Source organism: Schistocerca americana, chromosome 1 (genome assembly GCF_021461395.2).
Source record: "Schistocerca americana isolate TAMUIC-IGC-003095 chromosome 1, iqSchAmer2.1, whole genome shotgun sequence".
Taxonomy (NCBI): domain Eukaryota; kingdom Metazoa; phylum Arthropoda; class Insecta; order Orthoptera; family Acrididae; genus Schistocerca; species Schistocerca americana.
Genome location: NC_060119.1, coordinates 1,037,506,113 through 1,037,794,470, shown reverse-complemented (window position 1 = coordinate 1,037,794,470; position 288,358 = coordinate 1,037,506,113).

The following is a 288,358-nucleotide window of genomic DNA, read 5'->3' as shown; positions in this document are numbered from 1 at the left end:
AAAAGCTTTCTCTAAGTCTACAAATGCTAGAAACACAGGTTTGCCTTTCCTTAATCTAGCTTCCAAGATAAGTCGTAGGGTCAGTATTGCCTCACGTGTTCCAATATTTCTACGGAATCCAAACTGATCTTCCCCGAGGTCCGCTTCTACTAGTTTTTCCATTCGTCTGTAAAGAATTCGCGTTAGTATCTTGCAGCCGTGACTTATTAAACTGATAGTTCGGTAATTTTCACATCTGTCAACACCTGCTTTCTTTGGGATTGGAATTATTATATTCTTCTTGATGTCTGAGGCTATTTAGCCTGTTTCATACATCTTGGTCACCAGATGGTAGAGTTTTGTCAGGACTGGCTCTCCCAAGGCCTTCAGTAGTTCTAATGGAATGTTGTCTACCCCCGGGGCCTTGTTTCGACTCAGGTCTTTCAGTGCTCTGTCAAACTCTTCACGCAGTATCATATCTCCCATTTCATCTTCGTATATATCCTCTTCCATTTCCATAATATTGCCCTCAAATACATCGCCCTTGTCTAGACCCTCTGTATACTCCTTCCATCTTTCTGCTTTCCCTTCTTTGCTTAGAATCTCACGAAATAAGCGTCAAACGAAAAAAATACATAGATCTAAACTTGTCTAGCTTGAAGGGGGAAACCAGACGGCTCTATGGTTGGCCTCCTAGATGGCGCTGCCATAGATCAAACGGATATCAACTGCGTTTTTTAACTTTTGTCGCTTTGTGATAGATGGCGCTGTAATAGTCAAAACGTCGGACACAACGATCATTCATCAAACATAGACATCAGCCTCGTTAATAATGCCGCCATCAACCACGTACGAGACTGGACCGTACATGACCAGATCACTGCTAGCGACCACAACATCATCACACTAACCTTAAGTGGCACACCAAACGTCAACACAGAAACACTACCAAAAAGACTATTATTTGACAAAACAGACTGGGACAGGGTCAGACAAAAAATACATGAGCACATACCGCAAGACATCACCGGCAGTGTTGATTACAGAGCACACATGCTGACAGATATCATCACACACACACACAGAACACCTGCATACCCACACAAAGAATGACAAAACACCAAAATATTCCCTGGACTACACAATTAACACGACTCAAACAAGACTCAAAACGTAAACGTAAACGTAAACTTCACCAACGAGCAATTTCAGATAGAGAAAGACAATTACGACTACACGACTACCGGCTTGCCAAGGATAAATATAAACTCGAGCTGAATAAGACCAGGAAAGACCATTGGAACAGCCATGTAGCAGCACAAACACAACTAAACATTTGGGGGGAACCATACAAAATCGTGACAGAGAAAATTAAGAGCCCACTGGTTCTGGGAACGCTGCGACAGGAGGATGGTGAGATGACTAAGGGCTGGAGACGCACAGCGGAGTTCCTGCTGAGCAAACTCCTGCCCGACGACATCGCAGACACAGACACACCACAACATGCAGCACTGAGACGCGAAGTAGACACAGTATACACCACACCAACCGTCACCTGTCCATTTGCGCAGGAAGAAGTGGCGACAGCGATCTCAGAACTCAAAAACAAAAAGGCGCCTGGACCGGATGGTATCCACTCTGAGGTACTGAAACAAATTGCACCGCAGATCACCCCGTTTCTCACAACGTTGTTAAACGATGCATTAAGGCTGGGCCGTGTGCCTGCAGTGTGGAAGACCTCGAAGGTGGTTATCATCAAAAAGGCTCCAGACAAAGACCCATCAGACCGCAAGTCATACAGACCAATTTGCCTTATCAATACACTCGGTAAAGTACAAGAAAAACTACTCTGCAAAAGACTACAAGCACACCGAACACTACGGGGACTGACACCACACCAATACGGCTTCAGGGAAGGGAAATCTATAGACGACGCAATTAACAGAGCACTCCAAATAGTACACGACACACCCTCCAAATACACACTTGCAATTATGATAGACATCTCAGGTGCCTTCGACAACCTCTGGTGGCCGGCCTTGTTCAAGAGGCTCAGACACCTGCAGGTACCGGAGTCTCTGTATAATAGTTTCATGGACTACTGCAGAGACAGAACGGTCGTTTGGCAAATGGACAACCAGAAAGTGATTAAACGAATTACAAAAGGCTGTCCACAAGGGTCGATCTGCGGCCCCATCTTCTGGGACATAGTTATAGAACCGCTCCTACAATTACTAGAGGAGCACATCTTGACAGATGGAGCTGTCGCTTATGCTGATGATCTACTCGTCGTAGTTTCAGCAAATAACCGTGCCCAGCTAGAAGAAAGAACCAATGGAACACTTAGGACAATAACCCAATGGTGCACAGATAATAAATTAAAGATAGCAGGAAACAAAACAACTTATACATTGCTAAAGGGTATCCTGCGCAGGAACCCAATAGCCAAAATCGGGGACACAAACATAAAAAGACTAGCAGTCACACGCTATCTAGGAGTATACATTGATGAACGATTGAACTTCCACGAACACATGCGAATATGCACAAACAAAGCAGAAAAGATACTACACAAACTGGCTAGGCTAAATTCGGAACAATTCAGACTACCCCTGTCAGTGACACGAACATACCATTGCGCTCTCTTCGAGTCAGTACTATGCTTTGCTGCCAGTACGTGGGCCCACAGGTTAAACCTCTCAACCAACAGAACCATTGTACGTCGAGGCCAAAGAAGTGTTCTACTTCGACTAACAGGGGCATTCAACACAACATCAAATGACGCACTATGTGTCGTCATGGGAATTTTCCCCACAGATATCACTATCAGGTACCGCGCAGCAATGTACTGGCTTAGGATGGGGAGAATAGACCAGGTTCGGCAGATCACTGGTGTACCGATTGAGACAACACGCCAACTCAGAGCATGGCGAGTGGATACCTGGCAGAGCGAGTGGGCCAACAGCGATAAGGGCCGCCGTGTCTACAACTTCTTCCCTGACATCCGGGAAAGACTAAAACTAAAACATATTGATCCCAGCCGCGGTATGCTACATTTCATCACGGGACATGGCCCTTATCCCACGCACCTGTACCGCGTGAGTCTGCAGCAGACTAATAGATGCACATGCGGGGAAGAAGGTTCCCCTGAACATACTGTCTTCTTCTGCGGACAACGCACGAACATAAGACACACAGTACACATAAATCGCCTGAACACACAGAACGAACTACATGCCATAATACGCGACCCGGAAAGGTGGACTGAACTCAACAAACTAACGGACGAAATCTCGAAGATCCAACAAATAGAATACTTGCGCAACAGACCCTACCGAAGGCAAGTCGGTCCAAACAGACGTCACGATGCCCAGGGGGATTCAGATATGATTAGCACCACGAGTGATGAAGAAGAAACAGATACAGACCAGGGCACCAACACAGATATTGAAGCGTCCAGCGCGGATGATCCATAGTGTCAACCAAGTCAAATTCAAAGAACAGAGTGGAACAACCGACAAGAGGTGCACAAGTCACACACAATCCTAAAAACAGATTGCACCGTATATATAAATAGTTAGCAGCATCTCCATGTCCAATAAGAGCTTAAAGCTAGGTACCTCTTCAAGGGACCTACACCTTCCGTTAAGAGGCAGCGCACAGTCTGTATGGAAGGATCTTAATTGTGGTCCCTCTCTTTTGAGCCCAACCCGACGGATACCTATGGTAGATCGGGGAAAACCACCGCTCAGGCTGTGTTGCTGGCGGGGCCGGAAGGTGCTAACTGCCACACCATGTATCATTGTAAGTCTCATTGGCTCAGTGTGAACTGTTTGTACAACCAACCTACACAGCCTATACCTCAACCTCCACTATACTAAGAGCTTCTCATCTGAAGCTTAAAGTTGGGCACCTCTTCAAGGGACCCACGCCCCCCTGGTAAGAGGCGGCGCACGTCCTGGATGGAAGGATCTTAATTGTGGTTCCTCTCTTTTGAGCCCAACCCGACGGATACCTATGTAGATCGGGGAAAACCACCGTTTAGGTCGTGTTGTCGGCGGGGCCGGGAGGTGCTTGCGCCTGATGTACTCTACTAGGAGCCTTGTAGGCTCAACACAAACCGTTAGCGTCATTACCTTATTACTTTTACCACGAGTACCCTTTCATTAGCAACTTTGAGCCAAGCACAAAATCAGTTACCTCCCTATTGTACATCGTAAATAGTTTAGCAGGCTGGACATGGAGGTCTTAGTCTTAGTTTCTAGCTTTAACGTCCTAATCTCTTCTAGTTAAGGTAGTATTTAGGATGGTAGATGTTAAAAGCATGGTGAGCAACGGCCAGCGTCTTGAGGGTCATTCCAAGACCCGGGCCGCCGCCCACAACCAGGTGACGGGCAATATATTACCTATCCTCTATTCAATTCTCTTCCTTCCTTCTTTCTAAATATTTAATTTCGTTTTGTTTATTAATATCTCACTTGATTTTGTATTAGTTATAAGTTTTTCTAATGCTGCACAAAAAAAGATATCAAATGGATGTAAACAAATAGAGCCCGCCTCCACGTGGCAACGGTGTGAGTGGGGACGGGAGCCGGGGTGGTGTTACTTTCAGTCACTCCGGACCCCGGACCCAGTCACAGCGGCTAAGTGGCAACATACGACCCACCATAAGAAATTAGACGGTGGGTCATAAAATATAAGCAACTAGTGAAAAAAAAAAAAAAAAAAAAGTCAAAACATATGGCTCACAATTTTAGGCGAACAGCTGGTAACAGGTAGGTTTCTTAAATTAAAATACAGAACGTAGGTACGTTTGAACATTTTATTTCGGTTATTCCAATGTGATACATGTACCTTTGTGAATTTATCATTTCTGAGAACGCATGCTGTTACAGCGTGATTACCTGTAAATACCACATTAATGCAATAAATGCTCAAAATGATGTCCGTCAACCTCAATGCATTTGAAATACGTGTAACGCCATTCTCTCAACAGCTAGTGGTTCGCCTTCCGTAATGTTCGCAGATGCATTGACAATGCGCTGACGCATGTTGTTAGGCGTTGTCGGTAGATCACGATAGCATATATCCTTCAACTTTCCCCACAGAAAGAAATCCGGGGACGTCAGATGCTGTGAATGTGAGGGCCGTGGAATGGTGCTTCGACGACCAATCAACCTGTCATGAAATATGCTATTCAATACCGCTTCAACCGCACGAGAGCTATATGCCAGACATCCATCATGTGGGAAGTACATCGTCATTGTGTCATGCAGTGAAACATCTTGTAGTAACATCGGTAGAACATTACGTAGGAAATCAGCATACATTGCACCATTTAGATAGCCATCGATAAAATGGGGGCCAATTACCCTTCCTCCCATAATGCCGCACCGTACGTTAACCCGCCAAGGTCGCTGATGTTCCACTTGTCGCAGCCATCGTGGATTTTCCGTTGCCCAATAGTGCATATTATACCGGTTTACGTTACCGCTGTTGGTGGATGACGCTTCGTCGCTAAATAGAACGCGTGCAAAGAATCTGTCATCGTCCCGTAATTTCTCTTGTGCCCAGTGGCAGAACTGTACACGACGTTCAAAGTCGTCGCCGTGCAATTCCCGGTGCATAGAAATATGGTACGGGTGCAATCGATGTTGATGTAGCATTATCAACACCGACTTTTTTGAGATTCCCGATTCTCGCGGAGTTTGTCTGCTAGTGATGTGAGGATTAACCTCGACAGCAGCTAAAACACCTACTTGGGCATCATCATTTGTTGCAGACCGTGGCTGACGTTTCACATGTGGCTGAACACTTCCTGTTTCCTTAAATAACGTAACTATCAGGCGAAGACTTGGATGATGTCGTCCAGGATAACGAGCAGCATACGTAGCACACGCCCATTGGGCATTCTGATCACAATAGCCATACATCAACACGGTATCGACCTTTTCCGCAATTGCTAAACGATCTATTTTAACACGGCTAATGTATCACGAAGTAAATACCGTCCGCACTGGCGGAATATTACGTGATACCACGTACTTATACGTTTGTGACAATCACAGCGCCATCTATCACAAAGTGAAAAAAGTTTTCCAACTAAAACATTCGTATGTTTTTACATACTACACGAATATGTAATAAAAATGGGGGTTCCTATTAGGAAAAAAAAACACAGTTGATATCCATTTGATTTATGGCAGCGCCATCTAGCGGGCCAACCATAGCGCCATCTGGATTCCCCCTTCAAGCTAGACGAGTTTCGTTCTTTGTAGTTTTTTTCTTTTGATGCTTATTTCGTGAGATATTTTTCCCGGTCACTATGAATGGCACCCTGTGTACTCCTTCCATCTATCTGATTGTCCTTCTTTGCTTAGGACTGGTTTGCCATCTGAGCTCTTGACATTCATACAGCTGCTTCTCTTTTCCCCAAAGGCGACTTTAATTATCCTGTAAGCAGTTTGAATCTTACCCATTGTGATATATGCTTCTTTAGAAAAACGTTGATGGCTGTTAATACACTCCTGGAAATGGAAAAAAGAACACATTGACACCGGTGTGTCAGACCCACCATACTTGCTCCGGACACTGCGAGAGGGCTGTACAAGCAATGATCACACGCACGGCACAGCGGACACACCAGGAACCGCGGTGTTGGCCGTCGAATGGCGCTAGCTACGCAGCATTTGTGCACCGCCGCCGTCAGTGTCAGCCAGTTTGCCGTGGCATACGGAGCTCCATCGCAGTCTTTAACACTGGTAGCATGCCGCGACAGCGTGGACGTGAACCGTATGTGCAGTTGACGGACTTTGAGCGAGGGCGTATAGCGGGCATGCGGGAGGCCGGGTGGACGTACCGCCGAATTGCTCAACACGTGGGGCGTGAGGTCTCCACAGTACATCGATGTTGTCGCCAGTGGTCGGCGGAAGGTGCACGTGCCCGTCGACCTGGGACCGGACCGCAGCGACGCACGGATGCACGCCAAGACCGTAGGATCCTACGCAGTGCCGTAGGGGACCGCACCGCCACTTCCCAGCAAATTAGGGACACTGTTGCTCCTGGGGTATCGGCGAGGACCATTCGCAACCGTCTCCATGAAGCTGGGCTACGGTCCCGCACACCGTTAGGCCGTCTTCCGCTCACGCCCCAACATCGTGCAGCCCGCCTCCAGTGGTGTCGCGACAGGCGTGAATGGAGGGACGAATGGAGACGTGTCGTCTTCAGCGATGAGAGTCGCTTCTGCCTTGGTGCCAATGATGGTCGTATGCGTGTTTGGCGCCGTGCAGGTGAGCGCCACAATCAGGACTGCATACGACCGAGGCACACAGGGCCAACACCCGGCATCATGGTGTGGGGAGCGATCTCCTACACTGGCCGTACACCACTGGTGATCGTCGAGGGGACACTGAATAGTGCACGGTACATCCAAACCGTCATCGAACCCATCGTTCTACCATTCCTAGACCGGCAAGGGAACTTGCTGTTCCAACAGGACAATGCACGTCCGCATGTATCCCGTGCCACCCAACGTGCTCTAGAAGGTGTAAGTCAACTACCCTGGCCAGCAAGATCTCCGGATCTGTCCCCCATTGAGCATGTTTGGAACTGGATGAAGCGTCGTCTCACGCGGTCTGTACGTCCAGCACGAACGCTGGTCCAACGGAGGCGCCAGGTGGAAATGGCATGGCAAGCTGTTCCACAGGACTACATCCAGCATCTCTACGATCGTCTCCATGGGAGAATAGCAGCCTGCATTGCTGCGAAAGGTGGATATACACTGTACTAGTGCCGAAATTGTGCATGCTCTGTTGCCTGTGTCTATGTGCCTGTGGTTCTGTCAGTGTGATCATGTGATGTATCTGACCCCAGGAATGTGTCAATAAAGTTTCCCCTTCCTGGGACAATGAATTCACGGTGTTCTTATTTCAATTTCCAGGAGTGAACATTAGAAGATCTTTAAATTTCTTTTGCGGGAACATATTAACTTCGAATACATAAATAGCATCTACTTCCAAGAGTGTAAGAACACCAGTGTATGTACACTACTGCTACTGGCCATTCCTTGTGTTTTTGGCTGTTTACATCAGGTTCATCCTCATTATCGTTGCCCTAGGAGGGAGGTGATGTCTGAGCTGGTTCCACACAGGTTCTGTTTAGGAGGATCTGCAGGTTGTGCTGGTCACAGGATAAATTCAACATCACGCAGGCAGTCTAGAGGTACATGTGCCATGGGTGGACGGTCACTGTCCATATGGGAAATGGCACCACTATATTGTCGCATAAGAGGTAACAGGTTAGGTCACAGGATGTCCGTGAACTGCCGTTGTGCCGTCATCGTTTCCTTAGGCACTACCAGCCATGATCCGAAGTCATGTCCTATGCCTCCCAGCACCGCGGCACTAGGAGGCGTAAGGCTGTGCCAGTCCAAAGCGGTGGGGAAGAATGAGACCTGCGGTTATCCATGGTAGTGTAAAAGAGCGGCTCCTTGCTGAACTAAATGCGACGCCATTCTTCAGCAATGCATGCAACCTGGTCATGGCACTACTCCAAACGCAGCCGTCTGTGTACCGATCAATGGTGCAGAATGAGGCTGAATATTACAGGGAGCCCGTTAACTGCTGAAAGGGTTTATCTTAATTTATATAAAATAACCTCAGACAGATCGCTACGTAAAGAGTGCAATCTTAATGTTGTTCTCAGCTGCCTCTGATAATAAAGTACGCCTACGGCGCAGTCGCTGCACCTTACTTGATAAATTATTTGCTGGATGCATTCCAATTTCTGCTTTCCCGATTTTACTCTCTGCAACTCCCGCTAGTACAGACGACGCTTTTCCCTGATGTCTTAACACTTTTCCTATCATATTGTCCCTTCTTCTTGTCAGTGTTTTCCATATATTCCTTTCTTCACCGATTCTACTGAAAAATTCCTTATTCCTTAGGTTATCAATCAACCTGATTTTATCCTGTGGCACCACATCTCAAACCCTTCGATTCTATTCTGTTCCTATTTTCCCACTGTCCATGAATCATAAGCATGTAATATTGTGTTCCAAACGTACATTCTCAGACATTTCTGCATCAAGGCCTATATTTGATATTGATAGATTTTTTTGGCCGAGACCGCCTCTTTGCCTGTGCTATTGTGCTTTTTATGTTCTTCTCCCTTTTTGCGCTATGGTGATTTTGCTTCCAAGGTAGCAGAATTCCTTCACTTCGTCTACATCGCGATTACTAATTTTGTATAAAGATCCTCGTTATTCTCATTTCTGCTACTTCTCACTACTTTTATCTTCCGTCCGTTTACTCTCAATCTACATTCTGTTCTCATCATACCAGGGGCGGCCAGGATTTTGGCTCGCATGTCGTGCCCAGCCAGTGTGCTAAAGCACTCAACGTGGCTGGCACGTTTTCCCCACCGTCACGCCAATCTGGCTGAGCGTGTGGAGGGGGAAGAGGGGAAAATTGCGAACTCACCGCTCGGCGGTGGAGCCGCACTGCGTATGACTTTATTCTATATTTCACATTTATCAACAACATAGGTCACAAAAACAAATTTTCAGTATTATTTTATTATTTTTGATTCACTGAAGACATAACATAATATTTATTTAGTACACACTGTCGGCATACGGACAGACGTAGAAAATTTCACGGTTTCGCACTCAAGTTGCCACGTAATCGTGACCTGATTAGTTCATAATCACAAGAACGTCTTTCACACACGTATGTCGATCGAAATATTGTAGCAGTTTTGCAACCTCATTATGGAGACTCTACCTGAGGAAAGCAATGTCGACGTCCTGGACAGTTTTAACGAAAAAGATTTGTCATTAAAACTGGAATTACTTTGCAGGTTAATCAGTGAAATTTGCACAGCACAGGGTCGTCAGCTACATTTCCACAGCACAGGGTCGCTTCCAACCGAAACGCCAAACGGTTTCGAAAACAGCTTGAAAACGGATGGATGACTGACAGTCACCTCAAAAGCTTTGTAAAAGTCTCCTTGTAATTCTTTCAAGGGCACAATGAATTCTTCGAAACTCGCGGTTTATTTAACGCCAGTGAGCTTAAGGAACTGAAATGCGTTTCTCAGAATGTGTCCCTTACACAACGTAATTTTCTTTTTTAACGCATCCCCATGAAGTCAGGGTAAAGTTACCTTGCATTGACTTACTGTGGGCAGTGAGCAGTCAAGTCGAATTAAAATGCGAAGTCTGGAATGCATTCCAGATGCTCTGTCTTACGTTCCTGTTGTCCTTTTTCCTTCATAATGAATCGAAAACTCGTATCAAGCATGTCCTTTGACTTGAAACTCTTTTTTGCAGTATTCTATGAAGTCTTCATAGTCCTCGTTCAGTTCTATTTAAAACTGTCGCAAATGACAATGGAGTAATGCGCGTGACTTCAGAAATTTTTCTATTCGTACCACCAATTTCTTCACGTGCTCCAACACTGAAAATTCAGCACAAAGTGGTTCTTGATGTGCAGAACAATGAATCCCGTCTGCCGATCGTTGTAATTTTTTGCTCTTTCATTAACTAAATCATTAAATTCTCCTTGCATGGTATTGGAATGTCGTTTCATAGCATATAAGCAGTACCCCTCCTTTGCGAACGGAGAATTCTCGTCTTTCTGTCATTCCCATTGTGACGATGGGTCACTAGACTGCCACTTTTTGTCTAAGCAGCCATTCGACCTGTTATAGTCTTTCAAACCACGAACAAATAGCAAAGAGTAAACAGAGATGACACCACGATTCTGCCAAAAGCCAACCGAAACATATCGCACCGCAAAGTTAAATGAAGTGTCACGTTGTTCCGGGTGCTTTTGAGAAGGACCGAGCAAAGCCGAGTGGCAGGTTTATTTAACACGGCTCGCAAGCGCTGCACGTATGAAGTTTGGCACTCCGTGGACGGCCCTGCATTAGGCGGTTCATTCCACTCAACAGCTCCTGTAATTCTACTTCATTCTTACTAAGAATAGTAATGTCATCACCAAATATTGTCTTTCACTTCCTTTCACCTTGAATTTTAATCCCAATCTTCAACGTTTCTTTTATTCCGTCATCCGTCTTATGTATACATTGCCCAGAAGGGGCGAAAAATTACATACCTGTCTTACAACGTTTCTAATGGAGCACTTCGTTCTCGATCTTCCAGTGTTGCTGGCCAATGTTGGTTCTTTCACATATTATCCACCACTAACTATAACTTCTCCCTAATTTTCTCAAAATTCTGGAACATCTTGCAGCATTTTACCTTGTCGAATGCTTTTTCGAGGTTGACAAATTCTATGAACGTGTCTTGATTTTTCTTCAGTCTTACTTCCATCAGCAAACGCAACTATAGCACTGCGTCTCTGGTGCCTTTAGCTTTCCTAAGACCAAACTCATCGTCACCTAACAGATCCTCACTTTCCTCTTTCATTCTTCTGCATATTATTCTTGCAGCTATTTTGATGAATGAGCTGTTAAGCTGACTGCAAAGTAGTCTTGCACTTAACTGCCTTTGCTATCTTCCGAATTGTGTGGTCATATTTTACGTAATGCTTGATGGTATATCGCCAGATTCATAAATTCTACACATCAACTTGAATACTCGTTTTGTTACCACTTCGTCCAGTGATTTGAGAAACTGCAATGGAATGTAACTAAACCTTCTGTCTTTTCAAGCCTTTTACACGTCTTTTAAATACTGATTCTAGTACTGTATTAACTATCTCTGCCATATCAACTCTTGTTTCCTCTTGTATCGCGACATCAGGCAATTCCTGCCACTCATTTAGGCCTCGAATGTACTCTTTCCATTTATCAGCTCTCTCCTCTGCGTTTAACAGCGGGATTCAAATTTCAGTCTTAATGTTGCTACCCCTGTTTTCATTTCACCGAAGGTTGATTTGACTCTTCTACGAGTATATGCTGAATCAGTCCTCCCGACAATCAGTCCTCCTCACAATCATTTCCATTTTGATTTCTTTACACTTTTCCTGCAGCCATTTCACCTTGGCTAACCTGAACTTCCTCTTTATTTCATTCCTACGTGTTTTATATTTCTGTATTACCATCTTTCCCTTAACATTTTTGTACGTCCTCCTTTCCTTTAGCAGTTGATGTATTCCTCCTATAACCTAACGTTTATTCGAAGTTATTTTCTTTGTACCTACGTTTATCTGTCAAACATCTGTCAGTGCTCTTGTATCTATATCTTTAGTGAACTTCAAAAGCGCCTCATCATTCCTCAGTACTTCGCTATTCCACTTCCTTCGACACAGGTTCTTCTGGGCTTTTGTCTTAAACTTTACATTATCGTCCGAAATGTGCCACAATCTTTCATTAACAAATCAGTCGTGAGCGTTGTTGTCACTATTTACGTGAAACAGAATTTTCAAATTATTAAAACCTATCACGCAGGGCTAGATTTCACTCGTCGCAGTTCTCCGTGCGGGAGGATAGATTGTCCATTGCACGTCAAACTGTCGAACTAGAAGCTTTCTTGTTAAAATAAAACATTTAAGCCCTTCACTTTCCGACTGATCTGACAAAGGAACTAGAATCGAACACAACAGACATGCAAAGCTAAAACAAGTAAAGTCAGTCACCTCCTATCACTGATGGTGCTGATACCTGAACTAACTTTCAAATCTAAACCAGACTTAACATCTAACTACACGTTCCGTCAGAATGTGTGTACTCACCGGCTCCTCGGGTCCCAGTGCCTCTCTAGCGAAAATTCAGAAGCCTCCGTCCGACCCTACGTCCATCACCAGCCCTTTATAAAGGGGCAGCAAGTCACCAATCATCCGAGCTTGCTAAAAGAAGCGAGCACCGCCAAGCCAAAAAGAGGGGTTGAGAAAGCGCAGACGGTCATTTCCCTCGGTTCTTTCTTAACAGAGTAAAGTTCCAGAATGTTCTAGAAAATTCTGTACAGAATTCTACAGAGCCAAGCAAAAGATTTCATTTTAAAAATGGTGCGAGGAGAAACATTTCATTTTATCAGAACTTGGGGTAACTTCCTTCTCAAAGAATAAACTCTACTTACATGTATAAACAGCAGTATGAAATTAAATGGGTGAAAAAACACTGACTCCTTCAAGAAAAATGAAGTCTGCTTATTATTATAACTACCTATACTTACTAAAACAGAATCAGATTAATGTTTTAAACCAGAAATAAATGTAGGAGATTGGTGCTAGTATGCTTGTGAACATGGGTTCATTTTTTGTTTGGTGGTTTCCAGTTGAATCATCCTCGCCTCGCTATCTCAAGTTTTGTCCTGTTTGACCATGGTAGACACTCGAATCCCGATGCTACCGGTTTCGACCATCTTCCAAGGGTACTGGCAAGATGGTATTTCACCACAACAAAGTCATCTACATATAATTCAGGGTGATCAGGAGGCCCTTGAGATTGTAGGGGATTAGTTGCCATTCTTATTCAGAAAACGATTAAAGATGGATACTTCCTCCGTGACACTTCCAAGAGGACTAAAGTTACGGTGGATGTGGACCCTTACGTAAACTCCTCACTAGCATGGTGACAGCACTCTAGTTACACGGTGACAGGGATCAGAAGCTGTCTGCCATCTAGCCTCTTCAACTAACCCCGGTCCCCCTACACCTTGCATTGCACCCTGATGGAAAGTGCTGATGTAAAGGAGTTACTATGTGCTTGATGCACCGTACGACAATCTTCCCTTGTCGTGGCCAGACATGGCGACTGTGGCGTTCGCTGGGTTATTCAGTGGTTTGTTATTTAACTAATTTGTAAATGAAAATGATAATCTTATTTTATTACATTGAGTAATTACTAAATAATTTTTCTCATGGCTAAAGATTTGATCAAGTTGCTAAAGAACTCCAAGTTAACGTCTGTTAAAGTGTTGTCTGTAAGTTGTGTAAGTGTCACTAAATCACAGTTCATACAAAAAATTCTATATAACTATGGATTATGATGGAAACAGTTATCTTCAGCAAAATGATCATTAAAACCACAGAATATCAGCCGCGCACAACACTGACGTGTGTTTCCTGAAACAATATTCTTCGCAACTCGTGCGTAATTAATTTCGGCTCCATACATCAGCTAGAAAAGTCTTTGATAACGATCGTGCTATGAGCACTGTTTTTAAAGAACCAATCTGATTCGAATTAGTTTGGGACCACCGGTGCACATTTATTTTTACACATTTGTATTACGTTCAGCATTTATGTCTGCAGAGTTGCGTAATTTGTATTTGCCTCTGTGATAATTGTTAAGATGGCGGCAGACAATTGATAGAGACTTTCTATTGTTAGAGCAAATAAGCAAATATTCAAAATGCTTATTGAACTTTACAGAAACTGTACTTTTGTATTGTGCACTATTTAGACTTCATCAAGCAAACATTTGATTTGTTTCTAAGGAAAACACAGACAAACACGCGATACAAATCGCTATCATCAATGGCTGCGCTCGTTGCAGCGGAAAGAAATAATTAACACAGATAATGCTTACTGAGAGAGGAATTAGAGTTACAAATAATTAATCACTCATATTTATAATTAACAAATAATTACAATTTCTTAACAAATAATTGCAATTTCTTAACAGACCTCAGTTTGATATGCATCCTGCGTGATGAACCTACAAAAGCCAACGAACAAAAGGTAAAAACAAAGGAAGACAAACGCAGATCATAAAAGCACTTTACAATTATCATATTCTTTGTATGATTCACATCGATATGTCCAATTATATCATAGAATATTATATAAATGATTAATTCACTATAAGTTTTCATTGTTTTTTCGTACGTCGAATACATAATGTTTATAACTGTTAGAGGCATAATTTCCTCTCGTCGCACTGTAGCCAAAAATTTATCTCGTGGATGTTACACGACTGTCCCTATCGTCATGACCGCGAGCAACCTGCCAATGGGTCACTGTTACATCTGCATGTCCCAAAAATCTGGACATGTAACGATTCGATCACACGGTGACCCACAATGATACCCCTTTCAAACTCAGTCTGATGGTAATATTGCTGTCTCGCACGAGTAGGCGGCTTCTCCGTGTCTTTCGCAGCCATCACTCAACATGTGACGCTGTTCACGCATCTTATGTACTCTGTAGTTCAAGTATGCAAGCCGACGTCGCAACAACGAGATGAAGAGATGGTGAAAGTGTATGAGGATGTGTAGAGGGAGATGAAAATCGAATAATCACGAGGGACTGTAAACCGGTTGTAGGAGAGCGAATAGAAGAAAGGGCTATCGAAGAATATTGACTTGGCAGTAGATATGAAAGAAGGGAAACACTGAGTCCTGCAATAAGTTTCAGAAAGTAATAGTGACTACTTTGTTCAAGAATCACAAGATGGGGATGTATACTTGTAAAAGAGTCAGAGAAACGGGATAATTCTTGCTGGGTTGCAGCATTATAGTCAGAAATTAGGAATTGGATTATAAAACGTACCCATGTGGAGAGTCAGACTCAGGAGCGCGGTGAAGCCAAGGCGATGTGACTGCAGAAAAAGTGTGAGAAATCGAAAAAGGAATAATCGAGTGAAGGATTCACTCAGCGTATAGAGAATTCAAAATAACATCCGGTGAAATGAAAAGCAAGGGTGGTAACATTAAGAGTGCAATGGAATTCCACTATTAAACGCAGAGGAGAAAGTGGATAGGTGGAACAAGTACACTAAAGACCTCTGTGAGGGGTAGGACTTGTCTGATAACATGACAGAAGAAGAAACAGAACTCGATGGGGAAGGGATAGGAAATCCAGTATTAGAGTCGGGATATGCCAGAAGGGTTTTGTAACATTGTTGTAACCGCGACCGGAACGGTCGCGGGGTTGCCGAGAACGAAGCGCGGCGGGACCTAACGGGAGCGGCCTGTGAAAAAACAAACGAACGGGGAAAGGATGGACACGAACAACGACGGATGACCAAGCAAGGCCTTACGAACAACAACACGCAAGAAGCAACGGGTCACAAGCAACAACCTAACGAATCCATAATGTGCACTCGTACATGGAAATAAAGTAATGTAAACATGCTCTCTGTAAGCCGGATTTCGATAGACTTACGCGAATATCAGACTGCCTGCTGAGCTTTCTTTCCTTTATTGTTATTTCAATACCTTACAAAACAGGTGGGCCGGCAGCGGCAATAGTACGCCGCTCTTCGGCCACAGATAGAACAAACAGACACAAAGAAAAACAAAACATAAAAAAATGGTTCAAATGGCTCTGAGCACTATGCGACTTAACTTCTGAGGTCATCAGTCCCCTAGAACTTAGAACTAAGTAAACCTAACTAACCTAAGGACATCACACACACCCATGGCCGAGGCAGGATTCGAACCTGCGACCGTAGCGGTCGCTCGGCTCCAGATTGTAGCGCCTAGAACCGCACGGCCACTCCGGTCGGCCAAAAACATAATGGTGGACAAAAGACAGTAGACACTTGAGTAATAAACATGGAGCCGTTCACAGGTGGAGCATAATTACAAAAAAATAACGTTCAGCACTTGTGCACGGACACTGATGACTGAAACGACACACGTGAACGATGGAGCGTGGGCAGTAAAAACACTAAAGCACTAACGCGATGGCACACACAAAGTACCGATGGTGACGATCTCCGGCTCGCGAACGTTCACTTGACGTGTGCGAGTCCAGGGACCTGCCAATGGGGGAGGTGGGAGAGGGGAAGGTGTAGATTCCAGTGGCAGAGGAGATGAGAGAGGGAGGAAAGAAGGCACAGGGGTAGGGGAAGCCCAGGGGGAGGAGGGAGGGAGGAAGGGAGGAGGGAGAGAAAGGAGAGAGGGTGCCCTAAGGAAAAAACATAGGGTGTGGAAGGGGAGGATCAAAGTTGCTAGGAGGGGTAGATGGAGGAGATGAGGGCATCATCAGGGAGGGGGAGTTGGAGGAATCCACTTTGGGCGAGGGTATGGAGAGTGGAGAGATGGAGAGCAGGTGGGATATGGGAATACAGGCGTGGCAGTGGAGGGGGGTGGGAGAGGATGGGAGAGACAAGCGGGTGAGGGGGATCAAGTGTACGGGAGGTGTAGAGGACCTGTGTCCATTTGAGGAAATGGAGGAGGTGTGGAACGGAATAAGGTCATATGGGATCCGCGTGGGGGAGGGGAGACGGATACGATAGGCGAGGCGGAGCGCATGGCGTTCTAGGATTTGGAGAGACCTAGCTGAGTGAGAAGTAGCCGCTAAAGTATAGGACAGCGTACGTCGCTATTGGTTGCTAGGACCACGTGCTCCACCATGGCGCCGTCACGTTATGAGTGGGCCAGGAACGTCACAGCCACGGCTTACCGCGATGGCTGCAGAGGCTCTTGTGGTAATCAAGGTCCATGCCGTCTGGCGCGGATTAGAAACCCACGGCACTTGATACCAGACAAATTCCATCTGAATTTGTAAAATCATTGTGGTAAATGGGACTCAAATGACTATTTCAGTAGGTGTGCTTTACACTTTTGGTAAAATATCCTCCACACAATTCTGAAGACAGCAAGGGCATATAAGTACGAAAACTAATGTACAATCAGCTTAAACTGTTTATGCATCGAAGCTAGCAACAAGAATATTATACAGAAGAATAAAAAAGAAGATTGAAGAACTGTTGGATGACAAACAGTTTCGCTTAGAAAAAGGTAAAGTCACCAGAGAGGCAGTTCTGACATTGCGCTTGATAATGGATATGGGACTGAAGGACAATCAAGGTACGTACGAAGGGTTTGTCGACCAACAAAAAGCGACTGACATGGTCAAATTGTGCAAGACTTTCGAAATTCTGAGCAAAAAAGGAGCAGGGTATGCACAGGAACCAAGGGGGATAGTAAGATTGGAAGATCAAGAACGAAGTGCTCGGATTTAAAGGATGTAAGACAGGGACGTAGTCTTTCACCCGTACTGTTCTATCTACAGGGTGTTACAAAAAAGGTACGGCCAAACTTTCAGGAAACATTCTTCACACACAAAGAAAGAAAATGTGTTATGTGGACATGTGTCCGGAAACGCTTACTTTCCATGTTAGAGCTCATTTTATTACTTCTCTTCACATTAATCATGGACTGGAAACACACAGCAACAGAACGTACCAGTATGACTTCAAACACTTTGTTACAGGAAATGTTCGAAATGTCCTCCGTTAGCGAGGAAACATGCATCCAACCTCCGTCGCATGGAATCCCTGATGCGCTGATGCAGCCCTGGAGAATGGCGTATTGTATCACAGCCGTCCACAATACGAGCACGAAGAGTCTCTACATTTGGTACCGGGGTTGCGTAGACAAGAGCTTTCAAATGCCCCCATAAATGAAAGTCAAGAGGGTTGAGGTCAGGAGAGCGTGGAGGCCATGGAATTGGTCCGCCTCTACCAATCCATCGGTCACCGAATCTGTTTTTGAGAAGCGTACGAACACTTCGACTGAAATGTGCAGGAGCTCCATCGCACATGAACCACATGTTGTGCCGTACTTGTAAAGGCACATGTTCTAGTAGCACAGGTAGAGTATCCCGTATGAAATTATGATAACGTGCTCCATTGAGCGTAGGTGGACGAAACTAAAATGAGCTCTAACATGGAAATTAAGCGTTTCCGGACACATGTCCTCATAACATTTTTTCTTTATTTGTGTGTGAGGAATGTTTCCTGAAAGTTTGGCCGTACCTTTTTGTAACACCCTGTATATATCGTAAACGTAATGACAGAAATAAAAGAAATTTGAAGAGTGGTATTAAAATGCAGGGTAAAAGGATAACAATGATAAGAGTCGCTGATAACATTGCTATCATCAGTGAAAGTCAACAATGGTTACAAGCTCTGTTGAATGGAATTAACAAATCTAATGAGAGCACAGTACGGATTGATAGTAAACCGGAAAAGGCAAATTTAATGAGAATCAGCTGAAATGAGAAGAGCGAGAATCTTAATATCCAAATTGGTGGTTAAGAACTAGACGAAGTTACCGAAGTCTCCTAAATTGGAAGCAAAATAAACCATGACGGACGAGGCGAGGAGGACCTAAAAAGCTTACCGGCGCAGGCAAACAGGGAGTTCCTCGCAAAAAGAAGTCTGTTAGTATCAAACATAGGCCTTAGTGTGATGAGGAAATCGCTGAGAATGTAAGTTTGAAATACAGCATTACGTGATGGCGATTCATGGACAGTGGAGAAAATCAGAGCGGAAGAGAGTCGAAGAGTTTGAACTGTCGCACTACAGAAGCATGGGGAACGCCGGGTAGACTGATAAGATTAGATGGTCCAAATGGTTCAAATGGCTCTGAGCACTATGGGACTTAACATCTATGGTCATCAGTCCCCTAGAACTTAGAACTACTTAAACCTAACTAACCTAAGGACAGCACACAACACCCAGCCATCACGAGGCAGAGAAAATCTCTGACCCCGCCGGGAATCGAACCCGGGAACCCGGGCGTAGGAAGCGAGAACGCTACCGCACGACCACGAGATGCGGGCGGATAAGATTCGAAATGAAGAGGTTCTCCGCAAAATCGATGGAGAAACGAGGAGTTGGAAAACGCTGTCAAGAGGAATGGACACTATACTAGGGCATTTTAGGGCGTCAGGGAATAATTTCGCCAGCGATGAAAAAGGGCCCTGTGGTGGATGAGCCCTGTGCTGGATGACGCGAGGCCGTTCGGCTCTCGGCAAGGAGGAGGAAATTGGAATTCCTGTCGTTGTCCAGGAAAGAATCAATGGGGCCTGCACACTGACATGAGGCGAACGGAGGGCGTGTGCAGAAATTGGCTGTGGGCGTCCAGGATGTGGACATGATCGGTACAGGGGATAGGACAGAATGACATTGGATTTATTGGAGTGAAAAGTATTATTTGCTGCAGACAGTGTTGTGCTCCACTGTGGTGAACTATTGTGTCACCTATAAACACTCTGCCTTGGTACTAAATTTACAAATGTGTGTGACATTTTGTCCTAGGCGCTGAGGGTTTTGTGAACTCTGTGTATACTGACGAACTTGTCTGTTGCGGTAGTGCACGTTTTCTGAACTTGTAGGCCTTTCTTTCCGCTGGTGTTGCGCGGTTTCCCGCGCCCGGGTTCCCGGGTACGATTCCCGGAGGGGTCAGGGATTTTCTCTGCCTCGTGATGACTGGGTGTTGTGTGATGTCCTTAGGTTAGTTAGGTTTAAGTCGTTCTAAGTTCTAGGGGACTGATGACCATAGATGTTAAGTCCCATAGTGCCCAGAGCCATTTCAACCATTTTTTTTTTTTTTTTTTTTGCGCGGCAACTGTTCCTATATGCATGGAAAAAGGAACCTTGCGCTACATTGAAATTAAAGGGGAAGCCTTTAAGGTATTTGTCAGTTATGCTCAAGCAGATACCCGATGAACGGAAACCGTCCTAAAATGTGTTAAATGGTTTGGTTGTTATCTAATTGAGTTTTATGATTAAGTTGTCCAGCTGTCTGGTCTTTTCATGTGTCAGTTACTGACTGATAACAGTTGTTTACCCTTTGGCGTATGGTACATAAGAAGTTACGCCTGTACTTGCCTGTGTCCTCTGTGGTTAGGTGGAGTTAAACATGTTAATCTGGGTTATTACTATTGTAGTACTCCCCTGTGGAAAGGTCTGACCAAGAAAACTTGATTTTGCGTGCTCCGAGCCCATGTCTTGCGTTGGGCGGTTAGGGCTTATTTGATTGTTTTCGGCTATCAGAGGTTAGCGTGTAATTAGAGATAATATCGCTGTGTTGGCGTTGAATGAAATTTGGACCAAATCAATAATGTCGGCTTGTCGTTTTTGACTTTTCTTTCCAGCTGGTTTTAGTTACTGCGCAAGACTCGAAAATTTGAACTGTCGAAAGGGTATTTGCAATGACCCTTTTTTGGCGTTAGTAGCTATTTGAAACAGGCCTCGGAAAAATGTGTAAAATTGTGTTGCCAAGATACGTTATAATTTTTCCAAGGACAGCTGTTGGGTACCAAATAGTATGGTATAGGCGTGAACTGTGATTGTGTAATATTTGTTGTAATATTTTTGCAACTGATGCCTAATGTTGCTAAGTTACAGTTGATTTCTAAGAAGGAAAACATGTGACTGATATTTCATTGGTATTCTGAATATTCTGTGGTATTATGTATCTTATTTCTTGGTTTTAAATTACTGCAACGCTCAAATTTGGTGTTCTAAGAAGGTAAACAAGTCACGTTACCTTCCATTAGGGAAGTTGGTGCATTCAGTAACTGTTCAAATGGTTCAAATGGCTCTGAGCACTATGGCACTTAAATTCTGAGGTCATCAGTCCCCTAGAACTTAGAACTACTTAAACTTAACTAACCTAAGGACATTACACACATCCATGCCCGAGGCCGGATTCGAACCTGCGACCGTAATGGTCGCGTGGTTCCAGACTGTAGCGTCTAGAGTCCGTAGCTCGTGGTCGTGCGGTAGCGATGTTACTTCACGCGCCCGGGTTCCCGGGTTCGATTCCCAGCGGGGCCAGGGATTTTCTCTGCCTCGTGATGACTGGGTGTTGTGTGATGTCCTTAGGTTAGTTAGGTTTAAGTAGTTCTAAGTTCTAGGGGACTGATAACCATAGATGTTAAGTCCCATAGTGCTCAGAGCCATTTGAACCATTTTTTTTTTTGTAGCGCCTAGAACTGCTCGGCCACCCCGACCAGCTCAGCAACTGTGATATTATTTATAAATTATAGAGCGCGTTTTATTTGCCAAATCCAGATTTCGACTAGTGCCTAGCCATTATTAATGGACTATTTTCTAATCTCGGTATATATCAAATCCTTGTTGTTCGGGTGCCAGTCACAGTGGTATTCAAAGAACTGTTACTGACGCCCGAACAACAGGGAACTGATATGTATCCAGACTAGAAAATTGTGTATTGATATTGTCTAGGCACTAGCCGAAATATGGATTTGCCAAATACAACCTACAAGAAAAGGGCGACTGATTGCTGCACTCTATAACTTATAAATAGGTAAACAAGTTACTGATAGTTGTTTGCTATCCTCGATGTTCATTTAGATCATGTATTTTATTTCTTATTTTTAAATTCTTGCAACTATTTCGAATTTGACGTTTGCAGTATTCTATCTGTGTGTCACGCCTTCCTCGACGGCAAAAACAAAATAAATGAAAATTGTGTTATCCGCTCAACCCAGCAACACCCGCACCACTGCTACACTTCTATTCATTTTCTTTTTCTTTCTTTTTAATGAGAACCAGTGCGCTCTATACGCGTTATTCACATACCGTCATCATGCATTAGGAAAAGTACTAAACAGTAAGGTTCCGCAATGGGCAAAGTGTGATGGCTCTGTGAAGTGTCTACTAATTTCTGCGAAAAATTACAATACACTGCGAAAAAAGAACATCTTCCTCTACACTTTTGAAAGTAACAAACAATGAGGAAAAAAACAGTTGCATGTACACTCTTTGACATAAAACTTGACCGGCGGCCGGCCGCTTCAGAGGCTAAGTCCGCGCCGATCGCGACATGGGACAAAAAAACTGGCCAACTCGCTAATTTTCTAAGTCCGGTTATCTGCACAATCTGGCAACACTGTAGACTGCGGCACTTCCTGGAGGAAAACTTGTCCCATGATAGAGAAACTCTAAGCTGGTTACGCCTGTGGTCTAGCGGTAACGTGCGTTGTTTCTGTTCATAATGTCAGTGGATCGAGAGCAGCTGGCATAAAATATTTTTATAGCCTCTTCTGTCTGAATGCTGAAGACGTGAATGTAATGGTAGCGCAGAATCAATCTATTTCGCTTTGTGACACACAGATATCAAAATTTTATCCAGTAACGATTTTGCGGCAGATTTCCTGCAGACTGTCCTCCTCTGGACGCCGTATGCGGCAAAGCTTCGGGATCCATTTGCTGGCTACTGGCAGCGGCCGTGGCGACAGCAGCGGCGCTGCACTCCCCCGTTCTTTATCGAAAGCGCCTGCTACCGCTCATTGCTTTTGATGATTTAAAACTCTTTATTATTAAATGTTGCTCCACAGAAAATTTCTACAATTTCCATTCACGCTCAAAAGCAACGGAGACAGACGCCCTGATTAGTAGGCGGGTATTATATTACATTAATCGGCAAGAGCTGAGTATGGGCCGAAATTAATTTCATAGACTGGGACGAAATTAAACCACCTCACTACATTCGATGAATTTATAAATGCTTCATACCTCGTTTCTTTTCCTTTCAAACTCAATTATTTGTGCAACTTTTGGTCAATGTTTGGATGTTTTCGTCAAGCCAGAGTGAGCGTCTGTGGTGTAAAGTGTATTACAGTTCTTGTTTCATTCCTTATGGTAAGTCTATGCGATAAACTGTGTGAATACCTTGCAATGCATGCTCTGTAGCAGTGCAGGAACACTGCACATTTGGAGTTCCATGTATGGGTTCATGAAGTATTTATTGTTGATCGGAAGTGATAGTTAAGGTCAGTCTCGCCGCGTCAGCCGTGCTGTGCGGACGTGTGCTGAGTTTCGTGCGCCGCGGTCTGCTGTGCTTCGGCGTGGTAAGTCGCAGTGCGTCTTGCATCGTTGCAGAACTTCTACGCATATTGAAATTTGAAATATGAATCCGTGATGGCCCACTTGAACAGACAAGATACTTTGAAATTCTCGTTTGATCGTAATTACGCCCGACCTAAACTACACGAAATCGAAGATTGGTTGGAATACGAAGTGAAAGTTGATTCAGAGGATGTCATTGGAATGCATCTTTCGATAGTGAGCAGCGTTGTATTTGTGAAATTGAGGAATGCTAACTTATGTGACAAAATAGTTGAGTCTTGCGGAGGAAGTATGAAATTTAAGCATTGTGATGGAAACGTAGGCGAAGTCACCGTAACACATGCAGGGTTTGGAATACGAACTATCAGGATATTCGAACTACCATTCGAAGTACCGGCGGAACAAATAAACGCAGTGATAGCGCCGTACGGTAAAGTTCTCAGCAATGTTGCCGAACGGTGGTCCAACGCGCGCAAATTCCAAGTTCTCAACGGAGTGAGGCAATTAAAGGTCGATTTGCACAAACATGTACCGTCATACATCAGCGTCTGTGGATACCGAGGTATCGTTATATACGACGGCCAGCCGAGGACGTGCGCGGCGTGCAACTCTCCCGGCCACGTCTGCGCGGAGTGTTTACAGCGGCGAGTGGCGCAGCTGCCGGCTGGCGAGGCGCCGCGGCCGCCGGCTATGGCTGCGCTGCCGGCGACTTACGCTGCGGCTGCCCGCGGCCAAGTCTTGACCCCAAGCCCTGATGTGAATTCGGAGGACCTTCCAACCCGAGAAGAAGCCCAGATTGCCACCACTGACACAACAGAAGCTAGACCACCCGAACCTAAGGAAATCGTGACAGCTGTAACGGTTTCAACACAACAGCCACCGAAAGATATTGGGAGCCACAGCAAATTATCCGATTCCTCCGCTGTTGAGAATGACATGCAAGAACCATTCCGGAATGAGCAACCTCATAGTGAACCGATTTCTCTATTGACACCATCATCCACCAAGAGCACGGTCGACAATTTAGCTCGAAACACCACCCGCTTAGAAGATTTGAAGAATGCTGAGGAAGACAACATCAGACAGCAGCCGGTGAAACCTAAACGGCAAACACGAAAACAGAGCCCTGAAGAGATTCAAGCACTGGAGAAAAAACTCTCCCGTACCAAAAAAATTCTTAAAACAGATCGAAGCGGAAAGCAAGGCGTGGTAGACATCGGAAAACCAGACATCCCCAACCCGAATGAGGACGTACAGATGCACCTCGCCCCTCCAATTGAAGAACCAATGGACACTGTTGACCGCTGCGGAACTGATACGGGGACAGCATGGTCTGACGACACTGAATGCGCTTAGTTGGACTACCGAATGACGCAGGCGTATAAAATCGCCACGCTCAATGTAAACAGAATAGTTTCGGACGTAAAGTTACAATCTGTGAAGGACTACTTATATGCCGCCGACATTGACATAGCGATGTTACAAGAGGTAGTTACAACCAAAATAGCGGATGTGTACGGATATGAGGCGATCTTAAACATAGGCAATGAATGTGGAACAGGAATACTGTTCAAACACGGCATACCATGTACAGCAAAAGCAATACTTGAATCTGGACGAGGCATAACTGCACAAATATATGATCTGCTTCTTGTTAATATATATGCTCCCTCTGGATCCAGCGGAAAACGAGCAAGGGGCAACCTGTTCCGGGACGAAATTGTCCCATTAATAACGGATCCTCGACTGCACATAACTTTGGGTGGAGATTTTAACTGCGTATTGCGTCCAGAAGATCAAATCCCGAACTTCAACTTTTGTGAGGAGCTGTTGCTGTTAATTAACGGGCTCGATATGATAGATGCTTGGTGCCACCTTCGCCCGCACACCCGAGGATACACGTACGTATCCAGTACTTCGGCAAGCAGACTAGACAGGCTGTATGTAACGAAAGGTTTTATCCATAATGTAACTGACTGTGAAATTTGGCCTCTTAACTTCTCGGATCACTGCGCATTTCATATAACCGCGAAGCATACTAAACAAAAAACATTCCTGGGAAGGGGCGTATGGCAGCTAAACGTGTCACTTTTGGAGGACGCAGTACTGAAACAGGAGGTCCATGCTACATGGCAGCGTTGTCTTCGGATGCAATCCAGATATCCTATACGCATCATGTGGTGGCTACAGTCTGCGAAACCGCAGATAAAAAAATGCATCGCACGATATGGTCGCATGAAAGCGTACTGGCGAAAACGCACCTTGGAGTATCACTTTCTTTGCCTCCGCGAACTATATGATGACCCCATGGGATTAGTAGCAAACAGCTCTAGAATAAAACGCACCAAAGCAAGAATAACGGCGTTGGTACGACAATCACTAGAGGGGAAAAAAGTTCGATCGCGTCCTCCGATTGAACTGACGCAGGAGAATACGTCCGTATATCACGTGATACGGGAAGCCAAGAGAGGTAAACAAAAGTTAATCCACACTCTCAGTGATGAACAGGGGAACGAATACGATCAACAAGTCACAGTTAAAAACTACGTGGTGCAACATTATACAGATTTTTACTCCGCATCGGCGACTGACGCGACGGCAAGTGAGCCGCTTTTATCCAACATTCAATCCACGATCCATCCGACTGACAACGCCGACCTTGTAGCCCACATAACTGAGGAAGAAGTATGTGCCATAATCAAAGACTCGCCTACAAAGAAATCTGCTGGTTTAGATGGCCTACCCATAGAATTTTATGCTTGTTTTTGGCACATCATAGGACCGGAATTCACCAAAATATGCAATGAATTATTGGGAGACGTGCAGATGCCATCTCAGTTTACCGAAGGAATGATTGTACTGATCCCCAAAAAACCACGTAGCGCTACGCTCAAGGATTTTCGACCACTAACACTCCTCATTTCCGACTATAAAATCTTCACCCGACTCATAAACTGTAGACTGAAGACGGTACTGCCGAAAGTACTTGGCCCTTATCAAATGAGTGCTGTCCCAGGGAGATCAATGTCGAATGCACTATGTGAATATAGAGACATAATACATTTGTCGTGGCTATGCAAATGCAATGTTAGTCTCCTGTTTTTAGACTTCGATAAGGCTTTTGACCGCATCAACCACCACTTTCTACTAACTGTAATGCAACGGATGGGATTCAGTGCTCATTTTATTCAGATCATACGCAAATGTATAGTCGGCACTTCCTCTCGAATCAAAATTAATGGTCAGCTAAGTTCACCAGTCCCGATCAAGCAATCAGTGAGACAAGGCTGCCCCCTTTCTATGGCACTATACGCAATCGCCGTAGAACCGTTACTGTTAAACCTGCATCACAGGTTACAAGGTCTACAGGTGTTGGGTACAAAAACCGTGTGTCACGCTTATGCTGATGACGTCAGTGTAGTAGTTAACACGCACTCAGAAATGGATGTCGTTCAACAAATAATCCACGCTTACGCCACTTCTTCCGGAGCCAAACTCAATGAACAAAAATCGAAAATTTTACCTGTCGGACCCCATATGGAGACCATTCCAAGAACATGGCTACAAAGAACAGAGAAGACGAACCACTTAGGTATGATTCTAATGGCCAACCCAAGAGAGATGACAGTAGCCAACTGGGACCATAAACTGCATATATTCAGGGCTACTCTCCGTGAACACAAAACTAGAACGCTCAATCGGATACAGAGAGCTCTATTGATTAACAGCTATGCGCTAAGCAAAATATATCACATCGCAGCAGTGTTACCAGTACCCAAGGATACAGCGCAAAAGCTTCTAGCTGCAGCGTATTGGTTCATATGGAGCGGAAACATCTTTAAAGTCGCTATGCCAACCATAGTGTTAACCCGCGCCGCTGGTGGTTTGGGCGTCAAAGACATCAAGAACCAATGCACTGCCGTATATATGGACCGAATCCGCAAAATACTGCAGTCACCCCACCCGACAATTACGAAAACGTTATTCAACAGATTAGCCCCAACGAGCAAAAAGGCCCCAGTCGATGTTGGTCGCATCAGCGCTCAACTCGATCACGTCCGGACTTATTACCTGGAAATGAGCTATATTCAAGACACTTCACAGCTGCTTAACACCAGAAGGACCTATTACCACCTCACGAGACACCATAGGCAAAACCCAATTGAAGCGAAATATCCAGCGGTCAACTGGAGTAACGTCTGGAAAAACATTAACAATCCCATCCTCCACTCCAAAGTAGTGTCCACGTGGTATGACATTGTGAACGAGAAGGTCCCCACAGGTGAAAAGTTGCACAATATCAAAATGAAGCAGAGTCCGTACTGCGATCATTGCCATACTGTAGATACCTTGGCACACATTCTCATCTGCCGCGACCAATACCACATATGGAACTGGACTAGAAAAAAACTCGCAATAATTACTAGAACCACAGACTCTGCTATAACACTTAAAGATGTACTTCAACCAGACTGGCATTTCTTTCCTGCAACAAAGCACAATAGCTATGTTTGGATTATCGGCCAGTTTGCATATTTTGCAGTTACGAATACACATGCGAGTATAGACGAGTACATACAGTATATAATGGAAGAGCACCACAACCTTAAAACGCTTAAAACGAGTCGGAAATACAAAGCTTTGTTTCAAAATTTCTTACTTCACACTTTGCCATAATGAAGCGGTAATTTTTTTTTTTTTTTTTTTGTTTGGTGGACAACACTACAGCGAGTTGATACTACTTGTACTTCATTATAATTAAGTTGGCATTTATTTATTTATTTTTATAGTACAGCAGGTGAAAGTGCCTCAGGAAAACTAATCTTGCCAGAAGCCGTAACATAAAACACATCAGAAGTGCTTGATTGATTTCGTGTTCTTCTGTTTCACGGGTATTGGACAGATTGTCACGGCAAGAAGATGTATTCAGTTCCTTTATATATTATTTTAAAAAAATAAATAAAAAAGTAGGTTAAGTTAGGGTGAAAGTGGCGGTGGCAACAGAATTTTTTTTTTTTTTTAGGTTAGATAGGAGTTTGGGGGTGATATGGATGATAGGGGCCAACGCCTGAAGTGGAAGAGGTCCAGGAACATAAAAAAAAAAAAAAAAGTGGTCAGCGTGACAGACTGTCAAAAAAAAAAAAAAAAAAAAAAAAAAAAAAAAAAAAAAAAAAAAGGTCATCAGATATCAGATTTAAACCAGAAAAATTTGTCGTTTTGAAGGTTTCACAGAACGGAAAGGAATTGCTAACGCCGGTGTTAGAAAACGTCTACAGTTAAATGCTATTGCAAAACAACCTTCTGACATGTTAGACCTATATGACGAACAAAGCTCAAATTTATATCGTTGACAGTCGGTCCTTACAGTGAAGCACCTTGGAATTTGCAAAGCAGAAATCCATGATATTAACTTAATTTACTAAGTCGAAATCGGACGAAGATTGATGTTTAAAGGCATTCTTCAGATTTCACATAAGAAATTTTTACTAACAGTTTGCAACTCCATTAATTAAAATGGAAAATAAAAGGTTGTAGTCAGCGGCTTCTACCGTGATTCGAACTGCTATGTCTTATAGTACAAGCACTGCAACGCACAAGGGAACCTCTGAGCTAACGACACACTGGCGGCCAGAGGCGGAATATAGTCACTGCGATGTTGCCCGAGCCTCAAAACGCAACCTTAAACACACGAACAGAGGAGGTGGAGATTACTGTTTTAACGTCCCGTCGACAACGATGTCATTAGAGACGGAGCACAAGCTCGGATTAGGGAAGGATGGGGAAGGAAATCGGCCGTGCCCTTCCTAAGGAACCATCCCGGCATTTGCCTGAAGCGATTTAGGGAAATCATTGAAAACCTAAATCAGGATGGCCGGGCGCGGTATTGCACCGTCGTCCTCCCGAATGCACACACAAACAGGTGTTACTTATGTGAAGAACGCCGTTCTTGGAGTCCAGAAATTAAATATACTTTCTAATTGTGTCATCTTGCAGTGGATTATATCGTACGAGTCTTCGATGTGGAAAACGAATGTCAAGTGAATTTAGCGAGGTAACGCCGACCTACACCCGGAAGTAAATGCACTATCAGAGTGTTGACAAATACTTGCTACGACGCTGCCATTTCTAGGCTCTCTGACGAGGCAGCTCTTCAGCGAAATGCTTGCCGTGATTCTCCGATACGGTTCTTCAGAGTGGAGACGCGCGCGCACGTTTGGTTTTTATGCGGCGTTCTCCCCTGATGGTTTCTGACGTCGCCTTGTGGGCTATGTATACATATGAGACATTCAATTATCATTAATCCGTAGGGAAAGCAAAACGGATCATTCAATGTTTCTCATTCAACATAAAGCATGTGAGATAATTTTCCGTAACGTTCATAATCATCTAAAAATACAAACGAAGTAAAAATACACCGGAAGCTTATTCGAATTGAATATAACGCTTTGCACCTCGATGTCGAATTTGTCCACTTGCAATCTTTTGCAGCATACACATAGAATGTCATGATTACCACGAGAATGAAGAAATATGTTGGTAAGGATGGAAGCAAGAAGAGACGCAGTCAACAAATATTCTATTCCTCATGGCATTCATTTCATTTGACACGTAAGAAGAGGTAAAGCGGGAATTTACTTTCGTTAACACGAAAGATATGCCGCACATGTTGATAACGAGGAAGTCTGCGTCTTCATACGTTTCCTCCTTGAAATCTGTATGCTCTATTATATACTAAGTAGCCCGATCATTGTTTCAGTAATGTTACCCTCTTGTTTGACCCCGTAACGATGAACAGATTCCAAATGCATGTCTCCCTTCCTGGGTTGTTTTTTGTGTTTTATTGCTTGGAATTCCTGAAGCAGACCACTGTGCCTTCCCCCCTCGTGGGTTAGGTCTCAGAACTAAACCGCTTTGTATCCAATGGCATAATTTATTCAGACAGCATCAGCATAGGACTATCAAACAAAGCCTTCCATTTACAGTTGCAGCACTCTAACCAGCACTGACCAAAGTGTAATCCACGGTCATGGTCCTAAATTACCAGCTGTCTGCTACTGTGGCAAAGTCCGTACTACACTGTCGATTCCGCAGCACCATTTTATCTGGTAACACTGTGTAGTTGCACAGTTGTGCTACCAGGTCTGTCCTCACACTGTCAACTTTATGTATCTCACTTCTGTTGTAGCGTAGATCACGAGGAGCCGAAGTAAATGAGTGTATTCTGCATGACGTAACATTCAGTATTCCCTTCTTTCATGGTCACTCTTCATGTGCATCGATACCAAATAGGAATGCGAAAACTCTTGCGAGTGAGAGAATGACAATAACAATCGTAACAAGAACAAGCAAATAATGAATGATGTTTATTCCAACGCAGAACGAGAATGGCTTTAAATATAAAAATCTGTATCTATATCTATATCCATAACTATTGATCTTTGAGTTGCCACATTGCAAATATATTCTTAGCATTTAGTTACTGAATTTAGTTCTGGATGTTTGCAGAGAAAAGGAAAAGTCGGTACTTCTCGCTAGTGTAATATAATGTGAACCAGCAACTACCCTTTCCTTAGAACACGACTCAAGCAGGTCCTCAAGTAGGTAGCAAGGCACTGCTGCATTCTGTTCCCTGACATTGCTCTGATGACGGTTAATGCAGATGGTTCCGATTATGAAATACAAAACGTATTGCAGGTTAGTTCCTAGGATAGTAACATTAAATTTGCGTTGTAGACGGCACATGAACGTGACGACTATCCATATTACTCATCAATATAAAAAGACAATATTATGGGAATTTAGCAGGATTACTCAAAATGAATTCTGAAATTGGGTGACTGACTGCACAGGTGCTAAACGTCGACAAGAGTATACGATGTACTAATCGCATTAGGAATATGAAGAACGTCTTCGACAGCTCGCAACTTTCACATTGCTATCTCCACCCTACTCCAGACAGCCCTCGGTGGAGTTGCACTACGTTACCGATGTTATGGAAGGCCTTCAAACCGACAACAGACCACATATTGAAAAATACAAGCTAATTCTCTTGCAGCGTAAGCTTATTGTAACTAATCTAAAAATTATTGGAGAGGAACATTGTCCTATTCAAAAAAAGTAAAATGTTGCACACTGTTGACGTCAAACGGACATTATCTATGTCCTGTCTTGTGTCCTACTCATCTATAATATCAAGTGTACTATGAAAATGATTATATATAATGGATGATAGGGTAATGCATTGATACCAGATGGTGGGGACCGGCCGGTGTGGCCGTGCGGTTCTAGGCGCTTCAGTCTGGAACCGCGTGACCGCTACGGTCGCAGATTCGAATCCTGCCTCGGGCATGGATGTGAGTGATGTCCTTAGGTTAGTTAGGTTTAAGTAGTTCTAAGTTCTAGGGGACTGATGACCTTAGAAGTTAAGTCCCATAGTACTCAGAGCCATTTGAACCATTTGAACTATTTAACACAAAATGACATTAAAAATTAAAGTTATTCACGAGCAGCTAGTTGAGAATATGTATGAACATTAAATGACACGACGAACTGAAATAATATGACGAAGAGTTCAGCGCTCACTGGGAATAGAGCCCCACACATATCGTTGTTGACTACACACAAAGAGACGTCAGCTACCGAATTTTTCTCTACCAGCTGCTCAGAATAGCATCTTGAACTTACAGTCATCTCGCAAATAGTTCTGTGTCTCACTGGGAGTTAAAAACGTCAGATATCGTTAGTGTTGACAACGAATGAAAATACATTAAAAATCAAAATTATTATCCACCAGCAGATAGGTGTTCTCATGATAGAGCTTGATAATACATAATTAAATCTTTAGTGCCGGGCCAGGATTCGATCCCATTCACGCGTAATATGTGAAGGTGTTGAGGAATCTGCAGTTTTGAACAAACAGCAAATTGTAGCCGAGCTGTATTGCCACGAAGGGATCAAATTCCGCGTTAAGGGCGGTCTGAGTTGCATTCCCAGTTTAGAACCAATTTTATCGACATACAGAAGCTCAAATAAAAGATGGAATAAGTGTCCTGTGACCATACATAGCGTTTGTGTCGTCACTTGAAATAAATAACTAGTATAAGAAAGGTTACTGGTGATAGAGTTTCTACATGTCGCCACTCCAGACTTTATTGTGGTTCAACCTACCGTCTACTTGGTAAAGAAGGAATATCATCTTTAATGTGAATTTTCAGAGCACGCAGCCATTATATCCCCTTCACTTGGTGTAGCCAGGAGAGAATGGAATCTGTCTCTCCCTATCTAAAATCATTGACGGAAGTGGGAATCGAACCCAGACCATAGGTATAACAACCTACCATCCGTCCAACAGACCACGAAATCCTCTTCTCTGCGACTCATTTTTCTATCGTAACGCAGTTGCGCCACACTGGATGAGAATTCTGACACACAGGCTCCCTGTAGTAATTTGCAGCATGTTCAGTAAATTCATTTACTTGGTTGACCGAATCACCATGAACTAGCTGCCTCGGCTACCCAGTGCATACATTCGACTATTTTGTAATCACAGAGATAAAATCACGTAACTGCCACCTACACACAACTGCCAACAGTGTAGGATGCAGAAGTTTAAATAGGAAGTGTTCCTTTCCACTTGAGCTATTCTATTGCGCTATCTGTTACTAGAAAACGTCGTTCAGTACAAAAGAAAAGCTGTAACTGTTTGTCTCTCAGAAGTCAAGACCTGGCCATATGCATAATCTCACAGTGCTGTGGAATCCAAAAGTTCTGGAGGAATAGTTGCCGAGCTCTGGAGCTGCTGTAGCTACGTGTCAGCTTGTAGCATAGATAAGATGTCGCGAGTTCGAATACATTCAGTGCTACATTTTTTAAAACGCAATTCTGCTCTCTGCTGAAGGTATCAATCTAATGGAATTTTGAACATAATTCCCTTCACTTCTCAACCCAAAGTAGTCGCATGTGGACAAAGGGCTAACTACTGTGACATTTTGTTCTATTCAGGTTTAATAGACAGCAGGCAGCAGATGCATCTCGAAGATGTGCAGGGAGAGCGCATCGTGCCATAATATGTCAGAAAAGTATTTTCTACATTAGCCGTCGTGTGGTAGTGATATTTTATTCTTCTTCAAACTTTGTTTGACAGCTTTAGCTCAGAACAAGTTTTCTACATGCATGTAATCAATAAACTGCATGTGCATTGTCAGACTGTCATAGGTAACATCTGAGAATTCGCATATATCGTTGATGATTAATTTCTCTCTCATGTTTACTATTGTTTTAACAACACTAAAGGAAACCTTACGAAAATTGTGCACTGTATTATAAGAAATGAAATAAAACTAACCATGATAACCTTACGACGAAAGTATCTGTACACAGGCATGCCTCTATCGACACGAATTAGTAAAATACTACTCACTTAGATTTTGATTGGGTCTGTGTTTAATTGGTATGCTGTGTCATACTCAAGAGGTATGCAAATGTGGCATTTCAGAAATATAGTTACGTATTCCTAGAAACCCAAAATTCGCTTGTCAGCAGCGGAAAGAGGCCTTACCTGTTGTGCAGCATTGTAAGTTTTTCAACATTGCACTATGAGCTGAAAGCATTTTCTTGCGATTTCCTTATTGATGTTTGATCTGACTGCTTGTAGCTCTTTCACAGAAGGGATAAAAACGTTACAGTCAGTGAGACTGGAACTGCGAACAGTAACAAACGCTTCTTCACAGGTCAGCACGTTACCACAGAGCTGGCGAGGAGGTATGGATCTTAGCTTCCTATTACGAAGGCAATAGTAACTAGAACTCGTAAACCGCTATTTGAAGGTCGAGATTAGTTGCGGTTTCCACCTGCAACGACTTTCCTGGCCTGAAAACCGTAAATTTTCAATCTTTTGTTACCCTTCAAGCGATAATAACTCAGATTATTCAATGGAAATTACAGGTAAAATCAAGTGAACTTTGAGGCTTAATTCCGTGCACACCAGGAAGTAACTCGTCGATCGCAGAGTTGCCAAACATACGTTGCCTTGTTGCCAAATCTCAGTTACAGTACCAGCAGGAAGAAGACGAACCGATGTGATCCTACAGCGGTCTGGGAAGTGACCATAGCTGGTGTCTCCAAGTCACGGCTGCTACGGCCTGGAATACGTAATGCGTCTGATTCGCTTTCTGTAACTAGGTTTAGGGACTGGAGCGTAGTTACTAATAATACTCAGAACTGACTGCAAACTGAGCATCATAAATCAGTAACTCTCATTGTTGTTTTTATATTTCTTTCGTAAGTGTACTCAAAACTAAGAAAGTCATTCACAGGCGTTTTCGTGCCTCGCCGATAGTCGAGCACAACATACAAATAAAAAAAAAAAGAATGTGTGTGTGTGTGTGTGTGTGTGTGTGTGTGTGTGTGTGTGTGTTTGTGTGTGTGAGAGAGAGAGAGAGAGATAAATAAAAAGCAGTGAGAGAGAGTGTAAAAAATTGTTGTAAAGAAATTGAATCATGGTATTTAAAGAAATCTTTCGTTAAAATGACACGTTCCACATCATTACGAAATGTCGTATTCATGATCTATGGAACAAGAGTTAATCTAATGTAATCTAATCTAATCTAATCACATCATATTGATGATTAGCCATGAAGAGTCATGACTTACCGAAATTTTGGCCAATATCAGTAACCAAATCTAAACTTGAAAATAAAAGACGACAATTTTTGTAATAAACCGTGACTCCTATCAAGACCCTTTCGTCCCTGTTATCTAACCACGAAAGATGTCTGATATACCTCCATTCTGAAGTAACAAAGTGTGCATGCATTTAAAGATGAAGTGCATGATGTGAGGTTCTGTGACGGAGATACGAACCCAACACATAATCCGATTGTTAACTAAGAAAAATCAAATGTTACGTATCGGTTTTTCTTACGAGCCGCTAGGTGTCTGAATCTAAAATAAGGATACAAACTTTTGTGCCTAAGCGACAATCGAACTGCACACCTACCGTGCATCCACGAATATAGCTTAAGTATCAGTTGCTTACTCATGAACAGTAAGATGTGTGCGTGTTTGACCAGAAATAACGACACCTGTTGCGATTGTTGGAAACACATGAACAGACATTGAAATTGCGCGTTAATTTTCACTAGCAGGTGGGTGTGCACTTGATAAAGCTAGAAATGAAATTATGAATATTTTTGTACTGGATCAGGTTTCAGACCCACATACTTACCTTTGGAGGAGACCTAGAGAAGATCGCAGTCTTGGGAAAAGGAACGAAATGACTGAACTATACTGTTCCGAGAGATTCAGATCCTCGAAAGAGGAGATACGAATTCGAATCACAGTCCAGCACCAAATTTTTAAACGTCTCTAGTTCAATCAAGTACAAGTAAAATAAGAGCCCTGTCCCTTTAAATGGCTATCGGTTCATCAAATAAAATAAAATTTTCTAATGTAAGTAAGCTTACTGGCGACTGTATTTCTGTTTACCATGACTTCCGCTGTGTCATTTCCCAACGTAAACCGGCTCTGCCCAGTTGGTAATGAAGGAACGTGATGTTTAATGCGGATTCTGGATTATAACGTCTTTCTCTTGAGGTTACCAGAGGTAAAATAAATCTGTTTGTGCCTCTTAAAAGCAAATGCCTGAACCCACGCATTGCACCTGTGATAGTTCGTTCCACCAGACCATTGTGGCCACATTTCCCAGCCCCAAGAGTGTGCTGTAACGGATGATGTGCTTAGCTTACAAAATTAGTCACGGTGGAAAAAATGCGAGTCTATTAAATGGTCAAGAAGAAGCAAGCTTCTGACGCAGAGATTATGCTATTCTCATGTCAGCAGGATGTAAAGACTCTTCTAGGCATCATAGGCTGGATGTAAAGCCATTTTGATTTTTCACAAATTCAGCAAATTTCTTAGTTCGAGAAAATCCACTGTGAAGTGTGAAGTTGCCGGATAATTCGATTATTACTGTTATTATTACTATCATTTTATTCGTACCGCTGCTGGAACACGACCGTAGTCTTCAGGTAAAACGCGAGACCAGCTAATATGACGTCTGGCGACCGAAAGCACATATCGACAAAGTATTTATCGCCCCTTTCCTCTCGGTGCTGAAGCTATGAGTGTAATTCAAGCGAATCTACAATATCATATTAGCTGGTCTCGCGTTTTACCTCAAGACTACGGTCGTAGTCAAGAGTAATGTACTAAGACTGGAGTCAAGAATTCCTCTGGGAAGTGCCGCAGTCTACATGTTGCTAGATCGAGCATATTGCCAGACATAGAATTCTGAGAGGAGCACGACTGTATTGTCCACCTTACGTGAACGACTCGGCGGTCAATTTTTTGGTCGGAGACTGTATCTACAACACATATTGCACGCTGAAGACCCAGAAGAATTTTTAAAAAAAGTAGTTTATGACAGCAACGTTAACCATAGCGTTCGAAGTATTCATAGTATTGTATACGTGTGTGTAAACGCCTTCCAATGACCACTCAAGAAAGACAAGGATACACAGTCTAGCTCCAATATTATAAATACGCCTCAGTTTGTGGATGAACTCAGACTTAGGTTGATAATAATTGTGAAAATTTAGCAGCACTGTACCCATTGGTGTTAAACTCGTTTTCAACCAATGATTCCCACAGCTACAGGGATACTACTTGTGATACCTCTTAGACAAAATACTTAAGCAGTGTTATCAGACGAAAAGATCAACCTGACACAAACTGTGGGAAGTTTGTTTTACAACCTTCGTACCTGGATATTCAGCTTTTCCTATTAGAGATATCTGTGAACGTTGCTGCTTAAGACGATTTAAGCAGAAACTAAATTCCCTCAGCTTCGACAATGTTTAAAGAAATCGTCTTATTGGCACTAAATCGTGGTTTGTGAATTGTTTACCGGCCGTACTCTGCCGTATTTTGCCGGTTGGAAGGCAAAAGCTTACTGACAAATTTCACACAGAAATTACTGTTACAGTGTACTTATGGAGCCAAATGAGTGAATTGCGTATTTTCCGGTGAGAAAGAGCACTGGCAAACAGTCTTCGCTACATTAGGTTATTTAAACTGGTGTCACTCTGAGCTAGAATTTATGGTCAGCGACTAAGTGTAAGGTCAACGTTTCGGATGCGAGTTTTGCGACTGTGAAATACTTTCCTACATTATAGAAGCGAATATTAAATTTGAACTAATATTGCGAAAATTTTGTACTTGGACAGCTTAGAATGAAAATACTTCTGTTTATTTCAAAGGGAAACAATAGATTTTCTAAAACACTGTCTGTCATACACAACTTGAAACAGGTCATGTCGACCAAATCATGTGGAAGAACTAACAGCAACGTATATCGGAAGGCAGTAAGATCTCTTGCCTTTTGGTTTGTCAGTACTCGATAGACATTTCTAGGCGAACGTAAATGAAGAAAGGCAGTGCGTTTTTGTTACCAAGTAACGTCTTCGTCAATTACTTTAGTTTTAAAGTAATCTACGAGTAATTGCTGGTGTTTGATATTAACATGAAAAGGATTCCGTAGACAGGAAAAGAACCTGTTCTTGGGAAACTACATCTATAGTGACCAAAAGGCATTAAATGATGTTCAAGCACTTGTGTTACAGCAGCGGTATGAATAGAATGATATTAATAATAACAGTAATAATCGAATTATCCGGCAACTTCACACTTCACAGTGGATTTTCTCGAACTAAGAAATTTGCTGAATTTGTGAAAAATCAAAATGGCTTTACATCCAGCCTATGATGCCTAGAAGAGTCTTTACATCCTGCTGACATGAGAATAGCATAATCTCTGCGTCAGAAGCTTGCTTCTTCTTGACCATTTAATAGACTCGCATTTTTTCCACCGTGACTAATTTTGTAAGCTAAGCACATCATCCGTTACAGCACACTCTTGGGGCTGGGAAATGTGGCCACAATGGTCTGGTGGAACGAACTATCACAGGTGCAATGCGTGGGTTCAGGCATTTACTTTTAAGAGGCAGAAACAGATTTATTTTACCTCTGGTAACCTCAAGTGAAAGACGTTATAATCCAGCATCCGCATTAAACATCACGTTCCTTCATTACCAACTGGGCAGAGCCGGTTTACGTTGGGAAATGACACAGCGGAAGTCATGGTAAACAGAAATACAGTCGCCAGTAAGCTTACTTACATTAGAAAATTTTATTTTATTTGATGAACCGATAGCCATTTAAAGGGACAGGGCTCTTATTTTACTTGTACTTGATTGAACTAGAGACGTTTAAAAATTTGGTGCTGGACTGTGATTCGAATTCGTATCTCCTCTTTCGAGGATCTGAATCTCTCGGAACAGTATAGTTCAGTCATTTCGTTCCTTTTCCCAAGACTGCGATCTTCTCTAGGTCTCCTCCAAAGGTAAGTATGTGGGTCTGAAACCTGATCCAGTACAAAAATATTCATAATTTCATTTCTAGCTTTATCAAGTGCACACCCACCTGCTAGTGAAAATTAACGCGCAATTTCAATGTCTGTTCATGTGTTTCCAACAATCGCAACAGGTGTCGTTATTTCTGGTCAAACACGCACACATCTTACTGTTCATGAGTAAGCAACTGATACTTAAGCTATATTCGTGGATGCACGGTAGGTGTGCAGTTCGATTGTCGCTTAGGCACAAAAGTTTGTATCCTTATTTTAGATTCAGACACCTAGCGGCTCGTAAGAAAAACCGATACGTAACATTTGATTTTTCTTAGTTAACAATCGGATTACGTGTTGGGTTCGTATCACCGTCACAGAACCTCACATCATGCACTTCATCTTTAAATGCATGCACACTTTGTTACTTCAGAATGGAGGTATATCAGACATCTTTCGTGGTTGGATAACAGGGACGAAAGGGTCTTGATAGGAGTCACGGTTTATTACAAAAATTGTCGTCTTTTATTTTCAAGTTTAGATTTGGTTACTGATATTGGCCAAAATTTCGGTAAGTCATGACTCTTCATGGCTAATCATCAATATGATGTGATTAGATTAGATTAGATTACATTAGATTAACTCTTGTTCCATAGATCATGAATACGACATTTCGTAATGATGTGGAACGTGTCTTTTTAATGAAAGATTTCTTTAAATACCATGATTCAATTTCTTTACAACAATTTTTTACACTCTCTCTCATTGCTTTTTATTTATCTCTCTCTCTCTCTCACACACACAAACACACACACACACACACACACACAAACACACACACACACACACACACACACACATTCTTTTTTTTTTTATTTGTATGTTGTGCTCGACTATCGGCGAGGCACGAAAACGCCTGTGAATGACTTTCTTAGTTTTGAGTACACTTACGAAAGAAATATAAAAACAACAATGAGAGTTACTGATTTATGATGCTCAGTTTGCAGTCAGTTCTGAGTATTATTAGTAACTACGCTCCAGTCCCTAAACCTAGTTACAGAAAGCGAATCAGACGCATTACGTATTCCAGGCCGTAGCAGCCGTGACTTGGAGACACCAGCTATGGTCACTTCCCAGACCGCTGTAGGATCACATCGGTTCGTCTTCTTCCTGCTGGTACTGTAACTGAGATTTGGCAACAAGGCAACGTATGTTTGGCAACTCTGTGATCGACGAGTTACTTCCTGGTGTGCACGGAATTAAGCCTCAAAGTTCACTTGATTTTACCTGTAATTTCCATTGAATAATCTGAGTTATTATCGCTTGAAGGGTAACAAAAGATTGAAAATTTACGGTTTTCAGGCCAGGAAAGTCGTTGCAGGTGGAAACCGCAACTAATCTCGACCTTCAAATAGCGGTTTACGAGTTCTAGTTACTATTGCCTTCGTAATAGGAAGCTAAGACCCATACCTCCTCGCCAGCTCTGTGGTAACGTGCTGACCTGTGAAGAAGCGTCTGTTACGGTTCGCAGTTCCAGTCTCACTGACTGTAACGTTTTTATCCCTTCTGTGAAAGAGCTACAAGCAGTCAGATCAAACATCAATAAGGAAATCGCAAGAAAATGCTTTCAGCTCATAGTGCAATGTTGAAAAACTTACAATGCTGCACAACAGGTAAGGCCTCTTTCCGCTGCTGACAAGCGAATTTTGGGTTTCTAGGAATACGTAACTATATTTCTGAAATGCCACATTTGCATACCTCTTGAGTATGACACAGCATACCAATTAAACACAGACCCAATCAAAATCTAAGTGAGTAGTATTTTACTAATTCGTGTCGATAGAGGCATGCCTGTGTACAGATACTTTCGTCGTAAGGTTATCATGGTTAGTTTTATTTCATTTCTTATAATACAGTGCACAATTTTCGTAAGGTTTCCTTTAGTGTTGTTAAAACAATAGTAAACATGAGAGAGAAATTAATCATCAACGATATATGCGAATTCTCAGATGTTACCTATGACAGTCTGACAATGCACATGCAGTTTATTGATTACATGCATGTAGAAAACTTGTTCTGAGCTAAAGCTGTCAAACAAAGTTTGAAGAAGAATAAAATATCACTACCACACGACGGCTAATGTAGAAAATACTTTTCTGACATATTATGGCACGATGCGCTCTCCCTGCACATCTTCGAGATGCATCTGCTGCCTGCTGTCTATTAAACCTGAATAGAACAAAATGTCACAGTAGTTAGCCCTTTGTCCACATGCGACTACTTTGGGTTGAGAAGTGAAGGGAATTATGTTCAAAATTCCATTAGATTGATACCTTCAGCAGAGAGCAGAATTGCGTTTTAAAAAATGTAGCACTGAATGTATTCGAACTCGCGACATCTTATCTATGCTACAAGCTGACACGTAGCTACAGCAGCTCCAGAGCTCGGCAACTATTCCTCCAGAACTTTTGGATTCCACAGCACTGTGAGATTATGCATATGGCCAGGTCTTGACTTCTGAGAGACAAACAGTTACAGCTTTTCTTTTGTACTGAACGACGTTTTCTAGTAACAGATAGCGCAATAGAATAGCTCAAGTGGAAAGGAACACTTCCTATTTAAACTTCTGCATCCTACACTGTTGGCAGTTGTGTGTAGGTGGCAGTTACGTGATTTTATCTCTGTGATTACAAAATAGTCGAATGTATGCACTGGGTAGCCGAGGCAGCTAGTTCATGGTGATTCGGTCAACCAAGTAAATGAATTTACTGAACATGCTGCAAATTACTACAGGGAGCCTGTGTGTCAGAATTCTCATCCAGTGTGGCGCAACTGCGTTACGATAGAAAAATGAGTCGCAGAAAAGAGGATTTCGTGGTCTGTTGGACGGATGGTAGGTTGTTATACCTATGCTCTGGGTTCGATTCCCACTTCCGTCAATGATTTTAGATAGGGAGAGACAGATTCCATTCTCTCCTGGCTACACCAAGTGAAGGAGATATAAAGGCTGCGTGCTCTGAAAATTCACATTAAAGATGATATTCCTTCTTTACCAAGTAGACGGTAGGTTGAACCACAATAAAGTCTGGAGTGGCGACATGTAGAAACTCTATCACCAGTAACCTTTCTTATACTAGTTATTTATTTCAAGTGACGACACAAACGCTATGTATGGTCACAGGACACTTATTCCATCTTTTATTTGAGCTTCTGTATGTCGATAAAATTGGTTCTAAACTGGGAATGCAACTCAGACCGCCCTTAACGCGGAATTTGATCCCTTCGTGGCAATACAGCTCGGCTACAATTTGCTGTTTGATCATAACTGCAGATTCCTCAACACCTTCACATATTACGCGTGAATGGGATCGTATCCTGGCCCGGCACTAAAGATTTAATTATGTATTATCAAGCTCTATCATGAGAACACCTATCTGCTGGTGGATAATAATTTTGATTTTTAATGTATTTTCATTCGTTGTCAACACTAACGATATCTGACGTTTTTAACTCCCAGTGAGACACAGAACTATTTGCGAGATGACTGTAAGTTCAAGATGCTATTCTGAGCAGCTGGTGGAGAAAAATTCGGTAGCTGACGTCTCTTTGTGTGTAGTCAACAACGATATGTGTGGGGCTCTATTCCCAGTGAGCGCTGAACTCTTCGTCATATTATTTCAGTTCGTCGTGTCATTTAATGTTCATACATATTCTCAACTAGCTGCTCGTGAATAACTTTAATTTTTAATGTCATTTTGTGTTAAATAGTTCAAATGGTTCAAATGGCTCTGAGTACTATGGGACTTAACTTCTAAGGTCATCAGTCCCCTAGAACTTAGAACTACTTAAACCTAACTAACCTAAGGACATCACTCACATCCATGCCCGAGGCAGGATTCGAATCTGCGACCGTAGCGGTCACGCGGTTCCAGACTGAAGCGCCTAGAACCGCACGGCCACACCGGCCGGTCCCCACCATCTGGTATCAATGCATTACCCTATCATCCATTATATATAATCATTTTCATAGTACACTTGATATTATAGATGAGTAGGACACAAGACAGGACATAGATAATGTCCGTTTGACGTCAACAGTGTGCAACATTTTACTTTTTTTGAATAGGACAATGTTCCTCTCCAATAATTTTTAGATTAGTTACAATAAGCTTACGCTGCAAGAGAATTAGCTTGTATTTTTCAATATGTGGTCTGTTGTCGGTTTGAAGGCCTTCCATAACATCGGTAACGTAGTGCAACTCCACCGAGGGCTGTCTGGAGTAGGGTGGAGATAGCAATGTGAAAGTTGCGAGCTGTCGAAGACGTTCTTCATATTCCTAATGCGATTAGTACATCGTATACTCTTGTCGACGTTTAGCACCTGTGCAGTCAGTCACCCAATTTCAGAATTCATTTTGAGTAATCCTGCTAAATTCCCATAATATTGTCTTTTTATATTGATGAGTAATATGGATAGTCGTCACGTTCATGTGCCGTCTACAACGCAAATTTAATGTTACTATCCTAGGAACTAACCTGCAATACGTTTTGTATTTCATAATCGGAACCATCTGCATTAACCGTCATCAGAGCAATGTCAGGGAACAGAATGCAGCAGTGCCTTGCTACCTACTTGAGGACCTGCTTGAGTCGTGTTCTAAGGAAAGGGTAGTTGCTGGTTCACATTATATTACACTAGCGAGAAGTACCGACTTTTCCTTTTCTCTGCAAACATCCAGAACTAAATTCAGTAACTAAATGCTAAGAATATATTTGCAATGTGGCAACTCAAAGATCAATAGTTATGGATATAGATATAGATACAGATTTTTATATTTAAAGCCATTCTCGTTCTGCGTTGGAATAAACATCATTCATTATTTGCTTGTTCTTGTTACGATTGTTATTGTCATTCTCTCACTCGCAAGAGTTTTCGCATTCCTATTTGGTATCGATGCACATGAAGAGTGACCATGAAAGAAGGGAATACTGAATGTTACGTCATGCAGAATACACTCATTTACTTCGGCTCCTCGTGATCTACGCTACAACAGAAGTGAGATACATAAAGTTGACAGTGTGAGGACAGACCTGGTAGCACAACTGTGCAACTACACAGTGTTACCAGATAAAATGGTGCTGCGGAATCGACAGTGTAGTACGGACTTTGCCACAGTAGCAGACAGCTGGTAATTTAGGACCATGACCGTGGATTACACTTTGGTCAGTGCTGGTTAGAGTGCTGCAACTGTAAATGGAAGGCTTTGTTTGATAGTCCTATGCTGATGCTGTCTGAATAAATTATGCCATTGGATACAAAGCGGTTTAGTTCTGAGACCTAACCCACGAGGGGGGAAGGCACAGTGGTCTGCTTCAGGAATTCCAAGCAATAAAACACAAAAAACAACCCAGGAAGGGAGACATGCATTTGGAATCTGTTCATCGTTACGGGGTCAAACAAGAGGGTAACATTACTGAAACAATGATCGGGCTACTTAGTATATAATAGAGCATACAGATTTCAAGGAGGAAACGTATGAAGACGCAGACTTCCTCGTTATCAACATGTGCGGCATATCTTTCGTGTTAACGAAAGTAAATTCCCGCTTTACCTCTTCTTACGTGTCAAATGAAATGAATGCCATGAGGAATAGAATATTTGTTGACTGCGTCTCTTCTTGCTTCCATCCTTACCAACATATTTCTTCATTCTCGTGGTAATCATGACATTCTATGTGTATGCTGCAAAAGATTGCAAGTGGACAAATTCGACATCGAGGTGCAAAGCGTTATATTCAATTCGAATAAGCTTCCGGTGTATTTTTACTTCGTTTGTATTTTTAGATGATTATGAACGTTACGGAAAATTATCTCACATGCTTTATGTTGAATGAGAAACATTGAATGATCCGTTTTGCTTTCCCTACGTTGAAATGATATAATGTCGGCGTCAACAGCCTTCTTCCACGCCGGAAGCTGAAACTTGTGTCATTCTGGATTAATGATAATTGAATGTCTCATATGTATACATAGCCCACAAGGCGACGTCAGAAACCATCAGGGGAGAACGCCGCATAAAAACCAAACGTGCGCGCGCGTCTCCACTCTGAAGAACCGTATCGGAGAATCACGGCAAGCATTTCGCTGAAGAGCTGCCTCGTCAGAGAGCCTAGAAATGGCAGCGTCGTAGCAAGTATTTGTCAACACTCTGATAGTGCATTTACTTCCGGGTGTAGGTCGGCGTTACCTCGCTAAATTCACTTGACATTCGTTTTCCACATCGAAGACTCGTACGATATAATCCACTGCAAGATGACACAATTAGAAAGTATATTTAATTTCTGGATTCCAAGAACGGCGTTCTTCACATAAGTAACACCTGTTTGTGTGTGCATTCGGGAGGACGACGATGCAATACCGCGCCCGGCCATCCTGATTTAGGTTTTCAATGATTTCCCTAAATCGCTTCAGGCAAATGCCGGGATGGTTCCTTAGGAAGGGCACGGCCGATTTCCTTCCCCATCCTTCCCTAATCCGAGCTTGTGCTTCGTCTCTAATGACATCGTTGTCGACGGGACGTTAAAACAGTAATCTCCACCTCCTCTGTTCGTGTGTTTAAGGTTGCGTTTTGAGGCTCGGGCAACATCGCAGTGACTATATTCCGCCTCTGGCCGCCAGTGTGTCGTTAGCTCAGAGGTTCCCTTGTGCGTTGCAGTGCTTGTACTATTACACATAGCAGTTCGAATCACGGTAGAAGCCGCTGACTACAACCTTTTATTTGCCATTTTAATTAATGGAGTTGCAAACTGTTAGTAAAAATTTCTTATGCGAAATCTGAAGAATGCCTTTAAACATCAATCTTCGTCCGATTTCGACTTAGTAAATTAAGTTAATATCATGGATTTCTGCTTTGCAAATTCCAAGGTGCTTCACTGTAAGGACCGACTGTCAACGATATAAATTTGAGCTTTGTTCGTCATATAGGTCTAACATGTCAGAAGGTTGTTTATGAAGTGCACATGTTCATTAATGTAGTTCCCTTCTTCTAAATTTTTGCAATAGCATTTAACTGTAGACGTTTTCTAACACCGGCGTTAGCAATTCCTTTCCGTTCTGTGAAACCTTCAAAACGACAAATTTTTCTGGTTTAAATCTGATGACCTTAACTATCACTTCCGATCAACAATAAATACTTCATGAACCCATACATGGAACTCCAAATGTGCAGTGTTCCTGCACTGCTACAGAGCATGCATTGCAAGGTATTCACACAGTTTATCGCATAGACTTACCATAAGGAATGAAACAAGAACTGTAATACACTTTACACTACAGACGCTCACTCTGGCTTGACGAAAACATCCAAACATTGACCAAAAGTTGAACAAATAATTGAGTTTGCAAGGAAAAGAAACGAGGTATGGAGCATTTATAAATTCATCGAATGTAGTGAGGTGGTTTAATTTCGTCCCAGTCTATAAAATTAATTTCGGCCCATACTCAGCTCTTGCCGATTAATGTAATATAATACCCGCCTACTAATCAGGGCGTCTGTCTCCATTGCTTTTGAGCGTGAATGGAAATTGTAGAAATTTTCTGTGGAGCAACATTTAATAATAAAGAGTTTTAAATCATCAAAAGCAATGAGCGGTAGCAGGCGCTTTCGATAAAGAACGGGGGAGTGCATGGCCGCTGCTGTCGCCACGGCCGCTGCCAGTAGCCAGCAAATGGATCCCGAAGCTTTGCCGCATACGGCGTCCAGAGGAGGACAGTCTGCAGGAAATCTGCCGCAAAATCGTTACTGGATAAAATTTTGATATCGGTGTGTCACAAAGCGAAATAGATTGATTCTGCGCTACCATTACATTCACGTCTTCAGCATTCAGACAGAAGAGGCTATAAAAATATTTTATGCCAGCTGCTCTCGATCCACTGACATTATGAACAGAAACAACGCACGCTACCGCTAGACCACAGGCGTAACCAGCCTAGAGTTTCTCTATCATGGGACAAGTTTTCCTCCAGAAAGTGCCGCAGTCTACAGTGTTGCCAGATTGTGCAGATAACCGGACTTAGAAAATTAGCGAGTTGGCCAGTTTTTTTGTCCCATGTCGCGATCGGCGCGGACTTAGCCTCTGAAGCGGCCGGCCGCCGGTCAAGTTTTATGTCAAAGAGTGTACATTCCTGTATCAGAACCGCGATAATTTACGTCTGCGTACGTATAAGATATTCTTTTTGGGAAAGGAGTCTTCCAAAATAACTAGCTTGTAAATATGTTTATAGTTTATAGAGACTGAGAAGAAGTTACGTTTTAATTCTTTTTCAACAGTCTTTCCGACGATTTTTATTTTGAGTCGTACTTACGTTGTTTTACCAGATGATCAAGTATTTCGAACATTTATTGACATTTGTGTGCTTCATGCTTAACTGGTAATTTATTGACAGTTAAAACTCATTCTAGGGAGACAGTGTTTTTATATGTTCTACCTGCATGCTCGTAGTAGTCGGACATGACCGATTCCGGAGCACCCTCTCAGTCATTGCGGCTGCCGGAAGGGTCAATGGGCGAAAATTTGAAGTATTTACGGTTGAAACGCAATCCACAAGAACTTCAACTTGCTACGGCACCGTATCTGCTAAGGCTCGTCTACCATTTTGTTATTGCTAAATCTGTGGTTTCTGGCGCAATCTGGAACGTTGCGGTGAACACACTATGCTATTCTTTAGAAGCATGCATATGTTTACCAATAATTTGTCGATAAAAAGAGTTCTTTGCTGTCGGGATAAGACTGTTTTGTTTTGTCTGTTTTGCATAAATTTACAACAGTTATGTAGTACTGAAACGTGAGATAATTTTTAGCTATTCTAAACCTGGAATGTTGGAGTAGATGAGTCAACAATGCAAACATCTCCTCCCTGATGTTATAATGAATAGAATACGTAAGTAAATGTAAAGGAACTGCTTTCTGTTCCAATAATATTTATTTATTACTACTCAATTTGCCCCTTATTACGGAATGACGAGGTCACATATTGACGGCATAAAAACCTAAAACGGCTATCAATAAAAAAAGTTGAAAGAAACGCAATTCGTTTCTGTTTCACATTTAAACATATCTGATTAACCTTTTATAACTTTTTATGAAACTAATCTAATTTCTATATTTTTCGTGGTGTACTATTTCCGAGCTCAACGTCGAAGTCCTTGAATTTCCATGGAAATTACTGTCGCATTGGTCAGAAACAATATGCATGGAAAACGTTCCGATATATATGAAAATGAAGGTTACAGAGTATCAAAATAAGTTTTATATCAGAGATTCCCTACAGAAAAAGTACGCAAACTTAGTATTACAGAACTCCCAGTGAGCTCAGACATTATCTACTGAGTACACTCCCCAAGAGGTGAATTTACTCGTAGATCTTCTAAGCATCGTGACATGGAATCTGTAGGCATCGCAAGGTGCTCCTGGAGAATCTTCCTCCGTTTCACGTATGTATCCTACTGCATAAGACACAAACAGTGGTTATTGGAGCACTATGATAAACAAGTTGCCAACCAACCATGTTTTATATCTTACTGTTGAGTAAAGTCTCACTTTAACGTGTGGTCTAGGGAAGTAGTGGCACCTGTCATTCTTCGAAGGTTCGGGTCCTTCTCTCGATTTGTGGTCGGGTATTGTTCTGCTGAAACTCGGCATGTGAAGTTACCTGAAAGACAGGCAGTGCCTCGGAGTCTAGAACCTGCTTCGTGCTGCTGTCGCCGTTCAGAATGCTCTCAGTACACATCTTACATCCTACGCCATCTCCGACGTGGCACTATGTCGCACAACAACGCTGGTTGCCAGATTTCAGCCTCACAGCAGCATTTAATAACCATGCCGCCATCACTGATGTGCAGATTACACTGAGGTGACAAGGCGTGGGATAGCGATATGCACGTATACAGATGGCAGTGGCATCGCGTACACATGATATAAAAAGACGGAGCATTGGCAGACCTTTATTTGTATTCAGGTGATTTACGTGAAAAGATTACCTACGTGATTATGGTCGCACGACTAAAATTAACAGACGTTGAACGCGGAACGGTAGTTGGAGCTAGATGCATGGGGCATTCCGTTTCGCAAATCTTTAGGGAATTCAGTATTCCGAGATTCGCAGTATTAAGAGTGTGCCGAGAATACCAGATTTCGGTCATTACCTCTCACCACGAACAAGACATTTGCCGACGGCCTTCACTGAACGACAGTGGGCAGCGCTGTTTAGCTTAGAGTGGTCAGACAAGCAGGACTCCTCGAAACAAGCGCAGGGATCCATGTGGAATGTACCACGAATCTGTTCGAACACTGCGGTCAAATTTGACGTTAATGGGCTACAGCAGTAGATGAGAGATGAGAGTGCCCTTGCTAGCATCACGACGTCGCCTGCAACGTTTCTCCTATGCTCGTCACCATAACGTCTGGAGTCTAGACGACTGGAAAGCTGTGACCTGCTCAGATGAGCCCCAATTTCAGTTGGAAAGACCTGATGGTAGGGACCAAATGTGGCACAGACCTCAAGTTGTCAACAAGGTACTGCAGAAGCTGGTGGTGGCTCCATAATGGAGTGGACTGCGTTTGCATCGGACAGACTGCGTTCCATGGTCAATCTGAACCGATAGTTGACAGGAAATTGAAATTTTCGGATACTTGGAGACTATTTGCAGCAAACAATTACGAAATCTTATGGATGACAATGCGTTATGTCACCGGGCCACAACTGTTTGCGACTCTTGTGAAAAACGTTCTGGACCATTCGAACGGATGATTTCGGCAGCCAGATCGCCGGACATGATTCCCATAGAGCATTTATGGGATATAATCGAGAGGTCGGTTCGTGCACAAAACCATGCATCTACAACAGTTTAGCAACTATGGACGGCTATAGAGGCAGCATGGCTCAATATTTCTGCACGGGATTTCCAAGAACGTGCTACATCGACTTGCTGCATTACTGCGGGTAAATGAAGGTCCAACACGATATTAGAATTTATCCCATGACGTTTGCTACCTCGCTATATAGCAGGACCCATCCTAAAACACTATACTCTGACAATCAGTAAATCAGCGGCAGCAGCACTACACCACTGGTGACACGACTTGGTCGAGTCTGGACAAACAAAGACAGCGCCGTCCAGCGTAGGGAATACACCGCGTTCTCTAAGGCAATGGAGGCAAGATGACGGTCATATGCTACACTGCTCATAGTGCGTAATTAGTACCCTCTTCTTGCAGCCATTTTCCAAGAATTATTCAGTGCGATTCCTCTTCTTCAAACCCACTCTAAAGTTCTCCGCAGGAAACTGAACCAGTTCACAATACCGGTTTTAAGTTCCTTGTAATTTTGCAACCAATCGTCCTCAACCCACTGTTTCAAGTTTCCGAGTAGGTAATAGCAACGCGTTGCGAAATCAGGAGTGTAGGGTAGCCGGCCAACGGAAACTCTGGATATTTTCATTAGTACTGCCAATCGCTTGTGGTCGGCAATCATTTTCTGTCCCCACTTCGTACCAAATTTTCGATGCCCGCGCTTTTTCGTCATTGTTCTGTAATTTTGTTTCTTATATTCCTAGCCTTAGTTATCTTTTACGGAGTTGATTAAATAAAAGGGGGATTTATTTTCTCGTTTCTGCTGCACGTTCTCACATTAAGCAAGTAAGTGCATATTCTCCTTTCTACACCTTTTTCTAGATTTTGGTCTTAGTTTTCGTTGTCTTTAACCATTCTTCTGTACTGTCTATGCTGTACATCTGTTTCAAAAACTATTCTAGCTCTTTCTCAGTATATAACAGCAGAGCTGTGTCCTCTATTCTCTATCCCTGAGCTGAATTCTAAACTGAGACTCCCTTCAGAGAAAGGTAAGGGAAAAACGTAAAATTTCCAAGTAACCTTGTAAATCTGAATTAGTCACTAAGTATCAAGAGCATTTTGCTGGTGCAGAATACTTCCGTATCTTAAAAATGCTTGATGATGAAAGGAAAAAAAACAAGAAGTAAAAGTAAAAAGGAGAAGAAGTAATCCATGCCCCGTACGCTATGTTATTCCATTGGCTGGTTATTGTAAAAATTGAATACGTCCAAAGCTCACACATTTCACAGGTTAATTACAATTCTTCCCTCGGCCTTGGTAACTAAAATTCGTAGTGTTTATAGTGTTTCATAGTGTTTAGTTAGAAATTAATCGCCTGACATGCTTATGTTTTTGGAAATATGGAAATAAAAGAGTGGCAAAGCTTTCCAAGGGAGGAGTGTAAAGATACGAACGCACCTTCTCTGGAACTAAAAGGAAAATAGGTGCTTGACAACACATGTACGACGACAAGAAGCGACAAGTGTCACCTGACATTTAAACTGCGAGGCGGCGGCTCATTCACCTCTTCACTTTGGTCGAGCTTCCGCTTATGGCACATACCAGCAACTTAGCTCCCTCTTCACTTAGTAAATCCGACGTACTGCAAATTCCCAGCGCTCGTATTTAGAGCGACTAAAACATGAATACGTGGTAATTTTAAAAGCGACTCGCAAAAAATTTTAGGAACTTGACTCGATTGCAGACGCCTTAAGTATATAGAGCTGTGAGCTTAGATAACAGTGCATACCGTCTTCAGAAAATTTCCAACCTGAATGTTTTCTTTGAAGTATCATCAACAACGATTTACCTGTTTCATCCTCATACTTAGACCAACGTACCGAGAGATCTCAGTTCGTGTGTGCACCAAATTTCTGCCCACATGATGTGCGGCTTAGACGTCCAGGTGAATCTGGCCTTTTTTCATATTAACAAGCAACTGAATAATCAAACCTACACAGTTGTATTAAGGGTTTCTTATCGTCTTCATGCAGAGTGCGACGTGTCAAATTGGGTTAAGAAAACCCTGTTATAAATCAACTATTCCGCTACTTAACAAGATGTCGTTGAATGTGATATGTTCACTGTGACTCTTGCTACTCTTGCTGATTGTCAAGTTTTTACCAAACACAGCAGCAAAACTGTCCTCTGCAACTACCTCAACTTTAATCAAAATTGTAGACGTGTACCATAGTTGCTAAACTGACTTGAGGTCGCATACAACGAATTGTTCTTCAAGACAACGGTTATTCTTTCAATAGAGATAGATGAGAGTTCTATTAAGAGAATATTCACTAATAATTACAAGTCGGTTTCTACTGGCGTTCATTCTCAAATGGTTGAAATGGCTCTAAGCACTATGGGACATAACATCTGAGGTCATCAGCCCTCTAGACTTAGAACTACTTAAACCTAACTAACCTAAGGACATCACACACATCCATACCCGAGGTAGGATTCGAACCTGCGACCGTAGCAGCCGCGTGATTCCCGACTGAAGCGCCTAGAACCGCTCGGCCACCGCGGCCGGCCGTTCATTCTCACCAAATTATCAATCACGTTCAGGCAGATGACGGTAAATTAACATCTGAATAGCTTCACGGCATCCTAATTCCAAGTACAGAAACACTTAAGTCTCAGAGTGAGCATAAAAAGATAGATGTCTGTTCAAGGTAGTCCAAAATGCTGAACTGTAGCCTGTAATTGCACTGTGACTATCATTCTGATATTTATATATAAGCTACACAAGGTACACATCGCGGAAACTATTTATGTCTTTACAGTTTACAGACAGTCAAAATTTATAGTTTGCTGTCACCACGAATCACACAACTTCTTCCTGGCAAAACTCGCGATATAGGTTTGTTCTATCAGGATAAACACATTTCACTATACAGGGTGCCCCAAAATGTTGCGGCAAACTTCGAGGAGTTGCAGATGGGGTCTTGAGGGACAAACCGAGCAAAGGCACCCGTGTCCGGAAACGTTATCCAGTGACATTACAGAGCGTTCAGGTTATAGGTGCCACTCCTGCCACTCGGGCAATCCTTCTGCAGCGAACGTGACTTTCTACGCTGACGGAACGAAGGTGGAACGTCTCGCAATGTTGTTTGTTATTTGTGACCGCGACTGGTTCCCACGATCGCCAGTAGAGAAGATGGAGCTACATGCTGCGTAGAAAGGCCTCGTCTGCTACGAATGCGATGCTCTGTTGCCCCGGTGGATGATGGTGGCAGATAAGGATTTCCGTTCGCAGTTTATTTTTATCTTAGAACCCTGTAAAATCTTTGATATTTTTCGATATACAAGAGGAAAGGAAATTGCAGATGAAAGCCTGTGTCCGAAACCGTCGTTTACCAAGGCAACAGAGAATAGTATTCAGAGGAGATAATGTTGAAGCGATGGCGCATTTTTACCAATCTCATTGAATCCAATTTATGTTGTATATTTTCATATAATTTTTATTTTCATATGTATTTTAATATTCTTGTTTATCTTTTAATGATCACGTTGATAAGATAGAATTTTACTGCACTTAGTGATCTGTACCCTTAGAAAGCTTTCAACTGTTAATATTTATCACGTTTAATTTCAAGTGTTTTATACCCTCGTTATTTTTAACCTGGTTTTTGTTTTTTTACTATCATTTTTATGATACTTGGATTTCTTCTGAGTGGATTTATTACGTTAGTAGAAGTATAATACAAAATCCAAAGAGAACGTGTATGTAACTGACCCTCATGCTTAAGATAGTCATATTCTTCAGCGCATTCATATGGACAATCATTTATTATGGTGTTACGTTCCTTGGCACTCCTTGAACTACTGTTTATATTTCGTCGTATAGTGTGATAACAACGATGATTAGCCTTCTGGCCTCTTTTACGAACATTCCACTGGCTACAACATATAAACACATTACCACCAATATAGTCTGCGATGCCTTACTGCATCATCCTTGCTGCTGCATATCGATAACATGCCATCGTCATAGCAACTTACAGCGTCCTCCTGGTGCATCTTTGATTACCACCAACCATCTTGACAACGACGTCGCTGTAAAAACAGTGTCCCTGAAAGTACCAACTAACGCCACCAGGTGGCGGTCGATTACCATATAGCCTATCACATTAACTCTTTTAATTTGAAATGTTCGTAACTTACACGATTGTTATCAACAAACTCATATAGTTCTTTGTATGCTACTTTTCGTATAATGTTACACTAATTCTTTTACATTTTCTGTCATATTTTATTCGTTCATTTGAATGCATCTTACTAAGTCATTGCCAATGGGCTGTTGCTGACGTTGAAACACGTATGTAACGTAGCAGCGATGGTGAGGCACGTTAAAATCTTTGACCAGAGAGCCTATTATCGTGGTTAGTCTGCGCTTGACCGCGCGAGAGTTGCGAGCAGCAGTCTGTCGATAACAGTAGCTCACTTCAGTTGCGTCCAGTAGTACGCTAGTAGTAGTCGTGCAGTACAGTTGCGAGCAGTCTGTCAGTGGGCAGTCTGTGAGCAGTGCAGTATGTCGGTAGTAGCAGCCGAGTGGAGTTGTGTGTGTGAGGAGTCGGCGAGCGTCGACATGGCATTCTGGTCAAGATGCTGAATGAGGTATATTGTTAATTAAGGTAATCATCAGATAATGTAAAGTTTATTTATTGTAATTAATTTCCAACAAATGCCCCAATAATAATTTTGATTTCAAAGCAATTTTTTTTACAAAAAAAAATATCATTTAATTAAACCAACGATTTCCTTCCATTTCCCTTAAAGAAAAGTTTCAGTTAAATTAAAAAAAAAAAATATTATTTGCAATGCAGTTCCCCCAAGCCGTGGCTAACAATAAGAGCAGAAATTTGACAAGCAGTTTCAATGAGGTAAGAAATTAATTCTGATTTTTGCACAAGGGCCAAAGACCGATATTTCGGTTTAATTGAATTTTCATTGTCACTGAAGTTTCATTAGCACTGAATTGTTTTTCATTATTTTTGTGGGAGCTTACACCAGAGTCAGATTGCGAATTTCACATTTTTGTTGCCTTTGTCAGTACATTTCATTGCAGGGAGGTTACGTTTGACTCCCATTTCTATTAAATATTGTCATTTAAATTACGGTGGGGAGGTTACACTTGGCTCCCATTTATTATTATATTTTTTATTTAAATATTTTTGTGGGGACAATATTGCTTCTTGGCTCCTATTCATTTTATATTTCTGTCCTTTTAAATTTTTGTAGAGAGGTTACACTTGGCGACACCCAGTCCAGGATCGTATTTCGTTGAGAATCTTTTGAAAAACAGTCAGATATCTGCTCTTATTTGCTTAGATATAATTAGGATTTGGCGCAACGCTTTTACTAATCTTGTGACTTTCTCTCTACAGGTCAACGGCAATTCGTTACTCTGTTGTATTTGTGTTTGTTGCTTTTTGCATCTGTGCTTATTTCTTTTGTGAACAATTGTGACTATTGTAAAAATGCCGCGAAAGACTGTGAATAGTGTATCGCGAGGTATTTTGAATGAAATTACCCACTTAAACAGCGTGACCGATAGTAATTGTGACCCGCAGTGTAATGATGACAATCCTGCGTTCACTGACAATCAATGCATTCAAACCACTAATGATGACTTTTATCTTAATGATGAACAAACGAACTCAATTGTCTCGTCTGTTAATTTGACGACAATTGATGACGCGGGACGCTCTATTGTAATGAGCGCTGCCGAGCTTAACACACCCGATTTGGAAAATTCAAGTAACGTACAGACAAATTTGTCTAGAGAAAATGAACAGTGTACTGAAAGTAGGACGGATTTATTTAATTCAGAAGTAATGACCGACAGTGTACATTCGACTGACAAACCGTTTTGTAAATCTCAAAATAACCAAATGGTTACAGAAAGCGAAACAATTCCAGATCCACCATTAAACAGCACAGAGAATAGAAATGCTGACTTTGAGTCGCATCCAATTATGGCATTGTTGCTACAAATGACTAAACAACTTAATGAAAATAATGAAAAACAAGACAAACTTAGTGAACATGTCAAACAAGATAACGAAAAACTCAAACAACACTTAAATGAAAAATTAGACGTCTTTCACAAACAACTTAACGAAACAATTGATAAAAGTTTCGAACTCACAAACGAAAAACAAGACGACCTTAAAGAACAGAACAAACAAGTTAGTGAGCAGATTACAGCTGTTACCGTGCAATGCCAGGACATTAAAGAACAATTACGTGTGAATACTAAGACTTGTGCTAATAACAGTAATGAAAAAGTTGGCACTGTTGCACAAGAATTAAATAGTACACGTGTAAGCACAACAGAATTACATAAAGACGAAGTTAATGCAGTCACTGAACAATGTTCAGCAAACGCAACACAGATACACGAAATTAATGCAGTCACCGAACAATGCCCTAAAAACGCAGTACAGATTCGCGACGAGGTTAATTTAGAGTCAGTGGAAGTTTCACACACTCCGAATACGGCAGTTGACGAGAAATTTGCACGACAGATCAACCAAATTGGCGAAAATATTAAAGTAACAGAATTAAAAACTATTTCAGTCACCAATACGTCACAGAATCCGCCACTTTGCGAACATTTGTCAGAGTCACGCAGCGTGTATAATGTGAACAATTTACAGAGACTTCGCGAATTAAAATCTGAAAAGCTACGCAACTTGAAATCCGAAATGACACAGACGAACAGATTCACACACAAACCCGAACGTGTTCTCAAATTCAGTGACGAGAACGTTGATAATAAGCAGTTTGCATTTGTAAGAAAATGTAAGGAATTTAATAATGACAGGGTACAGGTACACGCTTTGCACTGTATACGACAATTTATCTTTGTACATTCACCGCTATTACCTGTAATGCAGAAACTAGCTTTGAACCAGAGGCGACAATTTGCTATTGTATTTTCATCAGCATTACGTATTATGCAGAAACTGGAATTAGCAAGAATACAGCGATTTACTTTTGGAATTTTACCGCTATTGCTTGCAACGCAAAAGCTAAAATTTATTTGCAGTGCGTAAATGACCTCAGGGGATTCATTACGCTTTAATGAATATGTGCCGTAGCGAGCATAGGGCCCCGAGCTGTAGTACTGCTGTTTCATCTTTAGTTTTCTGCAGTGCTGCCTTTTCTTCTACTATCCTTTATATCTATCAAAACAGCTCTTTAACTATTGCTCTATCTAGAATTAAGAAACATTGTACTGAAAACCCGATATGACAAATCTTTTACCGAATGTGACAATTTTCAGTAGGCACTCCCGTAATGACAACTACCGCCGTAACCTTAATAACAGATAAAATCGTAATCATCAGTATGTACAAATTTTTCGGCAGTCGCAACCACATTTTTGTAACAATAGATGTTTTTCACTACAATAGCATGAAAGTCAGCCGCTTAGCATACCTAACTAACAATGCAGTCTACAAGGTCAACCAAACTTTAATGTTTCGCCGCGTGCACGTATAGTCCCAGATCCAACAAATAGTAACGCACGGCAGCAAGGAAACAACTACGTACAGAGAAGACAGTATTTCAATTCCTATCGCAATGCACCGTATAGGAATGACTTTCGCGACAGACGTAAAAACAATGAGCATAATTACCAACATACGTTTAATAACAGTCGGTCTTACCAGCAACAAAATTATCCGCAAGAACCTATTCTCATGAATGAACCCGACAGTAGATATCATCCAGAGCGTAATACGTCTGGAAGAAGTAATAGAACTGTTCAAATAGTAGAAATGCCACAGCATCCTCCTAATAATAATAACACGTCAGATAGAATCTGACTAGATACTGTACAGATCGCATCTTCCAATAATACAAGCACTACTTCAGACACGCAAAATGTTGTTCACGAAAATGTGATTACTTTTGACGACATCAGAGACACTCTTTTGCAGGAAAGACAATTTGTTCAGAAAACTATTTCACATCCTGTCATCGAAATTAAAATTGGTTCATCGAAATTCTCAGCAGTAATTGATTCCGGATCACCTATATCAGTAATAAATGAGGAGACTTTCAACGAGTGCAACAAAGAGAATACTTATCCGACATTACCTTTAGGCAAAACAAAAGTGAAGGGAGCAGTATCGAATAAAGGAGTAGACGTTAAATTACAGACGCATTTATCATTTTGTATTGGAGGTCATACTTTCCACTCAAATTTTTGGATTGTTCCTTTATTGACGACAGACGTTATTTTAGGTACGAATTTTCTGATGCAACACGACGCAGTTATTGATTTTCAGAATTCGTATTTAATGTTAAAGGATGGAAATGTACAACTTGCTTTAGAATTTCAGCACTCACTATCTGCGGAAGAACAAACAATAAACCGCACAGAGGTCATTTCCGTATCACATAACATAGACTGTAATCCCACATTGTTCACTGATACGTACGTACACAACTATAATACTCCAGACGAAACTGACTACGACGTAATGCAGATGATTTCCGATAAGGTTAAACAAAGCAGTGCAAATACAGACGACGAACGCACGCAGTTACACAAAATTCTTTTACAGCAAGCTCCAGTTTTTGACAACATTCCTGGTACTATGTCCGGATTTATGTATGAATTTCAAGTCAAACAGCACGATACATTTAAAGCTAAGCATTATCCTATTCCGTATGTTCATAGAGAACAAGTTAAAAAAGAATTGCAGGATATGCTCGACCAAGGAATTATAGAACCAGCAGTTAGTCCGTACATAAACCCGCTACATATTGTTAAGAAAAAAGATGGCTCACTTCGCCTTGTACTTGATTCACGTCACATTAATGACATTATTATTAATGAAACAGATCGACCACAGACATTAGAGGAACTTCTACAGAAATTTCATGGTACTGCTATTTATTCTACACTAGATTTGAAATCGGGATTTTGGCAAATTCAACTTCATCCGAATTGCAGAAAATATACAGCTTTTCTCTGTTTTGGCGACTGTTATCAATTTTGCAAATTACCGTTCGGCTTAACTATTTCTTCTGCAGCTTTTATTCGCGGTTTGAACACAATACTTCCGACAGAACTTAAAGACAGAATTACGACGTACGTAAACGATATTCTTATCGCAGAAGCTAGCTGGTCTGAACACAATATGATTTTAGAACAACTGTTGCAAACTTTTCATGCACAAGGACTCACAGTTAACCTCAGTAAATCGCACTTTGGCAAAACTTCTATAAAATTTCTTGGACACGTAATTTCAGCAGAAGGCATTGCGCCTGATCCGGAAAAACTTCAAGCTCTACGTGACATTACTATTCCTACAACGAAAAAGCAACTACGCAGTTTTTTAGGCTTAATTAACTTTTTTCGTAAATTTATTCATCACTCTGCTTTAGACACACCCAGATTATGCCAATTAACAGGTAAAAACACTATTTGGTCTTGGGATAAGCAAGCACACTCTGAATTCATGGACCTGAAACATGCTCTGTTGAATGCACCACTTTTATCGCACCCAGATCTTACCAGAAATTTCTCCATTGCCACCGACAGTTCTAACACGGCTTTAGGCGTACACATTTTCCAGGAAATTGAAGAAGATGGGTCAATAGCAATCAAAAACATCGCATTTGCAAGTCGCATTCTGTCACCTGCTGAACGAAATTATTCCGTTACAGAACTGGAAACATTATGTGTTGTATGGGCTTTTACGAGATTTCGGCACTTTCTTTATGGCAGACACACCACCGTTTACACAGACCACAGAGCGATACAATTTTTACTTTCGGCTAAATTCACTCACGACAGATTAAGCAGATGGAAACTTTATTTACAGGAATTTAATTTTACAATAGTTCACATTCCCGGCACACAAAATGTTATAGCAGACGCACTATCGCGTTCTCTCGGCAACAATCAGCAAGACGTAGCAACCAACTTCTGCAAAACAAATTTCAGTGTCATGCACATTCAGCAAGTTGCATTTGAAAACTTTATTTCATCGTCATTACAGGACATAGCACAAGAACAAAATAAAGACAACGTGTGGAAAGAAATTAAACACCTTTGGCAAGATAGGAATAATGTTACGATTAGAAACCATTACACTGTAGGCAATGACATTCTGTTTCGCCGCTCTCATCCTGACAGCAACAATTGGTTATTATGCATTCCTGACGAACTGGTTAACAAATTAATTTGGTACACTCATTTAAGTTACGCACATTACGGAGCACGAAAATGTTTTCTTATACTGAGACAGAACTGTTATTTTACCAACATGGAGAAACGTATACGACGAGTTTTAGCGTCTTGTAAAATTTGCCAGAAAGCTAAATCAGACACCACTTCACATATTCCTCCTTTATATCCCATTGTACCTGTTAAATTAAGACATATGGCCGCAGTAGATATTTTTGGTCCGATTCCGAGAACTAACAGAGGTTTTTGCTACATCTTTGTCGCTGTTGAGCTCACTTCAAAATTTGTTACTTTCACTCCATTACGCAAAGCTACTGCTAAAACTGTTTCGAAAGCATTTGTAAAACATTTTCTATTTCATGTAGGGCATGTGATGAGAGTAATTTCTGACAATGGATCTCAATTTCGTTCTGGCATATGGACACGTATGTTACGAGCTAGAAACATTTCTCCGATTTATATATCCAAGTACCATGCTTCTTCAAACCCTTGTGAACGGTTAATGAAAGAAATTGGTAAGCTGTGCCGAATATACTGCCACAAAAGACATATTGATTGGGATACACACATACTCTCATTCCAAGATGTAATTAATTCCATTCCAAATGAATCCACTATGCTATCTCCATCTGTTATACTGAAAAACGTTGAGCCACCAAACAAAATTAAAGAATTAGTAAACTTCCCTAAATGTCGTCGACTAAGACACCACGAAATAATTGACATTGCGCTGAACAACATCAAACGTGCCGCAGAGCGCCGGAGAAGACAGCAAAAACAGGTTTGTACACGCCGCGACTTTCACGTTGGACAGAAGATATTAGTGCGTACACACTATTTATCCAGCAAATTAAAAGGTAAGTGCAGTAAATTTGAACTTCTATACGCAGGTCCATATCGGATTCGCAGCATTCCTCATCCCAATGTTGTACACCTCGAAACTTTGAGAACCAGAAAATCGAAAGGCAATCACCATATCTCAAACATTAAACCGTTTATTGAGTGAAACCACTTTATGATGTAACATGCTATGATGCCATTTACTTATGCAATTATATTCACATGACTAATTACTGATGATTATCGTATTTTTTCTTGGCAAGTGCCCGGCAAGGTAAGGTTATCAGGTCGTTTTTCTTGTCGTTACACATCAGACCGTGCACATTTTCCATTTTTTTTGTGTATATGATTGTACTCCAGTTTTGTTTGTATGTATTGTGAAATAGTTAAGATATAACACACACCAGTTGACTTTGACATTTGTTGCCCTATGACACCTCAAGATCGTGACTGCTTTACATTTTGCTGCTGCATTGTGATATTCTCTGTACATTTTGGCTTTGAACGCTGTCAATGTCTTTGACATACTACGTTTTCTGTCATGTTATGCTGTATGGTTAATTATGTTACCATAAACCAGTCATTATCTAGTGGGTATATGATTTAAATGCAAGACATTAATCTTTGTTCATCAATTTCAGAAAGAAATGATGCGTGTAAGAAATAAATTCAACAGAAATGGGAATTTCACCTACGGAATAAACGAAAGAGGATGCAATAACTTTATGAGGAAGAGTAAATAGATCAGGATTAACAAGCATTAACAAGAATATACTATACTCATCGTAGAATAGCAGTCTTAACTAATTTTTTCTTTCAGAATACAAGGTGATTGATGCAGGCTGTCAGACAGAACTACACATCTTAGTTTTAGTGATGAAATATGCTAGAGATAAGGATTAGTTGTGTAATGAGTAATGAAGTGATTTTTTTTTGCAGATGATAATGAATGCTGATAAATAATGATGAAGAATATGCTACTATGAATAATGAAGTTTTTCTTTACAGGTGATGATAATAATGAAGTTATGATAATATGGATAATGAAGTGATGGATAATGAAGTTTTTTTTTCTCTTTACAGATGAGGATAATGTTGAAGTTGTATTTAGGCTATGTTGTTATTTAAGTATTTGTTGCAGTTTGTTTTGACAGCAGGTGTTATATTGCATAGTAGGATGACGGAAAGTTTTGGAAAGGACAGCTATGGAACACATTTTTATACACATTTCACTACCTTTTTCGAAGTTCACTACTTTTCAGCATAGTGTGCGTTTCTTCTTTCAGGTCAATAATCCATTTTGTATTTTTTCCAGGAGAAGCTTTTCATGATACTTACTAAACCTGTTACTTATTATATCTGTTCTAGTACTTGCATTTTTATTTTTTACCCATTTGTGTTTATCATTTATAAATGTGATCACATATACTGCCTTTTTACATAACCTTGCTACAGCTGACTCATGACGAATGACGTTAACTATCCTCATTTGCAGCAATAGGTCAAAAGCAAATAGCGTTATGCCTCAGCAATTAATTATCGATCCCAACGCAATGCGTTGCTAACAAAAAAATGTATTACCAGTCCCAAATAGTGATACCAGTTTGAGAAAGTTCTGAGTAATGCTGATTAGCTCTGAATAGTATGTCACTTCAGTAATGACTTCTTAATGATACAAAAAAAAAAAAAAAAATAATGCTTTGTAACTGGCCAAGGACTGCCACTGTTTATTGTAATGAGACTACTTATAATGGCCATGATTATTAATGCTATGACTGTAATTAACTGATTTTTAATATTGACTTTGTAATGATCTGAGTAATACTGAATGATGAACAATGTTTTACTCTATTCAATACTTGCTGGCCACTGAGTGCCAATAATTAATGTCACCCAATGAATTATGTTATTAATTACGCCATTAATTAGCTCTTGTTTTCAATGTTGAGTTTTCATATTTTGGTAAATGACCAATGAGTGCCAATAATTTGTATCACTCAATGTATTATGTTAATGCTAGGCCAATAATTGACTCTCCTTTTCAATTAAGACTTCTGATGAACATTATTCTGTCATACTAAATATGCTTTGTAACTGGCCAAGGACTGCCACTGTTTATTGTAATACGATTACCCATGATGCCAGCTAATGATTATTACTATTGGAATGACAAATGATTAATTAAGTATGCTATGCTTTGTAATTGGAAATGAATGCGATTGTTTAATAATGCTTTGTAATCAGAAGAAGGCTAATGATTCTTACTATATTGAAATGACGAATGATTAATTATGCTTTGTAACTGGAAAAGAATGTGATTGTTTAATAATGCTTTGTAATTAGGAGAAGGCTGATGATTAATACTATATTAGAATGACAAATGATTAATTAACAATGTTATATTTTGTAACTGGAAAAGAATGCGATTATTTAATAATGCTTTGTAACTAGGAAAAGAAGGTTACTGATTCTATGTAAAACAATTAATGAACATTTTTCTGTAATACTACATACATGGTACAGAAATGTTCAATAACTGGGCTATGAATGCCGCAAACTACTAATGAAGAATGGTATGTGACTTAATGTCCTTCACCTTATGAGCTAACTACCCTGAATTACTGCAATGTCCATTTGTCCTGTCTATCCTAGTGATCATGGAGCACTATCTTTGGTTTTGCACTAATTCTACGTTGGTGTGCCTTGTAAGAGCGTGGTGTTGACACGACATGCTGTCCACCACCGTGAGCGATGAAGACGTTATTATGGTCCCACTGTTTGGTGTACCTAGTGTACTGCCAAAATGAGAACATGGAACATTACTACGACAGTTCAGTGTCTTGGCTACACTGATAAATTCTGATGGGAAAAGAACTTCAAATTGTGTCACTTCGTGTTGTACTTCTGTGGAAAGATATGGACTTTCAGAACAGCTGTGTGCAATCTAAAGTGCTACAACCATGATGCAATCCTTCCCTTTCCTATCCTAATAATGAAAATCATTTTTTGCTAACATCATTTATGTTCATGGCTATACATTTTTTTCGATTCGCTGAACTCCAGTGCGAGTACATTTATGTCACTTGTCGATATGATTTTTTTGCCATTATGTTTATTTGTTGTGAAAATGCTAAAGACATTTTTCGATTTGTTCTGAAGTACAGTATAGGTACACTCTTTTATATTGTATATACATTTTTATTTTAATGATATGTTCTGAACTACAGTGCATGTGCACTTATGTTAGGTGTTAATATGTTTTCTATTGAACTTCAGTGCCTGTGCACTTTTCTCATTTTTCAATATGATTTGTACTCATTCTGTATGTTCAATACTTCAGTGCGTATGCACTTATGACATTTGTTACTCATTGTATATACATTTCGTCATTTGCTGATATGTTCTCAACTCCAGTGCGAGTACACTCATGTCACTTATCAACATGATTTTCTGCCATTCCGTTTATTTGTTCTGAAAATGCTAAAGAATTGTTTCAGTGCGTGTGCACTTTGTTATCTGTCAAATAATTTGTGTATACATTTTTCTGATTTGCTACTATGTTTTGTACTCACATTTTGTCTTTGTCTGATATATTTTGTACTTGGTGCATGTGCACAACCTTTAATTCATGTATTTAAATATTCTGTAAATTGTAAAAGTTCATTAATTAAAGAAAAAATTTTGCCGCGCTTGGCAAGTCCAAATGACTCACCATCGCTGCCAAATTTTTGCCCCCCCCAGTGGAGGGTTATGAAACACGTATGTAACGTAGCAGCGATGGTGAGGCACGTTAAAATCTTTGACCAGAGAGCCTATTATCGTGGTTAGTCTGCGCTTGACCGCGCGAGAGTTGCGAGCAGCAGTCTGTCGATAACAGTAGCTCACTTCAGTTGCGTCCAGTAGTACGCTAGTAGTAGTCGTGCAGTACAGTTGCGAGCAGTCTGTCAGTGGGCAGTCTGTGAGCAGTGCAGTATGTCGGTAGTAGCAGCCGAGTGGAGTTGTGTGTGTGAGGAGTCGGCGAGCGTCGACATGGCATTCTGGTCAAGATGCTGAATGAGGTATATTGTTAATTAAGGTAATCATCAGATAATGTAAAGTTTATTTATTGTAATTAATTTCCAACAAAATGCCCCAACAATAATTTTGATTTCAAAGCAATTTTTTTTACAAAAAAAAAAATCATTTAATTAAACCAACGATTTCCTTCCATTTCCCTTAAAGAAAAGTTTCAGTTAAATTAAAAAAAAAAAGAGAAATATTATTTGCAATGCAGTTCCTCCAAGCCGTGGCTAACAATAAGAGCAGAAATTTGACAAGCAGTTTCAATGAGGTAAGAAATTAATTCTGATTTTTGCGCAAGGGCCAAAGACCGATATTTCGGTTTAATTGAATTTTCATTGTCACTGAAGTTTCATTAGCACTGAATTGTTTTTCATTATTTTTGTGGGAGCTTACACCAGAGTCAGATTGCGAATTTCACATTTTTGTTGCCTTTGTCAGTACATTTCATTGCAGGGAGGTTACGTTTGGCACCCATTTCTATTAAATATTGTCATTTAAATTACGGTGGGGAGGTTACACTTGGCTCCCATTTATTATTATATTTTTTATTTAAATATTTTTGTGGGGACAATATTGCTTCTTGGCTCCTATTCATTTTATATTTCTGTCTTTTTAAATTTTTGTGGGGAGGTTACAACGTAATGCGGCTTAATCGTGGGTTTTCTACTGTGTTTAACCAGTGGCAGGTTAGATATCAGCAGCAGTAAACGGCTGTGATTTCACATCACTGTTTCGTGCACCGCTGGCTGCAGTCATATGGATAAATGCTACGTTATTTCAACTCTTATTGGTCTTCCTTTTCCTTTTTCGCACACCATGTTCTTTTCTGACTTTGGCACTCTTCATCCCTTTACAATGCGTTAGATCAGAAGGGGCCAGGATGAAGTTCGAAACCGCACGTTAATTTTAAATAAATAATAACTGACAACAGATCACTGTCAAATCTCCAAACCATGTTATCTAAAATTAAAAATGAAGTGTGTATCAGCATAAAACTCTGTCTGTCTTCATCCAAAGCGATTTTCAAGTATCCTTCTTTAAGATCCAGGTTGGCAAAGTACTCACCAACAGCCAATTGAGCCGTTGTACTCCTGTCTCGGAATGAGAATTAGGAAGTTCAAGGTTTTTCAAAAGAGCGACGATAATTTAAGAATATCCAAAATTGTTCAAATTAGTAAAATAGAACAGCTGCGACGTGGAGGCAGCCTACAATGAGAGGGAACAATTTTACTAAGATGCACACAATGTGGTGCATCACAGCAAAGATTGCTACACCACATGTAGTTTATTTGCAGATCTGCATTGTATTAGACCACTAAGTAGGATAGCAAATGTCGGTCGGAAACGAAAAAGCCATCCAAATCCGCGTAGATTTAATTGCAAAATATTGCCTGTATCAGCGAAATTATCAATATCTCATTGGAGTTGTGGCACTTAATTTAAAACTAATAAACGAAAGGACACTAATTATGTCCGATTGTTAGTGTCCGAATAATCTGCCACCATCCTTGTCTACATTTTCCTGGAACATATGCAATTCACAACATAAATGATGAAGAGACTAGGTACTGGCTTGAATCAATGACGGAATCAACACAATAGATAGAGCTGAATAACCTTTATCAGTGAGATATATTTACAGCTGTTAAACTTACTTTTGTTTAGCTTGAGCTTCTAAAGACAAAAGGCGGTATCACAGAAAGAAGATAAGAGAACAGCGCTCCTATACAGGGTGTTACAAAAAGGTACGGCCAAACTTTCAGGAAATATTCCTCACACACAAATAAAGGAAAAATGTTATGTGGACATGTGTCCGGAAACGCTTAATTTCCATGTTAGAGCTCATTTTAGTTTCGTCAGTATGTACTGTACTTCCTCGATTCACCACCAGTTGGCCCAATTGAAGGAAGGTAATGTTGACTTCGTTGCTTGTGTTGACATGCGACTCATTGCTCTACAGTACTAGCATCAAGCACATCAGTACGTAGCATCAACAGGTTAGTGTTCATCACGAACGTGGTTTTGCAGTCAGTGCAATGTTTACAAATGCGGAGTTGGCAGATGCCCATTTGATGTATGGATTAGCACCGGCCAATAGCCATGGCGCGGTACGTTTGTATCGAGACAGATTTCCAGAACGAAGGTGTCCCGACAGGAAGACGTTCGAAGCAATTGATCGGCGTCTTAGGAGGCACGGGACATTCCAGCCTATGACTCGCGACTGGGGAAGGCCTAGAACGACGAGGACACCTGTACAAGATAACGTTGACCACGTCACTGTATGGAGAGTGCTGCGGGAGAACCAGTTGTTTCCGTACTATGTACAGCGTGTGCAGACACTATCAACAGCTGATTGGCCTCCACGGGTACAATTTTTGCGAATGGTTCATCCAACAATGTGTCAATGCTCATTTCAGTGCAAATGTTCTCTTTACGGATGAGGCTTCATTCCAACGTGATCAAATAGTAAATTTTCACAATCAACTTGTGTGGGCTGACGAGAATCCGCACGCAATTGGGCAATCACGTCATCAACACAGATTTTCTCTGAACGTTTGGGCAGGCATTGATGGTGATGTCTTGATTGGGCCCCATGTTCTTCCACCTACGCTCAATGGAGCACGTTATCATCGTTTCATACGGGATACTCTACCTGTGCTGCTAGAGCATGCGCCTTTACAAGTACGACACAACATGTGGTTCATGCACGATGGAGCTCCTGCACATTTCAGTCGAAGTGTTCGTACACTTCTCAACAACAGATTCGGTGACCGATGGATTGGTAGAGACGGACCAATTCCATGGCCTCCACGCTCTCCTGACCTCAACCCTCTTGACTTTCATTTATGGGGGCATTTGAAAGCTCTTGTCAACGCAACCCCGGTACCAATTGTGGAGACTCTTTGTGCTCGTATTGTGGACAGCTGTGATACAATACGCCATTCTCCAGGGCTGCATCAGGGCATCAGGGATTCCATGCGACGGAGGGTGGATGCATGTATCCTCGCTAACGGAGGACATTTTGAACATTTCCTGTAACAAAGTGTTTGAAGTCACGTCGGTACGTTCTGTTGCTGTGTGTTTCCATTCCATGATTAACGTGATTTGAAGAGAAGTAATAAAATGAGCTCTAACATGGAAAGTAAGCGTTTCCGGACACATGTCCACATAACATATTTTCTTTCTTTGTGTGTGAAGAATGTTTCCTGAAAGTTCGGCCGTACCTTTTTGTAACACCCTGTATTTATTGTCAGTGGCTTTACATTCAACGTTACAAATTCTGAAAGTTTTGCCATGTCAAATGCTACCTCTGAATATTTAGCAAATCTGGTTATTGCGAAACGTTTTTGCAAATGTGACTTCGTTTTTCTTAGGTCACATCATTGAATTATCAGTTATGTGATTAATAATTAGAACAAGAAAAGAAATATTAATATGAAATGATTTACAGATTTTGACATCAGTTCTTCTAGCCTCGAAAAAGGATACTTATCAATAATAGATTGAGAATTAATAGTCACTTTGAAATCCCCGCAAATGCTAAGTGAGCCGATCAGTTTCTATACAACTATGATCGGATATCTCCATTAGCTACTGGTTATGTCTTCGATAAACTTATCCTGTGCAAGACACGCCAGTTTCTTTTTTACTTTATCTTTCAACGCAAATGGATTGTTGAGTGTTTTGCAAAATTTTGGAACTGCATTTGGCTTCAGTGTCATGTGAGCCATGTATCCGTTCGTACTGCTTGTTTGTTAGTAAAGAAGCAAAAGTTGTTGTAACTTTCCAATCGGAATCTCAGTTGGAATTTGATTCGTTCCCTCGTGAATTGGGGAGCCCAAAGCACTAAAGAGATGCATTCCTAGTAATTTCGTAAACTGTTAATGCATAACATTCAATGAAAACTGTCCTTTTATCTGGACTCTCCCGATGCTGTAACTGAACAGCGATCCTTGAAACTCCGTTACTTTGGCATTACTAATTTTCCAGATGAGTATAGGTTAGCGATTGATATTGACGACTCTGAAATACATCGGCAATTTGTTATCTCAAGGAGTAGGAGTTCACGGCTCATTGTTGCCACCAAAGATGCATTCAACTGAGGTCCGTGAAAGTCTTTGAATTTGTACGTGTTCACTGTAAACAGTACTTGTCTTGCTACTGGTGACAATTGCTGTATGTCTGAGGTGCTGGTTTCGTCGATTGCGCTCTGTTTCGCAAACCTCAGCCATATGTTTGGTCTTTTTACAGTAATTACAACGTGTGTTGTGGTAGAAACAGCCATCTGTGGATTACGTTGTAATGTGAACAAGATTGTGATTTAGAATTTGTAAACTTGTTTTCTGACTGTTTCAGTCGAGTGTCGTTCACGCTCAGTGGTTTCCGATCACGGCCTTGCTATTGCTTCATCTTTGTTTGTGTACCCAAATCAACTGCAGACAATCTTGTTAAGACAGGTCTGTTAGCCTAAGCTGGCCGTTACATGCATGGGTCAGGCCCTACATTTAAGTAATCCAGCCAACATAGCTTTGATTTGACTTTTTGAAACCATGTCTGGCAGCAGCAACATGAACTTGCGAGTTTAAATAGTTCCAAAACGTTTCTTGAATGTCAGAATATGAGAGAGACATTGGTTCACAAAAAGGTGACAATTTCTGAAGAAGTTGAAATACTGTGGGATCTGCAAATACTAATAAAAATGATTTTCCTTTCGCATTGGCTGATATATGATGTGTGAGTTAATGCTGCTCTTGTACCTGAATGTAGTTGTTGCAGGACACCACTTTCCAATCGAATTTCTAAAAGGGAAGCGGCGGAGTTTTTGTTGACCATCGTCCTCGTGTTCTTCAAGTTGGCCTATTCGCCCCTACGAGAGCTCCTGGGTGACTGTCAGATGTTGCAGTAAGTTTAAGACTGGTTATATGAGGAATTCCGATTGGGCCATGTCTGAATAACGTGCTCAGATTAGATTAGAAATTTCACAAAATTCTTCCTGGGAAGGAAACGAATTATTTGTCTTAGAACCAAACAAACATAGAATAAGGCCACGTATTATTGCCACAAAAATCAATGAAAATAGCTCATTCATCCTGAGGTTAAGTAAAAATTAAAATGTGTCCTGATTTGTACTGGTTCTCTTTGTCTCCAGGATGACCGTTTTTCCTCGGCACCTGATGTTAGGGAAACTTCTTTGGGTTTGCACTGATGAACAATTTCCAGCTTTTACCTCGGCAGTGAACACTGAGCATTGACGAAAAAGTGTGAATAGTCTTTAAGGTTTTTCCACATCGCCAAATTGTCTTTATCAATCCTTAAAGATTTTCTCTCATCGCCAAAATGTTGTGAATGTCTGAACACTACTGTTCATTCAGCCGAAACATTCACGGTAGCAGAAAACTGTTTCCCTGCCATGTTTTGTTAATGGTGGCTGATCTGCACACTTGCAATCAAACGCTTGTTGGGTTGGGTAGCACTGTAACAAAGATTAGGCAACACAATAAGAAATAACATATAACATTTATTAAAAGTATATTACAAAATGATACTTGGCTTCAGTACAATTTGATGCATGGCACTTGATGTCCTTCATCTAATACAAAGATATCTAAATTACTTTACTGACTCTTTGTAGTTTACGGTATTGACACTATATCTGTAAGTAATACTGCAGGCGCTCAGTTTATCTTCCAAATTCTCTGTAAATAGCATGTCTTAAGTCGGAAGGTAGGCTTTAAAATACGTACTGAACTGACTGCAGGCATTGATGTGAACTGTCTAACTTCTGGTTGATAACTGTCTGTTGTGGAACAGTCCAAGTGTCTGCGGCACGTTGTGTTTTAAGCTTGATGGGGGAACAATTGCCATGTCTGTCAGAACAACGTGGATGTGAAATAGTCTACAGTTGACAGCGTTTCTATTGGCTGTTGTCCACGCTATCAGCTGACGTACGCTGAACTGGAGGAAATGGCGCAGAAGCAGGAAGAGGCCCACATTTATGAGTGCCATCCGCAGGCTACTGACAGTGAGAGTCACCTTAGTGATTGATTATGCCTGTGTGGTGACGGCCTCTCGCGGTGTTCGTTTTTTATCTCTTCCTTGGAACACAACAGGCAGGAAGAACAGAGCCTCTGAGCAGGAAAAATATGCTAATAAGTGTATTTTGTTGGTGGTTGATGCCTTTACAAAGCTTGCTTGTGGTTAGTGCCAAGTAAAGGAGTGATGACGACTGTTACTAACCAGCAACTAAGTGTCATATTCGCTAGCTTTGGATTTCCTAAGGTCTTACTAAGTAGCAAACCTTCTGTGTTTATATAATGTAAATTAAAAATTTTGTTTAAAGAATGGCATTTCTCCTCTAGAAATTACCCTATATTACACTCAGACATCTTTTGCGGAACATATTAACAGAAATCTGGATCTGCCTTAATAATCTATCATTCTCGTCTGCGGAAACGTTGTGGTAGTTCTGTGAACTGTCTCAGTTGTACCATTAATATCATCTGCCATGAGGCACATAACACAGCACCTGCCGAATTAATGTTTACACTCTCTCTTAATTCGACAGTAATTTGTGGTCATTGAATGATACTGACACAGGTTTATCGAGGCTAAATGGGATGTGGCAATAAATAAGATTTCTCTAGCACAACTGAGAGAATCTGATAGGTGCAATCGAGGGAAAAGCGCGGCTTCAGTGACGATGGGGGATGGTGTCCACGTGAAGAATGCCTTGTAAGGTCATTAAGTATTTCTTCCCTGCCAGCTTATTTCTCCTAGACCTGAAAACTCATATGAAAATTAGGGTTCATTTGAGTCATCTTAAACTAAAGTAGTAGAGAAGCAGAAGCTGTTACATAGTTTATTAAAGATACTGGGCTGCCCACTCCACTTTCTGGCTAAAGAGGGGGAGACTGACAAGCTGGTGCCGAACTCTTGTGTAAATTAGCGATAGAGTTTCAACTTGAAGCACATCTCGAGAGGACGCCACTTCCACATCTTCTTCTTCTGCAGACGATGTGCAATCAGAGTTTAAGGTAAAGGGGTGGGGGGAGGGGGGAGTAAACTAGACTAGAAGAGTCTTCCAGCAGGAGTGAGCACGTGAAGATTACCCAGGACAGTGGCGGATGCTAACTTGAGAGGACGGTGGGTTCCTATTTGGAGGTGGTTGCGGTCATTTATATAATCGTCGTTCCGGTTTGGCGTATCCTCCGCTGGTTTGGAGAATTTTCATGCGGAATTCCGCGACAAAAGTGCTTCACTGAGGTGTGCCTTCGGCGGGATTGTTGTGGCAGTTCCCATCATGAAACAATGGGAGGTAATGGTGAGCCAGCCTGTTGTACTACTAAGTTGGCCCAAAGTGGAGAGAACACAGTCACAGTGCGCACAGTCTTGAGAGTGCTCATGGGAACTCGGCTGCCCTATCGTTTATGAGTTTTTGTATCTAAATTCCAACGGGAGTGCTAGCAGTAGCTTGTGTGTGGACTGATGATTTAAATTTTTAGCTATTGCACTGCTTGGGTTGTATTATTTTGTGTTAAGCTGCCTGAGCTGACATTCTAAATGTGTGCTTCTTGGCCGAATAGGTTGTGTAGTTAATTATGCACCGCAACACAGAGTTTGTTAAATGCATTTATGTTGTCAAAGTGTATTAGAGGTGCAAGAATGACAACTTTTCTTAAATGTTGTTTAATTGTTACGAATGTTATGGTATGGTGGTGATATGTTTGTTTCTCCTGTTGTAGAGTTCTAAAACTTAATTTTGGTATAAATTACGATTTATTTTTAGACCCGTGTCACTGCAATTCTGACTGTATTAACAGTTAATCCTTTCAAAGGCACATGTCAACTACACTAAAGCAAACAGGCAACACAAAATTAATTAATGCAGAGTAATGAAATTAAGTGAAAACATTTGTCTAGGTAACTTATTTTAGTGATTAAAATTGCAAGATCACAGGTTAATGTAAGCGCCAGATGAGCCATTGCAAATGTGAAATGTTAGTATATTAATAACCGGTGTAACAGCCAGAGTGGTGCATTCAAGCACGCAAACGTGCATGCATTGTGTTGGACAAGTACTAGATGTCAGTTTGTGGGGTGGGGTTCCATGACTGTTGCACTGGGTCGACCACTGCCACCGAGGCAGAATAAACTTTAATCAGAAAATACAACAGACTTACACCCTGCCCTTCAACGAACTCACGTTTGACACCACTGAAGTAGCAAATGGCGGTGGTTCGGGGTCAGTGAAATGCACGCTACAGGGCATCTGACGGAACTTCAACGAAGTATCCGATTTGTAACAGTTCGTTGTGTCACTGTGGTACCAAATGCTGCTCGAATTGCTGCTGAACATGCAGTTAGAATGCGCCTGAGCCATACGCCCCGCACGACGGTCTTCCCTCTCGGTAGTGCCACATGGTCATCCGGAGCCCGGTCTTCTTGCGACTGTACATTACCAACACTGCCAGCAGTCATGTGCAGTGGCTATATTCCTGCCAAGTCTTTCTGCAATACCGCGTAAAGAACATCCCACTGCTCGTAGCCCTATCATACGTCATTGTTCAAACTCAGTGAAATGTTGATAATGGCGTCTTTGTTACCTTAAAGACTTCTTGACGAACGTCAACTCACCACGTCCAGAGTCGAAAGTAACTAACGTTCACGACCGTTACAGCGTGTATTTAAAGCAAACGAGATTTGCATCTCATAGTGATACTACTAGTGGCAACCATGACATCATCTTCCTGATGTAGAAACATGCCATCAACTTTTGTTTATATCGCACAACTCCTTCTTAGTATTACGATTTTTTCTATCAGGGTATTATGCTGATAGTGACTTCAGACACAATTTTTGGCACTTTCAACACTAGAAGTACCATGTGGGTCATTTTTGACCCACGTCGGTTTTTCGAGGGCCGTAGCCCCCTCCATAAACATCGCTTAACCAGCTGCCTCTACAAACTGGAGACAGGAGCCAGTCTCCATTGCAGGCATTCAGTACCTTTGCTGAATTTGACAAAACGCGTTGTCAAATTCAGGACTTTATCCTTAGAGTCGCAGACGAGATTGCTGTCTCTTACAAACTGCAGAGAGAAGACAATCTCCCCTTTCAGGCACTCGATACCGGCACTAGCCAATATGGAAGTAGAAGGCCTTGTCATATTCAGGTTTCCTGCAGACAATAAAACAACATAGGGATACAAAACATCAGGCGTATGTGCAAAAGCTGCCGAGCAAAAACTCTTGTCGAATGTCTGTATCCCAGCTCAGGCAATTCTGTCAAGTCCTTATTCTTAAATATTTCCACATATTTCTAATTATAGGCTGAAGTTATTTGTTTTTATGTTTTAGTTCCTTGATTGCAATAAGCAAGAAAACACGCAGAGCATTTTAATCATCTGCTGCATTTTAGAATCTTTCACAAATATTTCGTACTTACCTTATTTTTCTATAAAAGTAAAAATACTATTAACACTCTCATAAACAAAATGTTTTGATTCTGTTTCGATCTTTCTATAAAGAAAAACATTATAACATTGTTTTACTTGAAACTTGCTGGCAGTCGGTAGAGCACTTGCTCGCGAAAGGCAAAGGTCCCGAGTTCGAGTCTCGGTCCGGCACACAGTTTTAATCTGCCAGGAAGTTTCGTATTGTCAACACCACCCAAATACGAATAAAGCGGTGGTTTTCTACTGTGGGTCAAAAATGATGTACATGGTACTAGTAAGGGTACGGCGAAGTCCGGTACTTCTAGTGTTAAATAGTTTTGATGTTAATTGTAAGCTTTAATCGTTGGTGTCTTTAAAGAATTTTATTGTAAAATTGATGCTTTAATTAGTGGCGCTTTTAAATATTTGTTTGGATGTTACACTCTCAGATCATTTCAATGACACCTTCAAACGTTTTCATATTTATAGTTGCTGGTGTACTGTAGAAAGTTTACTAATTATTTACAAGTGATTAACTGAATAATCAAAGGTGCCCAGGTTATCAGCATGTTCCTTATGTAGATTGTTTGTGTTGAATAAATTTGGTGAAATTTTTTTGTTGAGAGATGACACACTCGCTTACCAGCCCCGGATACCTGAAACGTTAAATCACTTCATTCAGTTTCGGACGCAAATGAGGAGCCGGTCAGCCATATTTATCCGGAGAATGTTCTGCAGTTTTAAGGCCATTCCCCAATAAGTGAGGACGTCTATGTTTGGCTGCTCGTCCCTGACGTCATCGTGTTGGAACATCAGAGCACAGGACCTGCAATAAACCTAGATTTCCATTCCGAGTTTTAATTGGATTTTACAGTCTGACAATTCAGTGATACGCCTCGGCGAAACTGTAAGTACCAGCTCAATAAAAATTAGCATTTCTCATCCTGAAGAGGAACGCTTTGTCTGTAAATTGCTCGAGACAATTTGCTTCGAGTTAGTGTCTCGTTAGCAATTACCAGGTCAGCGCCGAGAACACTCAGAAATTCTCGATACGCAATTAGAGGAGGAAGGAATAGCAGCGTATACATAAAGTTTTCAGCTGAAATTTATTCAATAGTACAGTTTTCAGATGAAGTGACCCCATTTGTTGTTCTGAACAATCAGTAGAAATTACCGGTACATAGAAATGAAGGAAGAGCGTCAAATATGGTCACTGCTGGACTCTTGTCACTAACTATATTACTTAGCGACAGTTTTACGTTAGTCGTTCATTACATGAACTTCTCTATCTCACATGGTTCGCTATGAACATGTCAGCTTATTGTTCGTTACGGTAATATTAAAAAAAGTATTTCATCCGAATATAAATGTTTATTATGCTCTGAAGAGGACCACAGGATAGCCACTGAAGGAGTGTGGGAGACTCACTACAACATATCCTATCAGTACTATCACCAGAATGAAAAACCGCTTCCTAGAGCATATAACTGAATAATTATAAGGTGTAAGTGAGCATCTCCTCTAATAATAGCGGTAGAGATAAACCCTGACTCCCATACAACGTACATTGCTTTTAATTAAAAGGTATGGCAATTTATACCAGCATGTAGAAAATAGTTGTTTGTAGTTGTGGATCCTTTCCTGTTGCATTCCCACCAATAACAAAGCAAAATACACTTTCTATAACGAATGGAAACTTTAGTATTAATTTACTTCTGGTTTCATAATATGTACTCTAGTTGTCCTAAAACCGGCTACAATAGCGTATTTAGGATGTGAGCAACAGAGAAAATTATTCAGTGTTCTACGTAGACTGTAAATTCGGATCATTGGTAACTTAGCTCGTGTAAAGCTTCCTTACATGTAATCGTTTAGTGAAGTAATGTGTTTTTCTTTATTATCATACTGATATATAAGATCGTTCATGATCTTTCTAAAACCAGAGCGGTTGGAATACAGGTGGCGAAAACACGTAATGTCAGAACACGCAGCACCTGAAGAAGACGGCTAGATAGGACATCGAAATACTGTGCGTAAAATGGAAACAACTAGACAGAACATTCAGAAGCACACTAATAACATTCGTAATTTTTGCCATTTTTTTTATTTTCTCACCGGCCGATGGCCTATGAAGCCGAAAGCTAGTTTAGGACCTGACCAGATAAGTCTGCTTTTTAATATTATTCGAGAGTTCGGTTAAGAAAATTCTGTCATAGAAGACAGGGTACACACAAACATTACGAAACGTTTACAACAACGACGACGACAACAAAAATGTCTAATAATACTTAGAAACGTAATCACTCATCTACATCTACTTCTACCTGACTACTCTGTTTTACGAAGTTCTATCTAGCAATAGTATTTACAGGAATCAAACTAATGTCTGAGAACCCTTTTTTATGAAGTTCCATCTAGTTATAGTATCTACAGGAATCAAACCAATGTCTGACAAAGAATCTGCCCGAAGCAACTAATCTAACACAACAGTAGTGCTTTTATTACTGTGTTCTGTGACACCGCTTAAAAGTCATGCACTGCCTCTTCAGTGCAAGAACTATCACAGGATGCATAAGTGAGTTTATATACTCTCGACTTCGCAAATTTATTCAATTTAATGTCTCAATTTCCTTGCGCTTCTGGAAGCTTATGTACAGCTTCCTCAGCCCGAAATTTCTACATCTAAATCTGCATGTAAGTTAGTACTCTGTAATTCACAATTAAGTGCCTGCCAGAGGATTCATCGAACCACTTTTCAGCTACTTTCTACCGTTACAGAGCGCGGGAAAAAAGAGCGCTACAGTCTTTTCGTCCGAGCTCTGATTTCTCTTATTTGATTCTGGTGATCATTCCTCCCTATTTAGGTGGACACAAAAAATATCTCACTCTGAGGAGAAATTTGAAATTTTATTACAAGGTCCTGCCGCAGCGAAAATTGCCATTGCTTAATCACTGCCACCCCCAATTCGTGGCACTCTCTCCCTTATTTCTCTGCCTGTCTTTGAACATTTTCGATGTCCTCTGCCAATCAAATCTGACGCAGATCCCACATCGTGCAGCAAGACTCCAGAAGATAGAGGACAAGTTTATAAGTGTTGTGCCAATAAATCGCAGCCGTTGGTTTGTTTTCCCCACACCATTGTCTATGAGATTGTTCCAATTTAAGTTATTCGTGATTGTAAACTCAAAGTATTTAGTTAAGCTTACAGTCTTTAGATTTGTGTGATTTGTCGTGTAACTGAAATTTAGCGGATTCTTTTTAGTGCCCATGCGAATGACTTTACACTTTTCATTACTTAGAGGCACCTGCCAGTTTTTGCACCATACAAATACCTTGTCTCAGTCCGTTTTGAGTTTTGATCATGTGATGACTTTACATATTGGTAAATGGCAGCATCATCTGCAAACAAATCTCATAGGGCTGCTCAGATTGTCTCCTAAATCGTGTATGTAGATCAGGAACAACAGAGGGCCTTAACACTTCCTTGGGGAACGCCATGTATTACTTATGCTTTACTCAATGGCTTTCCGTCAATTATTACGAACTGTGACCGTTCTTGCAGGAAATCACAAGCAGTTACACAACTATGACGATACTTCATAGGCACGGAATTTAATTAGAAAGCAATAGTGAGGAACGGTGTCAAAAGCCTTCTGAAGATCTAAAAATATGGAACCAATATGACGACCCCTGTCGATAGCACTCGTTACTTCGTGAGACTAAAGAGCTAGTTGTGTTTCAGAAGAATGATATTTTCTCAATCCGTTTGGGATATTTATCAACAAGTAGTTTTCTTCGAGGTGATTCATAATGTTGAAGCACAGTATATGTTCCAAAGTCCTATAGCAAATCTACATTAGTGATATGAGTCTGTAATTCAGCTGTTTACTCCGATTTCTTTTCTTTGGTATTGGTGGTACATAGGCAACTTTCCAGTCTTTGGGTACGGATCTACCTACGAGCGAGCAGTTGTGTGTCATTGCTAAATATGGAGCTAACGAATCAGCGTAGTCTTAAAGGAACGTGACTGGAATAGAAACTGGAGCGCTGGAGCGGAAGCCTTGCTTTTCTTTAGTGGTTTAAGCGGCTTCGGTACACCGAAGATATCTACTTCTAAGTTACTCATGTTGACAATTGTCCTTGATTCGAATTCTGGAATATTTACTTCTTCACATTTTGTGAAGGAATTTCGGAAAACTGTGTTTAGGAACTCTGCTTCAGCGACACTGTCATCGTTTCCATCACCGTTGTTTGGTGAAGGGATTGATTGTGTCTTGTCACTGCTGTACTTTACATAGTACCAGGATCTCTTTGGGTTTTCTGTCAGATTTCGAGACAGAGTGTAGTTGTTGAAACTATTAAAAGCATCTCAAATTGAAGTTCGCACTATATTTCGAAATTCGGTAAAACTTTGCCAATCTTGGGGAACTTATGTTCTTTCAAATTTAGCATTCTTTTTTCATTACTTCTGCAATAGTCTTACGGTCTATTTCTGTGCTATGGAAGACCAGTACCATCTACGGTTACAAAGTAGGACTGTAAGGAGTGGAGATCGCTTATTTGGAAGGCGTCAAGCGAATTTTTTATGTTTTTTTTTAACAAGAGTATTTTGCGTTTATTTTCGGTGGATTTGGGTGTTATGGTATTCAGTCTAACTGCACTAACGCTGTATCTGTCATGATGCTCCCAAAATGGTCAGGATTATTTGTTGCTAAGGGGTCAAGCATGTTTTCGCAACCACGAAAACTTCGATTAGACTCCTGAACTACTTGTTCAAATTAATTCTCTGAGAAGGCATTGGCCGGCCGGGGTGACCGGGCGGTTCTAGGCGCTACAGTCTGAAACCGCGCGACCGCTACGGTCGCAGGTTCGAATCCTGCCTCGGGCATGGATATGTGTGATGTATTTAGGTTAGTTAGGTTTAAGTAGTTCTAAGTTCTAGGGGACTGATGACCTCAGCAGTTAAGTCCCATAGTGCTCAGAGCTATTTGAACCATTTTTGAGAAGGCATTTAGCACGATTTCGGACGACGTTTTATGCATACGACAGAATTCAGACATCTGTTTTCCCCAACATATGGAGGGTAGATTAAAGTCAGCACAAACTAAATTTGTATCAGTCGGATACGTATTTGAGATGCTACTCAAGTTTTCTTTGCATTGTTCAGCGACTGTGTCATCTGAGTCGGGAGGCCAGTGAAGGAAACCAATTATTAACTTACCGCGCTTGTCAAATATAACCTCCGTCCATACTAACACACTCGAAGTCATTCAGGTATTTTCCTTAAATGACTTAATATGGATGCGCTGAATTGAGTTCTAAATGCCACTCTCCCGAATACTAGTCTAGGGTCTTACTAAAGTGCCACCTCGCTTGGTAATATCTAATGCTGAATTATAAGACATACACACGAGCGTAAAGGAAAGGAGAATTGAAAGAACATGGTATAGTTCCGCTAGCAACAGCGAAACTCTATAAGCTAAAAAGTAGTAGTGAAATATTTGGAAACAGGGAGGTTAAGTAGGGACCGTCTGCACAGACAGGATGACCTGTCAGATCTGAGTATAAATGTTAAGAGACACGGCAAGAATTGCCTGCCCTGTAGAGATAATGAAACTTTTGGAAAGAAACACCATTACATAACAATTATTGACAGGCAGTGAAACTTTTAGGAAGAAAATGCCAAAAATAGTATTCAAGGAGAGGAAACAGTAGAAGACTGCTGAATGTAGTTCTTTGGGATACACATGGTGCCAGACTGAAGGAATACTGTAAAAAGAGACTGAAAAGACTAGAAGATGAAACACAGCTCTCTCTGAGGCCCTTAGACGCTAAACATGAAAATGAATGACTAGTAAAAGTGATGTTTCATATTTAGTCTATCAAATGTGTTACAATTCAGCTCGATTAAAACTGCTGTCATGCCCAGCTAAGATTTTCACCAAGCAACAAGCCAGTCGCTTGAGACATTCTAACCGCCAGTCCCAACGCTCTCTGTTTCATACTGAAAGGGCACTGAATATTCCAACGCCGATCGCGGCTAGTAATATCATCATGAGCTGTAACAATTTAAATATTCTCGATCTACCCACTCTGTAGTCGAAACTACACTGGTTACAATCTGCATCAATCATGTCCTTTCCGCATACGCAGATAGGTATCAAGTGTATCTCTTATTATGAATTACAGTGGGAGGGAGGAGTACATCTACGTCTATATACTCGTACATATACCGCAAACTACCATACAGAGCATGGCGGAGGGTTTGTTGTACCACTGCTAATCATTCCCTTTCCTGTTCAAAACGGAAATGCAGCGAGGGAAGAACGACTACCTGTATGTGTCCGTACAAGAATTGATTTATCTTGTCTTTGTTGTCGTTACGCAACATACAAGTGTGTGTGAGCACAAACTTTATGCGATCGTCGTAAAGGACAGTTCTCAAAAGCTTTCCGAATAGTGCTTCACAAAAAATGTCTTCTTCCAATATAAGCTCATGGAGCATTTCCGTAATAGTCGCATTCTGATCGAACCTCCAAGTAGGAACTCCAGCAGCGCATCTCTGCATTGCTTCAATGTCCTCGTTTAATTCGATCTGGTTGCGTCTCAAACAGTCGAGCAGTACTCAAGAATTATTCACCCAAGTGTAGTGTACTCTGTCTCTTTAATAGATGACTTACACTTCAGTGGAAATCTTTCAATAAACCGAGGCCGACCCCACCTTCCTACAACCGGCCTTACTTGCTTGTTCTATTTCATGCCGCTTTTCAGCGCTACGCCTAGATATTTAATCAACGTGATTATGTCAAGCGGCACACCATTAATATTACAAATATATTAGAACATCATAGGACTTTTTGTTGCTTATCTGCATTAATTTATTTTTCACACGATTAGAACAGCCATTCATCACAGCAAATAAAAATTCTGCACAAGTTTCCCAGTACCCTCCTATAGTTACTTACCGACGGTTTTCCGCACAAACATCATCAGGAAATAGTCGTCTACATCTACATCTACATTTATACTCCGCAAACCACCTAACGGTGTGTGGCGGAGGGCACTTTACGTGCCACTGTCATTACTTCCCTTTTCTGTTCCAGTCGCGTATGGTTCGCGGGAAGAACGACTGTCGGAAAGCCTCTGTGCGCGCTTGAATCTCTCTAATATTACATTCGTGATCTCCTCGGGAGGTATAAGTAGGGGGTAGCAATATATTCGATACCTCATCCAGAAACGCACCCTCTCGAAACCTGGACAGCAAGCTACACCGCGATGCAGAGCGCCTCTCTTGCAGAGTCTGCCACTTGAGTTTGCTAAACATCTCCGTAACGCTATCACGGTTACCAAATAACCCTGTGACGAAACGCGCCGCTCTTCTTTCGATCTTCTCTATCTCCTCCGTCAACCCGATCTGGTACGGATCCCACACTGATGAGCAATACTCAAGTATAGGTCGAACGAGTGTTTTGTAAGCCCCCTCCTTTGTTGATAGACTACATTTTCTAGGGACTCTCCCAATGAATCTCAACCTGGCACCCGCCTTACCAACAATTAACTTTATATGATCATTCCACTTCAAATCGTTCCGCACGCATACTCCCAGATATTTTACAGAAGTAACTGCTACCAGTGTTTGTTCCGCTATCATATAATCATACAGTAAAGGATCCTTCTTTCTATGTATTCGCAATACATTGCATTTGTCTATGTTAAGGGCCAGTTGCCACTCCCTGCACCAAGTGCCTATCCGCTGCAGATCTTCCTGCATTTCGCTACAATTTTCTAATGCTCCAACTTCTCTGTATACTACAGCATCATCCGCGAAAAGCCGCATGGAACTTCCGACACTATGTGGTGTGATGCTAATCCTATTCTTCAAATAGTTTGTGTATACACAGATGAAAAGTGGTCCCATAGGACGCCCTGCAAATCTGACGATACCTTTATCTGTGATGAGCGCATGCTCGCTCATCAGTAGAATATACTGGGTTTTGTTACGTAATCGTCGAGCCATTCACGTATCTGAGGCCGGCCGGAGTGGCCGAGTGTCTCTAGGCGCTACAGACTGGCACTGCGTGACCGCTACGGTCGTAGATTCAAATCCTGCTTCGGGCATGGATGTGTGTGATGTCCTTAAGTTAGTTAGGTTTAAGTAGTTCTAAGTTCTAGGGGACTGATGACCCCAGAAGTTAAGTCCCATAGTGCTCAGAGCCATTTGAACCATTTGAACGTATCTGAGAACCCGCTGTCCATGCTCGGACCGTCGATAATACTTGAAATCTAGGAGTGCCGTAACTGTCTGTTACTTTCATCCATAGCTCGAAGGATGTAGTACGGAACAAGGACAAGGGAGTCACACACGAGTAATGATTTTTATAACCGCGCTGACTTTTGACCAGGAGCTTTTCTCTCTAAACGAACTTTTTGTTGCAGAATTCTTAAACACATTCTTAGTTCGGATATAATATTTGAAGATATTGACCTGTAATTTAGCTGATGCGTTCTTACATACGATTTAAGGCTTCTACTGCTTCCCTTCAGTTTTTTGAAGCACACATATTCCAAAATGTTGTGAAAAGGGTACTGTTCTTCTCAGCAATTGTGCTGGTCGTACTGATTCGTGAAGATGTTCATATAAATGAAGGTCTTTTTGTTTACAAGGGCAAATGAAGGGCGTTTACAAATTTCTTTGCGGTTTATATGGCTAAATTAATCCTGTACCCTTTCATTCTCTGTTGATTTCTTCCCTTTAAGTTACACTTCGAATCGTTTGATGTAACAAGCAGTACAAAATAGTTAATTGTGTAGATTTTCATTCTCTTTCCACGTGGACGTCTTTACATTTGTTATAGGTTGTTGGCGTTGTAGTCCCAAAAACTCTTGCCAAATAAAAAAATACAGTATTTTTGTACTTATTTCCGACGAAGACACGACGTGTTGCCTACGCAATTACGTAGATCTAATGATGATCCAGGGAGATCAAAAACAGTCATACGTAAATAAGAGGTGAAAAAGTGCAATCGAGACTGAAATACTTTTTAAAATATCAACAGAGTTACTGAATTCTCTCTCGACGAATATGGCGGCTATAGTGAAAAGAAATACGTTTTGGTATATTTACTGTAGGTGTCGAGCGACTCCACAGGCAGAGGATGCAGTCATGAACTGGAAATCTTGTGCGCTAAAACGCTTCTAGTGGACTCTTTCTCTCAGTCGCAAGAGACGCGCGGAAAAAGGTAATGAAGTTCATTGAGATTCCGGCACCACCTCTCCTCGCGCAAGTCTCTTCTTGCCTACGACGTGGCGGCTTCTCCGCAGATTTTAGTATTCACAAGAAGTCTGCAGAAACTCATTTTAGGAAGTAATGCGAATTGCAAACAATGTAAGCAGAGCTTTGCCGAGAAAGAACATTATGTAATTAGTACACCATTTTGTTGGCTATATTTGCAAACTACAGAAGATATTTAAATCTGTAGTACCTTTGACTGTCGAGGTGTGTAATGTCTGTTGCGAGTCACGTCGGAATAGTTTTCAACTCTGACATTTTCTTCTGAATAGAAGAAATTCTGAACTGTAGTGCATCGTTCTTTCTTCTTACTTTTGCCTTATTTGTTACAGTGCGAAGTCCTACGAGAAAACCTGAGTTCCATTGGCGTCATACAAGACATAAACTGGAGGTACACAGAAATCTCTATTTATATTGTGTGGGGCTACTATATGTATGATAAACGTACCTTCTGCTGGACCTCGTAATAGGGTTAGTCCCATTCTCCTCTCGCTACGAACTACTGTGAGGTACTCAGGGCTGTGATACAGCACATTACCCACATTTATGGATACTTTATATAACCTGGTAGTCGGACCCGATATGACTTCCACGCACTTCAATAATTTTCAGTAGCGGATCCTAAAGCAAAGCCTTTCAAAAACAGACTATAGTCTGTTAGTATCATGTTAAGAAACCAAACTTACCAACATCACTACCAAGAAATGAGCCCATGTCACCATTCGGATTTCTACATACGCATATTGCTGCTCCCAAGTATGTGAGTAAGTTGGCATAATCTAGTTGTGAGTGATTGATTCTGTTTCAAAATGCAACAACATTTTTATCTTTTACTTAATTTACAACATATTTCTTTACGTTAACTCAGTACATTAAAACTGACGGTGAGTTTTAAATAGAAGTAAAAGTAATACCGCGTGAATATCAAAGGCCGGCCGGAGTGGCCGAGCGGTTCTAGGTGCTACAGTCTGGAACCGCGCGACCGCTACGGTCGTAGGTTCAAATCCTGTCTGGGACATGGATGTGTTTGATGTCCTTAGTGCTCAGAGCCATTTGAACCATTTTTGACCTCAAAGATGTATAATAGTAATGTTAGTGTTCTCAGTATACAGTGTTATTATAAACGATTCATTAGTTTTTCAGAGCTATATGTTTTCTAAAGTAATACATTTACAAGCATGACTGATGAACGAATAGAACAGTAAACTGTCTAACTTGACTTTTGCACTCTACGTGTACCCCTCTGGTCTCACGACAGACGTTCGACGGGTAGTCAGGTCTGTTCTACACCATACGTAGTATCATCCTGTCTTTGGTCATCACGGTATCACACTGCCGCGTTCTCTGGGCTGTTATAGTGTAATTGGCGGCGGGCGTACTTGCTGTATCTCCAAAGGAAAAATTCACAAGGAGTTAGTACAGTTGACCTCGAGGGGGGGGGGGGGGGGGGGGGGGTGAGGGGTGTAGTGGGAACAGAGCCACATCATTTTCACCACTAACCCCAATCCAGCGATGCGGAAGTTTTTGGTAGCGACAAATACGGATACTCCAATGACAGCTGCCCTGGCCCGTTGGAGGATGAAATTCTCACAATCAACAGGTAACTGTGGAAACAACCACATCTGCAACATCTCAAGGTAAGAGGTATCCGTCACAGTCTTCCCACAGAAGAAAAATGGTCCACATGGCTTCATCTGTGGCAATACACAGAAAACATTGAGCTTCGGCGAACCTCATTCATGCGCCACACTTCCAGGAGAATTTTCAATGTTCCAATCAATCGTTCCAGACGAGTGGAAGGTTTCTTCGTCCCTGATTATCAGTTTGGAGCCGGCCGGAGTGGCCGAGCGGTTCTAGGCGCTGCAGTCTGGAACCGCGCGATCTTGGCGCAGGTTCGAATCCTGCCTCGGGCATAGATGTGTGTGTTGCCCTTAGGTTAGTTAGGTTTAAGTAGTTCTAAGTTCTAGGGGACCGATGACCTCAGAAGTTAAGTCCCATAGTGCTCAGAGCCATTTTGTCAGTCTGGAGGCGAACGGCAATCCTGAAGTGCTTCTTGCACTGTGATACAAAATTAAAGGCGCTGTACGTGATCTTGAGACAGTACTTGTTGCACGAGCGGCAGACGGTACGGTTTGAAATGTAACCATCGTCGAAAAACCTTTCACACTTATTGCTGCGGTGTTCCAAGTTCGTAGCTTGCGTGGACCGTTGATTTCTTTTAGACTGTGTAGTAAACTTTCCCGCACTCTCTCCACGATGTATCTGGCACACCTGGTCTACCGATCCTTTTCTGTTTACAAAAATTTCCGATTCAACGCACAGTGCTCTGTTTATATGGCGGTTCTTTCCACAGTTCTTTTTTAATTATTTGCTTCAATAAATTTTGTGCATCAGATTTAAGCAACAGTATATAAATAATAGTGGCTCGAAGGGTGAGTTTTCGACTAGAAATTATCAATCTTCAAAAACAAGATAGTAATGCTATTCCAAATTGTACACAAAGTCTACCATCTTGTTGACGGTACGTTCATGAATAACGAAATTAATTAACAAATTTGAGCAACAGATGAGATTTATTATGGGCTGTGAAGCAGCTACCGACTGACAAAACTTTATAGCATGCATTGACAGAAGAAAAACAATGATATCCTTACCTTATGTGCGGCGGCGTTGAGCTGGTGCGCTGCTAGCGTCAGTCTCCATCGATTGTCATCCTGATCGTTGTGAGTCGATTTTCGATGCTTGCTTGTCTTCGTCGCATCTTTGGAGGATGGCAGCTTAACTGCGGCGAGAGCGCTCTGCTGGGGCTGGAGTTCAGGAATGAACAGTTACTTGTAGCGCTGTGGGTGTATGCAGGCAGCGTGGTGAGTGGCCGAGTCGGTACAACGGAGGAGCGTGGGCAGCTGCTGCGGCGTTGGAATGCACTGCCGACGGTGATTGGGATTCCCTTGAGATTTGAAGAACAGATTTCCTTCGCGTCTGTTACATGTTACTCGAAGTGAATGAACTGGAATGGTCGAATTGTTCCTTGGTGGGTTCTGTTCTTGTTAATTGAATACCCAAGTGCCTTGAAAACTATCTTGATTGTTTCACTTACTTGTCCCTGTATTTGGTCTGTCCGCTTGATATGTTGACGGCATTTAAGGGAGTGCTAGCTACGCACAACAAATAGACATGAATCCGTGCTTAATGCGTAGCTAGAGGGCATACCAAGTAGTGCGTAAGTCTGTGCCTGGCGTTCGAGAGCGGGCCGAAATAATTTTCCCTATTCCCCTTTTCTATGTTATTATTTTATTTGTTTGTTATAGAGAATTTGCTAATCAAATTTTAAGAGCCGTTACTGGGCAAGCCATCAAGTAGGTTAATTCTGCGTGGGTTCATTAAAGGTTTATTTATAACTAGTTGATCAGATACGTTTTGTGAATCTGATGCGTCAGATGTTGTCTGCCGCTGATGTGTTTCTGTTTCAGATAATTGGCAGTGGTCGACGCGAGCAAACTCCGATCGGGGTATCACGGTGGCGGAGGAAAATTTAAGGACCTGGATCGGTGTCTATGGTTACGTTGTTAATGTCCGGCAATTCCATCTTTCCAGTGGAGCGGTGTGGTTTTCCGGAAGTTTAATTGTAGCTCAAAGTTGAGTATAGTTCTACTTCACCTTCTGGTCCGTGAGTCTCCTGTATCCTTCGATCTGCTCGCGTCTATCACTAATTTTTAACGTAAAATTCAAACGCCCCCATTTTAAGACTATTTAATTTGCTATTATTATATTCTGAGGATGAAATGTGTTTGAACCTCGTACCTGTAAGTAATACTAAAGAGAAGCGTAGCTGAGTGTATCAGTCTGATAATACTTTTAATTTGTTAGAATTGCTTAAGATCAGTCCATGGAAGATGTCTTAATTGTTGGAACCAGTTTTACAATTTGATATGAGTTATGTGAAATCCAGTTTTTATGTAAGTCATGAAACATGTTTAAAAGGTTTGCGTGATTCAATTACGTTAGTTAAATTTGATTAATGGTGGTTTTATGGACATTGTTTTAGTTAGTGAAAATTGGTTGAGTAAATTTTGAAAGATCTGTGTCTATCGGACTTATATGGATTAATGTTTTAATCTGAGTCCTGCTGGTGTTCTATAGGGTAGGTGCCATTTATCATAATCGTTGTTACTGTTAATTTCATTAAGAGCATGTGTTTGCAATAAAGAAGTGTGTGGCAACTACAAACTGGTTATGGGTTTAATTTCGATGTGTCGAAAGGGAATAATACATCAGGCGTATTCTATGCTACCGGTACAAATATCCATATTGGAAAGTTTTATTTAGGCAATATTATGAATTTTTTGTTTTGTTTTAAACATTACTTATATTTGTATCGTTTATTTACTCCTTTTTTCCACATCAGTCCTCTTCGTCCTACACGTATGTGTAGAGAAGAATACTATTTTTAGTAACGTGACGACAGAATTTGTATATGCAGGAAACTCAATTAAATTACGTTTATGGCCTGCCACGATCGACACCAGAAGCGATCCGTATTATTTGATTAAGTTTCCTGTTCATGTGTATCATAAAGTCTCAAGCAAACGGATCAATTTCAAAGGTGATAACACTGCGGAAAGTGAAATTTTTGTCATTTGAAAATTAAAATTGTTGTAATTACTCATTATTTTCTACTTTAGCTAAAACCAAGTTCTTTGGCTTTACTAGCTTCAATGAAAATTAAATTCAGGCCTAAATGCTCATTGTTGGTCACCGGCGCGCTTGGTATGGAATGACCGTGTACGCAGTTAACATTGATACTAAAGTGATTTTTTGTGAAAAGTTAGTCGAACTTGAATTAAGATGCAGACTCGACATTCTAATAATAAAATAACTAACTACAGAGCCCTTATGACATCACCTCAAATTTAAATTTAAATGAGCATAAATTACTTGCATCATATAACTAAAACAGAACTGAGAGGTTGGTCATTTTGCGAATTAAAACCATATTTGAAACATGATGTTCCAATTATTATTGGCAAAAGTGATACAAAGAAGAAACTTACATCCGTATTTTGATGCTGCCAGAAAGGGATAAAGGAAACGATCTAATGTCGCTTTTTCATAGATAAAACAATTACAATTTCGTCGTACATAGGTTAGCACCACATTAGTGGTTTACAGAGCTTATTTACCCGAAGACTTCGCTTTTTTATAAGAACAATTAAAAGATAATTTTTTTAGCATTTATCTAAAGTACCTAGCATAATTCCGCAAACATTATAACTAAAATAAAATTAGTAATATTAGATGGGAGAACATAAGAGGAATATCACTTGACATTATTATTATCATGCCCGTTAAGGATTATTCAGTCAGGGCCAAGGGTTCACTTTTAGGGTTTTGTCAAAATAAGTTATACATTCGAGTATGCTCACAAGATCAATTAATTTCTGCTCTGTTTTTACACTGAGTTTTCTCATTGCTTTATTTCCAAATTAAACTGTCACGTTATAAAATTTCACACTCGACTCTGTAATAGTTCAATTAACAATATAGCCTGCCGAAACGCTACCGGCTAAGAACTTCGATACTGAACTGCGCACTACTCTTGCCTATAATTAAGCGCAGTCTCCGAGATTACACCTATTCATCACTCACCCTGTCTCGCCAGTCAATACCAAACTTCAAAACTCATGTTTTTATCAGCATCTGGAAGCTGTCCATTATTCTGGTGTGGCTCGGCTCCAAACGTCTGTTTGATGAAAAACCTGAAAGATGACTCTATCACCTGGTAAAAAGCAGCGCGAGCTGCAGCGCTTAGGCACAGTTGAACAAAGAAACGAGACAAAGCCTCCTGCCGGTAAAGGTGAACTCAGCTTCAAGTGTTCCTGAGAACCAGTGATGCATAAGACTATTAACTAGGCCGTACAACAATCGATAGTAGCAATCTAGCATCACAACCGTGCTACACTGTAGTAACATTCATCTATGGACACAAATGCATCAATCGAAAAGACAAAATATAATTTCTACAGTAAGGTTATGAAGGTGGGGAAGATGTCTTCTCCAGGAAGTGGCATCTTTTCGATATAAGTGCAAGATGCAGCTATAGACATACGAGTTGTGCATCCCAGTTGGTATCACTGGATAATGTGTCAAGTGAAACTCGTCTTGATGCGTAGTATGTGAATCTATTCTACCAGTCAACGTATACAAAAAAATGGTTCAAATGGTTCTGAGCACTGTGGGACTTAACTGCTGTGGTCATCAGTCCCCTAGAACTTGGAACTACTTAAACCTAACTAACCTAAGGACATCACACACATCCATGCCCGAGGCAGCATTCGAACCTGCGACCGTAGCGGTCACGCGGTTCCAGACTGTAGCGCCTAGAAACGCACGGCCACTCCGGCCGGCCAACGTATACAGTTTTGAGATGTTTCCCCACAGACATCTAATCAGATTGTGGCACTGGGTTATAATTTACATAAACAACTTAAAAATATAGCTTTCAGAAATTTTGTGGGACTTTAATTATGTCGGCCAACATTAAAAAACAAGAAAATACAGTAGTGATCCCATTCACAGGACCAGATAGACAGAAATGTAAGCATTGAATAAGAATTTCTGAAATTTTTGTGTTTCTCTATATGAAAGAGAATCAATCAGTGTCGTTTTTGGCAGGTAATTTCTGTTGATATACTGTAAGATTTTCTCAAAGTATTTGATTTTCTTGAATTTCACATTTTTATTTTTCAATGTCAGCCTGAAATTGCTGGTTCACCACCAAAAATATCTTATGTGAATATTTTCTTGATTTTCTAGTAGTCTGATACGTGGATTTAATTATATGAGGACATCATTTCAGATAATTCACTCAAAACGGTAATGAGACTATTAGTAATAAATAATATACTAATACTAATTGTGACTACACTAATTATATATATAAACATACTACTAAAGAGTGCTCGTCCTTTATGAATCAAGATAATCTACCTTCAGAATTATATTTACGGCAAAACAGCAATACTGTGATACACTGATTAGCCAGGACATTACGACCATGTTTCTAAATAGCCGGTATGTCCACCTCTGACACGAATAACTGCGGCGAGGCGTCGTGGCACGAAAGCAATGAGGCCTTAGTTGGTCACTGGGGAGAACTGGCATCACATCTGCACACACAAGTCACATAATTCTCGTAAATTCTGGGAAGGGGGAGGGGATGATTTCAGACGTTATGTTCTATCACATCTCAGATATGTTAGATGGGATTCTGATCTGGCAAGTAGGGAAGCCAACGCATCAATTGGAACTCGCCACTGTGTACCTCGAACCACTCTATCAGACTCCTGGCCTCGTGACATGTCGCATTACCGTGTTGAAAAAAAACTACTATCGTCGGGAAACATGGTCGTCATGAAGGGATGTACGTGGTCTGCAACTAGTGTACAATACTCCTTAGCCACCATGGTGACCTTCAAGAGCTCCACTGGAACTGTGGATGTCCATGTTAATGTTTCCCAGAGCATAAGGGAGACGCCACCAGCTTCTCTCCGTTCCGCGTTACAGGTGTCTTCCCCTGGAAGACGGCGGGTTTGCGGCTTCCCATCGGCATGATGAAGAACGTATCGGGATTTATCAGTCCATGAAGCACTCTGCCAACGTTCGGTGCCGATGATCACGTGCTCATTTCAGTCGTAGTTGCCGGTGTAGTGGTGTTAACATTGACACACGCATGGGTCGTCGGCTGTGGAGGCCCATCGTTAAGGAGTGTTAGGTGTGCTGTGTGTTCAGATATATTTGTACCCCGCCCAGCATTAAAGTCTGATGTTAATTCCGCCACAGTTCGCCGACTGCCCTATCTTATCTGTCGGCCCAATCTACGACGTCTGGACATGGTTTCACCTTGGTTTCGCCACGCGTTGAAGCCACTCACCGCAGCACACCTCGAACACCCGACAAGTCGTGCAGTTTCCGAAATGCTAGTGCCAGACCTCCGGGCGACAGCAATCTGCCCTCGACTGAACTCAGATAGATCGCAGGCCTTCCCCATTCTACACACGGACAGCACACTCACTGATACTACACACACCATGCGTGTGCCTAAATAGCAGTCATTCCTCGCCATGTGACACTGCTATCGCCTGGATGGGTCTATATCGATAATAGGTCGGTGGTCAGAGTGTTCTGGCTGGTCAGGGTATATAGCACGTTTTGTATACTTCTTGCGGCAATAAATGTCCTCAAACTCATCGAATAATACTTCTATGAAATATTCTTACTTTAAAACAGGCCCCCGACAAATGTGTAAATTGTGATTGAAACCCTTAGATTTTTAATGAAATCTAAAGGTATTTCTTGCTATGTACTTCTTGTGGCAAGAGATATCAGGCTCATCGAATCGTTAATATAAAGTAAAATAACATTTTCAGAATCACGTCCCTACTTGGATAAACATCATCGGACGCCCATGTTCGCGTCTGAAGTTGACTGTCTCTCTGTGGCAGAACTTACATGTGCGAGTAATTCTGACACAGTATTTGCATTCCTGTTTAGCAGGAGCTCCTGCAAATTAGTTCGTTAAATTTTCTTTATGTCAACTAACGCATAATTTCCGAAGCTAATGTAATATAGCCTTAAAGCAGCATCTGCTGTTACTTGCAAAATAAATACTTCGTTATAAGGCAGTAACGACCGCTGTAGTGCTACAGACAAAATTCTGATAATTACAAACTGTAGCCAACTCACCCGTGTACCAAATAGAATAGACAGACTAAAAAGAAATTTTACGTTGTGAGGAAATTTGTTTGATGAAAGGTCTGTGTTTATTATGTGTTTATTATGCAAAATATTAAGCTCAGTGACGAGTATTTAATTAATTTCTTCTGTTTTTGAGTTCTGCGTTGAGCTTTATGTAGCACAGATTACCAAACTTATTTTATCTCAGAAGTTTATAGACGAACATACCAGTTTTTCTGTATTAGCAGCTTTACTAGTATTTTCTGTTTTATGCATCAGTACTGTTGCCAGTACGTTCGTTTCAAGTTGCCACTCTGGGTGTAAACCGCACTGGAACAAGCTGCCTAACATTTCCATTTCGGTATATGTGGACTTCTTTAAAAATCACTTCACCTTCCAGTTGATGAATAACATAAATTAAAAATTAGTAACAGTTTCTTAACTATTGTACATAAATGTAAGTACTTTTTTTCAAAGATTTTTATTAACAGGTCCCCGTCAAATGTGTAAAATGTGACCAAAACCCTTAGGTTCTTAAATGAAAGCTAAAAAAATTTCTCGTTGCACGTTTCTTTTCCTACGAATTGGTCGTGCTTTCAGTATGTTAGTCTTTTTCTGAACGTAGTATTCATACATATCAACAATCTCTTTTTGAAATCTTTTATTTTCCTATAATATCCGTCTCAGTTGCGATAATAGTCATTTCTTTGTGGTCAATAGTTCCGGACAATCATGTCCATTTCCAAACCACCGCCTTACAAGTAAGTGTAATAATACATTTTCCACCGATATGCATATGAAGAACCAAATATGCATTATCCCTCAGCATTAACCATTACACATTAACAACCTATAAACCTCGTATGAGTATAGGGTGTGAATTCTTTCCGATCGAACACAGCAAACTCACTGACATAATGCGTATTTGGTTACTCACATGTACACGGATGGGAACTGTATGACTACACTTACTTCTAAGGTCATGGTTTGAAAATGTACATGATTGTCTGAAACTAGTAACCATAAGGAAATACCTATTACTGCAACTGCAGAGGATGTTCAGGGAAAATAAAGAGTTTTATAACCCAAGTTGCTGGTCCTATCTTCCATTAGTATGCTGGAATTTTATAAATATATTTTTGTTTATTGCTATCTTTCTCTAATTAGGTATTTTGCCATAGGGATGGTGTCATGAATCCAACGTACGTAGCATTATCCAAACACACAGACCATTTACTACAAATTAGAAATAACATTCGTAATCTTATACTCAGAATATATTAAAAGGCATTTTTTTATTGCTTTGAATTTGCTTCTAGTTGTTCAACAATATACGTGCAGGAATTATTCTGGAGTGTCTAACTTCCTCTGCCCAACTTGCATTTCATATCAAAGGCACTCTCCTCTGTTTCGCTACGGTACAGAAACTTCACGCTCTTCAGCTGGCCTAATGGGTCAGCAATGAGAAGTCGACTTCTGCCAAAGCTATGATCCTCTAATTGTATTTAGTTTACTTCTTACCAGGTTCTTGACGTTACCGTTTTTCTGAGCAAGCTTTTGGGATTCCTGTGTATGGTATTCAGGTGTTACTGTTCTTGATTTGCCTCTAGGACTGCCTTTCTTGGCTGTGCTCCCGGACAAGCATTACATCTTTTGGTGATATGAAAAATATTTTTGATGAAATAATGCCACAGTTAAGGTTGAATCGTTGAAATAACATTTTTCTATAACAGAAGAGAATCTTCGACAACTTCGGATCCCTGCGATACTTGTCCGTCAGTAACAGTTGAAGAACGTAGTGTTCTATAAAGATATTCACTTAAACCCTTTAATTGCGTGTAATGGAATCAGTGTGGTGGCCTAGGGCTCACCGACAGGTTTTGTCACATTAGAGATGCTTATGAGCTTTCCATCATTACCTAGAGGTAGTATCCAATTATTTGAAATTTTGTCGTAAAATATTTTAAAAGGCCCAAACACATCTCTGTCGAGAGACTGTATTTTATGTGGCTGGAGTGCTATTATTTGTACACCATTTCATTGTGAGACATTGAGGACAGGAATCGTAAAATGCGATTTTAGTAGTAGTACTATTCATCTGTAGATCACTTTTGCAAGGATATTGAAAATGTCTTAGTACTGCAATTTAAGAACAAAAAAGTAATTCACACTCGTATATTCATTTATTTACATACTTATGGGCGTAGTATTTAGGGATGGAGCAGGTAGTCAGTTGTGGACTTATAGCAGAAACCATCTTGGAATTTTCCTGATGATATTTAGGGAAACAACGGAAAAGCTATACTTGATGGACGGATGAAGGTTGGAGGCTTCACCATCCAGGATACAAGGCCAACCTCTTTAAAACAGTGACACCTCATATTTAAGCTTATACCTAGTGTACAATACTGTTTCACTAAATTATTTAATAATGTATAAGGCTAGTGCTACACTGTTAATCCACTTTTCACTCCCAGTCACAGCACACGCTACGCACGTTATTTCATAACGTAACAATACACACATTATCAGCTGATGTCAGGAGTATAGCGACAATACCTGATTTCAATTCTGTGTGCCGCAACTTCTCATTTGCTATCCTAAAAAGCTGAGCAAGCATGCCTCTATAACGAGTGAGGTGTTGAGCCCAGAAAGTGGATAAGTTGTTAGTGTTGTACATTGCATAGCTTTGGAAGTAAGTTTTCCCTCGAAAGAAAACAAGAAGGAAAACGTGATGTGAAGCGTTGTGTGAAACAATAGGTTTTATTATTGTTGTTATTATTGTTTCTATGCCTACATTTTTACTAATTCCCTTAATTTTTCATTTTTACAATGTACTGACTTACACCTATTTTTGATTGTTGTTTTAAAGAAGTTTGTATTAGTAACCTCTTTAATCTTATTTGGTAATTATTGTACAGTTTTACTCCTTGGTAGAAAGTACTGTTTCCAGTTGTATTTTTATTCTTGTTCCATGGTCACGGACAGAGCTGTTTTTGCAGTAATTATGAATATCAAATTTGATGGGTATAATTGACTGCTGAATGTACATAAAATCCCCAGTGCCTCGAATAGATCTTTACAATGAGATCGACTGCTATTTCTGGTTATCATATCGTTTGGCTTTTTCCGTATTTTGAAAACTGTCTTCATATTTTCAGCGTCACTCTATTGCTTGTTGAGAAATTGTAAATTTCCTCGACGGTTCCATTGCTTTCTCTGCAAGGAGGTCTCTTATTTTCTCAGTGACTGTAATACTATTGCCATTAGTAAAGATAATTTTTCCCCATGACTAACACTATTGGAAAAAATCATTGCTTCCTCTTCAAGGAGTTTTCTTTTTTCACTGTGACTACATTAGTGCTGTCGTCAGTAAAGAGATCTTTTCCCCATGGCTAAGTCATTGAAGTATGTCAGGAACAGTACTGGTCGTTATTGCTACCCTGAAGAACTTCTATATTAATGTATTTTTGTTCTGATGCGTGTTTTACTGAAAACTTAGACTTATCTGCGAATCAGTAATGCGCACTGTTTGTATCCACCTTTGTCAAAAGCATCACGTAACACTTTTGTGAAATCTACTATGGGTGATCCTGCACTTCCCACACATAAGAGGCTGTCTCTGTTCAAATACTTCATCAAAATATCTTTAATAATTGAATGGGTTTTTCTAGAATGGTAACAGCAGATCAATGAGTCAATAGTTTCTTCTTCTTCAGCGTTACAGTTCTTTAGCAGATGTACAACTCTTGCCTTTTTTAAATACAGTGAAAATTTCCCTCACGTGAATTATTCTTTTAATATAGTTGTCGAAGTAGGTTTTGTTCACTGTATGCATTGTTTGATGGCTATTCATAAGGAACAATTTTGCACTTTCTACGCTCTGTCTTACATGAACAATTACTACGAAGATGGCTTCATTGGACGAGCCTGAATCACTGACAGCTCCAGTCAGTCTGGAATAGTTCGTTTGGCATAAAATGCTTCAAATTCACGACGAGACGAACAAACAGACGTGTGATTCTGTTGGCAGCGTTATTCACAGCACATATTACACTGAAGAGCCAAAGAAACTGGTACACCTGCCTAATATCTTGTAGGTGATGATGATGATGATGATGTTCGGTTTGTGGGGCGCTCAACTGCGTGGTTATCGGCACCCGTACAAATTCCCATACTTTACTCAGTCCAGTCTCACCACTTTCATGAATTATGATGAAATGATGAGGACAATACGAACACCCAGTCACGAGGCGGATAAGATTCCCAACCCTGTTGGGAACCGAATCCGGGTAACCGTCATCCAGAGGCAGCAACGATATCTACTAGACCATGAGCTAAGGACAATATCCTGCAGCGCCACCGCGAACATGACGTGGCATGGACTCGACTAATGTCTTAAGTAGTTCTAGAGGGAACGGACACTATGAATTCTATAGGGCTGTCCATAAATCCGTAAGAGTACAGTGGGGTAGAGAGCTCTTCTGAACAGCACGTTGCAAGGTATCCCAGATACGCTCAGTAATGTTCATGTCTGGTGAGTTTGGTGGCCATCGGAAGTGTTTAAACTTAGGAGAGTGTTCCTGGAGCAACTCTGTAGCATTTCTGGACATTTGGGATGTCGCATTGTCCTGCTGGAATTGCCCAAGTCCGTCGGAGTGCACAATGGACATGAATGGACGGAGGTGATCAGACAGGATGCTTACGTAGGTATCATCTGCCAGAGTCAGGAGTCCCGTATGACTCCAACTGCACACGCCCCCACTATTACAGAGCCTCTACCAGCTTGAACAGTCCCTCACCGACACGTAGGGTCCATGGATTCGTGATATAGTCTCCATACCCGCACACGTCTATCCTCTCGGTACAATCTGAAACGAGACTCGTACGACCAGGCAACATGTTTCCAGCCATCAACAGTCCAATTTCGTTGTTGACGGTCCCAGGCGAGGCGTAAAGCTTTGTGTCGTCAAAGATACACTAGTGGGCCTTCGGTGCCGAAAGCCGATATAGATGATGTTTCGTTGAACGGTTCGCACGCTGACACTTGTTGATGGCCCAGCACTGAAATCTGCAGCAATTTGCGGCAGGCTGCACGATGAAAGGTTCTCTTCAGTCATCGTTGGTTCAGTTCTTACAGGAGCTTTTTTCGGCGGCATCGATGTCGGAGATTTGATGTTTTACCGGATTCCTGATATTCACGGTACACTCGTGAAATGGTCGTACGGAAAAATCCACACTTAGTCGCTACCTCGAAGATGCTGTGCCCCATGGCTCGTGCGCCGACCACGTCAAAACTCACTTAAATCTTGATTACTTACCATTGTAGCAGCAGTAGTTGATCTAACAACAGCGCCAGACCCTTGTCTTGTATAGGCGTTGCCGGCAGCAGCGCCGTCCTCTGCCCGTTCACATACCTGTTTATTTGAATACGCATGCCTATGCCAGTTTCTTTGGAACTTCAGTGTATAATCCCAGAGTAGTGGAATGAAAAACTGGAATATGAAGTGGCTACAGCGGAAGAGGAAACGCATTGCTCCGGAATGCCTACGGAGAGGTTTCACTGTCGCCACTGTGGCCCACGGGATAGCAGTGACGTGGTGGGGGCGCTCCACTGTGCGCCGACGCAGCCCTGAGGACGGGGCGCGGCCGTAATGAAATTAGCCGCCACGTCTGGGCCGAGCCGCGCTGCTCCCATACGCGGAGCCAGAGGAACGCAGGGCGCCGGCCGCGTAATCTCATCCCGGTTTTTGTGCCTCTCTCGGGACCATCTACCCACCAGCACGGCCCGCACAGATTGCGGCAAGCTTTATGCGTTTTTCACAGCAAAATGACAACGTAATTTAAGTGGCGTACGTGACTTCAACACTGGCCCTCTTCCTCTCCGCTCATGTATTTTCATCTTAATCTGCGCCCTACGTCTCTAACAACTACGCTAGTCCAAACTAGAGATCAAAAATTTTAACGTGTAGCTTTTGGCGTCACGAGCTCTTCCGAAGGTTTTTCTCACTGTACGTATTACAGAATGAACAATTTCATTTGCTTATAACTTTAGCGACAGACAAAGGAAAGGAACGTCGTTGAAAATAGTCGTGCCTTTTCCTTAAATATACTGCATCTCAGCTAGTTCCTGTTTAATTAACCAATCTCGAGACTTACCTTACATACGTTGTACCTCACCTGTTCTGATTCAGTTAAATAATATACAGACTTTTTTTTGTTTTTACCAACATCTATTTGCAACATGCAGTTGTATGAGGATTATTCAGGAAGTAAGGTATGGCTGGTAGCGAAATGGAAATAGCAGTGAAAATCCCATGAAGTCTTGCACATATTGTTGGGTAGTGTCTGTAGTATGGTTCAAATGACTCTGAGCACTGTGGGACTTAACTTCTGAGGTCATCAGTCCCCTAGAACTTAGAACTACTTAAACCTAACTAACCTAAGGACATCACACACATCTATGCCCGAGGCAGGATTCGAACTTGCGACCATAGCGGTCGTGCGGTTCCAGACTGTAGCACCTAGAACCAGTCGGTCACTCCGGCCGGCTGCCTGTAGTATGCTTAACGATCGCGTCACGTCGCTCTTTTCAGTTCGGAGCACACAGTGAGCAAGAAAAGATGCTGAGAACAGTAGTGTCTCCCACCAAGTGTGGGTGGCCACTGAGAGGTTTCGCCTGATTTCATGCAACCCCACATAACGTAATTGTCATGCATTTCCTTCTCCAAGACAATTCCCAGCCACAAATGTTCAAATGTGTGTGAAATCTTATGGGACTTAACTGCTAAGGTCATCAGTCCATAAGCTTACACACTACTTAACCTAAATTATCCTAAGGACAAACACACACACCCATCACCGGGGGAGGACTCGAACCTCCGCCGGGACCAGCTGCACAGTCCATCATCCCAGCAACATATTGCAAGGGCAATGAGGACACTCCTGCAAGCGGTTTCGGCGGGAAGCCTGGAACTAGCTCCATCTGATGTTCATCTCTGTTCACATGAGCCGCTGGCTATGAAGACGGCGCTCTGGCACAGACAACGAACTGCAGACCAGCGTAGAAAAGTGGCAGAAACAACAGGTGGCTTCATTGTATGGCAATGGTGTTGTAAAGTTGGTTCAACGCTATGACAAATCTCTAAGCCGGAGCGGCGAGTATGTAAAGAAGTAGCTGGAAGGTGTAGTAAACCGCTGCAAATAAAATATTTTCGATTTTTTCTGTGATTTCCATTTCACGATCAATCGGGCCTTACTTTACGAATAGCCCTCGTATGTCAATCGTTAATTCCTGTTTCAGCAGCTGACTAGACTTTGCAGTGCAACTATAGGTGCCTAACGAATGATAGACGATTGAATGGCAGATGCTTCTCATAGTGAGAGCGTCGACAACAGTGCCGAGTTAGAGCCAATTCTGTAGATTTTAGTAAGCCATTCAGCATCGAACTGTTGTCCATATGTCTTAAGCCTCCAAAATTAAGTGCCAAAATCCACACATATCGAATCAAAATGTCATAAACTATGACTGTTCGTCGACAGTAATCATTTCAGGTAAGGAATGTGCACTTAACGCCACATCAACGATGAGATCATTGAAGCACAGGCACAGTTAACAACTTCCCTACAAAGACAGCTGCTGCAAATTCCACTCCTTACTGTCGTGCCCGAAGCAGCACTCAACAAATTGAAGCCAAAGAGGAAAGGAGTTGTGGCATCAGTGCTGTGTTTGCGTTGTAATACGACAGAGTGCACCTGCAATCAAAATTGCCACTTGCAGTGCCACAGCGAGACGCAGAGTGGAGTGCTGTCACAGGTAAGACGAGTTTGGTCCATGAGAGTGAATCGATCACATCAGCTAGGAGAGGAGCGGCCAAGAATTCCGCTCATGAGCTGTGCATTTGCACGTGCCATACTACTGACAAGGAGACCCTCCATACTGTAAATCACGGATTTTGATGCGCTTCAAATATGTTGTAGAGACGCTTTCCCTGAGTACCTAGCTATCCAGATTTTTACCGACGGGTCTTGGTTTTTGAGGAAATCGATTTTGAAGTTCATTGCGTGCTTTGTATATCGTTAACACTACAAATATTCCGAGCAAGTCAGGGTAGCGCAGTGGTGAAGGTTCACGGCTACCGCGCTAGAGGTACCGTGTTCGAACCCTGTTCCCGTACGATTCTTTTATGTACGTAAGAGCCGCGCGGAAAATTTGGTCCTAACGTTCAAAAACGAGTAGACGAATTAACTGGGAAATACAGAAATGTAGTCGTGTCCTGCACGAAATCCGAGAAGTTCACGAAACTGGTGTACGAAGAATTTTTGCGGTCTGTAATTCTTCTGTACGTGGGACCGAAAAAATGTTTCTACATTATCAATTCGTGGGGAGGGCAAACCGATTAAACTTTATACGATCATCTATTCACTGATGAAAGGAAAGCGAGCGCCTGCACCCTAAAAGTGGTCCCACCAAAGCGCACTCCTTATTGCCAGCCCTGCGATGTTTATTTTTACCGACAGGTGAAAATCTTCAAGAAAATAATTCAGTGTGCTCCCGGCTTGATGAAAGACAATAGAGAGATCGCTTCTAGGGAAAATTCGATAAAATTACATTCGCTAATCCTACATCAATTCAGCACACCTAACTTTGAAAGCATGATTACATACGGATGGTTCGCGTCGAAATTAGCAGATGAAAGATAAATCTTTTTGAATGTAAAAGAATTGTGTTTCTCGGTATCGCTCATGAAGAAACCGTGCGCCTGTAAGACGGCTGCTTTCATAATATGCGCGTGGTGCTGCTAAAATGTGTGCTTCGGTTGTTTCTATGATAAGTGTCACCCACAATATTGTTCTGGCACATCAAGCAATGTGGACGATGAGAAATAAGATTTTGTGATATTGTATGAGAGAAAAAATTAATAAATGAATATATATTTATAATTTCGCACAACTTACACTGTTTGTTGATATTCTTTGAAATGAAATTGAAAAATTCGGTCGTTTTTGAAAAAAAAAAGTACACTAGCAGGATTCGAACACGGTAACTCTGAACCATTACCGTTGAGCTACGCTCAGTTGCTCGGGTTATGTGTAATGTTACGGATATACAAAGCACGCAATGAAATTCAAAATCGATTTTCTCAAAAACCAAGGCCCGTCGCTAAAAAATCGGGTAGCCTGGTACTCAGGATAGGTGCCTCTACAACATATCTGAAGCACACCAGAATCCGTGATTTACAGTATGGAGGGGACCCTTGTGAGATGCACGTTTCCCCCACTAGCAAGGCACGCTATCTGAGTGGGTAGAGGGGGAAAGCGGAAACTTTGAAGGCGGCGCATTTAAATGGCAGTGCAGTCGCACTGCATGCGATTTGTTTCTATATTTCACATTTCTCAACAACACAAATCACAAATAAAACAATCTTTCAGAATTGGTTATTATTTTTGTCCCGCTGAAGCCACAATATAATCTTTATCTAGTACAAACTGTAGGCATACATACAATTTGACAGATTTTCGCATTCACGTTGGCACATAATATTGACTTGCTTATATGACTTACATGCATAATGGTAAAATGTCTTTTACACGCCTATGTTGATAGAAATATTATGGTATTTTCGTAATTTCTTTATGGAGACGGGGAAACTCTACCTGAGAAAACCAGTGTAGACACCCTTGACAGTTTTAACCTAAAGATTTGTCTTTAAAACGGATATTTCCTTGCCGATCACCTAGTTACCTCTGCTCACGATCAAGGGTACTTCGAACTAAGACACCAAACGGTCTCGAAAACAGTTCGAAAACAAATGCCAGATTGTTTTTCCTCAAAACGTTTTGTAAACTCTCCTTATAATTCTTTCAAGGCCACAATCAATTATTTAGACCTCGCGTTTATTTAATGCCAGTGACCTTAGCGAACTGGACTGTGTTGGTCAGAATGTCTCCCTTCTACAATGATATTTTCTTTTTAAATGCATGCTCATCAAATCAGAAAGAAGTTTTTTCTCACCTCGCAGGGTCTTATTGTGCGCAGTGTGCAGCCAAGTCCAGTTCTAATACAAGGTCTGCAATGGATTCAGGATGCTCTAATTTTAGTTTTTTGCGCTCCTGTTTCCTCCATAAATTCAACAATGGCGAGATTTAAATCGAGAAGTTGTTTCAGGCACGCTCCTGACTTAATCATCGTATTTTGATCTAATATATGTAAAGTCTCCATATACTTCGTTCAGTCACATCGAAACTTGTTGCAACTGCAGTGGAAAAATGTGTTCCACTTCAAAAATTACACTATTCGTACCATCAGTTTCTTCATGAGCTGCAAATTTAGCTCAATGTGCTTCTTCCTGTACAGTCCAATGAGTCCCGTCTGTCGATCGTTGAATTTTTTGTTCTTTCATTGTCGACTAAATCTTTAAATTCTTTCTGCATGGAGTTCGAATATCGTTTCGTAGCAAATTTGCAGTATCTATTACTTATGCGACTGCATGACGTAAGGTAAGAATTCTCATCCTCTCTTAAGTTATTCCCAGTCTTTATTAGAGGTCTGTGACAGCAAAAGGTAAACAGCATTGACTGAGCGATTCTGCAGAACTGAAGAGACGGCCGAAAAATGCCGTACGAGAATACGAAATGAAATGTGGCGGTGTTCTGAGTACTGTTGAGTGGGACCGAACAAAGCTGAGACATTAGGAAATACGCCGAGGTTTGGCCCGCAATCGGCCCGCACACTCGGCTCGCGTGAAGTTTGGCACGCTGTGACCGCATCAAAGCTAGGAGATAGCGTCAGGAGCGCCATGGTCGGTGGAAGACCAGACGACGTATTCGGCACCAGACTGCTCATGGCACACTTACCAAATCTGTGTAGCTCCGTGACTGTCTGTCGGTGGAGGATCGGGGATGGGGTCTTTGCTGGTGCCAGCGACCCGTGTAAATGGGGCAACTTCCGAAGAGAGCAGCTGGCTGGACGTGGCGGAACACGTAGTCATGGAGCAAAGCAGCGAGGCAGTCTGATGGAGTTGTAGACGAGGATGGCAGTGGCTTGCTGTCAACGTGTGGCATCATTACAGTGGTCAGTACTTGGCTTCGTGGAGCCAGGAAACAGTGCGACCGTGCGTCTACTGCTATTAGCTACAGTGTGTTTTCAGCTACGATGGTTGAAGGAAACTGTGCTTGTTGTGCAGAGAGTAACTTGGGCTGGTGCACTCCATCGCTGATTTTTGCCCCCTTGCTATTCGCTTCTTTACTATTAAGGCGTCAGCTTTAATAAAGTTGTGATGTCTTGACCATTGAGTAGAGACATAGTGTATGAAACTTCCCCTTAGAACAATTATACACGACTGTCCTTTAACTGACACACAATATTTTTGGCGTAACGCAATCTGACTTTCAGTAATCCCTACAAAAGAATGGCCCTGACTAACATTAACCTATACGTTTCACAAATCACTTACCTCACAAAAATCTTCGTTACTCGAACTACTGCAAAACAGCGAGCGCCACTACTGCCAGCTACATAAAAGATTCAAACCACTGAAGGCACTAACTACTGATAGGCATAGTTAGCAAATGAAAGACTTTGATAGAGAACAAACAATGTATTTACCTTAATAGTGTTCAAAAGTCAGAAAATATATAGCAGTTCATGACATCCAGTCTTACAAATTTCAAAACTCTGCCATTTCTCTCCCCACATCCACCACTGCTGGCGGCTCACCTCCAACTGCGCAACTCTACGCGCTGTTAACATCCAGCTGCCCAACACTACAATGGCAGACAACAATGCAAACTAGCCACAGACTGCACACAGCACAGCCAGTGATTTTCATACAGAGCGCTACATACAGTTGCCAATAAGAAAACATAAACTGCCTGCTTACATAGCCCCCATGCTCCCCACAAAAAATTTTACAAATTGTTTTGGGCAGTGGCCAATAATGATTTGATAAAATTTTTCATAATTACAATAACAAAGGTATCAAATGCACACACTTATTGATACAATGTTGGTCAAGAGCTAAAATTTTCTCACAGTCCATAAAGACAGTCCTGATCATTCATCACAGTAAAATTGCTGTGTTTTTCTCAAAGTCTGAGCAGTAAAAGAAAATGCACACGGAAGTAGTGGATTTACATGCAGTCTTGAAGAAGTAGTGTTGTCCTTCCAACGGAAAGGCAGTGCTGACTCTCGACATGCAGACAGGTAATGGGCCACAACAGAGCAAACCCACAGCAGAGTCAGTCGAAGTTTTGAAGAATATTGGTACGTAGGTCATCACAGACTAGACCCACTGTAGTCCTGGTAGAGATTACGGTATTGGTGGGCCACCAGAGGTGCAGACCCACTGTAGTCCTGGTAGAGATTGTGGTATTGGTGGGCCACCAGAGGTGCAGACCCACTGCAGTCCTTGTAGAAATAATGGTACTGGTGAGTCAGCAAAGGTATAGACCCACTGTAATCCTTGTAGAAATATTGGTATTGGGTCATCAAAGATGCAGACCCACTGTAGTCCTTGTAGAGATGGCCAGCAGCCATCTGTTGTGACTGTGCAGGTGCACAATCACCATTGAAGAGTCTTGTGGATAATATAGCAAGTCCATAACCACCACTTGTGCACTCACAAAGTTTTTGGAATTGTTCTTAGAACCAGCAATGCTGTTATCCAGTCTCTTGGTGAATTATTAACACACATGCAAACACTAACAGTCCCTACTTCAAACATATTGTCCATATAGTATGACCAACAGAAACGTGTGCAGTGAAATGGAACTTACAAGTTAATGATATCCCGCGAACCATACGCGACTGGAACAGGAAAGGGAGGTAATGACAGTGGCACGTAAAGTGCCCTCCGCCACACACCGTTGGGTGGCTTGCGGAGTATCAATGTAGATGTAGATGTAGATGTAGAACTGGTGTCAATTACAATTTTATAACAAGAGAATACAATTACAAAGTACAAAATACATGATTAAAGAACATAACAATACAGATAACATTTGTAGTACAGGCTTTACAAAACAATAGAAATAAACATATACATCAGTGTTACAGGAATTATGACATAAGTAAATACATAAAAGATCAGAATGACTTTTGAAACATCAACTTCACACATGAGCACTAAAACAGAACAGAATAAATAATGTCTAAACATCTTCACAAAGAAAATAACATAGTATTTGAAAAATTATACAACATAAATCTTATTAGCTAAACACGTAAAGACAGGAAAAAGACAAATACACAAGGGTACATAAACACATAGCGGCATAATACAAAAGGAAAGACAGGGTTCGTTTTCAGGGTAACATTTGGTACTGCAGTCCAACCAAAAACGTCATTCCATAGATCTTTCCTCTTACTTCAACATTTGTTTCCATCAAAAAAATCCTATCCAAGCATGCTTTCTGTATTTATATGTTCACATATTTCTTACCTCATTATTTATTTTCCATTATCTTACCTCATCATTTATTTCCAAGAAAATCCTACCTAAACCTGTTGTCCCTAAACCCTACCTTTTTTGGTCATATCCTTTTTCAAATACTGTTTTGGCCAGACTATTTTCTTATAGCTTCTCTATGCATTTTTTCCAGTTCATCACAACTCGCCCACCCCATCTTAAGCTAACTTAAATCTACTGAACTCAGGTGCTAAACTAAGGGACAAGGCAATGCAGCAGCACAAAACAATTAACACAATCAGCAATGACAAAAAAAAAATGGAAATTGGCAAAGCAAGTTGCAATATTACAACTAATATAAGGCAATGAGCAGCAAACAAGAAAAATAAATCAGTAGTATAACTTGCTTAACAGACTAATGTAAAGTGAAATTTAGTGGCACTATGCCTGTCAAACAGCAGCAGCAAATGCAATAACTTATATCTAAACATGACATAGCTCAAACAGAAAAAAACATTACACTAAAGACAACAGTGCAGACAAGAGAAATGTATATTCACATCTTAATGTCTATGTAATTAAAGTGGTGCACCACAACTTATTCTACGAGAAATATTACCAAGTAGTTGAAAAGAAAATTATGTATGCAAATCCTGTGAAGGGAAATGATTATTTGTGCTCTTTTTTCTAAGAAAGTACATCATAAACGTATTCTTTACTGGGTTTGTAGACAGAAAATAATGATATTAGTACATCTATTAAATTTTATTTTAACCAATGCTGCAGTGCAGCTAGAAACTTGATATTAAACAAAATGAGCAAAAATATATATAAAGCAACATATGAAACGTCATTCACTAGGCAAATGGCGTCTCCAAAGACAAAAAAATTCTCTCAACTAGAAAGGCAATAGATGTAAAATGTTTCTCATCATTTCATTAGGCATTTTAGTAAATATCATAAATTAAGAGCTCCACAGTGTAATCATACGTTTTCAAGTTTGAGCGTGTCGTATTTGCGATGCTTTCTACAAAGGAATGCCAATAGCGAGGATAATGGCCCCTTTTTTTTCCACCTGTGCCTCTGAAAGGCACACACTAATGGCTTTTTTCCAGGCGACTGTCGTGCAGCTGGGTGCCCACGACGCATTACGTGCAGGTGGTCACTTTACTTTCTTATAGAAATATTTACGACACCAGTTTGCACTACAGTGACAGTCTCATATAAAAAATTTCACAGGTCGAGAGTTTGCGTTGCAAATGTGTAGAAACAAAATCCTATGAATATAACAGTGATCAAAAAGTTTTCGTCGGCATTGTGACACATTCACGCATTTACACACATTTCATAACTCTTAAAGTACGATTCTTGGTTTCCAACATCCTTTTCCACAAATCAGAGTCCCTAACCACTACACATTATTCATATACGTATTCGTCGACATTTCTTCAATATTTCACCATAATAAATACGTAGCATAATCAAATTCCTCATATAACATCAGCTTATTGATCATAAACATACCTCAGCAGCATAATGCACATCATCATCGTAATAATAACATCATAACACCTCAGTCAAATCTCAACGTTGTAGCTTTCTGCAATAATTTCAAAATCTAAAAAAAAAGAAATCTCTGCTCATTTCAATAGTGTCATCTACCCCAGACATACTTCAAAAATCATGATCCCATACCACATATCATTCAAAGCTCTCCTAGTATCACAATGGTTCCGAAAAAATATGAAGAGTTCACACAGTACAGACAAAATACAATTTCGTAAGTGTGAAGTTATCCAATTGTGTATTTGTGTAAACATCTGTCACTGACGTTGTAATAAAAACATGTTTGTCTCTCTCAGTTAAACGATCAGATAGCTGTGTAATTCTGTATTACAGAAATATGGTACCGATGTGTAAAGTTGTATAAGCAAATACCATATTAGCTAGGGCTCCTTGTGCTTGCCAAACACATGGTACTTTAATGAAATTAAATTAAAAAAAAATAAATAATAAATAGTTACCTTTTTTCTTAAATTGTTTTTTGTTATTAGTTATTTCTTACTGATTGTACAAACTTTGTTGTAGAACCTCTTATTTACGTGTGGTAATAAAAATCCATTTAGACAGAATTAAGTACATTTAAAATTACGTGAACTTAGTCAACCCTCTCATGCTGATAAATTCATATTAACTGACTAAGAATATTTAGTTGAGAATTATATCTTTTACATAATTTGGCCTTGGCACACATTTTCTAAATGCAGTGATTTTTTTAAATATTTACTGAATACTTTCCTGGCGTTAGCTATGGAACACAGGACTGTCTCTATTAGCAGAAAATGGTTAAATATTGCCAAGCCGACCTGAACGTTTAATTATCATTGATAAAACACATTTCACTATACATTTAAGTTATTTGAAAGACCCAACAAATTGTTAAATTTCAACGTTAACTATCCACCTATGAATGCATAAATGTGAAACTAGTATTAAATTCTGTCAGTCTCTGGATCGCTGTAAAAGAAAAACATTTTCTTAATTCACTGCTAATTTTTATCTACTACCGATTTACGGGTTTGGTTAAATTTTTCTTAGCGGAACAATTTTTTAAATGTGCCGCCGCTGCAAATCGTTCGGTCGCGGCGCAGCCCAGCAACACCAGCGATTATTGCTAAAAATGCTGAAAATTCTTTAAAGAAATATTATAGATGACATGGGCAAGCTAATTTACATTAGTAGTACACACTTTTGATAAATTATACTGTATTTAGACCACAATTCAACTTACATTAGTTTGTAATTTCTCCTCTAGTGGCGGCTAAATCTAGATACAGACAAATGAAGTCTACCCATTCATAAAATGCTACGTCACAGGTTCCTCTCTCTCTCAGCTCTCGAGGAAGACGACAAAGAATGCACACTATGTATTCCTGTTTATATCACTATCAACCATTAATGTCTCTTTGCAATCTGCGGCTGTATTTTACATTTTTGCTATCGCAGATATTGACACATTTCGTAATTACATTATGAGTATAGAAATATTGCAATCATAAATACATCGAGAATATTACTACAGAAAATATTACAATAATAACGAATGTCCTTTACACAAAATTAATTAATATTTTTGTTAAATAATTACAGTATATACAAATTGCTTCATAGCGGCGTATATAGTACAATTAAATTTTAGTTTATTAATAGTGTGTGTGCTGCCAGGGAATGTTACAGTACACAAAGTAAGCGTGTACCCCCTGAGGATTAATGTAACCATACCCCCAGGTGTTACAGATTACAGCAATGGAATGAAATGTATCATGGAAAACTATCTTTGTAATTCAAAAATGTTGAAAAATAAATAATTAAGTACAAAAATAATCACTCAAATGCATGTCCTGTAGCGCTAAATGTGCGTCTTGCTGTAAGATAATTCTGTGGAAGTGTCGTAGTTATCGTCCTCTGTAAGCAAAGTTCTGCTGAAGTCAATGTACTTACCTCATCATAAACGAAAGTGAAATGCTTTGCTTATAGATATAGTAGTTATTACGTACCTTACCGTGATCGAGAAAGTATTACACTGTAACCTATTGTTGTGCTACAAAAAAAAAGGCTGTCTTATTGTAGCTATACCACAAAGTTACTACTAAAACATGTTTTACTTTCCAGAATAACTCAGAAAAACTGTGCAGATATAAAACAGAAACACCGCTAAAGCAACATTGTACATTGTCACTCATTAGTAGTGTTGTTATAAAATCGTGTAGCTGTCACATAAACTAACCACTGTGTCATCTGGTATCTCACAGAAAGTATTTTAAATCCAGAATGTATTTTCAAGTAAACCAAAATGTTGCATTAAAATCTCATTAGCAGTACCAGTATATGTTCTAAGTATGTAAGTCTTATAGTTGTTACGTAATTGTGCAACTAACAAGCAAAATGTACAAATAACAACACTGCATTCGTAATTTCTGTTGAAATAAGTTCTCTTGGATCTTGACTGGATACTTAACTTTGAACATTGTTGCATGTTAACAGATTCTAAGTCTGACGAAGCATATTAGTAATGTAAAGTGAAAAGTTTTATGGCAAAGACTAAGTTAAAAATCAGATTATCTCTCAATAAACGATTTTACATGTGAAATGTGGTGCAATCCTTTACTCTTCCTAGTACGCAGAGTTTCAACTTCAACGCAATTATCATGTGGTATACGTCGGATTCTGTAAACTAGAAAGAATTTGTGACTCAAGTGTTTCTTCTTATGTGACAATGAATGAGCTTTAATGAGAACTTTCTGACCAATATATAATTTCTTTGCATTTTCTTCACCGTGTAGTTTTCTCCTTTTGTCTGCTGCAGATTTTATATTTGTAATAGCCAAATCAATTATGTCTTTGTGTCGAAGTTTACGTGTATTCGGGAAAGGTACAAGCTCTCTGATTGTGTTCGGTGGTTCTTCATTCTTCAGTACAAGAGTAGGTGGTAAAGTAGTGGAGTCGTGAGGCATTTCATTCAGCACGTATTGAAATAAGTGTAAATATCTGTCCCAATGCTGATGCTTTCTGTGACAATAAAGTCTGCAAAGCTTATTGATTTCTTTCATAATCCGTTCGGAGCGGTTGCAATGTGGTGAGTACAATGAAATAAAAACAGGTTTGATTTTATGATTCCGAAGCATGCGTGACCAAACAGCAGATCTGAATTGCGGTCCGTTATCTGAAATGACTTAAGCAACGTGGCCAACTTCACGTAAGAAATTTTTAACAAAGGCGTTAGATACAGACTGTCCAGTGGCTTTATGTAACGGAGTGAAAGAAACAAATTTTGAAGTAAGTTTAACAGTGACTAGAACGTACGAAAATCCATTCGATGTTCTGACAAGGGGTCCCAAGAGATCAACAGCAGCAAATTCTTTTAATTTAGAAGGAATGATAGGAAACAACAGAGCATGATGTGAGATAGTAGATGGTTTCGTCTTTTGACAAAGTTTACAAATAGACAAGACTCTTCGAATTCTGTTTTCCATATTGTTAAAATAACAAGTCGTCCTAAGAATATAATCACATTTTCGTGGGCCAAAATGTGCATAGCTGAAATGAATGTACCAAATGAGCTTATTAACAAAATCTTCAGGAATGCAAAGTACCCATAGCTTGTCATCGACAGTGCAGCGTTTGAAGAGTATGTTGTTTCTAACCAGATAATAATGCCGAATCTGAGTGTGCGTCTTTTCATGCCATTTACTTTTGATGTCTTTCCAAATCGGATCTTTATCTTGTTCATAAGCAATGTTCTTTAAAGATGTGGTGATGAAGTTTTCAAAGGCGACTTTCTGAATGTAAAGAATACTGAAATTTTTCTCGAGGTTGCCTTCTGTGTTACTTTTCTCAAGCCCAGCTGGTGCGCGTGACAGTGCGTCTGCAACAATGTTCTCCTTGCCGGGAATGCAGACTACTGTGAAATGGAATTCTTGCAGAAACAATTCCCAACGTTTTAACCTGTCATTATTTAATTTTGAAGACATAAGAAATTTTAATGCACGATGATCACTGTATACTTTTGCATGCTTGCCAGAAAGAAAGAAACGGCATTTGTTAAATGCCCAAACGATAGCTAAAGCTTCTAATTCAGTAACGGAATAATTTTTTTCAGATTTTGTTAGCACTCGGCTAGCAAAAGCAGTGGTTTTCTGAACGGTAGTGTCATTGTCTATGGCTTCTTGAAATAAATGGGCACCAAGACCGACTTTAGAAGAATCCGTGCTAAGGCAGAATTCTTGTGACAGATCTGGATGAGCTAGTATTGGCGCGTTAAGTAGCGATTCTTTCAAAGAACTGAATTCCAACTGTGCTTGTTCGTCCCAGTTCCAAATAGTATTTTTTCCAGTGAGAGAACAAAGTGTTGGTGTAGCTAGAATTTGCATATTCAGAAAACGACGGTAAAAATTTACGAGACCTAGAAAACTGCGGACTTGTTTTTTTTGTGGATGGAACTGGAATGGCTCTGATTGCTTCTAACTTTTCAGGATCCGGCTGAATGCCTTCAGAAGAAATAATATGTCCGAAAAACCTCACCTTTGACCTACCGAATTCAGACTTTTCCAAGTTAACTGTAATTCCAGATTCTGCAAAAATACGTAACAAACTGTTGAGGATGCGATTATGTTGTTCCCATGAGGCTTCTGCTACCAGAATATCGTCCACATACAAGGTGATGTGACGTTTTAAGAACTCAGGTAATATGGAATTTAGCCCGCGAATGAATGCTGCCGAAGAAATGTTCAAACCAAAAGGAAGTTTCCGAAATTGATAACAAACGCCGAAACAAAGAAAATCTGTGTATTTTCTACATTCTGGATGAAGTTCGATCTGATAAAAGCTGGATCTGAGATCAATAGAAGACAACACTTTTACACCAATAAAATTTTGAAGAAGTTCTTCTGACGTTTGCGGCCTGTCTGTTTCAGGAATGATGATAGTATTGATTTGTCTCGAATCTAAGACAAGCCTGATCGATCCATTTTTCTTCTCAACAACATGTAATGGATTTGTTGTATGAGCTTACTGCAGGCTCAATGATGCTCTCGTCAAGCATCGATTGTATTTCTGTTCTAACACGGTCCCTATAGTGCGTCGGAATTACGTATGGTCTAACACAAAATTTAGTATGCTCACGAACACGAAATTGGTATTGAAATCCCTTGATTGTTCCTGTTTTGTGAGTAAAAAATGTGGAATGTGCTTGTAAAATCTCAAAAAGGTCTTGCCTATCAGTGTCATTACAATTCTCAATTGTTTGAATTTTATTCTGAATTAACTCATTACTATCAAATGCGCCGTCGATTTCATCCCTGTCAGTACTTGCAGAGTGATTGTTAGTGTCAAGTTCCGTCGAAAATTCCGAACTGTTGTCTAACAGGAGGCAAAGCCGATTAATTTCTTCGTCATGGTTTGAGAGCCAATCTTCAAATTTCAGAGCTATTGACTTACCTTCTTTCTCTAAACTTATTTCAGCATCGTGAAAGTTTAAGATTGCTTTGTATTCATTCAAAAAGTCTACTCCCAATATAATTTCCGTCGACAATAATGGAACAATAAGAAAGTTCATACAGAAGCTGTGGCTTTCACAAGAGAATTCTAAGTTGGTTTGTTGGCGTACATCTACACTTTTTCCAACGATTGCACCTTGTAATTTAATCTTGCGTAACGGAAGTGTGGGGCAATCGTTCGATTTGTTGCATTTGCTAAAGGCTATTTCACTAATTACTGAAATGGGACTGCCAGAGTCAAGTACTGCCGTAAATTTTAAGTCATTTACTGTAATGTGAATCACAGCATATGCTATGTTATGTTTTACGTCGTGTTCCTGGAGTAAGATGTCCCTAATGTCTTCCATTTTTACGTAATTACTAGCTACGGCAGCTGCGTCGTCAGTTTCATAAGTACGTTTTGTGGCTGCCAGCGGTGTGAGTCATTGCCTATTGTCTCTTTGTTGGCGCGCGTCGTTATTGGGATTTGGAGACCTAACTTCTACAAATTCACCTTGTCGAGAGGGGCCCGCCCTGTTTGAATCCCGCCACTTCTGATGCAATTCAGGTCTGTCGTTATGATCATATCGCCTGTTGTCATGTCGGTAGATTCCATAGTTTCTTTATTGTCGGTCACGTGGTGGAGAATTTCTCCTTGAATCGCAACTGCGCGCTGGACCATTGCGTGTAAAGTTATTCTGTCTCCCTTGATAATAATTATTTTGGTTCCCATATTGTCTGTTTCTCTGATTGTCCCTGTGATAGTCACTACTGCGGGGAGGTGATATTTCCCTGTAATTATTACTACTCTGCCAACGGTTGTCATATGGGTGATTTCCGTTTTGGTCACGATTTGTGTTGTGAGAAAAGCCTTGTCATGTCCAGTTATTATTTCTTTCATCGCGGAATTGCGACGGATGTGGCCTGTAATTGTTGTGTTCCTGTTTTTGAGTTCCGCGATTGTCAGTGTCAATTTCTAATTCTTGTAAGAGTCCCTGAAAAGCTTCACTGTCGTCTTTGCAACGTCCTGCCAAAATAATATGTCGTAAATGTTCAGGTAAATTGATTAAGCAAATGCGGATGAGTTCTGAGAGGCTGTATGGGTTTGACAGGTACTGATTCTTGTGCAACATGTCTTCAAAATATTTCACAAGACTGGAAAATTCAGATTGTTCGAAATGTTTCATCATTATGATGCTATGTTTTACTCGGTCTTGTGTAGCTTGAGACCAATATGCTGAGAGGAAGGCATGATAAAATTCTCCTTCACTGTGGCAATCGTGAAAGACCGATCGCATTCTTACAGCTGATTCAATCTCTAAGTAGCCACACATAAATTCTAATCTGTGCTGCAATGACCAGTTGGGAGGAAAACAATGAGAGAATTGATGAAGCCACGCTTGTGGATGAATGTCGTTGCCAGAATTCTTAAATGTTTTGAATTTGCGTGTAGTAATGAACAGCTTATAGTCAAAATCATCGTGTCGGCGAGTCGCATGTCGGTCATTGTTACGTCGTTTCGGCGGTTCCATTTCAAAATTCCTTGCACCTTGCCAATTTCTTTCATAATATCCAAAATGCGCTGTGTTATTATTTTGCGGCTTTTCTGTGTTTCTAAGTCCCTCTTCCCGTATTGGAGCGCGAGTGTCCTCTGACATTTATAATTTTTGTATTACTTGTGCCAACTAATCTTGTACTTCCCTGATTTCTCTTTTGTGTTGCGTATTAATGTGATTCTGATTTTGTTTGAATTTCTTAATTTGTTCATACTCTTCTGTGTCAGTGAAGGCTACAGGTCTTGTGTCATTCAGATCATCATCTACCTTTGTAGATAAGTTAGTGAACTGATCCGAAAGTTCGGCTACTTTCTCCGATAGTGTACTTATTTCCTCAGTGTGTTTTTCTGAACCAAGTTTCAGAGTGTCCATTTGTGTTGAAATCGTATCTACTGTGTCCTTTAAGTTTTCCTGAGTTTTTGCAAGTAGCGTAACCGAATCGGTAGATGCAACTGAGTCAATTTTAGCTTGCAAGGTGTCGTGATTTTCATGAACAATAGTTTGCAGTTCCTTTATGGCTGCTTCGTGATTCTGTAATGCATTTTCATGACGCGAAAAAATGGGTTGGAAATGCTCACAAATTTGTGTTTTTACGTCATTACAGACTTTTTGACATTTCGATTCAATGTTATGTAACTCAGTAGTTAAATCTTCACGTGTTTGTTCAAGTGTCGTGTCTAACTTTTGAAGCTTTTGTCGTGTTTGTCTCTGATTTTGTTCCATTGTGTCTAACTTTTGAAGATTTTGTTCCATTGTGTCTAACTGTTGCTGCGTTTGTCTCTGGTGTTGTTCCATTGTGTCTAACTTTTGAAGCTTTCGTCCCATTTGTTGCATTAATTGTAATGACAATGCACTGGTGTTTGAAACATGTTCCTCAGTGCTATTCGGCAATGCATTTGAACCGGCAATATTCGCATTTTGAAAAGCAGGAAATGTGTCTTGACTTATTTGAGAAAACGTTGAGGACGCAAAACCTGTATCTACAGTATTTGCAATATTGTGTTCTGTCATTTCGGATTCCTGAGGCGAGCTGTTGCCGATCGAACGATCGATAATGCTTCCCTGTTCACTAATTGTTTCACTGCCTGCACTATTATTTGCGGCCCGCTCCATTTCCTATGCACAATTACCAAATTACTACTTTGAATATTAGTTAATTCATTACACGGTGGCGCTATCACACTGCCTTCGTCTTCACTGTCATTTCTCAGTTTACTTTGGAGCCTAGTATTACGTTTTTCACACGCCATTATTGTCACAATATTTCACACGACAACACAGAAAAGCACAATTTGAAGAGCAAAATAAGAAAACACATTTACATAGCATTGAAAATAATATCTCGTTAATTGCAAGCGCAGCTGCGAAATACTTGGTGCAAATCTGCATGCATGCCACAACTGTTTTACTGTACAACAATGAAAAACTACAACTACAAAGGAAATTCTCTCTACAATTATGCACTAGCAATAAACAAAGGCTGCACTAATTGCACAAACTACAAGAAAAATATCAGAAGATTCCAGTGATGTATCCTCGGCTAAGGGTCGACATATGAAACGTCCCCTTAGAAAAATTAATGAATTACTGTGCTTAAACTGACACACAATATTTTTGGCGCAACGCAGTCTGACTTTCAGTAATCCCTACAAAAGAATGGCCCTCACTAACATTAACCTATACATTTCACAAATCACTTACCTCACAAAAATCTTCGTTACTCGAACTACTGCAAAACAGCGAGCGCCACTACTGCCAGCTACATAAAAGATTCAAACCACTGAAGGCACTAGCTACTGATAGGCATAGTTAGCAAATGAAAGACTTTGATAGAGAACAAACAATGTATTTACCTTAATAGTGTTCAAAAGTCAGAAAATATATAGCAGTTCATGACATCCAGTCTTACAAATTTCAAAACTCTGCCATTTCTCTCCCCACATCCACCACTGCTGGCGGCTCACCTCCAACTGCTCAACGCTACGCGCTGTTAACATCCAGCTGCCCGACACTACAATGGCAGACAACAATGCAAACTAGCCACAGACTGCACACAGCACAGCCAGTGATTTTCGTACAGAGCGCTACGTAACGTTGCCAATAAGAAAACATAAACAGCCTACTTACAAGTGTAATGTGGTGCATATGGCTTTTTAGCTTACGAATGTTATGTCAATCACATAAAATTTTTCATTAGAAACATTTTATCTCGTCATCATCCGCAATCACAAGACAAGTACAAATTGCTACAAAGGGACAAACTGGAAGTAAAGTGGACTAAACCGTGCTGGGTACGTGATGCACATTGCGTTTGTTTATATACAATTATATTTTCATCATTCCATCGTATAAACAACTTCATCAATAGTTAATTCTTGAAATTACTTTACATGCTTTACAAAAAGGTATTTCTTTACAAAACAACACGCAACAGATCTTTTAACTGGTCAAAAAGAATACATTACCAGAACCCCTGAGTGGTGCTAAGCCACAGGGCGTCAACTGATGGTTAGCATCCAACTTACAGCGTACAAACTACTAGCACCAGTAAAAGTTCATAAATACCATTTTATAAGAGTATACAAAAGTCTGAGTACTTACAACTCATTTATGAAGAACAAATGGTACCCAAGCATCGAAGTTTGGCGTCCATGGTATGCACCCCAACGTAGAATTTACAGCTGAATACGAACTTGCACAAATTATAAATTTTCTTGATTTAACTGTAAATAGTTCCACTGACAAACTGACATTTATCATTTTCAGGGAGTCACCGTTTACAGACACAATTATACAAGCTGACTCATGCCATCAAAAAGTGCACAAATGGGCCTATTTTCGGGCTACTATAAATAGGTTAATAAAGCTGGCCTTCAGTGAGAATGAAGTTGAGAAATAATTGAACATATTAGAACAGATAGCATGATCGAACTGTTGTAATGGTAAGGAATTTAGGTCTTTATAAGCTTATAAATAATAGAAGCACTCAACAGTAAAAAAATAAAAGAATAAGGATGAGTATGACACATAAACGAACATAGTCAGGAGATATAATATCAGTTTGGGGCTAAACGCTAACAGTAAATTAGGGAACCAATAACGACACTCGATTGAGGCTAGGCGTGACAAGAATGAGGGACAGGAGCGTACCTAATTTGGTGTGGTTATTGCGAAAAATTTTGTATAGGACAGACTGGTAGGTCCTTCAAACAACGTTTTGGATAGCATACGTACGACAGCATTGAAGACTATAAAAAGGCATCTTTTACGAAACAACCAAACGTTAATCGACATTCAAACTAATTTTTAAATTGTGCAGAACACCTCTAAGGGGCTGCTATTAAATACGATTGAGGAATTGAAGATTTTTTCATCAGGAATACTAAACGAACAAATAGGTTTCACCAAGAACTTTTTTGTCAGTCTACTTACGGAGCACTAATAGTTCTGCTACTACCCTAGGGTCTCGGCGACGCACAACCACTCATATTCTTTTTTTGATAAATGCTGTACCATTCTGTATTGTACCCCCAAGGCTGCACATCTTTGTGTGGCTTCCTCCTGTGTCTTCTTTTTACACTTTACTTATTTAATACACATATAGCGTCATTCGCTCCGATTAGTCATAGGCCGGTAGAATATTCATAAGTTGTTACTCAGCGTTTGATGCGACTAAAACAACTACAACCACTAACAGGCCGAACTTTGGAATCACATGGTTCCACTGTCCCTCACACCTACAAAACCCTGCTCCTGCTACACAAATATTGCAGCTCCGCCCCTCCCTCCCCTCCCCCCCTCAACTCCATAATTCTGTAAGTCCCTCCAAATCCACGAATGCCATGCACTCCGTATCGCTTTCTCCATGCGTTTACCTTCTCCCACTTGGATCCCCTACCATCTCATCAAATTCCCACACATCGTCACCCACATCGAATACCTCCACATCTCCCATCCTATCCGCAGACTGGATGCCAATAACCCTATTGTCTCCCCTCTTGATCAGAAACCCTGGAATGCTACCGCCCCTCCACAAACACATCCCTCCGTTCGTACATCTACACATCAAGTCCTATCCCAACGTAACTTCAACCAACATCCTCTGCAGGCAACGAGATCCGCTCAGATATTTATCTCTCCTACCAACTTTAACACTTCCCTCACCTATCGCTCTCCCCATAAGGGCTCCTCTCTTCTTTTCGCTCTCCTTGCATCCCCATTGTATTCCCCTTGTAACCACTACCCTATAGAAACACCACACTCTTCCTCACGCTCCGTCTTTCCCGTCGACTATACTTCTCAATATCAGGTGCTGCCTGTCATCTCCCTAATTTTCCTACTCAGTTGGTCTTTATCCTTCTACACCATCCCTCAATCCTGTGGAATATACTCTCTCATTCGACAGTGCTTCTCTCTCTATGCAGATCCTGCACATTTTAAGTGAAAGTGCAGTGCTTGAGTGTTTTTTTTATCAGAAGAATTTTACCATCCTGCGATGTGTTTTTAAAACGTGTATTTTTTTCTTTTTTAACCATCCACCTTTTATTTTTAATTTAGAGTTTAAAACAGCCCCATATTTTGTTTCTAGTTGTCGTTTTAAATTTTTTTCATTCGTTTGGCTGAAGAGTGGAATATTGTACCGCTGACAGCCCAACCCCCGCCCATATGCGGCGAGGGGCATGAAATAACAGTAAAGGGGAAAAAAAAACGCTTGACGCTGCATGGCACGAATTGAAAACTGTGTACAACACGCTAATATAGCTGTTCCACGACGCTTTCGCATTGTTTTATTTATAGCTGTCATTTTATGAAACGTTGCTAGTCACACGATTACAAATAGCTTTAAAGGATTTATCATTATGTGAAGATTAATATTCTTCACCCCTTCACCTCCCCACAATCTTAATTCCGTTATGACATTTTACAATATTTGTCATTTTCAGAAAACAATTTAATGGTCATAGGACCACAGAAGATCTTATGTACATTATTTTAAGTGTGCTAATTCTAAACTTATCCCTTCCCACCCACCACTGATTTCCATAATTTTTAATCTCTAGTACTTTTTCAATTCCCATACGTATAATTCCAGCTTATGGTTTGTTATATAGCTATACGTGTCTGTGAAAGTGTTATCTCTGATTTCTGGAAAAAAATTGTGACACGTAGCACAAGTAAATGGAAACAAGTTATGTAAGGTAACACAATACTAATGTACCATTAGCAGTAACGTTCCACTAGATTTTATAGGATTGTGTTTTGGATAGTGTTTTAGTTAAAACTAATTTTTGGGAGTTAAGGAGTTTTAATTGAATAAGGAAATCTGGGATGGTTGCCGTATAGTACTGATGGAACCGATAGATGGGGTTTCAAGACTGCGTCTTCTCAGACTGTATTTCCTGTATATATGCATTTGCTCTAATTGGTGGAAATTGCATGAACTTTTACTGATGCTAATGATTTATTCGCTATATGCTGTCGAAAACTGTTTGTTAACAGACGGCAGGCCTTTTCTACAATAGCGCCACTCAGCGGGCTTTTTCAGTGTATTATTTGCGACCAATCAAAAAACCTGATACGCACTGTTTTATAAGGAAGTACCTTTTGTAAAACATTGTAAAGTGATTTCCATGAATTTTTTATTGATGAAATTATTTTATACGGTGTAACGATGAAAATATAGTTGTATACAAACAAATGAAATGTGTACCACATATCCACTGCCGCCTAGCGGATTAGTCCACTTGATTTCCAATTTGAACCTTGGTAGCTGTTTACACTTGTCTCGTGATTGACAATGTTAACGAGATACAATGTATTTAATGAACAATTTTGCATGACTGATATAATTCTGGTAAGCTAGAAAGTCATACTCTACTCATTTTACTCTACTCATTTTCTCTAATTAGTGGTGAAATGTAACATTCTTTCATATCTTTTGATACCAATTTTGTGTTATATCTTATAGCCTCTGAAAGTGACAGTATGTTGAAATACCTAAGGCGAGTTTGGAAATAATTAAACGTGTGGTCTAAATATCAGAAAGTTATCAAAAATGGCTTCCAAATGCTCGTTTCTTCTCCTAGCATTTTCACGCAAATTGCAGTGTCAACTTTAGTTGGTTTATTTCATGGCTTGATATTGTGTGCTGATATTCGTTACTGCGTGTTTTGCTGTTCTCCTTTTACTGTTGTGTCATTATTTGTAATGTGATATTTATTTTCCCCTTCATTCTATTGATGATCAAATTCAAAGGAGCAGATTATATTATCATGTGTCCTCTCATGTTAGATATTAAGTTCTGATCTTCGGTAAATAACCCTACTCGGGTCATCGCGTGCACGAGCTCAGTGTTGTCGAAATATTGAACATACAAATGCTGTTACGGATTTACGGTCACACAAGCTCCAACTACTTTGCCTCCCATGATTTCCTGCGCCACAAAAGCCATTGAAGGGAATTCGACTCCAAGAAAGACCACAACGATGAATTGGAATCTAGAAGAACCAGTTTCTATCGAGATAGCTAGGTGAAAAATTCAGTCACCTCTAGGGTTTAAATACGACTTTCAGGCCTTTTGTCGACACATTCTTTCTTCTTAAACCCAACGAGGTAGCGATGCAGCTGACACTGGGTTCATTTCCCAAAAGAAAGCAGGACTGAATCAACGTTCAATCATCATTATTTATTCAGTTTTTAGTAATCTAATGTCGTCCCTTAATACAGGAAACACGTAAAACTCCCTGTACCTGAGAATAATGTATTTTTGTGTTTCTTCTCGGATGGACCAACTAAGGACCACGTCGCAATTTTAATTCCTTATTTCTTGCTCTGTTCCTTTCTTTCAATTTTGTCTCATGTGTTCACTGTAGCTTTGCTTTCCTCTTCTGGCATATTCAGACCAGTTTCTTTCACACTCCTATCTTGGATTCCTTCTGTTTTCGACTGGCAGAACCACACATTGGATCCATGACGTAAAAAAGTATTTAGAATCTATCCGACATGTGGTTCTGCCAGTCGTTCCTTCAGCTTTTTTTACGTCATGGGTCCAACATGTGGTTAACGTCTTATCCCACAAATATTCGAAGGTCTTTTAGTTAATCTACTTTTTTTTCATTCGATATAAAGGTTCAAAACGTGTTCTTTTCCTCATCACTTCTTACATATTTTCAATGTTCCACTAAATTTCATCATTACCATGTAATTTCCATCCTTCCATAATATTCCATGAACCTAATATTTTCCTAATGTCCGCCTTTCTAGTATTTTTAATTTATCCAAGTTATAGTTTAATGCTGGACATCCGTTTTTATATAGACGTTCTGTCTTCACGAATATATTGTAATGCCTTAGCTTTTCATTTTTGACAGGAATTTTTTATTGTAAAAGTTCTTCCCAATTCTTTTTCCTAATAGTTTTCTCTGATTATATTCTCAAAATATTTAGTTTTTTTTTTTATATTTTAAATTTGGTCAATGTCTGAGCCTCTGATTCAGACCCTCCACTCGGCCCTGTACCAGAGGTCCAAAATCGGTCATGACTATGCGGCAAAAGGTCAGCTCTGCTTTCATCTTGAAAGCAAGACCGGTAGCCTTTACCGCTTCTGTTAACCGCTCGAAAGCAGAGAGAATCTCTTCTGATCCAAAGTAACACATATCATTGGTACCACCTGCAGCTGGCTGCAACCTGTGCTCTTTCCATATCTAGAATGACTCCACCCGGTATGCACATTGGTTTTCTTTCTCTTCCTTTCAGCCAAGTCCCTTTACATTAATTTTCATTATTGGTGTGGTGCATAATTATTACTCATTGGACTCGAAAGTTAATGTCAACCTTTTATATAATAATAATACGAATGATATATATTATCTGCCGTCCGAACGGCCAGTATCGCACTCAGTATAATATTTAGCATCGAGATAAAAGCTCTCGTCCATATTAATTGTTTTAAATATTTAAGTTCGAGTTTTTCCCAATACTTTCACTGGGGACGGCACAATGACCCCCGAAATGTTCATGGCGCAAAATGTTATATATTTATAAATTTTTTGTCATTAACATTTCTATCCGTGCGTCCACAGATTTGCACACGCATTTTTTACACTTTACACGAGTCACATTCTTGGTAAAAGTTACAACACTTCGTCACGTAGACTGATCACTTGTTCTTTCCACCAATTTCATAATCGTTCTCGGAAGTTCCATTACGTGAAGTTGTTGCTCAACAAACAGTACAAATGGAGTTATTTACAAAAGGAAATAGTATACAGTTGGTCTGATATTTCTAACATGACACTTAAAACACTTTGTAGTTTGGATTATTATCCAGAGGTTATACAGTAGCTGTGGCACACTTCGTAGTTTGGATTATTATCCAGAGGTTATACTGTAGCTGTGGCACACTTTGTAGTTTGGATTATTATCCAGAGGTTATACTGTAGCTGTGGCACACTTTGTAGTTTGGATTATTAGCCATAGGTTGTACTGTAGCTGTAGCTGCTTATTTGTGACTTTTGCAGCTTGTGTGGTGCTCGGAAGGACTCCGTTATGGGTTAGTAAAAAATTTATAAAGTCCCAGGGGTATTTGCTGTTCGCTCCCCATTCGCCAAGGTCTGAGGAAAACGCTGGTGAAAACCTAAGCGGAGCGATAGACCAACCGATGTTGACTATTCTCAATCAATAACTCGTACGACTTCATTTAATTAATGGAATGTGTATGTTAATGAGTGATTATTTGTTACAACATGGAACAGAGTTGTATGTTAGTATGATAGTTGATAAATCAAAGCACTATCTTGTACATACAGCAATATAACAGTTTATGTTGCTATTGCTTGGTAGATTATCCATTCTATTGTCATTCGTTGCGTTGCAGTGTGACGTTTGTTGTTCGACGTCGCGAAGTTCAGCTCTTGACAGCATTGGTAGGAGTGGTCTGCATCGTGCGTCCGCCGTTGCGGCGGAGAGGTCAACGCCTGCTTGGTGTGGGCGTGGCACCCACCGGCGTTGATTGCCAGAATCAGCTGATCCACCGAACAGCTGACGATGCGTGTTTTTTGTCAGCGGCCGGGCGGGTCGGAGTGGCATCAGAGAGCTGGTCGGGTATAAACCGTCTAAAAAAGGACACTGGACCTAAAAATTCCTTTAATTGTTTCTTAGTTCTTGGATGGGGGAAGTTCTCAATCTCCTTCAATTTCTTTGGATCAGGTACAATACCTGTGGGTGATATTATATGACCGAGAAATTTAATTCCCTCTCTGCCAAACTTGGACTTTGACAGGTTTGCAGTTACGCCTACTTCCGAAAATCTTTTGAGTACGCGTGTCAGTGTATCAATGTGGCTTTCCCAATTTGGAGTAGGTGTTAACAGGTCGTCTGCATATAATGTCACACGGTCTAGTACTTCTGGCCCCAACACTGTGTCAAGCGCTGTAATAAAAACATCTGTGCTGACATCTAGCCCGAATTGTAAAACCTTAAACTGGTAACTTCTCCCCGAAAATACAAATCCAGTATATTTTCTTGACGACTCAGTTAGTGGGATTTGCCAATAGGACGAACGCAAATCAACAGAGGTCAAATATCTGAACCCGAAAAACTTCTGTATTTGTTCATCCAGGTCCTCTGGTCTCATTCTCACAGGTACAATTATTTTATTAATGTCTCGCGCATGAAGCACAAGACGTACACTACCATCCGCTTTCGCTACTGCAACAAGCGGGCTGCTATACGGAGATAATGGTGGTTCACTTATCCCCCAATCAAGCATCTTTCTTATCTCTTTCGGCACTGCCTCCTTTTTGGGCCGCGGGACAGTGTAGTTGGAGTGGCAAAATGTATCGCGAGGCACTACCTCAATGTTGTAAGCAGCTTTTGATAGCACCTGGTTTCTCTGAGATAACATTCTCATAACTTATGAGTAGCTGAGATAATTCATTCTGTTATGCCACTGAGAAATATTCTGATTCCATGACCTCCATGTTTATCAGAATCCTTTTCTCTTCACTGTCTTCGATCATCGATTCATTATAAGACTCATTTCTTCCACTTAAGACAGAATACAAGTTCATAACCTGTTCAAAGGTATTGCACACTTTCTGTGAGTCCCACATTCGCAACTTCAAGTCCACACACTACATTCGTAGTGCCCCTGCCCATTACACTCATTACTCGCGGCACACAATCTTATCGAGTCCCGTAAGAGCTCGGGCAAGCGTGTGTATCCGCACAGAAGAAGGTCAATGGCCGGTTAGCCTTAACTATATGAAGATAGTATCTGTTCTTTCGGACATATATCTCCAAAGAATTGGCGAGGAAAGGAGTATATGAAAAAAATGACAAGAAGACGAGGCAGGATCGCAGCACATGTGTTTAAACATCGGAGAATAACTTCCGCCGTACAAGAGGGAGGTGTAGAGGGTAAGTACTGTAGGGGGAAACCGCGATTGGAGCGCATCCAGTAAATAATTGAGGACGTAGGATGCAGATGCTACTCTGAGATGAAGAAGTCGGCACAGGAGAAGAATTCGTGACGGGTCGTATCAAACCAGTCAGAAGACTAATGACTCAAGTGAAAGGTTTCGATCAACACCGGAGTGTTCCGGTGATACTTCGTGAACTAAAATGGAAATCCCTGAAAGAAACCAATGTTCTTTCCAAGATACACAGTTGAGGAAAGTTCGAGAATAGGCAGTTTCACGCGACCGTAGAATGATTCTACTGCCGCCAAAGTATGAGGTTCACTCGAAAGAAACCTGGTCACTGCCACCGGAGGTTCGAGTCCTCCATCGGGCGTGGGTGTTTGTGTTGTTCTTAGCATACGATAGCTTAAGTTAGTTTACGTAGTGTGTAAATCTACGGACCGATGACCTAAGCAGTTTGGTCCCTTAGGAATTTACACACATTTGAACGTTTGAATCCTAGTCAGTGCGTCTACCTTCGCCTTACACGAAAGTTGGCAACACCTAACTGTGGGTATAGTGGGCCCATCTATTGGTAGAGAGACTGACGTGTGTGCACCGTTTGATGTTACATGGCACCAGTGTGGTTTCACGCGGAAGAGATGGTGTTCACACAAGTTATCGGCCACTACCGAACATGCAGGCGAGTAAGATGGAACAACGAGAAGTGAAATGAAATGAAATGTCGTGTGGCTAGCCTCCCGTCGGGTAGACCGTTCGCCTGGTGCAGGTCTTTCGAGTTGACGCCACGTAGGCGACCTGTGCGTCGATGGGGATGAAATGATGATGATTAGGACAACACAACACCCAGTCCCTGAGCGGAGAAAATCTCCGACCCAGCCGGGAATCGAACCCGGAACCTTAGGATTGACATTCCGTCACGCTGACCACTCAGCTACCGGTGCCGAACACAACGAGAAGTGATTCAATTTTTGGCGACGGATGGAGTTCGTCGCCGTGAAATGTATCGACGGATGAAGGCAGTGTACGGTGAGTAACGTTCAAGTGTTGTACAATGGAGCAAACGATTCTTTGAGGGGCGCGAGTCACTGGAAGACGATGCTCGTCCTGGACAGTCTCATCGTGTTATCACATCGAAAATGGTTGCGTAAGTGAATGCATTAGTCTTGGACAACAGCAGAAGCACCGTGGACGAGATCCGTCGGTTACTGGGTATTAGCGTGGGCACCGACCACACCATAATCCATCAACTTCTGAACTTTAGAAAAATCTGTGAGCAGTGGGTTTCCCACCAATTGACCGCCGAACAGCGCAGTACTCAAATGGCATTCTTTTGAGTCATCTGCAACGTTATCATGAGGAAGAATACGGAATACTCTTGCGTATTGTCACAGGTGGCGAAACATGGTCACCAATTTGAACCTCAAAGGAAGCGTCGAGCAACCAGTGGAAACATGCGACTTCACCACCTGCAAAGAAATCAAAGGCCGTGCACCACAGTTCAGGTAAGGTCATAATGTCCTCCTTTTTTGACGACAAGGACGCACTGCTTGTCGAGTTTCTGCAGCGGGGACCCACCATCAACGCCCAGCGTTATCAAGCCACTTTACAGAACCTTAGACGAGCCGTCAAGTCGAAACGCCAAGGTATACTCTCTAATGCCGTTATCCTCCTGCATGATAATTTCCCGCTCACAAACGGCCAATGCGATGAGGACGAGATAGCAGCTGTTTCAGCCCGCATCTCGTGGTCGTGCGGTAGCGTTCTCGCTTCCCACGCCCGGGTTCCCGGGTTCGATTCCCGGCGGGGTCAGGGATTTTCTCTGCCTCGTGATGGCTGGGTTGTGTGCTGTCCTTAGGTTAGTTAGGTTTAAGTAGTTCTAAATTCTAGGGGACTTACGACCACAGCAGTTGAGTCCCATAGTGCTCAGAGCCATTTGAACCAAGCAGCTGTTTCGATGGGAAACTCTAGAACGTCAACCCTACAGTCCCGACTTTTCACCGTGTGACTTTCATGTGTTTGGACCCCTAAAACAAGCTATTCGGGGACATCGATTGGCAACGGACGAAAAAGTGTGTGACGGGTCCACGTCTGGATCCAACGGCAGCCTCCAGCTACTTCAAGAAAGGAATCGACCGGCTAGTGTCGCAAAGGGATGAATGTGTCAACAGTTTTGGTGACCATTTTATGATATGTGTGTTGTGTATAACTACATTTTTCAGTTAATAAAATCGTTATCGATACTTTACACTAGTGACCGGGTTTCATTTGAATGGCCGTTATATATTGAGCCTAAGGACTGCGAACTGGAGACAACAGAAACTGGGGTCGTACGGACACATATACATGTAGTTGTTTCCCTCGCCTTGTTGACGAGTGGAAGAAGAGAGAAAATGACTAATAGTGGTAGAAGGTACCCTCCGCTACGCACCATACGGTGACTTGCGAAGTATGCATGTAGGTGTAGAGTAACACATCTGTGCTTCTCCAAAACGTTGGAAGAACGAGATATCTCCCATCATCGGCGCCATAGTTGACGACGATTGTCATCAGGGGCCGCGCAGAAAGTTGATTAATCGTTGAATGTAGTGCGGCGTCCTTCGTCAGCGGTTCATTCTTTCCGGTCACAGCACCACTCCGAAAGCATGCGTTTTTGTTGTGATGTTAACGGTAGGCTGCGGGTAATTCTCTAGTTTGGCTGCTGTTTAATCTCCGGCAAATGATGTGGGATAACACAGAATGTTGGTGGGAGCCCATTACTTGTACTCGGATAGCTAGCATAAATGTGAAGATGTTATGTTGTGGATGATGCAAAATTAGAAATAAGATGGTCGACCAGAACCTTGACAAAAAGTAAGCCCGCTCTCACTTTCCCATGCAGTCCTACATCTGGCCACTGTCACACATAGAATGGCCCCCATATCAAGACACGGCACAATTCGACCGGTCAGGCAAATGAGCCACAATGAGGCCACTTTCGAACTCTTGTTAATAATACTGTTTCGCACGAGACACGGCATTCCGTAGCATTCGTATTAATTACTGAGCATCTAACGATGTTCACACCACATATACAACCTACCACTTCTGGTAAAATCACTAAACACTGAGAATACCATGGCACTTTATTCCCTCTTCTATCCGCCATAGTGAATTACAAATCTAATCATTTACTTACCCGACGAAGGTGTGTACGCGTAGGAACTTTCGTTGGCGTCCAGTCGTGTCTTAAAGGTGCTTTACTTCTCTTGGCGGGCAGTGCATTTCGTACAGCTTCTTGATAAAGGTGTTAGGTAGGCCATTCACCAATTCCTTCTCCTTTACATTGACAAACCGATCATCAGCTGTCATTTTCATAAAGTGAGATCTATAGCTGTTTCGTCCGATTGGACACTAGTATAGCGATCGACCACAGTCAATCTGTGTCTAAGCAGCCTCTGGATATGAGCAAAGCAGGGACGTCACGTAGCTCCGCAGCTGTCATCCAGCCTCAATTAAAAGTCTTCCAGTAACTAGGATCGAAACACAGTTCTCCTTTTTGCAGTCTCACACTTTTGCCTACTACGTAAATTATTCAAAATACCTTATCTGTGGGAAATGGTCATCAGTTTTTAAAGTCGTTTTATAAGAACGACCACCTACGATACGGCAGTTTTCTTGCAGATACACATTATGCGTTTGTAATGCCATGGTCTCCTTTGCCTTTCGCAACGTCATATCGGTGATTTCTGCTAGTTATTCTCCCTTTTAGAAATAGTTTTCCACCCTAAAAGTTCGTTGAAACTCTTTCACTTCCTCAGCCCTCTTTGACGAGGCTTTTCGCAGAATGATGACGTCTTTTGGAACCGTGGTCGAGTTTCGTAGCCTATGGCGAAATTTAGGGGCGAAAAGCTTAGAATTTAAGGTCTCTCTGCTAAAAAAGTTACAAGAGGCAAATACTAAACCGGAAAAGTGTCTACAGTCTTTCGGCTTAATTAAGCTGAGAAAAGAAAACATGAAAAGAAAGTATACAAACAACTATCCGGAGAACTGGAACTAGTGTCAGCCGAATACCACTTTTGCGCCCCAAGAAATGTTCCACCTCTATCAGTAACATTAAAAGTGCGTAATATTGTGTATATTGCTTGTACGAATCCTTTATAAAGGTGAGAAACACGCTGGTACAGTTATGGATATCATAAGGAGATTAAAATAGGAGTGTACAGGATAGTGTCTGCAAGTCACGTAAAAATATCTGGGGCTTAAAATCAGTTTTCAGTCTAGATATTAAACCTAAAAGCAGTGGGTCAGCCAGTGTATATTTCCGCGCTTCATCTTTGACGAATGGTTCTGTAGTATCGATACAGGCGTGTGGAACTGTAATGGACAATGGTTGAAGAAATGACGTCAGAGCACATTTCCACGGAAACCACGCTTAGCATTGTCATACTTCTATATAAGAGCAGGCGCAAGGAAGTTTAGGCAGAGTTTGGGAGACGGGTCACTATGAGAACGCAGGATGAAGCAGAAGCGAACATATGTGTACGACGCCGTCGCCTTCTACAAGTCGCTGGAACCGCAAAAGCTCAGGGGGTGGCGGCGTCGATGCTGTTTGCGAAGAGTACGAAGGTATGCCGAGGTATCTGAGCACATACGAACTCCTACTATTTCTGCTAAATTTTTGCTCATGTTGCTCTTTTATTTCAGAGTTTTGGGTTTGAGTTCAACGAAATGCCGCCGTCGTGTACAAATTACTGAAGCCACAAATGTTGGCAAGGAGGCGGCGTCGAAGCTGTGAACGATACGAAGATATCCCACGGTGCTTGTCACATTACGAGCCCCAGCCACTCGCAGTAAACTCTTGCTCATGTACTCTCGTTTGTGTTTTTTCCAGATCCTTTCATTTATTTGTGTGCGACTAAGACACCGCCGCCGCGATCACCACCGACGCCGCCTCCATCACCGCTGCAGCCGTGTGCAGGTCGCTGGAAGCGCAAAGCTGAGGAGGTGGAGGCATAGGAGCTGTTTCCAAACGCCGCTAAAGTACGCAGTGGTGCCTGACAGCTTAGAGCATTACAAGACTCAAGTCACGCTGGAATGGTGGAAGACCAGCCTTAACAGAGCTGTACCTGACGAGTGCAGAAGATGGTGCGTGCGCGCTGAATTTCTGGACTCAATACTAACGCACTTGTAAATGAAGCAAAGAAAAATAAAACGAAACTGGAATCAGTAACCGATTTTGCTGTAATTGCTTTCCTGGTAGACATATAGAAACATAGACAATTTTCGCTAGACCCGCAAAAATATTTGTCAGACTTGAGCCTGTACAAAGTGTTTCAAGATGGAACACGATAATTGCATTTGATGGAAAATGCTCTAGTTTGAGACTCATAGTTTCTACTAGAGTAACAAAAGTAATCGCCGGCCCACAAACTAATACTTCCAGCCCATGTAATAAGCGCATAGTACTGGTTCAGTGGTACAGTAGCCCGTTTTCACTTTTAAGACGTAACAGTTTTTACCACACTGAATGATGACATAACCATGTCCTTAATTTGTGTCAGATGTTTATTCAGCGTCCCAGTTCTTTAATTCTGTGCCTCTATAGTCCATCCTGTAATTCTTTCTCATTTACGATCCTGAAATTTTCTTTAAATAATGTTTCTTCTTACCGAACAGTACCTGGGTGTACTAACGGTTCATAGTGTCCAGCGGACACAGTATTTCGGCGATCAAACATGTCGCCATTGTCAAACGTGTTGACAAACTGAACAGAGGGCGCGCTGCCGACTGCTACCCCTGCCCCCACGAGCCGCTCTGACCGCGTAGACGCTAGCGTCGGCGTCTGTGACAGTGTTGATGTAAGTTCTCACTCCGCCCTGTTCGCCAGATCATTTTGTTTGCTGAGAGCCTTGTTAATTAAACTCAGTGCTGGTTCCCAAGCCATGCAAGCCTCGCTCTCGGTTGATGAGATCGTCTATGGCACCAATTTCTATGGCCTCTCAACGATGCTTTCCCAGTATCTGGAAGCCTGTACGGAGAACCTGGTTCGTTCGTACTCCATCGCGTGATTCCTGGATAAACAGTGCTCTTCGACCGCTGGCTTGTTGGGATACATCAGTTGAGTGTCCTTCTGATGTTCTCAGCGGAGGATCTTCGACGGTGTGTACTGTGTGTCCAATACATATATGTGTTCCCACATTGGCATAGAACCTCGTATGCGCCGTGCTTCCGCAAACCGAGATCATGTTTGACACTTCCCGATAACGGTCGTGTTTCATTTTATGGGAAAAAGGCGGTTTTTACTTGGTGCTTCTTCGATATGCTTCCGGTTTTTTTGCGCTAGTGAGCCAGTGTACGGTACAAAGGTAGTGTCTGTCTCTTACTTCGTGACTTCTTCCGTCTTCACAGACCGTACTGCTGCGGCTGAGAGCGAGCCTCACCTGCCATTCTTGGTCCCTGTTTCTTGTTTTTTCGAAATACAGTTCTGTGGTGTCAGAGGAACTTGGGCAGGCTCTCTGCGTCTGAAATGGCGCACGCCCTGTGCACTACTGTTCTTAGTATCCTATTCCTCTGTATGCATTCATATACAGGTCAGTGTGCGTTTTCTTCCTATACACACAGCGGCCCACGGTGCCATCAGCCGTCTTTTGCCCGCCCAATAGAACGCGAACATTATTGGGAAGTGTCAAAGATTATCTCGATTTGCGGAAGGTCGGCATATACTGGATTCTTTGACAAGGTGGGGAGACAATCATTGGACATACCGTACTTATCTTCGAAGATCACTGCCGTGAACACCAGAGGCAGGCACACTCGACTGATGTACCCTAATAAGTCAGCGGGCACAGATTTTCAAATACTGGAACAGCGTCGTTGGAGAGGCCATAGAAACTCGTAGCAAGGACGATCTCATCAACGGACAGTGCTGCCTGCAAGGCTTGGGAACCATAACCGAGTTTAATTAAAAGGCTCTCAGCAAACAAAACGATCTGGCGACCAGGGTGGACAGAGAACTTACATCAACGCCACCACAGACGCCGACACTAGCGTCTCCGCGGCCTCTGAAGCACGGCCGCGAGCCAGGACCGTGATCGGAGCGGCTCGGGGGGACAGGGGATATTATTTGGCCGCTCAACGTCAGGAGTCCAGTTCGTCAGCACATCTGACGATGGAGACATGTTTTTTGGTCGAAATATTGAGTCGGTAGCACATTATCGATCGCCGAAATGTTGTGCCCGTTGGTGCTATGAACCGGCAGTATACCCGTGGACTGTTCGACCAACAAATACACCATGAGAATCAAGAATCGGACTGTTCGACCAACAAACACACCAGGAGAAACAAGAATCTCAATGAACCTTCCTGTCAGATTAAAACTGTGCGCCGGGCCGAGACTCGACCTCGGGACCTTGCCTTTCGCGGGAAGTGCTCTACCGCTGAGCTACCCAAGAACGACTCACGCCCCGTCCTCACAGTTTTAATTCCGCCAGTACCTCCCGTCCTCACAGCTTTAATTCTGCCAGTACCTCGTCTCCTACCTTCCAAACTTCACAGAAGCTCTCTTGTGAAACTTGCAGAACTTGCACTCCTGGAAGAAAGGATATTGCGGAGACATGGATTAGTCACAACCGGGGGGATGTTTCTGGAATGAAATTTTCACTCTACAGCAGAGTGTGCGCTGACATAAAACTTCGTGGCAGTATTCGGAACAGAAAGACAAGCTCTCTACCAAGGTTCGCAGGAGAGCTTCTGTGAAGTTTGGAAGGTAGGAGACGAGGTACTGGCCGAATTAAAGCTGTGAGGACGCTGCGTGAGTCGTGCTTGGGTAGCTCAGCAGTAGCCGGCACGGTAGGTCAGCGTGTTCGGTCAGAGGGCTGCGTCCTCTCTGTAATAAAAAAAAAAACTGAGTCAAGTAATCAACGATCAACTTGAACGGATGTCCCGCGAAAGGGAAGGTCCCGAGTTCGAGTCTCGGTCCGGCACACAGTTCTAATCTGACAGGACGTATCGTATCAGCGCACACTCCACTGTAGACTCGACCTCGGGACCTGGACGAGCTTGAGTCGGCGATCTCTGTGGCATGTGAATCCATTTCATTCAACAATCTCAATGTTTTGCTTCTTCCGTTGGTACAGGGACCATCTGCAGTAAGTCAGTTTCATGTGCCCTTTAATGACTGTGTTTCTATATGTAACTCTAGATCTACGTCTACTTTCTGAAGACCACTGTGAAATGTACGGCATAGGGCACCTTACTGTACCATTCATTAGGGCTTCTTTCGATTCATTCTTGTATGGAATCTGAGAAATGTTATTGGTTCAAGCGATTCTGTGCGCACTACAGTTAGTCCAACGTTCTACTTCCACGTGTAAATGGCTACTCTGCTAATCACATTTACAGGGTGTCCAGAAAAGGACTCCCTGATTTCAAAATTAAATGTGTCGAAAACAAAGATCGATAGAGGAATGCAGTAAACGGTATGTTTATTGTGAAAGCTGTAAGAAGTTTATGCAGCAGTTTGAAATAATAGTTACAAAGCTGCTAACAGATGGCGCTGTATTCGCCATACGTAATGCCTAGTATAAATAGTGATCCGAAGCCCAGAGCGATCAGTTCCACTACTGAAACGTGAAAGGAGGTTAGCGTACCGAAGGAAGAGATTAAAACCATGTACTCCATTGAACAACGCGTTTTTCTGGTGCTAGAGTACCACAGGTTAGAAGAGAGTCCTACGGCAACAAGGCGAAGGTTTCAAGCACGATTTAATGTTCCAAAAGGACCCGATGCGAAAACCATGCGTACGCTCTTCGCAAAATTTCAACGAACAGGCAGCGTAACTCATGAGCTAATGGGTCATGTTTGCCGCAAGCAAACCGCAGTTACGCCTGAAAATATCGCCACAGTTTCTGGAATTATTCAGCGAAATCCAATGTCATCTGTCCGTAGAATTGCATCTGAGACTGATTTGAAGTGTTCCAGCACGCAGAAAATACTGAGAAAGAGCCTACACATGTTTCCATTCAAAATTCAAACGCACCAGGCCATACCCGTACGAGCTGTGCAACAAAGGGTTGCCTTTGTAAATCAGATGTTCACAATGATTGATAGTGAAGGATTTGATGTTGGCTGCATCTTGTTTACAGATGAAGCACACTTCCACCTGAATGGATACGTGAATAAGCAGAACTGGCGATTTTGGGTTCCGAAAAGCCATATTGGTGTGAAGCGAAATCCCTGTATTCTCCTAAAGTTACTGTGTGGGCTGCAGTATACAGCAGAGGCATTATTGGCCCTTTTTTCATTCGAGAAACGGTCACTGGTGCACGTTACGTTGCAATTTTGGAACAATTTGTCGCCACACAGCAAGCGTTAGAGGATCGACCAGGTACTGAATGGTTTATGCAAGATGGAGCCCGACCACATCGGACCGAACAAGTGTTTCGCTTTCTTGAGGAATACTTCGGGAATCGAGTCATTGCTTTCGAATATCCCAAATTTACTGGGGCAGGCATGGATTGGCCTCCATATTCGCCGAATTTGACTCCCTGTGCCTTTTTTTTTGTGGGGCACAGTGAAAGACATGGTCTACCCGAAGCGTCCCGCCACGCTGGACGAGCTTGAATCGGCGATCTCTGTGGCATGTGAATCTATTTCGGTTGAGACACTACGAAATGTGATGGCGAATTTCCCTCTTCGTTTGCGCCACATATGTAGTGCCAATGGTGAACATTTTGAAAACTTTGTGATGTGATTGTTTGCAAAGATTGTTTTCATACGATTATTTCACTTATGCATGCTGATATGAGCTGTACAGCGTACAGCGCCATCTGTTAGCAGCTTTTGTAACTATTATTTCAAACTGCTGTATAAACTTCTTACAGCTTTCACAATAAACATACCGTTTACTGCATTCTTCTATCGATCTTTGTTTTCGAGATATTTAATTTTGAAATCAGGGAGTCCTTTTCTGGACACCCTGTAAGTGCCTAGCAAATGGTTCATCGAACCACCTTCACGTTGAATCTCTGTTCTTCCACTCACGAACAGAACACAGAAAAAACGAACACCTATATCATTCCCTGCGAGCTCTGATTTCCCTTATTCCATTATGATGACCGTTTTCCACTATGTAGGTAGGTCGGCATCAACAGAATACTTTCGCCGATGGAGGAGAAATTTTCCGATTGAAATTTCATAAGTAGATCTTGTTCTCTCGATCTCTGCGGAAGCGCGACAGCGCGGGTCTTTGTCAGGGCCGTTTTAAGGCTATACTGACACAAGCCGCCACTTGCGGAGCCAATCTGGGAGCTGTGGCAGAGGCGATACAACTGTGAAATTTCTATACAGGACGTAGCACAGTGTCAGTAGCGCGGGCGCTCGGGGTGCCGAGCTGAGGGGGGATCAGCAGTACAAGACTTACGCACAGTGCGTATCACAGTTAGTATCAAAACTGACACAGGTGAAAGGGTACAAGGAAATGGAGTGGACGCGGGAGCGCCAGATTAATGGCTTTGTGGAAAAATGATGTTGAATCTACCCTGGTTGTAGTACGCTCTTCAGTTATTTGCTTATAATTAGGCTTTCTCGGGATAGTTTACGTCTATCTTCAATCGTCTGTCAGTTCAAGTTCTTCATCGTCTCCATGTCAGACTCCTACGTGTCAGACAAACCTGTGATCTGAGACCTGAGTTTCTCCTGGCGATTACAACTTTCAAATAACTTCCGGGAATTCAGCCAGGTGACACTTTCAGCGGCCGCCGATATTTCGGCGGGAGAGCACCCCGCCATTTTCAAGGCAAACTGCAACGGACAGGCGGCGTACATGCAAATTTAAAACCTCGGTTCTCGGACTGAAGCAGGAAAGATAACACGCACACTGAACACAAGTGCCACCAAAGATGACCAAAGTCAGAGCTATCGATAGTGAGAAGATGAATTCGCAGTTGAGGTAGCATTGACTCTGTCCCTCTGTTTTTTGACAAGGGAGAGAACCGGATTCCAAACAGAGTTTAAACAGAAACCTCCATCCCTGTTAAAATGGTTGCTCGCTGATTTAATCTCAGCTGCCTCCCTAATAACACTGTCCCAATAGCTGGACGTGCATGCCAATATCTCGGTGTTATTATATAACATGGGGTGACCAGTATCCAAGCAATGTTCGGCAATAGCAGATCTACTTGGCTGCTGTAATCGTGTGTGCCGTTTATGCTCAGTGCATCGGTCCTCCACGGCCCTGTTAGTTTTGACCAATATATGCCAGGCCGCAGCTACAAGGAATACGATATACACCCGCCTTACGCAGTCCAAGATCATGCTTAACGGAACTCAAAAGTGCTCTAATTTTAGATGGAGGTCATAAAACACGTTTCACATCGTATTTCCGTAAAATACGACCGATCTTGTTGGACGTGTTTCCTACGTAAGGCCAAAAGGCAGTAGACGTAGGTGTTGACTCAGAATTATGAGGCCAAACATGGTAGAGAGAATTTGAATGCCTTTCTAGAACATCTGAACTCGATCCACCCGAACATTCGTTTTACGATGGAGGTGGAAGAGGATGGTTGCCTTCCATTTCTTGACTTGTTGGTTAGGAGGAAAGATGATGGATCATTGGGACATGCAGTCTACAGGAAACGTACTCACACCGACTTGTACTTACAGGCTAGTAGTTGTCACCATCCGGCTCAGCGTGAAGGGGTACTTCGTACCTTGGTACACAGGACACTGTCGCTTCTGGCGCTCAGACTTTGCCAGCTGAGCTGTCCCATCTTGAAGTTACATTTCGTCAAAATGGTTGTAGTGATAGACAGATTGAAATTGCGTTGCGCTATCGACCAACTGTACATCGGGTCATTGATGATAATTCTAAATCAACACCTAAGTCTACTGCCTTTTTGCCTTACGTAGGAAACACGTCCAACAAGATCGGTCGCATTTTACGGAAATACGATGTGAAATGTGTTTTATGACCTCCATCTAAAATTAGAGCACTTTTGAGTTCCGTTAAGCATGATCTTGGACTGCGTAAGGCGGGTGTATATCGTATTCCTTGTAGCTGCGGCCTGGCATATATTGGTCAAAACTATCAGGACCGTGGAGGACCGATGTACTGAGCATAAACGGCACACACGATTACAGCAGCCAAGTAGATCTGCTATTGCCGAACATTGCTTGGATACTGGTCACCCCATGTTATATAATAACACCGAGATATTGGCATGCACGTCCAGCTATTGGGACAGTGTTATTAGAGAGGCAGCTGAGATTAAATCAGCGAGCAACCATGTTAACAGGGATGGAGGTTTCTGTTTAAACTCTGTTTGGAATCCGGTTCTCTCCCTTGTCAAAAAACAGAGGGACAGAGTCAATGCTACCTCAACTGCGAATTCATCGTCTCACTATCGATAGCTCCGACTTTGGTCATCTTTGGTAGCACTAGTGTTCATTGTGTGTGTTATCTTTCCTGCTTCAGTCCGAGAACCGAGGTTTTAAATTTGCATGTATGCCGCCTGTCCGTTGCAGTTTGCCTTGAAAATGGTGGGGTGTTCTCCCGCCGAAATATCGGCGGTCGCTGAAAGTGTTACCTGGGTGAATTCCCGGAACTTATTTGAAACCTGTGATCATTCATGCTCACATTCTTTGTGTGCGTTGAGTATCCCATGTTTGGTCTATTTCGTACAGATACCAAAGACTAAAGCAGTGTTCTAGTTTGGGTTCCAGGAATGTTTTAAAAACAATCTCTTCTGTTGACAGGTCCCTCTACGACTGAACCGAAGTCGGCACCCGTTTTAACTACAAATGAGCCTATATGATATTTCCATTTCATATCCCTAACAATTATTACCACCACGGTATTTGAATGAGTTGAGTGACCTTAGTTGTGAATCTTTGATGTTGGCATTAAAGGATAGTACATTTTTTCGATATATGAAATTTTATATTTCTGAACATTTAGAGAAAGTTGTCAATCTTCTACATCTATATCTACATCCATACTCCGCAAGCCACCTGACCTTGTGTGGCGGAGGATACTTTGAGTACCCCTATTGGTTCTCCCTACTATTCCAGTCTCGTATTGTTCGTGGAAAGAAAGATTGTTGGTATGCCTCTGTGGGGGCTCTAACCTCTCTGATTTTATCGTCATGATCTCTTCGCGAGGTATACGTAGGGGTGAGCAAAATACTGTTTGACTCCTCGGTAAAAGTATATTCTCGAGACTTCAACAAAAGCCCGGACAGAGCTACTGAGCGCCTCTCTTGCAGAGTCTTCCACTGGAGTTTATCCATCATCTCCGTAACGCTTTCGCTATTACTAAATGATCCTGTAACGAAGCGCGCTGTCCTCCGTTTGATCTTCTCTATCTCTTCTATCAACCTTATCTGGTACGGATCCCACACTGGTGAGAAGTATTCAAGCAGTGGGCAAACACGTGCACTGTAACCTACTTCCTTTGTTTTCGGTTTGAATTTCCTTAGGATTTTTCCGATGAATCTCAGTCAGGTATCCGCTTTACCGACGATCAACTTTATATGATCATTCCGTATTAAATCACTCCTAATACCTACTCCAAGATAATTCGCGGAATTAACTGCTTCGAGTTGCTGACCTACTATATTGTAGCTAAATGTTAAAGGATTTTTCTTTCTATGTATTCGCAGCACATTACACTTGTCTACATTGAGATTCAATTGCCATTCCCTGCACCAGGCGTCAATTCGTTGCAGATCCTCCTGCATTTCCGTACAATTTTCCATTGTTACAACCTCTCGATATACCACAGCGTCATCCGCAAAAAGCCTCAGCGAACTTCCGATGTTATCAACAAGGTCATTTATGTATATTGTGAATAGCAACGGTCCTACGACACTCCCCTGCGGCACACCTGAAACCGCTCTTGCTTCGGAAGACTTCTCTCCATTGAGAATGACATGCTGCGTTCTAGGAACTCTTCAATCCAATCACACAACTGGTCTGACAGGGCAATGCTCTTACTTTGTTCATTAAACGACTGTGGGGAACCGTATCAAACGCCTTGCGGAAGTCAAGACACACGGCATCTACCTGGGAACCCGTGTCTATGGCCCTCTTGAGTCTCGTGGACGAATAGCGCGAGCTGGGTTTCACACGATCGTCTTTTTCGAAATCCATGCTGATTCCTACAGAGTAGATTTCTAGTCTCCAGAAATGTCATTATACTCGAACATAATACGTGTTCCAAAATTCTACAACTGATCGACGTTAGAGATATAGCTCTATAGTTCTGCACATCTGTTTGACGTCCCTTCTTGAAAACGGGGATGACCTGTGCCCTTTTCAAATCCTTTGGTTCGCTACGCTCTTCTAGAGACCTACGGTACACCGCAGCAAGAAGGGGGGGCAAGTTCCTTTGCGTATTCGGTGTAAATTCGAACTGGTATCCCATTAGGTCCAACGGCCTTTCCTCTTTTGAGCGATTTTAGTTGTTTCTCTATCCCTCTGTCTTCTATTTCTATATCTACCATTTTGTCATCTGTGCGACTATGTAGAGTAGGAACTACAGTGCAGTCTTCCTCTGTGAAACAGCTTTGGAAAAAGACATTTAGTATTTCGGCCTTTAGTCTGTCATCCTCTGTTTCAGTACCATTTTGATCACAGTGTCTGGACATTTTGATTTAATCCACGTACCGCTTTGACGTAAGACCAAAATTTCTTAGGATTTTCTGCCAAGTCAGTACATAGAACTTTACTTTCGAATTGATTGAACGCCTCTCGCATAGCCCTCCTCACACTACATTCTGCTTCGCGTAATTTTTATTTGTCTGCAAGGCCTTGGCTATGTTTGCGTTTGGTGTGAAGTTCCCTTCGCTTCCGCAGCAGTTTTCTAACTCGCTTGTTGTACCACAGTGGCTCTTTTCCATCTCTTACGATCTTGCTTGGCACATACTCATCTAATGCATATTGTACGATGGTTTTGAACTTTGTCCACTGATCCTCAACACTATCTGTACTTGAGACAAAACTTTTATGTTGAGCCGTCAAGTACTCTGAAATCGGCTTTTTGTAACTTTCGCTTAACAAGAATATCTACCTACCTTTTTTAATATTTATATTTACGGCTGAAATCACCGATGCAGCAACCGCTTAATGATCGCTGATCCCCGTTTCTGCGTTAACTGTTTCAAATATTTCGGGTCTGTTTGTCACCAGAAGGTATAATATGTTATCGCCACGAGTCGGTTCTCTGTTTAATTGCTCAAGGCAGTTATCCGATAATGCACTTAAAAAAATTTCACTGGATTCTTTGTCCCTGCCACCCGTTATAAACACACCACTTTGAAATTTTATCAAGATCTAACTGAATATACGAACAGCCTGTTTCAGGCAGAACTTCATTATAGATAACTGCATCATTTGCGAAAGATTTGAGGATTACTAATATTGCCTGCCAGGTGAAATACTAGTACAACGTGAGTAACAAGGGTCCCAACACTCTTCCACATTTATAGAAATGTACAGGCGGTGGACAAAACTATGGAAACACCAAAAGCACAACAATACCTCATACTTTGTGAGAAAACCGTTGGCATTCATAACAGTTTCCAGTCATCTAGGAATGGATATATACAGGTCCTATACGGTTTTCAAGAGTATTTTATTCCATTCATCCTGCAAAACGTGAGAAGTCAAATTAACGATGATGTTGGTGGGTAACGATCACACGCTCTCCTTTCCATAGTATTCCGCAAAGTCTCAGTAATACAGAGATCCCGTGATTGTAGTGGCCGGTGGACATGCGAAAATTCATCGTGAACATCTCAAAACAAATCCGGAGAATTCGAGTAGCGTGAACAGGGGTCCGGTCGTCTTGGAAAACGGCATCAAACTTTGAATCATGTGATGTACCTTTTTCGAAACCCATGCTGATTTCTACAGAGTAGATTTCTTGTCTCCAGAAAAGTCATTATACTCGAACATAATACGTGTTCCAAAATTCTACAACCGATCAACGTAAGAGATCAGCCAAAATGATCACATAAACCTAGGCAGTAATGGGACTTACAGATTCACCATTGGACCTGTGGAATACCACGATATGGCTGCGTAAATCCACACCGTTACCCAATATGTTTCACTCTTGGAACTTAAAACTTTGCAAGAAGTTGAAAACATTATGAAACACGACTCATCACACCAAATGAGTGTCTTCCATTGGCTCATAGTCCATATATTATGTCTTCGGCACTACTTTATCCTGTTATCACCGACGAGTAATTTTGGAATTCGAACTAGCGCTGCAATTTCATGCTTATGGAGTTCGCTTCCCTTTGCTTTGGTGCTGTCACGGTTCGCGAGTATGAGTTCCAGCCAGCAGTGACTTTTGCAACTGTCGTCCTCTCATTTTTCTTTGCGAGCAGTGCATTTCGTACGGGTTCTTGACATAGGTGCTAGGGAGGCCATTCACCAATTCCTTCTCCTTCACACTGACACGCGAGCACAACAACGTGGGCTTACAAACCGATGCAGCGACAAACATCTTAATAAAGTGAGGTCTACAGCTGTATCGTCCGACTGGACACTAGTATAGCGATTGACCGCAGTCAGCCTGTGCTTAGGCAGTCTCTGGATATGAGGACCGGAGGGACGTCACGGAGATCCGTACCTGTCTTCCAGCCTGCACTAAAAGTTTTCCAATAACTAGGATCGAAACACAGTTCTCCTTTTAGCAGTCTCATACGTTGCCTACGACGTAAATGATGCAAATTAACTTATTTGGTAGGAACTGGTTACGAGTTTTCTGTGTCGTTTTATATGAACGGCCACATTATGCGTTTTTAATGCCTTGCATCGTCTTATCGGTGATTTCTATTAATTATTCTCCCTTTTAGGAAGAGTTTCACACTCTAAACTTCGTTGAAACTCTTTCATTTCCTCAGCCCTTTTTGACGACGTCTTTTTGATCCGAGGTCTAATTTCGCCACGTATGGAGAAAATTAAGAGTGCAAAGCTTAGAATATTAGGTCTCTCTGCCAACAAGGTTACAAGAGGCAAATGCTAAGCCGGTAAAGGGTCGAGAGTCATTCGGCTGAGTTAAGCTGAGAAAAGAAACCACGAAATTAAAATATACAAACAACTCTCCGGAGGACTGAAACTAATATCAACCGAATACCACACTGGCGCCCCAAGTAATGTTCCACATCTATCAGTAATATTAAAAGTGCGTAATATTGTGCATGGTGCTTGTACGAAACCTTGTTAAAGGCGAAAAACACGCTGGTACAGTTCTGGATATCATAAGGAGATTAAAAGCGAAGTGTACAGGATAGTGTCTGCAAGTCACGTAAAAATGTCTGGGGCTTAAAATCAGTTTTCAGTTTAGATATCCAGCATAAAAGCAGTGGGTCAGCCAGTGTATATTTCCGCGCTTCGTCTTTGAAGAATGGTTCTGTAGTATCGATACAGGCGTGTGGAATTGTAATGGACAATGGTTGAAGAAATGACGTCAGTGTACATTTCCACGGAAACCACGTTTAGCACTGTCATACTTCTATATAAAGGCAGGCGTAGGGAAGTTTAGGCAGAGTTTTGGAGACAGGTCACTATGAGAACACAGGATGAAGCAGAAGCGAACATATGTGGACGACGCCGTCGCCGTGTACGAATCGCTGGAACCGCAAAAGCTAAGGGGGTGGCGGCGTCGATGCTGTTTGCGAACGACACGACGGTATGTCGCGGTGTGTGAACACGTGGGAGATTCGCGACTCGCAGTAAACTCTTGCTCATGCGCACTTTTCCTTTTTCAGAGTTTCGGATTTATTTTGAGTACAATGAGATGCCACCGCCGTATACAAGTCGCTGGAAGTGCAAAAGCTAAGGAGGCGGCGGCGTCGAATACGTCTGGAACGAGATGAAGATTTGTCGTGACGTCTGAGCACATTCGAGGTCCCGCGAATCGCAGTAAACTCTTGCTCACGTCTCTCGTTTACATTCAGAGCCTTGCCTTGCATTTATTTGTGTACGACGACGGTGACGACGACGACGACGATGACGCCGTGTACAATATGATTGATGCGCAAAAGTTGAGAGGAGGTGGAGACGTCGAAGCTGTCTGCGAAAAATACGAAGGTATGCCGTGGTGTCTGAGCACATACGGGCTCCTACGATTTCTGCTAAATTTTTGCTCATGTTGCTCTTTTTTTTCAGTATTTTGGGTTTGAGTTCAATGACATGGCGCCGTCGTGTACAAATTGCTGAAACCGCAAATTCTGGCAACGCGGCGTCGTCGAAGCTGTGAACGATACGAAGATATCCCATGGTGCCTGAGCACATTACGAGTTCCCGCCACTCGCTGCAAACTCTTGCTCATGTACTCTCGTTGTTTTATTTACAGATTCTTGCATTTATTTGTGTGCGACGAAGACGCTGCCGCCATCACCACCGCCGCCGCCATCACCACCGCCCCCGCCGTGTGCAAGTCGCTGGAAGCGCAAAGCTGAGGAGGTGGAGCCATCGGCTCCAAACGACGCGAAAGTACACCGTGGTGCCTGACCATTACAACACTTAAGTCACGCTGGGATGGTGGAAGACCAATCTGACAGAGCTGTACCTGATGAGTGCAGAAGATAGTGCGTGCGCGCTGAATATCTGGACTCAGTACCAACGCTCTTGTAAATGAAGCAAAATAAAATGAAACTGGAATCAGTAACCGATTTTGTTGTAATTTCTTTCCTGGTAGACATATAGAAACATACTAGTTTAAGACAATTTTCGCTAGACCCGCAAAAATATTTGTCAGACTTGAGCCTGTACAAAGTGTTTCAAGATGGAACACAAAAATTGCATTTACGGAAAATGCACTAGTTTGAGGATCATAGTTTCAACTAGAGTAACAAAAGTAATCGCTGGCCCACAAACTAATACTTGCAGCCTACATCTACATCTACATTGATACTCCGCAAGCCACCCAACGGTGTGTGGCGGAGGGCACTTTACGTGCCACTGTCATTACCTCCCTTTCCTGTTCCAGTCGCGTATGGTTCGCGGGAAGAACGGCTGTCTGAAAGCCTCCGTGCGCGCTCTAATCTCTCTAATTTTACATTCGTGATCTCCTCGGGAGGTATAAGTAGGGGGAAGCAATATATTCGATACCTCATCCAGAAACGCACCCTCTCGAAACCTGGCGAGCAAGCTACAGCGCGATGCAGAGCGCCTCTCTTGCAGAGTCTGCCACTTGAGTTTATTAAACATCTCCGTAACGCTATCACGGTTACCAAATAACCCTGTGACGAAACGCGCCGCTCTTCTTTGGATCTTCTCTATCTCCTCCGTCAGACCAATCTGGTACGGATCCCACACTGATGAGCAATACTCAAGTATAGGTCGAACGAGTGTTTTGTAAGCCACCTCCTTTGTTGATGGACTAGATTTTCTAAGCACTCTCCCAATGAATCTCAACCTGGTACCCCCCTTACCAACAATTAATTTTATATGATCATTCCACTTCAAATCGTTCCGCTCGCATACTCCCAGATATTTTACCGAAGTAACTGCTACCAGTGTTTGTTCCGCTATCATATAATCATACAATAAAGGATCCTTCTTTCTATGTGTTCGCAATACATTACATTTGTCTATGTTAAGGGTCAGTTGCCACTCCCTGCACCAAGTGCCTATCCGCTGCAGATCTTCCTGCATTTCGCTACAATTTTATAATGCTGCAACTTCTCTGTATACTACAGCATCATCCGCGAAAAGCCGCATGGAACTTCCGACACTATCTACTAGGTCATTTATATATATTGTGTAAAGCAATGGTCCCATAACACTCCCCTGTGGCACGCTAGAGGTTACTTTAACGTCTGTAGACGTCTCTCCATTGATAACAACATGCTGTGTTCTGTTTGCTAAAAACTCTTCAATCCAGCCACACAGCTGGTCTGATATTGCGTAGGCTCTTACTTTGTTTATCAGGCGACTGTGCGGAACTGTATCGAACGCCTTCCGGAAGTCAAGAAAAATAGCATCTACCTGGGAGCCTGTATCTAATATTTTCTGGGTTTCATGAACAAATAAAGCGAGTTGGGTCTCACACGATCGCTGTTTCCGGAATCCATGTTGATTCCTACATAGTAGATTCTGGGTTTCCAGAAATGACATGATACGCGAGCAAAAAACATGTTCTAAAATTCTACAAGAGATCGACGTCAGAGATATAGGTCTATAGTTTTGCGCATCTGCTCGACGACCCTTCTTGAAGACTGGGACTACCTGTGCTCTTTTCCAATCATTTGGAACCCTCCGTTCCTCTAGAGACTTGCGGTACACGGCTAATAGAAGGGGGGCAAGTTCTTTTGCGTACTCTGTGTAGAATCGAATTGGTATCCCATCAGGTCCAGTGGACTTTCCTCTATTGAGTGATTCCAGTTGCTTTTCTATTCCTTGGACACTTATTTCGATGTCAGCCATTTTTTCGTTTGTGCGAGGATTTAGAGAAGGAACTGCAGTGCGGTCTTCCTCTGTGAAACAGCTTTGGAAAAAGGTGTTTAGTACTTCAGCTTTACGCGTGTCATCCTCTGTTTCAATGCCATCATCATCCCGTAGTGTCTGGATATGCTGTTTCGAGCCACTTACTGATTTAACGTAAGACCAGAACTTCCTATGATTTTCTGTCAAGTCGGTACATAGAATTTTACTTTCGAATTCAATGAACGCTTCACGCATAGCCCTCCTTACGCTAACTTTGACATCGTTTAGCTTCTGTTTGTCTGAGAGGTTTTGGCTGCGTTTAAACTTGGAGTGGAGCTCTCTTTGCTTTTGCAGTAGTTTCCTAACTTTGTTGTTGTACCACGGTGGGTTTTTCCCGTCCCTCACAGTTTTACTCGGCACGTACCTGTCTAAAACGCATTTTACGATTGCCTTGAACTTTTTCCATAAACACTCAACATTGTCAGTATCGGAACAGAAATTTTCGTTTTGATCTGTTAGGTAGTCTGAAATCTGCCTTCTATTACTCTTGCTAAACAGATAAACCTTCCTCCCTTTTTTGATATTCCTATTAACTTCCATATTCAGGGATGCTGCAACGGCCTTATGATTACTGATTTCCTGTTCTGTACATACAGAGTCGAAAAGTTCGGGTTTGTTTGTTATCAGTAGGTCCAAGATGTTATCTCCACGAGTCGGTTCTCTGTTTAATTGCTCGAGGTAATTTTCGGATAGTGCACTCAGTATAATGTCACTCGATGCTCTGTCCCTACCACCCGTCCTAAACATCTGAGTGTCCCAGTCTATATCTGGTAAATTGAAATCTCCACCTAAGACTATAACATGCTGAGAAAATTTATGTGAAATGTATTCCAAATTTTCTCTCAGTTGTTCTGCCACTAATGCTGCTGAGTCGGGAGGTCGGTAAAAGGAGCCAATTATTAACCTAGTTCGGTTGTTTAGTGTAATCTCCACCCATAATAATTCACAGGAACTATCCACTTCTACTTCACTACAGGGTAAACTACTACTAACAGCGACGAACACTCCACCACCGGTTGCATGCACTCTATCCTTTCTAAACACCGTCTGTGCCTTTGTAAAAATTTCGGCAGAATTTATCTCTGGCTTAAGCCAGCTTTCTGTACCTATAACGATTTCAGCTTCGGTGCTTTCTATCAGCGCTTGAAGTTCCGGTACTTTACCAACGCAGCTTCGACAGTTGACAATTACAATACCGATTGCTGCTTGGTCCCCGCATGTCCTGACTTTGCCCCGCACCCGTTGAGGCTGTTGCCCTTTCTGTACTTGCCCAAGGCCATCTAACCTAAAAAAAACGCCCAGCCCACGCCACACAACCCCTGCTACCCGTGTAGCCGCTTGTTGCGTGTAGTGGACTCCTGACCTATCCAGTGGAACCCGAAACCCCACCACCCTATGGCGCAAGTCGAGGAATCTGCAGCCCACACGGTCGCAGAACCGTCTCAGCCTCTGATTCAGACCCTCCACTCGGCTCTGTACCAAAGGTCCGCAGTCAGTCCTGTCGACGATGCTGCAGATGGTGAGCTCTGCTTTCATCCCGCTAGCGAGACTGGCAGTCTTCACCAAATCAGATAGCCGCCGGAAGCCAGAGAGGATTTCCTCCGATCCATAGCGACACACATCATTGGTGCCGACATGAGCGACCACCTGCAGATGGGTGCACCCTGTACCCTTCATGGCATCCGGAAGGACCCTTTCCACATCTGGAATGACTCCCCCCGGTATGCACACGGAGTGCACATTGGTTTTCTTCCCCTCTCTTGCTGCCATTTCCCTAAGGGGCCCCATTACGCGCCTGACGTTGGAGCTCCCAACTACCAGTAAGCCCACCCTCTGCAACTGCCCGGATCTTGCAGACTGAGGGGCAACCTCTGGAACAGCCCATGTAATAAGCGCATAGTACTGGTTCAGTGGTACAGTAGCCCGTTATCACTTTTAAGACGTAACAGAATTTCTTCCACACTGAATTATGACCTAACCATGTTCTTAATTACTTTGTGTCAGATGTTTATTCAGCGTCCCAGTTCTTTAATTCTGTGACTCTGTAGTCGATTCATCCTGTAATTCTTTCTCATTTACCATCTTGAAATTTTCTTTAAATAATGTTTCTTCTTACCGAACAGTACCTGGGTGTACTAACGGTTCATAGTGTCCAGCGGACACAGTATTTCGGCGATCAAACACGTCGCCATCGTCAAACGTGTTGACAAACTGAACAGAGGGCGCGCTGCCGACTGCTACCCCTGCCCCCACGAGCCGCTCTGACCGCGTAGACGCTAGCGTCGGCGTCTGTGGTGGTGTTGATGTAAGTTCTCACTCCGCCCTGTTCGGCAGATCATTTTGTTTGCTGAGAGTCTTCTTAATTAAACTCAGTGCTGGTTCCAAAGCCTTGCAAGCCTCGCTCTCGGTTGATGAGATCGTCTATGGCACCAATTTCTATGGCCTCTCAACGATGCTTTCCCAGTATCTGGAAGCCTGTACGGAGAACCTGGTTCGTTCGTACTCCATCGCGTGATTCCTGGATAAACAGTGCTCTGCGGCCGCTGGCTTCTTGGGATACATCAGTTGATTGTGCCTCTGATGTTCTCAGCGAAGGATCTTGACGTTGTGTACTGTCTGTCCAAAACATATATGTGTTCCCACATTGACACAGAACCTCTTGTGCGCCGGGCTTCCGCAAACCGAGATCGTGTTTGACACTTCCAGATAATGCTCGTGTTTCATTTACGGGGAAAAAACGGTTTTTACTCGGTGTTTCTTCAATATGCTTCCGGTTTTTTTTCCGCCAGTGTGCCAGTGTACGATGCAAAGGCAGTGTCTGTCTCTTACTTCGTCACTTCTTCCGTCTCCACAGATCGTACTGTTGTGCTGCGGCCTAGAGCGAGCCTCATCTGTCATTCTTGGTCCCTGTTTCTTGTTTTTTCGAAATACCGTTCTGTGGTGGTCGAGGAACTTGGGCAGGCTCTCTGCGTCTGAAATGGTGCACGTCCTGTGCACTACTGTTTTTAGTATATTATTCCTCTGTATAGCTCTCTGCATGCAAATACAGGTCAGTGTGCGTTTTCTTCCTATACAAACCGCGGCCCACGGTGCCATCAGCCGTCTTTTGCCCGCGCAATAGAACAGGAGCATTATCGTGAAGTGTCAAAGATTATCTCGATTTGCGGAAAGTCGGCATATACTGGATTCTATGACAATGTGGGGAGACATACATTGGACATACCGTACACATCTTCGAAGATCACTGCCGAGAACACCAGAGACACACTCGACTGATGTATCCTAACAAGCCAGCGGTCGCAGAGCACCCGTTCCAGTACAGAGGTACCAGGATGTTGGCACAGATTTCCAAATACTGGAACAGCGTCGTTAGGGAGGTCATAGAAACTCGTACCAAGGGCGATCTCATCAACGCAGAATGCGGCCTACAAGGCTTGGGAACCTGCACTGAGTGTAATTAAGAAGGCTCTCAGCAAACAAAACGACCTGGCGACCAGGGCGGACACAGACGCCGCCGCTAGCGTCTCCGCGACCGCCGAAGCACGGCCGCGAGTCCGGACCGTGATCGGAGCGGCTCTCGGGGGGCAAGGGATATTCTTTGGCCGCTCAAAGTCAGGAGCCCAGTTCGTCACCATACCTGACGATGAAGACATGATTTTTGGCCGAAATATTGTGTCCGTTGGATACCATGAACCTGCAGCACATGTTTGATCGCCGAAATGTTGTTCCCGTTGGTGCTATAAACCGGCAGTATACCCGTGGACTGCTCGACCAACAAACACACCAGCAGATACAAGAATCTCAATATTCTGAAGACTACTGTGAAACGTACGGCATAGGGCGCCCTACTGTACCATTCACTAGGGCTTCTTTCGATTCATTCTTGTATGGAATTGGTTTAAACGATTCTGTGCTCACTACAATTAGTCCAATGTTCTACTTCCACATGTAAATGGCTACTCTGCTAATCACATTTAAGTGCCTAGCAGATGGTTCGTCGAACTATGTGCAAGATACTCGAATTCTCCGGATTTGTTTTGAGATGTTAAGGATGAATTGTAGCATGTTCACCGGCCACTACAGTCACCGGATCTCTGTATTACTTACTGAGCCTTTGTGGAGTACTTTGGAGAGGAGAGCGCGTGATCGCTACCCAACAACATCATCGTTAATATAACTTTCACGTTTTGCAGGATGAATGGTATAAAATATTCTTGAAAACCTTATAGGTCTTGTATATATCCATTCCTAGATGACTGGAAACCATTATGAACACCAACGGTTTCCTTACAAAGTATGAGGTATTGCAGCGCTTTTGGCGTTTACATATTTTTGTCCACCGCCTGTTCATTTCTATAAATCTGGAAGAGTGTTGGCACACTTGTTGTTCACGTTGTGCTAGCATTTCTATTGGCAGAAAATATTAGTAATCCTCAAATCTTTCGCAAATGTTGCAGTTATCCATAATGAAGTTCTGGCTGAAACCGGCTGCTCAGATATTCAGTCAGATCTTGATAAGATTTCATATATCGAAAAAATGTACTATCCTTTAATGCCAATATCAAAGATTCGCAACTAAGGTCGCTTAACTCCTACAAATAACGTGGATGTAATAATTCTTAGGGATAAGAAATGGAAATATCATATAGTCTCATTTGTAAGTAAAGCAGGTGGCAGACTTCGGTTCAGTCGTAGAGCAATCTGTCAACAAAAGAGATTGCTTTTAAAACATTCCTGGAACCCAAACAAGATCACTGCTTTAGTCTTTCGGATCCGTAAGAAATAGGCCAAACATGGGATACTCAGCGCACACAAAGAATATGAGCATGAATGATCACAGGTTTGTCTGACACGTAGGAGTGTGACATGGAGACGATGAAGAACTTGAACTGACAGACGCTTGAAGATAGACGTAAACTATCCCGAGAAAGCCTATTTATAAGGAAATAACTAAAGAGCGAACTACAACCAGGGTAGATTCAACATCATTTTTCCACAGAGCTATTAACCTGGTGCTCCCGTCACCGACCTCATCCCCCCCCCCCTCCCCCACCAACCAAGTCACTCCTTTTCCTTGTACCCTTTCACCTGTGTCAGTTTTGATACTAACTGTGATACGCACTGTGCGTAAGTCTTGCACTGCTGATGCCCCCTCAGCTCGGCACCCCGAGCGCCCGCCTTACTGACACTGTGCTACGTCCTGTATAGAAATTTCACAGTTGTATCGCCTCTGCCACAGCTCTCAGATTGGCTCCGCAGGTGGCGTCTTGTGTCAATATGGCCTTAAACTCCCAGACTAAGACCCGCCATGTCGCGCTCCCGCAGAGGTTGAGAGAACAAGATCTCCTTACGAAACTTCAAATGCCACATTTCTCCTCCATCGGTGAAACTATTCTGTTGACGCCGACCTACCTACATAGTGGTAAACGACCATCATAATGGAATAAGGGAAATCAGAGCTCGCACAAAATGATATAGGTGTCCGTTTTTTCCGTGTGCTGTTCGAGAGTGGAAGAACAAAGAATCAACGGGAGGGTGGTTCGATGAACCATCTGCTAGGCACTTAAATGTGATTAGCAGAGTAGCCATTTACACGTAGAAGTAGAAGAATGGACGAATTGTAGTGCCCACAGAACCGACTAATCCAATAATATTTCTCAGATTCCATACAAGAATGAATCGAAAGAAGCCCCAATGAATGGTACAGTAGGATGCACTATGCCGTACATTTCACAGTGGTCTTCAGAATGTAGACGTAGATCTAGAGTTATATATAGAAACACAGTCATTAAAGTGCACAATGAAACTCACTTACTACAGATGGTCCCTCTGCCAAGGGAAGAAGCAAAACATTGAGATTCTTGTTTCTCCTGGTGTGTTTGTTGGTCGAACAGTTCGCGGGTATACTGCCGGTTCATAGCACCAACGGGCACAACATTTCGACGATCAAAAATGTGCTGCCGGTTCGTGGTATCCAACGGACACACTATTTCGGCCAAAAAACATGTCTCCATCGTCAAGTGTGCTGACGAATTGGACTCATGACGTTGAGCGGCCAAATAATATCCCCTGCTCCTGCGAGCCGCTCCGATGACGGTCCGCGTCCGCGGCCATACGTCGGCAGTTCCGGAGACGCTAGCGTCGGCGTCTGTGATGGCGTTGGTTGTATCCACGGACCCAACCAACCAACCAACCAACTCGCGCACGCGCCCCCTGACCGTGACATCGCTGGCCACAGTTCCTGTCGCGGCCGTCAGCGTCTCAGGGCGTTACCGCCGACGGAAGAGGGCGCGCCATGGCTGAGCTCGGGTCCGCAGCGCCCTCTGCCTTTTGCACATTAGGATGAGCGCTGGCCCCGAGACGGACAGTGTATGTCACAGTTCGAGGAGTTTGTAGCGGAGCCATCGCAGTGTGACATTTGCTATTGTATTCGAACGAGCTCAGTACACAGATTACTCTTGGATATTACTTGGACTTGTATTGCTGGTGCACGGTTCGTCAGAAATAAAGATAAGTTACCTCTTCATTGTCATAGAATCCAGTATATGCCGGCCTTCAGCAAATCGAGATAATCTTTGACAATTTCCGATAATGCTCGTGTTCTATTGGGCGGGCAAAAGACGGCTAATGGCACCGTGGGCCGCGGTGTGTATCGGAAGAAAATGCAGACTGACCTGTATTTGCATTCGGATAGCTATACAGAGGAACAGGATATTAAAAACACACGGCGTGCAGCATTTCAGACGCAGAGAGCCTGCCCCAGTGCCTGGGACACCACAAAACTGTATTCCGAAAAAAAATGAAAACAGGGACCCAGAATGCCAGATGAGGCGCGCTCTCAGTCCTCAGCCGCACCGCAACAGTATAGTCTGTGGAGACGGAAGAAATCACGGAGTAAGACACACACACACTACTTTTAAACCGTACACTGGCGTACTAGTGGAAAAAAAGGAAGCAAATTGAAGAAGCATCGAGTAAAAACCGTCTTTTTCTCGTCCAACAGAACACAAGCATTATCGGGAAGTGTCGAACATGATCTCGGTTTGCGGAAGGCCGGCGCATACGAGGTTCTATGTCAATGCGAGAACACATGTATGTATTGGACAGACAGTACACATCGTCGAAGATAGTTGCTGAGAACATCAGAGGCACACTCGACTGATGTATCCCAAGAAGCCAGCGGTCGCAGAGCACTGTTTGTCCAAGATTCACGCGATGGAGTACGAACGAACCAGGATCTCCGTACATACTTGTAAATACTGGGAAAGCATCGTTGAGAGCCCACAGAAATTCGCACCATAGACGGTCTCACCAGCGGAGAGTGCGGCTTGCAAGGCTTGGGAACCAGCACTGAGTTTAATTAAGAAGACTCTCAGCAAACAAAATGATCTGGCGAACAGGGCGGACTGAGAACTTACATCAACGCTGCCACAGACGCCGACGCTGGCGTCTACGCAAAAGCCGATAAGCGGCCGCGGTCAGAGCCGCTCGCGGGGGCAGGGGTAGCAGTCGGCAGCGCGCCCTCAGCTCAGTTTGTCAGCACTCTTGACGATGGCGACATGTTTGAGCGCCGAAATACTGTGTCCGCTGGACACTATGAACCGGCAGTACACTCTTGTACTGTTCGGTAAGCCGAAACATTATTTAAAGAAAATTACAAAATTCTACAGAGGTACAGGGACCAATGTAGGAAGGAATTTAAAGAATTACGGGGCTGGGACGCTGAATAAACATCTGCAGTCTCTCTTCTTCAGCCTGCTATTCGCATGATTCCCTTTGCCGATCTGCGGAGTGTTTTATGTCGTCGTGTTGCTCTTTTATGGCACGCACATTGGTCGACACTTCCCAATAATAAATTGCGGGACGTGAAACCTCTTCCCTGTGCTTGGACCTCTTCCTCCCGAACTTGTCGTCGGGAGGAGGTAATTTTAACTAGACTCCGGATAGGGCACTGTCTTTTTAGCCATCGACATCTTTTAAGTGGCGATCCTCCCCCACTCTGTCCCCACTGCTCTCAACTGTGGACGGTGAGACACCTTTTACTTGAGTGCCCCAATTTTACTCCGTTACGCGCCCGTCTACAGCTGTCGCCTGATATATCTTCTATTTTAGCAGATGACACGCGCTCGGCTGATCGCGTTCTCGAGTTTACGAGTGCCAGTGAGATGACGTCAGTCATTTGAAGCTCTTTCTGGGGACAAGCAAAACCCCTTCTGTAGTGGTTTTTTAAGCTTTCCTTCTGTTTTTAGTTTCCCCACTTTTTTTAGTTTCGCTCCCGTTGCTGCTGGTTTCCAGTTTCGTTTTCTTTACCCTTTCCTAAGTCACAGACCGGGCGCTAATGACCGTAGCAGTTTTGCGCCCTAAAACCATAATTAAAAAAAAACATGGTTAGGTCATAATTTAGTGTGGGAAAAATCCTGTTACCTCTTAAAAGTGATAGCGGGCTACAGTACCACTGAAGCAATACTGTGTGCTTATTACATGGGCTGGAAGTATTTATAAGTTTGGGTGGCGGCGAGGCGATTACTTTTTTTTACTCTGGTTGAAATTATGAGCCTCAAAATATTGCATTTTCCATTAAATGCAATTTTCGTGTTTCATCTTAAAACATTTTGTACAGGCTCAAGTCTGACAAGAAATACGCGTATTTTTGGCACCTCTGGTGAAAATTGAGTCTTAAACCAGTGTTTTTGAGTGTCTACCAGGAAAGCAATTACAACAAAATCGGTTACTGATTCCAGTATCATTTTATTTTGCTTTATTCACAAGTGCGTTAGTGTTAAGTCCAGATATTCAGCGCGCACGCACCATCTTCTGCACTTGTCAGGTACAGCTCTGTTATATATTCTGGTAAACCTTCCGGGATGTAAGGTCGTGGTGCATGAAACTCTTCAGCTCCTAACGTTTCGTCCAGAGCTGCACTGGACATCTTCAGAGGGGTGTTTCTCCTCCGGTGAGTCTTGCCGACTGACGGGTCGGACGTCTGAGAGCGACTTATTTATCGTAGAAAGTGGGCGTGACCAGAGTTACACGTGATATGCAGAGATAATCTTTGTCAGAGATAAAACTTAACTGTCGATCGTAATCTCGTCACGGATAAAACTGTCTAGCAATTCTGTAGTGCTACTGTCCAAATATCACTAAGTTTCATGGTCTCTTCTTTCCGATTAAAATTATCCCTATGTTTATATATTTCAATTGCTTCTCTACAAAGCCGTGGGTAATAGTTCGTCGTCGTAGATAAAATCTTTGTTTCGGAAAACTTCACTTGATGATTTCCTGGCTGAAAAGCGTGTTCTGCTACAGCCAATTTATCTGTTTTTTCCTAATCGGCAAAGACTTCTGTGTTCTTTTAACCGTGTATTTACGCTTCTTTTTGTTGTTCCAACATAAACTTTACCACATGTACACGGAATTTTATATACGCCACTGCCTGATAGAGGAGCGCGTTTATCTTTTACAGACCGAAGAACATGACAAATTTTCTTCTTTGGTCTAAAAACAGGTCTAATATCATGTTTACTTAAAATCTTTCCAATCTGATCCGTCACTTTCTTTATGAAAGGGAGAGAGACTGTATTCTTCCATCGTTTTTCGGACTGGTCCTTACGCTTTTTGTTGTTTGGGTGCATAATTCTGCTCACTTCTTTCTTTGAGTAGCCATTTTTCTCAAAAGCGTGCTTCAGATGTTTTAATTCGTCGTCTAGATACTCCGGCGTGCAAATCCGTCTGGCTCTGTCAACAAGACTTGTAATCACACCTCTCTTTTGTTTTGGATGGTGGTTAGAGTTTTTATGTAAGTATCTGTCTGTGTGCGTTATTTTTCTAAAAATCTGTTGTTTCACTCTTCCATCCGTCTGTCTGATAAGTAAAACATCCAAAAACGGCATTTTGTTATCATTTTCTCTCTCCATGGTAAACTGGATTCTTGGATTTATATTATTAAGGTAATCAAAAAATTCGTCTAAGGCTTCTCTACCATGTGGCCAGACCACAAATGTATCGTCTATCCTTCTTATGTACCTTGGGTAGGCCATAGACCTTCCACTGAGACCGATTGTTAGTACTATCAATTCTCCTACGTACGAAATAGCAAGATAGCTAACAACTCGTTTACAACCATATATTGGAAAAACTGACTCATATATAAAGGACTCACGTCATTTTATAGAGAAAATTGAAGGTTTAATTCTGACTCCTGAAGATATTTTAGTAAGTTTCGATGTAGTATCTTTATTTACTATGATTCCAGTTAATGAAGTTATGGATTTTATAACGGATATTTTTCCAGAAGATCTGACTGCTCTTTTCAGACATTGTCTTACTTCCAGTCATTTCCAGTGGAATAATGAGTTTTATGAACAACTTAATTGGGTAGCAATGGGTAACCCATTGGCTCCTGCAGTAGGTAATTTCTACATGGAGAAATTCGAACAATCAGTCTTGGAAAAAGCAGATAAGAAACCATCTCGCTGGTATCGGTATGTAGACGATACATTTGTGGTCTGGCCACATGGTAGAGAAGCCTTAGGCGAATTTTTTGATTACCTTAATAATATAAAGCCAAGAATCCAGTTTACCATGGAGAGAGAAAATGATAACAAAATACCGTTTTTGGATATTTTACTTATGAGACAGAAGGATGGAAGATTGAAACAACAGATATTTAGAAAAATAATGCACACAGACAGATACTTACATAAAAACTCTAACCACCATCCAAAACAAAAGAGAGGTGTGATTACAAGTCTTGTTGACAGAGCCAGACGGATTTGCACGCCGGAGTATCTAGACGACGAATTAAAACATCTGAAGCACGCTTTTGAGAAAAATGGCTACTCAAAGAAAGAAGTGAGCAGAATTATGCACCCAAACAACAAAAAGCATAAGGACAAGTCCGAAAAACGATGGAAGAATACAGTCTCTCTCCCTTTTATAAAGAAAGTAACGGATCAGATTGGAAAGATTTTAAGTAAACATGATATTAGACCTGTTTTTAGACGAACGAAGAAAATTTGTCATGTTCTTCGGTCTGTAAAAGATAAATGCGCCCCTCTATCAGGCAGTGGCGTATATAAAATTATGTGTACATGTAGTAAAGTTTATATTGGAACAACAAAAAGAAGTGTAAATACACGGTTAAAAGAACACAGAAGTCTTTGCCGATTAGGAAAAAACAGATAAATTGGCTGTAGCAGAACACGCTTTTCAGCCAGGAAATCATCAAGTGAAGTTTTCCGAAACAAAAATTTTATCTACGACGACGAACTATTACCCACGGCTTTGTAGAGAAGCAATTGAAATATATAAACATAGGGATAATTTTAATTGGAAAGAAGAGACCATGAAACTTAGTGATATTTGGAAAGTAGCACTACAGAATTGCTAGACAGTTTTATCTGTGACGAAATTACGATCGAGAGTTAAGTTTTATCTCTGACAAAGATCATCTCTGCATATCATGCTCTGGTCACGCCCACTTTCTACGATATATAAGTCGCTCTCAGACGTCTGACCCGACTTCCACAAACTCGATCCTCCTCATCCGCTTGTCTCACCCATCCTCTCCCACCCCCGCCCACTGCCACGCCTGTATTCCCACGTCCCACCCGGTCTCCAACTCTCCACCCTCCTCACCCTCTCCCAAGGTGGCTTCCGCCAGCTCCCCCTCCCTGATGATGTCCTCCTCCTCTCCATTTAGCCCTCCTATCAACTTTGAGCCTCCCCCCCCCCACATCCTGTGTCCTTTCCATTAGGCACCCTCCCTCCCTTCTCTTTCCTTTTCCCCCATCCCCTCCCTCCTTCCCGTCCCCCTTCCTCCCTTCCCCCTATCTCCCCTGCCCATGGCATCTGCTCTCCCCTCTCCCTCTCCCCCCCCCCCCCTCCTCCTCTCTTGGCAGGTCCCCAGACTCATACACGGATAGTGAACATTCGCGCGCCAGAGATCAACGCCTCGTGTTCTGTGTGTGCCGTCGTTTTGTGCTTCAGTGACTCAGTGTTATTCGTTTTGTGCCCCTATGTTCACGTGTGACTATTTTCGTCTCTGTCTGTGTCGAAGTGTCTGACCAATTTTATCTTGGACTCTAAGCCCGTGAACGGCACCTTGTATTTTAAAGAGTGTTTGTCTCCGTTTATATGTCCACCATGTTTTTTCTTCAAATGTCTTCATTTGTATATTTGTGTCCTCTGCGGCTAAAGAGCGGCGTCGTATGCTGCTGCAGGCCTGCCTGTAATACAGGTTTCAAAATAACAATAAAGAAAAAAACAGTCCGACCCGTCAGTTGGCAAGACTCACCCGAGGAGAAACACCCCTCTGAAGATGTCCAGCGCAGCTCTGGACGAAACGTTAGGAGCTGAAGAGTTTCATGCACCACGACGTTACATCCCGGAAGGTTTCCCAGAAGATATGTCATCCGGTCGTGAAAGCTTTCATACTATGAACAGCTCTATTAGATTGATGTTCCAGCATCCCAGTGTGACTTGAGTGTTGCAATGGTCTAAGCTGTCAGGCACCACGGTGTACTTTCACGTCGTTTGGAAACAGCTCCGATGCCTCCACCTCCTCAGCTTTGCGCTTCCAGCGACTTGCACACGGCGGGGTTGGTGGTGATGGCGGCAGCGGTGTTGATGGCCGCGGTGCCTTCGTCGCACACAAATAAATGCAAGGATCTGAAAAAAAACGAGTGTTAATGAGCAAGAGATTACTGCGAGTGACGGGAACTCGTAATGTACTCAGGCACCACGGGATATCTTCGTATCGTTCACAGCTTCGACGCCGCAACATTGCCAGCATTTGCGGTTTCAGCAATTTGTACACGACGGCGGCATGTCGTTAAACTCAAAAACAAAACTCTGAAAAAAAGAGCAACATGAAATAAAATTCAGCAGAAATAGTAGGAGTTCGTATGCGCTCAGATACTACGGCATACCTTCGTATTTTTCGCAGACAGCTTCGATGTCGCCACCTCCTCTGAACTTTTGCGCTCCCATCGATTTATACACGGCGCCGTCATCGTCGTCGTCGTCGTCGTCGTACACAAATCAATGCAAGACAAGGCTCTGAATGAAAACGAGAGACGTGAGCAAGAGTTTACTGCGAGTCGCGGGAGCTCGAATGTGCTCAGACATCACGACGTATCTTCCTGTCGTTCGCAGACGGATTTGACGCCGCCGCCTCCTCAGCTTTTGCAGTTCCAGCGACTTGTATACGACGGTGGCATCTCGTAGTACTCAAAATAAATCCGAAACTCTGAAAAAGGAAAAGTGCGCATGAGCAAGAGTTTACTGCGAGTTACGAATCTCCCACGTGTTCACACACCGCGACATACCGTCGTGTCGTTCGCAAACAGCATCGACGACGCCACCCCCTGAGCTTTTGCGGTTCCAGCGACTTGTACACGGCGACGGCGTCGTCCACGTATGTTCGCTTCTGCTTCATCCTGTGTTCTCATAGTGACCCGCCTCCAAAACTCTGCCTAAACTTCCCTGCGTCTGCTCTTATATAGAAGTATGACAATTCTAAGCGTGGTTTGCGTGGAAATGTGCTCTGACGTTATTTCTTCAACCATTGTCGATTACAATTCCACACGAGTGTGTCGATACTACACAACCATTAGTCAAAGATGAAGCGCGAAAATATACACTGGCTGACCCACTGCTTTTACGCTGGGTATCTGCACTGAAAACTTGGTGATTTTAAGCCCCAGATATTTTTTACGTGACTTGCAGGCGCTATCCTGTACACTCCGCTTTTAATCTCCTTATGATAACCAGAACTGTACCAGCATGTTTCTCGCCTTTATCAAGGATTCGTACAAGCAGCATGCACAATATTACGCACTTTTAATATTAATGATACAGGTGGAACATCGCTTGGGGCGTCAGAGTGGTATTCGGATGATATTAGTTCCAGTCCTCCGGAGAGTTGTTTGTATATTTTCATTTCGTGCTTTCTTTTCTCCGCTTATGGTTCAAATGGCTCTGAGCACTATGGGACTTAACATCTGTGGTCATCAGTCCCCTAGAACGTAGAACTACTTAAACCTAACTAACCTAAGGACATCACACACATCCATGCCCGAGGCAGGATTCGAACCTGCGACCGTAGCGGTCATGCATTTCTCCGCTTAACTCAGCCGAATGACTCTCGACCCTTACCTGGCTTATTATTTGCCTCTTGTAATTTTGTTGGCAGAGAGACCTTAAATTCTAAGCTTTGCATCTCTTAATTTTCGCCATACGTCATGAATTCAGATCTCGGTTTAAAAAGACGTCATCATTCTGCGAAAAGCCTCGTCGAAGAGGACTTAGGAAGTGAAAGAGTTTCAACGAACTTTAGAGTGAAAATTCTTCCTAGAAGGTCGAATAATTAGCAGAATTCACCGATAAGACGATGCAAGGCATTAAAAACGCATAATGTGTATCTGCAAGAAAAATGCCGTATTGCAGGTGGCCGTTTATATAAAACGACTCAGAAAACCCGTCACCAATTCTCCCAAATAAGGTAATTTGCGATATTTACGTAGCAGGCAACGTACGAGACTACTAAAAGGAGAACTGTGTTTCGAACCTAGTTATTGGAAAACTTTTAGTGCAGGCTGGAACATACTGCGGAGCTGCGTGACGCCCCTGCGGTCCTCCTATCCAGAGACTGCCTAAGCACAGGTTGACTGTGGTCGATTGCTATACTAGTGTCCAATCGGACGATACACCTATAGACCTCACTTTATGAAAATGTCAGTTGCCCATCGGTTTGTAGGCCTACGTTCTTGCACTCGCGTGTCAATGTGAAGGAGATGGAATTGGTGAATGGCCTTCCTAACGCCTTTATCAAGAAGCTGTTCGAAATGCACTGCTCACCAAGAAAAGTACCCTGTAAGACACGGTAGGACGCCAACGCAAGTTCGTACGCGTACACACATTCGTCGGGCACGTAAATGATTAGAGTTGTAATTCGCAATGGCAGGTAGAGGAGGCACCAAAGTGCGTTAGTATTGTCAGTGTTTAGTTATTTTACCAGGAGTGGTAGGGTATGTAAGTGGTGTGACAGCGTCATATGCTCAGTAATTAATATGAAGGAGACGGAGATTCCTGAGCAAGAACTGGAAAGTGGCCTCATTGTGGCCCATTTGCCTGACAGGTCGAATCGTGTCGTTTCTTGATATGGGGGACATTCGTTAGTGACAGTGGCCAGACGTTGGCCCGCATGGGATAGTGAGAGCAGACTTACTTTTTGTGAAGATTCTGGTCGACCATCTTTGACACCCACACGGGACGCTCGTCTTATTTTGCACCAAACAGAACGTAACATCTTCACATTTGTGCTAGCAATCCGAGTACAAGCAATGGGCTGCCACCAGCCTTCTGTGTTATCGCACATCATTTGCCGGAGATTAAACAGCAGCTAAACTAGAGACTTACCCGCAGCCTACCGTTAACATCACAACAAAAATACATGTTTTCGGAGTGGTGCTGTGACCGGAAAGAGTGAACTGCTGATGAAAGGCGCCGCACTGCATTCAACGATGAATCAACTTTCTCCATTGCCCCTGATGACCATCGCCGTCACATATGGCGCCGATGACGGGAGATATCTCGTTCTTCCAACGATTTGGAGAAGCACAGTTGTGTTACTCTACACCTACATGCATACTTCGCAAGTCACCGTATGGTGCGTAGGGGAGGGTACCTTCTACCACTATCAGTCACTTTCTCTCTCCTTCCACTCGTCAAGAAGGCGAGGGAAACAACTACCTGTATATGTGTCCTTACGACCCCAGTTTCTCTTGTCTCCTGTTCGCAGTCCTTAGGCGTAATTTATAACGGGCATTCAAATGAAATCCGGTCACTAGCCTAAAGTAACGATAACGATTTTATTAACTCAAAAATGTAGTTATACACAATACACATACCCAAAAATAGTCACCAAAAATGTTCATTCAACCAACTGCGACACTAGCCAGTCAATTCCATTCTTGAAGTAGCTGGAAGCTGCTGTTGGAACCAGACGTTGACCCAGTCACACACGTTTTCATCCGTTGCCAATCAATATCCCCGAATAGCTTGTTTTAGGGGTCCAAAGACATGAGAGGCACACTGTGAAAGCGCGGTACAGTACGGTGGATGTTCCTGCGTTTCCCACTGAAATTGCTGCAACGTCGTCCTCACCTCATTTGCCGTTTCTGGGCGGGCATTATCATGCAGGAGGATAACGGCATTGGAGAGTATACCTTGGCGTTTCGACTTGACGGCTCGTCTAAGGTTCTGTAAAGTGGCTTGATAACGCTGGGCGCTGATGGTGGTTCCCCGCTGCAGAAACTCGACAAGCAGTGCGCCCTTGTGGTCAAAAAAGGAGGACATTATGACCTTACCTGAACTGTGGTGCACGGCCTTTGATTTCTTTGCAGGTGGTGAAGTCGCATGTTTCCACTGGTTGCTCGACGCTTCCTTTCCGGTTCAAAGTGGTGGCAGCATGCTTCGTCACCTGTGACACTACGCGAGAGTATTCCGTATTCCTCCTCATGATAACGTTGCAGATGACTCAAAGACAGCGCCGTTCGAGTATTGCTGTGTTCGACGGTCAATTTGTGGGAAAACCACTGCACACAGATTTTTCTAAAGTTCAAGTGTTGATGCATTGTGCTGTGGGGGGTGTCCATGCCAATGCCTAGTAAGCAATGGATCACGTCCACGGTGCTTCTGCGCTTGTCCAAGACTAAAGCATTCACTTCCGAAACCATTTTCGGCGTGATGACACGATGTGCCTGTGCAGGACGAGCATCGTCTTCCAGTGACTCGCGCCCCTCAAGGAATCGTTTGCGCCATTCCACAACACTTGAACGACTCAGAATGTACTCACCGTGCACTACTTTCATCCGTCGATACATTTCACGGCCTCGAACTCCCTCCGCCGCCAAAATGCAAATCACTTCTCGTTGTTCCTGCTTACTCGCCTGCATGTTCCGTAGTGGATGATTACTTGTGGAACGACCTTCTCTTGGTTGTGAAACCACATTGGCGCTATGCAACATCAAACGTTGAATACGCGTCAGTCTCTCTACCAATAGATGGCCCCACTGTACCCACAGTTAGGTTTTGCTGCTTTACGTGTAAGGCAAAGGTAGAGGTACTGACCAGGTTTCAAATGTTCAAATGTGTGTGAATTCCTAAGGGACCAATCTGCTTCGGTCATCGGTAAGTAGACTTAAACACTCCTTAAACTAACTTGAACTAACGTATGCTAAGAACAACACAAACACCCACGCCCGAGCGAGGACTCGAACCTCCTGGGGGACTGACCAGGTTTCGTTTGAAAGAACATCCTACTTTGGCGGCAGTAGAATCATTCTACGGTCACCTGAAACTGCCGATTCTCGAACTTTCCTCAATACTGTATCTTGAAAGGAACATTGCTTTCTTTCAGTAATTTCCATTTGAATTCACGAAGCATAACCGGAACACTCGCGTGTTGATCGAAACTTTTCATTTTAGTCATCACTCTTCTGACTGATTTGATACGACCCGTCACGAATTCTTCTCCAGTGCTAACTTCTTCATCTCAGAGTAGCATCTGCATCCTACGTCCTCAATTATTTGCTGGATGCGTTCCAATCTCTGTTTCCCCCTACAGTTTCTACCCTCTACACCTCCATCTTGTACCGTGTAAGTTATTCATCGATGTCTTAATATATACGCTGCTATTCTGTCTCTTCTTCTTGTCATTTTTCCCGTATATTTCTGTCGTCGCCTATTCTTTGGAGATATATGAAGATGATACCCGTTCTTTCGGACATGTCCGAAAGAACAGATACCATCATCACGTAGTTAAGTCTAACCGGCCATTGACCTGCTTTACGGATGCAAACGCATTGTCCGAACACTTACGGGACCTGGTTAGATTGTCTGCCGCGAGTAATGAGTGTATTGAAGTCCCGGGTTCGAGTCCCTGTCGGTTCACACATTTTCAACTGTCCCCGTTGAGTGTATCAACGCCTCTAAGAGAGCTGCATGGCCAACGATGGTATCTGTTCTTTCTGACATGTCCGAAAAACTAGTACCATCTTCTTATAATCAGCAAAGTGTTTTACGCATCCTTTATCGGACATATGCTCCATTTGTAACACGTATCTCTCCAACAAGAACTTCTTGGAAATGATTATGAGAATTCATTTAATTTCTGTTCGTCGGCATTAAGGCAGGATATTTCGATGTATGAAGTAGCTTTTTTCGTGACGAAGCCACATTTAGCAATCATGGGCAGGTAAACCGCCGAAGCATGCACTATTGGTCTGATGACAGTCCTGGCTGGCTTTGTCAAGTGGTACGTCAGCGTCCATGGTGTGGGATATTGATCCATCAGCTCATAGACCCGTTTTTCATTGATGGCACAATGAATGCGCTCAAGTGTCGCCTCTGTACATCTTACAAATGTTTTCGCCTCTCCCATGAGACGTAATTTAGCCAGAGGTAACTAGTGCCTATCGGGTGAACCAATCACAGGCCTACCCGCCACTGTCGTCAGGTCGTCCATAAACGATAGCACATATCCTGGCGACCTTCCTGGATAAGGAATCATTAGGCTAGCGGCATCAGTATCTACCTCATGGTCTGGCGACTGGAGCAGTGCTATTTGCTCATCCTTAACTGGAAATTACCCCACAACTCCGTATTATCTGCCGACAACTGTGCTACCTTTCCCGTTAACAAACGTACTGCCTTTGGCTCCGAAATATCCCACGTCTCTGATCCTCCCATTGCGAAATTCTTAGCCATCATTCAAACACAATACTCAAACTAAATATGCAGCAACTCACAGACTGAAAATTACAAACAAATTACAATTATTACAAACTATCTAGGTTTCCAATATTGCCGTACAACATGACCGTAACTGCGTCTTGTAAAACAAGTACAGACATTGACAAAGTTCAAGGTGCATTATGATCAAGCAGATTACACTACAAACATCTAACAAGCACCAAATACTTCTTTGTGAAATTACACTGAACAGAGAAATTATCCAGTTTCTGTGGACTAAACAAACTAACCTTTAAGTTATCATCACACTCTCACATAGATCGAATATCTGTCACACAGACCAAAAATTACCAACATTGACGATGCAGAAGCAGTGTTCCTGGTTAACAAACCATTTTCTGTCCGCTGAAGCCTGCTCACGGGAGCAGGGCTGTAGTCGGCAGCGCGCCCTCAGGAGCTCAGTTTGTCACCACACTTGGCGATGGCGTCATGTTTGATTGCCGAAATACTGTGTCCGCTGGACACTATGAACCGGCAGTACACCCGTGTACTGTTCGGTAAGCAGAAACATTATTTTAGGAAAGTTGCAAGATGGTAAATGACATAGAAATACTGTGTGAATAAACTATAGAGGTACAGGGACGAATGTATGAACGAACATTTGCATCTTCTAAAGCCACCCAAGTCGACTGTTGATGATGCGACTGTGGTATGGAAACGTCAAGGAAACACCACAGCTAAGCCAAGGTCAGACAGACCCCGTATACTGGCGGGTTGGTACAGTCAAGCACTACGGAAGGTGGTTGTAACAAAATCGCATGGAATGAGTAGGAGGAATGCCTCGTGAGTCCCAAGACGCTACCAGCAGTCCATCCAGCACAATGACTGTGCGTAGGGAGTCGAAAAAGAATGGAGCACAATGGTGGAGCAGCACCTCGTCAGCCACACACACCCATACTCAGTGCAGTGCAGTGCAGTAGATGATTGGAAAAAGAGTGATTCGGAGTGAGAATTCACGCTATACCATATGGGAATCTGATAGAAAGTTGTGGGGTTATCGGATGCTTGGAAAACATTAGCTACCATCATGTGTAGTGCCAATAGTGTAGTATGGAGGAGATGGTGTTACAGTGTGGGGTTGTTTTTCGTGGTTAGGGTTGCTGCCCTTATTGAGCTTCAGAGATCGGTAAACGTTGAAGGAGACGAACACATTTTACAGCATTGTGCACTGCATGCAGTAGACAGACAGTTTGGAGACGATGATTGTACGTATCACCCTGCACCCTGTTATAAAGCAGCATGTTTGAGGCAATAGTTTGTGGACAATAAAATTCGTGAAATGGTCTAGCCTGTCCGAGTCCCTACATGAACCCAATAAATCGCCTGCGGTATGAGTTAGAACGAGACCCCAGCGACCAACATGGCTACCTCCTCTGGTTTCTGATATTCAGTAATAAACGGCTGGTGTTCCTCCACAGATATTCAGACACCTCACTGAAAGTGTCCGCAGGAGAATTCGAACCATCATATCGGCGACGGGTATACATATTCCATATTGTCGATCACTAACAGGGGTTGAAACGCGTACGTTTCATATGTATTCATTACCAGCGATGGCGAGGCATGACAGAATCTCGGACCAGAGTTATTTATCGTGTCTAGTCTGCGCTTGACTGCGCGAGAGTTCAGTTGCGAGTTGTACTCAGTCGGAATAGTAAGTGTGGAGTCGGCAGAGCGAGTAGGAAGTTGCGAGCTGCAATGAGTCGGCAGTAGTCAGCCGACTGTAGTAGCGAGTGGACAGTAGTACTGAGCGGGCGTCGGCATGGGTCGGCGGCGTGCGCCCTTTACATCTCTGGTCAAGGTTCGGGACGAGGTATATTGTTAAATAAGGTAATGAAGCAGCATTGCGCACATCTGATAATGTAATGTATGTTAATTGTAATTAATTTGTTCAAGAAATGCCCCAATAATAATTTAGTTTTCAAAGCAATTGTTTTTAAGGAAAGAATCATTCCAATTGAAACAATAATTCCTATGCTTTTCCTCCCAGAATCAATTTATCAGATTAATTATTGCACAGGGCCTAAGGTCAGCGATGCTGCCCTATTATTGTGGGTTTAATGATTAATGTTCATATCTCAATTTTTGTGTCGAGTTTACATTTGGGTTATTATTATACTATAATTTTTGTGGGCAGCAAACATTTGGCTCGTTTTCATTATCATAGATTTTTCTTTTATTTCTGCTGGGAGGTTACGTTTAGCAGGATGCCCATTAACATTTAATTATTGTCATTACAAAATTCTGCTGGGAGGTTACACTTGGCGACAACTGGTCCAGGATCGTATTTCTTTGAGAATCTTCTGAAAAGTAGTCAGATATCTGCTCTTATTAACTAAAATATAATTAGCATTTGGCGCAACGCTTTTACTAATTTTATGAATTTCTTTCCTCAGATCATCGGCAATTTGTTGTTCTTTGTTGTATTTGTGTTTGTTGCCTTTTTTTTTGGTCTTTTTTTCATTTGTGAATAATTGTGACTTGTGTAAAAATGCCGCGAAAGACTATTAATAGTGCATCACGAGGTATAATGAGTGAACTAAACAACTTGACCGATAGTACTTTCGACACGCAGTGTAATAATGACAATCCTGCGTTCACTGACAATCAGTGCGTTCCAACCACTAATGATGATTTTTATCTTAATGATGAACAAACGAACTCAATGGCCTCCTCTGTTAATTTGACGACAATTGATGGCGCGGGGCGCTCTATTGTAATGAGCGCTGCCCAGCTTAACACACCCGGTTTGGAAAATTCACGTAACGGACAGACGAATTTTTCTAATGAAAATGAACAGGATACTCAAAGTAGGAAAGATTTATTTAATTCCGAAATAGTTACTGACAGTGTACATCCGACTGGCAAACCTTTTTGTAAATTACAGAATGACCAAATGGTCACACAAATTGCGACAATTGCAGATACACCATCAAACAGTACAGAGAATAGAGTAGGTAATGTTACCTTGGAACAAATTATGGCAATATTGCTACAACAGGGTAAAAAACAAGACGACCTTAAAGAAGATCTCAAACAAGACCTTAATGAAAAATTAGACAACAATTCCAAACAACTTAAAGAAGATCTCAAACAACAGCTTAATGAAAATAACGAAAATCTCAAACAACAGTTAAATGAAAAATTAGACAACAATTCCAGACAGTTAAATGAAAAATCAGACAACAATTCCAGACAGATTAGTGAACAGATTAGAGCCGTTGCCGCGCAGTGTCATGATACTAAGGAACAATTACGTGTGGAAATTGAGGCTTGTGCTAGGAAAAGTAGCGATGAAATTAGGTCCGTTGCTCAGGAATTAAGGGATATGCAAACAGCCACAACAGAAACACTTAGAGACGAAATAAGTGCAGTCGGTAAACAACGCTCTAAAAAAGCTACACAATTACGCGACGAGTTTAAACTAATGGCAGCAGAACTTTCGCGCACAATGGATGCAAAGATAGACGCGAAATTCAAGCAACAGAACACTCAAATTGACGAACGTTTTAATCTTCACCTACAAAACAGTGATACGCGTTTCCGCAAATTTATACAGGATCAAAATAAAGTAAAACGTCAAGTCATGGAAACAATCACTGCACAGAGACAAGAAGACAAACGTAAAATGTTTGCGAAGGCAAAAACATACGTAGACAACAATATTGCTTCAGTATCGGACAAAATTAATACCATCGAACAGTTGAGCGCCGAATTACGTGATGAAATTTCTGATCTTAAATCAAAAACAGATACACACACAGCAGATATTCAGACAGTGACAGACAGATTCGAACAATTAGAACTAACACAGGATTCCGATGTCGTCAAAGCTGACGTTAAAAAATTGAACGAAACCACACGTAAATTACAAAAACAGATTAATGCTTCTGACAGTAAAAACGATGATCAGGCAAAAATACTGACTGAAAAATTTGATGAATTGGCCAGTCGTATTGATGTTATTGAAAGTAATAATGACAACAAATCAGACGATACTGTACCAATTTCGTTTAACCAAACACCTGAATTCCAAAATTTACAGCAGACAATCAATGAGATCGATTCATCTAATAATACATTACGTAGAAAGTTGTCAAGTTTACAGCAAGAAGTAACAGAGATGAAAAATATTTCAGTTAATAACACATCACAGCAGACACCACTTTGCGAACATTTGTCAGACTCACGCAGCGCGTATAATTTAGGTAATCTACAGAGAGTACGCGACTTAGATTCCGAACAGACACAGACAAATAGATTCTCTTACAATCATGAACCTGTTCCATCATACAGAGACGATAATTTTGATTACAAACATTTTCTATCAGTGAGAAAATTTAAATTATTTAAAAATGACAGAACACAGATTCAGCCTCTGGATTGGATACAACAATTTAGCTTTGCTTTTCCACCGACTTGGCCTGTAACACATAAACTTGAATTTATTTGTAGTTTTTTGGAAGGCGAACCGGCAACTCGTATGAGACCGATCGCGAGACAATGTTATTCGGTAGAAGAGTTTCAGAATGCTTTTCTGTCAGCGTATTGGTCGAAGACGACACAGTGTGGAATTAAAGATCAACTAATTAGCTTACCGAATTATGAGAACTCAAACTTTCCCAGTGTCACGCAATTTTTTGAGCACATGGTGCAACAAAACCAGTACCTAAGTGAACCGTATAGTGAATCTGCACTTATACAATTATGCATTTCTAAATTACCACAGTCATTAAGAGTGTCACTTCTAACGGGTCAGCAGAAGGAAAATATTTCAGCATTCAGAGATCTGTTACAGCTTTTGGAAGTACAGCAATCGTATTATTCCTTTGTAAACAAAAATTTTCCACATAATAACCAAGGCCAACAAACTTACAGTAATTACGATCAACCATGCAATTTCAATAGCAAAGCTAATAGACGCTTTAGGAACGACAACCACCAGAACTTTAATAGCAGACAAAATTTTGATTATCAGTATCGTCAAAATTATCAGCAGCAGGAACCATATTTTAGTAACAATAGAGGTTTTTCACAACAACAGCAACAAAACCAGCCGGTTAGCATACCTAACCAACAATGTAATGCACAAGGTCAACCAAACTTTAATGTTTCGCCGCGTGGACATATAGTCCCTGGTACAACAAATAGTAACGCACGGCAGCAAGGAAATAACTACGTGCAGAAAACACAGTACTTCAATTCCTATCGCAATGCACCGTATAGGAATGACTATCACGATAGACGTAAATATAATGAGCAAAATTTTCAGCGTACATATAATAACAGTCGGTCTTACCAGCAGCAAAATGATCAGCAACAACATATTCTCATGAATGAACCCGACAGTAGGTATCATCCAGAGCGTAATACGTCTGGAAGAAATAACAGAACAGTTCAAATAGTGGAAATGCCACAGAATCCTCCTGAAAATAATAGCACGTCAGATAGAATTTGACTAGATACTGTACAGGTAGATACTAGTTTTGACACGCAGAATGTTGTTCACGAAAATGTAATTACTTTTGACGACATCAGAGACACTCTTTTGCAGGAAAGACCAGTTGTTCAAAAAACCATTTCACATCCTGTCATCGAAATTAAAATTGGTTCATCGAAAGTTTCAGCAGTAATCGATTCCGGATCACCTATGTCAGTAATAAATGAAGAAACTTTTAACGAGTGTAACAAAGAGAATACCTATCCTACATTACCATTAGGCAAAACTAAAGTGAAAGGAGCAATATCGAGTAAAGAAGTAGATGTTAAATTACAGACGCATTTATCGTTTTGTACTGCAGGTCACACATTTCACTCAAATTTTTGGATTGTTCCTTTATTGACAACAGACGTTATTTTAGGTACGAATTTTCTGGTACAACACGACGCAGTTATCGATTTTCAGAATTCCTATTTAATGTTGAAGGATGAAAATTTACAACTGGCTTTAGAATTTCAGCACTCATTATCTGCAGAAGAACAAACAATTAATCGTACAGAGGTCATTTCCGTATCACGTGGCATAGACTGTAATTCCACATTGTTTACAGATACGTACGTACATAACTATAATATTCCAGACGAAGCTGACTACGACGTAATGCAGCTGATTTCTGATAAAGTTAAACAAAGCAGTGCAAATACAGACGACGAACGCACGCAACTACACAAAATTCTTTTACAGCAAGCTACAGTTTTTGACAACATTTCTGGTACTATGTCCGGTTCTATGTATGAATTTCAAGTCAAACAGCACGACACATTTAAAGCCAAGCATTATCCCATTCCATATATCCATAGAGGACAGGTCAAGAAAGAATTGCAAGCTATGCTTGATCAAGGAATTATTGAACCGGCAGTTAGTCCGTACATAAACCCGCTACATACTGTCAAGAAAAAGGATGGCTCACTTCGCCTTGTACTTGATTCGCGTCACATTAATGACATTATTATTAATGAAACAGATCGACCACAGACACTAGAAGAACTACTACAGAAATTTCATGGTACGGCTATTTATTCCACACTAGATTTGAAATCGGGATTTTGGCAAATTCAGCTTCATCCGAATTGCAGAAAGTATACAGCTTTTCTCTGTTTTGGTGACTGTTATCAATTTTGTAAATTACCGTTCGGCTTAACTATTTCTTCAGCAGCTTTTATTCGCGGTTTGAGCACAATACTTCCGACAGAACTGAAAGACAGAATTACAACGTACGTAGGCGACATTCTTATTGCAGAAGCTAACTGGACTAAACACAATCTGATTCTAGAACAACTGTTGCAAACTTTTCATGCTCCAGGACTCACAGTTACCTCAGTAAATCGCATTTTGGCAAAACTTCTATAAAATTTCTTGGACATGTAATTTCAGTAGAAGGCATTGCGCCTGATCCGGAAAAACTTCAAGCTCTACGTGATATTACTGTTCCTACAACGAAGAAACAACTACGCAGTTTTTTGGGCTTAATTAACTTTTTTCGTAAATTTATTCATCCCTCTGCTTTAGACACACCTAGATTATACCAATTGACAGGTAAAAACACTATTTGGTCCTGGGATAAGCAAGCACATTCTGAATTTGTGAACCTGAAACATGCTCTGTTGAATGCACCACTTTTATCGCACCCAGATCTTACCAGAAATTTTTCCATTGCCACCGACAGTTCTAACACCGCTTTAGGCGTACATATTTTCCAGGAAATTGAAGAAGATGGTTCTACAGTAATTAAAAACATCGCATTTGCAAGTCGCATTCTGTCACCTGCTGAACGAAATTATTCCGTTTCAGAACTGGAAACATTATGTGTTGTATGGGCTTTTACGAGATTTCGACATTTTCTTTATGGAAGACATACCACCGTCTACACAGACCACAGCGCGATACAGTTTTTACTTTCAGCTAAATTTACTCACGACAAGTTAAGTAGATGGAAACTTTATTTACAAGAATTTAATTTTACAATAGTTCACATTCCCGGCACACAAAATATTATAGCAGACGCACTATCCCGTTCTCTCAGCAGCAATCAGCAAGAAATCACAACCAACTTCTGCAAAGCAAATTTCAGCGTCATGTACATTCAGCAAGTTGCATTTGAAAATTTTATTTCGTCGTCATTACAGGACATAGCAAAAGAGCAAAGTAAAGACAACGTGTGTAAAGAAATTAAACACCTTTGGCAAGATAAGAATAATGTTACGATTAGAAACCATTACACTGTACGCAATGACATTCTGTTTCACCGCTCTCATCCTGACAGCAACAATTGGTTATTATGCATTCCTGATGAATTGGTTAACAAATTAATCTGGTATACTCATTTAAGTTACGCACATTACGGAGCTAGAAAATGTTTTCTTATACTGAGACAGAACTGTTATTTTGCCAATATGGAGAAACGTATACGACGAGTTTTAGCGTCATGCAAAATCTGCCAGAAAGCTAAGTCAGACACAACTTCACATATTCCTCCATTATATCCCATTGTACCTGTTAAATTAAGACATATGGCCGCTGTAGACATTTTTGGTCCGATTCCCAGAACTAATAGAGGTTTTTGCTACATCTTTGTCGCTGTTGAACTCGCTTCAAAATTTGTTACCTTCACTCCGTTACGCAAAGCTACTGCTAAAACTGTTTCGAAAGCATTTGTAAAACATTTTCTATTTCATGTAGGGCATGTGTTGAAAGTAATTTCCGATAATGGATCACAATTTCGTTCTGCTATATGGACACGCATGTTACGAGCTAGAAACATTTCTCCGATCTATACATCCAAGTACCATGCTTCTTCGAACCCTTGTGAACGATTAATGAAAGAAATTGGTAAACTGTGTAGAATATACTGCCACAAAAGACATATTGATTGGGACACACACATATTCTCATTCCAAGATGTAATTAATTCCATACCAAATGAATCCACTATGCTATCTCCGTCTGTTACACTGAAAAATGTTGACCACCTAACAAAATTACAGAATTAGTAAACTTTCCTACATCTCGTCGATTACGACACCACGAAATAATTGACATTGCGCTGAACAACATCAAACGTGCCGCAGAGCGCCGGAGAAGACAGCAAAAACAGGTTTGTACACGCCGTGACTTTCACATTGGACAGAAAATATTAGTACGTACACACTATTTAGCCAACAAAGGAAAAGGTAGGTGCAGTAAATTTGAACTTCTATACGCAGGTCCATATCGGATTCGCAGCATTCCTCACCCCAATGTTGTACACGTCGAAACTTTGAGAACCAGAAAATCCAAAGACAACCACCATTGGTCAAACATCAAACCTTTTATTGAATGAAGACACTTTATGATTTAACATGCTGTAATGCCATTTTGCTAATTTTATGATCACTTATGCAATTATATTCACATGACTAATTACTGATGATTATCGTATTTTTTCTTGGCAAGTGCCCGGCAAGGTGAGGTTAGCAGGTCGCTCTTCTTGTCGTTACACATCAGACCATGCATATTTTTCCAGATGAATTTACACATTTTATGACCACTTATGCAATTATATTTATGTGACTACTTATTGATGATTATCGTATTTTTTCTTGGCAAGTGCCCAGCAAGGTAAGGTTAGCAGGTCGCTCTTCTTGTCGTTACATATCAGACTGTGCACATTTTTTCCAGAGAAACTTACGTATCTTATGAATAATTATGCAATGTTATCTAGTGACATATTAATTTTATTAAATTTTCTCTCCATTGAAGTCTTTAATTCTCGCCTCTATTAACTACACAACATACAAGCTGAACACAACGAACATCACATTTTTTATCTTTCTTAGGTATATACGATTGTTTCATGTTTTTTTTGTATGCACTATGAAATAGTTAAGATATAGCAAACACCAGTTGACTTTGACATTTTGCCTTATGATATCTCAACATCGTGACTACTTTACTGTTACATTGTGATACACTGAGTACATTTTTGCCTCTGAACACTATATAAGTTTTTCACATATTACGTTTTCTGTCATGTTATGCTGTATGCTTAATTATGTTACCATAAACCAGTCATTATTTAATGAGTATATGATTTAAATGCAAGACATTAATCTCTGTTCATCAATTTCAGAAAGAAATGATGCGTGAAAGAAATAAATTAAACAGAAATGGGAATTTCACCTTCGGAATGATCGAAAGAAGATGCAAACCTCGTGAGGAAGAGTAAATGGGTCAGGATTAACAAGCATTAACAAGAATATACTATACACATCGTAGAACAGCAGTCTTAACTAATTTTTTCTTTCAGAATACAAGGCGATTGATGTAGGCTGTCAGACAGAACTACATATCTTAGTTTTAGTGATGGAATATGCTAGAGATAAGGAATAGTTATGTAATGAGTAATGAAGTGATTTTTTTGCAGATGATAATGAATGCTGATGAATAATGATGAAGAATATGCTACTATGGATAATGAAGTTTTTCTTTAGAGATGATGATAATAATGGAGTTATGATAATATAGATAATGAAGTAATGGATACTGAAGTTTTTCTTTACAGATGAGGATAATGTGGAAGTTATGTATTCATGCTATGTAGTTATTTAAGTATTTGTTGCAGTTCGTTTTGACAGCAGGTGTTATATTGCATAGTATAATGACTGAAGGTTTTGGAAAGGACAGCTATGGAACACATTTTTATACACATTTCACTACCTGTTAATTCGAAGTTCACTACTTTTCAGCATAAAATGCGTTTCTTCTTTCAGCTTAATAATCAATTTTTTTATATATTTTTGCAGGAGAAATTATTTATGAAATTAATGTGCTATAAGCAGTTGTTCATTAAATCTATGTCATTTATGAATGTGATTACATATACTCTACTTGTTTCATAACCTTGCTACAGCTGACTTATGACGAATGACGTTACACATTTTCATTTACAGGAACAACCTAGAAGCAAATTTTTTCTTTTTGTCTTCTTGCTTTCCCCTATAAACACCCAAAGCAATGCATTGCTAACAAAGAAATGTATTACCAGACCCAAATAATGATACCAGTTTAAGAGAGTTCTGAGTAATACTGATTAGCTCTGAATAGTATGTCACTTAAATAATGAATGCTACTGATTACTGTATTGGGATGACCAATGATTAATTAATAATGCTTTGTAACTGGAAATGAATGCTACTGATTACTGTATTGAGATGACCAATGATTAATTAATAATGCTTTGTAACTGGGAAATGAATGCTACTAGTTACTGTATTGGGATGACCAATGATTAATTAATAATGCTTTGTAACTGGGAAATGAATGCTACTGATTACTGTATTGGGATGACCAATGATTAATTATCAACATTATTCTGTAATACTATGTTATTGACTACCTCCTGTTTTAAGTAATGACTTCTGATGATTTGTAATTAGGGAATGAATGCCAATGTTCTCTGTAAAATGTTCTCTGTAAAACTAATGACTTCTGGTGATTTGTAATTAGGCAACGAATTTCAATGTTCTCTGTAAAACGAATGACTACTGATGATCTGTAGTTAGGCAATGAATGCCAATGTTCTCTGTAAAACAATTTATGAACATTTTTCTGTAATACTACATACATGGTACAGAAATGTTCAATAACTGGGCTATGAATGCCGCAAACTACTAATGTAATTCCCAATGAAGACTAGTATGTGACTTAATGTCCTTCACCTTCTGACCTAACTACCCTGAATTACTGCAATATCCGTTTGTCCTGTATATCCTCTTGATCATGGAGCACTATATTTGGTTTGTTTTTGCACTAATTCTACGTTGGTGTGCCTTGTAAGAGCGTGGTGTTGACACGACATGCTGTCCACCACCGTGAGCGATGGAGACGTTATTATAGTCCCACTGTTTGGTGTACCTGATGTACTGCCAAAATGATAACATGGAATATTACTACGACATTTCAGTGTCTTGGCTAAGCTGATAAATACTTCTGGGAAAAGAACTTCAGATTGTCTCACTTGGTGTTGTACTTCTGTGGAAAGATATGGACTTTCAGTGCAGCTGTGTGCAACCTAAAGTGCTACAACCATGATGCAATCCTTCCCTTTCCTATCCTAATACTTGTAACATAGTGAAAATCATTTTTTTGCTAACATCATTTGTATTCACGGCCTATACATCTTTTTGATTTGCTGATATATTCTGAACTACAGTGCGTGTGCACTTTTATCATTTTTATAACATGATTTCTACTTACTGTATATACATTTTGTGATTTGCTGATATATTCTGAATTTCAGAACGTGTGCACTTTTGTCATTTTTCTAACATGATTTCTACTTATCGTATATTCATTTTGTGATTTGCTGATATGTTCTGAACTATAGTACATGTGCACTTATGTCACTTGTCAACATGATTTTTTGGCCATTACGTTTATTTGTTGTGAAAATGCTAAAGAGCTTTTCAGTGCGTGTGCACTTTTGTCATTTTTCTAACATGATTTCTACTCATTGTACGTGCATTTTGATTTCCTGATATGTTCTGAACTACAGTACATGTGCACTTATGTCATTTGTCAAGAGATTTGTACTCATTATGTTTATTTGTTGTGAAAACGTTGAAGAATTTTTCAGTGCATGTGCACTTACGTCATTTGTTAATATGTTTTGTACTCACGTTTTGTTATTGTCTAATATGTTTTGTACTCGGTGCATGTGCACCACATTTACTTCATGTTCTACATCTGTATATTCTGTGATTGTAAAGTTAATTAGTCAAGAAAAAATTTGATGCTCATGGCAAGTCCAAATGACTCACCATCGCTGCCAAATTTTTGCCCCCCCAGTGGAGGGTTATGAAACGCATACGTTTCATATGTATTCATTACCAGCGATGGCGAGTCATGACAGAATCTCTGACCACAGAGTTATTTATCGTGTCTAGTCTGCGTTTGACTTCGCGAGAGTTCAGTTGCGAGTTGTACTCAGTCGGAAGTAGTAAGTGTGGAGTCTGCAGAACGAGTAGGAAGTTGCCAGCTGCAATGAGTCGGAAGTAGTCAGCCGACTGTAGTAGCGAGTGGACGGCAGTACTGAGCGGGCGTCGGCATGGGTCGGCGGCGTGCGCCCTTTACATCTCTGGTCAAGGTTCGGGACGAGGTATATTGTTAAATAAGGTAATGAAGCAGCATTGCGCACATCTGATAATGTAATGTATGTTAGTTGTAATTAATTTGTTCAAGAAATGCCCCAATAATAATTTAGTTTTCAAAGCAATTGTTTTTAAGAAAAGAATCATTCCAATTGAAACAATATTTCCTATGCTTTTCCTCCCAGAATCAATTTATCAGATTAATTATTGCACAGGGCCTAAGGTCAGCGATGCTGCCCTATTATTGTGGGTTTAATGATTAATGTTCATTTCTCAATTTTTGTGTCGAGTTTACATTTGGGTTATTATTATACTATAATTTTTGTGGGGAGCAAACATTTGGCTCGTTTTCATTATCATAGACTTTTCTTTCATTTCTGCTGGGAGGTTACGTTTAGCACGATGCCCATTAACATTTAATTATTGTCATTACAAAATTCTGCGGGGAGGTTACAGGGTTCGGATCTGTTTTATCGGGTAATGTACATACCAAGGTCTTGTATCACAGTATTATGATATATCAAAATAACATTCTACTCATATCATGAAGCAATTAGAACATAAAAATATTAGGGCCATTTAAGAAAGAGTTCAAATTGATTCTGACGTCTATCATTCGTCTCTACAGCGTTAAGAAACATATTAATAATTCACACTGACAGTTTATAATAAATACATGGCACATACAACGCTTTTCACATTAAGAACATTTCTGCTACTTCTGTGTTTAGACTGTTTCGGTGCAGTCACTTACACAGCAGTCCGTCATCTAAGCTGTTGAATACACTGCGCAACACAACTGAAGCAACACTTACTCGAGCTCACATAGCTGACTACAATCGAAACGTGTAAGTTTAAAATTTGGCTAAAAGGTGCCTAAAAACTTCCTATGTAATGCGGCAAAAGCGCGGTATCCAGCGGCGTCATCCTCTGGCTCGACGGTGCACCCACTCGCCTGTATTGAGAATTTTACAAATGTGCCTCTGTAAACAAAATATGTGAAGCAGCCCTAGGTGCCTGCAGGCAAGGAATCACTTGACTAATCGTCCGTTGCGAGTTGCCAGCCTGCAGGCATTTAGCGTTACTTCACAGGTTTTCTCTGTAAGGATACAGCTTTTCTAGGTTCTCTCAATAAATGTGGTCGGATGTGACCAACAGTATTGCCAAAGTTGAAGGTCTTAGAGGGACCCTTTGCCATTGTATTCATGCATGTGTCAACGTCGCAATCCTCCGTGATCATGCACCAGGACGATGCGAAACCGGAGCGATGAAAAGTCGTCGAATAATTTTCGGTTGTCGCTAGAGATTCCAACCTGTATAGGAGAGCAAAAATTATGATCAGGCTGCACTCCAAATGGGTGCTATCACGTTCAATGGGGATGTAATCCCACAGTGTTCTTAGAGAGAGGTTGAAACGTCCTGGGAAGTAGCACCGTCAGGGTGGACTCCGCCCTGCTGCTCATCGCACAGAGAAATCGTTTTCGACCGAGAAATGTGCGGGACTGAGCGCCACTCGTAAATAAACCGCGTGATTTCAACGCCAGGAGTCACCATTTTGATCTCCATCGTAGACGCGTCAAGAGAGGGGTGTGTGATGACCTACCATCGTGTGACACGTCCACAGTGGCGCTGAGCAGCATTGCGGTGAAATTTGATGCCAATGTGACGCCATTACCCCACTTTGCACGGCACATAAGCTTCTTAGCTCTGGCCTTTTTATCTCACGTGTGATAATTCGCTGTTTGAAGCGTCCTCGAGCCCCAGGGTGACTTTTCTGGGCACCACGCTTTTGCACCGTTACAGGGTTAAGGCTACAAGCATCTTGGTTACCAGTTTTAAACATCCACGTCACAAAAGCATTCAATTACGGGTTTAGAAAAAGGGGTCGTTTAATTGGTTTGCGCACTGAACATTACGCAAACTTACATTTTAAAAAAAATTTCGCAAATGATTTCTCAAATACAGGTGTTCTGCAATCAATATAGATTTCGAAAAATACTTTCTTTTTGTTGTATCTCGTCAGGATTTTTCACAAAATAACGGCCTTTATTTTAAAAAGATAAGTTGTCGAAACACAAATATGGAAAAAAACACAAATATTGAAAAAAAGTTTCAATCTGTGTGCTGTAAAACAACTGCCTATCACGGTTCATTGTAATGCGGATGTGATAAATTTAATATTATTGGCACTTTTAAACATTTTTCAAAAAATCGATGGATTAACTCAGGGTTCTGTAACAGAAACTCTCATCCTTTGTCGTGCCGCTTCGTAATGTCAGAACCCAGTGAGGCTGAGGGAGGGTGGCGGGGTGGGTGATCGGAAAGAGGGAGGTAGGGAAGTGTGCGTATGTCATCAACAATTTTCGCACGAAGGGTCGGAAAGGACATAAGGTATTGTTTTGTTTTAGGGTGCAAGAAAAAACTGGGTTCTGCATTTAGGCGACTGAAATCAGCTGTGTATTTCACAGATTTGCTTGATCCTAAGGGGAAAGTTACTAGTAACCATCGGATTCAAATGGTGGTAGACGGTGAAGTATTTCAAAAGTACCTGTATTTGAAAAATACATTGTTATAAAAGGATACTAACTACTGATAATGCTGGGATCCAGTTATGTGAATACACAAGCCATTATGTGACCCAAGCTCTTGTAATTTACACAAACGCTGGAAGTAACTTTGGTCATTTTGAGTGAAGAGTACGCTGATATTCTTAGGTTAATACGTCAGCTAGATGTAATTAAAAGTCGTGACTGCCTGTAAATAGGGAACGCATTCTTTTGAAAGTCGTGGGCGCCTGTAAATAGGCAACGCATTCTTCTGAGCTGGGTTTAAATCTTAAAGAGATATCTGGGTTGCTCTCAAGCTACAAACGCATACACACACGATAGAGTTGCTGCGTGAATCTCCCGTGATTAATGAGAAGACAGACTATGACAAAGATTTTTCTGTGATGCATCCCAAAGGTGCTGTGCAGGAATATTCTGCATTACGTCTGCTCTGTCGCTTCTTGTAGGTTGGTATAGTAGTTTACGGAACACGAACATACGTTTTCGTCCCATGGTGTATGCTTCTCTTAGCGAAAGTCGACTTTTTCATTTCCTCTGACACCGCAGTGTCCCATATCTTCTCCTGGCGGTGCAATTCTGCCGTCCGTTCATCTAGCTGGTGCTACTGACTCCAGAATTCTGTGTTAGCGGCATTACTGGCCGCGAATAAGACTGAGCTACCCACCGTAGTGTGCTCCTTTCGTCGTCGCATGCGCTGTCAGTGACATTACGTGTTCCATTTATGTGACCCATCTCAATTATGTGACCCGTACGGATAGAAGCGACAAGTCACCTCAGTTCCTATTCACACGAAATATTCAGCACTTCAGTATTGATTTTAAGCTAAAATTACAGTGTCAGCGATCGTTCGTTGCGATGAAGCAGATCTCGGTGTCATGGTGGACAACAGATTAATGTGAGACCTACGTGTACAGGAGCTGCAGAGGAAGGAACAGGCTCTACACGTCAGGCAGATACAAGAATGGGAAAACATCGGAGCAATTCGTAGCTTTGTAGACTCCTAATTGAAACATTCAGGGCAGGACGTTAGTGACACAGATATCAGAAATGATCAACCTGGGCTGGAAGTATTAATTAGTTTGGGGGTCAGCGATTACTTTTGCTACTCTAGTAGAAATTATGAGCCTCAATGTAGTGCATTTTCCATAAAATGCATTTTTCGTATTTCATCTCAAAATATTGTAGAAATATTTTTGCAACTCTTGAGAAAACTAGTATGTTTCTATATGTCGGCCAGTATAGCAATTACAACAAAATCGATTACTTATTGCAGATTCATTTTATTTTCCTTCATTTACAAGTGCGTTAGTATGGAGTCCAGAAATTCAGCGCGCACGCACCACCATCTGCACTCGTAATGGTCTAAGCTGTCAGGCACCACGGCGTACTTTCGCGGCATTTGCAAACAGCTTCGATGCCGCCACCTCCTCAGCTTTGAGCTTCCAGCGACCTGCACACGGCGGCGGTGGTGGCGATGGCGGCCGCGTCGGTGGTGATGGCGGCGGCGGCGTCTTCGTCGCACACGAGTATCTGAAAAAAAACCAAAGTACGTGAGCAAGAGATTACTACGAGTTGCGGGAACTCGTAATCTGCTCAGGCACTACGGGATAGCTTCATATAGTTCGCAAACAGCTTCGACGTCGCCACCTTGCCAGCATTTGCGGTTTCAGCAGTTTGCACATGACGGCGGCATGTCGAACTCAAATCAACCCTGAAAAAGAAAAAGAGCAACATGAGAAAAAATTTAGCACAAATCATAGGAATTCTATGTGCTCAGATACCCTGGCATACCTTCGTACTTTTCGCAGACAGCTTCGACGCCGACACCTCCTCTCAACATTTGCGCTTCAGTCGAATCTTCCATCGAATTATACACGGCGTCGTCGTTGTTCTTGTCTTCGTCATATATAAATCAATGCAAGGCAAGCCTCTGAATGAAAACGAGAGACATGACCAAGAGTTTACTGCGGGCCGCGGGAACTCGAATGTACTCTGACATCACGACATATCTTCGTGTCGTTCGCAAACAGCTTCGACGCCACCAACTCTCCAGCGACCTGTACACAGCGGCATCGTTGTCGTTGCACTCCAGTAAATCCAAAACTCTGAAAAAATAGAGTACATGAGCAAAAATGTACCACAAGTCGTGGGAGCTCGTACGCAATCAGATACCAGGGCGTACCTTCGTGTCGTTGGCAAACAGCATCGACGCCGCCGCCCCCTGAGCTTTTGCGGTTCCAGCGACTTGTACACGGCGACGGCGTCGTCCACGTATGTTCGCTTCTGCTTCATCCTGTGTTCTCATAGTGACCCGTCTCCCAAACTCTGCCTAAACTCTCCAGCGTCTGCCCTTATATAGAAGTATGACAATGCTAAGCGCGGTTTCCGTGGAAATGTGCTCTGACGTCATTTCTTCAACCAATTGTCCATTACAATTCCACGTGACTGTATCGATACTACAGAACTATTCGTGAAAGATGAAGCGTGGAAATGTACACTGGTTGACCCAATGCTTCTATGCTGGGTATCTGGACTGAAAACTTGGTGATTTTAAGCCCCAGGTATTTTTTACGTGACTTGCAGACACTATCGTGTACACTTCGCTTTTAATCTCCATATGATATCCAGAACTGTACCAGTGTGTTCCTCGCGTTTTCCAAGGATTCATACAAGCACCACACACAATATTATGCAATTTTAATATTACTGATGGAGGTGGAACATTTCTTAGGGCGCCAGAGTGGTGTTCGCCTGACACTAGTTCCAATTCTCCGGATAGTCGTTTGTATACATTCATTTCGTGGTTTCTTTTCTCAACTTAACACAGCCGAATGACTCTCGATCCTTTCACAGCTTAGCATTTGCCTCCTGTAACAATGATAGCAGAGACCTTAAATTCTAAGCTTTGCGTCTCTTAATTTACGCCATGCGTTACGAAACTAGACCTCGGTTCAAAAAGATGTCATAATTCTGCGAAAAACCTCGTCAAAGAGGGGTGAGGAAGTGGAAGAGTGACAACGAACTTTAGGGTGGAAATCTATTTCTAAAAGGGAAAATAATTAGCAGATATCGCCGATATGACGATGCAGAAGACAATGGAGACCAGGGCATTAAAAACGCATAACGTGTGTCTAGAAGAAAATTGCCGTATTGCAGGTGGCCGTTCAAATAAAACGACTCAGAAAACTAATGACCAATTCCCCCAAATATGGTAATTTGCATCATTTACGTAGTAGGCAATGTATGAGACTGCTTAAAGGAGAACTCTGGTTCGATCCTAGTTACTGGAAAACTTTGAACGCAGGCTGGAAGACAGGTGCGGAGCTGCGTGACGTCCCTGTGGTACTAATACACAGAGAATGCTTAGGCACAGAGTGACTGCGGTTAATCGGACGATACAGCTATAGATCTCTCTATATGAAAATGTCAGTTGCTGATCGGTTTGTTGGCCTAGGTTTTTGTGCTCGCGTGTCAATGTGAAGGACAAGGAATTGCTGAATGGCCTTCCTGACACCTTTATCAAGAAGCTGTACGAAATGTACTGCTCGCAAAGAAAAGTAAAGCACCTGTCAGGCACGGTCGGACGCCAACGCAACTTCGTACGCGTACACACCATCATCGGGTACGTAAATGATTAGAGTTGTAATTCACTATGGTGGCTAGAAGGGGCACCAAAGTGCGTTAGTATTCTCAGTATTTAGTGATTTTACCAGGAATGGTAGTTTATGTAAGTGGTGTAAACAGCGTCAGGTGCTCAGTAATTAATACGAAGGGGACGGAGATCCCGTGTACACGTGTGAAACAGTGTTATTAGCAAGAGTTCGAAAGTGGCCTCATTGTGGCCCATTTGTCCGACAGGTCGAATTGTGCCGTGTCTTGATATGGGGGACATTCGTATGTGTGACAGTGGCCAGATGTTGACTGCACGGGAAAGTGATCGCAGGCTTACAATTTGTCATGGTTCTGTTAGACCAGGTTTGAGCACCACACAGGAGGCTCACCTTATGTTGCACCAACCACAACATAACATCCTCACATTTGTGTTAGGTATCCGAGTGCAAGTAATGGGCCCCCACAAACATTCAGTGTTACGCCACATTATTTGCCGGAGATTAAACAGCAACCAAACTAGAGAATTACTCCTAGCCTACTGTTAACACCACAACAAAAACACATGCCTTCGGAGAGGTGCTGTGACCGGAAAGAATGAACTGCTGATGAAAGGCGTCGCACTGCATTCAACGATGAATCAACTTTCCGCACGGCCCCTCATGACCATCGCCGACTAGTATGGCGGCGATGATGGGAGTGATCTCATTCTTCCAATGTTTTGCAGAAGCGCAGTTGTATTACTCTACACCTAGATGCATACTTCGGAAGCCACCGTTTGGCTCGTGGCAGAGGGTACCTTCTAACACTATTAGTCATTTTCTCTCCTCTTCCACTCGCAAAATAGGCGAGGGAAACAGCTACCTGTAAATGTGTCCGTACGACCCCAATTTCTCTTGTCTCCTATTCTCGGTCCTTAGGCGAAATATATAAGGGGCATTCAAATGAAATTCGGTCACTAGCCTAAAGTAACGATAACGAGTTTATTAATTCAAAAATGTAGTTATACACAATACACATACACAAAAATAGTCACCAAAAATGTTCATTCAACCAATTGCGACACTAGCCAGTCAATTCCATTCTTGAAGTAGCTGGAAGCTGCTGTTGGATCCAGACGTTGACCCAGTCACACACTTTTTCATCCGTTGCCAATCGATATCCCCGAATAGCTTGTTTTAGGGGTCCAAAGACATGAGAGGCACACTGTGAAAGCGCGGTACAGTACGGTGGATGTTCCTGCGTTTCCCACTGAAATTGCTGCAACGTCGTCCTCACCTCATTTGCCGTTTCTGGGCGGGCATTATCATGCAGGAGGATAACGGCATTGGAGAGTATACCTTGGCGTTTCGACTTGACGGCTCGTCTAAGGTTCTGTAAAGTGGCTTGATAACGCTGGGCGCTGATGGTGGTTCCCCGCTGCAGAAACTCGACAAGCAGTGCGCCCTTGTCGTCAAAAAAGGCGGACATCATGACCTTACTAGAACTGCCGTGCACGGCCTTTGATTTCTTTGCAGGTGGTGAAGTCGCAAGTTTCCACTGGTTGCTCCGACGCTTCCTTTCCGGTTCAAAGTGGTGGCAGCATGCTTCGTCACCTGTGACACTACGCGAGAGTATTCCGTATTCCTCCTCATGATAACGTTGCAGATGACTCAAAGACAGCGCCGTTCGAGTATTGCTGTGTTCGACGGTCAATTTGTGGGAAAACCACTGCACACAGATTTTTCTAAAGTTCAAGTGTTGATGCATTGTGCTGTGGGGGGTGTCCATGCCAATGCCTAGTAAGCAATGGATCACGTCCACGGTGCTTCTGCGCTTGTCCAAGACTAAAGCATTCACTTCCGAAACCATTTTCGGCGTGATGACACGATGTGCCTGTGCAGGACGAGCATCGTCTTCCAGTGACTCGCGCCCCTCAAGGAATCGTTTGCGCCATTCCACAACACTTGAACGACTCAGAATGTACTCACCGTGCACTACTTTCATCCGTCGATACATTTCACGGCCTCGAACTCCCTCCGCCGCCAAAATGCAAATCACTTCTCGTTGTTCCTGCTTACTCGCCTGCATGTTCCGTAGTGGATGATTACTTGTGGAACGACCTTCTCTTGGTTGTGAAACCACATTGGCGCTATGCAACATCAAACGTTGAATACGCGTCAGTCTCTCTACCAATAGATGGCCCCACTGTACCCACAGTTAGGTTTTGCTGCTTTACGTCTAAGGCAAAGGTAGAGGTACTGACCAGGTTTCAAATGTTCAAATGTGTGTGAATTCCTAAGGGACCAATCTGCTTCGGTCATCGGTAAGTAGACTTAAACACTCCTTAAACTAACTTGAACTAACGTATGCTAAGAACAACACAAACACCCACGCCCGAGCGAGGACTCGAACCTCCTGGGGGACTGACCAGGTTTCGTTTGAAAGAACATCCTACTTTGGCGGCAGTAGAATCATTCTACGGTCACCTGAAACTGCCGATTCTCGAACTTTCCTCAATACTGTATCTTGAAAGGAACATTGCTTTCTTTCAGTAATTTCCATTTGAATTCACGAAGCATAACCGGAACACTCGCGTGTTGATCGAAACTTTTCATTTCAGTCATCACTCTTCTGACTGATTTGATACGACCCGTCACGAATTCTTCTCCAGTGCTAACTTCTTCATCTCAGAGTAGCATCTGCATCCTACGTCCTCAATTATTTGCTCGATGCGTTCCAATCTCTGTTTCCCCCTACACTTTCTACCCTCTACACCTCCATCTTGTACCGTGTAAGTTATTCTTCGATGTCTTAATATATACGCTGCTATTCTGTCTCTTCTTCTTGTCATTTTTCCCGTATATTTCTGTCGTCGCCTATTCTTTGGAGATATATGAAGATGATACCTGTTCTTTCGGACATGTCCGAAAGAACAGATACCATCATCACGTAGTTAAGTCTAACCGGCCATTGACCTGCTTTACGGATGCAAACGCATTGTCCGAACACTTACGGGACTCGGTTAGATTGTCTGCCGCGAGTAATGAGTGTATTGAAGTCCCGGGTTCGAGTCCCGGTCGGTTCACACATTTTCAACTGTCCCCGTTGAGTGTATCAACGCCTCTAAGAGAGCTGCATGGCCAACGATGGTATCTGTTCTTTCTGACATGTCCGAAAAACTAGTACCATCTTCTTATAATCAGCAAAGTGTTTTACGCATCCTTTATCGGACATATGCTCCATTTGTAACACGTATCACTCCAACAAGAACTTCTTGGAAATGATTATGAGAATTCATTTAATTTCTGTTCGTCGGCATTAAGGCAGGATATTTCGATGTATGAAGTAGCTTTTTTCGTGATGAAGCCACGTTTAGCAATCATGGGCAGGTAAACCGCCGAAGCATGCACTATTGGTCTCACGACAGTCCTGGCTGGCTTTGTCAAGTGGTACGTCAGCGTCCATGGAGTGTAAACGTGTGGTGTGGGATATTGATCCATCAGCTCATAGACCAGTTTTTCATTGATGGCACAATGAATGCGCTCAAGTGTCGCCTCTGTACATCTTACAAATGTTTTCGCCTCTCCCACGAGACGTAATTTAGCCAGAGGTAATTACTGCCTATCGGGCGAACCAATCACAGGCCTACCCGCCAGTGTCGTCAGGTCGTCCATAAACGATAGCACATATCCTGGCGACCTTCCTGGATAAGGAATCATTAGGCTAGCGGCATCAGTATCTACCTCATGGTCTGGTGACTGGAGCAGTGCTATTTGCTCATCCTTAACTGGAAATTACCCCACAACTCCGTATTATCTGCCGACAACTGTGCTACCTTTCCCGTTAACAAACGTACTGTCTTTGGCTCCGAAATATCCCACGTCTCTGATCCTCCCATTGCGAAATTCTTAGCCATCATTCAAACACAATACTCAAACTAAATATGCAGCAACTCACAGACTGAAAATTACAAACAAATTACAATTATTACAAACTATCTAGGTTTCCAATATTGCCGTACAACATGACCGTAACTGCGTCTTGTAAAACAAGTACAGACATTGACAAAGTTCAAGGTGCATTATGATCAAGCAGATTACACTACAAACATCTAACAAGCACCAAATACTTCTTTGTGAAATTACACTGAACAGAGAGATTATCCAGTTTCTGTGGACTAAACAAACTAACCTTTAAGTTATCATCACACTCTCACATAGATCGAATATCTGTCACACAGACCAAAAATTACCAACATTGACGATGCAGAAGCAGTGTTCCTGGTTAACAAACCATTTTCTGTCCGCTGAAGCCTGCTCACGGGAGCAGGGCAGTAGTCGGCAGCGCACCCTCAGGAGCTCAGTTTGTCACCACACTTAGCGATGGCGTCATGTTTGATTGCCGAAATACTGTGTCCGCTGGACACTATGAACCGGCAGTACACCCGTGTACTGTTCGGTAAGCAGAAACATTATTTTAGGAAAGTTGCAAGATGGTAAATGACATAGAAATACTGTGTGAATAAACTGTAGAGGTACAGGGACGAATATATGAACGAACATTTGCATCTTCTAAAGCCACCCAAGTCGACTGTTGATGATGCGACTGTGGTATGGAAACGTCAAGGAAAAACCACAGCTACGCCAAGGTCAGACAGACCCCGTATACTGGCGGGTTGGTACAGTCAAGCACTACGGAAGGTGGTTGTAACAAAATCGCATGGAATGAGTGGGAGGAATGCCTCGTGAGTCCCAAGACGCTACCAGCAGTCCATCCAGCACAATGACTGTGCGTAGGGAGTCGAAAAAGAATGGAGCACAATGGTGGAGCAGCACCTCGTCAGCCACACACACCCATACTCAGTGCAGTGCAGTGCAGTAGATGATTGGAAAAAGAGTGATTCGGAGTGAGAATTCACGCTATACCATATGGGAATCTGATAGAAAGTTGTGGGGTTATCGGATGCTTGGAAAACATTAGCTACCATCATGTGTAGTGCCAATAGTGTAGTATGGAGGAGATGGTGTTATAGTGTGGGGTTGTTTTTCGTGGTTAGGGTTGCTGCCCTTATTGAGCTTCAGAGATCGGTAAACGTTGAAGGAGACGAACACCTTTTACAGCATTGTGCACTGCATGCAGTAGACAGACAGTTCGGAGACAATGATTGTACGTATCACCCTGCACCCTGTCATAAAGCAGCATGTTTGAGGCAATAGTTTGTGGACAATAAAATTCGTGAAATGGTCTATCCTGTCCAGAGTCCCTACATGAACGTAATAAATCGCCTGCGGTATGAGTTAGAACGAGAATTCACTCAAGACCCCAACGACCAACATGGCTACCTCCTCTGGTTTCTGATATTCAGTAATAAACGGCTGGCGTTCCTCCACAGATATTCAGACACCTCACTGAAAGTGTCCGCAGGAGAATTCGAACCATCATATCGGCGACGGGTATACATATTCCATATTGTCGATCACTAACAGGGGTTCGGATATGTTTGATCGGGTAATGTACGTACCAAGGTCTTGTATCACACAATTATGATATATCAAAATAACAGTCTACTCATATCATGAAGCAATTAGAACATAAAAATATTAGGGCCATTTAAGAAAGAGTTCAAATTGATTCTGACGTCTATCATTCGTCTCTACAGCGTTAAGAAACATATTAATAATTCACACTGACAGTTTATAATAAATACATGGCACATACAACGCTTTTCACATTAAGAACATTTCTGCTACTTCTGTGTTTAGACTGTTTCGGTGCAGTCACTTACACAGCAGTCCGTCATCTAAGCTGTTGAATACACTGCGCAACACAACTGAAGCAACACTTACTCGAGCTCACATAGCTGACTACAATCGAAACGTGTAAGTTTAAAATTTGGCTAAAAGGTGCCTAAAAACTTCCTATGTAATGCGGCAAAAGCGCGGTATCCAGCGGCGTCATCCTCTGGCTCGACGGTGCACCCACTCGCCTGTATTGAGAATTTTACAAATGTGCCTCTGTAAACAAAATATGTGAAGCAGCCCTAGGTGCCTGCAGGCAAGGAATCACTTGACTAATCGTCCGTTGCGAGTTGCCAGCCTGCAGGCATTTAGCGTTACTTCACAGGTTTTCTCTGTAAGGATACAGCTTTTCTAGGTTCTCTCAATAAATGTGGTCGGATGTGACCAACAGTATTGCCAAAGTTGAAGGTCTTAGAGGGACCCTTTGCCATTGTATTCATGCATGTGTCAACGTCGCAATCCTCCGTGATCATGCACCAGGACGATGCGAAACCGGAGCGATGAAAAGTCGTCGAATAATTTTCGGTTGTCGCTAGAGATTCCAACCTGTATAGGAGAGCAAAAATTATGATCAGGCTGCACTCCAAATGGGTGCTATCACGTTCAATGGGGATGTAATCCCACAGTGTTCTTAGAGAGAGGTTGAAACGTCCTGGGAAGTAGCACCGTCAGGGTGGACTCCGCCCTGCTGCTCATCGCACAGAGAAATCGTTTTCGACCGAGAAATGTGCGGGACTGAGCGCCACTCGTAAATAAACCGCGTGATTTCAACGCCAGGAGTCACCATTTTGATCTCCATCGTAGACGCGTCAAGAGAGGGGGGTGTGATGACCTACCATCGTGTGACACGTCCTCAGTGGCGCTGAGCAGCATTGCGGTGAAATTTGATGCCAATGTGACGTCATTACCCCACTTTGCACGGCACATAAGCTTCTTAGCTCTGGCCTTTTTATCTCACGTGTGATAATTCGCTGTTTGAAGCGTCCTCGAGCCCCAGGGTGACTTTTCTGGGCACCACGCTTTTGCACCGTTACAGGGTTAAGGCTACAAGCATCTTGGTTACCAGTTTTAAACATCCACGTCACAAAAGCATTCAATTACGGGTTTAGAAAAAGGGGTCGTTTAATTGGTTTGCGCACTGAACATTACGCAAACTTACATTTTGAAAAAAATTTCACAAATGATTTCTCAAATACAAGTGTTCTATAATCAATATAGATTTCGAAAAATACTTTCTTTTTGTTGTATCTCGTCAGGATTTTTCACAAAACAACGGCCTTTATTTTAAAAAGATAAGTTGTCGAAACACCAATATGGAAAAAAACACAAATATTGAAAAAAAGTTTCAAACTGTGTGCTGTAAAACAACTGCCTATCACGGTTCATTGTAATGCGGATGTGATAAATTTAATATTATTGGCACTTATAAACATTTTTCAAAAAAAATCGCTGGATTAACTCAGGGCTCTGTAACAGAAACTCTCATCCTTTGTGGGGCCGCTCCGTAAGGTCAGAACCCAGTGAGGCTGAGGGAGGGTGGCGGGGTGGGTGATGGGAAAGAGGGAAGAAGGGAAATGTGCGTATGTTATCAACATTTTTCGCACGGAGGGTCGGAAAGGACATAAGGTATTGTTTTGCTTTAGGGCGCAAAAAACAACTAGGTTCTGCATTTAGGCGACTCAAATCAGCTGTGTATTTCGCAGATTTGCTTGATCCTAAGGGGAAAGTTACTAGTAACCATCGGATTCAAATGGTGGTAGACGGTGAAGTATTTCAAAAGTACCTGTATTTGAAAAATACATTGTTATATAAGGATACTAACTACTGATAATGCTGGGATCCAGTTATGTGATAACACATGCCATTATGTGACCCAAGCTCTTGCAATTTACGCATACGCTGGAAGTAACTTTGGTCATTTTGAGTGAAACGTACGCTGGTATTCTTAGGTTAATACGTCAGCTAGATGTAATTAAAAGTCGTGACTGCTTGTAAATAGGTAACGCATTCTTCTGAAAGTCGTGAGTGCCTGTAAATAGGCAACGCATTCTTCTGAGCTGGGTTTAAATCTTAAAGAGATATCTGGGTTGCTCTCAAGCTACAAACGCATACACACACGATAGAGTGGCTGCGTGAATCTCCCGTGATTAATGAGAAGACGGACTATGACAAAGATTTTTCTGTGATGCATCCCAAAGGTGCTGTGCAGGAATATTCTGCATTACGTCTGCTCTGTCGCTTCTTGCAGGTTGGTATAGCAGTTTACGGAACACGAACATACGTTTTCGTCCCATGGTGTATGCTTCTCTTAGCGAAAGTCGACTTTTTCATTTCCTCTGACACCGCAGTGTCCCATATCTTCTCCTGGCGGTGCAATTCTGCCGTCCGTTCTTCTAGCTGGTGCTACTGACTCCAGAATTCTGTGTTAGCGGCATTACTGGCCGCGAATAAGACTGAGCTACCCACCGTAGTGTGTTCCTTTCGTCGTCGCATGCGCTGTCAGTGACATTACGTGTTCCATTTATGTGACCCATCTCAATTATGTGAGCCGTACGGATAGAAGCGACAAGTCACCTCAGCTCCTATTCACACGAAATATTCAGCACTTCAGTATTGATTTTAAGCTAAAATTACAATGTCAGCGATCGTTCGTTGCGATGAAGCAGATCTCGGTGTCATGGTGGACAACGGATTAATGTGACACCTACGTGTACAGGAGTTGCAGAGGAAGGAACAGGCTCTACACGTCAGGCAGATACAAGAATGGAAATACATCGGAGCAATTCGTAGCTTTGTAGACTCCTAATTGAAACATTCAGGGCAGGACGTTAGTGACACAGATATCAGATATGATCAACCTGGGCTGGAAGTATTTATTAGTTTGGGGGTCAGCGATTACTTTTGCTACTCTAGTAGAAATTATGAGCCTCAATGTAGTGCATTTTCCATAAAATGCAATTTTCGTATTCCATCTTAAAATATTGAAGAAATATTTTTGCAACTCTTGAGAAAACTAGTATGTTTCTATATGTCTGCCAGTATAGCAATTACAACAAAATCGATTACTTATTGCAGATTCATTTTATTTTCCTTCATTTACAAGTGCGTTAGTATGGAGTCCAGAAATTCAGCGCTCACGCACCACCATCTGCACTCGTAATGGTCTAAGCTGTCAGGCGCCACGGCGTACTTTCGCAGCATTTGCAAACAGCTTCGATGCTGCCACCTCCTCAGCTTTGAGCTTCCAGCGACCTGCACACGGCGGCGGTGGTGGCGATGGCGGCGGCGTCGGTGGTGATGGCGGCGGCGGCGTCTTCGTCGCACATGAATAAATGCAAGGATCTGAAAAAAAAACGAAAGTACGTGAGCAAGAGATTACTACGAGTTGCGGGAACTCGTAATCTGCTCAGTCACTACGGAATAGCTTCATATAGTTCGCAAACAGCTTCGACGACGCCACCTTGCCAGCATTTGCGGTTTCAGCAACTTGCACACGACGGCGGCATGTCGAACTCAAATCAACCCTGAAAAAGAAAAGAGCAACTGAGAAAAAATGTAGCACAAATCTTAGGAATTCTATGTGCTCACATACCCTGGCATACCTTCGTATTTTTCGCAGACAGCTTCGAGGCCGATACCTCCTCTAAACATTTGCGCTTCAGTCGAATCTTCCATCGAATTATACACGGCGTCGTCGTTGTTCTTGTCTTCGTCATACACAAATCAATGCAAGGCAAGCCTCTGAATGAAAACGAGAGACGTGAGCAACAGTTCACTGCGAGTTGCGGGATCTCGAATGTGCTCAGACATCACGACGTATCTTCGTGTCGTTCGCAAACAGCTTCGACGCCGCCAACTCTCCAGCGACTCTTACGTGACTTGCAGACACTATCGTGTACACTTCGCTTTTAATCTCCTTATGATATCCAGAACTGTACCAGTGTGTTCCTCGCGTTTTCCAAGGATTCGTACAAGCACCACACACAATATTATGCAATTTTAATATTACTGATGGAGGTGGAACATTTCTTAGGGCGCCAGAGTGGTGTTCGCCTGACACTAGTTCCAATTCTCCGGATAGTAGTTTGTATACATTCATTTCGTGGTTTCTTTTCTCAACTTAACTCAGCCGAATGACTCTCGATCCTTTCACAGCTTAGCATTTGCCTCCTGTAACAATGATAGCAGAGACCTTAAATTCTAAGCTTTGCGTCTCTTAATTTACGCCATACGTTACGAAACTAGACCTCGGTTCAAAAAGATGTCATAATTCTGCGAAAAACCTCGTCAAAGAGGGGTGAGGAAGTGTAAGAGTGTCAACGAACTTTAGGGTGGAAATCTATTTCTAAAATGGAAAATAATTAGCAGATATCGCCGATATGACGATGCAGAAGACAATGGAGACCAGGGCATTAAAAACGCATAACGTGTGTCTACAAGAAAAATGCCGTATTGCAGGTGGCCGTTCAAATAAAACGACTCAGAAAACTAATGACCAATTCCCCCAAATATGGTAATTTGCATCATTTACGTAGTAGGCAATGTATGAGACTGCTTAAAGGAGAACTCTGGTTCGATCCTAGTTACTGGAAAACTTTGAACGCAGGCTGGAAGACAGCTGCGGAGCTGCGTGACGTCCCTGTGGTACTAATACCCAGAGAATGCTTAGGCACAGAGTGAGTGCGGTCGATCGGACGATACAGCTATAGATCTCACTATATGAAAATGTCAGTTGCTGATCGGTTTGTGGGCCTTGGTTCTTGTGCTCGCGTGTCAGTGTGAAGGACAAGGAATTGTTGAATGGCCTTCCTGACACATTTATCAAGAAGTTGTACGAAATGTACTGCTCACAAAGAAAAGTAAAGCACCTGTAAGGCACGGTCGGACGCCAACGCAACTTCGTACGCGTACACACCATCATCGGGTACGTAAATGATTAGAATTGTAATTCACTATGGTGGATAGAAGGGGCACCAAAGTGCGTTAGTATTCTCAGTATTTAGTGATTTTACCAGGAATGGTAGCTTATGTAAGTGGTGTAAACAGCGTCATGTGCTCAGTAATTAAGACGAAGGAGACGGAGATCCCGTGTACACGTGTGAAACAGTGTTATTAGCAAGAGTTCGAAAGTGGACTCATTGTGGACCATTTGTCTGACAGGTCGAATTGTGCCGTGTCTTGATATGGGGGACATTCGTATGTGTGACAGTGGCCAGATGTTGACTGCATGGGAAAGTGATCGCAGGCTTACAATTTGTCATGGTTCTGTTAGACCATGTTTGAACACCACACGGGAGGCTCACCTTATGTTGCACCAACCACAACATAACATCCTCACATTTGTGTTAGGTATCCGAGTGAAAGTAATGGGCCCCCACAAACATTCTGTGTTATGCCACATTATTTGCCGGAGATTAAACAGCAGCCAAACTAGAGAATTACTCCTAGCCTACTGTTAACATCACAACAAAAACACATGCCTTCGGAGAGGTGCTGTGACCGGAAAGAATACACTGCTGATGAAAGGCGTCGCACTGCATTCAACGATTAATCAACTTTCTGCACGGCCCCTGATGACAATCGTCGTCAACTATGGCGCCGATGATGGGAGATATCTCGTTCTTCCAATGTTTTGCAGAAGCGCAGTTGTATTACTCTACACCTAGATGCATACTTCGGAAGCTACCGTTTGGCTCGTGGCAGAGGGTACCTTCTACCACTATTAGTCATTTTCTCTCCTCTTCCACTCGCAAAATAGGCGAGGGAAACAGCTACCTGTAAATGTGTCCGTACGACCCCAATTTCTCTTGTCTCCTATTCTCGGTCCTTAGGCGAAATATATAAGGGGCAGTCAGATGAAACCCGGTTATCAGTGTAAAGTAACGGTAACGATTTTATTAACCCAAAAATGTACTTATACACAGTACACATACTCAAAAATAGTCGCCAAAACTGTTGGTACATTCATCCCATTGCGACACTAGCCGGTCGATTCCAGTCTTGAAGAAGCTAGTAGGCTGCTGTTGGATCCAGACCTGGAACCAGTCACACACTTTGTCCGTTGCGAATCGATGTCGGTGAATAGCTTGTGTTAGAGGTCCAAGCACATGAAAGGCACACTGTGAAAGATCGGGACTGTACGGTGGGTATTCCAGCGTTTCCCACCGAAACGGCTGCAATGTCGTGCTCACTGCATTGGCCGTGTGTGAGCGGGCATTATCATGCAGGGGATACCAGCATTGGAGAACATGGCTCCGAGTTTCGACTTGATGGCTCGTCTAAGGTTCTGTAAAGTGTCTTGATATCGCTCGGCGTTGATGGTGGTTCCCCTCTCCAGAAACTCGACAAGCAGTGGGACCTTGTGGTATAAAAAAAGGTCATCATGACGTTACCACAACTGATGCAGACGGCCTTTGATTTCTTTGGAGGTGGTGAATTCGCATGTTTCCACTGATTGCTCTGATGCTTGCTTTCCAGTTCAAAATGGTGGCACCATGCTTCGCCACCTGTGAAAATTCCCGAGAGTATTCCGTATTCCTCCTCATGATAACGTTGCAAACGACTCGAAGACAGCGTCATTCTGGTATTGCGCTGTTCGACGGTCAATTGGTGGGAAACCCACTGCATACAGATTTTTCGAAAGTTCAAGTGTTGATGCATTATGGTGTGGGCGGTGTTCACGCTAATACCCAGTAACCGATGGATCTCGTCCTCAGCGCTTCTGCGTTGCTTCACTTCCGCCACCATTTCCGGTGTGATGACACGATGAGGCTGACCAGGACGAGCATGGTATTCCAATGACTTGCGCCCCTCAAGGAACCGTTGGCGCCATTCCACAACACTTGAACGACTCCGACTGTACTCACCGTATACTGCCTTCATCCGTCGATACATTTCACGGCCTCGAACTCCCTGCGCCGACAAAAAGTGAATAAATCCTCGTTGTTCCTGCTTACTCGCCTGCATGTTTGGGATTGGAGGATAACTTGTGTAATCACCTTCTCTTCCGCGTGAAACCACCCCGGCGCTATGCAACATCAAACGGTCCACATGTGTCAGTCTCTCTACCAATAGATGGCCCCAGCATACCCGCAGTTAGGTATTGCTTCCTTGCTACCTTACGTGTAAGACAGAGATGCACAGACCAGGTTCCAAATGTTCGAATGTGTGTGAATTACTAAGAGACCAAACTGCTTAGGTCATCGGTTCGTAGACTTACACACTACTTAAACTAACTTAAACTAAAGTATGCCAAGAACAACACAAACACCCACGCCCGAGAGAGGACTGGAACCTCCGGTGGGAGAGTTCATTTTTCATTTAAATGAACCTCATACTTTGGCGACCGTAGAATCATTCTATGGTCACCTGAAACTGCCTACTCTCGAACTTTCCTCAATAGTGTATCTTGAAAGGAACATTGCTCTCTTTCAGGGATTTCCATGTACCCCCAGTAGCTGAGAGATCAGCGCGAGGGAAGGTCAATCCTAAGGGCCGGGTTAGATTCCCTGCTGGGTCGGAGATTTTCTCCGCTCAGGGACTGATTGTTGTGTTGTCCTAATCACCGTAATTTCATCTACATCGACGCGCAAGTCGCGTAAGTGGCGTCAAATCGAAGGACTTACACCCGGCGAACGTTCTACCTGACGGGAGGCCCTAGTCACACGACATTTACATTTAGGGATTTCCATTTGAGTGCACGTACCATCACCGGAACAATCGCGTGTTGATCGAAACTTCTCATGTGAGTCATCCATGCCGGCCGCGGTGGCCGAGCGGTTCTAGGCGCTTCAGTCCAGAACCGGGCGACTGCTACGATTGCAGGTTCGAATCCTGCCTGGGGCTTGGATGTGTGTGATGTCCTTAGGCTAGTTAGGTTTAAGTAGTTCTAAGTTCTAGGGGACTGATGACCTCAGATGTTAAGTCCCATAGTGCTCATAGCCATTTGAACCTTTTTTTTTTTTTTTTTTGAGTCATAAGTCTTCTGACTGGTCTGATACGACTCGTCCCTAATTCTTCTCCTGTGCCAACTTTTTCATCTCAGAGTAGCGTCTGCATCCTACGTCCTCAATTCCTTGCTGGATGCGATCCAATTTCTGTTTCCTTCTACAGTTTTTACCCTCTACACCTGCCTGTTGTACCGTGGAATTTTTTCTCAGATATCTTAACACGTGTGTTGCCATCCTGTCTCGTCTTCTTGTCATTTTTTCCGTATATTGCTTTCCTCGCCTATTCTTTGGAGATATATGTCCGAAAGAACAGATACCATCTTCATATAGTTTAGGCTAACCGCACTTTTACCTTCGTCAGTGCCGATGCACACGCATTGCCCGGACTCTTACGGGACTCGATAAGATTGTCTGCCGCAAGTAAGGAGTGTAATTGGCAGTGGCACTACGACTGCAATGTGTGGACTTCAGGTTGAGAATGTGGGTCTCACGGGGAGCGTGCAAGGGATAAATCCCTACAGTCGCACTATCCCCTGTGACCTCGGTGGCTCAGATGGATAGCCGACCGGGGTGGCCGAGTGGTTCTAGGCGCTACAATCTGGAAGCGCGCGACCGCTACGGTCGCAGGTTCGAATTCTGCCTCGGGCATGGATGTGTGTGATGTCCTTAGGTTGGTTAGGTTTAAGTAGTTCTAAGTTCTAGGGGACTGATGACCTCAGAAGTTAAGTCCCATAGTGCTCAGAGCCATTTGAACCATTTTTAACCTCAGATGGATAGAGCGTCTGTCATGTAAACAGGAGATCCAGGGTTCGAGTCCCGGTCCAGTCACACATTTTCAAATGTCCCTGTTGAGTATATAAACGCCTGTCGGCTGCTTAGGGTATTGATTTAACTATCAATTCATTCTAGGAGAGCTGCATGGCCACCAATGTGACCTCTGTACCAGAGGTTGTACAGAGTTTCAGGGAGAGCATAAGGGAACAATCGACAGGAATGAGGGAAAGAAATATAGTAGAAGAAGAATGGGTAGCTTTGAGGGATGAAGTAGTGAAGGCAGCAGAGGATCAAGTAGGTAAAAAGACGAGGGCTAGTAGAAATCCTTGGGTGACAGAAGAAATATTGAATTTAACTGATGAAAGGAAAATATATAAAAATGCACTAAATAAAGCAGGCAAAAAGGAATACAAACGTCTCAAACAAGAAATCGACAGGAAGTGCAAAATGGCTAAGCAGGGATGGCTAGAGGACAAATGTAAGGATTTAGAGGCTTATCTCACGAGGGGTAAGATAGATACTGCCTACAGGAAAATTAAAGAGGCCTTTGGAGAAAAGAGAACCACTTGACTAATATCAAGAGCTCAGATTGAAACCCAGTTCTAAGCAAAGAAGGGAAAGCAGAAAGGTGGAAGGAGTATACAGAGGGTCTATACAAGGGCGATGTACTTGATGACAGTATCATGGAAATGGAAGAGGATGTAGATGAAGATGAAATGGGAGATACGATACTGCGTGACGAGTTTAACAGAGCACTGAAAGACATAAGTCGAATCAAGGCCCCGAGAGTAGACAACATTCCATTAGAACTACTGACGGTCCTGGGAGAGCCAGTCCTGACAAAACTCTACCATCTGGTGAGCAAGATGTATGAGACAGGCGAAATACCCTCAGACATCAAGAAGAATATAATAATTCCAATCCCAAAGAAAACAGGTGTTGAAAGATGAGAAAATTACCGAACAATCAGTTTAATAAGTCACGGCTGCTAAATAATAACGCGAATTCTTTACAGACGTCTTCAACTTTTGTAGTCCTGTCTTCCCCAGTTGCGTGTAATATTACGGTATATTGATAATTTTTACTTATGGACAGTCTGACAGCAACTGAATACCACACCAAAATACAGACACACACACACACACACACACACACACACACACACACACATAGCATAAAAATATATCTCACACCAAAACACATACACACGCACAACAGAGCACAAAAAGAAGTTAAATTAAATCACACCAAAACACACACACACACATACACAAGCGCATACACAAATGCATACACGAACAGACCAGAGATACTTTAATAATTACACTCATAAGTTTCGATATTTGGGCAAAAACATTTGACAGTCGGCAACAGAAACCAAAACATTGCATTAAAACAAGCGTTCCGAGCATAGTGCTGCGGAATGTGGAAAAAACCGCAAATTGGCGTTCATAAGAAGAAGAACAACACCAAAAATGCAACAGGAGCGCAATATGTAAGAAATTGTCCACGCAACCTGTAAGTACAATTCAAAACATTGCTACATAATAGGAAATAGCAACCACCACAACTGTTTATAACCTATAGGCACAGTGATAAAAATTTAAATAAAATAGCTAACATATGTACATATTCCAGGCCACTGATGATGCCTTGCAGAAAATAAAGGCGAAACGCGTATGGCACTAAAATTGTGTTTTATTCAGTTGCTGTCAGACAGTCCATAAGTAAGAATTATCAATATACCGTAATAATCTTTACAGACGGCTGCAAAAACTGGTAGAAGCCGACCTCGGGGAAGATCAGTTTGGATTCCGTAGAAATATGGGAACACGTGAGGCAATACTGACCCTACGACTTATCTTAGAAGCTAGATTAAGAAAAGGAAACCTATGTTTCTAGCATTTGTAGACTTAGAGAAAGCTTTTGACAATGTTGACTGGAATATTCTCTTCGAAATTCTGAAGGTGGCAGGGGTGAAGTACAGGGAGCGAAAGGCTATTAAAATTTGTACAGAAACCAGATGGCAGTTATAAGAGTCGAGGGACATGAAAGGGAAGCAGTGGTTGGGAAGGGAGTGAGACAGGGTTCTAGCCTCTCCCCGATGTTATTCAATCTGTATATTGAGCAAGCAGTAAAGGAAACAAAAGAAAAATTCGGAGTAGGTATTAAAATCCATGGAGTAGAAATAAAAACTTTCAGATCCGCAGACAACATTGTAATTTTGTCAGAGACAGCAAAGGACTTGGAAGAGCTGTTGAACGGAATGGACAGTGTCTTGAAAGGAGGATATAAGATGAACATCAACAAAAGCAAAACGAGGGTAATGAAATGTAGTAGAACTGCGTCGGGTGATGCTGAGGGAATTAGATTAGGAAATGAGACACTTAAAGTAGTAACGGGGTTTTGCTATTTGGGGAACAAAATAACTGATGATGGTCGAAGTAGAGAGGATATAAAATGCAGACTGGCAATGGCTAGGGAAGCGTTTCTGAAGAAGAGAAATTTGTTTACATCGAGTATAGATTTAAGTGTCAGGAAGTCGTTTCGGAAAGTATTTGTGTGGAGTGTAGCCATGTATGGAAGTGAAACATGGACGATAAATAGTTTGGACAAGAAGAGAATAGAAGCTTTCGAAATGTGGTGCTACAGAAGAATGCTGAATATTAGATGGGTAGATCACATAACTAATGAGGAGGTATTGAATAGAATCGGGGAGAACAGGAGTTTGCGGCTCAACTTGACTAGAAGAAGGGATCGGTTGGTAGGGCATGTTCTGAGGCATCAAGGGGTCATCAGTTTAGTATTGGAGGGCAGCGTTTAAAGTAAAGATCGTATAGGGAGACCAAGAGATGAATACACTAAACAGAATCAGAAGAATGTAGGTTGCAGTAGGTACTGGGAGATGAAGAAGCGTGCACAGGATAGAGTAGCGTGGATCGCTGCATAGAACCAGTGTCAGAACTGAAGATCACAACAACAACAACAACAACAACTGGAAATTACCTCACAGCTCCGTATTATCTGCCGACAACTGTGCTACCTTTCCCGTTAACCAACGTACTGCCTTTCGCTCCGAAATGTCCCACGTTTCTGATTCTCCCATTGTGAAATCCTTACCCATCATTCAAATACAGTACACACACTAAATAAGCATTAACTCACAAACTGAAAATTACCCACAAATTACAGTTATTACGAACTATCTAGACTCCTAACATTGCCCTACAACATGATCGTTTCTGGGTCCCGTAAAACAAATACAGACATTGACAAAGCTCAAGCAGATTACACTGCAAACATCTAACAATCACCAAGAACTTCTTCGTGAAGTTAGACTGAAATTCAGATAGATTATCCAGTTTCTCTGTACTAAACCAAGTAACCTTTAAGTTATGGTCACGCTCTCACATAGATCCAATGTCTGTCACTCGGACCAAAAATTACCAACAGTGACGACGCAGGTGTAGTGCGCGTTGTTAATAAACCGTTTTCTGTCCGCTGAAGTCGACACCACCACTTAAGACACCAACTACAGCCAACCTGGGTGTGAGGGGTGGCTACAATGCAGAATAGCAGGGGATAGAGGATTGAGATGGGGTGAGAGACCGATGAAATCCCAGAGAGACCTGCGCTTTGGCACTATGTCCGGAAGGTTGACTTCGTGCAGGAAGATGGTATAGTGACTGAGACCCAAATCTGTGACTGCTGCTGACACCTACGTGTGGTCTGCCTGACACAGCCCACAAGTCTTGATAGAACCGCTGTCCTGGAAATGAAACTGCTACCAAAATGACAGATGTTTATACAAGGTAACAGCAGACCTGTTATATGAATGTGCAACATCTGCTGAAGTTATCTCCACTTCTGCTGGTACCCATTGCTCTCGAAATCCACTTGCCTCTACTGCAGTTGAGAGGTTCCATGCCCTCTTTTGCATGTTGCCTCTCATTTCCATCAATTTTATTAATGTTTTATGTCATTGCATGGTGGTAACAGGCCGAATAAGTTTATTCTAATAAGAGCTCAAAGTACTTTTCAAAAATGGTTCAAATGCCTCTGAGCACTATGCGACTTAACTTCTGAGGTCATCAGTCGCCTAGAAGGTAGAACTAATTAAACCTAACTAACCTAAGGACATCACACACATTCATGCCCGAGGCATGTAGTGGTCGCTCGGTTCCAGACTGTAGCGCCCAGAACCACACGGCCAAGTACTTTTCACTTGATTGCTATGCATGTTGGGAATTGTATGTGATCTTGCTTTTGGTTTCCTCTCTTACTTCCCTGAGTGGCCTGTTGCGAGGCAATACTGGAAGACGAGGCGCACTGCGCTTCCGGGGCGGGGGAGGGGGGGGGGGGGGAGGCTGGGGGCTGCACTTCCGTGAATACTGAGAGGGTCGTACATCAATGGGCTTGAGCACTTGGCGGGATGACTGACCACAGTCGAACTCCGCCTATTGTATACAGGGCGAAACGACATGCGAGCCATCTGAGTGTAGCTGCATTTCATGCGTTTACCGTTCCGGAGCATCTCATACGAAGACTGCTGGCACCGACTGACTGCATTGTCCTCATAATTCTGAGGATACCTGTGGACCGTGCCCTGCTGGGCGCCACTGTCTGGCGCCACATGGCCGGTGGTCTAGGCATATTGTTTTCGTAGCTGGTCGAACGGCAAGATCAATGCCCGAGCTAAATAGCAGAGGCATGATTAGTCAACTTAAACAGAGGCCAGTTGACGTCATAAAACCTTGCTCGAAATTGGAGGGAATGGTCGCTATTGGCGCGAATGATGCTCTGAGATAGTGTGGGAGAATTTTGGAATCAGCACTGGATGCTAATTCGCGGTTTTTCGAGGGTAGTGGGGAGTTGAGTAACATTGGCTTCGCTCTTGCGTTGTACAGGCGTAGGGCAGTCGGGATCTGATCCTCGTCGGAGTCGGACGGTCTTGTGACTTAGTCGCACTTTTTCGGCAGAACTTAGAATTCTCGGACAGCTTTGGAGTCCAGGGGTTGAATCAGAGTTGCTGCAAAGCAGAAGTCGGCATCTACATCATCAGAACGTGGCCTACCGACGACGTCCAGCAGGTTTCAGGACTGGTAAAGTATTTTGCTGCTCCGGCATTGTAGAATGTATCATTTTTGTACGGAAGTCCTCAGCAGCATGCGCGCTCACTTTGCTACAAGTCTACCTTGCTTGTTTCTCCATGTGATCCCATTTGAACTCTCACTACTAATCGCAATACTGCATTGTAGTTGGGGAGTAATGTTTGAACCCTTAGGACCTTCAGTTATTATCGTCAATCTACTGGATCACAGAGAGTAGGAGCCCCTTGTTCACGAGCCAATTCTTATTCTCATAATAGTTCAGTATACCTTGTCCTTTAAGCTATTGTTTGTGTCGATAATCAAGTGCCTTTATGTCCTGATGTACTATAAATCTCATTGTAATATTTAATCTGCGTATCATTTCATACATAGATGCAGAATCCCATTCCCTGTCATTTACTATGACAGAATTCCCTTTCTTTTACTGAGCAGATAATGATTTTTATTAAATTATTGTGAGAGTGCAGTCCTTATTACGCCAACTAGAAGGGTCCACCATCAATTCCTTTCGTTACTGTTGTGCACGTAATCAATTAGGTGGTAGATAAGGAGGGGCTGGAGTACATGTATAGTTCTCATGCAAAATTCGCCAGAATTGAAGAGGTACAAACTCTTCTCCACCCCGGCACCTTGCATAGGAACCGCTAATTACCGCAGCACTGCCAAGTTTTACCAAGCCAGCCTACCTCGTCTCGCAGTATTTCAACGATTCTGTTGCTATAATCGATAACAAGAAGCACTCGCCAGCCACCAACTGCTACTGTCGTACTCCACCACATATTCCTATAGACTTGGCCATAATTTCTTTTCGACTCATCAGTCTTCTGACTGGTTTGATGAGGCCCATCACGAATTTCTCTCCTGTGCTACAACCACTGCATGTCAGAGTAGCACTTGCAACCTACATGCTCAATTATTTGCTGGATGGTTCCAATTTCTGTCTTCTTATACCGTTTCTACCCTCTGGAAATCCCTCTACTGTGATGGAAGTAATTGCACGATATTTTAAGAGATGTCCTATCATCCTGTCCGTTTCTCTTTTCATTGCTTTCCATCTATTCTTTCCTCGACGATTCATTGCATACTTTATCAGTCCACCTAACTTTGAACATTCTTCTGTAGCGCCGTATCTCAAATGCTTCGATTATCATCTGTTCCGGTATTTACAAAGTCAATGTTTCACATTCTTTACAATGCTGTGCAACAAACATACATTCTAAGAAATTTCTTTCGTCAAATTATGTCCAAGATTGCTCTTGGACAGGAAAGCCGTTTTTGCTACTGGTAATCTGTTTTTTATTCCCCCTTGTTCCGTCAATCATTGGTTGTTTTGCTGCCCAGGTTGAAGAATTCCTTTACTTCCCCTACTTCGTGATCCTCAAATCTGATTTCAGCTTCTTTCTGTTCCCATTTCTGCTACTGCTCATTACTTTCGTCTTTCATCGCTTTACTCTCACAAGGGGAGGCCGTCAATTGTGAAATTCAGATCCGATTCATACTGCGCATAATAAAAGCTCATGGCCAGAGGTCTAATGTGGCAAAGCACCAAGATGCACTTCTCAGCCGTTGTCGAGAAAATCGACAGTTAAAAGAAACCGTTGCGGTGAAATACTCCCTACGATTAATTATTTTCTATAACATCGTGGCGCAGTGGTAAGCGCTCGGGTTCGTAATCCGAAGGTCGCCAGATCGAATCTCGCGCCATGCAAATTTTTTTTTTTAGTATTTGTTTTTTGTAATTCAAATGTGTGTGTGTATATATATATATATATATATATATATATATGTTGTGGCGTTGCAAAACAGCCACGCCACGGAAGTAGCCGAAAGGCACGCGTTTAGTTCACGCAGGCAAGAGATAGGTCTGTAACAGGATACGTAATGAATGCTATAAAGAAAAGTACGTAGCTTCTGGAATACTTAACTTTAATCCATCCTTGTTGTATACATCGCTCTTGACGATACAAGTGAGACTCCATAGATACATGCAATGTTACTAATGGCGCCTTGCTAGGTCGTAGCCATGGACTTAGCTGAAGGCTATTCTAACTATCTGCTCGGCAAAGGAGCGAGGCTTCGTCAGTGTAGTCGCTAGCTACGTCGTCCGTACAACTGGGGCGAGTGCTAGTCAGTCTCTCGAGACCTGCCTTGTGGTGGCGCTCGGTCTGCGATCCCTGACAGTGGCGACACGCGGGTCCGACATGTACTAATGGACCGCGGCCGATTTAAAGCTACCACCTAGCAAGTGTGGTGTCTGGCGGTGACACCACATTCCTCCCCCGCAAATCGGCGAACGGTCGTGTTATAAGGCTTCCGCCCGCCGTGGGGAGGACCCGATGTTGACGTATGCGATGAGGTGGAGAGCCCATCAACGGGCGAGGCTGTGCCACCCGCACCCGACCATTCGGTCCGAGGGGGGTCTAGGAAACGCCTGAAAACCTAGTCCAGGGTGCACGTCAACATGCGGTGTTTGCGCCCGTAAAGAGACAGGAGGGGCCGAAGGGTCGACCTCCATTGCGTCGGGGTATCCGACGCGCGATGACGTCATGTGGTCCGGAGCGGGCAAGAGTTCCATAGCGGAGGACAGCTGGTCACGGGAAGCGATCGGCGGCGCGTGACCCAGGGAGGCGCTTGGGGGCTGCAGCGAAGCGTCCACTGCGGGCGGTGCCGGCTGGAGGACAGGCGGCGGCGGCGGAGGCGTCAGCGGCGCGTCGCCATGGGGCAAAATGGAAGGCATCGTCGGTAACACCTGGGGATGAGGCGAGCCAGTAGATGGGTCCCCAGGGCGCTGACCGGACGGCACCATCGCTGAAAGCAGACGGGGAGCGGTAGAACCCGTGCGACGACAGAGGCGCGGCTGATTGAGATGCCGACGCACCTCACCAGAGGCCCCCAAAACCAAATACATCGCGCGGCCGAGGCAGCGAAGAATGCGCCCTGCGAGCCAAGGCCGTGAACCTCGATAGTTGCGATAGAATACAACGTCGTCTGGAGCAAAAGCAGAAGTCTGCCGCTGCACAGGAACCTGATGCGGCGGGTGCAGCAATGACATCAAGGTTCGATGAGGACGACCGTGGAGCAACTCAGCCGGCGAGCGACCATCTCGGGGCTGAGAGCGATACGATGACAAAAAGAGCAACAACGCGTCCTCCCGAGAATGCGACTCTTTCAACTTCAACATCTGTGACTTGAAAGTCCGGACCAATCGTTCAGCGGCACCGTTTCACTGAGGCGAAAACACGGATGTCAGATGTTGAATACCATTGGCCTGGCAGAATGACTGAAATTCTGCGGACATGAATTGTGGGCCATTGTCGGAAACAATAGCCTGCGGAAGACCTTCAATGCAAAAGATAGCAGAGAACGCTTGGATGGTGGCAGTTGACGTCGTGGAAGACATCTGGACAACAAAAGGAAAATTACTGAAGGCATCTACCACAACCAGCCATCTAGCATTCCAGAATGGACCAGCAAAATCGATGTGCAAGCGTTGCCAAGGGGAAGTGGCTTTCGACCATGCAAAGACTTTCCGCGGCGGTGCGGATTGTTGTTCGGCACACGCCATGCAAGAAGAACACATATTCGTAATCGCAGCATCGATTCCGAACCAAGTACAGTGCTGACGAGCAAGTTGTTTCGTTCGCACTATACCCCAATGTCCTTGGTGAAGAAGCCGTAAACCAGAGGACTGTAACGAACGTGGGACCACGACTCTGGACTGATCATTATCAGAACGCAACAACAAAACACTACGTCGAACAAAAAGTCTCTCCTTGTGAGCAAAAAATCGGCGAACCAACGGATCCTCGATCCGAGACTTTGACAAAGGCCATTGCGTAGCAACAAAACGCAAAATGGTAGCAAGGACCGGGTCAGTAGCTGTGGCTGTAGCGACACGACGAAAATCAATCGGAAATGATTCGACCACGTCATCGGTTGCCGAATCAATGAACATGCAAGCAAGTTCAGAAGAATCGTAAAGGATAAGTTGCAATCACTAATTGTGGATTCACTGTTGCCTTGTAGTCCACACAAAGTCTCAGTTTTCCGGAAGGATTTGGCAAAATTACTAAGGGTGAGGCCCAGAGAGAAGCCTGCACACGTTCAATTACTCCTTGTGATTCTAAATCGTTTAATTTTCTTGCGACCTCATCACGCAATGCGTGGGGAACATTGCGCGCTCTGAAAAATTTCGGTTGCACGTTTACTTTCAGTTCCAAATGTGCTTCATAGTTCTTAGCGCAACCAAGGCCCGGTGCAAAAATGTCTGCAAATTCTTCACATAGCCAAGAAACACTGGCGGAAGGCACAGTCTGCTTCACTGATAGGACCTGATTTACAATAGACAAGTTAAACAATTGAAATAAATCTAAACCAAACAAGTTCACTGCAGAAGAAGAACGAAGAACGTAAAATGACACAAGTTTTGTTTGTCCCTTATATGTTGCAAGAAGACTGCACTGTCCTAACACAGGGATATTCTGACCTGAATAACTATTTAACTGAACATTTGCGGCACGCAACGGAGGTTTGCCCAGTTGTTTGTACGTGTCGTGATTGATCAATGAAACAGCATCTCTGGTATCGAGCTGGAATGCTATCACGTGGCCATGAATGTCCAAATCTACAAAAAGTTTATTGTCCTGCTGACGACAAGAGCGACTGTCTCGTGCAATTTGAACTGATACAGGTACAGCATCACTTGCTAATTGACGTGATTTCCGGCGACGTCAACGCACACTTTGTGTGGGACGAACACAGTCACTGTTAGAGACAGTGGCACTGGACGAAGGGGAATTAACTACATGAATGTCCATGGGTGAAGGTCCACGAGCATGAGTGTCCTTGGTTCGATTCCGGCGCGAAGCAAAGGGCCTGGAATGACTAAGAGTGTCTGATCTGAGCTTTTTCTGGCAAACACTATGAACATGTCCTTTTTTATTACAGAAAAAGCATATAGCTTGGTGTGACGGGCAATTGTCACGCGAATGTCTAGTTGCACACCGCGGGCAAGATTTCACTGCATTTGTATGCTGTCGCAGCACACCTGGTTTAGAGCATGGCGGCAGCTGCGCGGACGTATGCGAGGGCAGTTTACCGGTCCGTGCAGCGCGCCCAGCGGGCCGGTTAATGTTACACACGGCTGGCGAAGTTGCAAATGATTCCTGAGCAAAGTCAAGTGTGTCTTCTTGTCTATCCAATATGTCTATCACTTGTTGAAGGGAGGGATTGACGAGTTTCAAAATCTGTTCCCGTATGCGAACATCAGAAACGTTCTGTGCTATTGCATCACGTACCATAGTATCTGAAAAAGGGAGTCCACATTCACACTCAAAAGCACAATCCCTAGTAAGGCCTTGCAATGTTGCAACCCACTCCCTATTATTCTGTCCGGCCGTACGTTTTGTACGAAAGAAAGTATACCTTTTTGCAACTACATTAACTGTTTCCTTGAAATAGGCATCTAAAGCAGACAAAATTTCGTCGTAGGACAGAGTTGCTACGTCGCGTCGGGGAAATAATTTCACTATCACACGGTACGTTTGCACCCCTACACACGCCAATAAATGAGGCTGCCGCTCGTTACCTTGAATTCTGTAGGCGGCGAGCTGAAATCCAAACTGGCGTGACCACTCCGTCCATGTTTCCTTAGCTGGTTCATAGGGACGAAATGGGGGTGCAACTGCATGTTGTGGCTGTGGTAGCGGTGAAGCGGCGGCGGCCGCATCGTTTTGCAGTGCACGTTGACCCTGGACGAGCTGTCCAAGGGCATCCAATATCGCCTGCGTCTGCTGATTCTGCAAGCGATAAAATTCGGACAGAACATCTGGAGAGTGTGGCGAAGCCATGACACAAGTAAATCAAGTAAGGATAAAGAAGAAAATCGTTTTAAGCCTCGTCGCCAACTGTTGTGGCGTTGCAAAACAGCCACGCCACGGAAGTAGCCGAAAGGCACGCGTTTAGTTCACGCAGGCAAGAGATAGGTCTGTAACAGGATACGTAATGAATGCTATAAAGAAAAGTACGTAGCTTCTGGAATACTTAACTTTAATCCATCCTTGTTGTATACATCGCTCTTGACGATACAAGTGAGACTCCATAGATACATGCAATGTTACTAATGGCGCCTTGCTAGGTCGTAGCCATGGACTTAGCTGAAGGCTATTCTAACTATCTGCTCGGCAAAGGAGCGAGGCTTCGTCAGTGTAGTCGCTAGCTACGTCGTCCGTACAACTGGGGCGAGTGCTAGTCAGTCTCTCGAGACCTGCCTTGTGGTGGCGCTCGGTCTGCGATCCCTGACAGTGGCGACACGCGGGTCCGACATGTACTAATGGACTGCGGCCGATTTAAAGCTACCACCTAGCAAGTGTGGTGTCTGGCGGTGACACCACAATATATATATATATATATATATATATATATATATATATATATATACACCTGGAAATTGAAATAAGAACACCGTGAATTCATTGTCCCAGGAAGGGGAAACTTTATTGACACATTCCTGGGGTCAGATAAATCACATTATCACACTGACAGAACCACAGGCACATAGACATAGGCAACAGAGCATGCACAATGTCTTCACTAGTACAGTGTATATCCCCCTTTTGCAGCAATGCAGGCTGCTATTCTCCCATGGATACGATCGTAGAGATGCTGGATGTAGTCCTGTGGAACGGCTTGCCATGCCATTTCCACCTGGCGCCTCAGTTGGACCAGCGTTCGTGCTGGACGTGCAGACTGCGTGAGATGACGCTTCATCCAGTCCCAAACATGCTCAATGGGGGACAGATCCGGAGATCTTGCTGGCCAGGGTAGTTGACTTACACCTTCTAGAGCATGTTGGGTGGCACGGGATACATGCGGACGTGCATTGTCCTGTTGGAACAGCAAGTTCCCTTGCCGGTCTAGGAATGGTAGAACGATGGGATCGATGACGGTTTGGATGTACCGTGCACTATTCAGTGTCCCCTCGACGATCACCAGTGGTGTACGGCCAGTGTAGGAGATCGCTCCCCACACCATGATGCCAGGTGTTGGCCCTGTGTGCCTCGGTCGTATGCAGTCCTGATTGTGGCGCTCACCTGCACGGCGCCAAACACGCATATGACCATCATTGGCACCAAGGCAGAAGCGACTCTCATCGCTGAAGACGACACGTCTCCATTCGTCCCTCCATTCACGCCTGTCGCGACACCACTGGAGGCGGGCTGCACGATGTAGGGGCGTGAGCGGAAGACGGCCTAACGGTGTGTGGGACCGTAGCCCAGCTTCATGGAGACGGTTGCGAATGGTCCTCGCCGATACCCCAGGAGCAACAGTGTCCCTAATTTGCTGGGAAGTGGCGGTGCGGTCCCCTACGGCACTGTGTAGGATCCTACGGTCTTGGCGTGCATCCGTGCGTCGCTGCGGTCCGGTCCCAGGTCGACGGGCACGTGCACCTTCCGCCGACCACTGGCGTCAACATCGATGGACTGTGGAGACCTCACGCCCCACGTGTTGAGCAATTCGGCGGTACGTCCACCCGGCCTCCCGCATGCCCACTATATGCCCTCGCTCAAAGTCCGTCAACTGCACATACGGTTCACGTCCTATAAAGGCATATTTGCATGCCGAGCGTGAGTTTCCTCGGAAACGCGAGATATTAATTAAATAAATAATCAGTGACAAATAAATAAAGCCTATGGCACACAACTGCAGCGCTGTGTCGCTGATAAAACAAAAGCACATTTTCGTTACTCGTATGTTTGATTAAGGAAAGAGAGGTCTTGGATAAGTGGTGCGAGAAGCACGTATTTTAGTTTATTGTCTGGCACACCGCCATATTTCATGTTATAGAAAATTACTGCGAGTTGCAACCATACTAGGCACTCGATTCTGTAAAGAATTTATATTTATAAAAGTAAGTAGGATTATGAACTGTAGGCTTATTCATTGAATATATCTGATTTAACTAACTGTGTAATTTTTTTGTTTAGTAGACAATCATCTCTGTACGACGTTTTTGCATGGCTGGCAAATTATTCTAATATTGAGATTTAGATTTGAGTCCGCACCTACCGCAGCAGTCTTTGGAAACGATGTAAATACGAAGTCCGATTATTTGAGTTTTATTTCACGGTCAACTACGAATAACATTACATTTACGAAAAAGCCATTGTCAAGCGTCTGATACCGAATAATTAAACGTCACGCAAATATTAATTACAACCAATCACTATCATACAATAATACATAATTAATATTTTATTTTATTTTATTTTATTTTATTTATTTTATATTGGCGACCGTGACAGGACTTGTTATTTTGTCATTTGTTACATTGTTCTCTTTGTTTCATGTGAAAAATTAACTATCTGGACCTGGACGTGAATGTATGAGAAATAACAAAGATCTGAAGATATTTTCCAATTCTAAAATTTTGCGGGAAGACGCAATGAAGCTTCCAGCAAAATAAGGTAAGACGCAGCATCTTTGCATTGGCAGGCTTGACCAGACGCATAATTCAGTGTATTAGCTCTTCAGTAGATTCTGTAGTATTTCTTTCGCGCGTAGCAGTTTTCAGTGATAAATTTCATTCTCAGTACTTTTCCTTAAACAATAACTTCTGCAACAATACCAATACACGAGTGTACAATATGGCCGACTTCTGTATGATACGTTGTAACATGGACAGCAGCCATTAACAATAATCCCATATTCAGTTTACATTTTTAAATTAACAAACAGCCATTGTTGCTACGAGCGAGTCATGCTCAACTGCATTTTATTTTAAAACCAGTGTCAAACATTAATTTCTTGAAATATATATCACGTGTGGCATGGTCATAACTAGAAAACAATACGCAAAGATGGAACAGCAAAGACATACTATTCAGACGCAATCCGACTCGGACGAGAGACAAATGTTAGAAAATGACTTTACGACAGCAACCGGTAGTGACGATTCATCAAATATTGACGCAAGTGTTGACGAAAATTTTGACAATAGGCCTTCCACCACAAAAATTTCAAAGTCTCAGTCAGAGCCCATGTTAATACATGACGTCACGTCTAATGACGCGGCGGGGGCAGAGACCTTGCAAACAGTAAACATTGCCAACATGTTACAAGTGCTAATGAAACAGAACGCGGAAAACATGGCAACCTTAAAGACACAAAATGACGAAATTAAATCTGACCTCATAGCAATCAAGGCATGTAATGACACTTTGTGTAAACGTGTGGAACTTATAGACGCCACACTGACCAAACAGATGACTGAACTCAGTACGAAATTTTCCAAGCTTAATACGAGACAAGAAAAGACTACAAATGACGTAGCACTTTTACAGACACAATTAAAAAACCTTAATGTCACGTGTGAAGCTCTTACTGAACAAATTCAAACATATCCTTCAGTACACGACAACCTTGAAAAACGAATTACTGACGTGCAGAATAAATTTGACGATGTTGAACAACACCTGACTGACATCTTACAATCTGATGCCACAGCTCATTTTCAAAATATTAATAAAGAATTTCATGATTGGGTAGAGAACAAAGACAAACATTTTGATAGATGCATACGTGAAAATTTACCAACAATTGTGCACGACTCCGTAGCGGAATACATCACTAATAACAAACAGCTGATTAGTGACGCAGTACAATCCGTCACTGCACCCATGAGACAATTCACCGATCAACCACAGTCTGAATGTAACGAAAATATCAGTCAAAATGTACAGTTCAGAAATCAATATACATTCGAGTATGACGCACACATACCGCACACAACATACACACAAGAACAAAACACACCACGACAACAACACATAACACAACGTGCAAACACAAACACAAGCTATTATCATGGTAAACTACAGCAACATTATCGTAATTACTCGCCAGCTGAGCATTGCAGTAATTACAGTGGAACAAATCCATATCATAATGCAAAGGAAGAAGAAAGCTTAATAAAACACAGGCAATTTCAGGCTTTTATCCCAGAAAAACGAACCATTCATCCGGTGATTTTTCTTAAATCTTTTAGTAACGCATTTCCACGCACTTGGAGTGACCGGAAAAAGATTTCATATATTGTCGGTTACATCCAAGGCGATGCAGCTGTCTGGGCATACAGTCAAGCTGACGTATGTACCACGTACAGTGAGTTTGAGCGTGCTTTTCTGAACAAATTCTGGTCGCAATCCGTCCAGGAGCGACTCAGAAGACAAATTTTAGAACCTGAAACTTTTAACAGTAAAAATGGTAACTGACGCAGATATTTTGAAAAATACTTGAACATGGGACATTTTTTAGACGAACCAGTCGCAACACGTGATATACTCCGTGCGTTGAAGGCCAAATTGCCTTTCAACATTAAAGAAAAACTTCTACATATCCCGGATGACGATTCAGATTATTTTTTAACAGCTTTAGATTCGGTTGACATGTTACTTGAAGATCAGCGCTTCGCGCGGCAAAACAGCAGCCACAATGTTTACACTAGTGGTATGCAAAACATGCAGGCTTGCCAACACAATTCTGGCGCGCCCACAGTTGGATACGCGGTACAGCAAAAACAGCAAACTCACATGCCGTCTCAATACGGAAATCAAAATCAACACGCGTATTCCAATACAACCAATAGTTACAACAGTAATGACATTTCATGCGGCAATCCATACAAAAGGCACCGCGGTAATAACAACAACGGTAACAACGGATACAAATGTAACAACAAAAACACAAACAGAAATAGAAAGAATAATAACTACGAGCCAAGACAGCATCAAGGCTGGACTCGTAGCGATCAATACTATCATTCAAATACTGCTTTACCACAGCAGCCACCAGGACAAAATTGGAGCATACCTTACGACCGACAGGTAAGTTATAATGCGCAACAGCAACAACAACCGCAAAAGTTTGGAGATCATAATAGGCAATATCCGAATGTGAATATAATAGAAATGACACCTGATGCACAACCCCAATCTGTGTCAGTACCTAGTACAAATCATAATCCAACAAACTAGAAACAGTCACTACTTTGCCCCAGGTCGTGGCTGAAGAATTCTTGGGGGGCGACTTCAATGTCAATCAGTTATTTGACACCACAATTGAACAACAAAATATTGATGTGCCTAATAATTCTAAACAAAAGCTACCCTGTTTTATTTATAAGATACAACCACAATGACAATATATCAGATGAACTTTTACAAGACAGTACACAATGTCGTTTAAACACAAATGAAATTGTTTTAGCATCTACTACTGGTGTAGTAGGTGGGATTCCAACTACTATTATCTTAGATACAGGTGCAGCTGTGAGCGTTTTGTCTTTTAATTCCTATAAAAAGATGTGTGAATTGGAGCCTGTGCCTGAGTTTCCTGCCCAAAACTGTAAAATAACTACCGCTCTAGGTAATAAGTCATGTAGGGTTACAAAGCAAGTTTTTGTAAACGTTAAAATAGGTAATGGAACCGTACAATGGCCATTCCTGGTTGTACAAAACCTTGTGACAAATTGCATATTAGGAATAGATATTATGAGCGAGAAGGACTGCATTATAGACTTCTCCAAAGGTAAATGTATTTTAAATGATAAAGGCAGTGTAATTATTATTGATTTGGACAGGAGAACTCTAAAGCATGACAAACACTGTACAGGGTACAAGGTTCAGTTAGTACTTAACAAAGACATTCAAGACATGCAAACACACTCATCTGACACAGAGCTAATGGACTTGAAAACATTGCTTGATCATAAGATAAGTGAAGCTACAGCTCTCAGTGTACATGAACGTATAAAACTACAGGAAGTGTTATCCAAATATTTACAAGTTTTTACCAAACGACTAGGTGTTATCAACACGTATGTGTACAAGATTGAAGTTAAGCCTCACAAGATCTTCTACCATAAGACATATAACGTACCGTTATCTCAACGACCTGCTGTGTGGCAAGAACTAAAACAAATTACAACATAGATTATAAGTAGTATAGAAATTTTCATTTCAGCGGTTCCAGTGACGCAGTTGAAGACAGAAGAACTTTTCTTTCAACGCCGCGGCTCCACCGAGAAGACTGAATATTAAAGTAAAATTTATGATTACGTAGCAGTGAATGATATATAAATTTTTCACGGAACATTTGTGACTGTAGGTACCACTGACTTGGTATGACACCTGACGAACCGACAGACGTCATCTGTGAAGCGATCTTTTACTTTGAGAAATAGATTAGACGCACATCTCTCAACACGAAAAACATCTATCAGTAGTCAAGGCCACACAGACACTATACACACACGCACAAAACACGAGGAATCTAACAGCTTTCCGTCTCTTATTATTTTGAATATTTATTGAGTAGCGAAAACGCCTGGTCTTGCCTACTGATGTAATGAATGTTGTGTCTAACCTATCTTAATTTCAGATGACATCACAAAAAACATCGATAAAATCCCAGCAAAACTGTTAAAGAGGACGTAAATATCTGCAATCCATGTAATCAAATGTGACACAATGTAATAATTTATAGCTATGTAATAATGATGAAAACATGTTTATGTGTAACTGTATTATGTTTATGCTAAGAAAATATGTGACGTGTATATGTATGATTACTTATGTTTTTTTTTAACTGATGTATAATGTAACTGTTACTGTGTGAAAATTTGAACGATAACGAGTGCCAAAATGTGAAAAACTTTATAATAAAAAAAAAAAAAACTGAATATGTGAAGTGCATAATTCGTGCATCGTCTAGTGACATTACTACAGTACCCAACTTCAAGATGTTAACTGGATTAAATGGACACAAAGTGCCTGTCCAGAAAACAACACGACGGGTGGAAGAATTTTGGTTGGAACTTCAGGGAATGAAATGTTCTCGAAATGTGACGGACACTCTTACCTGGACTGTCCAAGGATCGACGCCAGCTATGTGCCGTCCGAGGTTCTGCAACCAAGCTTCCACGGAATATCGAAAACGAACTGCATATGGACTAATTACTCGACGGGTCACGTCTGATCTGTAATAAACAATGCTTTTTGTCACAACGAACTGCATCACAACGACTATAATGGAAATAGGAAATGGACATGCTTATGTATCAATCACGTTGTTATACAGCGATGTTACTGTGATCAAAAAACTTTACCACGACGACACTAACCTGTGAAACAGTACTGTGCAGTAGATGAATATAAACTGTAATAACGACACGATGTGTATAGGTCAACGCACCTGAAACAACAGAACATTTTTCGTTGAAGCATTTCATTGCAATGCTATGTAACTAAGAACATTCAACAATCTAAAGTTGTATTGTATTATAACAAATATTGTAATTTTAAAACTAAGTTACCTGTCATAGAATGTAGTCTTCATATGTAATCTTGGTGGAATATTTTCTTTGTGCAACGACTTAGAAATGCGCGCGCACACGAACAATATGAACTGCAATACTGTGCCGCGTGATCTAAATTTACGAAATAACGGCAGTGCCGTAGTTACACAGACGCTTCTGCGCATGCGGCACTCTGTTTTGCCAACATAAGAACTTTTTCGGCGCACGCGCGTCATTCAAATTTTGTATATAATATACAGTATAATGTAAGTCATGTAAATAGTTGTAGATAACTTAGATTTTCTTGTGCCTTTAGGTGAATTGCTCGCCTGCAGGTGTGTCCTTTCGCCTCGCAATTCAGGGGGCAATATAAAGGCACATTTGCATGCCGAGCGTGAGTTTCCTCGGAAACGCGAGATATTAATTAAATAAATAATCAGTGACAAATAAATAAAGCCTATGGCACACAACTGCAGCGCTGTGTCGCTGATAAAACAAAAGCACATTTTCGTTACTCGTATGTTTGATTAAGGAAAGAGAGGTCTTGGATAAGTGGTGCGAGAAGCACGTATTTTAGTTTATTGTCTGGCACACCGCCATATTTCATGTTATAGAAAATTACTGCGAGTTGCAACCATACTAGGCACTCGATTCTGTAAAGAATTTATATTTATAAAAGTAAGTAGGATTATGAACTGTAGGCTTATTCATTGAATATATCTGATTTAACTAACTGTGTAATTTTTTTGTTTAGTAGACAATCATCTCTGTACGACGTATTGGCATGGCTGGCAAATTATTCTAGTATTGAGATTTAGATTTGAGTCCGCACCTACCGCAGCAGTCTTTGGAAACGATGTAAATACGAAGTCCGATTATTTGAGTTTTATTTCACGGTCAACTACGAATAACATTACATTTACGAAAAAGCCATTGTCAAGCGTCTGATACCGAATAATTAAACGTCACGCAAATATTAATTACAACCAATCACTATCATACAATAATACATAATTAATATTTTATTTTATTTTATTTTATTTATTTTATAGTCCACGCTGTCGCGGCATGCTACCAGTGTTAAAGACTGCGATGGAGCTCCGTATGCCACGGCAAACTGGCTGACACTGACGGCGGCGGTGCACAAATGCTGCGCAGCTAGCGCCATTCGACGGCCAACACCGTGGTTCCTGCTGTGTCCGCTGTGCCGTGCGTGTGATCATTGCTTGTACAGGCCTCTCGCAGTGTCCGGAGCAAGTATGGTGGGTCTGACACACCGGTGTCAATGTGTTCTTTTTTCCATTTCCAGGAGTATATATATATATATATATATATATATATATATATATATATATATATATATATATATATATTAAATTCCCGGCAATCAGTTGCAACAATTATGCATATAATAAGTTGTTGAAAGTCGCTTGTCTTGAAAAAACTGGCGACTTCGAACATCATTATGTTTTCCGAAAACAAAGTTGTATTTCACAAATGTTATTAATTGTCTTCATAATGTTAACCATGTATAGTTAACGGAAGACGTAGAAACGATATTCCGAAACGAATAAGTATAGCGTAAGTCAAACGTTCGTATTAGAATAGAGACCCCACGAACACAAATTTGCTGTGGCAGGTATGAAATATAAACTCCGTTACTCGCTCGTTACACTTGAAGGACAGATGCTGAATGGGCCGAAACGAGCCGCCTTATAACAGCGTAGTTGCGTGCTAACTTCGAAAGAAGGTAGATGCGGCCCCTAGTGCAACTTATAACATCGTCGAAAATCAGTGCGGACGTGTGAGCTTTGGTACATCCTGTTAAACAAACGGAAAAATGGAGGCGGTACAATCGGAGAGCGACCCGCCTTCACCAGCATGCATAAGCAATTCATTAATAGTATATATATATATATATATATATATATATATATATATATATATATATATACTCCTGGAAATGGAAAACAGAACACATTGACACCGGTGTGTCAGACCCACCATACTTGCTCCGGACACTGCGAGAGGGCTGTACAAGCAATGATCACACGCACGGCACAGCGGACACACCAGGAACCGCGTTGTTGGCCGTCGAATGGCGCTAGCTGCGCAGCATTTGTGCACCGCCGCCGTCAGTGTCAGCCAGTTTGCCGTGGCATACGGAGCTCCATCGCAGTCTTTAACACTGGAAGCATGCCGCGACAGCGTGGACGTGAACCGTATGTGCAGTTGACGGACTTTGAGCGAGGGCGTATAGTGGGCATGCGGGAGGCTGGGTGGACGTACCGCCGAATTGCTCAACACGTGGGGCGTGACGTCTCCACAGTACATCGATGTTGTCGCCAGTGGTCGGCGGAAGGTGCACGTGCCCGTCGACCTGGGACCGGACCGCAGCGACGCACGGATGCACGCCAAGACCGTAGGATCCTACGCAGTGCCGTAGGGGACCGCACCGCCACTTCCCAGCAAATTAGGGACACTGTTGCTCCTGGGGTATCGGCGAGGACCATTCGCAACCGTCTCCATGAAGCTGGGCTACGGTCCCGCACAGTGTACACCACTGGTGATCGTCGAGGGGACACTGAATAGTGCACGGTACATCCAAACCGTCATCGAACCCATCGTTCTACCATTCCTAGACCGGCAAGGGAACTTGCTGTTCCAACAGGACAATGCACGTCCGCATGTATCCCGTGCCACCTAACGTGCTCTAGAAGGTGTACGTCAACTACCCTGGCCAGCAAGATCTCCGGATCTGTCCCCCATTGAGCATGTTTGGGACTGGATGAAGCGTCGTCTCACGCGGTCTGCACGTCCAGTACGAACGCTGGTCCAACTGAGGCGCCAGGTGGAAATGGCACGGCAAGCCGTTCCACAGGACTACATCCAGCATCTCTACGATCGTCTCCATGGGAGAATAGCAGCCTGCATTGCTGCGAAGGGTGGATATACACTGTACTAGTGCCGACACTGTGCATGCTCTGTTGCCTGTGTCTGTGTGCCTGTGGTTCTGTCAGTGTGATCATGTGATGTATCTGGCCCCAGGAATGTGTCAATAAAGTTTCCCCTTCCTGGGACAATGAATTCACGGTGTTCTTATTTCAATTTCCAGGAGTATATATATATATATATATATATATATATATATATATATATATATATATATATATATATATTTCAATTAAAAAAAACTAATAATAAAAAAAATTGCATGGCGCGAGATTCGATCCGGCAACCTTCGGATTACGAACCCGAACGCTTACCGCTGCGCCACGACGCTGTAGAATATACTTAATCGTAGAGAGTATTTCACCGCAACGGTTTCTTTTAACTGTCGATTTTCTCGACAACGGCTGAGAAGTGCATCTTGGTGCTTTGCCACATTACATCTCTGGCCATGAGTTTTTATTACGCGCAGTATGAATCGAATCTGAATTTCACAATTGGCGGCCTCCCCTTGTCAGTCCATATTCTGTAGTCATTAGCCAGTTCATTCCATACAACAGATCGTGTAGTTCTTCTTCACTCTCATACAGGACAGTATTGTCGTCAGCAAATCTTATCGTTGGTAGCCTTTCACCCTGAATTTTAATTCTACTCTTGAACCTTTATTTTATATCCATCATTGCTTCTTCGAGGCACAGACTGCACAGTAGCGGCGAAAGTCTACGTCCCTGTCTCACACCATTTTTAATCCAACAAGTTCTCTCATGATCTTCTGATCTTACTGTTCTCTCTTACTTCTTGTACACATTGTATATTACCTGTCTTTCCCTGTAGCTTACCTCCATTCCTCTCAGAATTTCGAACAATTTGTACGATTTCACATTGTTGAACGCTTTTTCCATGTCGAACAACCCTTTGGCAGTGACTTGCTTTTTCTTTAGTCTTGCTTCCATGATCAACCACAAAGTCAGAACTATCTGGTGTTTTTGCCATTCCTAAACCCAAACTGATCGTCATTCAACACATCCTGAACATTCTTCTTCATTCTTCTGTACAGCACTTGTCGGCTCTTGCAATCTTCGAAATCTCTTCGGCGATGTTTTTCCGAAACTAAGATGATATATCAACAGACTCATACATTCTACACGTCAACGTGAATATTCATTTTGTTTCCCCCAACGATTTTACAAATCCTGATGAAATTTTATCCACCCCCTCTGACTTATTTGATTTTAAGTCGTCCAAAGTTCTTCTCAATTCTGATTCTAGTATTGGACCCTCTATCTCTTTTATATCGACTCCTCCTTCTTCTATTACGTTATCAGACAAGTCCTCCCCCTCAAATAGGTCTACACTGTACTCTTTCACCTATCTGGGCTCTTCTCTGCATTGAAGAATGGAATTCCCATTGCTTTCTTAATGTTACCATCCTTACTTTTAGATTGTAACTTTTAAGTTGTGTTTATTAACCTATATGCAGAGTCAATCCTTCCAACAGTCAATCCTTTTTTAATGTATTCCCACTTTTCATGCAGCCATTTCGCCTTAGCTACCCTGCACTTCCGATTTATTTGATTCCTGAGTAACTTGTATATCTATATTCCTTAATTTCCCTGAACAATTCTGCACTTCTTTCTATGGTCGATCAGCTGAAGTTCTTCTTCCGTTACTCACGTTTTCTTCGCAGTTACCTTCTTTGCACCTACGTTTTTTTTCCAAGTTCTGTGATTGCTCTTTCTAGAAATGTCCATTCCTCTTCAACTGAACTGTCCACTGTGCTTTTCTTTATCCCAATACCTACAACATCAGAGAATTTGAATTGTGTCTCTTCATTTCTTAGTAGTTTAGTAGGCCACTTCTTTACGCATAGATTCTTCGTGACTAGTCTATTAAACTTTAACCTACTCTTCATGATTACTAATTTGTGATCTGAGTCTGTATCTTGGTACGCCTTACAATCCAATTTTTGATTTCAGAATCTCTTGCTAAACATGATGTAATGTAACTGGAATCTTCTTGCATTTCCCGGATTTTTCCAAGTGCACCTCCTCCTCTTATGATTCTGTTACTAGAGGAACTTTTGCAGAACGCAAATAAACTTTCTGCTCTCCTGTCCCTACTATCAATCCCATATTCTCTCGTAACACTTTCTTCCACTCCTTCGCCTACAACCGCATTTCAGCACCCCATGACTATTACATTTTCATTTCCCTTTATGTTCTGAATTGCTCCTCATACACTTTCTCTATTTCTACATATTCAGCTTGAGACGACGGCATGTAGAGCTGAACTATCGTTGTCGATGTTGGTTTGCTGTCGATTCAGATGAGAACAACCCTATCGCTGAACTCTTCACAGTAGCTCCATCTCTGCTCTACCTTCCTATTCATATTCCCGTTATGCCATTCTCTGTTGCTGTTGATATCATTCTACACTGTCTGACCAGAAATCCATAATTCAGCTTATCATTACCGTTTTTAGATTTTCTTGCTTCCCTACCACCTTCAGACTTCTAACGCTGCACGCGACGACACGCAGAACGTTATCCTTTCATTTGTTATTCAGTCTTGTTTTCATGGAAACCTCCGACGTGGTAGTCCTAATTCGCAAATACTAATAGGGGACTAGTCTGGAATCTTTTGCCAAAGGAGAGATAGTCAGGACACATGTCCTGTTGATATACTTTACGTGTGTGTAATGTACTGATTTCCACCGTCTTCTGCATCCTTATGCAGTGATAATTGATTATTCTTTCGCCTTTAAGGGCAGTTTCCCATTCCAAGTTGCAAATGAATGCGCTGAACCTCTACGATAAGACCGGAAATCTTCGACTGCCGTTACTGACAATTTTTATTCACATTTTAAGCAGTGGAGGGGTTCGAACCCAAGACCGAGGACGTTTTGATTACTAATGAAAGACGCTAGCCCTAGACCAAGTTTGGTGACAATACAATGGAAATATTACAAGTGTGATAGTCCCTGACATTACGCTTCCACCTCTCTTCTTTGCCGTGATAGTAAAGACAAAGTTAAAGTGCAGGCATGCTAAGACCGGAATACCAAAATCGGCAGGCAGTTTACTCGCTGCTGGCGATACGGTGTGGGAGTAAGCTAAGGGACTGTAGTTATCACTAACGGTGTCCACGAGGTAGCGACGAAGTGGAGTCTTCCAGAGAGCAGTAGATAAGAGATGGGCACCTGGGCAGCAAGAGGAGTTCGTTTGGGTAGAGGCATGGGAAACGTTTGGCGGCTAGCAGCGTTTCGTAGGGACATCGAATTGGGAGAATAACACAGAGATGCGGATCCAGCTGCATAGAGCACTCGATGTTTTTCTAAGAGGTTCACCATCCGATATGTCAAGAACAGCATGCACGGGCTCTCGAGAGGGTCTCCATTCTACTGTTACGGTAGCAATGGAACGTGATGAGATCGATATGTCAACAGTCATATGTGATAGGCAAGGAATGTTTTCCACAAAACCGCGTGGAGTGGCCGAGGACTGCATGGCCCCTCCCGCCAGAGGTTCCAGTCCTCCCTTGGGCGTGTGTGTGTGTGTGTGTGTGTGTGTGTGTGTGTGTGTGTGTGTTGTTCTTAGTATAAGTTCGTTTAAGTTAGTGTAATTAGTGTGTAAGTCTAGGGATCGATAACCTCAGCAGTTTGGTCCCTTAGGTATTCAACACATTTGAACATTCTTCCACAAATGTAAAAATGTAAGCTGGCGACAAACAGAGCACGTGGAGAGGCAGTGCTGCCAGCCTCAGTTTGTTGGAAGTAATATGTGTCAGCAACGGAATTTTGCTAACAGTAATAGGGGTGGACAGGAAGGAAAGAACCAGCTGTTAACCTTAGGTTAAGAAGGTGCAAATCCTGAAACATAAATAACAGGGTGGTGTAAAAATGTACCCTACGTTTTTCTAAATTATCTCTGTTAAAAAAAAGATTCTGGAGTAATATCAAATAATAATCAAGCAATATGCAACATTTATTACAAATTATTGTTAATATTTAATAATATGACAAAACAAATAATAATTATAATATCAATGTATTTTTTGTATCGTGGTTTTCATACATGTAAATATGAAATTACATTTATCTATTGTATTCAATTATCGTTTTTGTTATACCATTGTAAAACACGACAGAAGATATCGAAAAACATAGTAATCATATAAGGAATTGTTCAGCATAGTATCACTAATAATATGTAAATTGGTAAAAAATATAAAGCTAACAACTACGAAAAAGCAGTTCCTCATCTAAAATGAAATACAGATTTTATACATTAATTTCAAAATTTGATGAAAGTTTGAGTATATCAAACGGGAGTGTTCTAATCAGTTTTGCTCCTGGCCCTGCAGAAGTCTAACAGCTACAGAGTATGGTCAGTGCGTGTGCGTGTGCCCTGTACGTAATACTCCCCGAGAGAAACACTCCTATTTTTTATTCACTTATCCGAGAAAAAGCACACTGAAATGCAATTTAAAAAATTACGATTTATATTAGTTACATAGAATTCCGCATTTGAAGAGCACAATGCTGAGCAAGTAGAATGGCACGGCCATTCGCTGCCAACAAGTATTCCACGTCACACTCTTCCCTCTTGTTACTGCAGACCTACAAGTGTACAGAATCATGCCTTGCACAAAGCTCACAATATTCATCTTCGCTGATATCTACGTCTTCGAATTAGTCTTGCACCTTGTCACCGCCGTTCTCATCCTATTGAGGGTCTTCCATGATTGGCGCTGGAGATGCCAGCCTGATGTTAGCTTCACATTTGCCGTCAACAATCTTCCAGAAGACTTTGTTTTCTACAGCTCATCTCGGCGAGCTTTTGCCGAAATTGGAGTAGGTGCTGTTGTAAGTAGGATTCTTTTTCTGGATTTCAGTCGTGATAGATAGACGCGACTTCCAACAAGGAATGCCTTGGGTCTGTTTCTTCCCTCCTCTTCTCATTCTCGGCCACTACAAGTCTTCTTATGTTTGCAGGTGCTACTCCCATCTGCGGAAATATCACGTTGGTGTGGGATTGGTCATAGGCACCCCGTGACTATGCACCCTGTCTCAGGAAGAGCCACATCAACTTGGTTAGGACGTAAAGTTCCCCCAAACTGATGTGGTGAAGTCTGCAGCAGAGAGACAGAGAGTAAGTTCAGAAGACATTTGGTTGCATTCCTCGTATTTGACAGCTTGTGGATGAGGTTGTTCTTGGTGCATGCCTTCTGCATGGTGTCTGTACATTGTTGTCTGTAGGTTAAAACATATTCCAGACTTAACCCGTTTAATAGACTGTCCTCTGATTTTTAAGGATTGCGTTGAAATAGCTGAATGTACCACTCGCAGTGTTAAAGTGATTGTGTATCTTATATCACACATTTCATTTTACAGTGCTTGGATATCAACATTTGCTAATGCAGTTGCTGTCCTCAGTGAAACACAGGATGTGTTGAATGGAATGAGCACAGAATATTACTTGAGAACAAATGGAAGAAAGATGAAACTAGTGAGAACTAGCAGAAATGATAACAGCGAGAAGCTGAACATCAGAATTGAGAATCATGAACTAGACGAAGTTTGGCAAATCACTACGGATGGAGCGAGGAGGACCTAAAAAGCAGACTGGCACAAGTAAAGAGAGAATTCCTGGCGAAGACAAATCTACTAGCATCGAACATAGGCCTTAATTTAAGGAAGAAATTTTTGAGAATGTACATTTGGAGCACAGCACTGTTTGGTTGTGAAACTTGCACTGTGGGAAAAGTGGAACAGAAGAGAATAGGAGTATTTCAGATGTGATGCTACAGAAGAATATTGAAAATTAGGTGGAGTGATAAAGTGAGGAACGACTACATACGACTTTATGATATCGGTATCCACAGCCTCTGGAATTAATGCTAAACTGATCTTAAATAAAACCGCTAACAGCTTTCATGTGATGAGTTATTCACGGCTAACAACTATCATAAGATGTTTATTCACGGCCAGTTTCACTGCGTTAAAGCAGCTTATTCAAGAGGTTAGTAGTGTCACATTGATTAACACACACAAACGCCAAAAACTTCGTAATCACAGAATCCAGTCGCTTGAAGAGGGTTGAATTCTGTGACTACGAACACTGGAGGCGTCTCCGTGCGCTAATAGATATGCTACTACTGAACTCCCGAAGATGCTGTTCTAACGCGGTGAAACTGGTAGGGAATAAATCATCTCATAATAGCGGTTAGAGATTTTATTCAACTTGTTACGTTGACATTTGTTACGCTATATCTATATAAAAATTATTATACACCTATATATATATATATATATATATATATATATATATATATATATATCAGATGAATTATTTCTCTCAGGGATATTATCTTTTCTTAGCACTTTTACTTACGTGCATAAGTAAATATGAAACAGATTCCTGAAGGGCCGCTGTTATTCATGTACCAACGTTAGATTTTGAACGTGGTGACTAAAATATAGTTGCCGTTAACTGAATGAATGTAATTTTGTTAATTTGTATCTATTGATTGCAATGCAAGGCTCGAGAGAATTTCGATTGTAGCCGTGGAGCGGCCAAGATAAAACTTAGTGAACTCACGGAATCTGTATAATTTAAGAAATGAACTTTAACATAAATAAATTATCTGTTATAATTTAAAAAGTTTCTTATAACGAAATCTCTCGCATTTACAGTTACTGTTAATACTTTGAAAAATAAATTAATACTTCTGCGCGTAATGGCCGTCCAGAGGCTGCATCGGAAGATGAGCTTACCGCAGCGCAAAATTAATGAAAAAATTCTTATTAAAAATAATTAGCCGCTGCGAGCATTTGAGGTGACAACTATTACAAAGAAATTCATTTTGTGATAAAAATAATTAGTTTATCTTAGCAGAATACCGAGTAACTTACATAAAATAACTGTTGCCGCTCAATGGCTGCCTTCCGTATCGCGAAACAAAACAGTGTACCATAAAGTACTTCCTCCTCGGCCGTACAATCGCGTCTCTTTTTACGATCCTTTTTATTTTCATACACATGTCTTAAATAAAGATGCTATTTTTAAATTATCGCTGCATATCAGTTGTTTCAAGAACGTTAACTCTATCTTTTACACTAATTATGTTCAAACAATACAAATACATAAAATACAAATAATTTTTGGTTCACCTTTAACAATATTGTTCACTGTTTACAACCGATAAAAATTTCAATATTTATGTGACGTACCGTCACAAACATCAGTTTACTAAGGAATGAAAACGATCTCCGCAGAATCGCCGAGGAAAGGAATTTATGGAAAACACTGACAAGAAGTAGGGACTGGATGACACGACATCTGTTAAGACATTACGGAATAACTTCCGTGGTACTAGAGGGAGCTATAGAGGATAAAATCTGTAGAGGAAGACCGACCCTGGAGTACATCCAACAAATGATTGAGGATGTGCGTTGCTAACTATCGGATTCAAATGGTGATAGAAGGTGAATCAATTCAAAAGTTGCTGTATTTGGAAAGTACATTATTATGTAAGGATACTAACTACTGATAATGCTGGTTCCAGTTATGTGATTACTCTTAATGCGACTGGCAGATGTCGTTATATGACGCAAGCTCTTGTAATTTACAGACACGCTGGAAGTAACTTTAATCATTTTGAGAGAAGAGTACTCTGTTATTCTTAGGTTAATACGTCAGCTAGACGTAATTAAAAGTCGTGACTGCCTGTGAATAGGTAACGCAATCTTCTGAAAGTCGTGAGTACCTGTAAACAGGCAACGCATTCTTCTGAGCTGAGTTTAAATCTTAAGGGGAGATTTCTGGGTTAATCTCAAGCTACACACGCATGCACACACACTCGACAGAGTTGCTGCATGAATCTCCCGTGATTAATGAGAAGACATAAATGACTATGACAAAGATTTCTCTGTGATTCATGCCAAAGGAATACCATTGCTGTGCAGGAATGTTCTGCATTACGTCTGCACTGTCGCTTCTTCTAGGTTGGTATAGTAGTTTACGAAACATGAACATGCGTTTGCGTCCCATGGTGTATGCTTCTCTTAGCGAAAGTCGACTTTTTCATTTCATCTGACACCGCACTGTTCCATCTCTTCTCTTGGCAGATTTTAGTTAGTATTATAGTGTCAGCGATCGTTCGTTGCAATGAAGCAGAACTTGGAGTCATGTTGGTCAACAGATTAATGTGTCACCAGCGTGTACAGGTGTTGCAGAAGGGACTGGCTCTACACGTTAGGCAATATAAGCAAGATAAACGTCGGAGCAATACGTAGCTTTGTATACTCCTATCGGAAACATTCAGGGGGAGGACGTTAGTGACACATTTCGTATTTCATCTTAACACATTTTGTACAGGCTCAAGTCTGAGAAATATTTTTGCAGCTCTGATGAAAATTGAGTGAAACTAGTATGTTTCTATATGTCTACCAGTATAGCAATTACAACAAAATCTGTTGCTTATTTCAGTTTCATTTTATTTTGCTTCATTTACAGTTGCGTTAGTATTGAGTCCAGAAATTCAGCACGGATGCTCCATATTCTACACTCGTCGGTTACAGCTCTGTTAGATTGGTCTTCCACCATCGCAGCGTGACTTGAGTGTTTGTAATGGTCTAAGCTGTCAGGCACCACGGTGTACTTTCGCGTCGTTTGCAAACGGCTTCGATGCTGCCACCTCCTCAGCTTTGCGCTTCCAGCGACCTGCACAGGGCTGCAGCGGTGGCGACGGCAGCGGCCGTGGTGATGGCGGCGGCGTCTTCGTCGCACGTAAATAAATGCAAGGACCTGAAAGGAAAAGAAAAAAAAAATGAGAGTACATGAGCAAGATTTTACTGCGAGTCGCGTGACTCGGATTGTGCTCGGGCACCAGGGGATATCTTCGTGTCGTTCGCAAACAGCTTCGTAGCAGCCGCCCAGCCAGCATTTGTGGTTTCAGCAATTTGCACAGGACGGCGGCATGTAATTGAACTCAAATTCAAAACCCTGAAAAAGAAGAGCAATATGAGCAAAAATTTAGCACAAATCGTACGATTTCGTATGTGCTCAGACACCACAACATACCTTCTTATTTTCCGTAGGCAGCTTCCGCACCGCCACCTCCTCTAAACTTCTGCGCTTCCATCGAATTATACACGGCGTCGTCGTCGTCGTCGTTATCGTCGTCGTCGTCGTCGTACACGACAATGTTCTTAGTGAAAACGAGAGACGTGACCAAGAGTTTACTGCGAGTCGCGGGAGCTCCAATGTGCTCAGACATCACGACAAATCTCCGTGTCGTTCGCAAACAGCTTCGACGCCGCCACTTCTACAGCGACTTGTATACGGTGGTGGCGTCGTCGTTGCACTCCGATAAATCCAAAACTCTGAGAAAAAAAGAGAGTACATGAGCAAAAATGTACCACAAGCCGTGGGAGGTCGCACGCTGTCAGATACCAGGGCGTACCTTCTTATAGTTCGCAAACAGCATCGACGCCGCCACTCCCCGAGCTTTTGCGGTTCCAGCGACATGTACACGGCGACGGCGTCGTCCACGTATGTTCGCTTCTGCTTCATCCTATGTTCTCATAGTGACCCTTCTCCGAAACTCTGCCTAAACTCCCCAGCGTCTGCCCTTATATAGAAGTATGACAATGCTAAGCGTGGTTTCCGTGGAAATATTCACTGACGTCATTTCAACAACCATTGTCCATTACATTTCCTCATGTCTGTATCGATACTACAGAACCATGCGTGAAACATGAGGCGAGGAAATATACACTGGCTGATCCAATGCTTCTATGCTCGGTATCTGGACTGAAAACTTAGTGATTTTAAGCCCCAGATATTTTTTACGTGCCTTGCAGACACTGTCGTGTGCACTACGCTTTTAATCTGCTTATGATATTCAGAACTGTACCAGTGTGTTCCTCGCCTTTAACAAGGGTTCGTACATGCACCACACACAGTAATATGCACTTTTAATATTACTGATAGAAGTGGAACATTTCTTGTGTCGCCAGAGTGGTATTCGGATGACACTAGTTCCAATTCTCCGGATAGTTGTTTGTATTTTCTCAGTTCTTGGTTTGTTTTCTCAGCTTCACACAGCCGAATGACTCTCGACACTTTCCCGGCTTAAAATTTTCCTCTTGTAACTTTGTTGGCAGAGAGACCTTACATTCTAAGCTTTTTGTCTCTTAATTTTCGCCATACGTTGTCAAACTAGACCTCGGTTCCAAAAGTCGTCATCATTCTGCGAAAAGCCTCGTCAAAGAGGGCTGAGGAAGTGAAAGAGTTTCAACGAACTTTAGGGTGGAAAACTATTCCTAAGAGGGAGAATAATTAGCAGGAATCACCGATATGACGATGGGGAAGGCAAAGGAGACCATGGCATCACAAATCGCATAATGTGCATTTGCAAGAAAAATGCCGTATTGCAGGTGGCTGTTCATATAAAACGACTTCGAAAACTAATGACCAATTCCCCCAAATAAGGTATTTTGCATAATTTACGTCGTAGGCATTAGTATGAGACTGCTCAAAGGAGAACTCTGGTTCGATCCCAGTTACTGGAAAACTGTTAACGAAGGCTGGAAGACAGCTGCGGAGCTCCGTGACGTCCCTGCGATCCTCATATCCAGAGACTGCCTAAGCACAGACTGACTGCGGTCTATTGCTGTACTAGTGTCCAATCGGATGATACAGCTATAGACCTCACTTTATGAAAATGTCAGTTGCCCATCGATTTGTAGGCCTACGTTCTTGCGCTCGCGTGTCAATGTGAAGGAGAAGGAATTGGTGAATGGCCTTCCTAACGCCTTTATCAAGAAGCTGTTCGAAATGCACTGCTCGCCAAGAAAAGTACCCTGTAAGACACGGTAGGACGCCAACGCAAGTTCGTACCCGTACACACATTCGTCAGGTACGTAAATGATTAGTGTTGTAATTCACTACGGTGGATAGAAGAGGCACCAAATTGTGTTAGTATTCTCGGTGTTTAGTGATTTTATCAGGGATGGTAGGGTGTATAAGTGGTGTGAACAGCGTCAGATGCTTAGTAATTAATATGAAGGGGACGGAGATTCCGTGTACACGCGTAAAACAGTATTATCAGCAAGAGTTTGAATGTAGCCTCATTGTGGCCCATTTGCCTCACAGGTCGAATTGAGCCGTGTCTTGATATGGGGACTTTCGTTCATGACAGTGGTCAGATGTTGGACCGTATGGGAAAGTGAGAGCACGCTTACATTTTGTGAAGATTCTGGTCGACCATGTATGATCACCACACGGGAGGGTTGCCTTATTTTGCACAACCACAACATAATATCTTCACATTTGTGCTAACTATCCGAGTACAAGTAATGGGAACCCACCAACATTCTGTATTATCCCAAATCATTTGCCGGAGATTAAACAGCAGCAAAACTAGAGAAATAGGCGTAGCCTACTGTTAACATCACAACAAAAACACATGCTTTTGAAGTGGTGCTGTGACCGGAAAGAATGAACTGCTGATGAAAATCGTCACACTGTATTCAACGATGAATCAACTTTATCCATTGCCCCTGACGACCATCGCCGACAAGTATAGCGGCGATGATGGGAGAGATCTCATTCTTCCAATGTTTTGGAGAATCACAGTAGTTTTACTCTACACCTACATGCACACTTCGAAACCCACAGTATGGTGCGTAGCGGAGGATATCTCCCACCACTATTATTCATTTTCTTTCCTTTTCTACTCGCAAGCAAGGCGAGGGCAACCACCACCTTAATATGTGTCCGTACGACCAGTTTCTCTCGTCGCGTGTTCGTGGTTCTTAGGCGAAATATATAAGGGGCATTCAAATGCAACCCGCTCGCTAGAGTAAAGTAACGGTAATGATTTTAAAAGTCAAGAATGTAGTTATACGCAGTACACATAAGCAATAATAGTCGCCAAAACTGTTGACACATTCATCCCATTGCGACACTAGCTCGTCGATTTCATTCTTGAAGATGCTAGAGGCTGCTGTTGGATTCAGACCTGGACTCAGTCACACACTTTTTCGTCCGGTGCGAATCGATGTCCTCCAATAGCTTGCTTTAAGGGACCAAACACATGAAACGCACACTTTGAAAGGTCAGCACTGTACGGTGCATGTTCCAGCGTTTCCCACCAAAACTGCTGCAATGTCGTCCTCACCGCAATGGCCATTTGGGGGGGGGGGGGCATTTTCATTCAGGAGGATAACGGCATTGGAGAACATACTTTAGCGTTTCGACTTGACAGCTCGTCTAAGGTTCTGTAAAATGGCTTGATAACGCTGGGCGTTGATGGTGGTTCCCCGCTCCAGAAACTCGACAAACAGTCCGCCCTTGTGGTCAAAACAGATGAACATTATGACCTTACCAGAACTGATGCACACTGCCTTTGATTTCTTTGGAGGTGGTGAAGTCGCTTGTTTCCACTACTTGCTCTGACGCTTACTTTCCGGTTCAAAATGGTGACACCATGCTTCGCCACCTATGACAATACGCGAGAGTATGCCGTATTCCTCGTCATGATAACGTTGCAGATGACCCAAAGACAGCGCCATTCAAGTATTGCGCTGTTCGACGATCAATTGGTGGGAGACCCACTGCACACTGATTTTTCGAAAGTTCAAGTGTTGACGCCTGATGGTGTGGGCGTTGCCCACGCTAATACCCAGTAACCGATGGATCTCGTCCACGGTGCTTCTGCCGTTGTCAAAGACTAAAGCATTTACTTACGCAACCATTTTCGGTGTGATTACACGATGAGCCTGTCCAGGACTAGCATCGTCTTCCAGTCACTCGTGCCCCTCAAGGAATCGTTTGCGCCACTCCACAACACTTGAACGACTCAGACACAGCCTTCATCCGTCGATACATTTCACGGCCTTCAACTCCCTCCGCCGCCAAAAATCGTATCACTTCTCGTTGTTCCTGCTTACTCGCCTGCATGTTCGGTAGTGAACGACAACTTGTGTAACCACCTTCTCTTCTACGTGAAACCACACTGGCGCTATGTAACATCAAACAGTGCACACGCGTCCGTCTCTCTACCAGTAGATGGCCCCACCATACCCGCAGTTAGGTGTTGCCACCTTACGTGTAAAGCAATGATGGATGCACTGACCAGGTTTCAAATGTCCAAATGTGTGCGAATTCCTAAGGTACCATACTGCTTAGGTCATCGGTCCGTATTTTTACACATTACTTAAACTTACTTAAATTAACGTATGCTAAGAGCAAACACAAACACCCACATCCGAGAGAGGACTCGAACCTCTGGCAGGAGTTAACAGGTTTCATTTGAATGAACCTCATACTCTTTCGGCAGTAGAATCATTCTACGGTCACCTGAAACTGCTTATTCCCGAACTTCCTTCAACAGTGTATCCTGAAAGGAGCATTGCTTTCTTTCAGGGATTTCCCCAACCCTGTACATAATACTCCCCATTTAGCAGAGTAAAAATAACACTGAAATGCAATTTAAAAAACTACGATCTTATATTAGTTACATAGAATTCCGCATTTGCAAGGCCAATGCTGAGCAAGTAGAATGGCACGGCCATGAGCAAGTAGAATGGCACGGCCATTCGCTGCCAACAAGTATTCCACGTCACCCTCTTCCCTCTTGTTACTGCAGACCAACAAGTGCACAGAATCATGCCTTGCACCACGCTCACAATAATCATCTTCTCTGATATCCACGTCTTCGAATTAGTCTTGCACCTTGTCACCGCCGTTCTCATCCTATTGAGAGTCTTCCAGGATTGGCGCTGGAGATGGCAGCTTTAAGTTAGCTTCACATTTGCCGTCAACAATATTCCAGAAGACTTTGTTTTCCACAGCTCATCTCGGCGAGCTTGTGCCGAATTTGGAGTAGGTGCTGTTGTAAGTAGGAAGCTGTTTCTGGATTTGAGTCGTGATAGATAGACGTGACTTCCAACAGGGAATACCTGTTTCTTGCCTCCTCTTCTCATTCTCTCACCGGTGGTAGCGAATTTGTGCATGGAGAACTTCGAGGAGGAAGCCCTACCGTCATCCGAATGGAAACCTACTTGCTTTTTTCGTTACGTGGACGACACGTTCGTCATCTGGCCGCATGGTATGGATAAACTCCTTGACTTCCTTACACATCTAAACTCCATACACCCCAACGTCAAATTCACTATGGAGACTGAAACGGAGGGTAAATTACCTTTCCTTGACGTCTTGGTCAAGAGAAGGGCTGACGGCACTCTAGGTCATGGGGTGTATCGAAAGACAACGCACACTGATCTGTATTTGCATGGAAACAGCTGCCACCGCCCTTCACAGAGGAATGGGGTACTTAAAACTCTAGTACATAGGGTGAGCACTATCTCTGACGCAGAGAGTCTACCCCAGGAATTGGAACATCTGAGAACTTTATTTCGAAAAAATGGGTACTCAGAGTGACAGATTCAACGTGCTCTCCGCCCAACCACTACAGCACAACCTGTGGAGATGGATGAAGTCACGAGGGAGGAGGTAGGCACTGCGTTTATTCCATATACAGGCGTACTCTCGGCGAAAATCGCCCGCATTTTGAAGAAACACCGGGTCGGAACTGTGTTTTGTCCTCCGAATAAAACTCGTGCTCTGGTGGGGAGCGCCAAAGATGACCTCGGTTTGAGGAAGGTCGGCGTGTACCAGATTCCTTGTCAATGTGGCACGCCGTATATTGGTCAGACGATGCGTACCGTCGAGGATCGATACCGTGAACACCAGAGGCGCACTCGACTGATGTATCCGAGCAAGTCGGCGGTCGCTGAACATTGTTTGTCGGAAAATCACGCTATGGAGTATGAACGCACTAGGATTCTGGTACAGACGTCGAGATACTGGTACAGCGTTGTTAGAGAGGCCATCGAAATTCGCACCAATGAGGACCTCATAAACCGTGACTGTGGCTATAATCTTAGCAAGGCTTGGGAACCTGCGATTGGGTTAATCAAGAGTAAATCGAGCAAACGTATAGTTGTGAAGACCACGGTGGACAGAGCCATCACTCCGACGTCATCTCAGACGCCGTCGCAATCCGTTCCACCGCGCGACCGTGGCGCGGGGCGCGGACAGCGAGGGAGAGAGCCGCGGGCGGAGGGTATTTAAATCGGCCGCCGCCGCGATCGAACCCAGTTCCCTCTGAGCAGCCATAGCGTACGGATCTCCGTGGCGGCATGTTCACAGGAGCTCAGTCCGTCAGTTCACCTGATGAAGGCGACATGTATGATCGCAGAAATATTGTGCTCGTTGGACACTGTAGGCCGGCAGCACACCCATGGATATTAAGTCTTCTTATGTTTGCAGGTGCTACTCCAATCATTGCAAATATCGTGTTGGAGTGGTATTGGTCTTAGGTACCCCGAGACTATGCAACCTGTCTCATGAAGAGCAACATCAACTTGGTTAGCATGTATAGAGTTCCTCCATACTGGTGTCGTGAAGTCTGCTGCAGAGGGACAGAGAGAAAATGCGGAAGACATTTGGCTGCATTCCTCGTATTTGTCAGCTTGCGGATAAGGTTGTTCTTGGTGCATACCTTCTGCATGGTGTCTGTACATTGTTGTCTGTAGGTTAAAACACACTCCAGCTTTAACCCGTTTAATAGACCGTCCTCTGATTTTTAACGATTGCGTTGAATTAGCTGAATGTACCATTCGCAGTGTTAAAGTGATTATGTATCTTATATCACACATTTCATTTTACAGTGCTAGGATATCAATAGTTGCTAATGCAGTGGCTGTCCTCAGCGAAACACAGGATGTGTTGAATGGAATGAACAGTGTAATGAGCTCAGAATATAGCTTGAGAACAAATGGAAGAAAGATGAAACTAGTGAGAACTAGCAGAAATGATAACAGCGAGAAGCTGAACATCAGAATTGAGAATCATGAACTAGACGAAGTTTGGCAAACCACTACGGATGGAGCGAGGAGGACCTAAAAAGCAGACTGGCACAAGTAAAGAGAGAATTCCTGGCGAAGACAAATCTACTAGCATCGAACATAGGCCTTAATTTAAGGAAGAAATTTTTGAGAATGTACATTTGGAGCACAGCACTGTTTGGTTGTGAAACATGCACTGTGGGAAAACTGGAACAGAAGAGAATAGGAACATTTCAGATGTGATGCTACAGAAGAATATTGAAAATTAGGTGGAGTGATAAAGTGAAGAATGACGACATATGACTTTATGATATCGGTATCCACAGCCATTGGAATTAATGCTAAACTGATTTTAAATAAAACCGCTAACAGCTTTTACGTGATGAGTCATTCACGGCTAACAACTATGATGTGATGTTTATTCACGACCAGTTGCCCTGCGTTAAAGCAGCTTATTCAGGAGGTTAATAGTGTCACATGGATTAACACACACAGAGGCCCACAACTTATCACAGAATCCAGTCGCTTGAAGAGAGGGGCTGGGGGCGTCTCCGTGCGCTAATCGATATGGTACTACTAAACTTCTGAAGATGCTGTTCTAACGCGGTGAAACTGGTAGAAAATAAATCATCTCATAACAGCTGTCAGCGATTTTATGCAAATTGTTACGTTGCCATTTGTTACAGGTGAATTTATCTTTTGTTAGAGCATGATTCTTTGTCTCAGGGATATTATTTTTTCTTAGCACTTTTACTTACGTGCATAAGTAAATATGAAACGGGTCCTTGAAGGGCCGTTGTTATTTTGAACGTGGTGACTAAAATATAGTTGCCGTTAACTGAATGAATGTAATTTTGTTAATTTCTATTTATTGACTGCAAAGCAAGGCTCGAGAGAATTTCGATTGTTGTTGCCGTGGAGCGGCCAAGATAAAACTTACTGAACTCATGGAATCTGTATAATTTTAAAAAATGAACTTTAACCCAAATTAACTGTCTGTTGCAATTTAAAAAGTTTCTTACAACGAAATCTCTCGCATTTACAGTTATTGTTAACACTTTGAAAAATAAATTAATACTTCGGTGCCTAATGGCCGACTAGAGGCTGCATCGGAAGATGTGCTTCCCGCAGCGCAAATTACTGAAAAATTCTTATTAAAAATAATTTGCCGCTGCGACCATTTGAGGTGACAATTATTACAAATAAAATCATTTTGTGATAACATTAATTATTTTATTTTAGCAGAATACCGAATAACTTACATAAAATAAGTGAAGCCTCTCAATGGCTGCCTTCCGTATCGTGAAACAAAATAGTGTGTGTATTATAAAGTACGTCCTTCCTCCTCGGCCACACAATCGTGTCTCTTTTTCGGATCCTTTTTTATTTTCATAGATGTGTTCTAAATAAAGATGCTTTTTTTTTAATTATCGCTGCATATCAGTTGTTTCAATAACATAAACTATATCTTTTATACTAATTATGTTCATAAAAAACAAATACATAAAATACAAATAATTTTTGGTTCACCCTTAACAATATTGTTCACTGTTTACAACCGATAAAATTTTCAATATTTATGTGACGTACCGTCACAAACTTCAGTTTACTAATGAATGAAAACGATCTCCGCAGAATCGCCGAGGAAAGGAATTTATGGAAAACACTGACAAGAAGTAGGGACTGGATGACAGGACATCTGTTAAGACATTAGGTTATAACTTCCGTGGTACTAGAGGGAGCTATAGAGGATAAAATCTGTAGAGGAAGACCGACCCTGGAGTACATCCAACAAATGATTGAGGATGTGCGTTGCTAACTATCGGATTCAAATGGTGATAGAAGGTGAATCAATTCAAAAGTAGCTGTATTTGGAAAGTACATTATTATGTAAGGATACTAACTACTGATAATGCTGGTTCCAGTTATGTGATTACTCTTAATGCGATTGGCAGATATTATATGACGCAAGCTCTTGTAATTTACAGGCACGCTGGAAGTAACTTTGGTCATTTTGAGAGAAGAGTACACTGTTATTCTTAGGTTAATATGTCAACTAGATGTAATTAAAAGGCGTGACTGCCTGTAAATAGGTAATGCATTCTTCTGGATGTCGTGAGTGCCTGTAAACAGGCAACGCATTCTTATGAGCTGAGTTTAAATCTTAAGGGGAGATTTCTGGGTTACTCTCAAGCTACACACGCATGCACACACACTCGACAGAGTTGCTGCATGAATCTCCCGTGATTAATGAGAAGACGTAAATGACTATGACAAAGATTTCTCTGTGATGCATCCCAAAGGAATACCGTTGCTGTACAGGAATGTTCTGCATTACGTCTCCTCTGTCGCTTCTTCTAGGTTGGTATAGTAGTTTACGGAACATGAACATGCGTTTTCGTCCCATGGTGTATGCTTCTCTTAGCGAAAGTCGACTTTTTCATTTCCTTTGACACCGCAGTGTCCCATATCTTCTCCTGGCGGTGAAATTCTGCCGTCCGTTCTTCTAGCTGGTGCTACTGACTCCAGAATTCTGTATTAGCAGCATTACTGGCCGCGAATGAGACTGAGCTCCTACCCACCGTAGTGTGTTCCTTCCGTCGTCGCATGTGCTGTCAGTGACATTACGTGTTCCATTTATGTGACCCATCTCAATTATGTGACCCGTAAGGATAGAAGTGACACGTCGCCTCAGCTCCTATCTACACAAAATGTTCAGCAGCTTAGTATTGATTTTAGTTAGTATTATAATGTCAGCGATCGTTCGTTGCGATGAAGCAGAATTCGGTGTCATGTTGGTCAACAGATAATGTGACACCAGCGTGTTCAAGTTTCAGAAGGAACTAGCTCTACACGTGAGGCAATACAAGTTTCTGAAAGGAACTAGCTCAACACGTGAGGCAATATATGCAAGAAACGTAGCTTTGTATACTCCTAACGGAAACATTCAGGGCAGGAAGTTAGTGACAAATTTCGTATTTCATCTTAACACATTTTATACAGGCTCAAGTGACAAATTTCGTATTTCATCTTAACACATTTTATACAGGCTCAAGTCTGAACACATTTTATACAGGCTCAAGTCTGAGAAGAAATATTTTCGCAGCTCTGGTGAAAATAAGTGATACTAGTTTGTTTCTATACCTCTACCAGTATAGAAATTGCGACAAAATCGGTCACTTATTTCAGTTTAATTTTATTTTGCTTCATTTACAGCTGCGATAGTATTGAGTACAGAAATTCAGCGCGCACACACCATCTTCTGCGCTCGTCAGGTACAGCTCTGTTAGACTGGTCTTCCACCATCCAAGCATGACTTGAGTGTTGTAATGGCCTAAGTTGTCAGGCACCACGGCGTACTTTCGCGGGGTTTGCAAACAGCTTCGATGCCACCACCTCCTCAGCTTTGCGCTTCCAGCGACCTGCACACGGCGGCGGTGGTGGCTATAGCGGCGGCGTCGGTGGTGATGGCGGCGGCGGCGTCTTCGTCGCACACGAATAAATGCAAGGATCTGAAAAAAAAACGGAAGTACGTGAGCAAGAGATTACTACGAGTTGCGGGAACTCGTAATCTGCTCAGGCACTACGGAATAGCTTCATATAGTTCGCAAACAGCTTCGACGCCGCCACCTTGCCAGCATTTGCGGTTTCAGCAGTCTGCACATGACGGCGGCATGTCGAACTCAAATCAACCCTGAAAAAGAAAAAGAGCAACATGAGAAAAAATTTAGCACAAATCATAGGAATTCTATGTGCTCAGATACCCTGGCATACCTTCGTATTTTTCGCAGACAGCTTCGACGCCGACACCTCCTCTCAACATTTGCGCTTCAGTCGAATCTTCCATCGAATTATACACGGTGTCGTCGTTTATCTTGTCTTCGTCATATATAAATCAATGCAAGGCAAGCCTCTGAATGAAAACGAGAGACATGACCAAGAGTTTACTGCGGGCCGCGGGAACTCGAATGTGCTCAGACATCACGACATATCTTCGTCTCGTTCGCAAACAGCTTCGACGCCGCCAACTCTCCAGCGACCTGTACACGGCGGCATCGTTGTCGTTGCACTCCAGTAAATCCAAAACTCTGAAAAAAAAAAAAGAGTACATGGGCAAAAATGTACCACAAGTCGTGGCAGCTCGAACGCTATCAGATACCAGGGCGTACCTTCTTATAGTTCGCAAACAGCATCGACGCCGCCGCCCCCTGAGCTTTTGCGGTTCCAGCGACTTGTACACGGCGACGGCGTCGTCCACACATGTTCACTTCTGCTTCATCCTGTGTTCTCATAGTGACCCGTCTCCGACACTCTGCCTAAACTTCACTGCGTCTGCCCTTATATAGAAGTATGACAATGCTACGCGTGGTTTCTGTGGAAATGTGCTCTGACGTCATTTCTTCAACCATTGTCCATTACAATTCCACGTGCCTATATCGATACTACAGAACTATTCGTGAAAGATAAAGCGAGGAAATATACACTGTATAAAGGCACATTTGCATGCCGTGCGTGAGTTTCCTCGGAAACGCGAAATCTTAATTAAATAATTAATCTGTGAGAAATAAATAAAGCCTATGGCACAGATCTGCAGCGCTGTGTCGCTGATAAAACAAAAACAGAATTACGATACTCTTATGTTTGATTAAGGAGAGAGAGGTCTTGGATAAGTGGTGCGGGAAGCACGTATATTTTATTGACTGGCACACCGCCGTATTTAATGTTATATAAGATCACTGCGAGTTGTAATATTACTAGGCACTCGAATCTGTAAAGAATTTATATTTATGAAAGTAAGTAGAATTATTTAACTGTAGGCTTATTCGTTGAATATATCTGATTTAACTAACTGTGTAAACTTTTTATGTTTAGTAGACAGTCACCTCTGTACTACGTATTGACATGGCTGGCAAATTATTCTAATATTAAGATTTAGATTTGAGTCCGCACCTACCGCAGCAGTCTTTGGAAACGATTTAAATACGAAGTCCGATTATTTGAGCCTTATTTCACGGTCAACTACGAATAACATTACATTTACGAAAAAGCCATTGTCAAGCGTCTGATACCGAATAATTAAACGTCACGCAAATATTAATTACAACCAATCACTATCATACAATAATACATAATTAATATTTTATTTTATTTTATTTTATTTATTTTATATTGGCGACTGCGTGTCGGACTTGTTATTTTGTCATTTGTTACATTGTTCTCTTTGTTTCATATGAAAACCTGGACGTGAATGTATGAGAAATAACAAAGATCTGAAGATATTTTCCAATTCTAAAATTTTGCGGGAAGACGCAATGAAGCTTCCAGCAAAATAAGGTAAGACGCAGCATCTTTGCATTGGCAGGCTTGACCAGACGCATAATTCAGTGTATTAGCTCTTCAGTAGATTCTGTAGTATTTCTTTCGCGCGTAGCAGTTTTCAGTGATAAATTTCATTCTCAGTACTTTTCCTTAAACAATAACTTCTGCAACAATACCAATACACGAGTGTACAATATGGCCGACTTCTGTACGATATCATGTAACATGGCCAGCAGCCATTAACAATAATCCCATATTCAGTTTACATTTTTAAATTAACAAACAGCCATTGTTGCTACGAGCGATTCATGCTCAACTGCATTTTATTTTAAAACCAGTGTTAAACATTAATTTCTTGAAATATATATCACGTGTGGCATGGTCATAACTAGAAAACAATACGCAAAGATGGAACAGCAAAGACATACTATTCAGACGCAATCCGACTCGGACGAGAGACAAATGTTAGAAAATGACTTTACGACAGCAACCGGTAGTGACGATTCATCAAATATTGACGCAAGTGTTAACGGAAATTTTGACAATAGGCCGTCCACCACAAAAATTTCAAAGTCTCAGTCAGAGCCCATGTTAATACATGACGTCACGTCTAATGACGCGGCGGGGGCAGAGACCTTGCAAACAGTAAACATTGCCAACATGTTACAAGTGCTAATGAAACAGAACGCGGAAAACATGGCAACCTTAAAGACACAAAATGACGAAATTAAATCTGACCTCATAGCAATCAAGGCATGTAATGACACTTTGTGTAAACGTGTGGAACTTATAGACGCCACACTGACCAAACAGATGACTGAACTCAGTACGAAATTTTCCAAGCTTAATACGAGACAAGAAAAGACTACAAATGACGTAGCACTTTTACAGACACAATTAAAAAACCTTAATGTCACGTGTGAAGCTCTTACTGAACAAATTCAAACATATCCTTCAGTACACGACAACCTTGAAAAACGAATTACTGACGTGCAGAATAAATTTGACGATGTTGATCAACACCTGACTGACATCTTACAATCTGATGGCACAGCTCATTTTCAAAATATTAATAAAGAATTTCATGATTGGGTAGAGAACAAAGACAAACATTTTGATAGATGCATACGTGAAAATTTACCAACAATTGTGCACGACTCCGTAGCGGAATACATCACTAATAACAAACAGCTGATTAGTGATGCAGTACAATCCGTCACTGCACCCATGAGACAATTCACCGATCAACCACAGTCTGAATGTAACGAAAATATCAGTCAAAATGTACAGTTCAGAAACCAATATACATACGAGTGTGACGCACACATACCGCACACAACATACACACAAGAACAAAACACACCACGACAACAACACATACCACAACGTGCAAACACAAACACAAGCTATTATCATGGTAAACCGCAGCAACATTATCGTAATTACTCGCCAGCTGAGCATTGCAGTAATTACAGTGGAACAAATCCATATCATAATGCAAAGGAAGAAGAAAGCTTAATAAAACACAGGCAATTTCAGGCTTTTATCCCAGAAAAACGAACCATTCATCCGGTGATTTTTCTTAAATCTTTTAGTAACGCATTTCCACGCACTTGGAGTGACCGGAAAAAGATTTCATATATTGTCGGTTACATCCAAGGCGATGCAGCTGTCTGGGCATACAGTCAAGCTGACGTATGTACCACGTACAGTGAGTTTGAGCGTGCTTTTCTGAACAAATTCTGGTCGCAATCCGTCCAGGAGCGACTCAGAAGACAAATTTTAGAACCTGAAACTTTTAACAGTAAAAATGGTAACTTACGCAGATATTTTGAAAAATACTTGAACATGGGACATTTTTTAGACGAACCAGTCGCAACGCGTGATATACTCCGAGCGTTGAAGGCCAAATTGCCTTTCAACATTAAGGAAAAACTTCTACATATCCCGGATGACGATTCAGATTATTTTTTAACAGCTTTAGATTCGGTTGACATGTTACTTGAAGATCAGCGCTTCGCGCGGCAAAACAGCAGCCACAATGTTTACACTAGTGGTATGCAAAACATGCAGGCTTGCCAACACAATTCTGGCGCGCCCACAGTTGGATACGCGGTACAGCAAAAACAGCAAACTCACATGCCGTCTCAATACGGAAATCAAAATCAACACGCGTATTCCAATACAAACAACAATTACAACAGTAATAACACTTCATGCGGCAATCCATACAAAAGGCACCGCGGTAATAACAACAACGGTAACAACGGATACAAATGTAACAACAAAAACACAAACAGAAATAGAAATAATAATAACTACGAGCCAAGACAGCATCAAGTCTGGACTCGTAGCGATCAATACTTTCATTCAAATACTGCTTTGGTTCAAAATGGCTCTGAGCACTATGGGACTTAACATCTATGGTCATCAGTCCCCTAGAACTTAGAACTACTTAAACCTAACTAACCTAAGGACATCACACAACACCCAGCCATCACGAGGCAGAGAAAATCCCTGACCCCGCCGGGAATCGAACCCGGGAACCCGGGCGTGGGAAGCGAGAACGCTACCGCACGACCACGAGATGCGGGCAAAATACTGCTTTACCACAGCAGCCACCAGGACAAAATTGGAGCATACCTTACGACCGACAGGTAAGTTATAATGCGCAACAGCAACAACAACCGCAAAAGTTTGGAGATCATAACAGGCAATATCCGAATGTGAATATAATAGAAATGACACCTGATGCACAACCCCAATCTGTGTCAGTACCTAGTACAAATGATAATCCAACAAACTAGAAACAGTCACTACTTTGCCCCAGGTCGTGGCTGAAGAATTCTTGGGGGGCGACTTCAATGTTAATCAGTTATTTGACACCACACTTGAACAACAGAATAATGATATGCCGAGTAATTCTAAACAAAAACTACCTGTTTTATTTATAAGATACAACCACAATAACAATATATCAGATGAACTTTTACAAGACAGTACACAATGTCGTTTAAACACAAATGAAATTGTTTTAGCATCTACTACTGGTGTAGTAGGTGGGATTCCAACTACTATTATCTTAGATACAGGTGCAGCTGTGAGCGTTTTGTCTTTTAATTCCTATAAAAAGATGTGTGAATTGGAGCCTGTGCCTGAGTTTCCTGCCCAAAACTGTAAAATAACTACCGCTCTAGGTAATAAGTCATGTAGGGTTACAAAGCAAGTTTTTGTAAACGTTAAAATAGGTAATGGAACCGTACAATGGCCATTCCTGGTTGTACAAAACCTTGTGACAAATTGCATATTAGGAATAGATATTATGAGCGAGAAGGACTGCATTATAGACTTCTCCAAAGGTAAATGTATTTTAAATGATAAAGGCAGTGTAATTATTATTGATTTGGACAGGAGAACTCTAAAGCATGACAAACACTGTACAGGGTACAAGGTTCAGTTAGTACTTGACAAAGACATTCAAGACATGCAAACACACTCATCTGACACAGAGCTAATGGACTTGAAAACATTGCTTGATCATAAGATAAGTGAAGCTACAGCTCTCAGTGTACATGAACGTATAAAACTACAGGAAGTGTTATCCAAATATTTACAAGTTTTTACCAAACGATTAGGTGTTATCAACACGTATGTGTACAAGATTGAAGTTAAGCCTCACAAGATCTTCTACCATAAGACATATAACGTACCGTTATCTCAACGACCTGCTGTGTGGCAAGAATTAAAACAAATGTTAGACTGGAAGGTCATTGAACCATCCACCTCACCTTATTGTAGTCCTCTACTTGTTGTCAAAAAATCAAATGGAAGCATTAGGTTAGTGTTAGACGCACGAGCTATTAATGAAATAATTTTACCGGTTCACACAAAACCTGAAAATTTAGAAGAGCAATTACAGAAATTTCTAGATGCAAAATATTTTTCCACAATAGATCTCGCTAATTCGTTTTGGCAGGTGGGTATCACTCCTGATTCTCGGAAATATACTGCATTTATGTTCGGGGGGCGAACCTATCAGTTTTGTGTTCTACCCTTCGGACTGAATGTCAGCTCTGGGGTATTCATTACAGCCCTGGATACCGTGCTTGGCGACGATTTAGTTGAGACAGTCACACACTATGTAGATGATATACTGATAGCTACACAATCTTGGAATGAACACGTTGACACTCTTCAAAGAATTTTAAAAAAATTTGCACAAGCTGGAGTCACAGCCAACCTAAGAAAATCAAAATTTGGTTGCAGTGAGATAAAGTATTTAGGACATATCATTAATTCACAGGGCATACGTCCGGATCCCAGTAAATTAGATGCTATCAGAAACTTTCCTAGCCCTCGAACTAAAAAGCAGTTAAAATCATTCCTTGGGCTATGTTCATTTTTCAGACGTTTTTTGCCACAACCACTTTTGAACAGTAAACATCTGCTAAATCTACTTAGAAAGAATCAAGTTTGGATCTGGTCGGAACAGTGCCAGAATGACTTTAATACAATTAAACATGCTTTAGTGAATGCTAACATATTGAGCCATCCAGATTTCAATTTAGATTTTTGTATGACTTGTGACGCTTCACGTACTGGCTTGGGCTGTTGCTTATTTCAAGTTGTAAAGAATAAAGAGGAGGAACAGATAAGAATTATTGGGTTTGCGAGTCGCACTCTAACTGAATGTGAGCGTACATACTCCACTACTGAGTTAGAAACACTTTCCATAGTTTGGGCATTCAAGAAATTCAATTATTATTTATTTGGAAAACATACGGTAATTTACACCGATCACCAGGCCCTGACATTTTTGTTAACTTGTAAACTTGTACATCCTAGACTATCACGATGGGCAGTTACACTTCAGAACTACTGTTTTGAAATTAAGTACATAAGAGGTAAGGACAACACCATTGCAGACACTTTGTCTAGACTTCCACAAGGTATGAATGATACCAACAGTGACTTAGAAAATATAAATGACTACAGGATTCTCTTAATGCAAGACAAGCAGTATCACCAATATTATATTGATATGTGCAGAAACATGGCTGAATTACAAAAATCTGATCCTCACTGGTATAAGATAATAACATTACTGGTAGAAAAACACAACCATCCTTTGACTAAGTATTACAAGTTACACAATGATGTGTTATTTTACCGCCGACATCCAAATGCTACTAACTGGTGTGTATGCATTCCCAAAGAGTCTGAACGTAATCTAATTTGGCACACACACTTAGTTTGGGGTCATTATGGGACGAAAAAGTGTTTGGCAAAGCTCAGTACATACTGTTATTTTAGCAATATGAGAAGAAAAATTTATAGGGAACTAAAAACATGTGTCATATGTCAAAAATCAAAACCTCAGAATTTATCCACAAAAACAGATTTACATTCTATTTTACCTAGTAAACCCCTGGAAATTCTGTGTACTGACATCAGTGGACCGCATCCAGCAAGCTCTGGAGGCATCAAATATATCTTAGCTTTTTACGATATATTTTCTAAACATGTAAAACTTTATGCTTTAAAATCCGCCTCTGCAAATGCTATAATACGAAGATTCTCAAGTGATTACCTGACGCACGTGGGAAAACCTAAAGCAATTCTGTCAGATAATGCAGCATACTACTCTGGGTACAAATGGAGAAATTTCTTGAAGGACAATAACATTAAAAGTATATTTATTTCAAAGTTTAGTCCACAATGTAACGCGACTGAGAGACTTTTCCGAGAACTAAATCGATTCATGAGGACCTATATTTCATCAAAACATACTAATTGGGTGTCCTACCTAAGTCTTTTCGAAGACGTACACAATAACTTAAATATTTACGATACGAATTACACACCTAACGAGATCATGTTCAATTGCAAACAGAACGATCAGTGGATAGAACCATTACCTAAGTTGTCAGACAAGGAAATCACACCTGAACAGAAAATAAAAGAAGTATTGACTACATTGACACATTACGCACAGATACGAAACAAACATCACACAAACATAATAAAAAGAAAACAAAAATTCAAGGTAGGAATGCTTGTACTACTTCGTACTCATCATAAATCTGTAGCACTCAAACGACGCAACGCTAAGTGGCGTCTGCTATGTGAAGGACCTTATATAATTGTTAACATACCGCATCCTGGTGCGTATCTGTTACAACATCCTAGAACTAACAAAATTATTGGGCTATACGCACACCGAGATCTTAGAGCATTTCATGCCAAATAATGTCAAAGTCATACCCATGAAAACATTGCTAAGCAACTCGCAAAACTCTGTTTCCTACAACACAGATAATAAGCAGTATAGAAATTTTCATTTCAACGGTTCCAGTGACGCAGTTGAAGACAGAAGAACTTTTCTTTCAACGCCGCGGCACCACCGAGAAGACTGAATATTAAAGTAAAATTTATGATTACGTAGCAGTGAATGATATATAAATTTTTCACGGAACATTTGTGACTGTAGGTACCACTGACTTGGTATGACACCTGACGAACCGACAGACGTCATCTGTGAAGCGATCTTTTACTTCGAGAAATAGATTAGACGCACATCTCTCAGCAAGAAAAGCATCTACCAGTAGCCAAGGCCACACAGACACTATACACACACGCACAAAACGCGAGGAATCTAACAGCTTTCCGTCTCTTATTATTTTGAATATTTATTGAGTAGTGAAAACGCCTGGTCTTGCCTACTGATGTAATGAATGTTGTGTCTAACATATCTTAATTTCAGATGACATCACAAAAAACATCGATAAAATCCCAGCAAAACCGTTAAAGAGGACGTAAATATCTGCAATCCATGTAATCAAATGTGACACAATGTAATAATTTATAGCTATGTAATAATGATGAAAACATGTTTATGTGTAACTGTATTATGTTTATGCTAAGAAAATATGTGACTTGTATATGTCTGATTACTTATGTTTTTTTTAACTGATGTATAATGTAACTGTTACTGTGTGAAAATTTGAACGATAACGAGTGCCAAAATGTGAAAAACTTTAAAAAAAAAAAAAATGCGTAGTGAACCACTGTTCACGGACATTAACGTACATTACTAAGTCTGCAACTACGCAGAAACCTATGTGAAATAAACTGTTAATGACATTCATGATGCATCGTACCTTTGTAAACGCGATGAACGATTTCTTCGATGAGTAACTACGAACATTTAGGTGAGCTATATTTAAAAAAAAAAAAAAACTGAATATGTGAAGTGCATAATTCGTGCATCGTCTAGTGACATTACTACAGTACCCAACTTCAAGATGTTAACTGGATTAAATGGACACAAAGTGCCTGTCTAGAAAACAACACGACGGGTGGAAGAATTCTGGTTGGAACTTCAGGGAATGAAATGTTCTCGAAATGTGACGGACACTCTTACCTGGACTGTCCAAGGATCGACGCCAGCTATGTGCCGTCCGAGGTTCTGCAACCAAGCTTCCTCGGAATATCGAAAACGAACTGCATATGGACTAATTACTCGACGGGTCACGTCTGATCTGTAATAAACAATGCTTTTTGTCACAACGAACTGCATCACAACGACTATAATGGAAATAGGAAATGGACATGCTTATGTATCAATCACGTTGTTATACAGCGATGTTACTGTGATCAAAAAACTTTACCACGACGACACTAACCTGTGAAACAGTACTGTGCAGTAGATGAATATGAACTGTAATAACGACACGATGTGTATAGGTCAACGCACCTGAAACAACAGAACATTTTTCGTTGAAGCATTTCATTGCAATGCTATGTAACTAAGAACATTCAACAATCTAAAGTTGTATTGTATTATAACAAATATTGTAATTTTAAAACTAAGTTACCTGTCATAGAATGTAGTCTTCATATGTAATCTTGGTGGAATATTTTCTTTGTGCAACGACTAAGAAATGCGCGCGCACACGAACAATATGAACTGCAATACTGTGCCGCGTGATCTAAATTTACGAAATAACGGCAGTGCCGTAGTTACACAGACGCTTCTGCGCATGCGCGCACTCTATCTGCCAACATAAGAACTTTTACGGCGCACCCGCGTCATTCAAATTTTGTATATAATGTGTATAATGTGTAATGTAAGTCATGTAAATAGTTGTAGATAACTTAGATTTTCTTGTGCCTTTAGGTGAATTGCTCGCCTGCAGGTGTGTCCTTTCGCCTCGCAATTCAGGGGGCAATATAAAGGCACATTTGCATGCCGTGCGTGAGTTTCCTCGGAAACGCGAAATCTTAATTAAATAATTAATCTGTGAGAAATAAATAAAGCCTATGACACAGAACTGCAGCGCTGTGTCGCTGATAAAACAAAAACAGAATTACGATACTCTTATGTTTGATTAAGGAGAGAGAGGTCTTGGATAAGTGGTGCGGGAAGCACGTATATTTTATTGACTGGCACACCGCCGTATTTAATGTTATATAAGATCACTGCGAGTTGTAATCTTACTAGGCACTCGAATCTGTAAATAATTTATATTTATGAAAGTAAGTAGAATTATTTAACTGTAGGCTTATTCGTTGAATATATCTGATTTAACTAACTGTGTAAACTTTTTATGTTTAGTAGACAGTCACCTCTGTACGACGTATTGACATGGCTGGCAAATTATTCTAATATTGAGATTTAGATCTGAGTCCGCACCTACCGCAGCAGTCTTTGGAAACGATTTAAATACGAAGTCCGATTATTTGAGCCTTATTTCACGGTCAACTACGAATAACATTACATTTACGAAAAAGCCATTGTCAAGCGTCTGATACCGAATAATTAAACGTCACGCAAATATTAATTACAACCAATCACTATCATACAATAATACATAATTAATATTTTATTTTATTTTATTTTATTTATTTTATAACTGGCTGACCCACTGCTTTTACGCTGGGTATCTGGACTGAAAACATGGTGATTTTAAGCCCCAGATATTTTTTACGTGACTTGCAGACACTATCGTGTACACTCTGCTTTTACTCTCCTTATGATATCCAGAACTGTACCAGTGTGTTCCTCGCCTTTAAAAAGGATTCGTATAACGCCACACACAATATTATGCACTTTTAATATTACTGATAGAGGTGGAACATTTCTTGGGGCACCATAATAGTATTCGAATGACGCTAGTTCCAATTCTCCGGATACTCGTTTCTATATTTTCATTTCGTGGTGTCTTTTCTCGGCTTAACACAGCCGAATGACTCTCGACCACTTCACAGCTTAGCATTTGCCTCTTGTAACACTGATGGCAGAGACCTTAAATTCTAAGCTCTTTGTCTCTTAATTTTCGCCATACGTTACAAAACTAGACCTCGGTTCAAAAAGATGTCATAAGTCTGCGTAAAACCTCGTCAAAGAGCGCTGAGGAAGTGGAAGAGTTTCAACGAACTTTAGCGTGGAAAACTTTTCCTAAAAGGGAGAATAATTAGCAGAAATCACCTATATGACGATGCCGAAGGCAATGGAGACAATGACATTAAAAACGCACAATGTGTATCTGAAAGAAAAATGCCGTATTGCAGGTGGCCGTGCATATAAAACGACTCAGAAAACTGGTGACCAATCCCCCAAATAATGTAATTTGCATCATTCATGTAGTAGGCAATGTATGAGGCTGCTTAAAGGAGAACTCTGGTTAGATCCTAGTTACTGGAAACCTTTTAGTGCAGGGTGGATGACAGCTGCGGGGCTACGTGACGTCCCTGTGATACTCATATCCAGACTGCTTAAACACAGACTGACTGCGGTCGATCACTATACTAGCGTCCAATAGGACGATACAGCTATAGACCTCACTTTATGAAAATGTCAGTTGCTGATCGGTTTGTAGACCAACGTCCTTGCGCTCGCGTGTCAGTGCTACTCTCAGATGAGAAGTTTAGCACTGTAGAGGAATTCGTGGAGGGCTGCATGAACCAAGTAAGAAGACAGAGGGCTCAAAAAAAATCGCATGCGTGAACTTATTGACCTTACAGATTCTTGCCATTTGTTTCTTATTGAATTAATTCGTTACCTGCATTTTTGCCTTGGAACGTACCTTATTTTTTATTTTTACTGTTGGTTGTATTTAAATAAGTGACACATATTGTCATTATGACAGTGCTGTGGTACTTAGGAAAAGATACTATCGCCCAACTATTAGCCCCTCAATTCAAGAGCCCAAATGCTGCTGCATTCCTGTTAGTTTCTTTGTCAACCCAAATTATGGCAGAAAAAGGTTCCTAGCTGTAAGAGGGTATTATATTGTCAGCTGCTGCTTGATCGACAGTGCAGTAGTGCAAGCTGGAGTTCTTGACTACCTAGTATGTCAGTGCTTTAATAATTCCTAATTCTATATGCGAATAATGAATGATTCTTTTTCGGGAAGCTTCATACTTGTATCGCTATGTAATGCGCCATCTTCTCCTCTACGTCCGCCTCTAGGATTGGCAAATTGTACTTTACTATTTTGTGGCTGGATGTCCTTCTTAAGGTACAGTCGTCAGGATGGAAGTGAAGTCGTGTGCAACGTCTGTCTGTGAATCGTGTACACATTGTTCAGTGTTTGATAGTGTTTTAAGCCTTTTGAGCCTTTCATGGCTCGCCCTCCCACCATTTGGTATTTTACACCGTGTTTAACGTATTTCCATCTTACCACGTTGATTTAAATTACTAGCGTTACTGAGTTGCTGTTTTGCCCGACCGTCATCGGCGCTAGTAGCGCGTATAGATACATCCCCTCTGATAGGATCTTTAATCGGCTGCTATTATTTATCTGTAGTCATCTGTCGTGGAGTCAGTCGGAAAGTGCGAGGAGGAGAATTCAAGGCCGCGATACATGGCCTGGTGCTCCAGAGTAGTGGTGCAGCTACATGCCAAGTGGTCTGAAAAGATCGTCGGCCAGAGTACCGACTGTTGAATATTGATACGAAGCTCGCGCGACCTATGTATGCGGTCCAGGCTTCTCTCTGACGTAGCCGTAAAGTACATGAACCCCGGCGCGTCCCCGTGTAGGCAGGTCCACGTGTCCACGGAGGCCATGTCACGTATGATGGTGGAGAGCGCTGGGCACGTGTTGTAATTCGGTGTCTGATCGCGGGGTGACAGCATGCAGCTGAAGTCACCTCCGATAGCGACCCGATTGTACCTGCCCGCGAACAGGGGCTTCAATTCAGTCCCATAGAATTAGGAGCGGGCGCGTCTGTTACTAGAGCCATATGGGGCGCATACATCGATAAGTCGGACGTCGGCGAGCGTAAGCACTGCTACTCTCGCCGAAAGTAGAAACTTGACATCTGTAACTTCGATACCCTTGTAGCGTCTCCTGGCCAGTCGTCATAAAAAGCGTGTGATAGAATTTTTTCCGTGTGTGTAAGACAATTTAACATGTATCGATATAGTGCCGCGCACACGGCGAAAGAGAAATAATTTAATCACGAATAAAGATGACCAAGTGAAGCAATAAAGCAAGACTGTGTAAACATTTCACGAATATGTTATGTGTGTATGTAGAACATTCATAATTATTTGACGTTTTATGCATTTTTTAACTTTGAATCCATGACATATTATTATCTTTGAAAATCTTATTCTTTTTAAATGAATTAGTGATTATGATCTGTGCCTCAGATAAGAAGGACAATTCAGTACATGTAAAAATAGTAAAAAGCATTGTAATAATCTCTCTGTTGTCTTTGCGTTTCGTTACGAGTAACACTTGCGTGTTAAGTAAATGTATGCGCTGGCCGTGAGTCATTTGTTCATGAAGCTTGAGATCCGCCATTAGGCGAGTTATTGTAAAAATGTGTGTAAAATTAACGCATTTTTGTTTGAATATATAGAGTTTGAGCAAATATGTTTTTAAAATAATTTGTAAAGTTGCCAGCCACTCGTCCCGTAAATAATTTAGACATTTTCAGCATTAAATTTAGCGGAAGCCGCTGTACCAATCTGCGAGGGCAACGGCCGCAGACGCGGCACACTTAAAAAATATTTATTTCAGTCATCGCAGTCGCCTCGCCGGTAAAGCGAGGTAACATCATAATATTTAACATTTTCTAACAGCTTCCAGCTGTGCCGGCAGACTATATTATATTATTCAGTGCATTTCTCAGTTTGATTTGGAAGGTACTGTGCGACATGTTCTATGCGGGCACAAATATATAACGAATAACTGTGTTATGACTTTATCATTTTCACATTTTGTGGGAAGGTCTTCTCTGTGAAACAAAAGAAATATTTTACATTTTTTCCCTGAGATTAAGAGAACGCGGGCTAGCCACGCGCCTGTTCTAATTAACAGTATTCAAAAATCCACTGCATTACGTAACCAACATTCAGTGCTGTAACGATCTTTTGAATTTCATTACTGACTTTTATGAATACGATGCAAGGTAGTGAGTTCAGATACAGTTTTCTTTCTTTCTTGACTACGTTACAGTAGCGAGTGAATGTTCCCTACATGAAGATCCAGAGCAGATGTGGAAAAGCAATAATTTGATCCACGGTGTGCCACATTTATGATAAAAGTATTTATTCCCTCTCCCACTCCATGTCTGAACTTAACATATGTGTGCTAGTGTGACTCATACAGCGAAAGTGAAATATTTACTCAATATTACTCAAAGTTACTTGCTTTTGTGAACAAAGAATTGCCAAGTAAAGACAATGTAATAACACTGAATCAAAACCATAGCAACTTGTTACAAATAATTTTGTGTACTGCCATCAGCTCACAGTTTCAGTTTTATATCAGTCTGAACATTGGAAATCCAAACTTTAATTTCGTAAAGCAAAGCTACGAGTCACCATGTACCAGCTTACTTGCAGCTACACACATATAGTCATATCTAAACAAATAAAACCACAAGCCGAGTAAAATTAACTCCAGTAGTAAAAAAGTGCGAGGTGGAGTAAGGGAGACGGAATACCCTCTTTTGTTAGGATTGCGGTGCCCAGTTCGTGCGTGGTACCAGGATGGATATGAGTTATAGGCGCCCATAACAAGGCGATATCGACTTCTGCTGCCCGTAGGATGTCACTTAGAAGCTGTAAGTTACGCTCACTAATGATTTTGTTGATGTGTATCGTCGCTGTTCGATATGCCTGCTGAGGGTTCATTATGCAAAACTCCGCTACATATTCTGCGGATCGATCCACCGCTCTCTCTCCGAGACGTCGGATGTTTCACTTGCACTTCCTCGTATTGCGCTGCCCATGGTACCCTGGTTGTCGGCCATGTCCTGTAATCCAGTCCGTTTGTCCGTCGTTCCTGCATCCTGATTATCAAATTCAACATCATCTGCCCAATTCACAGAATCATGGCTACGGGCGGCTCGGTGCAAGGTCGGAATTTGTTGATCTGGACCACCGTATGGCTCGAGTTGTCGCGTCGTACCCACATCCATAGGCGTCCAACACTGTCTTCACCGCAATAGTGACCGCGGGTTGTCTCTTGCTGTATGCGTACCTGATCTTTTGCTGGACCCATTGTCGGAGTGCTGCGCTGCGTTTATGCTATCTGTTTGGCTTTTTCTCGATGTGGACGAGGTGCCTCCTCGGCATTAGGGTGTGCGATGCGTTGTTTGGTTCAAATGGCTCTGAGCACTATGGGACTTAACATCTCAGGTCATCAGTCCCCTAGAACTTAGAACTAATTAAACCCAACTAACCTAAGGACATCACACACATCCATGCCCGAGGCAGGATTCGAACCTGCGACTATAGCGGTTGCGCGGTTAGAGACTGAAGCGCCTAGAACCGCTCGGCCACCAACGGCCGGCGATGCGTTGTTTCTTGCACTTCTTTTGGTGATATCGAGACGTGTGTCTCTCCTCCATGTCTGATGTTTGAGATTGTCCCACACTTGGAGTTTCTGAATACCTTCCTGTCTGGTGCATCACGTCAGCGACCATATCCATATCTTCCGTTCGTGTAGGTTCAACACTTGTCTTGAGGCTTCTGCCAACGGTCTCACTTGTTGTTCCACTACCGGGCCATGCTGCAGCCCGGCTGTCTCCTGTGGTTCGTCAGGAGGTCCTAGTGCAACAGGGAGTGGTGCCGTAGTTCCTCACACAGCCTTCACATATGTGAGGGGCCATGCTTGGGATCGTAGCGGGTCAAGGTTTTCTGTCACCAGCAGTTGCACAGTTCGTCGCTGTGGGCTCTCTAATCACACGTGACCTCCTTTGCCACAACCGGATCATGTGCGAGGCTGCACGTCACGCATAACGATCGCACGGGAGCCACAAACGTATGCATAAGAGGGGTCATGTTTCTGAAGATGGAGTCTGACTTGACGTACACCACTGAGAACAGGATATCTCTCAAAGCTCAAACACTTTTCCTCCGTATGGGTGAAATAGTTCAAATGGCTCTGAGCACTATGGGACTTAACATCTCAGGTCAACAGTCCCCCAGAACGTAGAACTACTTAAACCTAACTAACCTAAGGACATCACACACATCCATGCCCGAGGCAGGATTCGAAACTGCGACCGTAGCGCTCGCGCGGTTCCAGACTGAAGCGCCTAGAACCGCTCGGCCACCAGCGGCCGGCCGTATGGGTGAGGACCGTCTCGGAGTGTTGCAGTGCCGAAGTTACTTGGTGTGCTGTCACCTCAAATGGTAATTCAAAAACATGCCAATTATTCCAATAACCACTGGCTCCCCAAGGACAGTCCCTACATTGCCATCGGAGTGAAGGAACGTATAAGACCCGCCTGACGTTCGAAGGAGTCGGTGGCAGCAATTACATATATGACACTTGCCACTATCGAAGATGAATGCCAATCAGTTTGTAAGGACCTAGTTTCACCACTTCTCTCAAAAAAGTTCTACCTCAAGCACTTTTGGTCGGGCAAAGCGGTTCTCGAATGCGAACTTCATTGTCGATATTCATGAAAAGTTAGCCAAGTGAACGTCGTCTGTGTACGCTCGACGCTTCGCTGTTATCACAACAATCGCCGCTTCCTCTACGCTATAACGTAAACAATATGTCCTCGCTGTACGGATTCTCGAGCCCGACTGACCTCAGAACTAAAGGAGATAAATTTGTATTCCCGGCGGGGTCAGGGATTTTCTCTGCCTCGTGATGACTGGGTGTTGTGTGATGTCCTTAGGTTAGTTAGGTTTAAGTAGTTCTATGTTTTAGGGGACTGATGACCATAGATGTTAAGTCCCTTAGTGCACACAGCCATTTGAACCAAGATAAATTTGTATGTGGGACAAATATGACCGAGCGAGGTGGCGCAGTGGTTAGACACTGGACTCGCAATCGGGAGGACAACGGTTCAATCCCACGTCCGGCCACCCTGATTTAGGTTTTCCGTGATTTCCCTAAATCACTCCTGGCAAATGCCGGGATGGTTCCTCTGAAAGGGCACGGCCGACTTCCTTCCCCATCCTTCCCTAATCCGATGAGACCGATGACCTCGCTGTCTGGTCTCCTTCCCCAGACAACCCAACCCCAACCCAACAAATATGTCCAGCTGGTCACGAAAGCGTCAGTTGTTTGTGTCTCGTATTCCCTGAGCCGGAATTTTGCCATCATTCCAGCATTTGCCTAAACGAGAGTGGTAAACTGCCTAAAAGCTAGACTCACGCTTGCTGGTGTACCAGTCACGGTGGTTAATCCTTCGCCCGGTTTAAATCCGGGTCTGGCTCGCCTCCCTGTCTCATAAGCTTGCGCACTGCACTTTACGCTTTAAAAAGATGTCTCGTGATGCACCACCTCTTGTGTAACAATGCAAGAGAAGGTATCAACCAGCGCGAACCACTGTTTCAGTCCCGTGATTGGACATTGACGACTGTGGGAATATCCGGTGAATATGCGCCACGGAATCAATTACTACTATCCGACAATCACATGACGCTGCATGTGGGAACAAAAAGGAATTATAGAGCGCACAGAGTCCGCCATTAGTCGCTGCTGAATTATCAACGCGGTAATTGCGTGTGGGCCATAAATTAGCAGCGGCCCGGCGCGTGGCTGCCGAGTTTGCTGGGCGGCACAATAGCGGCGCGTGGCACAATGCCGTCCGCCAGGCACAATGGCGGCCGCCCCAGCCGCGACACCTGCCGCCAACCGGCCGGTCAGGCCAGCCGCGCTGTAGATAACGGCCTCAGTAGCGGAACACACACGCTCCGTGTTACACAGGCCACCATGTATGCAAACAAAGTGCTGGAGCGAAAATCTGTTACAGAGAATGAACGAAAATTCTTACAGTCTGGCGCGACACTGCGATTCCTTGCACATCTACAGTACAGAGGCGAAACCTCATCCCGTTCCCGTTCATACACTGAGGTAACGAAAGTAATGGCATAGCGAAAAGCCCATATACAGATGGCGGAAGTACGTCGTGCACAAGGTATGAATGGACTGTGCATCGATGGAGATGTCATTTGCACTCGCATGGTTCATGTACAAACATTTCCAACGTGAATATGCTCCGACGACAAGAATCTGTTGTGGCGTAACAAGACAGCTACGCCACACTGAAGTAGCCGAAAGGCACGCGTAATCTCACTTGGGCTAGAGAGAGGTCTGAAACAGGATTCGTAATAAATGGTAACAAGAAACGTACGTAGCTGCTTTAATACGTAACTTTTAATCCGTCATTGGTTTACAACGTTCTTGATGAGACATTTCATACGATAACGATCAAACTATGTAAGGCTAATGGCGCCTTGCTAGGTCGTAGCCATTGACTTAGCTGAAGGCTATTCTAACTGTCTCTCGGCAAATGAGAGAATGGCTTCGTCAGTGTAGTCGCTAGCAAAGTCGTCGTACAACTGGGGCGAGTGCTAGTCCGTATCTCGAGACCTGCCTTGTGGTGGCGCTCGGTCTGCGATCACACAGTGGTGACAGGCGGGTCCGACATGTACTAAATGGACCGCGGCCGATTTAAGCTACCACCTAGCAAGTGTGGTGTCTGGCGGTGACACCACATTCCTCCCCCGCAAATCGGCGAACGGTCGTGTTATACGGCTTCCGCCCGCCGTGGGGAGGACCCCATGTTGACGTATGCGATGAGGTGGGGAGCCTAACAACAGGCGAGGCTGTGCCACCCGCACCCGACCATTCGGTCCGAGGGGATCTAGGAAACGCCTGAAAACCTAGTCCAGGGTGCACGTCAACATGCGGTGTATGCGCCCGTAAAGAGACAGGAGGGGCCGAAGTGTCGACCTCCATTGCGTCGGGGTATCCGACGCGCGATGACGTCATGTGGTCCGGAGCGGGCAAGAGTTCCATGGCGGAGGACAGCTGGTCACGGGAAGCGATCGGCGGCGCGTGACCCAGGGAGGCGCTTGGCGGCTGCAGCGAAGCGTCGAATGCGGGGGGCGCTGGCGGGAGAACAGGCGGCGGCGGCGGCGGCTGCGGCGGCACGTCGCCATGGGGCAAAATGGAAGGCATCGTCAGTAACACCTGGGGATGAGGCGAGCCAGTAGATGGGTCCCCAGGGCGCTGACCGGACGGCACCGTCGCTGAAAGCAGACGGGGAATGGCAGAACCCGTGCGACGACAGAGGCGCAGCTGATTAAGATGCCGACGCACCTCACCAGAGGCCCCCAAAACCAAATACATCGCGCGGCCGAGGCAGCGAAGAATGCGCCCTGCGAGCCAACGCCGCGAACCTCGATAGTTGCGATAGAATACCACGTCGCCTGGAGCAAAAGCAGAAGTCTGCCGCTGCACTGGAACCTGATGCGGCGGATGCAGCAAAGACATCAAGGTTCGATGAGGACGACCGTGGAGCAACTCAGCCGGCGAGCGACCACCTCGGGGCTGAGAGCGATACGAGGACAAAAAGAGCAACAACGCGTCCTCCCGAGAATGCGACTCTTTCAACTTTAACATCTGTGACTTGAAAGTCCGGACCAATCGTTCAGCGGCACCGTTTGACTGAGGCGAAAACGGCGCGGACGTCAGATGTTGAATACCATTGGCCTGGCAGAATGACTGAAATTCTGCGGACATGAATTGTGGGCCATTGTCGGAAACAATAGTCTGCGGAAGACCTTCAATGCAAAAGATAGCAGACAACGCTTGGATGGTGGCAGAGGACGTCATGGAAGACATCTGGACAACAAAAGGAAAATTACTGAAGGCATCTACCAGAACCAACCATCGAGCATTCCAGAATGGACCAGCAAAATCGATGTGCAAGCGTTGCCAAGGGGAAGTGGCTTTTGGCCATGCAAAGACTTTCCGCGGCGGCGCGGGTTGGTGTTCGGCACACACCATGCAAGAAGAACACATATTCGTAATCGCAGCATCGATTCCGAACCAAGTACAGTGCTGACGAGCAAGTTGTTTCGTTCGCACTATACCCCAATGTCCCTGGTGAAGAAGCCGTAAAACAGAGGACTGTAACGAACGTGGGACCACGACTCTGGACTGATCATTATCAGAACGCAACAACAAAACACCACGTCGTACAAAAAGTCTCTCCTTGTGAGCAAAAAATCGGCGAACCAACGGATCCTCGATCCGTGACTTTGACAAGGGCCATTGCGTAGCAACAAAACGCAAAACGGTAGCAAGGACCGGGTCAGCAGCTGTGGCTGTAGCGACACGACGAAAATCAATCGGAAACGAGTCGACCACTTCATCAGTTTCCGAATCAATGAACATGCAAGTAAGTTCAGAAGAATCGAATGCTTTATCCTCAGCAACAGGCAAACGGGACAACGCATCGGCGTTTCCGTGCTTAGCCGTGGACCGATATGGGATATTGTAGCGGTACTGCGAGAGGAAAATAGACCAGCGAATGAATTTCTGCACTGTACGCGGAGGTACAGGCTTGGTCGGATGAAAAGGCGACGTCAAAGGGTTGTGGTCTGTGATGATGGTAAAGTGACGACCATACAAGAAATCATGGAACTTAGTAACACCAAACACGAGAGCCAAAGCTTCTTTCTCTATCTGCGAGTAATTTCTTTGCGCAGACGAGAGCAATTTGGACGCAAAGGCAATAGGGCGATCATGCAAGCCAACTTTGTGCGCAAGCACAGCACCGATCCCGAAATCCGATGCATCGACCATCAACAAAAGGGGTTTCTGGGGATCGAATGGCGTAAGGCAAGTATTTGAAAGCAACGCCGATTTCAACTGGCGAAAGGCGCGTTCGCATTCCGTCGTCCAGACGAACGGAACACCCTTACGGCGTAAGCTATGAAGCGGAGCTGAAATGGAAGAGGCATTGCGCAGAAAGCGATGATAATAGTTAATTTTACCCAACACACTCTGTAGCTGCTTCACATTCTGTGGCGAAGGTAAATCTTGTATGGCACGGAGGTGCTCTAGACTCGGATGTATGCCTTGGGCATTGAGTACATGGCCCAGGTACGGTAAGTCACGAGCAAAAAACACACATTTGTCCTTCCGCAAGCGAAGACCATTTTGTCGCAATACCTGAAATAATGTTCGTAGGTGTGCTAAATGCTCGTCGGCTGTCTTTCCGGAGATCACAATATCGTCCAGATAGTTGGCAGCAGTAGGGACCGACGCACAAACAGTTTGTAAATATTGCTGAAACAATGCAGGGGCGGATACACACCCGAATGGCAGTCTTTTGAAGCGGTACAAACCAAGAAGCGTGTTAACCACCAAGACACGCTGGGATTCGGCGTCCACTGGGATTTGCAAGTACGCATCTGCTAGGTCCAACTTGGAAAAGTATTTACCCGGGCACAGTTTATCAAAAAGATCTGCCGGGCGGGGTAAGGGAAAAGTTGCAATCACGAGTTGTGGATTCACTGTTGCCTTGAAGTCCACACAAAGTCTCAGTTTTCCGGTAGGTTTTGGCAAAATTATTAAGGGTGAGGCCCAGAGAGAAGCTTGCACACGTTCAATTACACCTTGTGATTCTAAATCGTTGAATGTTCTTGCGACCTCATCACGCAATGCGTGGGGAACATTGCGCGCTCGGAAAAATTTCGGTTGCGCGTTTACTTTCAGTTCCAAATGTGCTTCATAGTTTTTAGCGCAACCCAGGCCCGGTGCAAGAATGTCTGCAAATTCTTCACATAGCCGAGAAACACTGTCCGCAGGCAGAGTCTGATTCACTGATAGGACCTGATTTATGATAGACATGTTAAACAATTGAAATAAATCTAAACCAAACAAGTTCACTGCAGTAGAAGAACGAAGAACGTAAAATGACACAAGTTTTGTTTGTCCCTTGTATTTTGCAAGAAGGCTGCACTGTCCTAACACAGGGATCTGCTGTCCTGAATATGTAGTGAGCTTAACAGTTGCGGCACGCAACGGAGGTTTGCCCAGTTGTTTGTACGTGTCGTGATTGATCAATGAAACAGCAGCTCCGGTATCGAGCTGGAATGGGATCACTTTGCCATTAAAGTACAAATCTACAAAAAGTTTATTGTCCTGCTGACGACAAGAGCGACTGTCTTGTGCAATTTGAACTGATACAGGTACAGCATCACTTGCTACTTGACGTGATTTCCGGCGACGTCGACGCACACTTTTTGTGGGACGAGCACAGTCACTGTTAGAGAAAGTGGCACCGGACGGAGTGGAATTAACTACATGAATGTCCATGGACGAAGGTTCAAGAGCCTGAGTATCCTTGGTTCGATTCCGGCGTGAAGCAAAAGGCCTGGAATGATTGTGATTGTCTGATCTGAGCTTTTTCTGGCAAACACTTTGAACATGTCCTTTCTTATTACAGAAAAAGCAAATAGCTTGGCGTGATGGGCAATTTTCACGCGAATGTCTAGTTGCACACTGCGGGCATGATTTCACTGCATTTGTGTGCTGGCGCAGCACACCTGGTTAAGAGCGTGGCGGCAGCTGCGTGGACGTGCGTGAGGGCAGTTTACCGGGCCACGCAGCGCGCCCGGCAGGCCGGTTAATGTTACACACGGCCGGCGAAGTTGCAAATGATTCCTGTGCAAAGTCAAGTGTGTCTTGTCTATCCAATATATCTATCACTTGTTGAAGGGAGGGATTAACTAGTTTCAAAATTTGCTCCCGTATACGAACATCAGAAACGTTCTGTGCTATTGCATCACGTACCATTGTATCCGAATAAGGGAGTCCACATTCACACTCAAAAGCACAATCCCTTGTAAGGCCTTGCAAAGTTGCAACCCACTCCCGATTAGTTTGACCGGCCGTATGTTTTGTACGAAAGAAAGTATACCTTTTTGCAACGACATTGACTGTTTGTTTGAAATAGGTGTCCAATGCCGACAAAATTTCATCGTAGGACAGAGTCACTACGTCGCGTCGGGGAAATAATTTCACTATCACACGGTACGTTTGCACCCCTACACACGCCAATAAATGAGGCTGCTGCTCGTTACCTTGAATTCTGTAGGTGGCGAGATTAAATCCAAACTGGCGTGACCACTCAGTCCATGTCTCTTGCGCCGCGTCAAATCTGCGAAACGGCGGTGCAACTGCATGGTGTGGCTGTGGTAGCGGTGAAGCGGCGGCTGCCGCATCGTGTTGCAGTGCACGTTGACCCTGGACTAGCTGTCCAAGGGCATCCAATAATGCCTGCGTCTGCTGATTCTGCAAGCGATAAAATTCGGACAGTACATCTGGCGAAGCCATGACACAAGGAAATGTAAGCAATTAGAAAGAACAAGACCCTTTCCGTTGACTCGTCGCCAACTGTTGTGGCGTAACAAGACAGCTACGCCACACTGAAGTAGCCGAAAGGCACGCATAATCTCACTTAGGCTAGAGAGAGGTCTGAAACAGGATACGTAATAAATGGTAACAAGAAAAGTACATAGCTGCTTTAATACTTAACTTTTAATCCGTCATTGGTTTACAACGTTCTTGATGAGACATTTCATACGATAACGATCAAACTGTGTAAGGCTAATGGCGCCTTGATAGGTCGTAGCCATTGACTTAGCTGAAGGCTATTCTAACTGTCTCTCGGCAAATGAGAGAAAGGCTTCGTCAGTGTAGTCGCTAGCAAAGTCGTCGTACAACTGGGGCGAGTGCTAGTCCGTATCTCGAGACCTGCCTTGTGGTGGCGCTCGGTCTGCGATCACACAGTAGCGACAGGCGGGTCCGACATGTACTAAATGGACCGCGGCCGATTTAAGCTACCACCTAGCAAGTGTGGTGTCTGGCGGTGACACCACAGAATCAACTTTCACGGTGTATCAAAAAGAATCATCCGATTTGGCAAGTCTATATAACTGAAACTAATAAACATATACACTACTGTCCATTAAAATTGATACACCACCATAGATGACGCAAAATTTAACCGACAGGAAGAAGATGCTGTAATATGCAAATGATTAGCATTTCAGGGCTTTCACACAAGGTTGGCGCCGGTGGCGAAACGTTGTTGTGATGCCTCGTGTAAGGAGGAGAAATTCGTACCATAACGTTTCCGACTTTGATAAAGGTCGGATTGTAGCCTATCGCGATTGTGGTTTATCGTATCGCGAGATTGCTGCTCGCTTTGGTCGAGATCCAATGACTTTTAGCAGAATATGGAATCGGTGTGTTCAGGAGGGTAATACGGAACGCCGTGCTGCATCCCAACGGCCTCAATCACTAGCAGTCGACATGACAGGCATCTTATCCGCATGGCTGTAACGGATCGTGCAGCCCCGTCTCGATCCCTGAGTCAACAGATGGGGACGTTTGCAAAACAACAACCATCTGCACGAACAGTTCGACGACGTTTGCAGCAGCATGGACTATCAGCTCACACACCATGGCTACGGCTACCCTTGACGCTGCATCACAGACAGGAGCGCCTGCGATGGTGTACTCAACAACGAACCTGGGTGCACGAATGGCAAAATGCTTTTTTTCGGATGAATCCAGGTTCTGTTTACAGCATCATGATGGTCGCATCCGTGTTTGGCGACATCGCGGTGAACGCACATTGGAAGCGAGTATTCGTCATCGCCATACTGGCGTATCACCCGGCTTGATGGTATGGGGTGCCACTGGTTACACGTGTCGGTCACCTCTTGTTCGCACTGACGGCACTTTGAACAGAGGATGTTACATTTCAGATGTGTTACGACCCATGGCTCAACCCTTCATTCGATCCCTGCGAAACCCTACATTTCAGCAGAATAATGCACGATCTCATGTTGTAGGTCCTGTACGGGCCTTTCTGGATATAGAAAATGTTTGATTGCTGCCCTGGCCAGCACATTCTCCAGATTTCTCACCAATTGAAAACGTCTGGTCAATGGTGACTGAACAACTGGCTCGTCACAATACGCCAGTCACTACTCTTGATGAACTGGTATCGTCTTGAAGCTGCATGGGCAGCTGTACCTCTAGACTCCATCCAAGCTCTGTTTGGCTCAATGCCTAGGCCTATCAAGGCCGTTATTACGGCCAGAGGTATCTGTTCTGGGTACTGATTTCTCAGGATCTATGCACCCAAATTGCGTGAAAATGTAATGCATGTCAGTTCTAGTATAACATATTTCTCCAATGAATACCCGTTTATCATCTGCATTTCTTCTTAATGTAGCAATTTTAATTGCCAGTAGTGTACAATGAATTTTGTTCTTTGATGATCGGGAAGCTCAAAAAGTGTTTTTTTCATACCTTCTTATAGGTGTTCAATATGCCCCCCTTGAGATGCATGCCGTATGTTAACGCAGTATTCAAATTTCCCCCATACTGTAGCGAGCATGTCTTGCGTTACAGCTTTCACAGCTGCTTTTATGTGGTGTCTCAGTTTCGTCCATTGTTGTTGGTAACGGAGGCACATAAAAAGAACAAATAATCACATATAGTCAAGTCCGGTGACCTTGGCGGCCAGTAATGTAAGGCTGAATCATTTGGTCCAGTGCCACTGGTCCATTGATCAGTAATCCTTTGATTTAAAAATTCCCGCATTTGCAAATGCCAGTGTGGCAGCACCCCACCTATTGGTAATTAAGTCGTTCAAATCAGGAAGATCTCTAGCGTTCGTTCGAATCACAAAGTTCTCTAGCGTGTCGAGATATTTGCTTCTTGTAACAGTGTTCTCGGCAAAAAAATGGACCATACACCTTTTCCTGTGAAACTGCACAAAACACATTAATTTTTGGGAAGTCCCTCTCATGTTGTACGACTTCATGTGGTTGTTCTGTACCCATTTTCGCACATTATGACTGTTCATCTTTCCATTTGAATGGACTGTTGCCTCATCACTAAACACTAAACGTGGAAGAAAACTGCCATCCTCCATCTTGCCAAGAACGAAATTACAGAACTCCAAATGTTGTTTGTCACCTTCACGAAGAGCTTGCAGTAGCTGAATTTTGTATGGTTCCATATGTAAACACATGCCATACGGACATCGGGGGCATACTGAGCTGTCGAGCTGCGTGGCGAATGGATTTCTGCTGACTCTTTGTGAAACTATGGTGGATGTGTTCGGCGTCTGAGTCAGGCACTCGGAGACGGCCCGACGATTGGGCTTTACACCAACAACCTCTTTCTGGAATTTTTCGTATCATCTTATAATGCTCTGTGCTGTAGGAAAGTGCACACCACACCTAGTACGAAAGTCACGCTGAACAGTTATTACCGACCCGCACTGTGCAAAACGTAGGATACAAAACTCTTTCTGTTGCCCGACACCATTTTCACTAGAAATGAAACGGGCCCACACTGCTGCTACCCAGCGGGAACCAAGTAAAGGCCGAGACTTCTCTCTTTCCAACAGTACGTTGTCCATGCATATAGCTCAGATAACATAATAGTTATGATTTTTTTAATCGGATGATTCTTTTTGATACACACTGTGCTTTGAACGCCGATTGGTAGTTGGATTTAGTCACATGGGACAGTCTATTTCGACTATCGCTAGGCAATTTAATATACCGAGATCTACAGTATTAACCGTGTGTCGAGAATATCAAATTTCAGGCACTGCACGTCACCACGGACAACGAAGTGGCCGAAGGTCTTCACTTAACGACTGAGAGCAGCGGCGTTTGCGTAGAGTTGTCAGTTTTAACAGATAAGCAACACTACGTGAAATAGCCGCAGAAATCCACATGGGACGTACGACAACCGTATCGTTAGAACATGCGGCGAAATATGTTGTTAATCGACTTTGTCAGCAGACGACAGGCGGCAGTGCCTTTGCTGACGGCACGACATCGCCTGCAGCGCCCATGTCGGGCTCGCGGCCATACCGGTTGGACCCTAGGCGACTGCAAAACCGTGGTCTGGTTGATAATTGCTGATGGTAGGGTCGGAGTGTGGCGCAAACCCCAGGAAGCCGCGGACCAAAGTTGTCAATAAGGCACTGGCAAGCTGATGATGGTTCCATAATGGGTTGTGAGCTTTGTTTACTTGGAACAGACTGGAACCTCTGGAGCAACTGAACCGACCATTGACTGGAAATGGTTATATTCAGCTATTTGGAGGTCGTGTGCACACATTCATGGACTTCATGTTCCTAAACAACGAACGAATATTTATGGAAGACAATGCACCATGTCATTGCGCCATTGCTCGCAACTGGTTTGAAGAACATTCTACACAATTGGAAAGAATGGTCTGGCAAATGGTTCAAATGGCTCTGAGCACTATGGGACTCAACATCTGAGGTGATCAGTTCCCTAGAACTTAGAACTACTTAAACCTAACTAACCTAAGGACATCACACACATCCATGCCCGAGGCAGGATTCGAACCTGCAACCGTAGCGGTAGTGCGGTTCCACACTGAAGCGCCTAGAACTGCTCGGCCACACCGGTCGGCAATGGTCTGGCGACTCTGGTGGCCCGGCATGAAACCCATCGAATATTTATGGAACATAATCGAGAGGTCATTTCGTGTTTATAATCCTGCACCCAGCAACACTTTCTCAGTTATGTGTGTCTGTAGAGGCAGCTGCACTCAATGTTTCTGGGGGACTTCGAACGACTTGTTGAGTCGAGATGTTGCACTACGCCAGGAAAAAGAAGCTCCGATACGATATTACGAGGTATCCCATGACTTTTGTCACTTAGTATATTTTCTGTAGAAAATTGAGGTCAAGGGACGGCTGTTTGTGCGACAGTGTAATCACCTGTTCGACAAGCTTCCTTTTTTATGTAATCTTTCATAAGACAATTTTACTGGAAGAACGAAACATGTTCCTTCAGAAAGGAACAATAATGTTAATGATAGATTTAATGATTCACAAATGAAACGGGCGGGTAGAGGACAATGATACGACCAAATAATCTTGAGAAACTTGAATCTGGAGAAAAATGGTTTTCCTATACGATGTATTACGCCTGAGTAGGTGAACACCTTAAAACTGAGTTCCTGTCCTGAGGATCTCAACTGCAGATGTGCGCTTGAGGACGAACACATTACCACATGCGTTACACATGGCCGCCGCTCATTTTAACGTTGTTTCAGTACCTTACTTAATCGCTGCCCATACGTATTCAGACAACCCAGGTATGTTCCGAATGAACTGACAGCCATCCGAATTGCATTCCTAAAGCTCATAGACACTGTCAATAGGATTTTACACTATCAGCAGAGTCGGAACAGAAAATGATTTTAGGTATCCTCCCCCACATACACAAAAAAGAATCCAACGCATTCAAGTCGCGAGACACGAGCAAGCCATGATATTGTTGAGCCACCACCGATACGTTTGTCGCAGATTGGTGCTAAGTATTCCCGGTCATACACATGAAAGTGTGCTAGTACATCATGTGCCTCATACACTTCCTTTCATCATATCCTTAGACATTAACAGTGTTGTAACACTGGCACGACAGCACTTATGTAAATCATTGCTTTCCGGACCTAGGTCTATTAGGATTACTTGCTTGTTTTACTCCTTTTATTTTTGCCTTTGATATCCTTCATCTGTGTCGCGGTACAGAAAGGAACTGTGATTAAGACAGCATTTATCGACTGATACTTTCAGGTGAGTATTACAGTATTTTCCACATACCTAAGGAATGTTTCCTGTGAAAAACTCTCGTATCGAGCAGGACAAAAGGACAACAGCTATAAAAGTTGTTCTATAATCTATTGGGAATAGGAAGGACCAGAGCTGACCATACAGATAAACTAGCACGCCGATAAAAAAACTTGGCAGAAGCTAGGAGAGTGATCATACTGGTGTGACACTACATTGGTATGTATCACAGTGGAGATTTCGATATTAGCCTCAATGAAACGTACATTTTAAGTTGACATGGCGTAAAGCCACAAAAATCTGTACTTGATAATTGCATAAGGCCGAAATTGCAGTCGTGAATAAAGAAAGTGTTAGTCACTGATGTGATGTCTTTTATATACATCGATACCGCTCGGTGATCACTAAAACCTTCTCTAGAGACCGCAGTGACAGACCTCAGGAGCCGGCCGGAGTGGCCGATCGGTTCTAGGCGCTACAGTCTGGAACCGCGCGACCGCTACGGTCGCAGGTTCAAATCCTGCCTCGGGCATTGGTGTGTGTGATATTCTTCGGTTAGTTACGTTTAAGTAGTTGTAAGTTCTAGGGGACTGATGACCTCAGAGGTTAAGTCCCATAGTGAACAGAGCCATTTGAACAATTTTGAACAGACCTCAGGAGTCTCTTCACGGCTTGCTAACGCCAAAGGCCTGCTGGAGCCTGGGCAGTCAGCTCATTTAACACACAGCACCTGCGTCTCCACACAGCGTCACCTGCTGCCCGACGTGATATCGCCCTGATGCGTGCATCCAGCTAAAAGACCGCTCATCACTTGTTAAACGATACATACTTGAACACTCCGGTATTAGCCCCTCCGCCAGTGTTGCTTACCGAGCGAGGTGGCGCAGTGGTTAGCACACTGGACTCGCATTCTGGAGGACGACGGTTCAATCCCGTCTCCGGCCATCCTGATTTAGGTTTTCCGTGATTTCCCTAAATCGTTTCAGGCAAATGCCGGGATGGTTTCTTTGAAAGGACACGGCCGATTTCCTTCCCAATCCTTCCCTAACCCGAGCTTGCGCTCCGTCTCTAATGACCTCGTTGTCGACGGGACGTTAAACACTAACCACCACCACCACCAGTGTTGCTTTTGTCTCAGAGTAAAAAGAGTATATGATGCTGGAAGATTTCCACCAGTGGGCATTTCATTATTGTATAATTTCTAAAGCAGTGAATGAAAGAAATTTTCTAATTGCATTTTTTAAGGGGTAACTGGAATTTGATAGTTGTGATCCAAATACAATATTGTGAAATCAAATAATGCTAACGCAATGCATTTACATTCCTGCAACTAATCCTTTATTTGTTATTAATCTGTAAAAGCCGCAGTTAAGTGCAATTATATTCTGCTTAAGAACTGTGATCACTTGTACTTAACAACAACGTGGCTCTGTAACCGTAGCCAAATTCCGTTGATATAGACTGAAGCATAATTTTGGGCAATATTTATTATTAAATGTCCATATTAAATCTGTTGTTGTTGTTGTTGTGGTCTTCAGTCCTGAGACTGGTTTGATGCAGCTCTCCATGCTACCCTATGCTGTGCAAGCTTCTTCATCTCCCAGTACTTACTGCAACCCACATCCTTCTGAATCTGCTCAGTGTATTCATCTCTTGGTCTCCCTCTACGATTTTTACCCTCCACGCTGCCCTCCAATGCTAAATTTGTGATCCCTTGATGCCTCAGAACATGTCCTACTAACCGGTCCCTTCTTTTTGTCATGTTGTGCCACATACTCCTCTTCTCCCCAATTCTGTTCAATACCTCCTCATTAGTTATGTGATCTACCCATCTAATCTTCAGCATTCTTCTGTAGCACCACATTTCGAAAGCTTCTATTCTCTTCTTGTCCAAAATATTTACCGTCCATGCTTCACTTCCATACATGGCTACACTCCATACAAATACTTTCAGAAATGACTTCCTGACACTTAAATCTATACTCGATGTTAACAAATTTCTCTTCTTCAGAAACGCTTTCCTTGCCATTGCCAGTCTACATTTTATATCTTCTCTACTTCGACCATCATCAGTTATTTTGTTCCCCAAATAGCAAAACTCCTTTACTACTTTAAGTGTCTCATTTCCTAATCTAATTCCCTCAGCATCACCCGAGTTAATGTGACCACATTCCATTATCCTCGTTTTGCTTTTGTTGATGTTCATCTTATATCATCCATTCAAGACACTGTCCATTCCGTTCAACTGCTCTTCCAAGTCCTTTGCTGTCTCTGATGGAATTACAATGTCATTGGCGAAACTCAAAGTTTTTATTTCTTCTCCATGGATTTTAATACCCACTCCGAATTTTTCTTTTGTTTCCTTTACTGCTTGCTCAATATACAGATTGAATAACATCGGGGAGAGGCTAGAACACTGTCTCACACCGTTCCCAACCACTGCCTCCCTTTGATGCCACTCGACTCTTATAACTGCCATTTGGTTTCTGTACAAATTGTGAATAGCCTTTCGCACCCTGTATTTTACCCCTGCCACCTTCAGAATTTGAAAGAGAGTATTCCAGTCAACATTGTCAAAAGCTTTCTCTAAGTCTACAAATGCTAGAAACATAAGTTTGCCTTTCCTTAATCTAGCTTCTAAGGTAAGTCGTAGGGTCAGTATTGCCTCACGTGTTGCCATATTTCTACTGAATCCAAACTGATCTGCCCGATGGTCGGCTTCTACTAGTTTTTCCACTCGTCTGTAAAGAATTCGCGTTGGTATTTTGCAGCTGTGACTTATTAGACTGATAGTTCGGTAATTTTCACGTCTGTCAACACTTGATTTCTTTGGGATTGGAATTATTATATTCTTCTTGAAGTCTGAGGGTATTTCACCTGTCTCATACATCTTGCTCACCAGATGGTAGAGTTTTGTCAGGACTGGCTCTCCCAAGGCCGTCAGTAGTTCTAATGGAATGTTGTCTACTCCTGGGGCCTTTTTTCGACTCAGGTCTTTCAGTGCTGTGTCAAACTCTTCACACAGTATCGTATCTCCCGTTTCATCTTCATCTACATCCTCTTCCATTTCCATAATATTGTCCCCAAGTACATCGTCCTCGTATAGACCCTCTATATACTCCTTCCACCTTTCTGCTTTCCTTTCTTTGCATAGAATTGGGTTTCCATCTGAGCTCGATATTCATACAAGTGGTTCTCTTTTCTCCAAAGGTCTCTTTAATTTTCCTGTAGGCAGTATCTATCTTACCCCTAGAGAGATAAGCTTCTACATCCTTACATTTGTCCTCTAGCCGTCCCTGCTTAGCCATTTTGCACTTCCTGTCGATCTCATTTTTGTGACGTTTGTATTCCTTTGTGCCTGCTTCATTTACTGCATTTTTATATTTTCTCCTTTCATCAATTAAATTCAATATTTCTTCTGTTACCCAAGGAGTTCTACTAGCCCTCGTCTTTTTACCTACTTGATCCTCTGCTGCCTTCACTACTTCATCCCTCAGAGCTACCCATTCTTCTTCTACTGTACTTCTTTCCCCCATTCCTGTCAGTTGTTCCCTTATGCTCTCCCTGAACCTCTGTACAACCTTTTGTACAGAGGGCGCATTGGTGGCCATGCAGCTCACCTAGAATATACTGATGGTTAAATTAATACCCTAAGCTGTCGACAAGCGTTTATATACTCAACAGGGACATTTGAAAATGTGTGACCGGACAGCCGTTATTAAATCTAATTATTATTATGTAACCATTTTTAGAAGCTCTGAGGCATTAGTTTTCTAAACTGCATGAGATTTCAGAAGATTATTTCAGTTGTAATATTTCTATATTTGGTCATTCTCTATCCTATGTCAAACGTTGTGTTGATTTTGTTACTGCCTTCTTTTTTGGAAAATCGTGATGAATATCTTTTGTTCAGTTGGATATAACATCAGGATAAAGAATGATCGTAGTTAATGATTCTGGAAGTCAGTAATCGATATGAGTATCAGCAGGACAAAATTTCAGTGGAGAATGGGCGTCAGGCTAGAATCCCTAGGTAGTTCGACAGTGTATAGAGAAAGAGAGCCTTACCTAAAGGGCCGCCCAAGAAATTTATCAAGAAATGATGCGATAAGGTAACATGTTCTAGCTCTAGACTCAAAACTGAACCAGAACTATACCCTAATTTTTGAGCTGATAAAAAGGATTCTGACACATAGAGGGAAATCCGAGAAGAGCCTGATCACAGATTTGTGCAAGAGAAGGAATGATGAAAAAAATTGTGTGCACTCTTTGCATTATAATTTTGCACACGCAATGACACGTGAAAGATAACTAGCAACAAGAAAACGAGCATGTGTCACTAATAACAGACTCAGACGAGCAATGTATGTGCCACACGTCCGACAGAACCATAGAAAGTGGAGATCAAAGTGACAAATCATCTGCGTAAACGAATGTTGCGGAATATTTTGGGACTGATATCACATTTCAAGACGCAGTTATGACGCAGCTGGAAGTTGTGAACGAAATTAGCAACAGTTTTACCAGTGAAAGCAGCATCGAGGTCTTGTTCGTAATTGGCATATATTCCTTACTGTCATTTCTTGTTAACAATATTAACTTATTCCCAAGAATAAGTAGCTCTCACTCGGTTAATACTCGGCAGAAATCAAACCTGCATTTGGATCAGACTTCCTTAACACTTGTGCAAAAAGCGGTGCAGTATACTGCTGTACCCATTTTCAATAAGTTACCACTCTAATTCAAAAATCTTAGCAGTAATCGATGCGCTTTCAAGTCGAAACTGAAGAGTTTCCTCATGGGTCACTCCTTGTATACTGTCGAGGAGTTCCTTGAAAAATGAAGCTGATTCTTATTGTAATTGTTGATAACGTTTACTTAAACTTATGGGCTGACTTTTTTCGGGTTCATAAACATTTATTTTGATCTTTTATTACTTTTATGTTGTAATTTCATGTACTGACACGATCCATGACATCGGATATTTGCTCCTCAATTTGGTCCTACGGAACTTGACGTGCAAATAAAAAAATAAAAAAAGATTTACTGTTTGGAATGATGTGACAGGAAACGGCCAAATATTCCGACTTATAATGACCACATATTTCGTTATTTCAGTAGTAGTGATGGAAGGACGTTAATTTTTTTGTATTTTGTAAAAGGTAATTGAAATTCGCTAACCGTATTCTAAACGCAGCACTCTGTGAATAAAAATCTTTATAACACAATTCATTTACATTCCTGCAGCTGTTATTTTATATATTATTATTTTGTAAATTCCACTCTCAAGTGCAACTGTATTATTTTGATAACGGTAATCATCCTTAATTAAATCAAGATGCAACCTTAACTATAAACAAATTGCATCAGTACCATTTGGATTGTTGTCGAGTGGAGAAGAGGCCCATACCAGTTTGCCAAGCATGCAGTAGTATAAATTATTTTCATGAACATCTGCACCTTATTACCACCGAATAAATCTAACGAATCTAGCCCCAATCACAGGAAATTCCCTGAGATCATCCTGTAACTTCAACTGAATCGTCTTTGGTAAATACCATGTAATATAGGAGCTTAAACAAGACTACAGAACATGAATTTATACAAATGAAATTGCAAGTTTTTTTCTAGATGGCTTTGGTCGTATATGGAATAAGATAATGCATCGGTTTTACTCGTGAGAACAAATGAATCAGAGACAAGTACCTAGAAGTGTTTGGAGAGCACTAATTATGATAACAGCTGCAATATTGTTGTGGTATTAAGGAAATAAATTATCCCTGACTGTACATCCAACTCCAACGACTCGCAGAATTTGGTCCGTACTGGGTATGTTGCTAATGTCGCTCGCCGATGACCTACATGTTCTCATTTGGACCTAGTAGTGGGGTGGGGGAAAAGAGCAACTGATGTGCACTCACGTACGTAAAATATTTCCCAAACTGTTCTGTTTTAATTTAAGAATGATGGGGTGGTGCAGCGCCATGCTGAAGATACAGATTATCTGTGAGGTCTATAGAACAAACTAAGCACATAAATCAACATTACGTTCCTGTACTTTCCACGGTGATAGATCAGGGCAGACAGATGAGGGATCCGCTTCGTCCTACGAAAACATTCCCCCTGTGGGGTAATTTCGCCACCTCCTTGAAAGTTCTGTTTGGAAGTAAGGTCCGTCACATCATGTGGTTCCCGATATACGTATAGCTGTCATTGGCGTGTAGTAATATGTACTGTAATTCATCAGCTAAAACTTCTCTTTGAATCTTTCGAGCCTGCAGTAAAGATTTTACTGCGTCAGTGTTGATCTCTGTTATGCGAATCGCAGTTAGTAGAAGTACACGTTTGCGTCGGTAGTTTCTGTACCCGCTAGTTAAGAGGAGTTTTGGACGGTACGAGTGCCCACCAGTTGAAGTTTATATTTACCGCTAGACTGGCGTATGTTTCGCCGCACTGGGTCCGTCTCTCCGCTGCTGCATCAGTGATAGCCGACAGCGATTGCTGCCATCCACGACAGCTGACTGGCAGTCACTGTGGTGGTACCACGTATTTATTGATTCATCCGGCGATCATCTCACAATGATGGACGACTTGTGATCATAATACAACGAAAATAAATAACTCGAAAATACACATACACAAGGAACAGAACTAAGAGGATATGACAGCCGGTCAGAAAAATTCCGGCATGGACCTGAAATGATTTAGGAAAACCACTGGAAACCTAAATCAGGATAACAGGACCTAGCAAACTCCCCCTTCACGAATATGAGGCTAGTGCGGAAGAAGTGCGCTGCAAGTACCATGATCAAATGAGCAGATATCGCACGTCTTGGCTGTCTTAGGGACCGAAATCTTTACCATGTGACATGAAAATTACGCATACGACAGCAGAAGCGATGACTCCACCTATCTCTCTCTCTCTCTCTCTCTCTCTCTCTCTCTCTTTCTCTCTCTCTCTCTATCTCTTTTGATCTATCCCTCTCCCACACAGCACCTATATCTAACATGAGTGTCTATCGAACGTTACTGGAAGTACAGTTGAAGCGTGCTGCGTCTCGCGTGGGTGCCGTTGCTAGATTGGCTTGTTTAGTTGGTATAGTAACGGTTGTCGTCTTCTTCTTGTGTTCATTGGCGCCACTCCTTTTGCAAGCGATGTCTGTCCGCTAGTGACAGCAGCGGCGGTTATCGACATCTCCACTACTGGCCATTAAAAATTGCTACACCACGAAGATGACGTGCTACAGACGCGAAATTTAACCGACAGGAAGAAGATGCTGTGATAACCATTCACACAAGGTTGGCGCCGGTGGTGACACCTACAACGTGCAGACATGAGGAAAGTTTACAAACCGATTTCTCATACACAAACAGCAGTTGACCGGCGTTGCCTGGTGAAACGTTGTTGTGATGCCTCGTGTAAGGAGGAGAAATGCGTACCATCACGTTTCCCACTTTGATAAAGGTCGGATTGTAGTCTACCGCGATTATGGTTTCTCGTATCGCGACATTGCTGCTCGCGTTGGTCGAGATCCAATGACTGTTAGCAGAATATGGAATCGGTGGGTTCAGGAGGGTAATACGGAACGCCGTGCTGGATCCCAACGGCCTCAATCACTAGCAGTCGACATGACAGGCATCTTATCCGCATGGCTGTAACGGATCGTGCAGCCACGTCTCGATCCCTGAGTCAACAGATGGGGACGTTTGCAAGACAACAACCATCTGCACGAACAGTTCGACGACGTTTGCAGCAGCATGGACTATCAGCTCACACACCATGGCTACGGCTACCCTTGACGCTGCATCACAGACAGGAGCGCCTGCGATGGTGTACTCAACGACAAACCTGGGTGCACGAATGGCAAAACGTCATTTTTTCGGATGAATCCAGATTCTGTTTACAGCATCATGATGGTCGCATCCGTGTTTGGCGACATCGCGGTGAATGCACATTGGAATCGTGTATTCCTCATCGCCATACCGGCGTATCATCCGGTGTTATGGTATGGGGTGCCATTGGTTACACGTCTCGGTCACCTCTTGTTCGCATTGACGACACTTTGAACAGAGGATGTTACATTTCAGATGTCTTACGACCCATGGCTCAACCCTTCATTCGATCCCTGCGAAACCCTACATTTCAGCAGAATAATGCACGATCTCATGTTGCAGGTCCTGTACGGGCCTTTCTGGATATAGAAAATGTTGGATTGCTGCGCTGGCCAGCACATTCTCCAGGTTTCTCACCAATTGAAAACGTCTGGCCGAGTAAGTGGCTCGTCACAATACGCCAGGCACTACTCTTGATGAAATGTGGTATCGTGTTGAAGCTGCATGGGCAGCTGTACCTGTACACGTCATCCAAGCTCTGTTTGACTCCACACCCAGGCGTATCAAGGCCGTTATTACGGCCAGAGATGGTCGTTCTGGGTACTGATTTCGCAGGATCTAAGCATCTAAATTGCGTGAAAATGTAATCACATGTCAGTTCTAGCGTAACATATTTGTCCAATGAATACCAGTTTATCATCTGCATTTCTTCTTGGTGTAGCAATTTTTACGGACAGTAGTGTAGTTACAATGCTACTATCTTTGGGGCGACGTTGTGGTGTTTCCGTGTCCTGCGAGTCGACAGTTCGGCTGGGGATAGACGAGCAGCCAGATCCCCGCAGCGCTAGAACGCGTCAGGACCACTGGAGGCACCCATGCGCTGCCGGATGGAAGGGCTGTAGTTGCGTCGGGTACAGCCTCTTTGTCAATCGGACAAAGGAACGTTAAGTTGAGTGGGCCTTAATTCAAGTAGCGAAACCTCCACCATTGTGAGATCTCGTCGTTTGCTTGCGTGTTGCTGCTCGTAGTGTCGCCGAGACGAAGAGCAGCGAATGGAGCGTTTGAGGAAGGAGAAACTAACTAGCCTTCCTCCAAGTCTTATTAATAATTGTTGCATTCTATATGTTATTATTTGTGAACTTCAACCAGCGGTATTTTTCCTGCATAGTGGCCACTAACGCCCCAGCTACCTGTTCTGTAGCTTAGTGTATGTTATGGCAGTGTACTTTTCCTCACCTTGCTGCTGCTGTGCAGTAAGGCGTGTAGCTCGACAGCTTCCTTGATTTTTGGGCCAGGTGGTGCTTTTTTTATTTTTTTCCTACTCTGGTAGCAGTGGTTCCTTTCTGCTTCCGGATGCTCTAAACACCGCAGTCTGAAGACGTAGTGCTGACTGCCAGTTCCAGCTTGAGCGCGTTATTTCATCGTTGCATTGGTCATCGCACGTTAGGTAGATTCGGCAAATGATTATTGGTCATGCGTTTAAACTGCCACAAGTCTATGTTACTATTTCGTGAAGTGAATGCAAATCTTGGCTGCCTGTCTCATCGCCTGCGAAGTTCTGAGGGACTTTCCCAGGTCGATCCTTGGAGCAAAGTCTGCCCCCCCTCCCCCCCCCCCTTTCAATTCTTGGTTTGGTCAGATTTGATGATTTTTTAAATGGTATTTTAATGACTGTAATTTCAAGTTTGAAGATGTTTAACTGGTTCGTAAAAGACTGCTGTTTGGGCCTTCGCCCGTGAAACATTTTTTATATTATCACTATTTGGGTCTTCAGGCGAGATATAGTTTGAATTTGTTTTCATTAAAGCCTTCAGTCATGGAACATTTATTAATTAATTGTCACCTTTTATTTGTTGTTGTTTCCCAATAAAGTGTACGTGACTGAAAAATAAACTAACCAGCAGTAGTTGATTATGGTTCCTTCCACAATCGCAATCCAATCCTGCCTTCCTTGGTACCAGGTCTCATCACTATCAGATCAAAAGTACCCAGTTCCTTATGTAATGCGAAATTGACCACTAGATGTCACGAGAGGCAGACCCACCATAATAAAAGAAAGCAAGGAGTAATTTAGTGTCAGTACAGCAGCAGTGACAACGGAATGGGTCGGCTAGGAGAGTTCATTGATTTTGAATGTGGACTAGTCACTAGACGTCACCATAATAACGAATCCACCAGAGATATCCCTTGCAAAGTTGTCTGTCGACTGTCGGAGAAGTGGCGATGAAGTGGAAACACCAAGAAACAAGCATAGCTTAACCAATATCAACAGACCCCATGTACTGAAGGTCAGGAATCGTCGAGCATTTCAGAGGTCGATTGTAAGAAGTCGCGTAAAATCCGTGGAAGGAACCATTCGTGAGCCACAAAGTGTTACCAACAATCCAGCTAGCACAATGACTTTGAGTTTGAAAGAGTGAGGTATAATGATCGAGCTTCTCATAAGCTACACATTACTGTAGTCAATACTAAGCGATGCGACAATATAGGTAGCGTAAAAAGGGACGTCACTGCACAGTGGATGAATGGAAACGAATGATTTAGAATAAAGAATCACACTTTTTCGGGTGATAGTATGATGAAAGTTTGGCTTTGGCGAATGTCTGGAAGACTTTACCTACCGTAGTGTAGTTCCATCACTGAAGATCAGAGGATGTAGTAATAGAGTATGGGGGTGTTTTCTGTCTTTAGAATGTGGTCCTTTTACTGTGCTTAAGAAAACTCTGAATGCGGAGGGCTAGGTACATATATTACAGATTTGTGTGCTGATTACGGTAGACTAGGAGTTCTGTTGAGGCCTGGGTGTGCAACCTCTCTGACGGCAGTTTACACTGGCAGCTGTTGTTCAGGTTGTATGGCAGATTGCCTCCCAGGGTGTGGCTGCATTGGAGTGGTAACAGGTTTCAAGTGGCAACCATCAAATACTGTAGTGGAATTGCAGCTGGAGAATCAGTCAGTCGTCTCGATGACATAGGCAGCCGTGGCTGCTGAAGCACGCTGGAATCTGAAGTAGCTGCCCGATATTGACTGCTGGCGAGATGGTGCTGTGAGCACAGTAGCAGAGGTGATGACCCTGACGGACGGCAGAAAGTGGGCCTGCTTTTGCAGCTTGGTGTGAAACAGGAGGATCAAACTACAGCCACCAGTATTACTGGTAATAATGGCATGTGCCCACACTGGGTGTTTCAGAGTGGCAGCGAGCAAGGCGGTGGTGGCTAGGCTGAAACTTCCCCTTTGAATATAAAGAATGACAATGCTGGAAAAACTCTCACGTTATTAGATTTTCAAACAGCTGAGCAAAACTCAACGTACCCAGATAGTTTTCTCTTTACTTCTTCTGATCATCACTAAACTGACACACAGTATTTTTAGCGCCGGCCGGAGTGGCCGAGCGGTTCTAGGCGCTGCAGTCTGGAACCGCGCGACCGCTGCGGTCGCAGGTTCGAATCCTGCCTCGGGCATGGATGTGTGTGATTTCCTTAGGTTAGTTAGGTTTAAGTAGTTCTGAGTTCTAGGGGACTGGTGACCTCCGCTGTTAAGTCCCATAGTGCTCAGAGCCATTTGAGCCATTTTGAATATTTTTAGCGCAACGCAATCTAAATTTCAATAATCCCTACCAAAAAATGGCCCTGACTAACAATAACCTATACCTTTCATGAATTACTCACCTCACAAAATTCTTCGTAACTATAACCACTGCAATACAGCAAGCGCCAATAATGCCAGCTATATAAAAGATTCAAACTACTGAAGGCACTAACTAATGATAGGCATAGTTAGCATATGAGAGATTTTGATAGAGAATAAACAATATGTTTACCTTAATAATGTTCAAAGGTCATCATATATATATATATATATATATATATATATATATATATATATATATATATATATATCAATTCATAACATCCATCTTTACAAATTTCCTTTTTCGGGCGGACACAAGTCCAGGTAATCCGCTCTCAAAACTCTGCCATCTCTCTGTCCACATCCACCACCGCTGGCGGCTCACCTCCAACTGCACAACGCTACGCACTGTTCACATCCAACTGCCCAAAACTACAATAGTGAATATTCCAACAATGCCAACCAGCCACAGACTGCACACAGCACAGTCTGTGATTTTCACACAGAGCACTACGTGGCATTACCAACATAAAAACCTAAATAGCCTACTTACATAGCCTCCATGCTCCCCACAAAAAATTTTACAAATTGTTTTGGGCAATGTCCGCTACATATTTGGTAGAATTTTTTATATTAACGCTAATAAATATATCAAATGCACACACTTACCGATACAATGTTGGTCAAAAGCAAAAATTGTACTCATGAAGACAGTCCTGATCATTCATCATAGTAGTAATTTCAGTTTTTTTTTTCTCAAAGTCTGAGTAGTAAAAGAAAATGCACACAGAAGTAGTGGATTTCCATGCAGTGTTGAAGAAGTGGTGTTGTCCTTCCAACAGAAAGACAGTGCTGACTCTTGACGTGCAGACAGGTAATGGGCCACAACAGAACAAACCCACATCAGAGTCTGTTGAAGTTTTGGAGAATATTGGTAGGTAGGTCGTCACAGAGCAGAACCATAGTATTTCTTACAGAGATAATGGTATTGTGGGCCACCACAGGGGCAGACCCACTGTAGTCCTTGTAGAGATAACGGAATTGGTGGGTCACCAAAGGTGCAGGCCACGGAAGTCCTTGTAGAGATGGCCAGCAGCCATCCATGAGCCATCACTCATGCAATCACAAAACTTTTTGGAATGTCCTTAGCAACAGCAATGCCGTTAACATGCCACTTACTGAATTATCAACACTCGTGCGAGCACTAACGGTACTCTTTTTTCTCACATATTTTACATATACTATGACCAACATAAATGTGTGGAGTGAAATGGAAATACTTAATTTGAAGAACTGATGTCTATACAACTAGAAATTTACGACATGAGAATACAATTACAAAGGTACAAAATACATCATTAAAGAACATAATAAAACATTTAACATTTGTAGTAATATATGCTTTACAAAAGAACAGAAATAAACACATACATCTGTGATAGAGGAATTATGACATAAGTGAATAAATAAAAAATGTGAAGAGGTTTCGAAACATTAACTTCAAACATGAGCATTAAAACAGAAGAGAATAAGTAATGCCTAAACATCTTTACAAAGTAAATACCATATTATTAATGCAAATTATATTTGAGGATAACAGTATTCCCCATCATAGTGAATGTAGCTGAGTAATATAAAAATTCTATAACATAACTCTTATTAGCTAAACACATAAATACAGGAAGAACACAAATACACAAGGGTACACAAACACATAGCGGGATAACACAAAAGGAAAGGACAGAGTCTGTTTTACTGCAGTATTTATAGTATTTAATTTTCAAACAAAACTTTCTTTACTTCTTGGAGATCTCCATTAGTTCATCATTATTCCCAATAAGTCCTATCTATGCCTGTTGTCCCTAAACCCTACTTTTATGTTCATATCCTCTTTCAAAATAATTTTTCTTCATTGTGCACTACTTTTTTTCAGCAAACTTTTTTTCATATAACTTCTCAATGCATTTCTTCCAATTCTTAGCAACTCATCCTCGTATATAACCCACCCCATTTTAAGCTAACTTAAATCTAGTGAGCTCAGATGTATTAACTAAGGGATGAGGCAATGCAGCAGCTCAAAACAATTAACACAAACAGCAATGCCAAAAAAATGCAAATTGGCAAAGCAAGCAGCAGTATATCTAAATTAGTAAAGCAAATGCAACATTAGAACTAATATGAGATAATGTGTAGCAACAGGGAAAAAAATAAATCAGTAGTAAAACTGGCTCACTACAATGTAAAATTCAGTAGAACTATGCCTGGCCAACAGCAGCAACAAATGTAATAACTTATACCTAAACATGATAAAGCTCAAGCAGAAAGAATATTACAGTAAAGATAGGAAATGTCTAATACCTATGTCAGATCTTAACAGTATAGTGACGCATCACAAAAACTTACTCTGACAAAAAAGTTACCAAATCGTTGAAGAAATAATGTATTCTATTCCTGTGAATAGAAATTGTAAGACGTTTCCAGGGGCAGATGTGGACACTGACCACAATCTATTGGCTTTGAACTGTAGAGTAAAACTGAAGAAATTGTGAAAAGGTGGGAATTTAAGGAGAATGGACCTGGATAAACTGACTAAACCAGAGGTTGTACAGAGTTTCAGGGAGAGCATAAGGGAACAACTGACAGGAATGGGGGAAAGAAGTACAGTAGAAGAAGAATGGGTAGCTCTGAGGGATGAAGTAGTGAAGGCAGCAGAGGATCAAGTAGGTAAAAAGACGAATCAAGCACAAAGGAATACAAACGTCTCAAAAATGAGATCGGCAGGAAGTGAGAAATGGCTAAGCAGGCATGCTAGAGGATAAATGTAAGGATGTAGAGGCTTATCTCACTAGGGGTAAGATAGATACTGCCTACAGGAAAATTAAAGAGACCTTTGGAGAAAATAGAGCCAATTGTATGAATACCAAGAGCTCAGATGGAAACCCAGTTCTAAGCAAAGAAGAGAAAGCAGAAAGATGGAAAAAGTATAGTCTATACAAGGGCGATGTACTTGAGGACACTATTATAGAAATTGAAGAGGATGTAGATGAAGATGAAATGGGAGATACGATACTGCGTGAAGAGTTTGACACAGCACTGAAAGACCTGAGTCGAAAAAAGGCCCCAGGAGTAGACAACATTCCATTAGAACTACTGACGGCCTTGGGAGAGCCAGTCCTGACAAAACTCTACCATCTGGTGAGCAAGATTTATGAGACAGGTGAAATACCCTCAGACTTCAAGAAGAATATAATAATTCCAATCCCAAAGAAATCAGGTGTTGACAGATGAGAAAATTACCGAACTATCAGTTTAATAAGTCACAGCTGCACTATACTAACATGAATTCTTTACAGATGAATGGAAAAACTGGTAGAAGCCGACCTCGGGGAAGATCAGTTTGGATTCCATAGAAATGTTGGAACATGCGAGGCAGTACTGACCCTACGACTTATCTTAGAAGAAAGATTAAGGAAAGGCAAACCTACGTGTCCGGCATTTGTAGACTTAGAGAAAGCTTTTGACAATATTGACTGGAACTCTCTTTCAAATTCTGAAGGTGGCAGGGGTAAAATACAGAGAGCGAAAGGCTATTCACAATTTGTACAGAAACCAAATGGCAGTTATAAGAGTCGAGGGGCATGAAAGGGAACAGTGGTTGGGATGGGAGGTAACAGGGTTGTAGTCTCTCCCCAATGCTATTCAATCAGTATATTGAGCAAGCAGTAAAGGAAACAAAAGAAAAGTTCGGAGTACATACTAAAATCCACGGAGAAGAAATAAAAACTTTGATGTTCGCCGATAACATTGTAATTTTGTCAGAGACAGCAAAGGACTTGGAAGAGCAGTTGAATGGAATGGATAGTGTCTTGAAAGGAGGATATAAGATGAACATCAACAAAAGCAAAACGAGGATAATGGAATGTAATCGAGTTAACTCGGGTGATGCTGAGGGAATTAGATTAGGAAATGAGACACTTAAAGTAGTAGAGGAGTTTTGCTATTTGGGGAGCAAAATAACTGATGATGGTCGAAGTAGGGGGGATATAAAATGTAGACTGGCAATGGCAAGGAAAGCGTTTCTGAAGAAGAGAAATTTGTTAACATCAAGTATAGATTTAAGTGTCAGGAAGTCGTTTCTGAAAGTATTTGTATGGAGTGTAGCCATGTATGGAAGTGAAACATGGACGGTAAATAGTTTGGACAAGAAGAGAATACAAGCTTTCGAAATGTGGTGCTACAGAATAATGCTGAAGATTAGGTGGGTAGATCGCATAACTAATGAGGAGGTATTGAATAGCATTGGGGAGAAGAGAAGTCTGTGGCACAACTTGACTAGAAGAAGGGATGTGTTGGTAGGACATGTTCTGAGGTATCAAGGGATCACACATTTAGCATTGGAGGGCAGCGTGGAGGGTAAAAATCGTAGAGGGAGATCAAGAGATGAATACACTAAGCATATTCAGAAGGTTGTAGGTTGCAGTAGGTACTGGGAGATGAAGAAGCTTGCGCAGGATAGAGTAGCATGGAGAGCTGCATCAAACCAGTCTCAGAACTGAAGACCACAACAACAACATTCCTGTGGAGGGAAATGTCTATCTGTGCTCCCCCTTTTCTTTTTTATGAAAGTAGATCAGAAAATTACTATTTAATGCATCTGTAGACGAGAAATAGTGATATTAGTACATTTATTAAATTTTATTTTAACCAGTGCTGCAGTGCAACTAGAAATTAGATATTAAACGAAATGAGCGAATATGTACAAAGGGCAAAGCGTGAAAAGTGATTCACTAGCCATATCAGATTTCGTAAGGCAGGAAAAAAATCTCTCAACTAGCAAGACAATAGATATAAAATATTTCTCATCATTTCATTAGGCATTTCAGTAAAAATCAGAAATTATGAGCACCAAAGTGTAACCATGTGTTTTCAAGTATGAGTGTGTCGTATTTGCAACGTTTTCTACAAAGAAATGTCAATACCGAGAATAATGGCCTCTCCTTTTTTTTTGTTGTGCCTCTGAAAGGCACGGCTTTTCTTCCAGATGACTGTCACATAGATGGGCGCCTACAGCACATTACGTCAAGGTCACTTAGCTTTCTTACCGAAATATTTACGACAGCAGTTTCTGCTACAGTGACAGTCTCATGTAAAAAAATTTTACAGGTCGAAAAATTACAGTAGAAATGCGTAAAAACGAAATCTCGTGAGTAGCAGTGTTGTGATACTCAGGTGGACACACATGTCATAACTCTTAAAGTACGATTCTTGGATTCCAACATCCTTTTTCACAAACCAGAGTCTGTAACTTCTGTTCATTATTCATATACATATAAACACATAATCACATTCCTCATATAGCATCAGCTTATTGATCACAAACATACCTCAACAGCATAATACACATCATCGTCATAATAATACCATCATAGTAAATCAATCAAATCTCAGAATCGTTGTAGCTTCCTCCAATAATTTCAAAACCTTCAATAAAGTCATCTACCTCAAACATACTTCAAAAATCATGATCCTTACCAAATACAACATTTAAAGCTCTCATAGTATCACAATGGTTCCGAAGAAATATGAACAGTTCACAAAGTACAGACAAAACACAGTTTCATAAGTGTGAAATCATCCAACTGTGTAACTGCATAAACTTGTGTCACTGACGTAGTAAAAAATGTTTGTCTTTCTCAGTTAAATGATCAGATAACTGTGTAATTCTGTGTTAAAGAAATATGGTGCCGATTTGTAAAGTTGTATAAGCAAATACCATATTAGCTAGGGCTCTTAGCGCTTGCCACACGCTTAGTACACAAAGTAAACGTTTACCCCTGAGGATTAGTGTAGTTATACCGTCATTTGTTACAGATTACAGCAATGGAATGAAATTTATCACAGAAAACCTTTGTATCTTTGTAATTCAAAAATCTTTAAAAATAAATGTTTAAAATACAAAATTAGTCACTCAAATAAATGTACTGTAGCGCTGAACTGTGTGTCTTGTTGTTATATAATCTCTGTCATTGCTTAGTGGTAAAAATGTATCAAGTGTCGTAATTATCATCGACTGTAAGCAAAGTTCTGTAGAAGTCAATGTACTTGCCTCATAATAAACAAAAGTAAAATGCTATGCGTATAGATATCGTAGATATTACAGACGTTACTATGGTCAAGAAAGTACTATACTGTAACGTATTGTTGTGCTACGGAAAAGGCTGTCTCATTGTAGCTATACCACAAAAGTTACTACTAAAACATGTTTTACTTTCCAGAAGAATTCAGAAAAGCTGTGTAGATATGAAACAGATACAGCACAAAAGCAATAATATAAATTTTGTCACTCACTAATAGTGTCGTGACATAATCGTGTAGCTGTCAAATAAACTAACCACTGTGTCATCTGGTATCTCTCAGAAAGTACTTTAAATCCAGAATGTATTTTCAAGTAAATCAATATGTTGCATTAAAATCTCATTAGCAGTACCAGTATATGTTCTAAGTATGTAAGCCTTATAGTCATTACGTAATCTTGCAACTAACAAGCAAGAATGTACACACACAATAACACTGTGTCATCTGTTCACTATAACATTGCATTCGTAATTACTGTCTAAATATAATCCCTAGGTTCTTGACTGGATAGTTAACTTCAAAACATTGTTGTATGTCAACAGTTTCTAAGTGTGACAAAGCGTACTAGTAACGTGAAGTGAAAAGTTTTATGGCAAAGACTAAGTTAAAAAGCAGATTATTTCTCAATAAACGGTTTTACATGTGAAATGTGGTGCAAACTTTTACTCTTCCTAGTGTGCAGAGCTTCAGCTTCAACGCAATTATCATGTGGTATACATCGGTAAAGAACACTCAAATTTATCTCAAGGTTAGCGTCTATGTTATTTTTCTCTGACCCATCTGGCGCACGTGGTTGCCTGAGGTGCGAGTCATTGTCTGTTACCTTTGTTGTCGTGCGTCGTTACTTGGATTTGTAGATCTAACTTCTACAAATTCACCCTGTGGAGAGGGCCCTGCCCTGTTTGAATCCCACCAGTTCTGATTAAATTCTGATCTGTTGTTAAGATTATATTGTCTGTCGTTATGTCGGTAGTTTTCATAGTTTCTTTTTTGTCGGTCATGTGGTGGAGAAGTTCTCTTGGAATTGTAACTGCGTGGTGGACCATTGTGTCTGAGGTTATTCTGTCTCCCTTGATAAGAATCAGTATCTGTCATACTCATACAGCCCCTCAGAACTCATCTGCATTTGCTTAATCAGATTGCCTGAACATTTAAGACATATTATTTTGGCAGGACGTTGAAAAGACGAAATTGAAGCTTTTCAGGGACTCTTACAAGAATTAGACATTGACACAGACAGTTGCGGGATGTGAAAACGGGAAAACAATCATTACAGGTCACATCCGTCACAATTCTGTGATGACAGAAACAATTACAGGCCACGACAAGGCTATTCTTACCATGCAAATCGTGACCAAAGTAGACACCACCCATATTATTATTTCCTTAAAAAAAGTGTACGTGTTTACTGTGCAACCAACGGTAATTGATTAGGCCCCGTCCACATCTTTTCCTGCCTTCCGTAAGTCCCACCCACGTCTCAACAACTGCTAACACTAAAAAGTTGTGGCTATCTCTGCGGTTGTACGAGTTAATATGTGTGCCAGTCGACCAGGGTTCAGTAGTTGTTAATGCAAGCTGTCTGCATGTCTGAAGGAAAATTGCAGTGTACTTCTTAATGAGACAGACACTTCTATCTCGTAGTTATTTACCAATACCCTCGACTCTCAATAAATAACTCCTTCGTGAAAGGTAACACACACAACGTATGAGAGGAGGGTGTGACATATGGCCGGCGACACATCGAAGTTTGGGTCTGTTCATGAATGGATAGCTTAAGCGGTTAAGGTGACCACTCATGTAAAGTGGGAAATCTTGGTTCGAGTCCCTGTTAAGCAAAAATTTGCATTGTTAGCATTCCAATATGTAGCCAATGGTGGTTCTTATTTACAACTGTGAACACATTTTCTGTATTTTCTGGCAGCTGTAGTCTCTGCAGTGCCCAGTTCTTTGGATAGGAACGCATGCCCAAAGGAACATTGCATCTTACGTCTTAATAACACATGCACTGTTATTTCCTATTTGGTAGTGCCTCCTTCAACTTCTCAAACGCAGCTTTATGTTAAACCTTCCATTGGAACTTTACCCGCTCCTTCAACATCTGTGTTAGTGTTCATGCGTATCCACACATTTCATCACAAATTTTCTATAGTAAATAGCAAAGCCTGAAACTTACTGAAGCTCTTTAGTGATCTTCAGTGGCAGGAAACTAGGCACTCCATGCACCAGTCTCAGATCAGTTTTTACACCTTCCTGGCTAATCACATGTCCCAGGTAGTTAATTTCTGTTTACAGAATGGAACTCCTCATTACTTAATGGCAGGGATGCAGAACACAACCTTCTAAAGTTTTTTTTTTTTTTTTCAACTGCTTTGCGTGTTCCATCACGTCCTTCAACAACTCAGTACTTTCATCCAAGTACACCCTGCATTAACATGATTTTAAACCTGTTAACTCTCCATCTAGCAATTTTTTAAATGCGGCTGGAGCATCTTTATACCAAACAGCATTCGCAAATATTGGTAAAGGTTCCAAGGGACTGTAAAAGACAACCTTTCGGAGTTCCTCTGGCATTATTTCCAATTGGTGGTAACAACTCGTCTGATCTATCACTGAAAATTATTTGAACTGACTCATGTTGTCCAGGTTATCTGTAATATTTGGTGTCAGTTGTGGAACCATAACTGCTTTATCACTGAAATAGTGATAATCACAACAGAACCTGTACACTCTTGTACTATCTGAAAATTTTTCGGATTCAGTAATGACTGGAGCTCCCCACGGACTATTACCTTCTTCTATTATGCCATCATTAAATCGTTGATTAATGAAAGCCTTCATTATTGGCTGTAAATGTTGCAGTACTCTGTATGGTTTCTGATACACAGGGGATTCTTGCTCCTTGGGAATCCTATGTTGCTTATGGCTATTACCATCAATGGTTATCATGAGGATTGAATAAATATGCGAGATCAATTAATGGCTGCTCTATGACTATCCTGTCTTCTCTTTCCAAATACCCAACTTTTGTGCGTAATGAAGCTACACTGACCGTTTCCTTACGGTTAAGGTCCACACTTAACCTGCCGAAAATGTTCTCATCCAGAATGTCCAAACAGGCGATGAACAATTCTTCTGTTAAACTCACTTCAGGGTGGCGCCAAAATTATCCACACTGGTATTAACTACATGTATCCCATCCACTTTGACTGCGCGAGGTAGCCGCGTGGTTTCGGGCGCCCTGCCACGGTTCGCGCGGCTTCTCCCATCGGAGGTTCGAGTCCTCCCTCGGGCATGGATGTGTGTGTTGTCTTTAGCGTAAGTCAGCGTCAGGGAGTCACACCTAGTGATACGTGGCTGGCGACCACAGGGCCCCGAGCTGAGTCCTGTCATTGCTTCCACTTACTTATGCCAGGCTCCTCACTTTTATCTTTCCTATCTGGCCACCCTCGGTCAGCTCTTGTTCTTTTCCGACCCTGACGCTATTAGGTTTCGAGGGCTAGGGGTCTTTCATTTTCCAACCTATACTTCTCATGCAGCGTCTGACCCGGAGCGGGCAGCTGCAAAAGGCGTCTGTATCCCATGTTAGGGGCGGCCTCCAGAACTGCGGAAGGCAACGGAATACCACCGCAGATTATCTTCCCTGCATAATGCAGTCTCCATTTTATGCACAAAAAATGGCTTCCTCTCAAGTTAAATCAGTGTCCGGAGGTAAAATAGTCCCCCATTCGGATCTCCGGGGGGACAACTTGAAAGGAGGCAAAAAATCAAAACGAGAATTGGTACCTGGAATGTCAGAA